At 44.6% G+C, this 235,502-nt stretch overlaps 3 protein-coding genes across 6 annotated transcripts in view; 1 reads left to right on the forward strand and 2 right to left on the reverse strand.

Moving 5' to 3' along the window:
• Nucleotides 1–1,197, reverse strand: part of PRSS23 (serine protease 23) — an 8,399-nt gene extending 7,202 nt beyond the window's left edge. The window contains exon 1 of one of the 2 annotated variants that reach the window (XM_072850764.1): nt 1,015–1,197. The gene's annotated coding sequence lies outside the window, so the exon portion shown is untranslated. Of the gene's footprint in view, nt 1–338; nt 875–1,014 lie in introns of those variants that run through there. The other variant, XM_072850765.1, reaches the window with a different exon arrangement.
• Nucleotides 1,198–51,469: 50,272 nt separating this feature from the next.
• ME3 (malic enzyme 3) lies at nt 51,470–183,980 on the forward strand. Of its 3 annotated transcripts, XM_072850768.1 has the most exons (14): nt 51,472–51,879; nt 121,564–121,697; nt 123,260–123,409; nt 142,137–142,212; nt 147,347–147,508; nt 150,501–150,604; nt 165,220–165,329; nt 177,512–177,609; nt 178,811–178,924; nt 179,631–179,736; nt 180,321–180,463; nt 182,161–182,334; nt 182,768–182,866; nt 183,694–183,978. In XM_072850768.1, exons 1-14 carry the CDS (start codon nt 51,691–51,693, stop codon nt 183,853–183,855), a joined length of 1,821 nt encoding a protein of 606 aa, XP_072706869.1. In that variant the 5' UTR covers nt 51,472–51,690; the 3' UTR covers nt 183,856–183,978. The 3 variants fall into 3 exon arrangements, with proteins under 3 accessions (XP_072706870.1, XP_072706869.1, XP_072706871.1); XM_072850769.1 differs by lacking the exon at nt 147,347–147,508 and having other exon boundaries at nt 51,470–51,879; nt 183,694–183,980; XM_072850770.1 differs by lacking the exon at nt 51,472–51,879 and having other exon boundaries at nt 121,565–121,701; nt 183,694–183,977.
• A 22,506-nt stretch (nt 183,981–206,486) lies between these two features.
• FAM181B (family with sequence similarity 181 member B) lies at nt 206,487–208,578 on the reverse strand. The gene has a single exon (XM_072855157.1). The coding sequence runs from the start codon at nt 208,501–208,503 to the stop codon at nt 207,370–207,372; it is 1,134 nt and encodes a 377-aa protein (XP_072711258.1). The 5' UTR covers nt 208,504–208,578; the 3' UTR covers nt 206,487–207,369.
• Nucleotides 208,579–235,502: the final 26,924 nt, after the last annotated feature.

The following is a 235,502-nucleotide window of genomic DNA, read 5'->3' on the forward strand; positions in this document are numbered from 1 at the left end:
TAACACATACAACGGGCACAGCGGGTATTTTGACACGTGTGTCAATGACACACACACAGAGAGGAAAGGGATCATATTATGTGTTTACCACTTAGTCCAATTCCTATAGAATAATTTTACTGCCTCCTTTCACCTTCTTTCCTTTCGCCTCTTTCTCCCTCCCTGCATGTAAAGCAGCTTCAGTTTCACTGTACAAGAGCAAACTGTTACAGGCAGACAGTAACTTGAATAAAGCGGCAAGCTGTAAGCGCGGGCATGCATCCCCAGGGCTATCAAACCACCTGGGCGATGCACAGCACCGGGGCAGCCGCGAAAGCGGGGTCTCCGGCGGGACTTACCGACCCCTCGGACCTCGTTCGGGGCAGGAGCCGAACAACCGCCGCAAGGCTCCAGCAACCACTTCGCTGAAGGGATTGCGTAATATACGCCTAATAAACCCAACAGACTGATGTTCTCAGTCACGGTGATGAATCAAAGTACAGGACCGCAGCGGCTCAACCGGGGAGCTACTTCTGACGCCTCGCAAGTGTGAAACGCAGCGAAGACGATTTTTTTATCAGCCGCTTCCTCACCAGACGCGCCTTCAAAGTTAGTCACCGACATCAGCGAGCAGCGGTGCTTGCCGCTCCGGCCGTCCCAGCGGCAGGGACCCGACGCGGGGACCGGCGGGGAGAAGCCGCGTTATCCCTTTTGTTTGCCCGCCGCCGGAGAGGCAGGGCCGGGTGCGCTCCCGTTGATGCCAGCGGGGTTAAAAACTGAGCTCTGCGAGGAGGGCTCGCCCCGAGCCGGGACAGCGGCTCCCGCAGCCCGGCTGGCGGCAGCGCCCGGCGGGGACGGCCGGTGCCCCGCAGCGCCGGGCTCCCCGCGGCTCCGCGCCCGCCGGCAGGTGAAGCGCTGGCCCCGGGGGCACCGAGGGGCGAGAACGGCCCACGCCATCCTCCCCGCCGCCCCTTTGTCCCCCGGGGTGACCCGCGCCCCGCCGCACCCTCCCGAGCGGCGGGACCCGCTACCTACCAGCTCCCCGTGGCGGCGGCTTCTCCGGCAGCCGTCAGGCAGGTGGCGGGGCCGGTCCCATCACTCCCGCCGCCTCCGCGGGGCTGGGGGGCGCCTCCCCGCTCCCTCCCGCCGGGCGCCGTCCCTCAGAGGCGCGCTCCGAGCGGGGCGGAGCGGCGTGGGGCGGAGCGGATCCCTCCCGCAGGTGCCTCCCGCCGCCGCCGAGCCCCGCTCCGCCCCGCAGCGCTCCCGGCGGCGAGCCGCCCTCTGCCCGCCCCACCGTCCGCGGGGGGCCGCGCCGGGCGAGGCCGGGGCCGAGGCCGAGGCCGTCCCTCCGCGCAGGCCTCCCCCCGCGGGCCGCCGCCCCTGGGCACCCGGTGGGGCGTCACCCCCTTTTTTCCCTCTTATCCTGCTATTTTCATTTATTTCCTGAGGAAAACCGTATTTTTTTTCCTCATCCTTGTTTTTATTCGCGGTGTCCCAGCACTGCGGGCAGCTCAGGGGCCACCAACCCCTCACCCCAGGCTGCCCCAGGGCTGGGGCGGGAGGTTTTGGGGTGCATTGGTGACACTTCCGTGGCCTCGAGGGCACCAGGCTCTTTGTCCCCAATGTCTGGGTCCCCAGCGTGGCAGGTCCCTTCTCGGAGGGTCCCCAGGTGTGGGGTGAGCCCCCAGGGTCCCTCCTGCCGTCACAGGGCGTACGCGGATGCTCCAGGAGCTCCGCGGTCTGTCACCTATGGTGCCTCATCAGGCAGATATTTGAATTTAATTGTCAGACACATTCTTTGCATGGGTTTTAATTACCTGTCCTTCTTGAATCCTTATAATGATATCTGGCAAGAAAAGAGGAAACCAGAGCCAAGAAGACAAAAATCCTGCAATACGTTTTAACTCCGCGAGAAAAATCCACAAAAGGTTCTGCCAAAATTCCCAGCTGATCGCCATTACCCCAGAAAGGAAATATAAATTTCACAGGAATCAATTTATTTGCTGCCTTCTGCTGGCCTCTTCACCCCGCTGCTACCCTTACAAAGGACCAGGAGAGCTTGAAGCACGGCGAAAGCTCTGCCCCACACACAGACCCTATGTAAGGAGCTGAGATGTTACAGGATTTTACATTCTTTGACATGATTTTTCTAATTTGCATTTACTTGGGGCTAGCACCAACCCCATTTGGGTCTGTGGAAAGGTTTTAACAGATGTTTGGAAAAAGCAAGTGCTACAAAAATCGTAACTATTCAGACAAGTCTTTCTCAGCTATGAATGATTAGAGGAGAATTACAACGTGAGGGAGAGGTCCCCAGGGGTAGAAGGCAAACATCTCCAGCGGAAACACAGCTAGAGAATACAACTGGTGTTCGGGGGAAGCTAAGGCTGGTGACACCAGCTCAGCTGCTCTTGGGCCACCAGGAAATGATCATGCAACAGCAAGGAAGATTCCTGGAGTATCAGTAGGCAGCTAACAAGTAAGACTCCATCAGCAATGCCATACTAATCACGGATCCTTTCCTTATCTGGACTCTGCGTCTACTCATCTTCTGATCAGAAACGCAGTCCCACTGCTCAGGAGGCTTTGCCTTGTACACCTCTCTCTGCTGTTTTGCATGGATGGAGGAGTTGGCCCATGTCTTGTAGTGGGTGAAAGCGTTGTGAGGTTTGGTTATGTAGTGGGAGTCAGGGCTGCAGCAGTGGTCCAGGTGGGCTCTTGCTTTCCATGGGCATACAGCCTCTTCTGTCACAACTGCCATGTGTGCTCCAGGGCCTTCCCAGCTTTCCTCTCACAGGTCTTCCTGACTGCAGTCGGTCACCACACCAAACGAGGCCTCTTGATCACTTTTACTCTTCTGACAGATTGCCCAGCAGTCCCTTCTAGATGACCGCAAAGCCTCCACTGAACAACTCTCTCTATGTCCCTTTCCTGCTTTATCTCAAATGTATCAAGTCTTCCTGTATCACACAGCTGTTTTCAAGAGTCTCAGTGGGAAGAAGGAATAAATATTAGCATAATTGTTTTCTTCTTTGTATGTTTTCCCCAATTTTTTATTTACAGTGACTGTGAATACATTCTGACTGACTAAGGAAGGACTGTTTGATCTCCAGACACAAATTCAAACAGACGCAATCCTAGAAGATATGACACTGAGAAACGTTTACAGCAGGCAGGGGGGCAGAGCTACAAGACACTGCTGAGACACACATGGTGGGATTCCCTCACTTAACTGTAGGGGTTTTGGATGCGCTGGGCTATCCATGATACAGTACAGGACTACAGACCTGCCCCGTCTGGAGCGGCAGCTGAAAGTCAGTGCTGGAAAAGATAAAGGCACCCCATCCAAAAAAAGTGTCTATGTAAATGTCCATAGTTAGAGACATCACACCACACTTCCCATGGTTTCCTGGTGTGTCTCCGTCTTCCTGTGACTGACTGCTGTCTCTCTACTTCTGATTAGGGGAAAGGATCATCTTCTTTTTGTGTTATGTTTGTACAGCACCTGCCACACTGGGGAGCTGGTCCGTAGCTACCAGTCCACGGTATTTCAGTTTATAAGACATTATGTGCCTCTCCATACAACACAGATAGATGAATAGGAGCCACAAGGCTTGGTGTCTACAGAACTCCTCCTGAAAATGCAACGTTAAAGAAAGTGTTGGGCAAAACTTTCATGTCAAAAGGAGCGGAGAAGAATGTTTAGTTCGAAATTTGGTTACAAGACATTTGGTTACCATAAAAATTTCTAGATTTTTATTATTTTTAGGGCATACATTGAACCATAAGCTCAGAAAAGACAGTTCGCCTGGCCTGTCTTAATGCCTGCCTTAAGAAAAAATGAACCACTGCCCAGTTCTCTCCAGCAGCTATAAACAAAATCTAACGTTTTAACTTTCAAAAGAGGAAAAAAATGCCAATTATAGATTTTTTTTCCCCCCCTATGTGTATCGTTCTTAAGAAACAAGAGCTCTGGTGAAATTGGGCTGCACAAGCTTTTTTTAAAAAAGAGTGAAGTCCAAGACCTCAGTGTTACTGTGAGCCATTGTTGAGGCAAAGAGCAGTAAGTGACAACATACGTCAGGGTGAAGAGGTATTAGCTGTACTACATTGTCAAGTGATAACACACACACTGACTTTTCAGCACCTTGCCAGTAAGCTGAAAATGAAACAGTCTACAGGTGGGAGCCCTAATGAATGGCACTGTCAGGAGATAATTTCTCATGGTTGAAAAAATCTTTTATTCTGCAGGGAAGTGAAGTAACCTGGCATTATGGGCCTGCGCCAGATTCCGCCACAGACAATGGAGTGATTTCAGAGGCCACTGAGTCTGGAAGGAAGAATGACAACCCACAGTTGGCTCAAATGAGTCCTCCCATTGCTCACTGCTGATGTAATGCAGCAGAAAAGGCCTTGGAGTTCACCACTGCAATGGCAGCTATCCAGCGGGCTCCCTCTACCTTCCCGGGGACAGAGACCCCTGCTCACAGATGCCGTTTCCCAAAGCTGTTTCTAACTGCGGGAGGAAGGACGCTCTCTATCCTTTTGAAAACAGTCTGTTTTGAAGGCAAGGGTGATGCAGACTGGGACTTTGGAGAAGCAAGTCCTGTCTTCATCTCTGTCCCTACCTCATTGCAGGACTTCAGGAAGGCTCTGTTGCCTCGGTTCCCAATCTGTGCAATGAGTGTGAGAGAGCATGTCCTATCTGAATGCCGCGTTATGATGAAAAATACAGTGGTGACTGCCCCATGACTGGGTGCTGTGATGACGGGAAGGGGAAGGCCAGACATTTGCCTCAGCTATGTTGCACCATAAGATGATACTACCAGAGAGAACGAACTCTTTTTCTCACATTTTCCAAGACTGTGGATGCAAGGGTGGTGGGGGAGGCACTTATTCCTAGTTCCCAGAAGGAAGATGCTTTTACTGCCAGCTCTTAAAGGAAGCACGTGAGGACTGAGAATCTGAGTTGTTTCGCTTATGCAAAAGATTGCCAAGTGGGAAAACTGACAGCTGAATGTATACAATGTCCTTCCTGTGTTGGTAAAAATCTTGTAATCAGCGAGTGTGACGCAGTGGAGCAGGGTGAAGGACTCTAGCCTTGGAGAGGATTCCTCTGCCCAAATAAAGACAACTAAAAGCTAGGCATGACCACCCTAGGTTCCTTTTGCAGGCCTTTAGGGGAAACCTCAGAGGGCGATTTATTACATCATAAAATAGGATATAAGATAGGCCAGACAATCATTCCTTAAAAGCACTCATTTCCTTCCATTGTCTGTTAGGAGAGGTTAAATCTAGCTTTTTGATGCCTGCACTTAAATGAAGTGAATCCCACTCAGTGTGTCCATCTTCTTCCTGGGTGAGTAAGGGTATTTGAGCATCTAGTTGCAATTCATCCTAACAGGGGAAGGTTTCTACTGCACAGTTCCACCTGCAGACGTAATTCTGCAAATAAAGAGCTTTGCCTGAGACAACTCAAGCTTTACAGAAAGTTCTAAAATTATTGGAAAAGTAATCTACTACTATATGGGAAACACAAGAGGTAACATTGGACTGAAAATAGAGTATGTTTAGGAATAATTTTGTAGTTTGGTGGGTTTTTTTCCCCCTCAGAATTCTCAGTTGAAAGGCTTATTGGGATTATCTATATCTGTCACACAGGGCATGGCATTCTCTAAATATCTGCTTGAAACAGAGTATATTATGTAGAAAGTTTTGATTGAACTATGAGATCCATAGAAAGAAGAAAATGAGGGAGAACATTCTGAATTCAGTTTGGTTCAAAACTCACAGCTATATATAATATATATGCTCTTAACTATTCAGATCTTGGGAATTACTGCTATTCATATTACTGAAAACATTTCTGACAAGTGATATTTAAACTAACAGTGCCCCTTTAATTTCACGATAGTGAAAACTTGTTGAAATAAAACAGGCATCTGGATTTGCTCCAGCAAGACTGAGATTCTTGTAAGACACTGCATCTTCACCTTTTGGATAAACAGCATATCAATACAGTGAAGTAATCCCAAAATAACAGCTTAAAAATAAAACATTCACTGCAACTGCAGTCCCTGAGAACTTCAGGAATTTCCTGAAAAAGGGAATCTTCAGTGTTATGCAAAACTGGATCACATTCGTCACTGCTGTTCTTGTTTTCATGCTAGCCTGTGTCTATCCGCTGGGTTTAGATTCTGCTGTAGGTTTCACTGCTCCGTCTGGCAGTTTTGAATCCACCATACAGTCATCTAAGAATAGTGAGCTATAACATTTTATAAGTGCTGTATGTGACTGTGAAGTTACTGTATAGTTAGAAGGTCACTGAGGTTATTAATAGATGGCTTTTCAGCTCCAGTTGGAGACCATACTCTCCTTGTGCCAACTTGTTTAAAGAGAAGCCTGTGTTCAATGCACGCAGAAAAGGAGAAGGTTCTCCCTGCAGTGAGAGCCCACGCCAGCAGATGAGCTGGGCATAGTGTTTGGTCAAACCTTTCACCATCTGCCCGTCAGCCTTTGCAGTGATGTTGCTTGGCTAATGCTGGGAAGGGCCTTTCCTAGTCCTGTTGTACAGCAAGAATTGGTAGGATTTCCCATAAGCTACTTGAGCTCAGACTTAGTCTGATGCCTGGTCATGTTGCACCCAGCATGAAGGCACCCTGAAGTTAGCAGTGTGACTCACTCTTAAGTGAGGGACCACATCATATTTCAGACTATGTTCTAGCTACGGTCCGTCTGGCAGTGCAGACAGAGCCTATGCCGTTAAAACTTCCCTCAGGGAGAGGAAGGGTTGGAGGTGGTGTTCTTGGCAAGATCATCCTGCAATGGATGTAGGCCCTGTGGGGACACCTAAAGCAGGTGTATCTCCCTGGCTTAGGGAGACAAAGAAAAAGGAAAACCAGGCAGGAATTGGGACTATTTCAATGAGCAGTTCTACCTTAATTTCTCAGTCAAATAAGCCTTTGCTGGTAGAATTTCTGTGAGTTCACATAACACCTGTGAATCAGTGCTCCTAAGGGGAATGAACATAGGGGTCCAGGGCATACAGGAGGGCTGTTTAGCCATCACAGCCAGCACATGGGACTGTCTGATAGGGGCCTATGGTCTGAAACGTGAAGAGGAGTCGTATTAGAACCAGGAGAGGTCAGTTATGATTAGCTTGGAAACAAGTAAACAAGATTAACCTCAGCTAATTTTAGCCACCTAAAAATTATGCCAGTAGCCTAAGGAAGGCCATCTTTCAGTCAGAGGAGAGGAGGCATCTCCAGAGGGCAATCCATCCCACCCATGTTAGATGCTGCAGTTATTATGGAATGAACTGCAGTCTGGAATTATTTTCTCTTGGGCGTCAGTAGAGGCAGCCTAGACAGCTCATGTGGAGAGGACATGTGGCTTTTAAAGTTAGACGGCAATACATCGTTCAGAGTTAAGTGCTCCTCATCAGAGAATTGCTCTTGGGCAGCTCTTGTTCACATCTTGTCAAGATGAGCTTGGCTTGTTTTCCAAATCTAGTGTATCCAGCTATGAAAACAGTGATGATTTTTCTCCCAAATAGGCAACCTGTTTCACTAACCTATGATCCTTTTCCTTCCCTCGTGGCAGATGACATCTTTCATTTGCAAGGTAATAATTGCGATTTTATGCTTCTCAGCTGTGACTGCAGCTGCAGTACTGTATTTAGTTCTGGCTACCTAGTTCCATGTGAGACATAGACAAATTGGAGGTGATTAAGAAAAAAAAATAAACAAAAAATGATTAAAGGTAAATAAAGAACACTTGTATAGTTTATCATAGGATGAATCTAACAGTCTACACTTGCAGTGTAGAGTATATAGGACCCTAAGGAGGAATTATTTCACATGGCACTAAAGAGTATAATGACAAGAGTATAATGCAATGAGATAAGAAAAGACATATTTGGGCTAAATGTCGCCAGAAAAATTTCTGACTGTGTGAACTGGTTGTGAAATAGTATCCCAGGGGATTTCCCCCCCCCCTCAAGGATATATAAACTGTGTAAGGCAAAACATTAGGAAAGGGAACAATCCTGAATATCATGTAGCAGTTTAGGTAATCCAATAGGTCTTTCCCAGCACTAATTACTACAATCTACAGTTCAAAGCCTGGAAGATAAGAAAACCATTTGATCATATGTCTTGCAGAGACACATCCCATAATGAATATTTATAGCAAGTCTGGATTTCTTGTAACTTATTTCCGACACAGTGGGCCTTTGAGTGCATTTCAAAACTCAAAGATGAATGTCTAAAAATAGCCCTGTGCTGCTCTATACTATGTACCAGGGACTTACTGGTGGTCTGTAAATATTTCCTCTCTCAAATGTACTCAGAGAAAAAGCCTGTTTCCAAAATGTCAAATCTGTGCACCCGGTCTGCACTCTTTCAGTTAAGTTGGGTTCCCTTCTGTACCAAGGAGAGAGGTTTAAGTGGAAGAATTTAATTTTTAATGACATGTGTACAGCCTCACACAAGCCGAATCAGATAAAGATATAGATACTACGGTCCTGAGTCTAGGACCAGGTCCACACCAGGAACTGAGTGATGCATCAAACCTTTAAATATCATTTAGAATTTAACATAACTTTCTCATCCTCATCCTCATTGAAAATATGAACTAAGATAAGCAGGCTATAGGTATCTGCCTACATTTAGCAATAGCCTGAGTTGCTAAATTTAGTAAGTCTGAGAGGCATCCCGTATAACTCCATGGCATCATTCCATGGCCACCTTGGCAGGTGGGCACCTGGGACAGGAAAGGAGTGGGCAGTCCACCTGACCCAGACATCCACACAGATACTCCCTGAGTGGTAGTTCAGCCACACTCAGGGGAAGTAAAGGTCCTGTCACTGCCCTCATCGTAGTGTATTAGTAGGAGGATCCCATATAACTACTGACTGGAGTAGCGGGCCTGCGCCATGAGGAAAGACCCCAGCCAGAAGCACCAGCTTTTGCTGTACCTTAGGTGCTACAAAACACTTTGGCCTGTCTTCACTTGATAGTCAAGTTACCCACACGAAGAGGGTTTTATAGCTGGAAGGAAGCATTGTGATCTAGCCTGACATCCTGCACTACCCAGGGGACTTCTCTGCCCCTGGTCACTAGTCTTGTTTGGGCTAGAAAGACATTTTAAAGAACAGTCAGTCTTGAGCTAAAAATTATCACAGTGTAGGTATACATTACAGCCTTTGGTTCATCATTGTCTAGTTATTTCTATTTATATTTCAGCTGTTTATCAAGATATGTTATGGTCAAAGGCCTTAAAAGTCTAAGTATTCTGTATCAGTACAATTACTGTTATTCTAAAACTTGCAATACTTGCAAAAAGCAGTATTATTCTTTGACAAAATCTGTTTCCGTAAGTCTTAATTATATTACTTTATTCCTTTGTGAACTATATCATCAATCTGACTACGTGGTCTGAGATTGGAATGAGGTAGAAAAGCGCACAGTTATCTGGGTAATTCCATATATCCTATTCAAATACTCATATCACCTTCACTTTCTTCCAGACCTTTACATTTTTCCTTCTGCTTTAGGACTAATTGAAAATTGACAGTAATGGTCAAGAGAGCTTCTTGACAAGTTTTCGAAAACTCCTGATTTTAACATGTCTAATTTTAGTAACAGCTGTAAGCAATAATATTTAACTCTTGGAATGATACCTCTGTTAGCTGGCAAGGCTAATGTATATTTTCCATGTGGATTTTCAGTCTAGGAAACTGTTGTATGTAATTTTTAGAAAGTCCCACTGTCACTGTGGGAAATCCAGAATACACCATTCAGACTAAGTCACTTTCTCTATACATTGCAGAGAGATATTTTAAGTAGATATTTATCCTGTGGTTCAAAAAAGTTTGATCAATTGTTTCCCTTATCAGTGACAGAAAGAGGCAATGCCATTTTTGACATACAATTTCTGCTATTTTGAGATCACTACTTGCTGGCTTAGTTACAACAAGTGATTTAAACTGTCTGATCACAGAAATCCTGCCACTAAATTCAGTAATATCAGTTAGGTCAAACTGATGTTTATTAATAAGCAGGCAAGTTCCCCTTGCTTATTTTCTAAACTGAGTACTAGCTTAAGGAAAATTAGATAGTTGCTTCTTTGCAAGTGTCTTGGTTGCTTTGCTGATTTCTTTCATGATGTTTTAAATTTGTGCTAATGAGCGTGCTTTTGTTCTACCTTTTCACTCTGCTCTTTTTTTACCAGCTTAATGCTCCAGCCTGATTCCAGAGAAGTCTGTATGCCTTTCCGTTGATTGGGAGGCCATCTAAACTATCCCATTTCCCTAGGAAAAGTAGGCCAACATTTCCCAAAGCTTTAACTTGAACTATTTACCTCACTTCTACCTAGCTTCTGCCTAGCATTTACCAGTTCTTCCAGATCATTTGAACATTCTTCTTAGTGGCTCCCTGCTGAGATCTCTACTCTCAGTACGTGGGATGACCTGTCATTCATATTCATTTAGACCATCAGTAGTGTCGTGGTTTAACCCCAGCCGGCAACTAAGCCCCACACAGCCGCTCGCTTACTCCCCCACAGTGGGATGGGGGAGAGAATCAGAAGGGTAAAAGTGACAAAACTCGTGGGTTGAGATAAAGACAGTTTAATAGGGAAAGCAAAAGCCGTGCACGCAAGCAAAGCAAAACAAGGAATTAATTCACTCCTTCCCACGGGCAGGCAGGTGTTCAGCCATCTCCAGGAAAGCAGGGCTCCATCACGCGTAACGGTGACTTGGGAAGACAAACGCCATCACTCCAAACATCCCCCCCTTCCTTCTTCTTCCCCAGCCTTCTATGCTGAGCATGACGCCATATGGTATGGAATAGCCCTTTGGTCAGTTGGGGTCAGCTGTCCCGGCTGTGTCCCCTCCCAGCTTCTTGTGCACCTGGCAGAGCATGGGAGGCTGAAAAGCCCTTGATTTAGTATAAACACTACTTAGCAACAACTAAAACATCTCTGTATTATCAACACTGTTTTCTGTACAAATCCAAAACATAGCCCCATACTAGCTACTATAAAGAAAATTAACTCTATCTCAGCTGAAACCAGGACAAGTAGTCATTAAATCTATTTAGAGAACCATAGAATAATCTAGGTTGCCTCTGGCAATCTTCCAGTCCAACCTCCTGCTCAAAGAAGGACCAAGTCCAAAGCTGAGCCTTAGATTCACCTCTTAAGTCCAATAAAGGCCCTCTCTTGCAGAATATCCATCAAGGACCATCTGCTGCCTTTAAACAGGTTGCAAGTTCTTTATAGGAACGTGTACAGCCTCACAGGTTGAGATTTCCAGTGATCTACCCCATACCCTCTGTTCTTTTCTGAACATCTTGTGTGTATGTGGCTGAAGAAAACAATTAATAGCAAGTTTAGTGGTTATGTGCAAGAGTGCCTTGATTCTGTTCTCAAAGACAAGTGAAAAACAATGAAAACAAGCAACCTCTTTTTTCTCATTTTCTTCAAATGTCTTATAAAAATATTTCCCTGCAATTTTTCATATGTTGTTTACCAGATTTTTTTTATTTATTTACTGTGTTGAAGCTGGGTTGGCAGGCCTGTGGCATACAGCAGATTAATTTCCTGAGAACTTACTCAGTTTCCTTACTCTAACTGAAGAGTCGGGTTTGATAAAGTGAAATAGGGTGAAACGTAAGAGTTTGTGATGTATAGGAGATCGACTTAGATAATATTGTGCATCTTTTACTGTATCAATCTGAAACTATTAAAGGCATGGATTAAAATAAACATGATGTCCTGATACAAAAGCTACAACATGTATGCATGACTCAAAGTATGCTAACTTTACTGATTTGGAGACACACCATTAACCTATTTTAAAATAAATACTTAACAAGCACTTGTTAAATATTTCCTGCATTGCCAGCATGAAGGAATAAGGATACAATTCTCCATTGTACTGCAACAGGCATGATTATATATGGAAAGGCAGTTTTAAAATAACAAATTCTCTATTATGTTTCATTAAAAGCCAGCTGTTTGCTACCAGCAATGAACACAGAAGGGTCTGTGACAGCAATGCTCCAAGTTACATTTTGTCTAAGTGTACATTGCTTATAGTATCATGCTGGTAGCTGCTGACCTGTTCCATTACATGACTTTCAAACAAACTCTCTTTTACCCTTGCTGTAAAGCTAAGCACATTTTTTCAAATTTCTTAGTAAATAATCACCGTATCTGCATTTACAAAAATAGAATGCAGCAGAAATTCCTAACTGAGCCTGTGGGGCTGGACAAACGATCACAAATGTTTAAATATTTGATTGGAGAAAAGCCGGATTTTTAATGTCATGGAGAGTGGCCAGTGCCAAGCATCCAATTCTTCTGCAGGACCTGAACGTTTGAGCTGGGGCTAATTGTTTACTCAGTCTGTCTGCCCGGGCAAACAAGCTCCTCGAAGCTCATTGCTGTGAGCCTGCCCGGATCCCCATTCCTCGGCCTTTATGTACTTATTAGGCTTACAATAAAGGACAGCACCGAAGCAAGTGCAGACGTTAACAAAGCCAGGGGAATGCCAGGCCTGGTCAGAATTAAATCAGTGTGTCGTGAATGCTCTTGTTCTGAATGTGAATATGGGGTTTCTGTTGTGAGGGTAGGCGAGTAGCGGAAGGAGGGTGAGGTGAAGTTGAGTCCCCTGTACTGAACTCGGCAGGGAAAGCTGACAGCTGACTGAGCCTTAATTAGGACCTGACAACCTGATCCTGCAGGCAATATTCTCATTGACATAAATGGGAGCTCTGTCTGATTAAGAATAGGATTGTATTATATTGCTACGTATATTATTTGTATTTCTGCAGAATCCACAAGTCCTAACTCAGTTTGGAACTGCACTGTGCTGTACATTATAAAAAAGAAAAGAAAAGAAAAGATACTTTCTCGCCCTATTTTGCAATCAAGATAGAAAAAACAGTCTGTCTGCCTGTGTTTGCACACCATGTTACGGACACAACGCTGGAATAAAGCCAAGGTCCCCTGAACCCCCATCCAATAGGCAATATTACTCTAAATTAATTAGGTTTCTCAGCTACATCCCTAACCTTAGTGCTTAGCTCACCTTTGAATTTCGTATTCTTTCATATTCCTATAGTAGTTTCAGGAGACTGACAAGAGATCCTATAATACAACCCCATGTAACATTCGGTGAGGGACATAACTTTTAATTTGTCTCTAATGTGCTTGAGGAGATAGAAATAAATTTGTGGAGCTGATTTTCTTTCTTCTGGGAAATGTTTGAGAGACAGAAAGCAAAAGAAATGCGGAGCTGGAAAACAGCAGCTTTTGAGATTAAACTGATTCTCTTGCCAAAAGTTATCTGAGAAGCTGCTTGTTTCCTCATGGTGGTTAATTAATTTCATAGTTTGACAGAGATCATCCAGTGTGGAAATTAAAAAGAGGCTCTCAGTTTAGGTAACAACCTCTGTGATTTCCCTCTGGGATCGGTGGTGTGTTGTAGCGTCAGAGGTATCTCTTGTGCACCAGCACGTGCATTCTTACCATTTAAGCAATCACAGTTTCTTAGGTTGCCCTCTTTTCCTCTATAAATGCGCTCTATAAATTCCTCCATAAATTCCTCTATACACGCGCCTTAGCACGTGGCAGCAGTCTCTGTGCTGGGGTTAGGGGACCCTCTGGTCTTCCTCACTCACTCCGTCTCTGGCCTTTCTGCTGAGACAACTGATAAATATGTCAAAAAGCGGTGCTGTTGGAAGACTTGATTTAGATTACAAGCCCATGTCTCCAAACTGCCAGCTGACAGTAACTCTGGTTGCTGCTGCCTTGCACCTGATTGGAATGCTTGACAAAAAGGAAAAGCTCCATGTGTCATTGTCTGGCCCTGGCAAAATGCTCCTCTGGTTGTCTTTTCTAACCCACTGAGGAAGACTTTAAAGTAGGTTCTTCTGTGGATGGAGATGAAATCACACAGGAGACAGGGCACTGGGGGAGGCCCTTACTCTCCCTGGAGGCAGAGGACATCCTGGGAAGCTCCTGCACCCTAATACACCGTCTGGGAAGCAAACAGGAGGAACTGGAGGTCTGTGCAGCTGCAGAGCTACACCATCACTGCAATTACAGAGGCGTGGTGGGATGTTTGCATGGCTGGAGTGCATAGGTGCACTCAGATGGAGCTGTAATACATGCATACTCACTTTTTAGGAGATACAGAGAAGATGGGAAGAAGGCTGTGCTCAGTGCAGAGGAGAGCTCCAGCATGCAGGATGTGAGCTAGGTATCTCCAGAGGTCTCTTACAAACTAAATTTCTCTACAATTCTCCATGAGACATTTGCCATGGAGGATTATTCTTCTGCCTCACAGATCTCTCATCAGGAGGTCAGCCTATATTGTCCATTTTCCCTTTTCACAGTTTATTTCCTCTGCATTCTGCTAGATAACTCTCTTTTTCCCTCCTGGTCATTTGCCAAAATTAGTGATAAAACTGGAATTACAAAGACATTGCCAAGAAGACAAGTTCCTGACATCCTCTGCTGAAAAATCACTTGTGCCTGGGAACGTCAGTCAGTATTTAGTTCGTGTTTTGGTAGACTCACATTCAATTGCTTCTTGCAAGCATTGAATTTATAGAGGAAAAGAGAGCAACCTAAGAAACTATGATTGGTTAAATGGTAAGAGTAGAAGCAGGGCAGGTTTTCTGCACTAGGAGTAGGCACTTTAGTACTGTGAAATATTAGAAGCCCAAAAGCCTGTTAAGGAGCAGTCACAGCAAAAAATTAAAGCTGTGGGTCTCATGAAGGGATGGGCTGGGATAGAGGATCCTAAGACAGAGGGATAGGCTAAACAGAGGGAGTTAAACCTGCACTGATGTCTCCAAGTCACTTTACCCTTAACTGGACTTCCCCTGAAATGCCTGGTGACATTTTGTCTTCCCCAGCCCTCCACGTCTCGCTCTGGCCTTTCCCCTGGAGCCATCAGAAGAGGGAATTTTTGCCTGTGCTGCCCAGCAGCCCTTAATCATTTCCATGCCCAGCTGCAGGCAGTATATAATTCTCCATCCTTACAGCAAATAGTAACCTGGAATAAAAATTAACTTTGAAAGCTGCTTTGCAAACCATTATTTGAAGGGATACTACTATCAGAGCCATAACATAAAGAAATGCCAAGTGAAATTTTGAAGGCTTATATTTAAGCTTTTTCTTAAAATCTGTCAGAAATTATTCTGACCAATCACTTTGCCTATTCAATTATATTAATTTACAGCAGGTGAAAACAAATATCCAGTGATAGAAGCAGCTAATTGTTTTATTAGACTGTGATTTAAATGCAATGGGTAGTAAACTGCCTTGGGTAGTTCCTACAGCATCCTCGTTATTTGGATGCCAGTCCTGCTAGAGCCTGTCAGAAATAGCCTTCTGGAGTTTGAAGCAAAAGACTGGGGTGGGAAGTAGTTGCCACCTTAATTCTGCAGTCATGTTTTCCAGTGATTTCCAAGGAAGAGTTCCTTTGGCGTTTAACTGGGAATGACTGCAGATTGGTAAAGTCTTTTTTGCTTAGAGTTCCCTCAGTGGCCAAGAGGATGGTAGTTTTGTCCAAAAAAAAAAAAAAAAAAAATCTTTCCAAAAAACTGAATGCAGCCACCTTGAAATACTCAGTGAAATCAGGCACTGCTCCTGTCTCCAGCAGAAGAAAGGGAATGGCAATAAGCAAATGATTAAATGAGATATGTGTGGGTAACTGTGTTGATCCTTTATTTCTGCCATCTCTGGGCTTCCCACTGTAGATCCAGACTTTTGTATGGAGAAAAGAGGCCACACAAACTAGGAAGGATGCACAACACTGCCATAAGGGAATTAGGACCAAGTTACCTGCAGCTGAGAGATGCAGTTTGACAGAGTCTGTAGGGGTGCAGTACAGGGAGCAGCCGGCACTCTGGGAGGCAAAAAAAAGCTGCTGGGATACAGCAATCAAATCAAAATCACAGGTGAACTTGAATGTCTCAAGGACAAGGAGCCAGTGGCCAGGCAGGGGCTCGTTCCAACTGTTCTAAAATGTCAGCGTTTCTCTTGCTCCATGGCTCAGGGATACATTATCTTTTCTGGGTCAGGCAGCCTGAAAATATCCCTCTGGTGAAAACAGGGGATTCAAAACCTGGCAGCTCAGCTGGTTCCATGCCCTGTGTATATACCCCTGCGAACCCGCTACAACACAAGGCAAGGGTGGAGGTATCTGCAGGGCTAACAGCAAGTGGGGAAACAGATACACAGCTTGTCTCATCCAGAGATGAGGAGGAGCCGTGGGCAGTGCTAATGAGGAGAGCAGCTGCCTCTCCAGTCACCCCTAGGTAAATCCTCACTGCCAAAAGACAGCTTATTCCTCCATCGTCTTCTCCTCAAAGCTGGAGACTTTGTTTCTGGAAGTCTTCTTGCGCTGTTCCTGGAAACGTATCACTGGAAAGTTTTTATCCACCTATTTGCTGGATTGTACCAAGCACACACATATATATGTATAAGGTAGCTGCATCTCTCACTAAACTGTGTTGACATTGTATAAGAGCAAACCAAAGGACATTTGGAGTTAGTATCTGGATTTCACCAGAAAAAAAGCCATACATTTATTTCATCTTTGTCTACCTATATGATAATGCAGCTGTAATTAAAGCATGTATGACTGCCTGAAAGTATTCTGACAGCATATTTTTCCTGTTTCATCTACATTGAAAACTTCCTCTATAACAGTGCTGACTTTGATGATATTCTGGTCTGACTCCTTTGACTAATTTTTCATTTCACAACAACTTGTTGTCTCCAAACATATTTTGTTCTATATTGCATTATATTAATACTCCAAAAAGCTAAAGTCAGAATAGCATTCTTTGTTCTTACCATAATAGAACTGGAATTAAAATGTTGGCATTTCTTGTGGAATGGAAACTTGAGGTTTCAAGCTAGATCTAATAGCATCTGTTTCACAGAAAGGGAGAAAAGTTTCCCTTGTATCTATTCCCTTTATTATTTTAATATAGACTAAAACTTTAAGAGCAGGGACTCACACCTGTTTTGTAGAATCCAGCTGTATTCTCATAAAAGCAGGGAGACATAGTTGTGTCATAAAACGATCTTAACCTCCATGAAAAAATTTGGTTGGAAATCAGAAAATGTACTTCCAGCCAAAATCAGTCAATAGAGGTTCTGTCTCTGTTTGCTGCTCTGATTAATTTAAACTTCACATGTCACGGGGAGGAAAATGGAATACATTATCATTGATGAGCGAGGTTGGCAAGCTATCTCAGTGCGCTGGATGGAGCCAGGAACGATGTGCTCAGCTCCACTTACCACCCCTTTGCTTCACTGAGTGAACTTCCTCCTCATTTTCTGGGGGGCTGTGTTGGAGGAATGATTCTGCCCAGTCTCTCACTTCATTTATAGCATGACAAGGCCAAAGTTTTCGAGTTTTTACATCTATTAAAATACAAATCACAACGAGGAACCGAGAACTACAGCACCTTTTAGTAGATAACCATTTGCACCATCAGTGCCAGTTGTGAGCTGGAAAGAGGCAGCAGTTTTTCCATGCCAAAGGAAGGTGAGAGGGGCCAGTAGCTTAGCTTGCATCACATATCTTTTCCACAGTCCCAAGCCAAACCACTGCTATAGATTCCCCCCCTCCCAGTCACTGGACTTTCTAATGTGAGAAATATCTTCCCAAGGAAAGCAGTGGTTACACAGTCACATGGGATCCTGCCTTAGTCATACTGCTGGCTTCTGGCTCCGTTTTATGAAACCGGGCAGAGATGCCAGAGTTACTCTCAGGCTGAGATCTCTCCTGTAAGCAGCAGGAGCAGAAGTCAGGAGGGAGTAGACAGGCCCAAAAGACCCTCCCAGTCATCACAGAAAGGGATTTTTATTTGACTAAACAGCAGGCAAACATCCCATTGTATGTTACGGCACATGTACTGCCAGAAGAGCAGGAGATACAAATCTGAAGACCAAACCGCCCATGCTCCCTGAAGACACTGAAATCTTTTTGTAAGACAAAGCTGTTCAGTTCTGAGTCTTAGACAAATTCCAATCTAAGTACAATGCATTTATCTGCACTGCTTTGACAGTAGCAGTTGGATACTTATCTGTCAGTCTCAGACCTTAACAGCTCTACCAGTGCTGTTTGAATAGTTGCTCTGCTGTGCACCAACCTAGATGAGAGTATTTCAGTGCTCAGCAGAGTGTGCTTTAAGCATTAGTTTTATAAAATGCCTTGAGAATGTCACACTATAAATTGCAAGCTTATTGAAAACCATGAGCATACCCACCCAAACCCTGAATGGTGAGGAAGAGGGCTTGGTGCACCCAGATAGCCCCAGCATCACCAGGCCACGAGCAGCGTGCTCACTGCTCTGGAGAGTCCTAAGAGGGGAAGTGCAGCTCTGAGCCCTTTGATCGTCCCCCAGTGCATCTGAACAAGGCAGACATTAGGCACCTGCACTGCGTTTCTGCCCCAGAAGGTGGTCAGCACCTCGGTTACCTATGACTTACAGGGCTTGATGTGCTTTATGTATGGTATCTAAGACTCTGCCATGGATGTGAATGGGCAGGTAGGGAAAGCTGTACAGGGCCGAGTAGAAAGGTCTAGAGAGCTCACTCAGATGCTGGGAAGGATGGCTTTCTGCAAGGGCAGAGCTTTCTGCTGGGGCTATGGAGGGAGACAGAAAAGCAAAATAATAGCCTGAGACTAATGTGTGGAGCTCCTCTCCTCATTCCCAGGCTGAGCTTTGCCTTTCCCTCGCTGAGCACGATGACAGCATTTCCTTCAAAATGTGTCCCAGTGGAGACACAGTGGGAGAGTGAGTTGAAGCAATGCAAGCTGATGGCACCCTCACCTGCAGGAGCAAAGGCAGGGGACAGTCAGGCTCAACAACCACTCCATGTTCTTAGTCCTCTTCTTCTGCAAGGACTTTACACATGGTGTGAGTAGAGGAGTTCTAACATGGGACCTAAAACTACCAGGCAGAAGATGACCATCATCCTTAGATGTCATTTGCCTTAAACCAGAGCTGTTTGTTGATGGGTGTGCTGGAAAGGATTAAATAAGTCATTCTTTCTCTAAAAGCCTTTTCCACAGGCAAACATGGATGGAATGAGGTCTGTAGCCATTTGGAGAGGCCTTAGCTCCTATTTCCCCTGTCCTGCCACTGTCCTGTGAAGCCAGATAACCGTCCTGATACACCTCATATCTGTTTTTCTCTCCCATTCCTATTGGTATTGGCATCTAATGCCCAGACCACGACTGATGAGTTGTAAAGAGGTGTATGACAACAGTAGGAGACATTTTTCTTCCTCATAGAGCCTCCAGATCTACCACCAAGTCGCCAGCCCCAAAACACTCTCTGTGGAGACTGGCTGGAGATAATGTGAAATAAATGAGTTTCAGGCTTCTGTCACCCCACCTTGGGTCACTCGGACTCACAGGAGCCCACAGTATTGCCTACAATACTATAGTGGGGCTTTTTTGCTTTCCATTGCATTAAAGCAGCAGTAATAAGAGTGTCATGAGACCAGCACCAAACAGAAGAAATCCTGCCAAGTGAAGCTGTACTCATGTACAGCTCAAAGCAGCGAGGAAAGGAACTGTCCAGAGACTAAAACATTTCCATGTTAGACTTACAATTTAATACTTGTTTAACTTAAGTTAAACATTAAGATGGGTAAAGCAACTTTCAAAACAGAGCCAGTGCAGAGTTGATCCAAAAGTCAACAGGACAAAAGAATCTGGAACAAAAATCTGAGCCAAACCACTGAAGCTGATAATGTCTGGCAAGAAAATTCACCTCAGAGAAGAGCTTGAGGACAACAAAAGTCCATTAAAAAACACAAATCAGACCTCACCCTTTGCTGACTGTCTCTCTGTCTTTATTCTGACCAGATGGAAAAGACTCATGGTCTTGGAGGCCTGGGACATGTTCTCTAAGAAGGCTCTGCAGGATCAGGATTGCTTCTGCACTTGGGGATTCAACTTCCAGACCGAGCTGCAGGTGACCCTGCCAACTGGATTCACAAGGACAGAAACCTTTAAGTGACTCTAGCCCAAACTGTATTTACTGACAGAGAGCTGGTCTTGGCCTTGCCAGCTATTAATTGTACTTTGACAAATTATAAAGGCTTCCTGTCATCCATCAGGGTACCCACTTCCCATTATTCTGGGCTAACAGTCTGTAAAATGAAATGGCAAACAGAACTTCATTAAAACAAAGTGAGACACTTCCTCGGCTGGCAGGTTTGGAAGAGTAGGAACCGAGCCCCAGGGGTTGCACTTCCAGCTTCGTCTCTGACTAGCTATATAGGGGAAAAAAGGACAAAAAGCCCTTTCAGCTCTCTGTACCTCAGTTTACACATTCATCAAGCAGGGACGCTACTACTTAGAGTTCTCCTGAGAACATTATGGAAGTGAATTACAATTTATAAAGCATTCTGTGACCCTGGGTGGATGCAAAGTATTAAATTCTTATTCCAAAAATATCCAGATTAGCTGTCAAAGCACTAAATATTATTATTACGGTGATTGGAGAACCAGGATAGGAGTATTAAAAGCAATATCAATCATTTAATTAATTTATCATCCAGCAGAGTACAAGGGAAAACACATTCCTCCGGTCTAATCTCATACACCTTGCCCAGATTCCTCTGCCCTCACTGTACGCCTGCAGCCAAGGCAGCTGCCTAGGAAGGTAACACCTAAGTCTCCCAGTGCAGAGAAGACAGACAGACACCTCCAGGAGTAATTCAGATCCTGGGTGGGCTGACTCAGGCTCCAGAAGTGTCTTTATCTTTCCACATCTTAGGCTTGGTCTGTATTAGTAAGTTAAATGTGTCCAAGCTCTAGCCCTGACACCAGCTGGCACCATGCAGCCACCATCCAGGCGAGTAAATTTTCCTGCTCTCCTAATGAAGGTGTCTCTCTAGGGACCACCAGCTGGGAGCGGTCCCAGCCTGCTGGGCTCCCAGGTCATGACCAGAGACTGTTGGGACAGGGCTAGTACCCTCGGCTACACCAATGCCAGGGGCCTTTCTGACAGTATAGCAGCAGTTCACGTCCCTGTGCTCTGTAACAGTCCTTGGCCTGTTTAATTTATTAGTGGAGGCGTAGCCTTAGATGTACGAGATAAGTGTCTGAAGTTAGCTGAGATGTGCTAGGACAACACGGCTACATGAGGGACAGGGTTAACTCTTTCCATCCTGTAGCCATGTGACAATCCCACTCATCAGAAAGGAGGGACAGCCCAACATCTGAGTTGACAAGGTAAGTCTATATAAGCTAAATTCTTTGAAGGAACTCAAGATAACCTCCTTTTGGTGCTCAGTGCTCTTGGAAAGCAGCTGTTTATGGATTTAAGCTCAGTGATTAAGCCCATGCTACGCTCGGAGCCCTGTACTTGGGACCTTCCAGAGCCAAGCAAGGGATCACGTTCTCATCTGGTACCAGTCACCTGGGTCACTGGTCATCATGCTCTTCTGTCCAGTGTTGCCAGTTACTGACTGTTGTTTCCACCATCCCCTTCCCGATCATGCCCAGTAAAATACTTCTCCCTCATCACCCATATGCCAGCATCTTAGTATTTATAGTGCTGCTCACTGAAGCATCTCCCAGCCTCTACACACAGCCGGAGAGTGCTGTGTATACCGAATATACAGGTGAGAGGAATCTGGGCACCCGGGACTTGCCCTCAGCCTGGCCATGAGCCAGCGTGACAAACCCGGGAAGGCAGGTCAGGACGTCTGAGTCGCAGCCCCCTGCCTGAACCAGGAGACCACAGTGCCTCACAGCTATAATCTGAGCTCTTCTGATCCCACTGCTGTAACCACCCCCTAATCAGTACCAGATACATCCACCTCCACAGGGAGACAGGGAAAAGGACGGGGGATTGCCCCCCTAATGCCACAGAGAGAAGAGTGGTTCCTGGAATATTTACCAAGCCACTGAACCAAAACTTTGTTTTTATATTCTAGCTGACAGTTTTTCAGAGCTTTTCAGCTCCTCTTTTTATGTGACAGCCATCTTACAGCCCAAATCCTTGAGTCTGTCACTAGAAACCTACTATGCAAAGGCAACATGGCCAGCATCTGATGTCCTAGCATCCAAAAAGCAGCTGCTAGGGGCAGCAGAATAGAAATGAAGGGAAACCTGTGTATACACTCGAAAGTGAAGATACATTTAGCATGGTAAGTGGACACCTATTTAAATATTTTCATATTTCTGTGATGATCCATACCTAATACAGCTATTGCAGCTTGTAAGGATTAGGTGCTGTCTTCAAAGGCTTGCGGTTACAATTAGTCAGAGCTCAGGTAGATCATATGAAGGAAGAGGTGTGGGAGTATTTGCATGTCTGAGCCTACTGTGCTTAATCCTCAGTGTTTAAAATACTGCTTTTACCTTGCCTTAAAATATTAACAAAAGGAACTAAAACTTTACATGCCAATTAAGAAAAACTGCTCTAGATGTGGCTCTTGAAGTGCTTTGATTTGATTTGAATGTAACTATTTGGATCGCATGGATAGTAAAAGGCACATGCCTCAGAGTGGCAGCTTTTATTCCCTTAGGGCAGCCAGCATCCCCTCAATGCAAAGGATTAAATCAAAACTAAATTAAGAGAGATACTACAGAGAAGGCTGGCTGTGTACTTTTCAATATGGACAAAGCAACCCTTCTCCCCACTGGTAAAAATTCACACTAGTGCAGAGACCCAGCACAAAGCCTAGACGCCACTTAAACATCCTGCTGAGGGGCTTAAGCATTGGCTAGGCTTTGTGCTAAGCCTCAGTAATGGATTGAATATCACCCACAAGAAAGAACAGGGACAAACTGCAGTTAGATTTTGCCTGGGTCTGATTCTGTATTTCCACAGCCCTTTTATGGTGGGAATTTGGAGCCAGCATGAGATATAGGATGTGGCTTCACATTCCACTTCATACCTGAAACCTGCCTTTGTAATGAAAGGGGCATACAGATCTATTATCCATGATAATATTTCTTCAATGTAAATGGACACTGCACATAAAATATCTGCAGACCAATTACCACCGATCAAAGGTAGTGCCACTCACCTGAGCGAGCCAAAATGACGTGAGTCATTTTGGCTCAGGGTCTCCCATAGGGATTTCAGAATCCATGGCTTCATTCCCACACTAAGAGGCATTGTGTTTGCATGCAAGCTGGGGGCCTAACCATGCAAACAGACCTATGCATGTGGTCCCCTGGGATCCTGCTACAGATTCCACGTGGGACTCCACGTGGGTTGCTAAGACCGGTTCTTCACTCAGGCATCACTGTATTTTGTCATATAGTGGCTACGTTTGTATCCCAGATTCTGCCCTCAGGAAAGAGGGTGCAGATGTTGTTTGTGGCTACTCTGAACTTCCCGTAATCTATTGATATTTCCAGCCAGGGCAATCATGTGGGTTGGCTGCTATGAAGAATCAGTGCCTCTGCTGGCTGGGTCTGCCCATGGTGCCATTTCTACACAGCTGCTTCGGCCCTTTCTTCTTTGGCTGCTGCTTCTCGGGGGCTTTCACAAAAGGAAGCTCGAGTGGAAGTTGTTAAAACTCTCCAACTCATCACACCACAGGCATGTTTGGAACAAGACCCTGAGTTGCACCCTGGAGGTAAGAGAAGGGACCCAGGAGGCAAGCCATGGTATGTGTGCATGGGAGAGTCTAAATGTCTTTGTTTATTTAGATTTAAATAAGGAAACATAAGAAAAAGCTTAAGATGTGGATCAGTTGAAGAACTCAGTTCAAAAATCATGACAGACACAACTTAGCAGTATACTTCCCACAAGTATAAAGATACCAGGCAGTAAAACTGCCTTACAAACCAAATCCACGTCTGTGTCAGTACACCAGCCCAGGTGTGAAGCAGTACAGCTTCATTCAGCACTCAGGCCTGCTACTCTGGATGCAGCAGCGGGCAAAAGCCAACTGTCAGCTTCCAACTCCAAGCTTTGCCCTATTGCGATCAAGGAATAAGTCAAGGAAATCAGAGGCCCTGAGAGGTGTTTTCACAATCTTGCCTTACCTTTTACCAAAAATGTAATATTGCATGGCAGTTAGCACCAGCACTGCCGTAGCAGAGAGGGCAGAGGGCCATTACATCCAGCATCCTCTTCCCAAGAACCTGCAGCACCAGATGTTGCTGGGGAGGATACCAGAAACCCCATAAGAAGCATTTCTGTGCAATCTGTTCCCAGAGGAAGTTAGTACTTTATCACTTCCAAAACACCTGATCTAGTTTTGGTTTTTGCTTTTGAAATATTTTTCCTGTTCCTCTGGATATTATTAGCCATATAAATGCATTGGCCCTTTCAAGAATCCTGCTAAACTCTTGATATTAATGGCTGTGTCTAGACTAGTAAATTAAACAGGGCCACGACACTAGCTCTAACACTGCGCATGCTTGTCTATATTGTTTCATGGTCCCTTGACATGGATTAGCATCAGCTAACAGACAATACCTGAGCACAGTGTAGAGAACAGCACATTCTTGGGACCATTCCCAATGGTCAGCCTGGGTGTGGCGACCCTGTTTTTAGGGGAAAAAAGAGTTTAGTCATGTGGATATGAATCATAACATGACCTTTGGCTTCATGCCAGGCAACAGTCACTGGTCTGTTGCATTTAGTAGTACAGATGTAGCCAGTGGAACTTTTTAATAGCAAGCTCCATGGACCAATTAAGCAAACTGTGAAAAGCATCACTGAGTACCTTTTGAAGAAAGCCCACAATATGTAGATAGTAGCCTGATCCCCTTCGGGGGAAGAACATAACATTGCCACAAAGGGCTTGGTGCTGTGTCAAAGCACAGACTGTGTCATGAGGTTTTTGCCATGCTTCCCAAACTTTATCAGCAACCTAAGATTAAACGTGCGCAAAGAAGGCTTAGCACTGTCCCTCCCAAATACCTTTCCATGCCTGTGGGCATGTTCAAGACTTGTTGAAGAGAGCTTGGCTGGAATCTGATCAGTTATCTTCAAGGTAAACACAAATACCTTCTAACCTGAGGTGCTTTTGTATGAGGAACCAAATGGGAGGGTTTGGATTGCCTAGGCCAGCCACCACCCTAAATAGGTCTTCAGATTGACAGTAGACAGATATTTTCATAGAGGCAAAGAATACCTCTTTGCTCCTGTGTGCCACTTGTGTAGAGAATTAGGATGCTGGAAAGGATCGACTTGAGGACTCTGCTTCTTGCCAGCACTCTTTACTCCCTCTTGTTTCAGCTGGTGAAGGCCACTGAACCCAGAAATCTGTGGGTATGGACTGGGCGGAAGGATACCTAAGGGTCAGTGGATTGATTGGTCAGTCAGTAAAAGGCAAAAAGGCAAACCAGCATCACTGTGGTTTGCAAAATCACATATTGAGATAAAAACATGCATGGCTGAGTTTGGTAGAAACATCATACTTAATACACAGGAGGAAGTTCATAAGTGTCAGAGACAATTCTGTAATGTTTCTGTTTTCTTTCAGTATTGTATGTTTGCCATATAAATGTCAGTTTTAGACAAGGGACAAGCAGAAATTATACACATTGCATTTCAGAAAGCATGGGCGTTACCTTTCTCAATGAGCAATTCTGGTAATGCTAAATCATTTGAGGAGGTGAAGACTCTGCCAGAAAGTTGACTGAGCCGTCAGTTCCTGCTGAATTCCAGCCCATGCAGAGATCCTGAGTGTCTAGCTACAACTGAATGGAGAGGGAGGGATCCTTGTTGGGAAAGAGTGGGAAACACAGAAAATCTTCTCCGTTCAGCTACATGTACAGGCTAGGAGTATGCAACAAATGGTTCTCTGGACTGCAGACATTAAAGTCTAGGTTCATAATGGACTTCAAACACAAAAATAATAATTTAGGTACAGAAGTCCAATACTGGGGTACCTTGGAGCCATGTCAGCTGCTGCCTAACACCGGAGGAAAAGTCCTCATTGATGCTTAAGAAGAAATATTTTGGTGTACGAATAAAGCCTCCTACATCCTGCCACCACCTCATCACTAGGGGTCTTTATTAAAGACAAAGTTCTGGTGGGACCCTCAGGATGGGCATTCCTCTCTTCTTCCCAGGGCTCAGAGCATATCTGCCTGCTTGGTCTGGTACAAAAACCAGCCAGGACAGGACATCTGGGAAGTGCCTCTGTTTCACATGTGCTGCCCTTTACATGTAGCACCTTAGCATCACTCAGCTGGGGCAGGAGGGAAGCTCCGGTTTAAACTCTTTCTCTGTCTGAACTCATCCACATTCCAGGTGAGTGGTGTCCTCACAGGGGCTGCTTTCAGTCACTCCAGCCTTTTGTAACTACTCCCACTTTGTACAACCTATTGTACTCAAAGCTGGCTCAAACAATTCTGTCTGACCTTAAAATATTTATTTATTTAATATAATGTGGGAAGTAAGAGAGCTGAAGAAAGACCAGTTTCATAATAACAAATAAAATGGTACTTGGAGCAGTCACCAAAGGTAACAGCAGCTGGAGAGCAAGTCCCTGCTGAGAGAAGGCCTTTGAGTAGAGACATCGTGGGTGTCAAGGGAGTCCCCTAACCACAAGGCTGTGGAAATTCCCCATTCAGCATACTACCTTCTTCCTTTTCACAGCCTCAAAATGCTCTGTGTTCAGAAAACGGGCAGTCTACATAACTACAGTGCTGCTACAGAGGGTATGAGGGGTAGCTACTTCAATGATGAGCCACATCTATACATTATCTTGAATGTAATCTCACTTTTCTCCTCTTTTGGGCCCATGGTGTTCCCCTAGTTTCCCTTCCTTCTCTGTTGCTTCCTCTTATGAAAAGCCAAGAGGTTTCAAGGTACCTCAGCACTCGTGTGCATTTTACTGATATTCAGTAAATGTGCTTTGATGAGGGAAGAGTGACCTAGGTCCTTCGTTCAGTGATTTCTTAATCACCCTGAATTATATAGGTTAATACTCTAGCCTGGTCCTGCAGTCCAGTCTGAACCCAGTTTGAAATGTCTGCAGCCTAACCACTCTTGCACATACTTTTCTAAGCACAGGAGGAAATTGTCCACAAGGTCTCTCTTGGCCTTTGTAACACAAATATGAAAATATTTGCAGTCAAGTTAAGTAGTCGAAAATGCATCCAGAACAGTATTGAGCAACCCTGCTTGAGGAGAGAAGTGTCTATAGAGTCAGTGGGAACTGATATTGATGTCTCAAAGGACTTGGGAATACCAAGGACAAGGCAAACCAAAAAAGGCATAAGTAAAGTATTTAACTGAAGACTGCAAGAACTTTCCCTTTTAGGTAAATCACTCTTTGTATCTGAGTTCATCCCAAGGTGAAAAGGATAAAAGGCAATTTAAAAGGCATCACCCGAGTAATTCCAGAAGCAAACAGTGTTGCTTATGGGACAATCATTAACAAAGATGAAAGATAAGCAGTTTGAAAAAGAATTGGATAATTTATGACATTGTCTTATACAGAGATAAGTGGATGTTCTGTTAACCACATCTGACTTGAAACAGTCTGCTCTCTCTGGCAGATCACTCTGCAAGCACTCTCCACAAAGAGGTAGATATAGGTATGTTTGGAAGAAAGGGCCATAAGAGATGCATCCGAATCCTACTCCTAGGGAGATTAGAGTGACTTTTACCTCCTGAAATCAGTGCAATTCCAGTTTGTTCTAAGTACACACATATATTTCCATATATACATGCAATTCCATTGGGTTCCTCTGTTGCATCCACATCCAGGCCCTGACAAAGTAGCTGGATGCTCCCAGGAGAAGAAATATGAAGCCAGACAGGTAAGTCCATGTCTTGATCTGGCAACAGTCATGGGCAGGTGAGCAATGTGTTGTGTGGCCCTCTGGAAAAATCAGTACTTAGTTTCATTAATCTATTATGATGACTTAGGAAAAACATGTCTGACTTTTATTAACTTATCCTTGCAGGAGAGTTTGGTTAATGTATGGTATGTACACAGTTCTTCCCAAAAGAGTTACCAGTAGGATGGTAATAATTCAAGACTCCAGAAAGTCAAAAGGTGAAAAAACTAAAAGCTGTATCTCTGTGTAAAACCTAAGCACCACTGAAATCAATTGAAAGATTATTGCTGCCTTTGATAGGAACTGGAGTTCACCTTCTAGAGACCTAGTTCCTTTTAAAGTATTTCAGATGGCAAAAATCTTAATTTACCACTGCTGGTTTTAAAGCTTCACAAATGACACTTTTATAAGGACTGATTTCACTGCAACGAAAAACTCTTCTACTTCACTTTAACATTAAGCATTGTGCAAACTCCTGTCTGAAAGGATGGTAATTTTTTATGTTGGATAGTTCTTATGACAAACAACTAAAATATGCATCTGGAACTCTTGGGCTTATGGGACTTAAATCATTAAAATATTTTTATGGGAAAAAAATTATGAGTACAAATAAAAAACCCTGCACTTTTGCTCTGAGGGAAAGTTCATTCAAGGGTACAGTGTTCAGGGCACACAAACCCACTGCTTAAGCATACGTATGCCTCAGATGCACTATTTACATGTACATAGGCCAAACATCTGTGTGTGTTTGCGTGTGTAAAGTTTACATGTCTTCTCTTGGATTTGGCGACGTTTACTTTTGTATCCAACAGCCCAGTTTGAGCTGGGACCCGCTGGTTTTTGAATAGGTAAGGATCAAACTTCTTAAAAACAGAAGAGAGAATGATAGAGCCTTTTTCACACCAGATGATGCGGTGTAAACACAGGGCTCGATTCAGCCATGAGAAGGATGAGCAACTGCGTATCCTGCACCTTTGGTGCTTCCCTAAATTCAGAGACAATGCAATGATTATTTTGAAAATTACCTCTGCATCATAATCTGAATGAACATGTTAAAAAAAGGCCTAGTGACACTTAGCTGCTTTTTATGGGAAAAGACTTGGGTGTTGAAATGGTTTTATAAAAAATGTGTGACCTCTGGACAATTTCAGCTGGTGTTGAAAACAGGCTCTATGATTCTCAAGTGCTAGAGCAATGGGGGAATATGGCAGAAAATTATCACAGGGAATAGAAGGTAGTTTGCTTAAACCAGGGTGGGCCTCTGAGTCTAATAGTTTTTCTGAGAGAGTGTTGCAAAGGCTTGAAACCTTCTGGGCTCATGGTCAAAATCTCCCTCACTAGCTAAAAAAAGCAATGGGCGCGTTTTGGACAACCTCATGCAGTCACAGGTAATGTAAAGATAAACTCATAAAGGATGTTCCTTGCTCAGTAGGGTCCCATACACTTTTACTAGTCCCTTCCTAACAGAGCGGGTGAGCGATCTTGCAGTGCACCAGCAATGCCAATGACCGCTTGCTTGGTTATGGTGGCATGGAGAGTATCACACAGGGTACATGAATGCTAGGAAAGGACTGCTGGAATGGCTTAGCTGAACTCAAATATCTGCCTGGAGCACAAAAAAAGGGGAGTTTTCTGAACTACTTAGACCACAGACCATAAAGGGAAAGGTTTACAATCCCTAACTCCTCCTCCACTTAAGGGCTTTATGATTTATTTACATGGCATGTTTTATAATACACAGGGGATACATTGTGATCTGGGCTTGGGTTAAACTAAAACAAGTGTAGCTATAGGTATGAAACTCAGTCCTCTCTCTTGTTCCCAAAGCAGTTTTATAATATTCATATTTCTTATTAATACAGGGTCTAAAGGAGAAGGAAGGAAAAATGACTTTGGGAAGTTGCTCAGTGTGTGTTATAAGGAAAGCCCATGGAATATATGGGGAAATAACTGACCGTAGACGATCAGTACCAAAACCAAAACCGTGGTGGTTTACCTGACTATCTGAATAAAAGCAATATGGTTACTGTGACTTTGCCATCGCTCAGCTAAGATGCACCTCAGGTTTGTTTTAAGCCTGTCTGAACAGCTAATCAACATGCATTTGCTGAAACTCCTCTCATAGTGCCTTGGAAAGGATCCACCTTCACGTTAGGGTCAGTTAACACATTTTGTTTTGCAGATATGACAGATGAAGTTGTTTTATGTTGGTGTGTACAGCAGCTCAGCTGATGGACAGTGATTCATTAAGCTGTAGTAACACAGCCCATTTGTTGCATTGCTGCGCTCTCAGTTGGACGCCTCAAATGGCAGCCCTCGTGTTCCCCCAAAACCCCAAAGCTCAAAGCCTCAGTTCTGTTCTACAACATGAAACCACATACTTTGGCCTCCGTGCAAGGATGCTCATACGACAGAGGCCTTAGTAATACCAGTATCTTCATCTGTCCCTCCCTTTCCCTGCTCTTTCCCTAGCATTAGGATGAAGCTACCTGACATATCTCAATTGATTGGTCTTTGTACACTCGCTTACACTGGCTCTCTATATCAGCACTTTCCATGCCCTACTCCTTTTATAGGTGCTTCTATTGGATTCACCAGGGCAATGTATAGAAACTTACTTTCTGTAGCTTTACCTTTTTCCCTTCCCTCTCCATGCCTTCTTCCTGCCATCTGTCACCTTCCTCTTGTTGCTGTATCCTTTCTCAATATGTATCACAAGCATTTATCTAGGAAATAGGCTCAGACTCGGTGTGCTTGTTGTTTCATGGTGTATTCATATAGTCATGTTGGAGCCAGGAAACAGTAGAAAGGAGCAAGGCATGGAGAAAAGTAGAGGCAAGGAAAAAAACCGATGACTTTCAATGGTTCTGCCAAAAGATAGTCTATGCTGCACCAAGCTGTTTGCCTGCCTGTAAATCACATCTTAGGGTTTAAACCATGCAATGGACCTTGCTCCTTATAAGTAAGTGGCATACCAACCCAGGAAACCATCTGTTAAAATGCCATCTCAGTACCTGCTGGTTCCTTTATCCTGAAATCTCTTAGAAGTTCACCTCTTAGAACAGATGTTCCCTTCAAGCTATAGTTACTTAAAATTTCACTGCATGAACGAACATGTGGATCAGGGCTCTACCCTAGAGAAAGCAGACACTGAACTAAAGGAGAATCGCTGATAGCTGTTGGTATCATGGGACTGCGTGACTCAGAGTTCAGTTTCCGTCTGGTAGGAGTCGGTGGCCCAGGCAAATGTGTGTAGATCTAAATCTGATAAATCTAATTTATAACGAGTTCTGGTGTTCGGAAGCAGTGGAGCAATCACTATTCGAGTAAAGCTTTTTTTCTTCAGTGAGATAAAAAATATCTGTTCTTAATTCTTATCTAACATTAGGAAAATCTTCAAGGGAATAAATAAGGAAGTCTGCTTCTGACAAGTTATCTCACCAAGTTAAAACACAGACCATTTGTATGTGAATTGAATGTATTATAACAGACTTTTCTATAGTTTGATGTTTATCTAGAGATGGGAAAGTGATCCAGATAATATGATTTATCAGTCTCCTAGGAGTATTCCTGATGGGTGTATATTAGTCTAGCTGAAACTCTGACAAGGGATGGATTTTCCTCTGGTTCCTATAGGTAACGGTTTTTCAGCCTAGTAGTGCTTCTTGCATGAGAGTTGTTTGTTCTGTTTTGTATTTGTGCATTTTAAGATTATTTATTTTGTATTATCCACCATTAATCTCTTCATTCATCCCTATACTCATCCAGTGATGAGTGGTGTCCCTCAGGGGCCCATATTGGGACTAGTATTATTTGACATATTTGTCGGGGATGTGGACAGTGGGATCGAGTGCACCTTCAGCAAGTTTACCTATGACACCAAGCTGTGAGTGTGTGGTTGATACTCTAGAGGGATGGGATGCCATCCAGAGAGACCTTGACAGGCTAGAGAGGTGGGCCCATGCGAACCTCATGAGGTTCAACAAGACCAAGTGCAAGGTCCAGCACCTGGGTCAGGGCAATCCCAAACATGGATACAGGCTGGGCCATGAGTGGATTGAGAACAGCCCTGCGGAGAAGAACTTGGGCGTACTGGTGGATGAAAAGCTGGGCATGAGCTGGCAATGTGCGCTCGCAGCCCAGAAAGCCAACCGCATCCTGGGCTGCATCAAAAGCAGGGTGGCCAGCAGGTCGAGGGAGGTGATTCTGTCCCTCTGCTCTGCCCTGGTGAGACCTCACCTGGAGTACTGCGTCCAGCTCTGGAGCCCTCAGCACAGGAAAGACATGGAGCTGTTGGAGTGGGTCCAGAGGAGGCCACAAAGATGATCAGAGGGCTGGAACACCTCTCCTACAAGGACAGGCTGAGGGAGGTTGGGTTGTTCAGCCTGGAGAAGAGAAGGCTTCGGGGAGACCTTATAGCAGCCTTCCAGTACTTAAAGGGGGCTTATAAGAAAGACGGGGACAGACTTTTTAGCAGGGCCTGTACCGATAGGACAAAGGGTGATGCTTTTAAACTGAAAGAGGGTAGATTTAGATTAGCTATAAGGAAGAAATTCTTTACCATGAAGGGGGCAAGACACTAGAACAGGTTGCCCAGAGAAGCTGTGGATGCCCCATCTCTGGAAGTGTTCCAGGCCAGGTTGGATGGGGCTTTGAGCAACCTGATCTAGTGGAAGATGTCCCTGACCATGGGAGAGGGGTTGGAACTAGCTGATCTTTAAGGTCCCTTCCAACCCAAACCTTTTGATGATTCTATGATTCATTCTATGATTCTATACTCTTTTCCAGTAATATGTTATGCAATGTATACCACATCTGGCATTTGGTGTTTGTTCTCCCATCCCTTCCCTGTGGGTAGAGGCGAACACACTGCAGCACGCTCCAGGGGCAGTTGGGAATGAATCTGTTCAGGTTTTGAGGTTAGTTTTATTTTCTTATAAATGTTCATAATCCTGTGGATTTGTATGAGAAACATTTGTGCTTCTTTTTGTTTCATTACGTGAGACAACACCAGTTTAGTGTACCTGCCTGTCAGGCATTTATGGCATTCAGGCTTTGTCCAGTTAATGAGAAAAGCATGTCATCAGCAAACAAGGTTGGTTGGGGGTTAGAGAGGTGCTGGGGCTCCAGAGACCCATGTGCAAAGTCCAGCTCTGCCACAGCTTCCTACGTGGTCATGGGTGAATCATGGTGTAATGGGAAGGAACAGCATCCTTCTCCCACACGCTGCCTGTCTCACTTTATACCCCATAAGCTTTCAGAGAACCTTGTAGCGTATTTTTACAGCGCAAAGCTTAAGTGCCCGTCTAAGCTCAGGCATTTGGGCTAGGTTATCCTCAAAACAGGACAGCAGAAAGACCTTTTGGTAGCTGAGGTTGACTCTTTCAAGCTACTTGGGACCTTCCTCCCTTCTCCTGTCAGCAGCCACATCCTTCAGTTACTGCTCCTGATCCACAGCACTTCTTCTAAACCTTCCCAGCACTCCTCCCGCTCTGTGTAGAGCTCCATTAAGAGGATGTGGCTCTGCTTTAAGGAATTATTCCCATGTGAATTTTGTGTCAGAGTTGCAAAAAAATCCTCCGGCTCTCACAGATGACTTGCACTCATCTAACGCACTCGGGAGCAAAGCAAGCTGAGTGCAAGCTGAGCTCACAGATGCAAGGCCAGGTTACCTTCACCAACCCTACATTTTTACCTCCAGGTAGGTGAGATGAGAACCTGACCCAGTGACAAAATAACCCAGACAAAAGGGTGGAGAGGAGAGGACAGGACAGTAGGTACCTACTTCTCAAGCAGCTTTGTGGAGTAAACAAAAATGCCTTCTTCCATCTTGATTGTTTCTCACTGTTGGCCTTTTTAACATCTATAAAAAGAGGTGTGATCTATCTTGCTGTGCCTCTGCCAGGATTGTAGGCAACACACAGCCACCATCCAGCATTGTTTTTCCGGATATAGCCTGTCAAAATGGAAGGAATGAGTCAGTGTTGTGCAGAGCAAGAACACCATGATTAACACCTATTTCATGTGTGTTCCTGCCTCTTAATCTGGCAGATGAGGGTTTTGAATTGTTGGGGTTTTCAGCATGCAGGTTCCTGGGTATCCTATACACTGTCTTATCTGTGCATTAGTACTGATAGGATCCGTACACATACATTCAGAGGTGCAGACTTGCCCTTTAGGATAGTTAGGACAATTCTCCTTGTTGGAACCTCTTCAAAGGCTGCTTCCCAGCTCCAGCTTTGGAAGAATGGTCGTGGGAGAGAGCCATGACACCCTCCTGCTGCGGTCGCAGGTTTGTTTTCAGAAGCTGAATGGTGGTGTCCTGCCAAGTTGGATACCTGGCACTGGGAATGCTGATGTGATCGTGCACAAGGGGATGCTTATGCACTACAAACTGTTTCCTACAGGTGGAGTGATTTGTTTAATGCTTTGTGGTGGCTCTTCACATTTGCAGGTTAATTTGGTAGGTGCAGAATCACTCAGGGCAATCTGACAAACTCATTTCAAAACAAGTTTTTGACATATAATAATAAGAAAAAAATTGTCTTCAGTGTTCAGGCAGCAGAAGGAAAATTTCCTGTTAAAGGAAATTATGAAGACAGTGTAATTGCTACAGGATTAATTAAGCAATATTTCAGCTGTTTCTAATCACTCATTGTCTCCCTCCAGTATCCCAGGGACTCAGGATGGGCAGACCCTGCGGTCACAGCCTGCTTTGTTATTTAGAGGGGGAAAAAAATATCCAGCACTTCAGCCTTTCTGCACTCCAAGAATCCTCCCTTCTCTTCCTTCAAAGCTCATCTCAAACCTCACTAACTGGCAAAGCTGTTGCTACCACCCTCTGTTAACACCCAAAATCTTTCGCATGATAAAAGCATTCTCTACCTGATGCTAAAGAGTCCCTGTTATTGTATGTTGCAGCTGTAGATGTCTTGGGCTTAGGCCTGTGAACGTGTTGTTGAGGGGTTAGTTGGGACGTGGATTCACGGAGCATCAGTCACATCCTGGTAACTGCTGGAGCATACTCCATGGGAAATGTGGCCTGATCGCAGGGAGCTTGTTCCCCGGCGACTGGGGATGAAGCATGCAAAGGGCTGTTACCACAAAATAGCTGAAGTGTTAGAAGTTCACCGCTAGCGAAACTCCCAGCCAGTTGTTGATGTGACCGTACCCTGTTATTGTGCTTCCCAGCATAAATCTCAAATATTCAAGCAGGACTTTCGTCAGACAAAGAAAATAACTTCCAATGATAGGTAAAACAACCCAAAGGCATCTGATCTTCTGGCATCAGCTTTAAAAAGGAATAGTTCATTATAAACAAGACTGCATTTTGAAACTAACTTTTGACACAGAGAAGTGACTCCAATGTAATTGTGCTGGGTGTGGATGTAAAATACCAGATCTGGCTTTGGTCCTTCCAACCCACTGAGTGTCTACACAAACACATGTCCCATATAGTGTCTTTTCTGAGGTGTGATTCATGGCGAGCTAAAAAAAGGTTCATGTGCAGGTAATGGCCAATATTTATTGGCATGAGGAAAGAGTAGCTGAAAGGACTATTAAACCAAATAATAGTAAACTATTCCTGCTAGTCAAGGCTCATTAAATTTTTTATTACTCTCGTCTGCAATTTTCTGTATGTACATTTTGCAGATGATGTTCAAGCTGAGCCAAAATATGTATTGTGAATTATTCCGACCTTGCTCAGAACAGCTTTATATGTTTGCATGCGTGCCTGTAAAAAATGCTTTCTAATAACCCATATCTGAACATTGCCAGATGCATTTGGCACATTGTAAAATACAGAACGTCATTCACCTCCGGGGATTAAAGGCAGCGCTATTTAATGACAGGGACTGAATGTACTGCCCTTGATCACAGTGAGCCATGCCCTAAGCGATCTGTTAAAAGGATTTTATACCACCAACAATAGCCCTAGATTAATCCAAACAAAAAAAAAGAAGATGTAACATCACAAGCTTCCACACAAACCAAAGTCTAAACTCTGTACGCAGCAGGGGCGTACCTTCTTGCTACAATCCCTACATCCATCCCATTGCTGCCGTCACTTTCTGTGCTATGCATCAGTTTAGAGTCACCTCCCGTTACTGTGTGCAGCTTCCTCAACTTCTTGTGCAGTGCCACGAGGTTTATTTCTGTTTGTATCTACTGTACTTGCAATCAGAAGACCTATGGCACTCGGCGTTGTAACAGTTCAACGGAAAAGATGATTACACCCAAGAACCTATTGAAAATCTGTATGGAAAAGATGTCCTTGGTCTTAGGGCACTAGGCTGGACAGGTGAAACTCCTCTGTTTTACACAGACTTCCCATGCAATCCTAAAAAAGTCACTGTTTAGTTATGGTGCAGGTCCCCTACTGAAAAATGGGAATCACAGGAGACTGGAGCAAGAATTAGCAGGTTGAAGATGGGAAGCGTTTTGACACCATAGTTACAGAGGGCTCCTCAGGAAGAATACATAGCTAATGCAAACAGGACCATTTCATGCCTCAAGTTGTTCAATTACAAATCCTGGAAGGAGATACTGTGAAAAAGGGCCAAGTTCAATGTATATTTAATATTTCACTGCTGGGGTTTTTGGCAGCTGCTTTGGTGATCAATATATTGTAGAGCAGGACTGTCACTCCCCCTCAAAGTCGTTAGAGTAATGCATGACTCTGCAATCTTTCCAGCATGTCATGTGCTGCATAGCTTATTAGCAATCACATATATTCCTTATTCTTGCCTCTCCAGAGTTAAAGCTGAAATACATTTTCTCCTGGTAAAGGCCAGGGAACCGGCTTATATGCAAACTTTGACATTGTGGTCTTTGGGGAATTGGAACAGCATGTAATATGAAGTTTAAATTTATTTGTTTGGAGGCAAACTTACTGAAATACTAATACTTTTAGGTCTTAGTTATGTTATTAAGTGTAAAACACTGTTAATTAATCTCTGCATGGGAGATCAGACCATGAGAAGAGCAGATATGGTGGTCCTTGACTACTGGAGTTTGATCAGTCATTGTAATTGCTGGAAAAAAAACACATTCAGAAAGAGAAAAAGAGATGAACAGGACTAATGAGGACTTACCCCCTCCCTCCATGTTTCTCTCCGCAGTACCACAAATGGAGCCTACCATGGTCTTCTTTCCAGGGCTCTTGTTTCTCAGCTAAGGTATTGGATTGACTTGTTCCAAAATGGGATATTGGTGGGAAACTGAATATCACAAATCAAGTAGGATATCATAGCACTGCTGTCCACATTGGCTTAATTTTGTGAATTCTGGGACTCAGGAGATGATTAGGACCTTAATAGCCCAGCTTCAGCTCCTCCAGTGTGTCTGTTAGCCTTTCCCACACCTGCCACTCCTTTTTGTGTCATGCTGTTCCATGATGCATACAGGGAAATGCTAACTGCTTGCAGCTGGGCAGATGGTCAGAAGAGGCATCTCATGTTGCTTTCATTGATTTTATGCCTACTTCATTTAATTTACTCTTTTGTAACTACTTGACTTGAAACTGCTTGATTGTGCATTCATTAGAGCTATGTAATCCTGTGGTTTCCTATAAAATCTCTTTTCCTTCTTCAGTTCTTTCTGATTGCTTGTCACAACCACCTTCTGCAATCTTCCATAAATCAGGTGGCAAGGTTGGAAGCGGACAGGGATCATTTCTGACTTGGTCCTTTATAGGTCGTTCCTATAATACGCAGAGCAGCCACAGGCTTGGGCTGAATGTCCCACTATGCAGAGCAATCTTCCCTGCCACTGTGCAAAGCATCTTAGCAGCTGTCCTACCTGAGCACAATAAGCAAGAACAAAGCATATCGAGGTTTTTGTACTCATTTCTTTGTTCCATAAAAGTAAGATTTTCACCTGTAGTTTGGCTGTATCATGTCATGGACTTGCACATTCTCATGGAAGAGGCCAGCTCCAAATAGCGGGCTGAGAGTCCCTTGAGCAAGCCCTAAATGCTGCAGCAAGGGGAGGACACTTGGGCCTTGTAGACTCCACTGCAATTTTTGCAGAACATTAGAAGGAGACAGGTATCCAACCTGTCTAATGGAAGCACCTAAGCTGTACGCTGAATTTTACCCATCTACAAAACGTTATTTTAAAAGTCAGAACCCATATGGTCTGTGCGGTCAATGGAAAGAGGTAAGTGCCTTTGGAAACCTCCAGGGGCACCTAAATTGGGTACCCAAACTTAGACAGGCTTTCATGCTGGAGGCCTTCAACAGCACCTAGCTCTTCAGTGACTCCATGGGAAACCCAGCCTATAATGGGCAAGAACTGTTGTACTAGGTTTTGGAAATTTAGGGTGTAAGTCAGTTGCCTAAATTACCCAGACTAAACCCCATCTAGACTCTCAATAATCATGAGACCAAGGGCCAACTCTACCCCAGGTAAGTACAATTTACAATTCCTCCTCCCATCTGCATTATCTGTTTTAAACTCTGCTGCAGTGCAGATGTAGTGTGCTGTTAATATTTGATGCTCGACACCCATAAGATGGCTGCAGATCAGCAGTGGGTGACTCCCACTGTTTCATTAATGAGGTCTATTACAATAATTCAGGATGATTATACACACCATGAGATCTTTCTTATTATCTATGATTTATTATTATCTCATATCATAAAGCTGCATCTAGCTACATAGAAAATTTTTAGTTAAATAATTGTTTCAAATTTCTTCACAGTATGAAAAATAAAAAAGCCATCATTAAGTAGGACATGGAAACAGTGATGGGTTCAAATGATTATCAGAACTAATGAACAGAAATCTGGGTTTCTGATACTCTGTTCTATCAGATGTCACCAGAGTGTTTGACCCTGAATGCCTCAGTTTCTCTTGGAAAAAAAGCCTATATCTCTCATGATGTTGTGAATCTTAATTGACTAATATTTTCAAAGCACTTTGTGCTGCTCAGATGAAAGACTTTTCTAAATGCAAAGTATTATTACATGTGAAGTTCATGTCTGGAGCAAATTTTTAAAATAAACAATATGAAAAGCAGAATTAAGAATGGAAATGCTGATCCAGCCATCAATTACTTCACATCAGAGAGTGGGCAGAGGGTCTCCTTTTATGTTGTTTATTTCAAACAAACAACTCTGGGAATCTCCTGTGGAAATGAAATGCAAAAACCAAAGCCCTTTCATGGGTATTTTTGGTTTATCTCCACATGAATCTTAAATTCATCATGTGGAGAGAATGTGGAACACATTTTTTCCCCCGTATACACTCACTTTCCCACAATGAATAAAATCCATTTTCTTGCACAGTTTGTCTGCTTGTTCACCCAAGGGTAACAAAATAACCCAGAAAGCAGGAACACTCTGTCCCTGAACCCTGTTGAAAACTAAATAAATAAATAAGAGAAAAAGAGGGATGACTCGGAGGGTTCCCAGGCAAACCTGCCCAACTTAACATTGTGTATATAGTGACCACCGACACATGAGCCCCAGAGCTCCTAATTCCTTAGCTATTGCTCAGCAGTGAGTAATAAACCCTCGCTCAGTGACTCACACAGGCTCCAAAATGCAGCTGAGCGTCTGCCAGTGAGTATCCAGGTTTTAGAAAATGTGAGTGGGAAGGGGAAGATTTCTTGTATCTGCCTGTATTTGAAGGGGGGAGAAGCCTGGCACGCTGTGCGGGCCCTTGTGCGCTTTAGTTACAGCTGTTGGTACGCAGACTATCATACCAGGGGTTCCCAGCACATTCAGTACTCCAAAGGAATTTTGCTTCTGTATTTCGCCTTCTCTTCCGCCCTCCTTCCAGCACGCGCATAGACCTCACTCTTCTTCAGATTTAATCCTTCAGTTACCAAGATTTCACTTCTAGAGATACAACATCTAACCAGGAGATAGCTGTCTGCTGAAACCCTTCTCTCGCTGCAGGATGAGCTTAGCTTTTCCCAATGAATACTGATGTCAATACGCAGCGAAGGAAGCAGCCAGCTTCAGCAAGAGGAAAATAGTCTTTGCTGTAACTCAGTTTCTAAACTGCAGTGAAACTGCAGTTTCTAAACAGGCACGCAAACCAGGCTTGTCACAAGTGGTCTCTAAGGATTAATTCTAATCAATTTTGCCTGTTTAAATATTAGACAGCAGCTTGAAGATATGCCTCTATGCTTTAGGATGAGAGGAGTCGGGCATTTCCCAGCTGGTGATTCACCGTCCCTTAAACTCTTAGCTTAGGATGGGAGAAAGTGCCCTCTGGAGACATCTTGCTCTGTTGGCTCAAGATTAGACTCAAAATTAGACTGTTCACCTAGCTTAGACTAGCCATCCTGTTTTCAGTAGTTTAGCAACATCTGATGTCTGAGGAGCATTTTATATGGTTTTGGGCTTCAAAAGATCCTTCGTTCATTTTCTTCCATTACACAAAATTTTATTACACCACATTGGCAATTTCACACTTGAGCAGGTGATAGTTTGTCTTGTGATAAAGAGATGGTATCACTTTCCTCTTTTTTGTTCTGGCAGTTTGCTTTTGGAAATTTGTTCCAATAACACTCAGTTGCTCACTGTGCTGAACTCTTATATACTCTGCTAATCAAATGCCAAAGGAGAGGAGGGTGCTTAGTTGTTCATGGCCATGCTGACATTCACAGCTGTGTTTCAGTGAAATATCTACAACTGCATAATTCAAACAAATACTCCACCCACATACTGCTGCTAGATGCATGATTTATCCTGTGGAAATATTTTGTTCTTAGCAGGTCTTCAGATTTTAGAGAAGATCTGTAATTTGTGCGTGTGCTTTGACTTTAGCATGTCTCTCTACCTTTCTCCCCTGCTATTCCTTCCATTGCTGGCCGTAGTGATGTTGGGATACAGACATACAGTTTTACATCGATTTTGATAGGAGTTTTGGACATGAAGATATTTCAATATCAAATTGCTTTTTAAGATGCTACAGAGTGTTTCCTCATTTAAGAACGGCTCACTGCAATCTTTGCTGATTGCAGACCTCTCTGTATCGGTGATAAATTGCCTCCACTCAGCCCTGGAGAATGAGTTTATGCATCAGCACTGCACATGCCAATAGGTGTTAGTGGTGTTAGTCGGAGCTCCCTAGGGATGGACCTTCGGCTTGCTGTATCCTTCCCTCCTAGTCTAGAAGTAACACAAATGACTTCATCGTTTAAGATTCATTATGGCATAAATTAGCCATTTTGCACAGCTCACCATTACAATGATCTATGTTTTCCCCAGGTAGTAGATGGCAATTCATAAAGCATTAACTTTCACATATGGCATTTTCCATGGGTTAAAAAGGCTTTTGGAAGCCTCCTAGACTTCTGCATGGACCCAATAGCCTGTACGGATGTGCTGGCAGCCTCTGCACATTACAGCTACAAGTAGAGGCTGTTCTGATTTTGCCTACTAATTCATTCATCCCCTTTGCAATGTCAAAATTCCCCACTGTGACCTAAAGAATGTCTATTTGAAAAAAAAAAAAAAACCAAACCAAAAACCAAAACCCAAACTCATTTCTGCCTGGTACAGTGTTATGATTGCTGTTTCCTCTCTCTCCTTTAGAAAAAAAAAAATATCTGTCTGACACACTAGGTCTGGCAACTTGTGCTGCAGAAGTTTACATCAGCAGAGCCGGTTGTCCACTCCCTTTGCCAGAAGTTAATGTCTCAGAGTGGAGTCAGCAGAAGCGAAGATCTGCCCAGTCCCCAGCAGCTTCAGTGCAAAGTCTAGCTTCAGCTGGAGCTTGGCAGGCCACGATTTTTAATGAGGGGCAGCAGTTCTGATTAGAAAATGAACTCATTGATTAAATTCCTTCCTACAGTTGGCTCACGCATGCAGACTCCCTGACATAAAGTGTATTACCTAAACCATGGTATATCCTCTCAGCAGAATATCTGAGAAACATTTCTCAGCAGACTATCTAGATTAATTGACTTTTAGCAGTGCAAGCCTTCCTGCACTTCTATTCAATGGCCTTTTAAAGTGTTAATTTATTTCCTATTTTCTGGTTTTCTTGTCTCTGTAGTAAGTATGTATTTATAAATACAAGTACTCAGGAAAAATGCTGTGTGTTTGGAATGAAGTGATCAAGTCAGTGACACAAATCTGCTAAACTTCTGCTAGTGTAAATAAGAGGAATACTGATGTCAAGAAGCGCTACAATGGTTTATATCAGTCAAAAATATAGGCCCATTGACTTAAAAAATGTTTGTCCTGATTTATTTTAAAGAGGCATAAGAGACTCAAAGTCTCCTAAAATCAGACCCAAAGGCTTTTTGGAAGATTATCTTGGAGCTTCTAGAATTGATTGAAGGCTTGATGAACCGATAAAATTTTTACAAACCTTTGTATTGCCAAAAAAAAGAGCATTCAATGAGAAAACCAGCAAACATTTTTGCTTTACTTATGTAAATAGCATGCTTTTATGCTACATGATTTAAGAAGCCTGTCACTTTTTTTTTCTTTTATCATAGCATAGGACTCTGCGAAACATTTATGCTGACATTACACACAGGTTTTTTTAAATGGCAGCGAGATTGAGAGCTCCGCTCCAGGTACGAGAGCGTGCCAGCGGCTGAGTACAGCTGCACCTATTCAAGGGCACAGCTGACCTTTCAAGCTACTTCTCACTTTCAGTTGTTTACTTTCCTTATCAGTCCTGTATCTCTTCAATATACCTCTGAAGAGCTCTGTCATGCGTAACTGGATGCACAGCAAAGCTCAGTAGGAGGCTGCTGCCCTCTGTGAACTGGTTATCGCTTGGAAATTTTGTGTCAGCGTTTTCCCCTTGCCAAGGAGTTTAAAGAAAGCACGCTTTCGGATACAGCGCTAACAAGATGATTTTACTAGGTGGCGGTGATTGCAATTTCACTTGATAGCTATTGGTTGTTAATTGCAGAGCTAATATAATTATACAGAGGCCAGTTGAGTTAAAGTGGATTTCTAAAAGAGCCTTGTACCATACTGGCACCAGTTTCTCTGAGAGCCTGAGAAATCTTCAACAGATGAATTCTTCCAGTGCTTACTCTTACTACAGTTCATATTGGAGACTTGCCCACTGAGGAAGATATCCTTTGGGATAGGGGTGAGTATAAAGAGTAATACATAAATATAGCACTTGGAAAATGCTCCACCTAATGTTAAAAAGGCTTGTCTTCTAGGAACGAGGTTCAAAAAAGGAAGGGATGACAACTGCCTGGTTGTAGAGAGAAGGGTGAAGAAATGCTTTGCATGCAGTCACGTGGGTTTCTTCATGATATTTTCTCTTTCACGATACCCAGGTTTACTTGGCTCTGCAGGCATTTTTATAATGTTCACTTATGTGCAACCTCGTATTATTTTCTCATTTTGCAGTATTCAAAAATAACTATTTTTAAAACTCACCTTTTCACACACCTAAGTAAAACATTTAAAAATCACATTGGCAAATAAGCCAATGAATACAACGTTTATGAAGTACAAATTATCATCTCTCATTAAAAGCTTCTCACACTGTTTTGTCCTTTCACCGTATAGACTCATACAGCCCTAGAAGACTCAGGAATGTCAGAACATGACCTAAAATAATTACTATCATAGAATCATAGAATGGTTTGGGTTGGAAGGGACCTTTAAAGGTCATCTAGTCCAACCCCCCTGCAATGAGCAGGGACATCTTCAACTCGATCAGGTTGCTCAGAGCCCCGTCCAACCTGACCTTGAATGTTTCCAGGGATGGGGCATCTACCACCTCTCTGGGCAACCCGGTCCAGTGCCTCACCACCCTCATCGTAAAAAACCTCTTCTTTAGATCTAGTCTGAAACTATTGAATTGATCAAGTCAAGTGCTAATTGCAATTTTGCACAATCGAAAAAGATTGTTCAAAAACATGTTATGCTTCCTTTTGTGGCAGCAAGTCATTATTAAAACCTCCTTTGACCAAACTCTGGTATGATGATAAGTATTTCATTGCTTTAAAGCCAGAGAGGACTGTTAAAACTTTGGTTACCATGATTTGTTAAACTTCCTGCATATCAGCAGTACACGTACACGTTCCCATGCCATGACAAATGTGAGCTATTCAGAAGCAGGTTAACCCAACCGTCTGTACGCTTGCTCCCGTCAGGCTGAAGGTAATACAGATCACTGTGGTGTACTTTCACTTGTAATTAAGGTACCTCAAACTGCCTTAACAGCAGCAGTGAGTGAGGATGCGCATGGGTTGATCAGCTGACATAGTAATTTTACCCCTCAGTAACTTGTATAACAGCTCTTGTTCATGTGTCTGAGTCTTTGATCACCTCCTTGACTTCTTTTATATCACAAAGCATTATCAGGACATCTTATCTTTTTTTTGTGAGCTGCAAAGTCTCACTCAGCATCATTTTAATGAATCCATATTGTTAATGCAATCTTTCAATTGCGCAAAGTTTTCTAGAAAAAATAAGGGTTCAGGTCAGACTTGTGGCACATTACTAGTTGGAAGGTCAGTTGTGCTCCTTCAAATAACAAACTGACTTCTAAGCAAAAAGATTACCCACCTCCTTTTTGTCTTCAAAACCTTCTGTTTAGACACGTGATGTTACTTGAAAATAGTATCATCATGCTAGATGTAAAAATGTACTCTTGCATCACACAGAAAATAATTTTTTATTTAAAAAATGGCTAAAATTTATAGATGGACTATAGCAGTATTCTAGTCCTATTGAAGCCTACTGTAAAGCCTATGATACCTTCTATGGGAGGAAGCTCAAAGTCTATGCCTATGAAAAAAATTCAGTTTTAAAATAAATCAAAATTATAATATTGTGTGTCACTATAAATTGATCTTGTTTAGTAGAAATTCAGACGTTAAATAGTGCATTGTCGTTGCTGTTCTGCCCATTTCTCTTCAAGAATTTGGATACTGAGGATCATGCATGTGCACTACAGGATTAATGTACTGCTTAGGACATCTGTAGTAAGATGGCAGGAAACAGGGAAAAAAAGCCAGCATTTATATTAGAGAGGACAGGAGAATTTATTGACTGACGTGTGTTTATCTCCATGCTCATTTTTCATTTTAAGAGGTGTAAGTATAAACCAGCATCACTATAACTTAAAACTAGCCAAAGGCAGGAAAGAGGTCCAAAGGTCTGATTAACGCCTTAATTGCAGAGCTGCAGATGGTTTTTGTCTGGACAACAGTGAAGTCTCTCGCTGCTGAAGAATAACATTGTGAGGGCATATGTCAAGGAAGTAAACTGTGACAAAGGGAGCCTAGTGACAGATGACAAAGTAAGCAAGGGACTGACAGCCAGGACGTATGGATCCTGTTCCCAGCTCCATCACTGTCTGAGTATGTGACCATGAACAAGAATCCTCTGCATGTCCCTCCATCTGTAATGTGTATGAGAAAATACGGAGTGAGCACAGGGGCATTAACCATGCCTATAATTAAAAAAAAAAGACTTTGAACTTTGCTGCATGGGACAGGCTGCAGGAATAAAGGTTTTTAAAACTAGTGAGGATCCCATTGCAGGGATCTGCTATTTTATGGTGGCACGCGATCATCTGTGGCATTTGGTCTGTAACCTTAGGTCTTGTATTTGTTAGATGTGAACAGAAGAGTTCTGGGGCTGCTGCATCTGGAGCAGACTTTTTTGTGAATCCTTGTGGATTAAACATCAAGTATATAATTGCTTGCAGTTGCGAAAGGCTGGCATGATGTTCCCTGTGGTGCCTTCAAATCCCATGGTTTGACCCAGTTTGATACACTGTATACGCCATACAAATTGAGTCTGTAACTTCTAACCAAGCTAAAGCATACCTTTATAATGTATATATTTCACTATAGATACATTACTCTACAGATATTCTCTCTCCATATACATATGCATATCTACATACTTTCTACATAGCAATATGACCAAGAAGAGCAGTCTAAATGCTACAGCAGATGAAAATGTTATATCCCCTTCTACGTGGGGAACTCACCATAGCTCTCTGTGATCCAGTTGGCTCCAGACTCTTCTATAGCATTTACAGTTTTTCTTGCCACTATTTGTTGTACAGAGGGGTCCAGATCAAAACTCACAGCCCCTGTTGCGTTAGGCTTCTTGTGTCATGATGAACTTATATTAACAATCTGCATGAATGGATAGTATATAGTCTCTGCAAAATCTAATAAACCAGGAGACACACGGCTGCAGAATGCCAAGAATTCTCAAGGTACATGGTTTGAAAACCACTACAGTGTACGTTTATAACAGCAGCTCAATTCATTTCCTGAGAGGAAAGATAATGCCATAGAAGAATAGACAATATAAGGTCCCTCTTTATATGTCAAAGATTCATTCTCTAGTAAGTTTAAAGAGTATTTCATTGGCATTCTCTTAGATGCCAAACTGTTAAATGCAAGGCCACAGCACAAAGAGTTTTCTTAAATTACTACAGGAATAAATTAGCTCTTATAACACGCTCTGAAACTTCAATTGCATTCTGTAGCAACCTGCAAATCCCCAAGAGTATATAGAATCCTATTCCACAAAACATTGTTTCCTTCCTGCTGCTGAAAAATAGCTTAAATAAAATCCTAAGACCTCAATGCTGAATATAAGTGTGCATTTCATTGCTTTTATAGCTTTTTTTTGTAACACTCTTTCTAGTTTTTTAATCAAGAATTTAACTGTTGCTTCAATCAAATTTGCATTCAAGAGAGGCTTGCATGTTAGACAAAGAGCATTCATGTGCGTCTGACAGCAAGCACTCTGCACCCCGGAGATAAAGAATCTAAATCAGATTCAAGCTTTATTTTGCAGTGCCAGGTAAATTTCAGAAACCCAGCATTTGTAATTTGTTCCTCACTAAGTTGCAGAAAATCAGTTTGATGGCTATTGTCAGCCCATAGGAGGTAAAAGACAAGAAGTCCTGTGGCAAGGCACTATTCAGAGTCTGCACAACAGTAGGGAGACAATTCATGGCTGCAGAGAAAACCTTATTTTTACTTTTATAAATGTACAATACATCCCTGCTCCGAGAAGCATATAAGCTAGAATTTTAAAGTGAAGGAAATAAAGTATGTGAAAGAGTAACAATAAAGTCAAAAGCATATATATGTGTATATATCTCTTTCTATATCTATATCTATCTTTCTGCGGCAGCGTGTGCATGAGCCAAAAATGCTCCAAATGCTGTGAGCTTGTTAAAAATAACCCTTCTTAAAACCTCGTCCTATATCCTTAGCGGTCAATAGCGGGAGATCCTCTATGCAGCCATTTCTGCAGCGCATTTAGAAATTAAATACTACAGATACAGCACTTCCCTCACACCCCACCTCATGCGTTTTGCCAGTCCATTGTGGAAGGGGTGTGCAGGAATTCCCACCTTTGCCATTTGACCTGTTGTGTAGCCCCAGGCAAGTGATGTCTCCGCTTCCCTGCCTGGATTTGTCCCTGTTGGACATATAAACCATAAACAACTTCTGAGGAGTTACTGTGCAAGGCAACTGACATATCTCCAGGCACTCCTGAAATTGAGATAATAATTCTATCAATTCAGGGCCAGGAAAAGAAAACAGACTTCTCTTCTGACAGTTCACACACAGCTTTATGGTTTTGTCATAACCCTCGATCCAGCACGGATGAGCAGAAGATAGATGTACAAAGTCAAGATTTATATGGCAACTCTCTCCCAGGGATGCAGTGGAAGTTGTGCCCCCAGCCAGAGGCTGAACCAACAACTCGGGGAGCTTTCTCGATTGCTCTTTTGGGAGAACATTGTCTGACAAGCTCCAAAGCAAGCTAGGAAGCCCCATTATTTTGTTGTGCTTTGGAACAGTATTAGGCAGGAGAAGCTGATTTACTTTTGAGAAAATGGTGTGAAAACCTTTTGATGGTAATGAGTTAATTTGGTTAGCTCACTGTGTGCTAGTTTATGGGCTTTCCCAGTAAAAAAAAAAAGGTGTTCTGCTCATGTTCATTCAAAAAGAGGCCATGATTCACGAGTTCTGAGAAGGCACCTCAAAGAACATTAAGAAGCAGAATAAAATTCCCATAGTGTTTAGAAAATTGGAGCCCAGCCCAAAGAGGTGTCACAGTTACCTTCACTCACTCGGGTCCAATGTCAAGAAATAACAGTTCCCCGCACCATTCAGGAACAGACCAAAGCTCTCAGCCTGGCCAGCAGTCCCGTGGCGTGGGAAAGGCCTTTTAATGTCTTATTTCCTCCTCCTACAGCTTCCCTGTCTTTCATCAAGCAAGCATGGACGATAAATTTGTTTTTCATTATTGGTGTCTGCCTTCCATGGTAGCTGTGCTGATGTCTGTGCTTTTGCATCTTGTCTTTAATAGTACTTATTGTCTACTCCTCCTCTGAAGCACAATTAAGTAAGGTCTACCAGAAGGCTTAGAGGACTAGGAGACTGCAGGCTACACGTTTTGTAGAAACAGAAGCCAGCAATGTCCTGCCCTTTTCTCAGATGGAGGAGTATTATATCTTCAGTATTTGCTACAGATGAGTAAATTTAAGCAATCAGTTCTGCAAAAGACCCAATAAAAGTTATTCTTGCTTGGGCTGATCTAAAGATTCAAATCTAGATGAAATTTTGGAACTTTTGTTGTTAAATATTTAGTAAATATTTAGCAAATCAAACTCAAAAGTAAATTCACACAGTAAAAAATTATTTAAAAATCTGTTCTCAGTAAATTATTTTCTTATAATTGATTTTCTAATTCAAAATTGAGACTCATTAGGGTTTCAGCTTCACTGAAATACTGTAGAAATGAAAATATCCTGTGATAACACCCATTTTCATCAGTAAAACATCACTACTGTAAAAAAAAAAGTTAAGCTTTCACTAGATCATATTCATACTTAAAATTTTACACTTTTCTAGGCCTTCCTGTATTTCCATGAAGTTGGAAGTTTAGTCCATTGCAGGTCTGAAATCCTCCTGAATTCTTTGTTCCACCTACTTACAGTGACATAACAAGGAATTTTATCCAGCCCTGAAATTCTCTTTCCCTCTGTCTCCATTCTCGTGGGGCTTGTATATGTGTCCAGCTGTCACTAGGCACAAGAAGAAATAATATTCAACATGCAAGGAAACCTCTTCTGTCTACAGATATTGGGTTAAAAACGTGAAAAATTTGCATTGAATACGTTTCAGGTTGCAGTGTAGATTTTTTAAATACTGTCTCCGTATCATTCAGAATGGAGTTTTTCCTTTATGAAAGAGGCAGAGATGAAGCCCATGCATCACCTCCCAGGTATTTTCATAACGCCATAATGCATGATGGTTTTGACTCCTGACAATTCAAGATGCTAAAGCTACTAGTTGGTGAACCAATTCAAACAAACTAACTGGCACTCTTTCTGCTGGTCATAGCAGAGATGACAAGCACATGGACCCCAAAGAGACCTTCTGCATGTAGTCTAAAAGAGTTTAAGTTAATTCTTAGACATACACAGTCAAATTATACTGAAGTTCTGTCCTTCTCTTAGAGCACTTTCAACATGAAATTGCAGGCCTTTTCCAAGAAGAGCACGGAGTATTTTACAAAACGGGCAAAGTGAACTGATTTATTTTGAGTTTTGTAAGTGGTGAATCTTTCCCCTGGAAAGCACTAGATGGTGGAATTAAGTCCCACAGGTAGGAAGAGCTTGTCTAGATTCTCCAAGGCACAGTAAATGCATTTGCTCTGAGCCTGAGGGTGGACACCTATTGCTAGGAGAGCTAATGCTACTGCCTGAGACACTTCTCAGCTGTGCAAAGCAGCCTCATTGTGCAGGCTCTCAGCTTGGCACTTTTTCCTCTATCACATAAATCTCCTCAAACAACTTAATGGTACACTTTTGCAAAGCAGCCAGGGAAGTTTCTCCTCTTTTTTTATCTTTGCTCACTAAGAGTGGCTCAAGAATCTGGAGATTTAGTGTTATGGACTCTCCTACAAACAGTAGTGTCAAATGTCCTGTTTGCTACGCGCACGGCCACAACCACCACAAAGACACTGCAAAATTTACAGCGAGTCTGTAGAGGGATGGAGAATAACTCATTCAAATTTAGGCTGGCTAAGACCAATGTGGCTGGTGGGAGTAGGAAAGCTTTGAAGAGCTGGTGAGATATTGACTTTGTTTTTATTCAAACTGATCCTCACAATTCCAAATTCTCAAGGTGATGTAAAGTCTCAAGATTTTTTCAATTTATAGCTACGCAAAAAAGCAATAACAGTGGCAAGTTCCTTCTTGTGTCTTCCATGCACTAAGAATCTCCCTGATCATAATCTGGCCTCAGTGATGCACATATTCCTTACCTCCACTGTCTGGGTCTCCCCAATAGTGTGTCCCTATTTACGGCCAATTTCTGGTATTTGAAAGGAAAGGGGGAAAAAACCCAAAGACCAGACAAACAACCTCACTCTCAGAATGTATCTGTCTGACCTGTGTGTGTGTGCGTGTGTGCGCGGGGAAGTTTTTTTCCTCATGGTCCTAGCAGTTATTAAGTGGCCCCAGTCCTCAAGTATGAGGTTTGAATGTAATCATTGTTTTACAGCAGAGGCGTAAATATCCAGGGCACACTGAGGGCAATGCATGAAGCCATATACTCTTTAGGGAGAAATCATAAGGTCACAGAATCGAACTGAAATAGTCTATTCTGTTCTATTCTATGGAGTGCCTATAAAATGCCAAGGCAAGAAAGGACAACCACATCCGCCTAATCAACATCTTTCACTCTGTAGTCCATTCTTTTTGGCACAGACTGTATTATTATTCCCCCAAAATATTAAAGCATATTAAAAAATACGCCCACAGCCAGCAACACAAATGGGAGAAGCTGGAGAGCATCCCTCACCCAAAGCAGGCCTGAGCTTCGTGACGGCAGTGCAGGTATGGGAGCAGCATTGATCTGAAGATGGAATTGAACCTGAATCTTCCACTCTTTTGGGGAGTAATCTGGCCACTGCGTTTTTACATGAGAAGTGGTAGTAGTGGTGATGATGTCACCATTTTAAAGGACAAAAGAGCTCATTTCTTTGAAGAAATGGATGCAGGGACCTGCCTTCTTCAGTGAATACAATATATAGATTCCAAGATATTAAAAATATGTGTAATATACATAATATATACCACATACATAGTAGAGTATATACAGAATATAAACAATATAGTGTGTATATAGATTTTCTATATAGAACGTATAGATTACAGGTAGATTGAAATGCCGACCTGCCCACAGCTGCTCGCACTCCAGAAAGAGGCATGTCTGACAAGTCCTTTCAAAGCGCTTCCCAAGGACTAGCAGCTCCTCCGAGCAGCCTTACCCCCCTCCACGTCCTGCTGGGGGGCCCGGGCTTCGCCCAGGGCGCAGGGCACCAGAACCAGGCGTCAGGACAGGGGCTGCCGCCCGCTCTCCACAGCAGGGGCCCAGGCTTGTCTCTCACGATGCCCTTTATTAAGGCTAACGGAGAAAACACAAATTCGAAAGGAGAGATGACCGCAACGCGCCGGCGGGGCGAGGGGCTCCCTCAGGCCCCGCGATGGCGCGAAGGCAAAGCCCCGGCCGGGCGAACCCCCTCCCCTCAGGCCGCCGGGGCCGGCCGTGCTGCGGAGGTGCCGCGCAGGGTCCCCGGGCGGGCGGGCGCACTGTCCCCAGCGGAGGCGGGGCCCCGGCGGGCCCCCCCTCTCCCCTCAGCCGCCGGCTGAGCCTTAACAGGTAACGGAGGAGGCGCGACCGCCGCGGGGTCGGGCGGGATCTGCTTCCTGGGTTTCCTTTCGCTTCGGCGGGCACCGCCGCGCCGTGAGGGGCCGGGCCGGGCGCACCTGGGCCGGGCCGGGCTGGGCCGGGCCGGGCCCGCCCTCCTGCCGCGCCCTTCCCGCCCCGCCGGGCGCCCGTGTCCGCTGAGGCCGTCTCCGCCCCCGCCCGCAGGAGCCGCGGCAGGGCGATGGTGCTGGTGTGCGGCGGGGCGGGCGGCCGCCTGCTGCGGATGGCGGGGGCCGGCCGGTGGCCGCTTCTCCTCAGCGTCGCCCGGGGCCGCAGCTGCCAGGCGGGGGGTACCTCGGCCACCCACGGCAGGGCCCTGGCCGTCAAGAAGCGAGGCTACGACATCACCAGGAACCCCCACCTCAACAAGGTCGGTGCCGCTGGGGATTTGTTTGTTTTCCAGGGGCGTGAGCGGCCTGGGTGAGAGGGAGGGGAGAGGGGCTCGGTGGCGGCTGGTGGGGTGGATGGGAGGTGGGGGAAGGTGCTGGGCGTGGATCGCAGGGGTCCCAGCTTGTAAGTATTTTGGCAGCGTTGCCTGTGTCTGACCCCAGCGTGCAGCCCCGCTCTGAAAAGGGGGTGAAGTGCTGGGGGGAGATGGGGGAGCGGCCGCACGTTGACCCAAACAGAGCATGGGGCGAGTTTTGTAAGGGGCCTGCTGGCTCGGCATCGGCAGCCTCCTTCAGAGCCAGTCACTTGGCTTTCCTTCATCCGCTGCGGCTGCCATGGTGGTGGCACTGGAAGAACCTGTGTAGGGCAGAAGTGCCTTTGGCAAGAAGCTGAAGCCATTTGCCTGAAATCACAAACAAACACGGCAGGAGAAAGCATGGCCTCTCCTAAAAATCCAATACCAAAACCTGAGGTATTTTGTTATATGGTTGTTATTATGCATGTAGGAGTGGAACTGATCGTTTACACCTTCATGTTAAAACAAGCGTGTGTGGTTGTTCTTGTTGCAAAGCTTCCTTTTATAGTATATCCATAGCAATGTGCTTTCTGGTACCTAAACAGCATGTTTTGCCAAGATTAAGTTGTATTCATTCCCAATGTTGAGCAAACCTCAACATTTAAAAAATATAAAAGAAAAGCTTTAGGAGAAAGGTATTCAGCAAAGTCTGCAAGGTGTGTAAAATGGGACCCCATAATTTAGCCCCACACTACTTTTCTATCCCTTTCCATAATTTGAAAGGAAAAAAGAATAAAATCGGGATGCAAATTTTGGGATCAAATATGTCAGATTCAAGAATGCTGGGTTTCCGCTTCTTGTATTCATATTACTAACTAAAAATATGTTAATTACCTTAAAAATAAGCAGATATTAAACATGATACTGATAGTTGATGGGGCTGTGACTATCATCTGCTTGTTATGTAGTTATCCAATATATGAGCCTCCTGTGTTGTCTTCTGGACTTGGAGACTCTTTGGATCACAACTTTTACTTTGTGTAGTACGCGTTGCGCTGGGCTTGCATCTCCTGCTACCGTTTCAGCATCCGTAGAGGTGCACCCCTAAGGACCAAGGCACACTATGACACAGGATGTTACTAATATGCAACAACTTTGTAGGCAATCTGGTTTGAATTGTTATATGGTGAATGTCTGAAAGACTGAAGAGAAGAGCAATTGCCAACTATCTCATAAGCAACAGTAATTCACCAGCGTTAAGTGGTTTTGATGGGTTTTTCTTCAGTATCTGGCTTGTTCTCTTGAGTGTTCAATGATAGTTATAGAGAGTGACATAGCTAATGTTTCTAGTAGTCTTACATAAAATCAAGCTGAAAAATTAATACTTTGACCTTTGCTCAGTGTAATGCGATAATAACACACAAATAGTTGAATCTATCCCATGTTTTAAATTGATCTGACTACCACAGAAGTAGATTTTTGAATGTCCCATTTGGTGATTTTCAGAACTGAGGCTTTTCTAAACTGTTTTCTCCCCTTTCAGCGAAAGAAAGTATTTATCTTTAAGTCTAAATGAAATGTTAGTCCATGTGGAGAGAAGGGAAGAAAACTGCTTCTGTGAGAGGTAAAATATATTCTAGTGTGCCATGTTTAATTGGCCATGAGAAATCTCCCAGCTGGTCTCCAGCCTGGTTGTTTGCTGTTTATGTTGTTATGTTCCTCTGTCAGTACGGACCTTACAATCATTGATACAGTCATCTGCGGAACATCCAAGTGAGGACAGAAATGGCTGACATAGGTGGTAAGAGATAAGGACTGCCTGTTTATGCACCTAGGTAACTAGTAACTAGTCATTAGTAAATGCTCAGGCCCTCTTTCCAAGCTTTTCTAAACAGGCTTCTATTTTTCTGTAGCTCTTAAGTTTTTTGTAGTATCTAAGGAATTAACTGTGTTCAGCTGAAATGGGATATTTTAGACAATTCATATGTTGTCAACGTATGATTGATGTCCCTTTGGTCTGCTATGCTGCAGGGGTGTAGGTCAAAATTAGGGATCTCAATAGGTTTTCAGCTGTTATACTGTCATCACAAAGCAATTACTGTCTACCCATTTGGTAGGTAAATGCAGGCATGGGGTCATTGCCATTTTTCTACAGTAGATCTTACTTTAATCTAAGCTGTCATCTGATCGAAGGCTGCTCTGCAGGGTATAGTCCTTACATCTCTCCAAGAACCTTCGAAAAAGTTTTTTAAGTGAGGGTTTGGACACCAAGTGTTTCGCTGCTTTATTCAAAGCCCTGGCTGTTTTATAGCTTTCGGGTGAAGTTTGAAGTGTCAGTCTAAAGCTATGAAGCGTGTGGTATTTATTCGACGAAGACTATGTCCCTCCAGCAGAATCACAGACAGATTTACAGTCTGAGGCTATTGATCCAAGTCTTTGCTTGCTTACTAGGTCAAAGCTGCTTTGTGGAAGCATTTCAGACTTAGAAGTCGCTGCTGCCAGGTCCTCTGTAATACCCTAAATATCAGCAAAAGCAGGTGCTAGATGTAAGAAATTTGCAGTTCTTTCTTTCCTTTCGTCATTACTATGTGAAGTTGGCTGGCTTTTCTGATGTAAAGGAATTAAATTTCTGAATGTTGACCAAGGGTGCCAATACTGTATTAAGCATAGATTGTAAATGAGTTACCTCCAGTTTTTAAATTATTTGACCAGTCAATGCATTTTGTATAAGAGCTTACTTGACTAGGCATTTTGGGCAAAATTTAGAGGAAAAAACTGTCTTGCAGTAAAGGCAAGACTGGGTTCCATCTCTGTGACTGGGTTTGGTTCTGTGACTGTGTGTGACATTGGGGAAGTCATGTGCCAGGTAATCTTGTAGGTTAAATCTTTGGACAGTAGGAGGAACTTGGAAGACAGAACCGGTTATGCTTCATCTATGCTGATGAGACTTTAAGTGCATTGTATTTTTTCTGTACTGTTCAGAAATGGTTCTTCCTTCTGTTTGCAAGTATTACAGCCCTTGTCTTATCTAAGGGCAGGACTCGGGAAATTTCCATTCGTCTGAGGGGTACTTGCGGTCTTAAACGGCAATAGCAGTTGTTCTCAGTTGACAGAACAGTCTCAGAAATAACAGGAAGATGAGGAAGAGCTTGTCACATGTTTTCATGAAGTGCCTCATGAAGTAGTTCTTCTTTTCCTGCTTTTGAATGCTGCAGAATTGGAAAACCTAAAAATGTTAACAATGTCAGATAACCACAGAGAACCGGTAAGAGCGTTCTGTGGCGATCCAAGTGCAAGCTGGATTCCAGGAGGATTTGTTAGAAGCTTTGGCCATGTGTAAGTAAGTGACTTGCTGACAGGGCAGCAGCAGTGCTGGACTTGCTGAGAAACAAGTCTGTTCTACTGTGGGGCCTCAGCCTTGTGAAAAGCTAATTCAGCACTTGGATCCTGGGAGGAAAGAAGGGGTACCTCTTACCCACTACCTTATTTATCAAAGTTACCTTGTGTTTGGTGTGGTCAAGGCCATGTTGTGTCCTCTCTCTGATGCTGCTGTCAGTTCTTACGATTTGTGCAATTCTATTCATCTCAGATGTGCTGTTCGTGATTCCCCAGTTCTTTCAGGGACTCCGTCAAATTCACGTGCCCTCTCTGTGTTTTAACAAACACAGACTGAGCTGGACAATTCCCAGTTTGACCATACACCTGTAGAGACTGAAAAATCTTGTCTTGTCCAAAATCGAGTGTAATTTTGTTTGTGACATCAGACTGCCTCTAGTTCTGCACTGTTCAATTGGAAAGTTGATGGCACTTCATGCGTTTTGCTGGAAGTCCTAATTTTGAGGTAAATCGTGCCTCTTTGGAGATCTGCCATCACAAACAGATGCAGAACTCGAGGTCACAATTTGTTTCCAGTGTGGCAGGATATCGCTGTATTTGAAGGGCTGAGATGCATAACAGATAATATGCTGAACTTTTCTGCAAGGTGCAATGTAGAGATGAGAATTTGGGGTCTTCTGTGTACATCTGGATAACACCCTGTACTCTCTTGATGTGCATGCATGCTCTCAATTTCTTTTCATGGAATGTGTCATAATGAATTATAAAAAAAAAAAAAACCAAACCAGCAAAACAAAATTACCAGTCTGGATCTGTAAGAGTGAAACTTTAGAGAATTGTTGTAGGTTTCTGCAGCGTTTTTGCAATGTACTGCTGTACACATCATTAAAATGCAGAAAGTTTGTTTGTCCTTCAGCTTTGAGGGGATCGGAATTGAGCTGAGGGTTCTTTGAACATAGTGTCAGTAATTTGCCACTGCAGCTGAGAAGAGATGATACAGTCTTGCACATGTCTGTACTCTGCAACTGTGGTGAAACAGGCCTAAAATTAGCTGGATTTGTAAAATGATTGCATTTAAACAAAATTAGTAATGAGCACAAGAACAGTGCATCTGAAATGTCAGTTGGCAAGATCAAATTGAGGCAGGATTCTGTTTTCAAATTAGTAAATCTCCTCTCTAAATCCACAAGGTTTTATTCTTACAACTGGAGTTTCCTGTTGGCTAGCTTTAGGTCTGGATAGACACATAACTACTGAGGTGGGCACAGGGCTTTATGCGGCTGCATGACTCCCAGCATTTGTTAACTTACCATCTGTTCATGTTTTGCAAAGTAAGAATATGAGGTGGGCAGAGTTTGAAGGTTCCTCTCATATGTTTCAGGAGCCCATAGCTATTTGAGCAAGTCTTAGGGGACAAGTTTTAGACTGGACAAGTTCATTAAAAAAAAAAAAAAAAAGAAATTAAATCCACAGAGGGTTACTAAATACGCTAAAACCACACCTGGAAAGTCTCCAAACTGGAAATGATGAAAGGATGGGAGTATGCAGGGGAAGAGTATCCTATCTACCTGTGCTATTGACTCTTCTTAAGGTTTATGGCTGCTGCTGGAGACAGGATGCTTGTGTAGATGAACTGACCTGATAGGACTCTCGTGTTTCTAGGGATATCAAACCAGACACTTTTGTGGCCAAACCCTGCAGCACATGGGCCACTTCAGACCCAAGCCAAACCATAGCCGAGAGTGCTCTTTGTCAAATCATGCTCTAACTCTTCTAGAGTTGAAACGTGAGTGAGATGGAGCACCATGCAGCGTGATGAGCCTTCAATGCTATCCAGGGCAGAGAGGCTGTTTTCATGTTTTTACTTGTTCTTATTTCATCAGTCAAGCCTAGGTGTATCGCCATTTACTTCAGTGGAAGCAAACTCAGAGGAGATGAGCTTTGGCCGAGTATTTTGGCAAATGTGGTGGTGTTCTGAAAATATGGTTGCTCAGTTAGATTTGTTTTGGCCTTCATCCTAGCATGTGGTTTCATTTTTGTTTGTTTGGTGTTAATGTCAAGCATATCTTTTTTTTTTGAGTCCAAAATATCTTTTGGCAATGGCATTTCCTAATGTTTTGGTACCAAAGAACTTGTCGTTATGGCATGGTCAGCAAACTAAGCCCAAACTAAATCTGTCAGTGCTTCGGGTATTGGCAGCAGCCTGCAAAAGTCCCTTTGCTTCCCCAGCTTGGATTCCAGTCCCTCTCCCTTATCATAGCCAAACCAGGAGGCCATCTGCCTTCCAGTCCCTCTGCATAATCTTTTGCCAATGCTGTTGCTTTCCCCTTTGGGACACCATTCATGCTTTGGGAGTAGAGCTCTTGTGGAAAAGCTTGGAAGTGCAGAGGAAGTCTGTTGCTGCCAAGGTGAGAGGGGTGCTGATGCACACCCTGCCTCTGTCTGGGTTGTACTAAGCCTGTAATATGTTGGTCCTTGTTTTGCCTTTAGCTCTTGTAAATGCATTGAGAGGTCTTGGAAGTATTGGTTCAGCAGCTTTTATAAGCACTGAGTTTGTGCTTGCCGTCACTATAAGATATTAATAAAAATAAATTGCGTTTTGACCAAAATACTTGTTTCTGTTTTCCGAACAGTTTATGTTATAAAAATACCTTTAAAATTGCCTTTAAGTTGTGGAAATTCATCAGGTTGGCAGCTGCCTATGTTGCTTTCTTTTTATCATGCCTTTTCTTTTAGGGAAGCCTGAGTCCCTACACCAGACAGGTTTTGGTAGGGCAGAGCCAAGACTGAATGTAGCTCTCGTTTCATAGAGTGGACGGAGTTTTTGGCAGTTGAATAAGAATTGCACTTAAGTAACACAAACTGTTTGATAAATAGTATGGAAAGTGATATTGTTGCAGTTATATGCATCTAGGGCTGAATGTTACAGCTTGTTCAGCATTCCTATTCATTGCATCTAGTGAAATGTGTGGCAAACAACCAGCTGATTACTTTGGAAGCAGTATGGATGTTGGCAAGAAGACGAAGCATATCATATGTGGGGCCGGTCCTGTAAACAGTCTTCACTGACCTCAGTAGGCTTCAAGCCTTGCCCCACGTAAGTAGCATGTCATATAATGTCACTGATGTTAGAAACTGTGCTGCTGTATGTTGAGATGAGTCATTGGTGCTCATCAGAATTAGTGATCATTTAACTGAAGCTGCTGAAAGGCAGTGCTAATTCACAAGATGAAATGAAGAGTAATATTTTGTGGCTTGGTTTTGATTTCAGCTGGATTTGTCATGCAGTAAGGTACCAACTAGAGATGGGCACCAGCAGCTTTGTAGTGCTGTGTGGCAGAGTTTGACCCCTGAATTTTTGCTTTTTGTGTGTCCTAGATCTGGCACTCGCTGAACAAAACTGGACCTCGAGCAAATTCCATTTGACTTGATTTTTGTATAAAGAGAATGTAAACTGAGTTCCTCTTTAGATTCTACAGCAGCCATGCCCAGAGGATCACTAGCTGCTGTTACTGGTATTCATTCAGAGCTAAGAAAGGAAAGGCAGGTCTTTAAGAAAGAGACAAACCAACCTAGCAATTTCTTAGGAACAAGAGATGGAAACTCTTCTGATTTGAAGCCTGATGGTAAGAGAAACTGAGCGCTCATGATCCTGAGGTTTGGGTCTCAATGCACAATGTCCCTCCTTCTAGGGGGAAAAGCCCCCCAGCTGATCGGACCGTGTGATCTGTTTACCTGAAAGACCCATGGACTAACACCAACTCTCTAATAGAGTCTTACTTTAGTAGAAGCAGCATGTGGATTTTAATTCCTCTATTACAAGGTGAGAGTTTTATATAAACACTGAGTGTCTTATATAAAAAAAATGCTGCTTTGCCCCAGTTTTCTCAGTGCAATATATTGAAATCGGTGAGTGGCAAAATTGTTAGGCTTACAGCGGACGTAGGTATGCAAGATCATCTTATAAACTTACAGGATGACCTCAGCTGTGTAGTTTGACCCTTAATCTTGTATCTCTAATCACCATATATCTAGTTTCTGTTCTGTTTTTTGTCTGCTGACGCAATCAAGTGCAGTATGCAGTTTCTTAAAATCAGCATAAATTCCATAGCTTGCATATGCTGTGGAAACAGAACACAATAATTACAAATGGTACTGTATTTTTTTCTTATTTAGAGCACAATAAATGGGATCCAACACAGTAAGAGGGAGTTTTTCAGTTTAATACACAGTAATAATCTTCTGACTGTACCCTATTTGTCCCTTCATACTCCCTTCCCCGCCCCCACAAATAATTCTTAGTTTTCATGGCATCTGCAGAACCCTACACATAATCATTTTTTTTTCTCTTTAATAAGGAAGTATACTGGAACAAAGCACACAGAGTCATCTTTCTATTCACTAGACATGTTTTGCTGAGGGACTTGTGCTCCAGCTGTATTCCACAGTTATGAATAAGGTGGACAGAGATGCGCCTTCTGCTCAGAAAGAATCAGGCTCCATAAATTTGTTTATCTGAGAGCCCGCTTTGATCCTACTGTAAGTGATGGCTAGTTCCTGTGAGGTGGGGAGAACCAGGATTTAACCTACAAACTGCACTCTATTGATACCCCTTGCTCAAGGGGGAAGTTATGAGTGCTTATAATATTTAGGCTCCTCGGGGCTTTGGGATAGTTTTCTATTTCTGACTTGCTGTAAGTTATGCTGATTACCTTCCTGCCCCTGCAACTTGCCTGGCTGATGGGAGGTACTGTGCAAACATCTGCTTTTGGGCAGCTCTCCTGTGGTTTCAGTGTTTTACTCATTCTTCACTTCAAAGAGTACCACTGCCAGCGCATGCCCCTGTGCAGGCAGCACACGGGCATTTCTAGCACCGAGCCCCTTGCAGAGTTAGGACCTGGAGTTTGATAGTGGAGCTGCCAATGCATGTGCCTGCTGTAGTTGAAAACTGGATGCTGCCCTGAATGGGAGAAGCCTTGCTTGTACCTGTCTCTGATTAAATGCCATGCAGGAGTATAGATTGTCCTGTTTTGTTGTTTTGTTTTTTACCAAGGGAGCAGGGAGCTAAGAGGTAAATGGTTATTTTAATTATCCTTAGGGTTCTGGATCCAGAAATATTCTTACACTGGCAAAACCTAGGAGACAAGTCAGGCTGAAAAAACAAAGTTTTTTTGCTTTATCTCTTGCTTTTCCTCTGACTTTTACTTGTTTTTCTGTCTTTTTCTCACTGACTTACCAGACCTGCTACCAAACCTTGAACAGCCTATTGTAGCTTTCACCCAAATAAATTCTTTTGGGACAGACTTAGCTTTAGAGCTGTTGCGAGCAGGTCAGACAGGCCTTGATGGTTGGGGGAGAATAAACACTGTGCTGTAATTCTCTTTCTTTCAATAGAAGGCTTAGCACAACAGCAAACTTGACTACTTTCAGCTTATAATGTGCTCTAGTAGAGATGATGAGCATGTTTTTAATTTTTAACCTCCTCTTTTGAGGCCCAAAGGTGACACTTGCTATCTGTCTCCCCAGACAACATGACATTTTGATAAATGACTTATGTATTGTTAGCTTAATACGATATCTTTCTTTTAAAAATGTTTTAAATGGCAAAGCTTTTTATAGTTCTGCAGCTGCCAAACACAAAGCTGAGACATAAACTGAGCAGACTATGGTTCTGACAAAGAAAATAACACCAACGCAAAAGTTTTCTGCATATCAACATTTTCTGCTTCCCTTCGCTTTGCAGCTCTCTGTTGCACATGTATCCTTTTTCAATGCATGGAACCGAAAGAGATTTTCAGTAAATTTTTGTATTGTATGTAAAAAAAGATGAGGTCCATGTCTCAGAGCAATTTTTTTCTGTGTGCCTAGCTTATAAAGTGATAGGTCTGTCTTGTAGTATGTCCATATGGAATAGCTCTGTTCTGCCTCGTAAAACATGTAGTTAGGGCTTTACTGTGTTTCTCAACATAAGAAGGAATTAGTTATTTCAAATACAGCAGTGCTATGTTCTCCTGGACAGGACATCTTGAACTTTAACTCTTTGGCTTGGCTAATAGATTTGTCACTTCCCCTAGTGGTTAAATTCCTTATGGAAACTATTAAACTCTGTTTAATCTTCATTTGAAGGGTTTGATGTTAAACCTGTAGGTAATTTTAGCTGTGATTATTTGCAAATGAGAGAATGGATTATATGTGCCAAATCCTGACATTTTTGGAAGTGTCCAGATTATTAAGAGTTTCTGTTGTCAGGATGGTCTAAGCATGTAAGCAGGGCAGGGGCTGGAGGGAGAGATAATGTGTCTTATTAGGCCAGCTGATTTAGGTGGGGGGAAAAGAATTAAAACCAGGGATTTGCATGTTCATAGCCCTTCTTCTAGCAACTCGGGTTTTTTTATTCCCAACTAGATCAGTTGGTCCAATAAACAAAAAAACAAACAAAAAACCCACCCCAAACCTCTCCCTGTTAGCAGTTTCCTACCTCACAGGGGATTAGATGTCTTCATGTTGCCATTTGTGTCTGTAGGTAATTGCTGGGATAAAACAACTACGTCTGTAAATCAGATCCCTTGATCACAATTATTGGAGGGACAAGGCCCTTCTCTCCCCTAATACTGTATAAAGGTTTCTAAATCTATCCATAAAATGAGCCAAATAACAAAGTTACTTGCTGAAGTGCTAAGTCTGAATCCTGTAGAAAAAAATAAATATAATCTAAAAATGTATCTTATCTCCAATAGATTTGGATTATTTTTTTTTAAAGACCCTCTTTAAAAACAAAAAACCTCTGGGAGAGCAAATCATTTGCGCTCGTGCGATGTGCACAAAGTCTGAATTCCAGCAGACACTCTTGTAGGCAAGAGAAAAAGGTTGTGCAATGGTTGCAGGAGCAATGAAAGACACTCATAGCTGTACTAGAATGGTTTAGCAGTTTAGGTGCTCTCTGGGGGAGAGATGCAGTTTGCGCAGAAGGATGTGAAAGCGTTTGAAGTGATGAGGACGTTGGGAAGAAGAGTTGGAAGCTCTTCTCTCTTCCCCCAGTGCCTAGCAGATGGCTTGGCTTGATGGGTGAAGGTGAAGGAAAGCAATGATAAATGTGACCATGCGCTCCAGGTAGGTGCATCTACAGAAAACTTTCCAAGCGTACGTTAATGCTGATCCTAACGCAGAATGCCTTGCGTTCTGCGGTGTCTGCTACTTTATACTCACTAGTGAATTTGCTTACATTGGCATCTTACAAGCTTGTCAAGTAAATCACATTCAAATGCAAACTCAGTTGCTCAAAGGTAATAAAAGAATTTTTTTCCCTCCCAGGTTTGGAGGATTTTCAGTGCATGTACCACCGGGACTTGTTTCTCATTGCACACATGCAATAGATTCCTCTTAGGTTTGGTAAATTGCCCAGGTTGTCATGTGCAGCAGTATTTATTAGAAGGATACATGTTTGACATGCCTTTCTCTCTATTTGCTGATGCCAGCAGCTTTTACTGGCTTATGTCTAGGGGCAAAAAAAATGTTTGCAACAGCACAGAGGTCTCCCTTCGCATTGCTCTTTGGATTCTAAGAGGCAGTGTAGGCTTAAACCATTGGGAGGGTTTCCACTGGTTTCAATGAACTTTGCATCAAGCCTTTTTTGAATACAGGAACAAGCAACTGCACCATTCAAGATGTGAGATTATTTGATCCCGAAAGCATAAGATTAAAGATAGTATAGTGTGAAATTTTACCATCTTGCTCTGTTAATAGATAGTAATTAAAATGGAAGCATATGTGCAAATTTGTGCTTACAAAATCTCAAAGCAAAAATGGAATTTGCCAATATCATCAATTTCTACTGATACGGAATCACATGAAGGCTCCAGCTGCTTCCATAGTTGTGTGTCCCAAAAATCAAAAGTGCTTTTTAGTACCTCTTTATTTTAGCATTATCTGCCCAAGTTCATTGGTCTTCCTTATGAGCTTTGGAGCAACCAACGCAGTGAGGCCTTTCCAATGCCAAAAGCTGTCCTCTGGCCTGTAGGCAAGAAGAGCAGGACTTCTTCACAAGAGCTGCTGGAGGAAAAACTAGGTTACTAAGCAAGATGCCACAGAGAACTTGAAGCTGCCCTGGAGAGTTCTTGTAGTAGCTTAATAAAACTTACAGAAGTGCCTTTGAATTGTGACCTTCCAAATGTCCACTGGTCAAGGGTAACTGGGATTATGAAACCAGAATGAATGCATGACTGATGCTTGCTGAAACAGGGCCACTATCCCTAAGGGCAAGTAATTGTTTTGGATTTAACATGTTAACTGTATTTGAAGTTATACGATAACAAAGTCATTTCTCATAGAAAGAGAAGTGATGCAAAGGTGCTGGAAAGCAGCAGCGAGACTCTGGCTGCTGCTGGCAAATAGGTTTGGTATTGGCCACTTTTTAAAAGTTAATTGCATTTTAAAGATAAGCTTTAATGGATTTGGCAGTGAGAGTGCAACTGTAACCAGATCTTGCTGTTTTGTACAAGTGCCTTTCAGGTTTCTCTGCAAGGTCAAATGTCCTATTGACTGGCAGCTGGACTGCTTTGCTTGTAGGAATGTAACTGGTATTTGCAACTGATGGAGTTGCAAAATGAGTTTCCCACTGAAACCAAATATAAAAGTGTATGAGAGTCCAGCAGTTTCACTTCCTGCAAAACTGAAAACCCTTGTAGCATTTATTAGGATTTCCTGCAGGGAAAGAGGGATATTAATCTTGTTTGACTTATAGAATCATAATATTTGCACTGCAATTTATAACACAGAGCAGGAAGTTTTCAATTAGTATTTCCTGAGGAATAGTAAATTCAGTAAAGTGGATGCTTTTAACTTTTTACTTTTTGTCAGAGAATAAATAAAGCAGCTCACAGGACCTTAAATGTTCCACAGTGTTGGAGTAAGGAAGAAGAACAATGAATGAAGTTACAGACCTATGAGGAAGCAATGAACAGCTGAAACTGTTCCTGTGTCTTTCTCAATGTCTTTGCTTGGCATCGTCATAATTTAATCTCTGAACTGTAGTACTCTATCAAGTGTGCTTGTGGGAGTCGTAAACCTCAGTCTTGTTGATAAAATAGCCACTTGGTCAGATCACCCCTGGTTTTAATTTTCATACTGTTACAAAATTGCTCTCAAAGTCAGAGCTGATTGCACTGAACCCTGATTTGGGGCCCAACCCAAATTTCCTTGAAGTCTTGGGAGCCTCTTCCCTTTCAGATTCATAGTAATTCCATACTATGGGTCATGCTTTATGTCTCTTAGAGAGGCTTAAAACTTAATTTTGAGACAGCATCGCTTTTTCCTGTCCACGTAGAAGAATGTTGCTGGGAGAGGTGAGGCACTTGGGCTGAGGAGCCTCTAGTACGTGAGAGTTTCCAGGTCTGCAGTGTGCACGTATGCATGTGTCCATGGCAGTGAGACCACCTGGGTACCTGTTATTCTGTGCATTGCAGATACTCCCCATCTCCATTCTGGATGAGATGAGGCACTCCTGTCCCTTGAGTATAAGGAGAGGCCAGGGTGACCCATTCACCCACAGACACCTGCACTGTAAATGTCTAAAGCAGCTGAGATACATGCATGCTGTGAATGGGCACATACTGGATGGCTCGTGCTGGAGTTGCTACTCTCTTTGTCACTGATGTTTCAGGAACTCTAGCAAATAATTTCCCCTCTGTGCTTCAGCATGCCTGTCTCCTGCCCAAAGCATTGCTACACAGACCTCCTTTACACAGTGTTCTTTGAAGACTGACTTTGTCCACCTGTTTGTAGAACCTTGTAGGCAAAAAGATACCAAAGGACAAATAGTGCAACAGAATGAGCAACCAGTTCTTTTAAACCAGTTTCTTTGTACTCCCTATTTTTGCTCACTGCTATTTTCCTGGAGAGCGTCTCTTTTCTAAAAAGAGATGGAGAGAGGGGCAGAGATGAAAGATGAAAACAGGGAATAGAGAGGCAGGTACAGGAGCTCTGTCCCGTGGGATGAGGAGGAGGCTTTACTGAGCCTGAATTCTGTTGCCTCAGTACATGCTTTAATATTAAAGATAATCAAGTTATCTCTGAGGTTGAGGAATCTTTCCTGCCCTGTATGTTGTATAAAGCAGGGAGAGGCATTAAGGGTTGCTGCTCCTGTGCAGAGCATGTGTGTGCAGAACGCCCTGGCAGTTTGTAACTCAGTGTGGGAGATCCTGCATCTAGTTCAGGTACTGAGTCTTCACACTTGCCATTACCCATGCTCAGTATCTCCTGAGGTGGTCCAGCAGATGGTGGATATTTCATCTAAGCTGTTGGTAAGACCAAACAATCTATTGTTCAAGGCTGCCACAAGAGTCCCTCTCACTGGCATTCTTTGAAATATCATGGATTGAAAATGTCTCCTTTTTGCATGGCATTAATTTCTCAGAGTGCCACGTGTTTGTTCTGGTGATAGATACCCTGTGAGCGCAAAAGGGAAACACCGGACACCTTCCTGGGATACTTCTAACGTTACTGTTAAATGCATAATTTAAGTTTTAAAAATATCACCTGGAAAGCAATATGTAAAATATTATGTATACCAAGAGCTTACATTCTCCTATCAAGAGTTTGTGTTTATTTCCAGGGTTCTTGTGTTTGTAGCCAGGATTTTCCCGAGAAGAAATATGAAGTACCTCCACGGTGCGACTGATGTGCCAAGGGTGTGCTGGATTTACTGTGCCTTTGCATATTTCTGCAGCACACTTAGGCTGCTTCTCAGTATTGCATTTGCAGAGGTCTGACATGTCTGGATGATGAGACTGACTTGCATTTGGGAACTGTGGGGTAGATTCACACATGCACTATGGCCATATGTCTGGGATTCCCGGGCATCCTGCATCTGCTTTGCATATAGTCTGTACATATGCAGAGAGACTGATCATCTTTTTGCATTGGATTTACTGTCCATTTACAGAATAACTTTCCATGTCAGACTAGCTCTGAGCTGGCTTCTGGACTTTCAGAAATCCTGGGGCAATGGCCAAAGTCCCGACGCTTTTCACCAACAAAAGATCTAGGTGGAAATAGAGAACATGCCTTGAGACACTGGTAGTGGAGAGAGCAGATCTCAAAGCTCATTCTTTAGAGAGGAGATCTATATACGTGTTTGGTAATTCACCCGACAAATATGAGGTAAAGAAAAAAGATACTAGAAGTTGTAAAGATACTTACTTATTGCTCCACAAATTAAGAAACATCTTCATTATCTAGAATGCACCACGTAGGTTTAGAATTTTCTCCAACTTGAGCCTGAAGTGGAGACGCAGATTACTTTTTCACTCCAGTGAGATTGTGGTTAGACACATCATCCCTGGCTGTGGTTGCCAGATTGTGGCAAAATATAGGAACTATTGAGTTTGAACATCGAGAGGTGGGGGAAAAAAAAAAAAGGAAAGAAACCAATGTGACTGGGAAAAATACTTGTGGTTTATTATTTCTTATTCCTAATTCTTGGAGGCATTCAGCACATAATATGACTTTCAAGGCATGTATAATTCGGCTTGTGCTTTTCTTTAATGAGATTCATTCAGGTATTGAAGTTTGAGCTGTTGGAATCCTAACATGCTCACTGCATTACATCTAACACTTTTGAGCTCCGTTGTGTTTCTCATCAAATGGTTATGGAGAGCAGTTTCTGAATCAGAGAAAGCATTCGAGAAAGGATCAAGCAGTCATGGGCATCATATTAGTGTAGTATATTTCACATTTAGTTTTGGAGCACTCTTCTGAGACAAGGAAATGGAGTTATTCTCACTTCAGTGGGGAAGTGAATTTAGCTTGCCCAAGGTAATATGAGATGTTTGTGGCAGACCAAGTCAGTGAACGAGTTTCTCCAAATTAACTTCTTAGCAATTCAGCCAGCATACCTGGCTGGCAATTCAGCCAGCATAAGACAGCTCAGTTGTCTTATCATATTGTCTTTTATCTCTACCAACAATGATCTCAACCACAGCCTGTTAGAAACACGTGATATATCAACAGCTATATCCCATACATGCCCTCAAATATGCATAGTTTTATAAAATGAAAAGCATTTTGTGAAATATTTCCCAAAAGTTGTGTGCAAAGGAAGCAAGCACTAATAAGCAGCTGTTCTAGGAAGGTTTTTTTAAATTCTGTTTACCAGAACTCACTTCATTTTTTCCATTAATATGCTTAGTTAATAACTTAAAATTTCTGCCTTTATTATGTAACGGTTCAAAACTTCCAGTCTCACTGTGTATAAGTTTACAGGTGTTGGCATCTGTAACTTGAGGTAATTACCTTGTCTACATTATTAAAGTAATAACTCAGAGAGAACCAAAATAGGGTAAATACTTATGCTTAAAGCTAGTGGGCCAGAGATCTGGGTGTGATGTGTGGTCCTCCTGTGGCTCTTGCTTAAGCATCTGATTGGGCAGATGCTACAGTGATTTCTTAGAAATTGAGAGATTATTGGCTTGACTTCCCTCTCATTTTATTTAATGACACCTTCCAGCAAATGTCTAGGACTAGATCCAAAGCAGATTGAATTTGATGGGAAACAAATGAGTAATTACAGCCCTGTGCAGTAAAGTATTCAGAGCTATAGCCTTATTGGCTTCATATTGTTTAAGAAAGTGCTTTGCTGAACTGGGGCATAGGTTTTTGATTTAGTATCTCCCTGCTGTAAGATTATGAGTGTCTTCTGGCCAAAGGCTATTTGAGGAGTGGCTTTATAGGAGCACAGCTGGGTTGTAAACAAATGGTGATGCACTTCTGCTGTGCATTCAGAGGGAAGAGAAGCAAAAATAAAAACCAATATATCTGTATTATTGAGTACCAGACAGAAGAAAATCAACTGCAAAACCAAAATGAACTTGCAGAATGAGGTTCAGACAGCTTATAATGTCTCCAGTTGGAGTTTGCTTTATTAAATAAATAAGAAGAAAAACAGGTAATAAATAACCTACAAAATGACACCGTCACTTCAGGTGTTAAAACTTTTGAGTGCCATAAATTTGCTCTCAGCTTCACGCTGTTGAGGTAACACAAAATTTTTTCATTGGTTCACTTTCTCCTTTTAATCTAAGAAAGGAGGAGCAGAAGAGTAGTGGATGAAAGGAAAGAACGAAGTACTGAAGCAGTATGACAGACCCTTATATTAGTAGTGGTCTTAGATCGTACATTCTTTAATGCTAGTATAGGAGTTTGACCTGTCCTTCCCATGTACTGTGCAGTAACTGAGCAGTTTGATTAAAGTATGATTGATTAAATAGACACACTAAGGGTGTTTGGAGCCAGGGTCTGCCCCCAAGTCATGGAGTGCAAACCTCTTCTCCTCCCCAGATAGTTAGATCTAAAATTTTGCTTCACTTTGTCTTGGTGCAAAAGTACATATTCTGATACATTTGCTATCCTGGTTGACAATTCCCTTGTCTCAACTCCCTAGTTCCTAGGTTTGGGAAGTTAAGGAAAACAAGCAAAGTGTAGCAGTAACAAAGAACATAGCGAGGACTGCCTGTAAGGTATGACAAAGGCAATAAAACCCCACAGCCATGGCAGACTTGGTCTCTCTTCTACATACCAGGCCCTTTACAAGCCAAAAGTCTATCTGTTTCTTGAAAATAAACCTGAGATCAGCAACATTGTGTAAATGTTTGGTTTTTGATCCTACAGGTCCTTAGATCCAGTGCTTACAGTCAGGAAGTGGAATACTTTCTCCTTGATCTATATAGAAAGACTTATACCCGATAGCAGGTTCAGGATGATGCAAAAATTATGAAATCTGGTGGGAAAATTCAGTGGTAGAAAGATTTGTGAACAATATGAATATGGATGACCAGATCTGTGTAAAAAGTACTCCAAGGCATGGATTTTCAATGAGGACAAAAATAAACCCAGACTGTTTGCTTCATGCTGAGTCTTAGCAATGCTATTCCAAGATAAACATAGTTTAGAAGTTGGTGGCTTTTGGAAAAAAAATTTTTTTTTTTTTTTTTTAAATGTCTTTGAGTTATTCAGGTAACCTCAAGCTTTGCAGAACTGCTTTCTTTTGTCCGGGGAGAAAAGGCTTGGAGAAGCATCAGGGCAATTTTATGCAGAAATTTTGACTGGGGCCAGCATAATGGAGTAGGGAGGTACCTGATTCTATAAACTTATGTATAATAGGAAGCTAATTTAAAATGTGCAGGTGCACCCATCTGCACTTATCACAGCGTTTTAATCTGAAGCAAGATTTTGATAGGTATAAAATATACATCCCCAACAGCACAAGATTTGAGCAACTTTAGTATAATTTGGATACTCATTAAAGTAGAACTTCACGTGAAATTTGGCTGAAACTGCTTCCCCCCCCAATAAGCAAGCACATGCATGTGCCTAGACCATGATTTTTGGCAGAATCTGGCCTCTTTATTGTGAGTCCTAATTCACCCCGGCTGTTCTCTGAAATGAAAACCTTCTGATTCTCCTGCAGGAAGAGGCATTGCTACTGCCATCTGCAAAACATCAACATCTCCTACATCATGCTAAAATTTCTCTGACCTCTCAGCATATGATGACTTTTAAAGAAAGCTCAAAGGCATATCCTTATGATCTGTTAAACACTGAAGTTAAGAGACTGAATATGTCTTGTCATGTAACCAATTTGTTAAGGAGGGCATCAGTTAACTTACGGTGTCTTGTCAGCCATTAATCCATGCTTGAGTTCTTGTATTCTGATGGTGGGAAAATTATATGTTTATCTACTTTGTATTAACGCATTATTTTGTGCACTTCTGTATTTTACAATTAACATTTCTGTGAAGCAATAACAGCTTTCAAGTGCTGAGCTTTGAATAGAACATTCTGGATATATTTGCACAAGCCATCTCTTTCAGAGCTCTCCTTTGATGTATATCGGATGTAGGATGAATGGAAATGCTTGGGAAATGCATTCATAGCTCCAAGCCTAAAGCTGCTTTCTGTGTATCATCTCTAACACTTTTGAGAAAAGTGTGAAACATTCCATGGTATTAATTTAACCTTATTTTGGGTATGACATACATGTCTAAAAGGGATTTTAATATAACAGTGGGAGAGTGTTTTTACCATCAGGAGTACAAGGTAAGGAGATGAGAAGCAAAATCTCTGTCCTATAATAAAATGAAGAGTGATATAAAAAGCAGTTTGGTGTGTTGCCTGTGTCTATACTATACTTGGGCTGGTTTGGAGGAACCCGGGTCCTGGTTCTGTCTGTCCATTTACCCTGGTAAGCAGCCCAACTTCAGCTTGTTTGTGAAATTGAAAGACCCTTGTGCAGAGCCTTTCAGAACGAAACATGTGTGGTCTTGTCTGTTGGCATCAGGTCACTGATAAAAAGATGAGAGATAGAGGCATCTGAACCTCACAGAGATCTGCTGCCCCACAGCAGATAGACATATGCTTGAGTGTACTGTAAAGCACAGGCTGTACTTCAGAGCTTTCCTTAGTCGTGGCAGCCTGATCATCCTGGTAATGCTCACTAGAGGGCTTCTGAGGGTAAACAGGATGGGCAAGCGGTGAAACAGGCCTTGAACCTGGCTTTTTAGAAGACGTTGTAGAAGCAGGTGGTATTTCTGTTTCTGAAATCTTGTATAAAATATTTTTGTTTCCAGTTAGTTTACTGTTCTACATCTTTAAGCAAAAATAAACCTCTCAAAATGAATAAAAGAAAAACTGATCCTGTACAGGGGTAAGGGAGTGAAGTCTGTGTAATGCAGTTTATGGGTATAAAATACTGTATAGTTGCAGCGCCGTGTTCTTTACTTCTCCATTCTGTGTCAGTAGCTCTTTGAGTTTGCAGCACATTAGTACAGATACAGATGTCTTGTGCCATCCTGAAGTCAAGGAGAGGATAATTCTTTTAAACTTTACTGATATATCTCAGGAAAGCAAAAGGTAGAATGAATACATATACCTCGTCCTTTGAGGACTTAAAAAGCAGTGAGAATTTACAGTCAAGTTTAAGATCTGCAAGATTTTCTATTCATCTAGTGACCTGTTCAGCTACCAAGGGAAGAAGAGAGAAACCATTTTTTAATCCAGCTGCTTTTTGCCACAAATTCATTCATTGGATGTGAGCATATAACTACTTTAATTGCCCACAGTGTACTGAAGCTTTCTGATAGATCTAGAAAGACTTTAGGAAAACATCTGATTTGAATTTGAATTGAGGATTTTTCCATTAGAAATACCTGTTTGTCTTCACTGTGCTTCATCACACATCAGGTTTTGGTAGTATGATGGTGTTAAGAGGTGTTCATAACCCTTTAACAATTTTAAAGGGGAGGTGTTGTAGATAGTAACATATAAGCTGTTGGGGAAATGGTGGTCATAAGCTTTCTGAAAGTGGTTAGAGGTTTCTCTGTGTGTGATATCCAGGAAGGTTGTAGCTTGACCTCTACAATCAAAATCAAATAGGATGTATTACCCATTGCAACGTCCAGGTAATCTGCCAGATCTCAACTGCTATGTGATCACTAGCAACCTTCCTTGGACTCTGAATTGACAAGAACATCCTGACACTTGTTTAAAACCACAACTGATGAGCTGCATTGCCGTGTGAGCTAGTCTCAATGACATAATTAAATGTTTGCATTTGTAACCTGGTTACGGTCTCTTAATACAGGCTTTATAGCTCAAGTTCATCCCTGTCTCACGGGAACACTTCAGTCAACGCTTTCTGTGAATGGGGCTACTTTGAATGTTGTGTTGTACTGGGTTCCTGCCAATGTAAAAACTCAAGAAACCCCAAATGACATACATCGGACATAGGCAGTATTTGTACTAACAAATGAAACATATCCAAGACCGTTCTTTGCCACTGAGGCCAGCTGCAAGGTCTGCATGCACACTACTAAACTCTTACCCTTCAAAACAGCAGGTCTGCTTACTGGGTATGGTCTGGGACCCATCGTAAGTCCCAAATGGCCAATGCAGGAATCACCAATCCTATAAATAGGATGGACGGATTGTTGCAGAAGTTTTGATTCTAATCGGGAGACATCATGGGTTTTCAGTTAAAATATAGTATTGTTAATTACAGCTTTTGATAATCAGTAGCTTTTGTTTATTTATTTAATTATTCCCTTACAGTTGTTTTTAATATAATTTGGTATGAAACTGCAATTCTGCTTTCAATATTAACAAAAGTACAATTTAATTTTTGTTAGCAAAGTTTTCTTTAAATCTCAAAATACAGACTAGGGTTTTAGTTCTGCAACTGATTTACAGCTTGCCTGTGGTCTTTCATTTCACCTTACCATTTTGACTTTTTCAGCCAGGGAAACTTTTCATTCATGCTGCTTTTTTGGTTTTGTTTGGTTTTTAATATCAGTGATGACCCTAGGGTCTCATTTCTTTTGTTACATGCTTTCTACTTAGAGACTGGTGTATGAATTCCCCTACGAACCACTTATGGATAGAAGTAGAATTTGGTTTTAGAGCAGAATCTATACCTAATTCTATCCTTAAAATACAAAATATGCAAATGCACTTCACATTGCCTTACTGTTCTTGATGATGTACCTCAGTTGTGCTGTTATGTCTGTTTCTGTTGCTTTGGAATAGAATGTGCAAATTATGAATTGCTCTTTTTTTTTTTCTTCTTTGTGTGACAGCACCTTGCTTTTAGTAAGACTTACAAAGTGGTGGTTCAAAGCTTAGAATATGGAAAAGTACACTGACCCCTTTGAGGGTCAGTACAACTCCGCTTCCCCAGACCTCTGTGCCTGCACCTTTTCAGTGTAAATCCAGTGTGGTCTGTATGACAGCTGCTTGCTGATTTTTACACTAGTCCACAGCAGACTCAAAGAGTTGAAGGCCCCTTGTGCAACAAACAGGGATTTCCCACCCACATTTTTAAGGAATTCTTTTAAAATTATATTTCTTGTGGGCTACTTCAATGTTGGTGAATCATGCGGCACTAAACCCACAAATTACAGCTTGGTTAAGTGGTCTAGAGTAAACAACAATTCCAGTATTTGAAGAAGAATTTGTGACCCTGAATGCTTGTCCATTTTTTTTCGCCTGACTGTATTGATTGGCATAGCCAAGCTCAATGGAAATGATTGACATATGCCAGGAGCTCATAATTCTGATGCTGAGAATGGCAATGCATATGATTAATCCAGAAATTGCTAATGCATTTGCTGAGCATTTCCACATGGAAAAGTTATTCATTGCCCCAGGACGGTACTTTTCTCATGGACGAGTCTTTCACAAGGATTATTAGTATGAAAGCTGAGAAAGTCATTGCAGATAACTTTATACAATTACATTTATCTTTTTAGTTTTCAAACTTTATTATTTAAAATACTTAATTCCGTAATAATGTCTTTTAAATCTTGGGTTCTTAATTGGTTTGCACTAAGTAGTTATAGTTTACGGTATGTTGCTTGCTATTCTCATCTGAATTGGGCAGCTCTTTCAGAGAATGAAGAACTAGAGCCCATCTATGAGGTCTGTTTTCTGGAACAGGGTTGCTTAGAACTCCACGGCTTCTGGTGATCACCAGTACTCTTGGGTTTTTTTGGCCAGTTGGTGGAAATGCCTTCCTGCCTGCCACACCTATAAGGTTTGTGTGATTGGAAGGTACCCACAAAAGGTTTCTGTAGAAATATCTGGCTGGAAGAGGTCCCAAATATGAGGCAAGTAGTCTGATGTACCTCCAAAAAGTAGTGCTTCATCAACCCCAGAATAAGTGATGACTTGTGTTTCAAATACTTGTTCATCATCCTTCCAAAAAAGATGCTTGTCAAGGGAAGTATCTTGGATGGTGTTCAGTAATCACGTAATTGGTGTTCTGGAGTTAACGAGCCAAGTTCAGAGGGAGTTTGGAAAGTTAAGTCTGTCTTGCTTCACAATTGTCCCTTCATCAGTGGTTGAAGCTCGTTGCTTCATGCTTTATGTGGATATGGTAGACTCTTGCTCACCTTACTACAGAGGCAATCAACTTCAGCAAGGCCGGACAGTCAAATTGGACCATCAGAGACTGTAAGATCTTAAACTCCTGCAGCAATTATCTTCAGGGCCTTGTGACATGCATTCTACCCCAGAGCAAATGTTCATGCTTGAACGTAAAGCTTTACCACCATAGCGGTTCACAGACCCTCAAAGGACCCTCATCTGTGTTGTGGTGCAACCCTTTCTGTGTGGGTGTTTGGATTTTGAAAGGGTTTGCTGCATCTGGGAGCCTTGAAGAGGCTCTGCTCATTTGTAGAGTGTTGTCAAGTCTCCTTTATACAAATAAAGGATGTATTTCTGTATAAAAAGGGAAAAGATGTTTTGGGGTATTTTTTGCAGACAGATCTCACATTCATTAAACACCAAGAAAAGCCTGCTGTCTTCATGCTTAGCAAGACTCAGTTCAGAAGCACTGTCAGGTGTTAGTGTAGGGTTTCAGACGGATCTGACACAGGGATGGGGATCGAACTGAATGACACACGTTTTCTCTGTGCTGTGCTTCAGCACTTCAGAAAGGCATTTGGTTCTTAAATGTATTAAGCATCTTTCAAGAAGCACTGCATCTTAGTTTCTAGCTTCACAAGCTTGCGAAACATCAGTTTTGTCTTGACTGTTTATCTGAGGGAAACACATATAAATCCTGTAAGTGCTGTTAGCTGGCTACGTGTAAACATGTTAGTAGTAGAGAGTATGTGATGGGTTTTATGCCTTTGTTCCAAAGGATGTTTGTGCCTTGCTGGTCTTTTCAGTGACAGTTCATGTAGTCAGCCTCTTTTCTGTAAAGACCTTTCATGGCCAGAGAGTTCCCCCACAAGCAGAAGTTTGAGAGACATCCTGGTATATTTAGGAGTTCTTTGTGGGTGAATATATAGGGGAAAAAAAACTCTGGAAGATGTAGCTGCTTTTTAATCGTGCTTTAAATTTCCTTCTGGGTAGCCTTGCATTAACAGTAGTGTTGCATCCAAACAGTTTCAAATTACAAAAGCATTCTTTCATCTATTACTTTACAGCCTGTTCATCTAAAGCCGTTCATACGTGTTTCACTGTGTCGGGGTGCTATTTCCATAGCACTACCTGTACCATGTTTGCACTTATTTCAACATTTTCGCCTAGCTGCTGTGGCTGGAACTACATGCATCTCAATTACAGAACACACTTGAGTCAGTGTAGGGCTTTTTGGCCAATAACTGATGCTAGATGTTATTTGGCTCTGTCAGCAGGGTTTGGCTGGTCAAGCTGACTCTATTCTGTCCTCCCTCCACCCACCCTCTGATTTGTTTTCCCCTGTTCCACAGCTTGGAAAGGAAAATCTGAAAGTGAAGAAATCTGAGATTCCACTACTTCATTCCCAGTTCTCTGCCGCTAAGAAATCCAGTTCCCCCATAAATAATAACCACCTCAGTGCAAAGCTTACTGTAGAGAAAGTGCAATCTTGTGTTGGTGTTAAGAGTCCATTCCATGATGTGCAGCTACTTGAGTCGTTCCTGATGCTGTTTCAGTGCTTTATAAACTATTAGAACATACTTTTGCCTTTTTAGGGGATTTTGTTACAAGCCACTACTTGGTAGTTGCAGAATTTTGGTTTGTGCACAAACTGTGTGGTAAGATCCCCTGGCACACGCCTCAGCTCTGCGATGAATTGGCCTTGGAGCATTGATGCTAAAGATGCCTGTGGAGAACCCCACAGCAAGAAACAGTATGAAAAAAACATGAGAAACTTGAGCTAATTTGGGGTTTCTTTGTATTCTGCCAACCAAATGACTCTTCGTATCCTACCTTCTCTTGTATCTCAGGTAGCTTGATAATTTTACTGCTTGGATATGTCTATGTGGCTTTAATTAGACCAGACCATTTATTCTAGTATCCTGTTCTCACTGTGGCCAGCAGCAGATGCTTAGGGAAAAAGGGGGATAGGCAAGCAAACAGCAACAGGGCTTCCTGCCGACAGCAGTTTGCAGCTCAGGGACCTACTAGCTTAAATCATTGCATTTAATAGCCTTCAGAATATTCCCCCATTTTTGCTAAATGCTTTTAAACTCCATATTCAAAGAAGTAACATGTAAGGCAAGGAGTTCTTTAAGATGACTGAGTGTTGTATGAAGAAATATCTCCTTTTATTTTGAACCTACAGTTTGGTGGCATTGTTTGATGCCTTCTTTCTCTTCAATTAGAAAAGACTGTGAATAACCACAGATTTCTCTGTCCCTCCAGGAGAAATATGATTTCCAGCAACTTCTTAAGAGACACTTCTAGAGAATCTCAGTGCCTGAGGTGGTGACGGGATGAAGGTGTTATTGATGAAGGCCTTGTGGTGATGGGATGAAGGCTCTGCAGTAGGACAACATGTATTAGACTAATTCAATTTGTCAGATTTAGGAACTAATTACTAGGGCTAACTAGATAGGGTGGATATCTCTTCTTTATTATCAAGTTTTCTGCTTTATGTAATACATTAGTAATGCTCAGATGCTCATGACCTCCTGAATCTCAGCACCATTTTTTCCAGTGTGTGTGAGGACTCTCCCCCACATAGTTAGATAACTCTAAGAGTCAGGAAATGTGGATTCTCTTTGAAGCAGATTAGTTTTGAGTCACACCAGGGTTAAAAACCAACCAACAAACAAAGAAAAAATACCCCCCCAACCCCACACAAGATGATCACCAAAAATTAGCACCTCTAAAATCAATGAATTTTTTTAAAGTGATAGGTTCTCATCCAGTTGCTTAAATTCTCATGGGAAACGAGTAGAAAATTTGAAAATAGAATGGACACTTGATAGTGAAAAGCCCTAGTGTGATGGAGTAGAGCTAGAAAATGAATTTGAAATGTGCATTTATATGAAGTCAGTTTTCTCATTTCATAAGAAAATAAGAATTCTAAAGCAATGTCTAGAATACAGCTCTGCAATGGAAATTACTTCCATAAACTGACACTGTAACTTCAAGTGCATCACATAAGCACATTTTCCACAGCCTCAAAACATATTTAATAAATTGATATGATAGAATTTCAATATAAATAGTTCTGTGAAAGAGTAAACAACACTGTGGTGGCAAAGCTGTAGAGATAAGCCTTAAGGGTCTTTACAGCAGTTTTTATATGTTGTATTTTTTTAAAAAAAACAAAAGCTGTGTAAAATATATATTTTCTTAAGGAGAGAGTCCTTGTCTATTTTATGTAATAATCTACTCTGAGCCCGGCTTTAATTTTAAATACATAAATAGCTGTGATGCCACAGGCTGGGCTTGAAGTTTCCACATATTTTGAAGTCATCCACTGCACAGCGGGCTCTGAGGATTCGTTATTAGCTGGTAAGGGAATGAATGCAAAACCAGCAGGTTCATCCTCGCAGCCTCAGCGGAAACTCCCTAGGATGTCCTGTGGAGCTGCAGGAGCAGACCCTAAAGCTCATTTATGCTCCCAATCCATCTGCTTTATCTTACTGTGCACTCATCTGCTTCACTGACGAGTATCTCTGAGCTGGGCTGAGTATCTCACACTGGGCTTCAGTTCTGCGGAGAATGTGAAAGAAAATAAAAAACTGAAACCTAGAACCAAGGAAAAAATTTTGCTGATTGGGGAAATATGGAGACGGAAAGCCCTGTCCCTTCATTCAAAATTGTGGGAGGTTTCTACCACTACAATACTGGAGATGACACATGAGGATGACCTGAGGGCAGGAGGGGAGTCAGGGCAACTGTGGACTTAGCCTTCAACATTGTCCTCAGAGTGACAGTGTGCCCATAAAGATGCCTGTGAGGACCAGTATGACCAGCAGTGCTCATCTGCTGTCTGGAGAGGTACAACTCTGGTAAAGCGTTCTTCAGCTTTGGCCTAAAATATATTTCTGTCCTGACTGCATAATTTGTAACTTTAATCTGTCAACTTTTGCACCCCAAGTGCCTAAGCAGCCCTCCTGGCATGTGCTTCCAAGCTTCTTCTGCAGGAAGCCCTATGGGTCTGTGCAGTTTCATCTGTCTTGGCTGTTTTGTCATCACCGTGGTTGGGTTTTCTGGTTTGGGTGGTTTGGTGTTTTTTTCTTTCAGACTCAAATTGGGGCCTATGCTATGGTTGTTGTAATTCACCTCACTTGCATCCAGGGAATTTGACCTGGAATTCTTTTTGTGGGCCTCTGTTGATTTGTGGTAGAGTGCAAGGAGCTGAGCTGTTTTGTCCTGAAGCCTATTTAGAAGTTGGGAATCAGCTGGAAATTATTAGTCAACTTTTCCAGTAGGGCTGGTAGTGGTGGGTAAGTGGTCAACCCAATGTCTTTGTGAATAGGAACAGCTAGAAACAGCCCTTCAGATCATAGAATCATAGAATAGTTTGGGTTGGAAGGGACCCTTAAAGCTCATCTAGTCCAACCCCCTGCAATGAGCAGGGACATCTTCAACTCGATCAGGTTTCTGAGAGCCCCATCCAACCTGACCTTGAATGTTCCCAGGGATGGGGCATCTACCACCTCTCTAGGCAACCTGTGCCAGTGGCTCAGCACCCTCATCATAAAAAATTTCTTCCTTCTATCTAGTCTGAATCTACCCTCTTTTAGTTTAAAACCATTACCCCTTGTCCTATCGCAACAGGCCCTGCTAAATGTCTGTCCCCAAGGTTCTAAGGTGAGAACTTACTACAGTGTTTCATTTATTTGCTGTGTAAAACTTTTTCCTTTACAAAAGTATCTTTCAAAATTTTTCAGTGGAAAACATTTGTTCAAAGTTTTCCAGCTTTTGATTAAAATGAAATATTAAAACTCTCTGTTTTTTCATTTACTCTTTTTAAGAAAGTTTTACTTTTTGTCACTAAGTAGAATAAAAGGCTACCTGCTGGTTTTTGCTCTTTTTCCAGTTACCACATTGCAGGGCTTTTTATTTTAATAGCTCAAACTTAAGAAGCTAGAATAATAAAAAGGGAGTTTAAAATATGGAAGGAGGAGGGAACTGATATAGATATATTTTATTTTAGAAAGACAGAACAGGAGAGGAGGAAATAAGGTTTAAATAACAACATCCAACCTCCTCTGCAGGTCCTACAGGCAGAGATAAACTCACTGAACACAACCAGCTGAGTTTTTTAGTAATCCATCTGAGGAAAAATGAGGCAAAAGGGAAATATGCAAATGGAAAAATTCTTAAAATAAATGTATTCCTGTAATTATATTGTTTAGAGCTGTACAGCATATATGACCTGGGGGTCTCATTGTGCTAATTATGGTTAATTCAAATAGTGAGAGACACCGTTCTGCTGCCCTCTGCCACATGAGAGAAGCAGGGAATGGGAAAGGGAGCGATTAAAAATCAAGAGGCGCTTCGCTTTGGTTCCTTCAGGCAGATGAACAAAGATGCAGAGCCTGGGTCAGTGAGTGCCAGTCCAGAACTTCAGCAGGATGAGAAAGTCTGGGATGCCTGGTTCAGGTCACCTTGCACAGTGTGCTGGGTCTCGGCAACAATAAATATATTCCTTGCCTCTGCTCCTGGTCATTTTGTTGTTAAAAAACACAACAAACCTTGGTTTACTATGGGTATCAAAAAACACATTCATTTTTCTACTGTTTTCACCCCTTTTATTCCGAAAAGTGAGTCTAAATGATGAGATCAGTGTTGTGCCCCAGTCAAATTATTCTCTTTGCTCTGTCAAACCCACCTGGTTTTTGCAAACTGCTAAGGAGGTGTGATCCTGAGCAAGCTGACCTGCTCTGAGCAGGGGTAGGGCTAGATGAGCTCTGGAGGTCCTTTTCTACCTAAATTAATCTGTGACTGTGTGACGTACTCATGTAACTGAGGGAAATTCTACTTCAGTAGAATTGTATTACAGTGTTTGGGGTTTTGCCTCCACCGCTGCCTGGAGAGCTAGAAGAGCAGCTCTGTCCTTGTGGTTGAAGCCAGGAGCTTAAGGCATTGAAGACTCATGTCTAGGTATTAAAAAAAATTTGGCTTGTTTCTTTTTATTTAGCTTGACATTAATTGATACTTTGTTGCTGCTTAAAGGATCTAAAATGTAGGATTTTAATGTTCTGTAATGTTTATTTTTTAAGTGAGACCAAAATTAAACTACAACTTTTGGCAGAAGGCTTTTTTTTAATCTGTGCCAAGGAGAACTGTTGTTTCATTTCTCCTTCCCTATTCCTTAGCACGGAGCTCTCAAAATTAAAAAACCTGCACATCCATACAGCATCTCTGAAGCAGTAAGGAGCAAGGACATTGCTTGTGCTGGCTAGGTCTTCACAGATAACTTAAACCCGCCCTTGGATAGCGAGAAGTATTTTGACAACTTGTTTTCATGCACAAAAGTCTCTGGTTCATTTAAAACTTGAAGCCAGGGCTTGACCTGTTTTCCACTAGAAATATTTGGGCCATCGTTCAAGATGAGAGTCTGTGTGCTCGGTATAGTGCTATAGGATGTGAAAAATTAATTCTGAGAATAGTATCTCCTGACAGTGCTTTGTTCATGTGAAAGTCAGGCAGACAGCTGCTGCTATTTCATCTCTCACAGGCACGGAGTTAAAATCCTTACAAATAGCAGTTCCACACAAAAATGAATCCATATTTTGCAACAATTTTTCAGACTCTTTTTTAAATTATTATTTTAAAAAGATTTGTACATAGATGACTTCTTTGTTTCTTTAAAGGCCATCAGGAAGACCTGTCAGTGGCTTATTTTAGAGATAAAAGAGAGCAGAACGACTGTACTTCCAACATTTAAATATTGCCTGCCATCTGGAAAGGCTTAATTCACGGTAAGGTGCAAGTCTGGACATGAATTTGTAGTGCTTGAGCTCACTCAAAAAACCCCCACACAGTAGTTTAAAGGTCAGGTTAGGTAGCAGGAGTTGTCAGGGATTCTATACAATGTGGATTGAAATTTCATGTCTAACTAGGAAGACTATAACATTGGATCCGTATTATTGGCTCTTCTACCAGGACTGTGACTGTAACTGCATATATGGAGATCACAGGGGCAGAAAATACCCTTGTATGTGGAAAATCCAGTTACCACCTTATCTGTTGCTTCAGTCTTGTCTAATATTTGCCCAGAGGTGAAATGGGGAGACACTGTCAGCGATTGTTTCCTGCAGCACCTGATCAAGGTGCGCCACAAAAGAAAATACAACCCTTGCCTTGGCATTAAGTAAGGTGCCAGATCTGGCTGAAAATTTTGAAGTTTTAAGTGCTGCTCATACCAGCAGGTATGAGCAAAATCTAAAATACCACGAGGTATTTTAGATATGGTGTCGCTACAGAGATAAAAAGGCCGAACATCCACCACGGTTGTGCTCAGCTTCTATAAGAGTAAGTATGTGTGTATGAGGAAGATTGATAAAAGGATGCTAAAAAGGGCTTTTAAGAGAATTAAACACTTACAAGGAGGTATGGAGATGCTGAACGCTGCCACACTAGAATCACTAGTATGTGTCACCTTTTAATAAGGGCTTAGAAAATGGTCAAAGGGAACAGGTACGGGCTAAACAGCAAAGTAAATTAGGTTATGAAAACGTGGGAAGGCAGTCTTTGAAAAGCTGAAAGCATATTCAAAGGAGGAAAATGGAAAGGATCCTAATCTCTGAAAGATGAGATATAACAATATAAAGCAAAAAGAACAACTAGCTAAAGGACTGAAAACTAGTACTAAATTCTTCAGACATATCAAGAGCAAAAAGCTGACTAGAGAGTCTGTAGGGTCACTTTATGATCACAGTTTTAAAAGGAGCAGTTGGAGATGATGGACACCCTATTGCAGAGAAGCCAAATTAATTATTTGCATTGGTATTCACTATGGAAGAAACAGGTGAGACAGCCATAGAGCATTTTGGGGTAAACTTGGGAGAGAATATGTCCAATATTGAGGGTACTGTGGAAGAAGTTACAACACAGTAGATAGTACAAACATGATGGTGTTCACCTAGGAGCCCTAGGGAAACTCAAACATTAAGTAGCTGTGTTGCTTACAGTAAAATGTATCATTGCTTAAAACTTTCTCAGTATCTGAAAACTGCAAGGTGGACGATGGCTGTCCACCTTAAAAAGATTCTAAGGGAATGTGGGGAGCTACAGGCTTGCAACATCAGCAACTTAGCAGAGACTCTCTAATAAAGGATAGAATGAGTAGATTCTTGGACAAATAGAATCTGCTGAGGAAGAATCTATGTGGCTTATCTAAAGGCTTCTGTAAACCTCTTGGTTTGTAAATCTCCGAAGGGATCAACAAATACGTGGGTAACGTGGTTTGGTTGATATTGTCTGTATGGATTTTGATAAGGTTTTTGATGCAGCCCTTGCCAAAGGCTTTTTAGGAGACAAAGCAGCTGTGATAGAGGAGAGAAGATCCTGGCATGGTTATATCAGTAATTAAAAGATAAGAAACAAAGGCTTGGGATGAGTAGAGGGAGGTTACCAGTGAAGTCCCGGAGGAATCTGTGCTGAGATCTGTCCTACTCAGCTTATTCAGAAATGCCCTGCAAAAAGGGATGCCCTGGCAGAGGTCCACAGAAGGGCAGCAAGGATGATCAAAGATGTAGAAGGGCTTCCATATAAGGAACAGGTGACCAGATTGGGACTGTTTCATTTCCAAAATTGTGAGTGGCACAGAAAGAAAGGACAAAGATGACTTTAGTTTTCCCAGCATGTATGAAACGTAGAATACCATTTTCATGGGTTATCTCTTGGAAGAAAATCCCCAGGAATTAAAACAGGGAGATGAAAACGTCCCAAGTTCCCTCTGATTTTCTTAGTACTTTCCTTAACTTTTCAGACCCTAAACTGAGATGTGAGTTTGTTTGTTTGGTATCAGTCTTTTTGCTTTCATTTTGTTTTTGAAGTCCTGGCCATCTCCAGCGTTTGCTGAAGTCATGTCTTCTCAGGTATCTAAAAATCGGACACAAAGTGCTTCAAAACAAGCACTCAAAATTAGTGACAATTTTCAAATTGTTCTAAGTGACTCTGAGTATTGCTCGGGGGTTTTTTGTTAAGACACACATTGTGTCTAAACGAATGGGTCTAGAGAGACTTAACTTTACCTGCTTGTGCTAGAAAACTGGCCAGAAATAATGTAGCTCCACTTCAGAAGCCTGTGGCCACGTTAGTCACTGATGAAGTGGCCCGGTGCTTAGTTTCCAGAGTGGAGCAGGATTGGGTTTGTTTAGGTTGGAATGTGAGAACAGTAAATTTGTGCTCTGTCATGTAGGTATACAGGACAGCCCCCAGACCGTTCGTAGTCTTCTGAAGGATGTTACAGACCTGCCAGAATAGAAGGAAGGTGAGGAAAGGCACTTGCAAGTTTATCTGGATTGGGGGAAAAATAGTATTTAAAGCAATTTGCATTCACTGAGTAAATAGGGGATGATGAGATTAGAATCAGCCAAAAATATTTCAGTGCGCGCTCTTTCAAGTTTACCTTGTACGCCTCCTGCATTGTACCTACTTGTTTTTCATAAATACACATGAGAGTTAGATCAGCCAGGCCAAGCTTGGATCTGATATAAATAGACACTAAGGTTTTATTGCCTGTGGTCCTGAGTCCTTTTTTTCCACTTAGCCTGATTTTACCCCCTTGTTATGTTATTAATGTCAGTGGAGTTGCTCCACGTATTGCTGATAAGTGATATCAAAATCAGACTTTTAATGAGAACTAGGCTCACTATTTCAATGGAAAACGGTTCCCTTAACTGTTGCCAGAAGGAGAGCAGCACTCATTTCCAAACCAGCCCAACTGTTGCTGACATTTATTTGCTATGAGATGTTGCAGAAGTCTTGGGGTTTATGCTGATCGGTAAAGGGACTCCTGTACACCGTATGGGCCAAAGTATTAAAGCTGTTAACTTTTTGTCTGTGGATCACTTTAAAGATTCCCTTCATTAAAGGGGAGCAGACATTAAATCACTGTCATGAATGTAAAATCTTGTTGTGTTCACGTGCGATGCAATTAAAGGTTTCAGGCATTCCAATAAGGATCAGCCCACGCTGATCCAAATCACTGAACAGGAAATGCTGCTAGGCAAGATCCTGAGCTTAACTAATTAATTTTAATGTGTGTATTAAAGTGTTGATCTAGATAATGCAATAATTACAAATGCTTGTGTTTGAAGACCATGAAAATTGCTAAAAAATGAAATTTTGCAATCATCAGAATGTGAAGGTTGCTCACACTTGGCAAAGAAGTGTTTGTCTTTTCCCAGGGCAATGAATTTGTAACTAAGATGCAAGTAAAGACTCTTGAGTAGACTTAGGTCTCTGAAGCACATACCAACTTTTAGACTCAATAATGCACTACTTCAGTTGCATGTGCAGTCACAGAAATGGATATTTTTGCAGATGCCCAGCAAATAATTTCAAAAACCAACCCAAAGTCCTGAATGCCCAAACTATCCTTTTTATGCTGTGTACTTCAAATGGCTTATTTCTTCCCAGGACATTTAGTTTAACCATATTAATTTCTGAATGATGCAATAAGACAGTGTTTTCAGAGTCAGTAGCTGATTTCACACTCCTTCTCTTTGCCTTCATGCAATGGTTTCTCGCCTACTAAAGAGACCTGAAGAAGTTTGTCTGTTGTCCCACCAGTCCCTAAACCAGCTGCTTTCAGGAAGGTGTAAAGTGTATCTCCAAATTTCGAGAACTAGTTAGCTTGTATCTGAGAGTATTTGTCACTTCACTCTGTTTAATTAATGCTACTCTCAAAGGTTCCCTGCAGCTGTCAGATCACTGGGAAATTTATTACCAGACAAAATATAAAGGTAAGAGTTAGGTTTGTCCATTATATTCATAGAATAAAGATAATTGTAAGTTATGGTTGTACTACTTTGAACATCTAAAAAAGAAAATCGTAAGAAAATTTACTTCTAGGAAGTATTTAGCAAATATCCTTTTCAGTGGCAGTGTCTTAGCCAGCAGTGTGCCCAGGTGGCCAAGAAGGCCAATGGCATCCTGGCTTGTATCAGAAGTAGCGTGGCCAGCAGGACTAGGGAAGTGATCGTGCCCCTGTACTCAACACTGGTGAGGCCACACCTCGAATCCTGTGTTCAGTTTTGGGCCCCTCACTACATGAGAGACCTTGAGGTGCTGGAGTGTGTCCAGAGAAGGGCAGCGAAGCTGGTGAAGGGTCTGGAGCACAAGTCTGATGAGGAGCGGCTGAGGGAACTGGGGTTGTTTAGCCTGGAGAAAAGGAGGCTGAGGGGAGACCTTATCGCTCTCTACAACTACCTGAAAGGAGGGTGTAGAGAGGTGGGGGTCGGTCTCTTCTCCCAGGTAACAAGGGATAGGACGAGAGGAAATGGCCTCAAGTTGCGCCAGGGGAGGTTTAGACTGGCTATTAGGAAATTTTACTTCACTGAAAGGGTTGTCAAGCATTGGAAGAGGCTGCCCAGGGAAGTGGTTGAGTCACCATCCCTGGAGGTATTTAAAAGGCATTTGGATGAGGTGCTTAGGGACATGGTTTAGTGGTGGTCTTGATAGTGTTAGGTTTACGGTTGGACTCGATGATCTTAAAGGTCTTTTCCAACCTATACGATTCTGTGATTCTGTCTTGGCTCGCTGCAGCTGAGTTCCCTTCCAGCCACCCAAGGCTGGTTTGCCAAAGAGCAGTCTCTCTTCTTTGTGGTACCCAGCAGTTGCTCAGGGTGAGACTTGGCCTTCTGTAGATGAGATGATGTTTCCTTCTATCTCTGTCCTTTTAGGCTTCTTGGTTTGGGCTTTTCAATAGGAATTCTGCTTTAGGAGTTGCATTAAATATATGTTGAAAATGTCTGTCTACCTCCCTTCGCCTCTGGGCTCTGGGAGGATGCCGTTCCTCCATGCTGCTTCTAGACTGGCCTTCTCTCTGCTTTCCTGACCTTGTGTAACTTACACTACAGTGTGCTCCTTAGTCACCATATCTCTTCTGGCTTTAAGCTGATTTTTCCCATTTACAACCTTCAGAGGACACAGGATGTTTAAGTGTTTAAGTGCACATATATCTCATTGGATTTGCCATGTGAAGCTTGCTGCAAGCATTTCATACTTCACACACAGTACAGTAATGTATATGGCAGATTTGGCATTGAGTCCTGTCCTAAATTACTTCCCCCACCTGCCCACCCTCCCTTTGTCTCAGTTGGAGGATTTTGCTATTACAGCATCCATGGATAGCAATCTGAGTGTGCTCTCCTTAAGGCATACGAAGATTATGTTCTGCCAGTTCCACAGTTTGTTTCCTTTTGAAGATGAAAATACAGACACTCAACATGTACTGCAAATGTTACATTTATATTAGAGTTGCATTCAAAATCTCCAGAAAGGCAGTTCCTGCAGGGACCTTAAAATCTAGAAGATTCACAGTGTCGCTCTACTGCCCGTACTGTATCTTGCCTCTAATCTGTTGTCACTATACTTTTCATCCACTCTGGCCGTGTACATTTGATATGAAAATATAAGGGTTTTCTAATGTGTAGGACTCAGAAAGTTTAGCTCCTTTAACAACAAAAGATCTAAAGGTAATATATCTCTAATGTCTTCTAATTCTGGTTTTCATTTAAAGCCTAGGTATGTATCCTGCTAAGATGTCTATTGCTATTGAGAGAAAAATGACTGTTAGCCAACCATTTTTTCTAACTCTTTAAGAGTTTCACGGTTTTAATGTATTTCCTGCCTACATCCACTTCAGCAGCTGTGCGTGTACTTGTATACAATTATGGAAGAAAACCTACTTGCACTAGTTAGAACCAGAACAAGACGTAAACTGTAGCCTCATGTCAGCATGATTTCAGTTCTGCTGAAGTTAATGGGAAGTTAGTGCAGGCTCCTACACAAGCATTTTCTGACTTTGCGGCCACCCTGTGGATAAATGCCTATTGCATCTTCTGTGATCCTAATATAGCCAGGGAAACTCAACACAGAGCTGTGGAAGAAGTGATAGGAAGAGAGCAAAAAAGGAATTGCTGCAGCATGTCATAAACACGGACAGCACTGCCCAGAGATTAAAATGTGCGCTTGTTGTCTCCTTTCATCAACTTTTCCCTAAGACTGTTTACTTAAGAGCTCCTCAGCTATTGCCAGGAATGCATTTATCCTATTTTAGGCTATATGTACTCAATAAGCTCTAAGCCGTTCCCACAGTGGGTGAGAGAGGCATTGAGCTGGTGGTGTGATGCTGCAGTGCTATGGCCCACCAAACTCTGCAGGTATTTAAAATAAACCTCTTTGCTCTAAGGTGCTCACCCTCTCTGACGTAATGAGCAAACATTTAAATGTAGCTTTGTTGTTTGGTAATTTTTCTCTCACTTGTATAAACTGAGCCTGCTAAAAGTACAAAAAGTCGACACCTCCAGATAATCTGCCAAAATCAGATGCAGAGGGAGAGGAGAGGATTTGAAGCAGAGGGAGCAGGCGACAGACACGAGAGGCCGTAGGGCAGATGGAAAGGAGAAACCGATATAAATTTAGCCTCATTTTGTGTGTTGCGTATCACCAATGCTTCTGCTGAATCATCAGGTCTTGTCTTTTAAACAAATTACCCACTGGTTATGTGTGTGAAAATACAGAAGATACAGAGAAAATACAGGCAGGAAGGATTTTATACTTACATAACCTGCTGCAGAAAAATACTTGCCTATTCAACCTGGTAAGCTATGGGGATCATAATGCCTTTGCTGCTGTATCTGTGAATGCTTTTTGTATACTGTGTGGCCTCTGCTCTGAATCTAAACAAACCAACTTAAACTTAAACAGCCCTGTGAGTGAACTCGATTCAACCTTCCTGCCAGAAAGCGAGGCCTCTCTCATTAGCAATTTCAGATGGAACAGCTTCCATTTTTCTGGCCTATGTTCTTTTTACCAGGACTTTATTTTTTTTATTAATAGACTAAAAGGTGGAAAAATAGTAGCAGTTTGGGTGTGTAGGGGGAAAGAACTGAAACAACCATCTTTGGACAGCTTGGATCAGATTCGACCCAGCAGCAGAAGTCCGACTCCAAGCAGGGCTGAATTGGGCACCGTCAGATGCTGCTCTACCACTGATGGGGCTGGATTTGTCCCTCCTGGAATTTGAGTAACAGGCTGTTTCTTGTGCTTTCTTCACTCTGCTGCTTATTAAGAATTTGACCTTTTGAGAGGTCAGTGTCTTGGTGCACCCGAGAGTCGTGTAGGTGAGTGGGTATTCCAGCTAAATCTTCAAATACAAGTCAGCCCTGGAGCTATCTTAAGGAGCAACATCTTCTCATCTGCTCATGGCTGACTTGCTGCCACTCCTCCATAGCTTTCTGTGTTGCACCGTCACTCATTTCTGTGAAGGCTTTTTGTTGGGACCCAGAAGTGTATATGTGATTTCAGCTCGTGTTGAGTTCATGTTGAAATCCTTGTGCAACTTTGCTTCACTTCATTCAAGTGTTTGTCTGACAGTTATCTAATTTTTCCCATTGTTCTCTACTAGATGAAACAGGGTCATCTGTTTACAGCTATGAGCATTTCCATTAAGGCAGTAGTTTAAAACAAGCAGATTTTTTTTTCTTAGACATCAGCTTGTGACCTGATGTCAATGTGAAGGATTTAAAAAGGCCTGTTTTGGCTGGCGTAGCAGGCGTCTGTCTGTGCACATGCCTAAACCGATCACCTGCTGGGGGTCAGGAAGAGAATTCCTCTATCAGGAGCAGCACACAAAGAGCCAGGAGCATTGCTGAAGGAGGGAAAAGCTCACATTCCTCCAGGGCATCAGCTACCTGAGGCTTCGATGGGGACATGCAACATGGGACCTGCCAGCCCTTTGCTCAGGGGACCGGCTTCGTTCTGCCATATGTGGGTACCCATCTTTGACTCTCTGTACACCGCAGCATTTGTTACACGTCCTCCAGGAGGAAACCCTGACATCCAGTTCCTACCTGCTGTATCAAAGCCCCTTAGTTTTATTTCTCTCTGGGTGAGTCGAGGGCACTGTGGTCTGTAGCTCCCCACAGTGGGAGATCTCTGGTAATGCTTTAGGCTTGAGTGAGTTTGCAGGGATGGGGGGGGGGGTGGCTGGGTTTGGTTTTTTTAACTATCTCTGCACTTAGCCTGTTTCACCCTTTGCAGGAGGTAAAATATGTCCCAAGTAATGAGATTTTTTTTTTTGTCAGTTTGTCTGCAAGGTTCAAAGGAGCAGAAATGCTTGGTAGCTTTTGTTTCCCCTTTGGGAGAGAAAAATGCAGCCCTCAAATTCCTGCTGCGCTGCTGGTGAGTGAAATCTGTCCTGAACTGCAGCCGTACAGCACTAAGGGCAGGCAGGGGAATGGCTCTCATCTAGACAGAATATAAGCATGCAGGCATCTGCAAGCCAAATAAAATCCTTCATCATAAATGAGGAGGGGAGGGATTTAAAAGCAGATTCTGGTTTTGTTTGGGCCAGTACCTTTGGATAAGGTTTGACTCAAATGAGGTGGTTAACATTTCTCCCAGGTTTTGGTCTGCTTCTCTGAAGAGCAGTGTGTGCTCTTTAGACGAGGCTGCCTGGAGAGATGCCCCAGCTCTACTAGTCCCTCCTAGGAAGAAGCTAGGCCAATCTGCTTGGGATTTCCCTTGTAGTGTCCCAGCTGGCTCCTCAAATGGGCATGGGATTTGTTGATGACCACAAGAGAGAATAAGGGAAGGAGATAATACTACCATGTACTACCAGATACAGTATATCTGGTAGTATATACTAATATACTACCAGATAATACTACCAGGAGGAAATACTACCATCCCTGGAAGTATTTAAAAGACATTTGGATGAGGTGCTCAGGGACATGGTATAGTGGTGGTCTTGGTAGTGTTAGGTTTACAGTTGGACTCGATGATCTTAAAGGTCTTTTCCAACCTATACGATTCTGTGATTCTGATAGTTGTGCCTTCATCAAGTCCCACCTCCAGCTGCTAGAGGCGGGTGTTATATTGAGACTGGTCTTGAGTGTGCTTAGTCCGTGTGTGGAGGGAATGTCCCTCATGGGAAAGCCTTTAGCTGCAGCAGACCTTGTCTAGAATAAGTTGTCCTCTGAGACTGAAACTCAGAAAGGTCCCTGTGGCTGGTTCCATGATGTACCAATCATGGGAAGGACACTGGTGAGCAATGGACTGTGGATGGACGCCTTGGGACTGTCCCATGGATCTGGGTCACGCTGATGGGAATGAGACACCCACCACTGTTGACCATCTGCATTGAACTGGAGATTCAGTTATTTCAATAAGCAACCACTGAAGTTTAGGATTTTCCAGGCTGAAGCAACACAAAATAAGACTTTCATGGTCCATGCACTGGCCATCTGACAAGTGGCTGTTACCCAGAACAGGACAATCCTATGTCCATGTCCCAGTCTTGCATTTGCTCTTGAGGCTGAGATAGTCACAAAGAACAGAAGAGGATTTTCCTCCTGATTTTCACCCCATTATGTTACTGTGATTTATTTATTTTTTTATGTCTGTCTGTGCATAATGCTTTAAAATGGGTTTGGATGTTTCTTCAGAAGTATGATTTACATCTTGCATTTGGTGCTAACAAGCTTAGTTTCTGTGTGTTTGCTGCCACTTGCTATAGTTGCATTTCACTCAGCTGAAATAATAAGCGTCTACACGGATCAATCTTCTGTTCATAATCTGTTTTGATTCCAGTTCAATTCCTTGTGTGCCCCAGCACTGGGACTCCAGCCCTCCATCCCTTCCTTGCACTGTGCAAACAGAAGAGATATCTTCTAGCCAGGAGAGGTCTCCGTGAAGGAAAGGAGATCTCTGTGTGGAAAATTGGAGAACCAGTGCACTAGTTTAGCATTGAAACTTTTGAACTGTACATGCAACAGGAAAATAGGAGTAGTCTGAAAACACGTTTCAGACCATTCCTGTTGGGCTATTTTTTCAGGTCAGTTGCACACACAGGGAGATATTGTGTGTCTCCAGTCAATATTTCATTTTTTTTCCCTTGTATCCATATATGTACTTTATGTAATGTCTTTGTAGTCAAGGAAGGAGGACAGTCTTTCATACAGATATCCCCTAGTATCTTCCCTTCAGGTCAGACCTGGCCTGAAATAGCCTAAACTGTTTCTTGAATACATTTTGTAGTGTTTAATTCAGCTGTGATTTCTACCCCATGGTTTTGTTGGTGTTTTTTGTTTTGTTTTGTTTTTCACAAAAGCCATAAATTGAAGAAAGTGTAAGCACAACACATCCTTATTTTTGATTACATAAAATTTATTAAACCCGGCTATAAAAATTGCTGGTTTATATTATAACGTTTGAAAAACAGATCGTGAAAAGCTCTAGAGAGCTCTTTGAAAAATTTATTTATAAGAATGCTATCCAACTTGTTTCACTATAATCATATTCAAGTAGCATCAACAGGAGTAGCTGATGAGCTTTAGTGGGGACTGCTTCACACACTTGGGGTTTTCTACCTTCAGTATTCCACTGAGTGATTTCAAGAAGCAATATTATTTATAACCATAAAAAAGCATGTAAAGTTTTACTTTTAAAATCCACCATCTTTGCATCTGTGCACTTCAGCAGCATCCCTGTGCACTACAGCTGGGAATTGGCCCCCAGGCACTGAAAACCCGATCATTTCCAGGCAGGTTGTGACACAGGTCTATGTCACTGCTCTAATTCTTGCCACAGTTTTCTGAAGTTGTAAAAGTCAAAAGCCAGTGCACTGGAAACTACATTTTGCCACGGATGCAGGTTAGTAAGGGCTTTTCCAGGGGAGAGGGTTCACGCAGTGCTGAGTGACCAACCATTCCTGTCTCAGGAACTCAGTGCTGTAGTGGAGGGCTGCAATAACATCTTTGCTGCAAGCAGATTTATACAGATACACCCAGAACAAACATTTCCTGTCATTTTTTATCTCCTTTGTTAGATACAAACACAAATGTCTCCAAGGACAATCAAATGGGAATACTTTGCAATTGAACCCAAGCAGTGAGCAAGTGCATTAACATGCAGGATCCCATTTTAGTTTTCTAATTAAACTCAATTGTGTTCTCTGACCTGCATTTTAAATACTGAATATTTAGTGAGATTTGTACTTTTTTTCCCCCTAGCCTGCCTCCTTTCAGGCTTTGTTCAGCATGTGAATAGCTCCGTTAGGGAAATGTGAAAGCACTGGACTATGCATTGAGTTGCTATTTTGACATTCCAGATGGAGATGCTTCTAAGCTGTAAATTACAGAATTGGACATCATTGGTTTGAATTCAGATCAGTTTGGCCTGAAAAGCTGGGTTTAGCTATTTGACCTGCCCTGACCCATTTCTGTGCTTTGTTCAGTAAGGTACCCGAGTTGTTTGCAAATTTCTTCCTACTCTACTGTGTACAGAAATCTGAAGTATTCGAATGTTTTAGCCCATATCTCTTGCTTTGGTGAAATAAAAATTATTTTGTGCCTCATCATAGTATGAGATTTTTAAACATTTTTGTTGCTGCCCTTTCTTTTTTATTTTTTCCAGCATGCCCCAGTTTCAGAAGTGTAGCTACAAAAAAAAAAAAAGCTTATTAAACCCTTGAAACTCTGGACATTGTTGAAGCTAACATTTCACACAAGGATTAAAGCCAGTATTTACAGTTACCTGAGATGAGATTAGAAAGGTACTGGGTTGCAAACCTTGGCTCCAGGAAGAAGTACAATACTCTGCTTGAGTCACAGCCTAGTGCAGAGCTTTCTCACATGTTGGAGGGACAGAGCTGGGAGAGTAAGACCAGCGCTGATGGGTCTGTGCTGTGTTTGAGTCAGATGCTGAAGAGGCAGCAGTAGCAGCCCTGAGATAAGTGGGAGAGGTGGAAAAAAGCAGTGAAGTGAGGAACATCACCTGTTTTCTCAAGTGAGGTTTGGTTACAGACAGGTTGGGATTTAAGAGACCTGGGGTAGTTCCCTGGATTTTCCTGTTATTTACTGAATGAACCTGAAGGTTCGGAGCATTGCTGAATCACAATAAAAACACAGGTCCTTATTTTCTACTTCCAAAGGCTCTTAAGTTGAGTGCATGAATGCCTCAGCTGGTACATATGTAGGTGCAGATAGACTGTTCAGGCATAAACCCCAGACCTTCAAAAGGAAACCCGCTGGATGCCAAGTGAATGCCCATTTGCCATCCCTGCAAATGGTTTCCCAGTTTTTCAAACAGCTGGTGCTGGCTGTTGTCCAACCCAGGAGAGCAGGTTGCTTGGGTCATTGGCCTGACACCATTGCTGTTCTGGCTGTGCCTCTCCACCTATCTGGCTGCCGGCTGCTCTGCATCCTGCCCGCACCTCTTGCCTTTTCTCCAGCTCTCGTAGGAGACATCCCATCCACTCCCGCACTGCAATTCCCAGCTCTTCAGGAACATTGACACCCAGCTTTGCTACTGCAGCACGCTCGCTGCCCTTGAAGGTGCTGGGGGGTAGAGGGGAGCTCGCCGAGGCACGCTGCTGCTGCTGCTTTCTGGACCCTTCCCTGTGGCTAAAGTCCTTTCAAGCCAGCATGCTCCAACCTCCATAGCTTGCTGACTGAAGCTTGTGAAAAGTAGCCTGTGGCATGGACAGATGTAATGCACCAGGATCACTTCTCCAAGTTGTCTGCTTCTTATTCCCTTTTCAATTTGGCCTTTGGAGAGGCTGGGAGAAATGGGAAAACATAGCTTAACGTTGTTACTTATTCAGGTCTCATAGGGAGGCAGGAGATGCCTTCTTGGTTTTTGCTATTTTTCCTTGTCTATCACTAGGTTATTGTCCCAGTCCAGAAGAGGAGACCCTCTGGAGCATGAGTTACGGTGTTTATCCTCCCTGGCTGTAGGTTAGGGAATAGGCAAATTTTTGTTTTCACTCCCCCAGAGCAAGTCATGAATGCAGTGATACTGTGCTCAGTATTTGGTTTGTAGGTTGGCTAATGCAGGGTCATAAAATGCCTGTGAACCAGGCAGGTAAAGCTGATGTAAAAGGTTTTTCTTAGTGGGGAGAGGAACTGGTACCCAGGCCCTGTGCATCTCTTTCCCTTTCCATGTCAGTGCAGGGTATTCGCGGGGGAACTATAAAAGTCGTATACTACGGGTAGTGTTGCTGGGACTTTGCAATGAAAAACAAGTCCTTTAGCTGACTGAAGCAGCCGTGAGCTGGCAGCCACTTCTCCCTGCAGCCCTGAGCTGTCGTGGCTGATTGCAGCTACAGCCGGGAGGTATGTCTAGAGATGGAAGGTAATGCCTGACAGCGGTGAACTGCCTGCATGCTGTACACAAGGCTGTGATGTAGACCATGGTAGTGTGAAGCAATGATAATTCAAGAGTGCTTACAGTGTAGTAAGAGCTATGCCTAAGCTTAAAGGACTGGGAGGGAGAGAAGAAGCATCAAAAAGTCAAAGATGTACAAGACAGAGAAAGATGTACATTGACTGTGTTCCCTTAGCTAATTTTTGCTTTGCTTCATGATTTCAGAGGTGTTTTTCCACCTAGTTTTTATACTTTTATAATGACCGTGGCCCACAAAGTAAAACAAATCACTTGTTCCATTTTGCCTTTTCCAGTCCTGCGTTGTTCCTCTGATAAGCGCAGTGCAGAGGTCCTCTGGCAATAGCTGCTGAGTAGCTCATTCTGATGGGAACCTGCTGCTCTTTGAAACATCCAGTCTAGGATATTTTCTCCTGAAATGTGAGGTGTAGCCAACATTTGTGGTAGCGGCAGCTGCAGTACTTACGTTTTGTTCACCTGAACAGCTTGGGCTTCATGTGTTTTGGATGCAGTATGTAGAAATGATACCGTAAAATGACTCCATTGGTGTGTTGCCTCCCTATTCACTCTACTCACTGCTCCCTCTAAGTCCTCATGGACTGGTGAGGTTTAAGCAATCTGCATTTATCAGATCCTGATGGTTGCTGCTGCTTGAGATAGTGTGAACGCTGTTGGTACTGAGAGCAATGGTTCTCCCCCTACTGAGTTTACTGAAGCCAGAAGAGCCTCCCATCGTGCTCCCATGCTCTTTGCCATGGCAGAAGACAGAAACTGAGAAATCACTACTCTAATCTGGCTGTTAGAAATTCAAATGCCAGCAGTGATATAAAAGAGGTCTCTTTTTTCTGTGCTTTTTACTGCTTTCTGAATATTGTAGGCTCTGAGTTAGCAGTGATTTTGAAGGAAATTTAAGTAATGCAATGCAATTATTGTATTTGCTCATTACATTTGCTGATGAGAATGAGCTATGGAGGGCCTGCGAGAACATCAGAGGGCAGAACTAGAATTCAAAATGATTTGCACAAACTGCAGAAATGATGTGGAAAAGCATACACATGAGGTTGATTTGCAATAATCAACAGTGCAGACACAGGATGAGGGGAGAAGCCCAGCCAGAGAGCAGTTCTGCAGGAAAGGATCTGGGGGGGTTGTGATGGATGTCAAACCAAAGACAAGACAACAGTGTCATACTGCTGTGAAAAAAAGCAGTCTTTGTTCTAGGGTGTATAGACTGGAGTGTCCTTTGCAAGATGTGCTTAGTGAATCTTCTCCTCTCTTTGGCCTGCGTAGGTGAGCTGGGTGCTGTGCCCCATCTGGGGCACTGTGCTTCCAAAAAGATGTGGCCCACTTGGCCAGAGGGTGGCCATTCAATAAAGAAGTGAGGGTGACATGACAGTGGTCTTTAAATATATCAAGTTGAGCAGTAAGACAGAGGGATAAATTGTCTTTTGTAGCTGTGGGAGATATGATGGGAAGTAGCAAACTTCAGTGCAGTGAGGGTTGAAAAAGAAGGTCTTTCTGTAGTGAGCTGAATGGGCAACAGGGAATTTGTAACATGGGAGATTGTTAGGGCTAAAGCAAAGGTCTGTCCAGGGAGATGTAGGTGTAGCTCATCTTGCCTTATGGTGGAAGAATGAGCTAGATGACCCTCTTACACCCCTTCCAACCCCCTTTTTTCTCTGATTCTGCGACCAAAGGACAGTAACTTCGCAGCTGAGCAGGCCTTAGACCCAAAGGGTATATTGGCTGTGGGATATTTCCATGGAGACTTGACTGAGTGGGAAGGAAATGAATCTTCTCCCAAGGCCACTTGACAGGGAATGTAATCTCTCCAGGTAGATCAATAATCGTGCGTTTCCCTCTCCACCCCAGGAGAACCAATAGGGGCAAGCAGCATTAGGCAAAAAATTTTGGCTCATGGCTGCAAAATTGTGCATAGATCTCCCTCTGATGTATTTCCTACCCTGTGCCAACATGCAATGACATTGTGTGGGCTATGCTAGCAGGGCAGTGGCAAGGAGAGAGGAGCTGGATTATCCCCTTGAAGGATTCAGCTGGGGTAACAGTGTGCAAAGGGAATTAACTTTCATTAAAGTAGTGAGTTCAGCTGGAAGCATAAGATTTGCAGAGGCTGCTGCTATCTGCGGATTTATTTTGGCACTACAAGCACAGTCTGAGATCAGAATGATGGAAAAGCAGCACCCAGAACGGCAAATTCCTGTTCATTGATTTTCATAACCCTCCTTATTAAGTCTGTACCACATAAGCAGCTCTGAGCACTTGTTCTCTCCCTCCTTCCATGCAACAACCGACCACCTTTTTAACCAAGGAGAAAATTGGAATCAGGTCAGAGTTTACTTTAGCGAACAAAATTACTATTTATGCACAATATGAAGCAATTTGGGCTTTGCACAGTAGGGAATAAGATGGTAATTACAGTTTGTCATTTTTCCCTTCCTCATTTCCAAAAAATAAAAGGCCGAGATGATTTGGGATTTATTTGGCAGATTTGACACCTGTGCTTACTTCCTGGGATTGAAGGGGAGAAAGCGAGTTGGAAAGTTCAGTCTCAGACAAAAAAGAAATGTCTAGAAAAAAAACAACTGCATTGCTAATAATTCCAACGTGATGCCATTATGGTGTGTATAGGCTTAAGCACAGTCCAAGGAGCTTTAAACTCCTGAATACTAATTCAAACATGTTTGTAAAAAGTGGATACTGTGCCTTAACCATAAATACAAGGGATGAGAGAAGAGTCCTGGGGGTGGTTTTGAGCCAAACTTGCTTTTAATGAAGCCCCTCAAAGTTTTGCCACTAGCTTTAGTAAGGTCAGATTTCACCCTTTGGAAATGATCCTCCCTAGAAATAGAAATAGGCTGAGCTTTTATATAGGTGGATGGGGTTTGTCTCAAATTTCTGTGAATTTTCCAGGTTAGCTTTGGGAGTTAAGTTATGCAAATAAATCAAAAGAAATGGGAAAGAGCATGCATGTGTGTGCATGCATGTGCTTTTAGAAAAACATGTTGAATATATTAACACTGAATGAGAGCAGAGGGAATTCATAAAATGTTTTACATTCTACTAATTCCTGAGCTACGCAGCAGATGTGAGACTAAACCAAGTGGCAGTGGTAGAAAAAGCTTTTTGCAGAGTTCAGTGGACATCTGGCTACAGTTAAGGCAAGCTTTTTTAATACAGGATGAATACCCTGTTAAAATATGCAGTCCTATATGTTCTGAATTGGGAAGGGCCTACATTAGTCAAGGGGACTATAAACAAAGATGCAGCTATTGGGAGAAGTGTTCAATAACTTGCACGTTATGAGTGTTCAAATTGTTTTGGCTCTGGATCTAAGAATCTCACTGATGAGCTGTTCAGGATTCAGAAGGAATCAAAAGAGAAAAAAAGAAAGACCGAGGGACCCCAAACTGCAGGGAATCTCCTCTCTTGATGGCTGCCTTCTGCCGTGACGCGAGCTGCTGGAGGTTGCTGGCTCAGCTTAAGATCTTGCTCCAGATCCTACTGGGGTAGCCCAGTACTGCTGCTGATAGTGGTGTTGCCTCGTTTGTAGGCTCTATGATTGATGCAGAGACCTGGAGCTTTCAGACAGGGCAGATTCCTCAGCAGGGTTTTTGAAGGCTAGGAATTTATTTTTAAAGAGTGCAAGACTTCATACCTTATGGCTGTTTTAAGGCTGATACAAGCTTTTCACATCAAATTGTTCAACCTGTTTCCATGGGACAGGAGTTGTGCATTCCCAGGTTATTGTCATTCCACTGGCTCTACTTCACCTTTTCTGAGATTTTGCTGCGTTTTTCATCCACATTTCTCCCTTTCTCCTATTTGCAGCTGAGCTGTGCCTTAAGAAAGTCATAAACCCTTTGCATCACAATTTTTTTTTTTTTTCCAGAGGGAACAGCTGTGACACCAGGAATTGGAAGTTAGTGGACCAGATCCTGGTGGTGTGGGAGTTTCTCCTTTAATAAAAGCTCAAATGCAGCATTTCTCTGTGCTCTAAGTAACCGTGTGATACACGCTGCATACTCCTGCTGGGAGCAACGTTTCTAGTGACCTGATCTTAGGAAAAGCTCAAAGTCAGTATTTTATACCCTTCCTTCTATCCCACTGTCAGCCACCTTCAACGAAGCCCATGACATCTCTCTTCTTGAAGTCCTGACATCCTTGTCCATCTGTGGCTATTTGCCTCTACTCATACTTCTCTCACCACATTTTTCTTTTCTTTTCACTGGTGGACTTCTTGGTGGAGGATCTTCTGTCATTTGGCCCCTTCTCCTTCTCTTTCCTTGATCTTTGAGAGATCTTAACTATAACTATAAAAGCAACTACTTTCACTATGTGTATATCTTACGGTTATATTTCTCCACATGCAAACCTCTTTCCAAACTACAGTCCTTTCTCTCTGAACAACAATTTTAGCCTAATTCAGATACAGTCTTATCTGACCTCTCCTAAGGGGTATCTAGCTGTTAGCTCACCTCTGTGTACCTAGGATGGAGAACTTGATATTTCATTCCCTACCTTCTTTCTGGATCACTGTAAGCAGCAGCAACCTCCATCCTCATGCTAAACCCATACCCTGGGTCTCTCTAAAGGTTGTACTCAGTATGTCTGCATGTTATCAATTGCGTTTTGCATAACATCTCTGATGTATGGTCTTTCTTATGCTAAAATGTCACACAGCTATAATTTCATCCAGGCTTTTAGAATTCTGTATCTGAGTTAACCTGAAGCGTTTTTGCTTTGTTCCTAGCCTTTCTGTGTGCTGCTATTCTTTCTCCACTTTTCTGTAGTGAATCATCCAGTCTTTGCAGTAAGAGCGGTTCACAGGTGATCCTCATTGCATGGCTTCTATTAGTTATTGTCAAGATGTTGACTCCCAGTTCAAACCAGCCTGCAACATGAGCCTGTGTCGTTCCGTTGTTATATTCTCTGGTTTCTCTCATTTCCCCCCGTTAGAAAGAACTTCCTCTGAGTACCACCCAAGCTGCTATACTATCAGCTTCTCAAAAACCAACTACTTCACCAAGTCAGGCTTCTCATCTATCAAAATCATCGCTTATCTTGCAGGTACATATTTTGTGCTCTGCTGCATGCCTGTACCAGATGGACCTTCTTATGCTTTATAATCTATTCGGGGCAGGTTTTTGCTCTGTTAATACCACCTCCAGGACAACCGCTCTGGGGCTCACTAGCTGAGACCCCCCCCTAAGGTGCTATGGTAATTCAAGAAGAGAAGGAAGTTTGCAGAATATTTGGTAGGCTCCATCTGCTTACCTCTGAGCCCTGGCCTTTGAGAGTCTTTCTTTAACCTTTTGTCCAGTATGGAAACAATGAATTAATTCTTTTCTCGTTTTAGGGAAAGTGCTGTAAACCTTTAGCCTGTGACCTCCCTGAAGAGCTGTGCTGGCAGGAGTGTGCTTTGTGTGTGCTTCTCGGCCCTTCCTGCAAGGCTGAAACTAAACATCCATGTTTGGCTGCAGTTCTTCTGCAGTCTGGAAAAACTTCCCTTTAGTGCAGTAAAACTGAAAATTCATTTTGCATGCTTCAGCCGCAGACCATGAAATTCAACTTGTGAACTTTGCATGGCAGTGATGTTGGAAAGCTGAAGTGTTTTTGTGTTCGCAGTAAAATGTGTATGGAAAGTGAGCTGTTGGGGGAATTGAGATCATATTTAACTTATTATTTACTACATGTCAGATTCGTAGGATCAATTAGGTTTTCACAGAATTTGTGAATGAATGTAACAGGACTGAAGTACAACCTCCCCGGTGATGGAACTAGGACTAGGAGCCATCTATACCCTTTGGTGTAGTGCCATCCCCAAACATCTCCTTACAGCCTCCTGACCCACAGTCTCCTCGGTCTGCCTGTGACACACACAGGGTGTAGGCATCTACACCAGAGATCGGTCCCTGGTCTTCCCTTATAACCAGTGGGAAGAAATAAGCACCTATAGGGTACTATCACCCGAGCTGAGAAATCCGCCTGCAGATCAGATGCAGCAGTATTGCCTCTGTTAGGCTTTTTTTTTTCAGCTGTGAGAAATGGTGTTGTATTACCCAAATGTTAGCTTTGCTTAGATACCTGTGCCCTGCTAGGAGCTCTCTGGTGAGACAGGAGACCACCAGCATTAACACTGATGGGGCATTCCTGGTGTGAGGGGTGGGTGACATTAACCCAGGCTGAGCCGGAACCAGGCAAGAGAACATGGGGAAGGACTCTCTCTCTCTTATGGAAAGTGCCTTTTTTAATATATAAACTTTACACAAATTATACAGGACAGGAGGAGTTTGGGTTTCTTTGAGATCTCCTATGAAGAGTCACCGCATACAATCCACATGTTGCTTATTTTTTTTTAACTTTAGAAATGAATGAGTGATAAAAATAATGTCTTTAGGAACTCAAATATCAGATTTCTGAGCGTTCAAATATACACTACTTGGAACATTAACTGTCTTTTAACATTTGTTTAGATTGTTGGGTTTTAGTATTTTATTTTTGTTGCTTGCTAGTATAAATAGATGATCTATAACATATGTAGAGCTATAACTAGGTAAGTCTGGTCAGCAAAAACATAAATAGCAATGTTCTGTGGAAATATGCCTGTTCCAGGTAAATGCCATGAAATTACTTTCCAGGCACATGATTGTGTCTCCACCAAAGAAACACAAACTCTTTAACCTCACAGCTTCCCCCTTAGGATCTTCCCCAGTTTACACCAATTGTGTAATTCTACTTTTGGGGTTCTTAGCATGGAGAATCATTGGCATCACATCATTGTGGGTATCACACCATTGTGGGCATCACACCATTATGCTTTCCTAGCCTTTTTCATTTTGAAAGTTCCTAGGAAAATTTTGGTTAAAATTTTGGTAGAAGCAGTTAAGGCTGGTCTACTGCTGCTACTGAGTGGCATTAGCAGGGAAAATCTCATATGGTGTCATTGTCTACTGGTATTCTGCCCTTCCTGGTGCACCCAATTAATTCTGAGGGCAACTGTTGCATACTAGGTAGCTAATGATCAAGTAATTTATGCTGATTATGTACTTCCTGTAGCTGCTAATGCATCCCAACTACGTGAAGCCTTGCTTCACGTAGTTGGGATGCATTAGCAGCCACAGGAGGTATGTACCAAATGCGTTGCCATGAAGCAAGGCATTTGGAGTGTCTCTTGCTCAGTGTTTCTTGCTCTTACAAAGAACAACGTGCTCTCTTTTCCGCTCTACTGTATAGATCCATAATGTCTGTTCAATAGATGCATAGTCTCTCTGAGGAAGCATTCCTTGGCTGTCTGTTATGCTATAGCATGATTTTCCTGCTTAGCCACATCTTTCCCCAACAGGCCCGGTCATTGCCAAAGCTGGCACTGTGAGCTCCTAATTTGCATGGCGTGCTCAGCTGGGTGTCACGCAGCTCATTGGGAGTAGCTTGATTTTCTATGCAGACATTTCAATGGAGCCATAGGCAATAAATCGATGTCCTAGGGTGAGGGGGTTTTTCTCCATGTCACTCACAATAAGAATTCAGCCAAAGATCCTCTGTGTTTTACCTCTGAGACAAACGTCATCCAAGAGCAAGATGACATGCACAGAAAGGTTACTTTAACATAACAAATATTTTTGAGCTGACTTACCGACTTGGCTGCGGGTGTGCTGAGAGTACTGCAAGGCTTGTGCTGAGGACGAAGCTCATCATGCTAATCAGTATTGCTCTTCTGTTGTCTCCTGCCTCTCTTTACTGGTTGTCTTGTTTGGATAGAGCCTATCTTTTTTTCATTGCTTTGTTTTGATCTCCTTTTTCTTTTTTTACAGTGTGCTTTGGACCCTAAGACTGTGATGCATGACAGGAGCTATTCTAATATGAATATTTTTGAGGGTTTGTTCATAGTCCATAACAAAACTTTGGCATTTGTTGAAATGAAATATGCTCCCATTCTTTCAGTCTGTCTGCAACTCACAGTCCTCTCCTAGTACCTGGAGTCCATCGAGCTTATTTGTCTGTGCTGCTGTTAAGCAATGCTCTTAAGTGTAGTTGTCTATACTAAATGCTGCCAGGCTGTTTCTATAAAGGGCTATGTCTCACGACTGATTTTTTTCATAAGGAGAATTTATGTTGATTAATTACTTAAAACAAGTAAAATGTTCAAAATGCTATAAATGATAGTGTTTTCTCCTTATTTTCAAAAGAGAGTTTTACTGAGAAATAAATAACACAGTACAACCTAGATTTAGATAATAATGCCAAAGGAGATGAGTTAAAAGGTAAGAAAGCAAGCCTAGGACTCCCATTCTCTAAAGAATTGTGTACACTTGACATTACATATCAAATGAAGAAAAAAAGTATGTCCAAAAGTCTTTGTAAAATCAGGAGCCTTCATTTCTGGTGCTTGGAAAAGAATGAAGTCAGAGGAGGAAGGATGTGCAGGGGAGTTTTCCACATGAGAGAGAAAAAACTAACACAAAGGAGAAGACTCAAACCTGCAGCAATGAACACAATGAAAAAAACCCTTTCTCCTCACTCAAGTAAAAGACCCCAAAGAATCTGGATTAGAAATGTAGTGTGAAATGCCAGTAGAGAGGCATCAAGGTCACCTAGATACCCAGTTCCCATGGACTACCAGAGTCCTACAGTAACATTTCCATTCTTAGTGCTACACTGCTCAACAAGCTCAACAGAATATATGTACCCCGTGTATGTATAGTGTCTGGCACGCGTGGGCATCAGTCTTTGTTGGAGGCTGCAGGTGCCACCAGACTCCGAGGTGAGGAACACTCTGCTCTGAGCCTGTGAGAGGGGAGGGAACAGAATCCAGAACTGGCAAGTCCCCATGTGATGAATTAACTGGCTTTTCTTTCCGCTGTGGTGCGAGCATGCAGCTCTGATCTCAGTTAGAATTTGGGGGCTTTCCTGTAAACTTAATAGCACAGGACATGCTACAAGAGGCAACGCATCAGGAGCAGAGCTGTGCTTTGTGCAAGGACAGGCTGCGAGCGACAGCCTGTAGTGAAAGTCTGCTAAAGCCTTCTGAGCCCCCTGCCACGTGTGACAAAAGGAATCGGATACTGTGCTTCCTGGAGCTCGCTTGGAGGTGGCACCTCAGTATTTTGACCATCTGTGAAGGTCCCTTTGCCTCTTCTCCGGGAGGGTTTCTCCTCCTGGAATTGGTTCCAGTCTAAAGAAGGAGCAAAGGACAAGCAGTGAAGTGGTGAAAAGGGGTATTCGTGTTGCCTCTGGTGTGGGCATGTCTGGATGAACTCCTGGTTTGACCTGAAGACTTCCTTTTTTTTTTTCTTTTTTTAACCAGCATTAGGGAATTCCTCACCAGCTTGTTTTTGCAGTAGCCAGGCCAACAATGACAAGAATGTGGAAATCAACTAAGCAATTATATTCACAGTGGTGGTTAACACCATCCCTTCATCTGAAACAAATCAGTTACAGTCCAGTGAAACCTGCTGTACCTAGTGTGTGTACATAATAGAGCCCTTGTTGTGCATTTTCAGAGCATGCCAGATCACTTAAACAGGGTCGATGAGAGGCAACAGGAGAGAAATTTTATGTTTTATTAACCAGAGACACAGAAACCTGGATATTATCTTATTTAACCCCCCTCCACACAGAGAAATCTGCCATTGTATTTATAAAGGTATTTCTCCAGGTGCTGCAAAATGTTGTAGGAATGAAATCCAGGAGTATAACTTAGAATTAGCTGTGAATGAGAGCGATGAGCAATTGCCAAGGTAGGAAAAGTCAGCTAACAGACTTAAAATTAGTGGGAGTTACTCTGACCTTGGTCATCTCTGACAATCTGCTGTATTTTCTATACCACTAGCGTTTAACCTGTGAACCCCAGGAGTCTGTGAATTTCTTCTAAGCATGTCTGTGAAGGGTGGTTAGCAACACCAGTGCACGTCTGCTAAACAGCAAACGATGTATGGACATTTCTAAAAGAACATTTGCATCTCGCTGGAAGATTTTCAGTGACCTACAACTCAAACGAGACTAAAAAAAATGCGATGTGTTATGACAGATAGAAGCTTGTAGACATCAGTCAGGACGTGCAAGTGGCAATTTGGAAGGCCTGCCCTAATGTAAGCTCCCATTAATGTCAGCCTCGACGTACATCTTGTGCAGAATTTGTTCCTTGGTGTTCCCTGACCTAACGAATCAGCTCCTGCTCTTGGAAGTGAAAGGCATTAATGGTCGCAGGCTGTGCACCATAGAAACTCCTTGTTTATGGGGCTTTTGTTGTCTTTTTGTTGAAATCAGGGGGAAGACACTTCAATGTTTTCATTGACTTAGTGACTGTTAGCAGGTTGGGGAAGATTCTGCAGCTGGGTTTGGCAGTGTCCACCCAGCAGTCATATAGTTAATGCAGCTAATGCCTGCTCTTGCTGAATTTGTTGTTTGAATTACTCTGTAGTCTGTGCAATTCTCTTGAAAGTGAAAACAAGCTGTTCAGAGTGAATTGAACAACAGGGTCCTAAATGGGAATGCAGTGTGAACTACAGTAGCAAATTTTCATGGATTAATGGCCAAATTGTTATCTCATTAAAGTCCGATGGCAAAATTCCCATAGGCTACAACAGGGACAGGATTTGACCCTAAGAAAAGATTCCATTTGAAGCATTTGAGTGTCTCCCAAAAGCCAATTATTAAATCAGAGGCGCCATAAAAACTGAGCTGAAATTTATTTCAGGACAAGGAAACACAGTTGGGAAGTCAGCAAATGCTCGCCATGTCATTTCTATGGTGACTTCATTGCAGAACTCAGCACTGGCCTGTGCACAGTGCTGACAATAAGGCTGACATGAGAAAGAGCCTGAAAGAATCGCATTGTAACTGATGAAAAGAAGCTGTTTCCATCAGCCACCTCGTCAAGCAACTTGGCAAAGAGGAAGCAGAAAGGTCTCTTCTGGTGACTGACCTCCACCGCATTTCTCTTCTTTCAGTGCCATCAATAGGCACCACCTGGCTCTGCTCCAGCCTCTAAAGACAGCTCCAAGTAATCAAACAGTTGCTGACAAAACCACGTTAACGGAATGTGTCTGTCTCCATGGTACAGTTCAATACCTGCTCATCATGATTTCCTCTTCCTCTAAACAACAAAAAAAAATCAACAGAAAAAATACACTTACATGGCTGCATGTGAAAGGTGTGTTACAATTTTTTTATTTATTTATTTATTTATTTTTTTCTTCATGGTTAAATAGAAGAAATCAACTGGTAGAGGCTTTCCTGAAATGCCATTTTATCTTAAGGACTTCTGCTAGGGACACTAACCTCCTAATTAGTGATTCTGGACTCTCTCATTAACAAAACAATAAATGCCAAGCACATGCACATTCTCTTAATATGCTGGGATGCTTTGAGCCTTGGAAATTGCAGAGGAGGTCTCAAAATTAAAAGGTGAGGAACGTGCTTGTCCAACAGGCTGACATCTAGAAAACTCACGTAGCCCTCTGAATGAAGTGAAACCCTGTAGTGGACACAACTCACTGGTTACAACACCGTGGTGCAGAAACAGCACCTGGCTGGAGTAAATTACCTGAAGGGAAGTGCTGGCTCACTGAGGGGAGAAGGGCTGACCTATAACAAGCAGGAAACCTGATTTTGCATTTTTTCTTTGTTTTCCTAAAGGTTCTTTCTCCTTGGCTGGCAATCCTTATGCCTGTGTTTGTCTGTAAGCAAGTTCTTGTTATCAGAAGGCAGCCCCACAACTTTGTTTTTATTTAAGCAGTCAGGTAGCTTGTCTAAATCCATTTGTATGTGTTCTTCTTTTTCCCTTTCCAGATGCTTTTAGTCTGATTTTATATTAGGGCTATTTGGCTAGAAATTAGATCTCCCTTTGAAAGCAATTTGAAATGTTTGGGGTTTTTTTTTTGTGTAGCCAGGCCCCTGGCTCACAAAAAAACACCTGTTGGGTTTTTTGTGTGTAGCTAGCCAGGATAGTTTTATTTTATTCAGAAAATCAAATGTATAAAATAAAATACTAACAGCCACTAGAGAATCCGTAGTTTCTTGTTACTTTTCTGGTCAGAGTTGTGGAGGTGTTTAGGCAGTGCTATATTAAATCTCTGGGATCTGAACACAATGCAAATTAGAGACCTATCCTATTAATTTATCTTGGATAATCCCAGTAGATCTCTTTCTGCACCTACAAGTACCTAAATACCCCTGGAAAATATGGCTCTGTTCTCATTAAGTAAATGAGAGTTTCATTTTGACTAAGTAGATTTGCTTCTTGATTCTGCTTTGGTAAAAGAATGGAGAAGGAAACCAAGTTCTCCTTTATCAAATATGAGTTGGTTTTCCAACTTTGTGGCTAGCCCAAATGAAGAAGAAATACCGTACCTGCTAGCTAAACTCAAATCCAAAGACATTAAGATGAGACATTTCAGAGTAGCAGAAATGAGAGGATTTATGTTTGGAAGAGTGTACTTCATTGGCATTGTTACATATGGTACCTGATACTGGACTTTGACTCTGTTGATTCTGTGTAAATTAAAAAGCATCAGTTTTCTTTCCAAGAAATGTAGGTTAATAATGTAATATTTATTTTGTTACAGAAGTTATATTTATTTTAAAAACCTTAAGTCTGTAATATCATAGAATCATAGAATAACTCAAGTTGGAAGGGACCCATATGGATCATCGAGTCCAACTCCCTGCTCCTCATAGGACCTCTCAGTTTTAATATGATTAAATGTCAGTATGTTTTGCCATCACTTCAGCTTTCACTTAGAGGAAGTTTTATTTTTGAATAATAGTGGAATAATTGTCATTATTTACTTTTATGTTTTTGTCTAGCAAACAAATCCCAAAGACTTATCTGATCTGCTCTGGAATCAACATGAGTTTTGCTGTGTAATTCACTGGAGCCAGGGTTTTACCACTGGAATCCAATTTGTCTTAAGCTGGAAAGAAGGGGTAGGCTGAGTGCTAAGCCAAACCCTCCGGCTAAGGAACAAAGAAAGCTTCGTCCCCTTTGCTTTCCCTTTCAGTACATAGAGGGTATGGTTTTGCAAGGCCTAAATGCCAGCTTCATAATTTCCACCCTAGCCTGCTTCTGAACAAAGGCCTGCGTTAAGCTCAGAACAAAACTGCAAGCCTTGGGCAGAAGAGATGGCTTTCAGTCAAACTTCTGTAAAAAACTTCTTTAAAGTTGGCTTTCAAGTTTTCATGTTTGAAATTTTTTCTAGCAGAAGGATTAACTCAGCACTTTTGGCGTTAGATCCTCCTAGTTGCTCATCTTTAGACTTCATATCACTGACTGTCATCCTGAGACTCAGCCACGGAGACTCTGCCCTCATTCCTTCAGGGAGTCCAGACTCTGTTTGTGGTTAGGCTCTCCTTCGTTGTGCTTTGTGTTTTTGAAGGGTTGAGTTGACAGAGCTTTAGGAATACAAAGTTGTTTTGAATTGTGAGGGGTATAGTTGCTGAAGGGAAAGGCTTTTGGTCATTTCCAGAAGGTCACACCCTGGATCTAGTTCAGTTTGTCTGAAAGCTTCTTCCAGAGCTAGATATTTGACAGCGTGTATGCAGTTTGCACACAACTTGCCCTGGAATGCGGTATCTGCCCTGTCTCAGAAGACCAGACACTGCAGTCATTCAAAGATCAAGCTCTATATCAGAATTCAATCTGTGTAACCAAGGGCTCAGTCCATTGATTTCTTTAAAAAAGCAAGACCCAAGGTTTAACAGTGCTGTTTGGAAACCAGTGTATACACTTGAACATAAGGCTGATGGACTCACAACAGCCCCTGTCCCAACGGGAGCAGATAGTCACTCTGTGCCAACTGGAGTTATTTTGTGATCTTCAAATCGGTGTGCACTGAGTTGCCTAACACAGCCTAGAGCAACAAATGCATGGGAACTGTCATTAGGTATGTTTGAAGATCCTCTGTGTTTATCGCTGATATTATTCATACACAGAACATTTTCATGAAAGTAACCCGAGTTACTAATAACTGTGAAAATAACCAAATTTTAGTGGCAAGTTTTCTTTATTGTGTGGTGAGGTAGCAGTAAGGTTCATCCTGCAGATTTGGCAATAATAATATTTGTTTCCTTAGTTTCTGACACGCACACATCTAATATCAGCTAGAAAAAACAAAAACCTTGCTTCAGGAAATCATTGGAGGAAATATGATGACAGTGTGTGACTACTGCAGTCCATACGCAATGTTCACTGATGTTCTTGGAAGCTCTGAATGATACATTCTGGAAACAGCAACATCCACAAGGTAATCTGGCATTAATTATCGGCTCTGCCACTTGACTTCTTTGCATTTTCCATGAAAGAAAATCAGAAGAGAGAGAGAGATGGAACTGAATGAGCAAGCTACATCTGTGTTGTAATAAAGCAGTAGAAATTCCATGAGGAATGAAAATGCAATTGCACTTGGAAATGTCGGTGCCCAAGTGACTTTCCCTGGGAGCTCGCCTTGGGTGCCAGAGGAACAAAGTCAGCTCTTGGGGTAGTGCCTGGCCCTGCCGTGGGGGCTGGAGTATCCCATGGGCTTCTTCCCGATCATTGCATGGTATTAGAGAGCTGCACAGTTTGTAACCCATTAACTGCTCATTTTCCCCTTGCCCATCCCGTTCTACTTTTTTTTGGTCACATTGTTTTTGACAGAAAGCTCTAGGAAGTGTGTCAAGCTAGTTACTTAACCAGCTGGCTGGACTCATTTGTCACTCTGGTTAGTATGATACGTCTGTTGTCATTCCAGCCTTTCAGAGCTGCAGGATATGATCCTCTTGTATTACTGAGTGTAAGACATGGTGGCATTAACAACTGCAAGAGACCTTATGCTCAGGTACTCTTGCTGCCCTGATTAGGACTTCCCAGCAGAAAACATTTTCCTCAAACAGACCCCAATGTTATCAGCTTGCAAACCAATCTGTGCAGCTCAGTGAAGGAAAAGCCTGCTGCCTCTCACTGACATCTTGTACTGAATTCTGGGTCCAGAGGGACTGGACTAGCACCCTCATACACAGATTGCCACTCCCTCGGGTAGAGATACCTGGGCTTTGCCAGCTACTCTATTGGTCTTAGGCAAGTTTTCAGACACAAGGATATAGTATCACGCGCATACTACTGAAACAATTACAGAGGTATGAAGGCACAAGCAAAACACTATGCTGTTCTTCTTAAATTGCTGTTAGGTTCTTTCAACCCACAAAAAAAGCTGTCGGTTTGCTTACGCAGGTATCATGACTGGGATCCCGTCTTTAGGGATTCCAAGCCTTTGTCCAGAGCATGGTTTTTATTGAAGAGGCTGTTGATGCAGTTGTATGCGCATCCTTAAATAACTCCCTGGGGTGCTGTTCAGCTTCATGCCTTCCCTCTGAGAGCATCCTTTAGTTCATCAACATCAATAATGGATCAGTCAGTCAAAACTGCTGACCTCTTCTGCTGGGTTGGGAAAGGATGCTGTCGTGTGGCAGCAAGGCAGAGACACAGCCAGAGGGTAAATGATGTTGGTTGACGACTGACCTGGCAAAGTCAGTGCTTCTACTTACTGATGGAACAGAAGACAAAGCTTTTTTAAACACACACAAGACATGCCATACGGACACATATTTTGACAACCATGCTTTTATTGTAAAGGATAATGAAGCAGAGTGTGACTTTTTAGGTTTTGTTCAATACCAAACATAATGGTGACCCTACAACTTCAGGAGTGAGTGGTCCCTCACTCAGATTTTATGCATATTGTGATAACTTCTTATATCTGAGTTTCAGCCCCAGGAGGAAGGTGGTTGTGTCTCTTAAAACATTGAGAACTGACAAAATCACACTGACACCAAAGCGTAGCCTTATTTTCCCCAGAATATAGACTCATGGAATGGTTTAGGTTGGAAGGGATCTTTAAAGATCATCTAGTCCAAACCCCCAGCCATGGGCAGGGACATCTTCCGCTAGATCAGTTTGCTCAGAGCCCCATCCAACCTAACCTTGAACACTTCCAACAATGGGGCATCCACAGCTTCTCTGGGCAACCTCTTCCAGTGTCTCACCACCCTCATCTTAAAAAATGTCTTCCTTACATCCAATCTGAACCTACCCTTTTTCAATTTAAAACTGTTACCCCTTGTCCTATCGCAACAGGCATTACTAAAAAGTCTGTCCCCATCCTTCTTATAAGCACCCTTTATGTTTTGAAAGGTCACAATAAGGTCTCCATCTAGCTTTTCAGCTCTGAACACCCAGGGCTTCAGTTATTTCAAACACTGAGCAAGTTCAAAATCATTTTACATTTGCTTTACTCTGATGTCACTGCATGACCGTGGTGCCAGGCAGAGGAGAATCAAAACTCTGGACTGAAACCTGAGTTTGAGGGGTCTGTTCCCAAAGATATGCCCAGTGTCATCAGCTGGTTTTGGAGAAAACAAAATCAGTGGCCATCCTGTTGTCCTGCATGCAAGTCTTTCACAGCAGGTCATAAGCGAAAATCACTTCAACCTTCCCAGTCTTTGCAGACTCTGGCTGGCTCTGCCTCCAGGGCTCCCCAGACTGCACCATGCTCTTTCAACAAGGCAGGTATTATTAAGTTGAAACCCAACTTTGAATGGCAGGTTTGAAGGTTTGATGCATCAACTGGTGTGCCCTAACAGAGGTGCATGAGTGAAATCAATGCTTTAGCCATTGTCTTCTCCTGATCATCCATATAGCAAATTATTTTGGGATAACGCTTGTGTATTCAAGGAGCCTGGACTGTGTTTGTTACTCTTGCTGCAGTCACGCTTCATCTTTGCGTCATTTAGCCAAATTGTTTCGGTTACAGAAAAATAGATGTTCTGTTGGAGGAAGGAAGCTTCTGCGTTGGCCTCGAACAACACTCATCTAAGCTAAGGAGAGGCTGGAGTAATTGTGCCAAGGTGGACAGGCAGCAGCCACGCCAAGAACAATATTATTTGCATTTTAAGTTATAGCATCTAATGGAATCAAGAACAGAACCAGTTTTTTTCTAAACTCATTTGAAGGTTTGCCAAAGGGGTGATTTACAGCTTCCTCGTAGTAATGAACAGTTCAGCTGTCTTGACCAACATGTGGTCACGCATGTTGCAAACTGACATAAATATTTTATAACCTCTTGCTGCAGTTCCTGTTCCGCAGAAATGTTTGTCAAACAGCTCAGGGAATCAAAAGGGTTTTAATCTTTAAATTTCATCCCAGAGTAATTGTACTTTTTTTTCCCCATTCTGAACTTGGATAACTTGTTTCATACTGCCCTTGATTAAAAACAGTTGGAAGAGGAGGATGGGAGTTTTCATTTTTGAACTTTTTTTGGAAAAATCTCAGGAACTTTATTAGTTATTTGATTTATAGTCTAGTGTAAATATCTTTCTAGTGCAGCGGGTGCTTTTGAAACTGGAAGTGGTTAAGCTCAATCTTGAGAAAGTGATAAAAATTAAAGCACTTGTATGAAATTAGTGGTATTTTGTCACCTGGAATATTTGGACATAGTTCTACTCACAGCATATGGAAAAAAACAGAGCTGAAATTTTGAGGAGCAAAGAAAGTGGAAAATAAAAGGACTATATCATTGGAATAATATTTAGAGGTCCTGGGGGGGAAGTTTGATAGAAAGGATGTATCATTTTGTATTTGTGTTATTGTACAAATTGCAGTCCAGATGCTCCAGTATTGGGGCCAAGCATGCTGAGTGCTGTGCATTCAACTGCATATGATTTAGAGACAGCTCAAATCGAGTTGGCAGTAGACCAAGATAGCAGGGAGAGTGCACGCAAAGGTGATGAGAGCTGTAGACACGAAAGGTCAGATCGCACGTATGTGAGCACTTCATGCATCTTCCTTTTTCCTCTCTGCGTTAAAAAGGAAGAAAAAGTTTGAAGTAAAATATTCAGACGAGGAAGAGGACAAGGGGCCGGGTCAGAGGGTAGTCATGGTAGGCTAGCTACTCTCCTGGTGATGCCAAAAGTAGTTTGGACAGTTAGATGACTGATCTCAGCATTTAAGGAAAACATGTGCTTGGCGAAACAACAGCCCCTGAGGTCAGCATGGAGATCATCTTAGGGCTGGCTGGAGGCTGGATTGGAAAAGGACATGCGTTTGTGCTACATATATATATGTGTGTGTGCATACATACAGCTTTAGCTACATGTCGGTGTTAAAAAGGGGTTTTGTGAACTACAGTTGTAGAAATGCTGGAGTAAAGAGAGGGAAGATGCTTAATGCCTTGAGAGACAAAATAAAAGACTGTCGGAGGGCTGAGTCTGTGGAAGGCTGAGAAGTGGGAAGCAAAGTATCATCATGGTGCAAAGCACAGCTAAACTCTAAGGAGAGCTGCCAAATGAGGACAGCACAAAGACATCCTCTTGCCTTCCAGAGGGAAGCTGGACGCTCTCGAGAGCGCTGTACGTCTCTCAGCTGGCGTGTTGCAATGCCGATGGGCACCGCAATGGGTGACTGTACCTTGGCCCCATGCACTCACGATAGCTACAGTTTCTCTGTTGAGCCCCAGCATAAGCTGCCTGGGTTGAAGTCCATCAATGACCTCGCAGTGCGAATGGACTGCAGAAGCAGGGAGGGAAGAACAAAAGCAGTGCGAATTACTCAAATGGGAAATGGAGGCTCACACAGATTTCCTGCGGGATGCTCTGTGTTTATCTGCGTGTCCTGTTTCAAGTGGTGGTTGTAAAATTGGGGGAGAGCTTAGTGGTGTTTGTTCTAGTGCATTTGTTTTACTGAGATGACAGATTTCTTATTTAGAGCCTTCTTTATTTCTCATATTCCTAATTTTTAAAGGAAAACATTGCCTTTGTCTAGAATGTTTTATCTGAGAGGGTGTCTGAATGTTTTGTAAGCATCTCAAATGGCCCGTAGTGCTCCGAAGCAGGCATATGTTACGTCTCATTAAACTGCTATCAAAATTGTAGTTCAGAAGCCAAGCCTGCTTGTCCTGGATTAGATGGGAATGAGCAGAGAGCATCTGGTACTGAACAAGAAGCTGCTGATGATGGTTCCTTTCTACAGAGCTTTGGTAGAAGAAGCATACAAGGACCTATGAATGGTACAGTGGAGAAATCATCTCTGGTAAAGTCAGTAACAAAACTACTGTTGGTTTCATTCAGATTAAGCTTCCATCCAAGCGATCTTCTTGTGAAACAGCTAGTTCTATGGCTTAGGCAGTGCTTTTCAGTGGTGTTCAACCAAATACAGCCATCAGCAATCATCCATGAACTATAATCCAGCTCCCTCCAACCTACATTTGGAGCAACCTCATTTGCTGGAGTGGCAACAGCAAATGAGATGCAAGTTGCGGAGAGACTCCCATCCTCCAAACCCACAGCATGATGCAGTTTGCGTGCAAGCAGTAAGTTCATGAGCCTCATTTTATGTAATTTGCTGGAACCTCAAAAGGAGTTAGTGCTCTCTATAGCACCGAACCCAAATTATATGCAACCACAATTCCCATGACCAGCTGCCTGTACAATGGGAGAAGTTTCCAGACATTGTAAAACTGGCTTTTAAAACTGTATTCTCTTAATGTTTTGGATCACATTTAAACCTTAAAATTGCCTTGATCTTTCTTCTCAGACATATTTGCTTGTCCGAACTGAGGATGAGGGCTGGTTTTCATAGGCTTAGGAATGCTAGCATTGTAATTTATGTGAATTCTTCGTGTCTAAGAAAAACATCATATTTGGGAGAAACGTGTGTCTGCAGCATCACAGAAACTGCCATACTCTGACAGAAATACTGGTTTTTGTGCTTGGCAAACGTCCTGCAGAAACTTATTTTACCCTGCTCCCTCTCCCCATGAGGTGAAAGAATAGCATCCCCCACAGCTGAGATAGATAGCCAGGTGGGCTACGTGCTTCTCCTTTCTATCTTGGACTAGCTCATTTCACTTGCTAATTGGCATAAAAAGGTGTGACAGTGGTAGGTGTAAAACAGATGTGGAATTACACAGGGAGGCTGGGAATCATGTAGAGGAGACACCAGAATGTCTTCATTTTCTTGGGAGTCCGGAGGGCCAGTCCACTGCGATCTGTGTGCCAAGATCATGTGGGATATTTTTGATAGGGGGCTGAGAATTTGGGGTTCACCTCAGGAATCTGCCTGTGCGCTTGGCTGTAGCACAAAACCTGATGTCCTCATTACTGCTTGCTTCATCAGGCCTTCCTTCTCTACCAAGTATTTTGCTATGCGTGAAGAGGCAACCAGTGAGTGTTTTGCATTTTAAGCTCATCCAGGCAGGAACAGTCTTTTACTCTGCTGTGTGCGTGTATGCACGCACCATGTGTCCCACTGCGTTTGGGACTCTGTGCTGCTCTGTTGCTCCTAATAATTTCTCAGGATTTCTCCTTTTTTTTCCCTGTTACACCAAATTTTTCTGTAGCATGGCAGTTCTATTCTCTATGCGGTGATTTTACTCTTCTTTACTGAAAGACACTGAAGCTTGTATTTAGACACTTCATGCATGTAAAGACATTTGTGAATCTAGTCAAAATCAAAAGACAGCCTAATCTATTTCTCACTAAAGCCAAAGAAGTATTCCCATTAGCTTGGCTAGAACTCCATGAAGATCTTAATAGTGCTTTTGTGGGAAGAAGGAAGGCATTGAATTTGGCCCAAAATTTGAGTTTCTTAAAAAAAGAGCTGTATCTTGTCACCTCTTACTTGACATTAATTGTCTATCTTCACCTTTCCTATCAATAGAGCAATGATGTTATTTTTAACCATCTGCAAAGTTCATAGATCCTTCACAAAACCAGCCCATATTGTTTCTAGCATATGGATTTATTTTTTTTTTCCTATGGAGGAAAAATTGCTGCCCTGGAGGCTGGCAAACTGTGGGAAATAGTAATGAGTTCTCTGCTAAATTCGGTAGGGAGCTGTACCCCTGCAGTCTGAAATCACAGCACAGGGCTTGAGGAGCTTAGCACTGACGTTCTTCCTATGGATTAATGAATAAAACCCTGAAGACATTTGGCTTATGAGTTTTATTTATTGAGGTAAACGTCCTGTAACATGCGGGAACAGCATGGCTTTGCTTCTTCTTGCCTGTGACCCTGTCACCTCTTGCCCGTCACATGCCCATCAGGGACGTCCTCATCAGGAAAGCGTTTACTTCTGTGAGATAAACTGTGCAGGATCAGGTCCCTGGTCAGTAAGTATTCTGGTGCAGGACTTTGTTATGTTCCAGTTCTGCGCACTCTTACATTGGTGTAAATCAAAAGTCACTGTTGTACGACAAGGTAAAAATGAGAAGAATAATGGAAATTTGTCCCTCTAATCCAGTGAAAGGAAGTTACTTGCACAAAACAAAACAGTTACTGGTAAAACCTCATTAATAGTAGGGACAACTTACATTGTAATTGAATTAGTGGACCTCATTCAAGATGGTTCCCCAGGAACTGAAACAAACATGAAGTTGAGTTGCTTAATTATCTTTGTCTTGGAGGTTTTTTTAGCATTCCCAGGCTCTGTGGGAGAGGAAGGAATAATGATATGAAAGGATTAGAAATCCACGATTATGTCACTTTGTAACAAAGGGGATGGCCAAGAGTGTGGGATTTTTCAAGTAGTGACTTTGAACCCAGAAAGAGGCATAGACACTGTGAGAAGAGTTTGTAAATCATGGTCAACAAAAGGTTTGCCCAGCAATAACTGCTGAGAAGGCACAGTGAGGAATCTTCCCTCCAGGTTTCAGAGAAGACATGCTGAACGATGTCTTCCCCATACCCCAAAGCATCACAGGTTTGGGTTTTTTCCAAGCTTAAGAGCACAAACACATACAAATTGAAGGTAATAAGAAGCTACAAGACATTTAAAATGAGAAATTAAAGGATTACCCCTCCAATGTGCCTCCTTCCCTCTTTTTATGCAGATAATATTTTCAACACAGCTTTTCCAGGGTGGGATGCAGTGCAGGACAGGGCCTGTGGCAGTCTATCCATGCTGGCAAGAGAAGCTTGAGTAGCTGAGGAGGAGCACTGTGAAGAGGGTTATCAAGTCAGCCGGAGCCAAGGAGGCCACAGTAGGATCTGACCTTTGTAGAAAACTCTTTCACAGTGTAGAAAGTTGATGTTTTCTGCTGTGGCTCTCTGCTCCCCAGCCCCTGCGTGCAGTCTCAGTGGGGATTAGTTTAGCTTCTGGCGCTGACCCCTTACGGGAGGAACTTTTGCTTGCAGATAGTCAAAGTACATCCTGGCTGTAAAATTGGACAGGTGCAAATATCTATGGAAAACACATTACAGGACAAATCTGTACGGAATAAGCTTATTAATTTCCCTGACTATTAGGACTTCCCTAGCATGGCTGTTAACATACTAATTATAAAGGAGAAGTGGATTAGCTGTGCCTGCTCTTGCAGCCTGCAGTGGTGATCCCTGTGTGTCTGTATTTTCCCCGTGTCCCCTTCCAGCAGTCTGCTCTTTTCAGACTAGGAAGTTCCCTGTTCCAGGGACTGTTTCCAAAGGGTTGGGAGATGTTCACTGATCCTTGTTTACTCAGCTCAGAGACTGCCAGGCCAGCTTTCAGTCGCATGCATTAGGGACTGTGGTCCCAAAGGCAGCCTGAGAACCGCAGCTTGCGTTCCAGCATCACAGAGGGCAACGGCCTGGGACTGTACAAACTGCATAAACCCCTTGGTCTGGTCATCCAAGCCGCCCCACAGCCCTCCCTGTGCTGTGGCTGCTAGTCACTGTCTAGAGCACAGAGATACTGAAAGATGCAGTAAGCCAAGACTTTGCTCCAAAAAGATGCTGATCAGCTGGAGGTGGTCTGAGCTGCAGTGGACTCTGCATGTTCTGCACTAGGTAAGGCCTCATTCAGCCCTTGATTAAACCCCCACTGCCTCAACAACAGTTTCCTGATACCCTAGGAACTACCATTTTGTGTCTTTGTTCCCATCTACGGAAGTATGATCTATAATGAGTAAATTATAAGGCTAAGCCATGCTAGCATCCCTCCTGCTTGTATTCTTCCCTGAGTGAAACACCGCCTTCTCACTGCTGGAGAGTGCAGGCAGTGATAAAACTAATCGTTATCTGTGAATTGGCTTCGCCCTTCAGTTTTTGAAATAAGTGGCTTTTATGGGCTTGAGCTGCAAAGAGGGAGCTGCCACAGAGCAGACTTGGTGCTGTCAGCCATAAGAAAACAGAAGCATTTGGGGTTGTTTGCAGCAAGCCTTTTTCAGCACAAAACCCTCGCTTAGCCCCTATGTAGCGTGAAGCCTTGTGGGCAGCTGATATTTTTGTCTTTGTTTTTGGGTAGTGACATAGCATTTGCCCTCTCCATGACAACTAATTTCCCACACATTTAAAAATGAATCGGAGCACCTGGCTTTAGCTCTGCAGGGCTGTGGCTCACCATCTAATCATTAGACCTTTCAAGACCAGAAAAAGAGTGGTACAATATGGCTTTCAGGCAGTCTTAAAAAAAAATCCAACCCTAAAAGCTTTAATCTTAAACATAGCAATACCTCAGTGAATTCCAGCTTTTGATCTGGGGCAGAATGTGTTTCCAAATTCATTTCACGCTGTGCTGTTTCAGTGAATATAACCACTTCACCCAGGGGTCCTACTCCTAGACCTTCCAAGAAACTTCAGAGAGCAGCCTTCAAAGTTAGGGCAGGCAATTTCTGCTCTGCTCCTGACCCTGCCACAGAGCCACTGTATGATGGACCAGCTCTGTACTTAAAAGTGTTTTGGAGATTTAACTGGTTGTGAAGGCAGTGACTTCCTCATCATATGTTGCAATTGCTCCAGTATGAAGATGCTTATACTGGTATAGCTCATTCGGATGCAGTAGGTGCAAAAGTGCAGTGAGCTAGAGATGCCGTATATTAGTATGACCGTGCTTACCCTTGGACCATTAACAGCACAACTGTGGTTGTGTTTAAACAAGCAGTTTAACCTGTTCTCACAATCCAAAAACATGCATCCATGTGCATAGATCTCCAAAACGCTTCAGATTCAAGTTCAGAGTCTTGAGTTTGCCGTGTCTTCAAATAGTGAGTCAGCACTGGAGGAGACCGGACTGCTGGCACTATGCAGACATAAAAACTAGCCAGGAATTAAGCACCGAGCAGAGCTGTGCCCGAGGTGTGCACGAATGTCCCTCCCAGCCCAAGTTACGCAGACAAACTGCCCTACAACCCCACGCTCCCTTTTGACCCTATTCCATCTTATTAATTATTACGTTAATTCCCAATACCACTTCGAGAGATTTCCCAGCACACTGCTGAACACTTTTCAGCCTGGTGAGTTCCTCCCACAAAGGGAGAAAAAAAGCCCAGCAGGATTGAAGGGCAAGTGCCCTAAAACAAGTGCTTCACCTGCATAGCAGCTGTAAGTCCATCACAGCTCTCACACTGCCCCGGGGTAAATGGAAGGTGGATGCTCCTGGCCATGCTGGGTTGCAGGAGATGTTATTCAGGCAGAGCCCAACCCACTGGAAAAAAAAAAGGGGGGGTTTACTAGTGGGCATGCAGACTGCTGTTCCTGTAAGGCGTCGTGGTATTATTTTGCATAGAAATGAGCTGAAATACAGAAATTTTTTATTGTATTGGATGTATGATCATTTGATGAAATATTGAAACTTTTCACTATTTTAGTGGGTGGAAAATAAATGAAAGGCCTTTTTTTCCTATTGAAAAAATACCTCAAGAAGATTTTTAGTGGTTGGGGGCAGCAATGGCTAGGATACCGCATTTCTGCCTTTTCTATCCCTTTCTCTTTTAGATGAGTAGCCACCACTGGTTTACTTTTTTTGCTGAGCTTCATTTCTGTTCCAGGGGATGAGTGGGGCTCAGGTCTGTGACCCTGATCAGCCGACTTGTGATGTGACTCTCTCTAGACAAGCAAGCGGAGTACTTAGTGCCAAATACTTCTGTCTCTCGTGATCTATCCTTCATGTTCAAAGGTCGCAGGAAGTAAATACTTTGAAAGTGTATCTTTTTTTTTTCTCCATTCATTGCAGATAAACTTTGACATTTGCAGTAGCTCTGTTTTCCCTGCCATGATACAATATTGTCAGTGTAAAGCCAAATACTGACGTAGACCTGATGTCCTGTGTTGATCTTAGTCTAGTATTTTGGAAGTCTCCAGTGTGGAGAATACAAAGGGTTGCAAGTTTTCTGATGAGAATGTGTTGGGTTTTTTTTAAATTCAGAAATGATGCCTCACAAAACCTCGAACTTTTATCTTGTGGGAACGTACCAGTTCTGCTATGAAACTCATTTGGGGGAAGGCTTCTCAGGTCCAGGAAGGAAATTTGGGTCAGAAATGTCAGGCACTTCAGCAGAACCAGCCATGTCCTGGGTACAACCTTCACCAAGGACTGCAGAGACCTTGATGCTGTTTCTGGGTTTGACAGCAAAATCTCAACCTCCTGCCTCCTGGGCAACTGCTGACTCCTCATCTGCTGGCTGGGAGAGGAATGATTTCTCTTTGTCATGTTCTTGCATCAAAAATTTGGAAAATACTTGGCTCTATCCTGATACAGAGCAGAAAAAAACTATTAAAATGCTTGTGGGATAAAGATTGTTTTCTTCTCAGATGTCCTGAATATCTTTTCTGAAATATATGAAGACTTTTTTTTTTAAATTGCACTAGTGCACAATTTGGTAATAAAAGAGGTGTCACACTATGTACAAAGCATGGATCTGGCAAACAGGAGAATCAGTTTCAGTCCTTTCCTCTCTCCTGTCACACGTTACTTGGTATCGCTGATAGTTTGACAAACATTTTCACAAGCAGCCGCACCACTTACAAGTGAGCAGCTCTTCCAGCGGTCCATTCCCACAGCTGTGTGTCCCTGGTGGCTGTGCCCAGGTTTGCCACTGTCTGTAGAGCCATTTATGGTGTATCATCAGCCAGGAGAGCTGCTCCGAGCACAACTGACCTGGTTATTTTTAATCCAGGTACTTCCTCTCGCTGATTAACCATGTGACTGCACACATGCTTGTGCTGGCACAACCATTGGGATGGCACGGGGATAGGAACAAGCAACAGGAGGTGAGGGAAGGCTGCCAAAACCAAGTTCATCGGGATATGTCATCAGTTTTTTCTTGTGCACATTAAGAACAGTTATTTGTCATAGAAAAACACTAAATCCATGGAAGAAAGTAGCAGTTTAACAGCTATGCAGTCATAAAGCTGCTCATTAAGATTTTTTCCAAGCATTTGTCTGTGTGCTTGAGTAGACGTAGTACAATAATTACTGATTTTGAATATTTTACTGCCAGCTGTTCATCAAGATATGAATCAGTTGGTTAGTTATGGGTGAAGTTTTCATTAGGATTTAAGCTCCTTAGATGCTTCTGAAAATGTTTCCTTCTATCCTGCTGTCTAATCTGCTATCAGCATAGCAGAAATCCCATTAATTAAGGACTAAGACCTTTTATAATCTTCTTCCCAGACTGCAGAGTGCATTTACTATTGCTGTTCATCGGGCTGAGTCCAGTGCAGGATGCTGCTGGCCATCTGGAGCATCAGCCCCTGCATGCATGGGAGCAGAACACGCTCAGGCTTCTGCCTAGGAAGGATGAAATTGTCCCGTAAGAGCAGGGATATCCCATGCAAGCTAGCATTCAAGCTTCAGCTGTGGGCCAGTGTCAGCTACTTAATAATATTTGTGCCACTCTATGTGCTCCTTGAATAAAAAAAAAGGTTTGGCACTGAGAAAGCATCCTACATGTCAAGTCTGTCTTCTGTGCTGCTAGTATGGCATTAACACACATTGTGACTGGTGGAAAACTAGCAGGTAACTGAAGTTGATGAGTTGGGTATACCATTCAGTGTCCAAATCTAAACCTGATACGTGATTTGTAAAGGATTGTGAGAGCTGGGCTTTCAGGAAGGCCATTGAAACTTGTAGGCATGAGCTAATTGAGTAACGTAAGAGCATAAAGTGGAAGAAACACTAAGGATGTATACACTATGAAGTTTTATACACTATAGAGACCAACCAAATTCAAATGGCAGAAGAGTGTGAATCATCAAAGCCCTGCTGGCGCAAGGGACTGCTAATCCAGAAGCTGTAGGGTCTGGGTGGTCCAAACCCCGCATTTCCTACAGCCAAGGGCTGCCTCCAGGGCCTCGGGAGCTGCATGCTGTTGCTTGCTTTCCTCTTGGGTATCCTGTCTGGTAGTGCATATTGTGGCGTTTGAACATGCCTTCCTCTTTTCTTCCCAGGGAATGGCTTTTACACTTGAAGAGAGGCTGCAGCTGGGAATTCATGGCCTCCTTCCTCCTTGCTTCTTGAGCCAAGATGTTCAAGTTCTCCGTGTTATGAAAAACTATGAGAACAAATCTAATGATCTAGACAAGTAGGTAAAAAACATCTTATTTCCTCCTCCCTCCCCCTTTAATTTTCAGTTCCTTAAAGCCCCTGGGAAGACTTGAGGATCCTGCTTCAAGGCACACAGGTTTCCTTCAGAGTCACTTTTTTCCACCTGTCCATACTCTCCAGCACCAGGAGTGTTTATTCTGGCCTGTGTGCTGTCACCTCAGTTACATGCCATCCCAGTCCCAAAATAGCACTAGTACTGCTTTTTTCTACCACCACATTGCTGGAAAGCTCTGGTATTAGCCTGGCAATTCACTGTACTTTGGGTACAAGTACACAATGAAAAGGCAGTCCCTGCCCCAGAGCACTTGGAGGTAGAATGAACGCATGTAGTGCAAGTACCTATCTGTATGCTCATCAATACATCCACTAAAATACTGTCTGGAAGAACAGAAAGAACCTGCCAACTGGTAGGAAAAAAATTTAAAAACCAGAAGCAATGATGTGTAATGACTAATCTTTCTGTTCCTGAGCTTGCATTGTGTCCAGTATTGTTCATCAGGGTTATTGACAGAAGATGGTGTTTGACTCCTGTCGTGACGGATGGTGGGGTTTGCATCTCCATCTGTCTCAGTTGTTATTGATCTAGGGACTGAGGCAGCAGGACTCTTCCCCTGTAGAGCAATTCCACTGCAGTGGCTTTTCTGTGTCACAAATGCATGTGTCGATCTTGCAAATTGTATATTGTGGGCAGCATGTGATGCCTTTTTGAAGCCACACTGCAAGATTGGGTGCTGAACACAAAAGGGAGTTCATCGCTCTCTTCATACAAGTTTCTCAGACAGAAAAGCATTTGCAATCTTTCTTTACTTTTTGAGTTTTTCATTTTTCTGGCTTCAATTTGACAAATTCAATCTTAGCCAATGAAGCATTTTCAAGAAAGGAAAATCTTTGGACAAATGTAACATATTCTAAGTCACTAAGCGGTCATATAAACCCAGTCATGCATGTGTAAGTCTGGATAACACTAACAATACAAAGTTGATTTAATATTTTCATTTTCTAAATTAATATTTTTGTCTTTTTTTTTTTCAAATGTGGGATTTAACTGTCCTTCTGTGTTTATTGAGTAAGTAATTGAGGATGTGGGGTAACGGAGAGAGAGGTTTTGCGGAAATATTTTAGGAGAGACAGTGCTTTGAAATTTGCATATTAATATTTGCATACATGCATATTTCATCTTATAGATTGCATAATAGATTTTGATAATAAAGATGATGTCCCGCTCTGTCCCAGGTAGCCCTGAAGTCTACTTTTGACCTTTTCCATTGCATTTGTTTCTAATGCAAATTCCAAAATTCTGAGGGTACGCATGGGTCTGACCTCCAGCTTTACCGAGTCTTTGTGAGCTGTCAGTGAGGGTGGTGGAGCCAGTCAGGTCCTCTGGGAAATTTTGCTCCAAGTATCTGCTCACAAGGTAGCATTGAGCGGTGTCAGGGCTTGGGAGAACTGGGTACATACTGAGTGAGCCAGCTACTGCTTTTTATGAACCTGCTAACATCCGTAAACACTGATTTATATCTGTTTTATTTTACTTTTAAGGTATATTGTTCTTATGACATTACAAGACAGGAACGAGAAGCTTTTTTATCGAGTGCTAACCTCCGACATAGAGAGATTCATGCCTATCGTTTACACCCCAACGGTTGGCCTTGCTTGTCAGCAGTATGGTTTGGCTTTCAGGAGACCACGGTGAGTGAAGAGACTGTTCTTGCCCCTTTTTTTAATTTCACGTGAATGTTTCTTTTGTATCGACAGTCCATCTTTATGTGGGTGGCCCAAAACATCTAAAACTTGATCCGTCATCAAAAGATGGACCAGCAAGCAGCTTCGTGTGTGTACATTTGATGATGAGCTGGGGAGTCAAGAATAGCTCTGCCTTCTTCCTATGAACAGCGAACAGAGTGGTTTTGTTCTCAAACAGTACTGTACAGTCTGTGTGCAACTTAGCTCCAAATGGCTCTCTGAACTTATGGCTGCACCCCTCCCCATCTGCTGTCTCAGGAGCACTGAGTGCCTTCTGCACTGCTGGCGTTTGAGTAATTGCTGGATTTTGGATACATTGTGCTGATTTTGAACTTCTGTATGCAATTCCACACCCCCCCCACAAGAATCATTTTCTGAGATGATGCTCTGCATCGGTGCCTTCCTCGCTGCTCCGAACAGTTACTGTATAAATTCATGCAACATTAAACACTGTGTACCCTGTTGGAAGGCCCTGTTCTGCATAATTCTTTTTAATGATTAACATTTAGATAAAGCCCTCATTAGCATTCTGAAATACGTTTTAGTCCTAGCCTGAAAATTCAATGGTAAGGTTCAGTTTTCTTGGCAAGCTTTGTATTTTTTTGTCCTCAAAATGTACCAGTAGGCAGATAAACATTTTAGCTTTTGCTCTAGAAATATGCAAAGTAAAGGAATGGAATAATACCATTTTAAAAGCATTTCACAAGCATGAGGTTTAACTGCATTTTCAGCTGAGAGTAATGTGATAGATGGGGAAACTGGGGCAAGTTTTGCTGACTGACTCAGGGTCACAGGGCGACCCTGAGGCAGACCTCAAAGATGTAAGGGCTGTGTAGACAGATAGTGAATAACATACTGTGGATAAGATTAACTTGGCAAACATGCTTGCATCCTGCTTGTCATCAAAATTTCTAGTAAAGCTGCTGTCTTCTTTCACATGAGCTACTCCTCGGGATTGATTTTTGGGTTGTGTCTATCACGGGTAATTGTGTTCTGTTCCTTGATACCCAACTTCTGGATCTGCTGGGCTATGGTGAAGTCATTCATCTAGTCAAGCCTTGATCATATCCCCTCCTCCTCCTCCTCAGTGTGTATGAGGAAACCAGAGAAGGAATTGCTCTTTGTACAGGGGGAGGACACTTACTTCTGGGCAGGGGAAAAGGTAGCAGAGCTAAGAGAGCCCAGACTCTGTCCCCAGGTGTTGAGCTGCAAGCACTGTCAGGCAGGGAAGAGCACACTGCTGGTTCTCAGCTAATCAAGATTCACAGCAGGCAATTCCTGCTGCATAGCCACTGTATCTCTGCCTTCAGTCTGCCTTTACCTTGCAAGAAGTTCAAACAATGTTTGGGAGCTTCACTTCTTTTATTTTCCATCCCTGTTGTTATCCTCAGGAATGCAGGGGTGTCTGTCCATATACTGGACTCTTTCTGCAGTTATTGCTGTTGGAGAATTCCCCTTCCTGTAACTCACTTTTCTCATGTTTTAAACACACAATATTTTACCAATGTGGTAAGAACATCTGTTCTCGTAGTCTGACAGTTTTGCTGTTGAACTTGGGCTTGGAGCTGTTCTGGATTCCAGCCCGTGGCTTCCGCAGGAAAGGGCAAACTATCATGCCCTTAGTACACTGAATTTCCTATGATGGGGAGTTTGTTTTTCTGAAGATGTAGAGTGAATTTCAGCCTACCTCAGATTTGGTTTTAATCAAGGTTGTTTTAGCAAAGAGTGGTTTTGTTCCATAAAGAAAAGAGCTATTATATGATGTAAAGTGATGAGATTAAAATGAGAAGCATTCATATGTGCTTTTTTTTGTAGATCTGACTCATATTGTCTTGCAGTATATATTTTCTCTCCTGGAGCATATTATGTATATAAGGGTTGTCAAGCACTGGAACAGGCTGCCCAGGGAAGTGGTTGAGTCACCATCCCTGAAGACGTGTAGATGTAGCGCCTGGGGACATGGTTTAGTGGTGGACTTGGCAGTGTTCGGTTAATGGTTGGACTTGATGATCTTAAGGGTCTTTTCCAACCTAAATGATTCTATGATTCTATGTACATCAGGAGCCGGCCTGTAAGACACTTAGTTCAGGGTAGGATGCCAACACTTTCTGCTAAAATCATTGGGACCTGCAGATTTGGGGAGCTCAGGAATTAAGATTTAAGTTTGTATTTCTAGTTCTTCCCATGTTTGTTATCCTAAGCTGCACTGACAGTCTGAAAATGTGATTCTTCTAACCTAATTGTATTTGTATCAGAAGGTTTTTCAAACAAAATGACACCCATGTGAATATATTTCACTGTTGTTTTAGGGAGAACATAGCACCTAGAACTGGAGAGGATGTTCAAGCCATTCAGTTTTGCTCTGCTGTCACAGGAAGCCTTATCATATAAACCTGTTCATTAACTGATTATGTTTTATTTTAAATCTGCAATACAGCTGCCCTATGTAGCCCATTCCAGTACTTAACTCTCATATAAGTAGAAGGTGGTTTTCCCCTAGTATATAACCTAAATGTTCTTTGCCAATATCATCCTCTCTACAGTAGCCTTTTCAGGGTAGAAAACTGGGATCACATTCAGCCTGGTGGTTTTCTTGCCTGTAGTTCTTGCTGTTCTGTCCAGTTTGTCCCACTCTGGAGTACCCTGTTTGGCTACATTTCTCCTGACGCGAACCACAGAAGAGTGAGCACCGCTTTGCCGTGGAGGACTGGCAGTGCCGAGGGGACTGGAGCAGTTAGCTTTTAGCTCTTGCTAACACGTCCCAGCGTGCCCTCGCCTTTTGTGGCATTATCTGAGTGGTCCGATTGCTGTAATTCGCTTTGTCATCTTCTCCCTCTGAATCTTTTCTTTAACATGATTACCCCACCAGATACATGCCACTCCATAATTGTGCTTAGCATTTCTCCTCACTACATGTCCTGCTGTGAACTCTGTCCTGTTGGTTTTGGGTCATATCTCCAGCGAATCAAAGTCTTTTTAAACCTATCCTCCGGAGTGCCACGCCTGCCAGACCAACTCGTTGGGCAGTGGGGAGCTGGTTTGAATGTTTGCTGCAGCAATTACCTTTTCATCCAAACTGTCACATTTAATGCTGTTGATCAGGCAGGGGAGATGAGACATCTCAGTTTTAAAACACCACATGGCGCTCCAACATGGATGGACATGCACATATAGCACAGCTGATGGTGAGGAGGGAAGTCTACAGAATACTATGCAGTCTTTCTGCGGCCACAGCAGCAGCAATTAGTGACCTGTGGACAGAATAAACTTCTTCCCTGTGTTGTGATCCTTCTCAGCCCCATTTGCTTGGCTTTATATTTGAAGGTTGAGCCTGGAAAGATTAAAGCACAAGTAACTTGCTTACAAAACAACTCTTGTACAAGCATCTGAAAATAGTCCTATGAGGTCCAGCAGGGCTTCTCTCATCAGAACGCATTTATCAGTATTCGCATGGCTGCAGATTTTGTTTGCCAGATACTGCTGTCATAATTGCAGGGCTCAATGCCTCTTTTACCTTTCCTGGTCTCAATGTACAAATTCTTAAGGGTGGACTTTTTACCTGCACTTCTACGGGGCTGGTGTCCAAAGTTCTCCTCCCAGGTCAGGGCTCCGACGTCCTCTTTGCCAGCAGATTTATCTGCTCCAAATGTGATCAGACATCTACTGTTCTTTCCTTTCGAAAAGCTACACAACCAGCAGTCTTAAAACACAGGTTTTCTCTGTTTACCAGTAGAAAGCTACTGGGAAAAAAAGACTTGCAAACATGCAACTCTTGGCATGCTCATCTATGATGCCCATAGTCTCCCCCTTCTGCTGGTGGGCCAGGCAGAGCTCCTGTGCCCCAAAAGGTTCCTGTCTCTTCCCCAAACTCCTACTGCCTTTCTCTTCAGGAGTCGCTTTAAATTCTCCAAGCAGGCTTTTCTTTTTCTGTGGCCTCAGACTTTTTTCTATGTGCTAAAAGCTCAGGTTTTTAGAACAGCTGGAAGAGAGGTGGAACCATCAAATTATTAAAAACGGCATTCTGGCACTGTCCCGCAGCCCTGAAGTTTTTGCTGGAAGGTGTCTATGTTGAATAACATTTTTCCTATCCTGTTTTCCAGACAGCTCCCTGCTGAGTTACCAATATTCATTTATTCAAAGTCATGCAATAAGCATTTAAATCTTGAGGCCAAGGTACAGTGTCATTTTATATTTTGTATTTTTAAAATAAAACAATAGAAATTACTGTATAATCCATAAGTACAGGTTGAAGTACCAAGCAATTTCACCTCTGTCACACTTATGATAAAGACCCTATCAAAATCTCCATCTTCTGTGGTCAGGCCACATTAAATAAGCACAAGAGAAGAGCAACTGTGTCCAAAGAGAAGTCTTCCTAGCCACGGATCCTGTCTGCAGCAGTGGCCAGTAACAGGTACCTCAGGAAGAGAATAAGACTAGGGTAGGCAAATATGCTCCCTTCTTGGGAGCTTCTCAGGTTATGCTCCTCCACAGTTGGTGTCCCAGGGTCTTGCGGTTGTAGTTTTGTTACAAAAACTCTGCTGCCACGTTTGTCTTCACAAGTTCTGGAACGATTGTGAGGGGACCCAGATGTATTCATATTGTCAAGGCCAAAGTATATTGCTGGAAATAGTGTCCCAAGGTGACAAGGTTTGAGTCATGTATAGGTGTAATTTCTGATGCTCAAGGGTGGCCCAGAGTTCAGGGAGATTTCTTGCAGAGTTGTACAGCTTCAGATCCTATGGCTGAAATACACAGCTTTGCAGTCTGTCTCCTGTGATCCATCCCTGGTTATTCACTCCTCCTTTCCACCACCCTTGTGCCTGCACAGATGTCCATGCCTCTGTGCAATGATCTGGTTCAGGAATAAATGTGGGTAGATCCAAGTCTTTTTTGGGCCAGACTAGCAGTAATCTGGATAGCCAGTTCACCACCAGCTGCAACAGGAGTTGTGCTGACATGGTGAAAGGGATGTGCAGAAGCAGGAGCAAGCTGCTGAAGGCATGCAGAGGACAGGTTTGCTTCTGTTCAGCAGCAGCGATGGCATAATTGTAGCTTCAAGCAAAGGACAGGCTACCCTAGGTACTAAGGAACATGGGCCTTGGAAGTGTTTGCTTTTCAAAGCCTGGGGATCCTTCATCCTCACCAGAAATTTGGTAGAGGGAAGGAATGAAGTGTAACAGAGCAGGGCTTGCAACTTTCTGAGACACCAGAAGAGGGAAGAAGGAATTTTTATCCTTTGATATCATTAATAGAGTCACCGTTATCTTAGGAAATGCTTCTACCAGCCCTAAAAGCTTTAAAACTGTGATTGAGGGTCCTTTTTGCTTTAGAGTGAAGATACAAAGTCCTCTACGAAGAAAAGTGCATAGTAGTATTGTGATCTTTTTTCCTTTTTTGCTTTTTCTTTTTTTTTTCAATGTAAAATGTACTTAATGAATATCATGGGGGTCCTTACGCAGCACAGGACAGAACATGTGCAGTGCTATTTAAAAGGTATTTGTTAAGCTGGAGGATCTCTTTTAATTGTGACAGTATCTTTGGAAAGAGACTTTATACTTTTTCACAAAGCACAGAGGGAACTTATCTCAGGGCATGGAATCAGGGTTTTATTTCTTCTGTGATAGTGAGAGATAGTTTATTACAGTGGCATAAGACCACAGTCTCTCGAAACACTGGGTAATTCATGAGCATGCTGATATTTGAAAGTATAAAGTTGTCAGCTGCTCTGCAAAAGCTTTTGGCATCCCCTGAGAGCAGGACTGGAACAGCTTGGTGTGTCACCGTTGGAGGAAAGCTATGGGGACAGAAAAAACTTGCTTAAGTTCACTCTCCTTTTCTGGAGACATAAGTATCCTTGAGGACTGATGCAGAACAATGCAAAACATGTTGGGGTGAAGCTGAACCTGGAGAATGAAAGCTAACAGGATGCAGATGGTGCAAAAATCAAGTCTGACAGAATAATGATCTGTGTCTCTGATGAAAAATGAGCAAGTGAAACATCAGTCAGTCTACAGAATTGTCTTGTCAACAGATCTGGCTCTGCTAAGGCTTTTTTTTTAATGATGTTGTGCAGTCTGAGCAGCAGGAGAGAATTGCCTGCCATTTCTAGACACTTTAAACCCAAACCAAATGGAAATTAGAGCAAAGGTCTAAATCCCATAGACTTGTCCCTAACCACAGAATTGTCTGCACTCCCTCTTCTATGAAACAGTGGAGACCAAAAGTTACTGGGAAGATTGGGTTTTGGATTATTGTCCTGAAAATTGTACTTTGAAAGCCCTTTAGGCAATCTCTACTTCTTGCAAAAACACTGATTGTCATAACTTCTGTTGTTGGCACCAGCCTGGTTCATCCTTCTTCCAGAAGCAGCTGAAGTCTGTGTAAGAGAAGATGAATGTGTTTAATGATCTGTGTTTAGATAACATCACCTGGTCTTGTAACAGACTGAAGCGGGGGGATCTGTGGAAAGTGTCATGGGGACAGCTTGTAGTCAGGAAGCCCTGAAGACGTTGGTAGGGGATGTAGGTGGGAGATAGTCATAGAATGGTTTGGATTGGAAGGGACCTTTAAAGCTCATCTAGTCCAGCCCCCCTGTAATGAGCAGGGACATCGTCAACTAGATCAGGTTGCTCAGAGCGCCAGCCAACCTGACCTTGAACGTTTCCAGGGATGGGGCATCTACCACCTCTCTGGGCAACCTGGTCCAGTATTTCACTACCCTCATCGTAAAAAATTTCTTCCTTATATCTAAGTCCTAGTTATGGGGCCAGGTTATGGAATGAGGAGGAGAAGACCATGGCTAGAGTAGGTGAGAAGGAAGCAGTTAGCGCAGAGGGAGCCCAAGGCTGCTGAGAACGGCTCAGCTTGTCTGGAAACCTCTGCTGAGAGGTGGCAGAGTGGTTCAAGGGTTCCCACTACTCCCTCTGTGCTGACCCCACTTTTTCCAGGCAAGTCTTTTCAGCATGCTGTACCCCCATCCGTGTCCCTTCTCTGTTTCCCGTTCAGTTATCAGCCGTGTATCAGCCGTGATCTGAGGTACCATGAAGACTGGGGGAATAGGATGGACACTGTTGGGGCTGTGAGGCTGTACCAGGGTTATTAAATTGGGGTGGGAGTGAAAAAGGACTTAGATCCCTTTTCTCATTAGAAAAACAGTCAGTGCTCCTTCTTCCATATCTCCAGTCCACTCTCACACTCTCGCTCTCTTACTTTTCCTGGGCAAAATGTACGTTCAATGGCTCTAACACTCAAGAGAAACTTCCACGGGCATGAGGTAAAATCTCAGGCCCATGGAAGTTAACAGCAAAGTCTCACATTAATTTATGAAGATCAGGCTTTCCCCTGCTGTCAGGGGTGATTTAGATTTAAGTCTGTTGAAATTCCCTGATTTACCAGGAGAAGCTCAAAGGAAGAGGTGGAGTTGGCCAAAAGAAAGAGGTTGACCTGGTGAAGGAAATTCAAGAGGATGTGTTCGCATTTAATCTGGCATAAATCTATGCTGCTGCCACAAGGAACAACCCCACCTTAAAAAAAAAATACCAAAGACAGGGAGGAGGGAGGAGAATTATTTAGAATAATGAATACCAGGATGTAAATTAGAGGGGAAATAACACTAGCTATCATGAAAACCTTGGACAGCAATATCCATTGGGCTGTGGGACAGCCTCTCATGGACTTGGGGACATTTTTTATGAGGAGCAATCCTCTTTTTTAACTGTTTAGTTTATGGGATATTTATATTAATAAATTATACATTTTAATTATATAATTTATATTGACTTTTGTATGCTACTGCAAGGTAACCGTGAGATGCTGTCTCATGTTGCTGTGTAACAGCTGTGTCAGAGCTAGCAAGCTAGCATCCTTATCCTTAGAAATCAGTAGGCAGCATAAAGAGCTGTTTTGCATTTGCCAAAGAGTTCCCCAACAGGTCTGCACAGATTGAGGGCTTCTGTGCTTTGATACTGTAATTTTTACCTTCCTTGGGTTTTCCTGTGTTTGGGGTTTTTTTTCTGGAGAACTCTGTGTGCAGATACACCATTCAAACATTTTGACAAAGCAAGCAACACACATCTTCTGTACATGATTGTGGAAGACCTGCTACAAAAGTTGCTGATAGTTTCTGTATTTGCTGCAATTTATGGCAAAAGTTAAAAATTTTTATTAGGTGGATTCACTAAGACAGAATATGCAAGGTTAGATTTAATTTATCTGAAAGCTGATTGCTCTGCTACTGTCAAAATAATATTTCTTTGTCAAGCTTTGTCCTAATTCTGTGTTCATTCTTGGGGCTCCCTGCAGTGCACTTTAAAAGTGAAGTTGTGGGTCTTGGAAGAATTTGCACAGCTCAGGAAGGAAATATAATCAGGGCAGGACTTAATTTAACTTCCCAGGGATTTTTGATCCCACCTTAACCTCTGTACTATCAAGTAAAACAGAATACATTGTGTGTTTAGTAGTGAAAACAGGTAAGAGCTCCTTGGTTGACATCACTGAGCAACAGCACTGATTGCCCATCTCAAAATGTTTCTCTTTGCAACCCTGTAATCTTTCAATTACTGAGATACTGCCAGGATCCAACACACAGGCTGGTTTAGGACTAAGCCCCCAAAAAGGCAGAGAAAAATCCAAGCTGAGTTGGATTTTCCTACGCTTAAAGTTGGTTTTGAGCAGAGGGCTTCAAGCCCCTTGAGCGTGATGAGCTTAAATGCAGCAAAGGATATTGAATTTGGGAAATGTCCACACTTGCTGGTTGGTGGGATCCCTGATTGGTGGGATCTTAACGTCTCACCTCAAAGCCTGGTCTTTACCCATGTGCATCTGTAAATTTACGCACGGGTGGCAGAGTAGTTATGAACAGCCTGGTTCCTCCCTCTCCCTCCTGCACATCAGCAAGAATGGGTGCTGAGGGTAAGCAAGAGTCAGATCCCATGCTGCAGACCTGCTTGGCTCTTACCCAGGTCTTGGCTCCAGGGGCTCGATCCTTATGTAGATCTTCTCTGAGCTCTTCTTAAACACCATTGTTGAAACACCACTACTGAAAAAGACACTGGAAAAAAATTGTTTCTGAAGTTCTGAAATACAGACAGGATTTAACCACTGAATTATGCTATGACATGACAATTCTCTGGTTAAACCCTTCTGTCCTGAGAATCCAGTAGGGACAAGGGGCTCATGACAACCAAAAGCAATGTAGGTCTGTTGGCCTGCCTTAATTCTTCACTATGGATGGTAGAGATTCACTGGGGACCTGATACCAACCCTCTGCATTTTCACATTGCTTCATAATGACCAATATCAGTAGTTACTGCGCTGGTCTTTCTCCATTGACCCTCCCTCGGGAGCAAGAGATGGCTATTTATTCTTTAGGCTGCTTCCTGACTAGCAGAGCCAATGAATCCAGGATTCCTCCTGATTTCTGTCCACTGTTCCCTAACACGTGCCCTTTGCAAGACCTGTTCCCTTCCACATCCCTTTCATCCCTTCTCAATATCCACCTGTGCTCCACCATAGCCACCCACACCAGCTTGTGCTTCTCCCCTTCCCTCAGCCTTCTTCAGAGAGCAGTGGGCACAGCTTTGGGTGCTCTGCTTGCTGTCCTCTGGTTTCCTACCTATGCGTTTTTGATCCTGCCCCATAACCATTGCTTTTTCATTTGGTTTCCTCTACAGTCAGCTTTTTCCTCCTTTTCTCTGCCTTCTGCTTAATCCTGCAGCCCACGAAGGCTCTGAGGCTTTGCTAGGGCTGGGCTAGTGAGGGCTCAGTAGGAACTAGGTGTGAAGCAGCACGTTGTGTCTAGCTGCAAGCTATCTTTTTGGCCAACTGTCAGAATAATTGTCAGAGGAAGGTCTATGTTCCCCTCCCCAGAGTGGTGGAGACATGAACCCCATTATCTTTTCCCTTTATCTCAGCAGTGATTTCCATAAGAGGGTGTAGGAACAAACATCTTTTGAGACCTTTGCCTTTCTGATAAATTTGCTTGAAATGAACTAGCAGGTAAGAGAGGACACAGAGTGATTGTATAAACTCCCTTTTTCCTGGAAAAAGAAACTGCTACAAATAGCACTGGGTGTTAATAACTTGGCAGACTAGGAGAGGGATCTGAAAGGTTTGCTTTGGGCTCTGACCTGAACCTTCCTGCTGTGGCAGGATTTGGACTATGCCAAAGAACTAGGAGGGCTGCAGCTCACGCTGAAGCCTGTGTGCATTGCTGTCTGCATTTAGGAGCGATCCCTTGTATGTGCTCATTGAACTCTCTGTGTTCCTGATCTTTGGCAGTTTCCTACAGCTTAGCTGCTTGCCATCCCTTAGGATCATGGAGATTTCCCTGCGTGGGTTTGGGGAGTTGGTGTGGATAGTGAATCTTTCATTACTGTACCCTGGAGCCTGCATCTTCTGGCTCCCACACTGAATTTTGGTTTTCCTGCCTAAAATATATGATGACAACTTTAAGGACATTTGTAATATTAATGCAATCATTCACCTTGCAGATTATTTGAAATTAAATCTCTTAGCATGCTTAAATTATAGGATATTGCCTTATAAATCTCTGTATAGATTTCATTAATAGTTGATTGTGCTTGGTTTCTATTATTTTTTCATCAGTACCTCAGGGTACTGTTCAGCATCCTACAATTTACAAAGAAAATTATCTAAAACAACAAAAAGTTCTTGGCTTTTATTATAAACAAATCTGCAAAAATAGCTGATGAATCACCACAGAGATTTTGTCCAATTTGATGATTAATTGTACTGTATTTAGACAAATCAGTGCATGCTAGCTCATACTTTCTCTCCAAAGCCTGTAGCCCACAGGCATTTACAATCTCAAGCTCCCTGAAAGAGCCAAGCAATTTCAAAGTTTATTTTGTTATTCTGAAGCCTCTTATCCTGTTCTGGCAGAGACCTGAACCAAAAGAATCAACAATAGGGGTGCAGCTGGTGGAAATGTCTCTAGAGGCTCAGACGTGTAGATGTGGTGCTTAGGGACATGGTTTAGTGGTGGACTTGGCAGTGTTGGGTTAACGATTGGACTCGATGATCTTAAAGGTCTTTTCCAACCTAAACAATTCTATGATTCTATGATATTGCTCAACCTGTCAATTTTGTGTATGAGCCTTGAAAGTGTAAATAAATAAAACCAAATGTAGGGCTTTACTGTAGCCACATTGCTAGCACAGACTGCATCTCTAGCACAGACTGGCCTTTAATCCAGAGCAGGTCATCCAGCCTGTTCTGGCTCAGCAGTGACGGTTTTCTGTGGTTAGCATGCAGCAAAAGCCAAGACCATCAGCTGATCCCTCCCTTGCGTGTGTCCCCTTTGCAGCCTTGGACAGACAAAATACCTACCAGTCATCTGGGCTTGGGGCATAATTCAACCAAACTCCAAAGAGCACAGAGCGGTGTGCAGCAGCAGTCAGCATCCTTTCACAGTGACAAGCCAACTTGTCTTTTTCTTTTCTGAATGTGAAGATAATTTTTCCAGGTGAACCTCAATGTTACTCTGATACAGTCTTGCTCAAAGCTTTCCAAGAGCATCATGCCTTTATGTAAGGCAATGGCCGTGATCCCTGCAGAAGGTCACCTTGTGCTGTGCCTGTCAGAGTCTTTTCCTATGCAACCTCGCATCTCAGTGCAGGTTTCTGACCGCTGTCTCACAGCTTTTTCATCGCTGTTCAATGGCAGCCTCGTGCAGGCTCAGATGTTGGCAAAGATCTGACTCACCTCTTTTGTTTGTTGCTTTTTTAAGCAATGGCTTCCCATGGACTTCCTACCCGTTCTGAGGGAAGTCCAGGCCCAGCTAAGTCAAAACATGCAAGGACTTTTATGTGAGCAGGATTTCATCACCTTCAGGTTGTGAGTGGAGATGTTTAACCTTTGTCCTGAGCATTTATGTTCTGAGAATGAGCCTTTCCTATCCGGATGAAAACATTGAATCATGATGCCTGCCTGTCTGATGCAAGTATTGTGAGTATGTTCATTTCCTTAATGCTAATCCACCTGGTCGTCTTTATCCTCTCCTCGCTTGTAGAGCAAGTTCCCCTCATAGCACCCAGACTAGAACTTAATAAGTGGAAAGAAAATGAAACAAAAGCCTGAGTTTTGTTGCCATATTCATGGTTTAGTCTTGCAAATCATTGCACGGTGGTACAGCAGCACACACACAAGGAGCCAGACTCCTTGCAAGCACCCCTCTCATGTTGGACAGCAAGCAATGTGTAAGTATCTGTAGAATCAGGGACCTTAGCTACCATTTTCATCAGCTTCCCCTCATCAGTCCCTCTTCTCAGGAACAAGTAATTATATAAGGCAAAGACTGGTAGCCCATTAAAGAAGACATCTCTGATTTTTCTTTTCTGAGATCCCATAAAGATTGATGGACTGATTGCTGTGCAGAAAGCACGTGGAACTTGCAGTTGAGTTTTTTGTGTTCTTTGTGCTACATACCAAACCCTGGGCAAGCCTGACCATTGCAGTATCTGTAAATATTGGATAATTCTATTAAAATACATACCTCCCCTACTAAGCAAGTATCTTTTTCTTCAGAGACTAGTCCTTTTAGAGGAGTGAGGGAGGAAAAGAAGGATGAAGCTGCGTTGGTTGAATGGGGGTTTTGTGTTTTTCAGCTCCTGTCAACTTAGAAGTTTCTGGGATCCTTCTAGTTGTGTCTCTTTTCCTCCACAGGGACTTAAATATACAAATATGGTTCTATCTCAGCTAGTAAGGAAAATTCACGTGAAGCAAAGAGTAGGGTCCTTTTGCTTCACACTAATATACAAGTCAGTGATCCAGCGCCATCATCTGTTCTGCTCTTCGGTGGCTTTTGACCAGGATGGTAAAGTCGGTGGATATAATTGCTGACTGTTATTCATATATGATGACTGTAAAGAGGCCATTAATTGTATAGATGTAAACACGCAACCGAAATGCTACCCAAAACCACAGCACAGGACAAGACTGTAAGAGGAGCACAACGCTGGCCAAAGAGGTCTTACATGGAGCCTGATAAAGCAAAGGCATTGATTGCATTGGATTTCTGCTTGATTGCATGCCAGAGGCAGTGGTAGGCTAGAAAAGTGGGGCAGGACAACACCAGGAGGGTTGCAAACACAGCCACAGAAGCATTGGTGTGAAAAGCTATTAGGGAAAGGGAAGGAGACTTTTGGGTAGAAGGGAAGCGAAGAGAGAGGAAAGAAGATGCATAATCTTTTTCACTCCCCTCTGAGTTTTGGGAAATGAAGCTTTGCACATTCTCTGTAAATAAACAATAGTGCTTTAGAGATAGCACTCCTGGCTCCATTGTACACTGTTTCTTCTAAGGGGAAATAGCTCACAAGGCAGCATTGCTAACCACGAAGATCAGAAAGGGGAATGCTACTTTGCCTTTTTGAAGAAGTAACCGCTCATTGAATGAAAGCATTAAAGAATATTTTGGTTTCCTAATACCTAAGACATGTTAAAACTTGTTCATTCCCAAATGTCTAAAAGACATGAATGTTATTCTAAAAAGACACCACCAGTATCTGGCATTGCTTCCGCTGGGCAACAAATGTGTCCTGTCTCCCTTGTCCCTCTTTCTAAAATGAGCCTTGCAATTCTGGGATTGTCTTCATTGTGGGTCTTTCAAAATGCCATCAGGATGGCCAAGATCTAACCAGTACTGAGCATCACAGCAGGATCCTTCCCATGGCTCACATGCTAAGCTCTGTAGCTTTATAATCACAGAATCGTATAGGTTGGAAAAGACCTTTAAGATCATCGAGTCCAACCGTAAACCTAACACTACCAAGTCCACCACTACACCATGTCCCTAAGCACCTCATCCAAACGTCTTTTAAATACCTCCAGGGATGGTGACTCAACCACTTCCCTGGGCAGCCTGTTCCAATGCTTGATAACCCTTTCACTGAAGTAAAATTTCCTAATATCCAATCTAAACCTCCCCTGGCACAACTTGAGGCCATTTCCTCTCGTCCTATCACTTGTTACCTGGGAGAAGAGACCGACCCCCACCTCTCTACACCCTCCTTTCAGGTAGTTGTAGAGAGCGATAAGGTCTCCCCTCAGCCTCCTTTTCTCCAGGCTAAACAACCCCAGTTCCCTCAGCCGCTCCTCATCAGACTTGTGCTCTAGACTCTTCACCAGCTTCGTTGCCCTTCTCTGGACACGCTCCAGCACCTCAATGTCTCTCATGTAGTGGGGGGCCCAAAACTGAACACAGCATTCGAGGTGCGGCCTCACCAGTGCTGAGTACAGGGGCATGATCACTTCCCTAGTCCTGCTGGCCACGCTATTTTTGATACAATACCAGGAGCACTGGTATAATTGATAATACCAGGAGCACTTCCATGAACTCAGCCAGAACAAAATCAGAAAGGAAAATAAAATGTCCCTGGCTTAGGGATGAGAAAAGGTCTTGTGTGGTGTAGGTGAACATATCCAACCCGTTTGACAGATTCTGCAATGATGATCTGCAGTCTGCTGGATCGTGCAGTCCAGTTCAGGCAGCTTGACTTGACTTGCTGAAATCCGGATAGAAATACTGTCTCAGTGACAAATTAAGAAGTTGTAACACTCCTCCAAGTTTCCTGGAACCTTACAGACGTGCTCAGTAGTGCAATAAAATCTGGTCTGACTTCCACCTTAACTAAAGGCAGCTGTAGTGAAACCTGGGATGTTAATGGACTGAATAGGAGACTGGAGCTCTGAAACCCTAATGAATGCAGGCTGGAGCACCCTCTGCTCTGAATTACCCCCACAAAAGTAACAGCTCTCTAAAGGTTACTGTTTAGCCAGAAATAGTGGTACAGTGCCTACATTCTGGCTTGATGTTTCTGGGGCAGTTAATTTTTTACTAAGCTCTGTTTCTTGTATTTTTACCCCCATGCATGTGTGTTTGGCTTCCAGCTAACTGTGTGCATAGCTTCTTCTCTGTGGGGGATAAAGATATACAATGACTAAGCCCATGTAGAGTGGCAGGATCCTGGGCACAGATGAGTCTTCTGGTCCGGTAAACCAGGATGCATGTTTGCCCCACACAGTGCCCATGTTACATGACTTGATCAAAATGACTTATTTTTTTAGCATTTTATTTTAATTGAATCATTTTTATTGAGTTCCAAGGGGGATTAAAGTAGAACTGCCTCATTGTCTTTTTGTTTCTCTGAAGCAATTTATCAAAAGTAATCCCAAGAGAGATGGAGAAGGCATAATGATAAAGGCAGCATCTGTTGCATTCACTCTTCAGAATGCTTAGGCTGCATCTTTTCCTCAGAAAAATCAAGTTAATTAGTTTTATTGCTGCTTGGATGTTTCTTATTTACTACTGGTCCACATAGACGAGCCTGTCACTGTGAGTATTCAGAGCTCTACCCTGCTGTCCTCAAAGGCACAAATAAGCTTTTGCTCCTCTTACCTCTCCCATAAGCTGTGTACCCTTGAGAGAAACCTGGCTGCTGCTCTTCCCTGTTCAGTCACCAGCAAACCTTTTCCAGAGTTCAGTGTGCGGAGCTTGTCTGTTCCTTCTGTCTGTCTTGCGGAAGGGATTTTAGGAAAGATTAACCATCTACCAATTTTGGTCATCTTATTTCAACAAGTTGGCCAGCTCATCTCTGTCAGTAACTGTTGTCATCAGGGGGGAGAGCACGACTCTCCTGGCGACCATATAAAATGAGGACTTGCCTATGACCTCTGAATCTAAAGCCTGACGTGTGTCTGTTTCCCTTTGCGTCTTCTTAAAAACACAGTGAATTCGCGGAACTGCCTGTCAGAGTTGGTCATTTCATACTTGACCTACAAAGGGACTTCCAGCTCACCACTACCAGGATCCCCTTCTGAATGCCTGAACACCTGATGGGGTCCACAGTTCCTGGACCAAGTTCGGGAACATGCTCCAGCTGGGTGCCTAAAGACATTGGAAACTTTTGTGTTTTGTTGAAACTGGGCCCTTGGCTCTTGGATTTAGCATTAGGGAAATATGAGGCTTGCTTAGATATGTGCCCACTTCCGGATGTGGTTGTGACAGTGAGAGAGGTCACTTTCCCCAGGTGGATCACCGTTCTGCTCCTGAAGGTTTCCCTTCCAAAGCTGGTAGTGCCATTAGTGTGTTAATTGTTAGTCTAAATTAAGCCATCTGATTTTGCCTGGAGTAAAGTAAATAGCAATTTTTCACCTGAATTGCTCCATGCATGTGACAGCGGAGATAAGCAGCTAGGACAAGCGATCTGGTCAATGGCATGGCCTGAAGGGAGAATGAATGTGTGTCGTAGCCTTTTTGTTTTCAGAAAAGGATCCACGGAAGTCAGCATACTCAATGGGAGGGCCTGCTTAACATCAAATAAACATAATATTAAGTAAGGGAATGCAAATTCTGAGAGGGGTGCCTCTCCGTGCTTGGTTCTCAGTTACTGATCTGGTTATCTAAGCCAAGCCAGCCCTTCCTCAGGCAAAACATGCCGTGGTGGTAGCCATGAGAGCCCTTCTCCCAAGTAATATAGTGAGAGCAGTCATCAGATTTTGGAAGACCCAGACTGAACTCTCTCTACTGCCAGATCCAGAGCAGGGATTGGAAACCAGCCCACTGCCCTCCCGAGACAACAGTCAGAGTCAGGAGCTCTTCAGAGGCAGTGGGTATCTGCCCTCTCCACTTTGTATGAAACAACTAGCAATTCATCAAGCTGCAGGGCCGGTGGTGGGTTGACAGTTGGGTTTCAGCTTCTCCTGCAAGCACTAGATGTCTTTCCAAGGTTAAATAGCTGGTGGACTCCCTTCAGCACTGAAGGGATGTGAATGTATGAGACACGCAGCTAGACACTTAAGTAATAGTTGTCTTTATTATGTATGGAAAATGTTACGTTAAAACAATAGCATTCTTTTTAAAAGCATGTCATAACTTGAAGTATCTGCAATGATGTTACTAATTTGTGCTTTTAATTCCTGGTTAATAACTGTTTTCTAAACGTAGATGGCAGCAGTACAGTACCCCTTTTTAATGAAGATTAACATCTGTGAATACTGCCTTTGAGATAGGCCATGTGTATGTGATTAGTTCGTTGGTTATTGGGCACAGTTTTAAAGAATTATGCTGACTAAATGAACCATTACTTTCCTTTTTTTTTTGCATTTCTGATCTTTCTGTGTGATTGCGACTTGATCAGTGTTGAAGTCAGCACTTTTATTTTTCTTCTTTTCAAAGTAAATGGCTTTTTCGTTAGGATTCCCACAGTTAACTGTGGGAAGATATCTGCCCCCCCCAGAAGAATCTTGTGAGAGAAGTCCTTGCTGTAGAGAGTAGCCCAATTATGTTTTATTATTCATCATTCATATGCACTTACAATGGAAGTTGCTTTCAGCCTCCTCTAAGAAGGAGACTTTTTCTAGCTAATATTTCACATTAGAACCCCAAACCGTGAGCTGATCTGAACTTACAGGGGGTGAGCAATAGTAGAGACATGTAAGCAGCAAAAATGCATTTCTCCATTGTTCCAGCTGATACTAATCACTGGTACAACTCCTGCTTTCGTGAGCAGATAAGAAGGCAAGGAAAATGGGTGCCTGCACCTGCCAAGAGGAGTCATCGAGCTAGAGCCCTTGATTTGTGCTGATTAGAGAGCACTGTGAGCAACATAAGCAATTTCCCCTGAGACAGATATGGAGGAGGTTGTTTCTTTTGGGTTTGTGCTGCCTAAAAGGAGCTTCAAAAAATCCCAAAATATCTGAGCAGAGATCAGTCAATGGGAATAATACTATCCTGGGTATTGGAAGAATCCCTGCTGAGGATATTATTTTTGTTAATAACAGCAAAGAGGAGAAAAATAAGCCACAGGTCTAAAACATATTTCAAGAATGCTGTCTTCCAGTTCCTAATTTTATTAAAAAGAAAGCATTTTCCTTTAAACCTTGAAGACCTTTGTGTTGAGAAGTGATTAGCCTTAGTACAATAAGGTATGCTATTGTGCATGCAAATACTTCATACTGAGGTTTCATCCAAACATTTAATTTTCTGTTTCACTTCTCATAACTTTTGGTGTTTTTCATTTGGTGAATGCAAGTGTCAAAAACTGGACTCAGATATTCAGGGGAAAAAACAGTGTTGCAAGGGCAAGTTTGGCTTGGTCAAAGCAAATGCCATGGCAAATATTGATCTAATTGCATCCAGTTGGAGCACTTGTTGACTAGAGAGGGGACCCGAAATGTCTAGCTCTGCAATAGCCATCCACATCATTGACATTGGTAGCTGGGTGAGAAGGATCATGCTTTTACTGTTTGAACTGCCAGCAATAAGCTCCCCAGGAAAGACTGTGTAACAAGGTTTAAGGTAAAACCATCAGCCTCCCCTGCATTTATCAGAATTATTTTAACTAGAAAGGTCTTCTGCACTAAAGCAGTTTGCTTCCTGTAGCAAAGATGTTTCACAGGGGTGAAATGTGCAACACCAGTGGCTGTTGACTGAAGTTGCCATTAAAGATATTGAGCCTTTGGGTTTTGAAATGAGAACTAAATGTGTTATTAGCTGTCCCTTGAGGTCTCATTTCCATGGCAGTGAATAGCCTGTTTTTGTGCTCAGTAGCTCATTTCCCTGCATTTTCAAGTTTCACCTGTTTTATTTTATCTTGGAGTTATTAATTTTACAACAAGTCTTCTTTTTCTTCTTTTTTTTTTCTATTCTTAGGGGGCTGTTTATCACCATCCATGACAAAGGCCATATTGCAACAATGCTAAACTCTTGGCCTGAAGAAAATATTAAGGTATGTGGCATGTCGTCTGTGGACTGAGAAATTACAGGGAGTTGGGTGGAAAATGGGATATTGAATAGAACTGCTTGGCATTATTAACAGAATTGCCTATTTAAAAGGACAAGTTAAATATTCCCTTCCTCAGAGAGTTTTCAGGCTAGTGGTTCGACTTCAGAGACTCTGTCATGGGTGTATGTGGTCAAGAACATCTTTATCAAAGGTAGCAGGACCATGGGCAATAAAAAGAGCGTGCATGATAATAAGTTTGTACAGAATAGAGGCCCTAGCGAAGAAGTAAGACATGTGTGTTGAAGAATCCTTGGCTAACTCACAACTTGTTAGATGTACCAAAGCTCTTTAAGATATCTCTGTAACTAACTTGCTTATAGGACTCCTTCCCAAATCCAGTGAGTCATGCAGCATCCAGAACACTGGCAACTCTGCAAATAATGTTTGATATCCAGCAGCTGAAAATATTACTGACACTCCACCCAAAAAGTGATCTTGTGAAGTGTTTTTCACTAGAGCTTGGGGCTGGGCAAGTCCCTGGCATGAAATAAGTCAACACTTAAGACAGGTCTCGCCAGTCACCTCCTTCCATCCGTCTGAAAGTACATGTGCCTGGGAATTTCCCTGGCTATTGACAGAGCTTCAGTCCCCTATCAGTTAGCTGTTTCTTCGAGGAACAAAGGTTTGGCAGCTGAGTAAATCTTGCAAGCATTTTCCATTTCTAAGGGAAAAAAAAAGAATTTAACATGTTTCCAGAAAAAGTAATCATATTGCTATAACCTTGTCTTTGGAACCATAAAGAACAGATGCAAACTAGATATTTTGTCCTTGCTTTGTCCAAAGATCTCAGTATTTCCATTTGTTTCTGACGCAGGACTGTGAGCAGAACTCATGGCTAATAGAGAAGTTTTTGCAGATGGGGAAACTGGCACAGAAAGATTAGAGACTCTTGTTGAAACAGCCCCCTCTGGCACCCAAAACAGACCATAGGAAGGGTCCATGGAAGAGATTCAGACTATCTGCTTTCCAGGTTTGCCAGACTACAAAGGCAGCTAATTTAATCACTATTGCTGTTTTGGACCACAGGGTTCCCTGTGTGATTGTACACAGAATTCTCCATGCCTGAACTGGCAGGCACTGGAACACTTGAGATTTTGAGATAAGTAGGGAGGCACCTGGACTGCACCTAAGTCCCTGGAGGGACCCAGTTTTTTGAAAAGGCTTGGACCACACTGAACACCAACAAGAGTAAGTCCCATTAAAGACAGTGAAGAAATACCTGGAGATGCTGCCCCACCTTTTGCTTTGTGGCTCCTTAGAGTTTCGTGGCAACAGCATTTACGGTGGAAATGGGAAATCTGCATCCTCTGCCTGGAAGGGCTGGAAGGGTGCTCTGCTTAGTTTAGCAAAGCCTCAGCCAAGCTCTGATGTGCTCCACCTCCACCTCTCCTGTTGAAGTTGGGCTGCTCTGAAAGAATCAGAGTGCTGGAAGCAGAATGAGTGAGAAGAAGCCATTTCTGAGCAAACTCATGTGGGGGTGTGGGGTTTTTGTGGCTCTTCCAGGGTTGCTAATGAATCCTGCCATAAAGAAACATTGGATAAAATGTCGATAGCCCTCCCAGTGCCTCCCCTTGCTAATTTTCTCTCTGGTTCCTTAATCTTGTACTCTTTTCTGTATGATGGCCCCACTAGAGCAGGAGGAATGCAATCATACAGGATAGTGTTGTGGTAGGGTGTCATCCTGGGGAATGACAGCTATGGGTTGAAACCAGCTCAAAGTGAGAGTAATGTAGAAACCGTATCTCCTATTTCTAGACAAGTGTGCTGTCCTGCAAGCTACTGGACTGGCCTTGCTACGTTACTTCCCTCCCTCCTTCCATAGGATGCTCACCCTGAGAAGTGCACTCAGCATCTTGAATCCCCGTCAGGATTACCACTATACAGGGCTGTTCAGACTCATCCTTCCATGTAGCATTTTCTGTTGGTGTACTCAAGGCAGAGTATCAGTTCATCCCAGAAAGGCTGACCTTGAGCAATCAATACAGAGAAGTGGGAATGCCAACAGCGGCACTTGCCTCTCTGCATTGCCTCAGCAGTTTGGAGATCAGCATAGTGCTCTGGATCACTCTGCTGGGCCAGATGTCTCCTACTTAGGCATTGCAAAACTGGGCTAGCTACCTACAGCAGCTGACTAGGTACAGCCTATGGTCAAGAGTCATCTCAGTTAACATCAGCTGCTTGAAGACTCAGTGCCTAATCTCAGCTTGTGCGTACTTCTGCAGTGATCAATAAAGAGAGAGATGAGCATCTTCAAAGAGAAATACCCCTTTCATCCCTTCCCAAAGCAGCTGCTGGAGGGAGGAGATGCACTCTGGAGGTTTCTGTCTTTCCCCATCAGCTATCAAAGAAGTTTAGAAACCAGTTAGATGATTGGCTTGCACACTTAACCTTTAGCCAAAGACTTGACTAGAGTCATCAAGAAAATTTGTAGCACAGCTGGAAGTAGAAAGCAGGTTCCTAATTGTTAAACCAGTGGTTCAGTTAGAAGGGTCTGTCCTGCTCAGCCAGAGATTAATGTCCTGTTTGTTGAGTTCTGATCACATGAACATGAGCAATTAAAAACATTACTTTAATGTGCTTGTATATCAGGTACCCACTGAAACTTTGTGCTTTTTTTTTTGGTGTTTTTCAAATCTGAAGAGCCACAAACAAATGTAAATCCTGTTTCCTCTCTCTGATACAGACAGCAATGAATGTTTCCCGTGCTATATTTTCTGTTCTCCTGTATTTTTCAGCGTTACCTTGAGAAGCTTTGGTACCTATAGAGTGCAGCACATCTAAGGCTGAAGAAATTTTCTCTCACTGATAGATATCTAAGTGCTATCAAGAAGTTTTTAGGCTTGCCTGAGAACACTTATTTGTTTGGATGAAAGAGGATCTGTGCTCCAGATAAATATTTTGATTAATTAGAACTTAATTCTTTTCTAAAAAAAAATATTCTCTGCATAGTTAGGATTTTAACTCCTTTTCATATAATTTGCATCAGTTTCAGGATAAACCTGTAGCAGTGCATGTGCTTGCTGCTTTCCCTATTCCCATTGCTGCCTTCCAGTCCCAGTTGCATCCTCTGGGTGTGGTAAAGAAGTGAGCGCACACCCAGAAACAGATGGAGCCCACCCAAAAAGAGACTTCCCCATTGCTAACACTTCACATTGACTCAGAAGGAAAAACAAATAGGAAAATGTTCAAAAATGGACGTGGGTAAGTGTATCACTGCCATGACTGAATTTCCCGTGTCGGGGATTGTCCAACCTCTAGCCTAAGGATAGGTGTATAGTCCTTTTAGTTTTAATAGATTTTTCATTGAAGGATCACTTTTAGGAATTCTAACTCCTAGTGAAAAGAAAGTGGCAACAGCGCAACAACAAATATTCTACATATAGGAGGACCTTTTCAAAATTATCCCTATTACATATTGGTGTCACTATTATTAGGTGCATTACAACCCTGGAATGTAGCATGCCTCAAACCACCAGAGGTTTTTTTTTGCTACAGGGCAAAATAGACATAAAAGGCAGAGTAGATGCATGTGTCTTCTGTATCTGTAGTTTCTCCTCAGGCTTATTCCTGAACTATGCAATGTAATGTAATTCTGCTCTGTCATTACAAACAGTGGTTTAGGTTTAGGGAAAATAGCCTTGGGATTTGTATATAGTTTATGTTGAATAAGAAAGCACACTGAAACAGATGAGTATGAGTCTTCCTGAAATAGGAAAGTGCAGCAAGAGGTTTATTCCATTCCTAAACAACGAAATGCTTCTCCATCGCAGCAATAAACCAATACATCTTTATTATCCCCCCGCTTCCCCAAGGAAGTACATCTATTGAGATAGCTTCTAATCTCCCATTCTGTTACTAAAGCACACGCATGTGTATGTCCTGTGTCCTAAGTTTAGCCTTAACTTTGCAGATCAGCAAATAAAGAACTTCTCTGCAGTCTTCTCCTTTGAAATCCAAGCTAGACTGTGCACTTGAGTCCCCTGCAGTCTGATAAACCATTAGATGTGAGTGCTCTGTTCTCTGAAGTGCTGGGACAGTGCTGAAAGTTGAAGTTTATTATTGTATTTACAGCTTTTCTCCTGCAGTGGGACTGGACTCCAGTATATTCCTGTTCTTACTGGATTTCTGAACTGCCCCAAAGAGTGCCTGAGCCTGGGGACAAAACCGACAGACAGAGTAGTTAACCTAAAAATTGGGAAGTTTAGTCAGATCTGCTCGGTCATTTGCCTCCTAAGGTCTCAATGATGTACAGTGTAGGTTGAAGAGCTCAACTTTAGGCTTCTAATTTGGACAACATTAAGCAGGCTTTTATTTCCCTTCTTGTCACAAAGAAATGATACAATAACAATAAAAACCTAAAATTATGGATCAGAGATTTTGGTGAGGTAGCACATTACAGTATTGCTGAAATGCAAAAGGCCAATTGCACAAAGCATTAAATGGCAATTGTTTAACTTCCCACTGGGTGGGAAAAAAGGTCTAATATTAAATACATAGTGTGGGATCCCCTCCACAGTCCATGCTGCTGCCCGTGCTGATGGCTTCTGTCTGCCTGCCTTGCAGTCAGGGGGACCAGAGGCAAAGGGACCCAGTTACAATGAGTTTTGAGTTGATTATCTGATGTTGGCTACTCCACAGCTCTACAACAGTGTGAAGACATGAGCTTGTTACTTCCACAGATGCAGTTCATAAGCACAAACACTTTTGTACAGAGCTCTTTTCCCAGAAAAAGAGAGGAAAAATCAAGGCCAGATCTCTTTGATGCTTCTTGTCATACAGCTGAGGATGCATAAAAAGTCATGCTGATTGGGCTGTGCTACAAGTGAACTGAAGTTCTGGCAATCAGAGCTGCTGCTCTCCCACACTGCGAGCAGCTACCCATCAACCACATTATCTCTACCCCCAAAAATTAACAGCCCTCTATCACTAACAGCTAATTAACATGGCGTCATGTAGAAGGAGCAAATATCCATTGCACAATGCAACTGCAAAATGGCATTGGTGTGAAGACAGTGGAGCTGGGTTTGCTTGTAGAGCCTTGGCAGCACCATACAACAGTCTCTTTTGATCCTCCTAGGCTATCGTGGTGACAGATGGAGAGAGGATTCTCGGTTTAGGAGATCTAGGAAGTTATGGCATGGGTATCCCAGTGGGGAAGCTTGCTTTGTACACAGCTTGTGGTGGAGTTCACCCACAACAGTGTCTCCCTGTCCTGCTGGATGTTGGCACAGACAACGAGGTAAGACAGTTTTTCATAAATCTGACGGGGGGAGAAAGAATTGAGATTAATGCTTAACTGAGGCCAGTTCCCTAAATGTGGAGGCAAAGCCAGAGACATCCAAGATGAGACGATGGCTAGACCAGCACTGCAGGGAAGTGGGCAGGTTTCATTCCTGTTTGACACTCAAGAAACTTTTGCTCTTATGGGGAACTGAAATAAACACTAAATAGCCTCATGGTCCCCTGGTGAGAAGACTCAGAGTGTTGCCAGTTGGAGCTGAAGGGTCAGCTCCACCTTTCAGCATGGCAAGGTGAGTTGAAAGGTTTTGTACAGGAAGTCCCAGATTAATTCTTCCTCTGGTAATTGTGAGAAAACAGGCAGATACTTGTGTCTGCATAGAGGTTACTGTATTCCAGAAAATGGAGAATCCCTGGTGGGTGGTTTGGGAATGATTAATTTCAGTGTTTTGTCAGATTGCACACTTCACTGCACATGATAACTAGACAAGAGGACTCCATCTGTTTGCAGATTTTTGCCTTATGACTCTGGCTCAGAAAGGCCGAAGTGCAACATTTTAGCAATGCCAGAATGGACATCTGTGAGGATGTCTTTTTTAAAATGAATATCCTATAGTTATTTGTGATGGCCCAGGTTTGTCCATTTTTGTAAAATGTATTTGTGCCTCACTTGACCCCGAGTAAACCAAACACATGTTTCTTGAGAGAAATAACAAATCTGGGGTATAAGGGCTTTGAGTTCGTGTATGAAGACAAATGAGTGCTGACATTTTCAGACATGCCTGTGCTCAGTGGAAAGCTAGATTTTCTGCACCTCTTTCACGCCAGACCACAGTGTCTCACTTGAAAAGAGAGAAGAAAGACACTTGAAAGACACTTGAAAAGAATGAAGGAAAGCAAAATCAGTGGCCACAGATGACATCTGGGATGAGATTCCCAATTACCTCATTGGTCTCTGGTCCCAGGATTATTTTATCCCTTTAGCATAGTGGCCTGTCATGGACTTGTGGAATATAGGGTGTGCTCATCTCAGCCTGATCCATGGTCTTTTCTGAAAAGTGGGATCTCTGAGTTCAGACCCTCTGAGGCTAAAGCAGGAATTAAGTCTCAGTCTCTCACTTCGTGGAGTTTCCAGTCAATAGACCATTGTACTTGACTTTGGCTCCTTCATTTCTTGCTTCTCCTCCACGCTGGTCTGCACACCACCATGTGTTAGCATGCTCTGAGCTCCCCAGCTGGAGCTTCCCTCCAAAGGGACCTGGCTGTTAGTGCTTCTCTTCCCATGGGAAGCTTCTGACCCATGCATGACCATCTGTTTCTATCTCAGCATCCAGGGGGACACTAAAATCCAGTGATTTTTTAGGCATCTCCAAAGGTCAGATGATGTCAGAGAAAGGGACTCCCAGAGTCAGTCTTGGGGACTTTTGTTCTGCCCAAGATCAAGTGTAGCTTATGTGTCCAGGAACAACTCTGTGAAGCCAATTTCCACAGCTGGGATTAAGATATAGAACTTGCTGTTTTCCAGCAATATAAACAATATATTTCCTCACAATGTAAATGATTTGTTTATTTATTTAATGGCTTTCTCATGGGCATAAACCCAGCTTAACCCAACCCTAAGCACATCCTACAAGCATCCTGCCCCATGACTAAACTCTTATTAATGCAGAAATAAGACACTTCCTGTGGGCATTCATCCTGTTCATCTCTGCCTATTAATATATGTTGAGCCTAGGGTGACTGTTGCTAACACAGGCGCCTCAGGTAGAATGGAGTAAATATAGCAGTCGTATTATATTTTTAGCATCAGTTCTCAGCTTCTCTTTCTGACAGTCCATAATATTTTGTATACTCCTTCAGCAAATTGGTCTTTTTTCAGAGCTTGGCATTTCTCAGCTTGCCTATGGGAGAATTTTATACTCCATGAACCAGCCCCAGAGCACATGGCACTATAGGAGCAATCAGTGAAGTAATGCAAATAGGTCTGCTTTCTGTTTCATGGCCCTGAAGAGTTAATGTATCAAACTCAGAGGAAAACCTCTTTCATCTTTCCTTCTAAGGGAGAACAGCTGTGGCTGTAAAAACAGATCTAATTTTAGCATACCTGCCAATATTTAGGGCCCATATGGCTGCAGGACAATAGGTTTGTGATGACTCGTCCCCTTCTCATGTGGATGATGCAGTTGCTGAAATTGGAAGGGAAGTAGAGTTGCTTTGCAGTGACTCACGGAGGTCTTGGCCCACCTGTCTCCTGCCACTGTTTGTCCTGTGATTTTTCCCAAAATATGTGCTGTTTCCATGCTGACCCAGTCCTTTTTAGGTGGCTTAGGGATCCTGACTTAACACCTGCTGGTTGGAGGAATGGCCTGTTTTTTTATTCCCAACAGGAGCCAAAAAATAAACTAATCTGTTGTATGAAAATACCTTGCCTTGACACCTGCAGATAACTGGAGGTGAGTGCTAGGTAGGTGCAGGGCTTGGGAAGATTTTGGCATCTCATCACTGGTTCTGGTTAGCTCAGGGCTGGCACCTAAAGCTCAGGGCTAGCACCTGTATGACACGTCATTTCAGGTTACTTCAGGCGATCTTCATTGCTCAAAGTGCTGTTTATGGTCAACAGCTTTCCTGGTAACCTCAGTGCAAAATTAAGAACTGATTGAACAGTAAGCACTCCCCACACAAGGTCAGTTGTTTTTACTAGGAGTGAGGCACCTTGGCAGGGAGGTGGTAGAGCTGTTCTGGGGATGCAGAGCTACATTTCCTGTGGCAGTCAAGAAGCATTACATCCCTCTGACTTTATTTACACAAAAAGATAGTCCATAGCTTCTTATGGAAACACTTTCTGCTCAGGAAGAGCTGTGTGAGCTGGCCTTCACTGCACAGTAAGTAAAATTAATATGATCACAACAGACAAACTTTTTGGGTAGGCTGGGGCATAAATCTCCATTCATCCGTGGAAGAGAAGATGTCAACAGAATTGCTTTGTGTCCTAGGCTCTCCTGAGTGATCCACTCTATATTGGACTGAAACACAAGAGGGTTCGTGGGAAACAGTACGACGAACTGATTGATGAGTTTATGCAGGCAGTTACCAACAAGTAAGTGGGATTATATACATGGCTCCTCTGGGCTGCTTCCATTTAAGAACAAATGTTGCAACTCGTGAAATAAACATTAGTATAATTGATCGTCCAAGCAAAGAAAGGTCATTTAAATGCAAGTCTCCTGGGTGGTCTACAAATGACTCTTTGTGCTTGAGCACTCTGTGTCAAAAATATTTGTCTTCAGAGAACTGAAATGGGACTGACTATTTATAACCATTTCCTGTCCATATAGGCCAGAGGTGTCAAACATATGCCCTGTGGGCTGTACCTGGCCTCCATCATGCATTTATGAGCCTCATTCAGCATAGGCAGAATCTAAACTTCAGTTTGTTTACATTTTGCAAAGGAAGTTCCTAGCTCTCACCATTGTGAAGGAAATCATCTAACTGGAAATGGCATGTTACTCCACACGGTGATGTCTGTGTGAGTCTGCAGACTGCCTGTCTACCGCTTTGTTAAAAATAGGAGCTTCCCTGCTGGCATTTAAGTCTGCAGAGTGAGAAGGCCAGGATTATAAGCATTGTCTTCTTAATGGTGGGACAGACTGAGTGCATATTTCCATTCTTACTGACTAGCTGGGATAGAGGTCCTCTGATGTACCAGGGCGGTTGATATGGGAAGAGCAGAACCACAACCTCAGTGCTGTACGTGCACCTCTTGCACTCCATTGAGTTCCTCTTTCTGAAAAAAGAAAATATATTAAAATCTCCATGACTATCTGGAGAGGTTACCATAAGTGAGAACAACTGTTAAAAAAAAAAAAATTGGAAAGCCCCAAGCTCCTAAGCAGCTTTTTTTGCCTTTCCTAAAGCAGCAGATGATATTGGTAAGGCAGAGGGCTGCAGTCTGTGCCTGATTAATAGGCTGCTGCCTGTCTGTATGTTGTAGGGTCTTTTCTTCACAGCTGAAGGAGCTAGGTTTGATCTTCCCTCTTTCTGTGTCTCCAGCCAGTTCTGTGTGTGTGCGTTCCTGCCTAAATGGAAGGCAGTGGGTGGTACGTGTGTCATCAGCTTTCGGTTCATCTTGTCTCGCTTGAGGTAGGAGGCATCATGTCCAGTGTCTAATGACAACACTTACCCGTCCACTGAGAAGCATATCTTTGCGTAAGGTCTGACTGCCCAGCTGGCTGCGGGTGGAGGGGTATAGGAAATAGGGGCTGAAATGCTGAGGACCATTCAGTCACAGCTGACGAACCAAGTTTTGAGAGGGATGAGTGCATCATGGAGAATTTCAGCATCTGTTGATGCAGTGGCTCTGCACAGCATTGTGCTGCACCCTGTGCATGTGCAAAGCTGCTGTTAGGACAGGAGCCTCTCCTTTGCTGTTCAGCAGCATGATGCAGAGAGAATTTTGTGTTTGTGCTCTGGTTTGTCCTTCTTTATATTTGATAAGAAACTTGACTGAAATGTCAGTTGATTGCAGTGCAGTATTATGTTAGAAACTTGTGGGTTATCTAGGGGGAAGAAATTCTTGGAGGCTAGAAAACTGGTAAAACACAACTAGGGAATCACAAGAGGCTCTACAAGTAGAAAAGATTTAAGAGCTGTCAGGGTTGATTTGTGGGTTTTTGTTTGTTTTGATTGTAGTCACTAATTAATCCTTCAAGGAAACTATCCCACTTCCTTCTGGGCAGGAGACGACAGGGGTATTGCAGTGGTGGTGTTGATGACAGAATGAGAACCCAGATGATGGTCTCAGCCATCATAAATTTGGCTCTGAGGTTTATGCTTGTGGTGTTAAATGCAAAGGTCGTTGTACCCACTACTCCTGCGATGTCAGTGACAGGGCCAGAAAGACAATTTGCCTTTTCTGTGCTTACTGCTGGAGAGGCTGTTATTTTCCTGTGTTAAGTTTACATGCGCTAATCTCCCCATTGAAAGGGGAAGACACTCGGCCACAAAACAATGAACTCTCATTGTTTTGAGGAGGTGATGCCATGTCTAATGCTTTCATCCAACTAGTGGGAATCGAGTTCCTGGGTCCTCTGTCCCAGCTTTTCTATTTCTCTTAGCCAGGATGAATTGCTTGAACACAGTAAGCCCCCAAAAAGTTCTCTGCAAAATGGGGCTGGGAAATTCCACTTTGCACTTCTCCATTCACATCTGTAAAGTATTTGGAAATCCTTGAATGAAAAGAGCTATTACCCTATATTATCATCCTGACCACCAGCATACTTTAAAGCACTGTTGGAGTATGATCCTTTGTGAGCTCTGGGTTGGTGAATAATCCTGCTATCAGCCTGGGTTTGGCAAACTTACATGAAACAGATTCATTTGGTCTCAAATTTCCACTGGAATGACTGGATGCAACCCAGTAGGAGCTCTCACTTCTGTTAAGAAAGGAAGCAGAAATTGTTCAGAAGGTCAAGAACATGCTGCTTTATTGTAGCCTGCTTCCACGTGAGAGGAAACCTGTGAGTGCAAACTGCTGTGATCTTCAGTCTGCTGTGATATCTTATGCAAGTCTGTAATGTCACATGCAAATTCAGTTATTTGGGGAGGAACCTTTTGGGTTGCCCCAAATTTTTTGCAATTTTAGGGTTTCCTTTTCAGCTTGATGTTCATGCAGAAATTGTCTACTTCCTGAGGGTACTTCACCTTCTCATGGCAACTATTTGTCAGTTCCTCTGCAGGAGTACCTCCCATCCTGTCGAATCACTGCTGGCTCAAGGGACATTTGTCACTGAAGTGGAATGTGTCAGAGCCCACAAGAAAGCCAGGGGAGTGAAGATTTACTCTTCTAATGGAATAATAACATCAAACAGATGTTAAATTTCTATAGCTGGAGACCACTACAGTCGGCAGAAAGGGCTCCTGGTCTCATAATAGTCACCTAGTAATGAAACAAGGAGTGCATCAGAGGCTTCAGAGTTAGCACTTACAGTATTTTGAAATAAAGTGTGACTTCTGGGCAATTTTAGAAAGAAAAGCCCCTTCTGAAACAGCTGGATAAATTTATGTGTTTTTCTGCTGCCTAAACCTCCATTCATTACTCTTTCACCTAAAACACATTAAATGATTGAGCTCTTTAACAAGAGCTCCAAACGGTGCATTTTGCTCCTCTCGGGAGGCGACTGCATGCAAAATTTGGCCCGTTGAGCCTTGCCTATGACTGAATGAAGCAGCCTGACAAATTGCTGTTTTCTCTCAATGAATAATATGCTTTGTATGGGAAAATACACTGCTTCAGTTTTCCCTCTCCTCAGTTACCATGGCAAAGGGCAAGTCAGTCTTATTCTTGAACTGGTACATTTTTGTAGGCTGGAATAAATATTCACCTAAAGTGTCCAAGGATCATAATCAGAGGAACCCACAGAATTTCTGGGCCTTGCCTATATGAGCAAATTAAGGTTGAAATCAAAACGCCATGGGAGATGTGTTGTGCTGGGGCATGTTCTCTGGGCTCTGAAGGGTTTCAGTCCGGCACCTACAGTAACAATATGCGTTAATCCTCAGACTCTCTTTCAAAGCAAACTACCACTGGAAATTTTTTTCCTCCTTCTCCTTTTCTCCTAAACTGGTATAGAAACTGGAGAGCGGTTCCTTATGTGTCCTATTCCATTTGCTCCTTCTGTAGTTTCATCACACAGTAACAGGGCAGCTTGGTGGCTCCAAGGGGCCAGAGGTGTTGACGGATGGCCTGTCCCCAAGCTCCAGCCTCCGTTTCAAATGCTGGCCTCAGTCGCTTGCCGGCAGATGCTGAGCATGCAGGCTGAGACTCTACGAGCTGCAGTTCCACAAGCCAGCAAACCATGTTGCAGAAGCCTCATTAAGCTGTCATAACTTCACTCCCCTTTCTTTTCCCATCAGTGCCTATTAACAGGGTGACCAGGGAAACAGAAGCTTTCTATTAGCCTGTGCCATGTGGCAGAGCGCAGAAGACGTTAGGAGATCAAGCACTCAGTTCCTCAAAATGGGAGAAGAAGGAAAGTAGCTCTGCTGAGTTTGTTTTTCCCTGTGCCTGTTTTATACCTGATTTCTCTTTGCCTAATCTCTTCTCAGTACTTTTACTCACAGACATACCAAGTCAGGTCCCATGTGCTTGCCAACAAGCAGAGCCTGCTCAAAAACAAGCCACCTCTGTTTCAGCAGTTCTCCAGGGCTGTGGATCACAAATTCACCAGCACCTTTTGGAAACAAAATCACCAGTACAGGTGCTCCCATGTTATTTCTTCAGATGCTCTGGTTAACTTGGCTAATTGATCCTGAAAGACTAGACTTAAGTCTCTAGGCACCACTGGCCTCCACAAAGCCCTCGCGTAATACTGCTAACACCTAAAGTCCCTCCTCAGCATCTGTGTGTCTGTTAGCAGACCTGCACACCATCACCAGTGCCTTGGCAAGGCTGATGGTATAGACCGACTCCAGCCTTTATGGGAATACAAGGTGGATACTCTCCTTGCCCATCTGCCCGTTACCACGGCCAGAGGGACTCTGACACCATCCAGAAGGGAGAAGTGATGGCAATTGGAAGAGCCACCCCACCTGTCCATCATCCTGGCTTGATGTGGGATGAGCTCATCAGCCAGCTCCTACGATCTGCTTTTAGCCACTCGATGATATTTAAAGTCAAATAACAATATTTAGCTTGATTTTCTGCCACTGAGGAATGATTGAGCTCCAGATGTGCTGCTACAGGATCTCTGTGGTAATGGACTTTATTACCTTGCCGTCAAATCCTTTGGGATAATGCATTTACAGATGTCAAAAAGCCCTCTGCCCTAGGCTTTCTGTCTGTGCTTTCCACCTAGGCCGGATTCACCACAGCTGGTTTAGAAAGATGTAGCTGGAGAAGATCTCTTTGGGTGGGAGGCAGGTGGTGAGGCTCCATTCCTTGTTGTCTGTCAGAGGGTAGCTCAAGGCTACATCTGAGGGTCAGCACTTGCACGGTTGCATCTTCTGCTTACGCCCTGCTCTCAAGAAGCCTTGTACCTCTAGCCACAGTTGTTCCTCAGACCGACTGCAAGGAGGATGATGTCATTTTGCATAAAAACACAAGAATGGACATAGCAGCCATTAGTGTTGATCTTAGTGCTTGGAAGTCATGAGACATGCTGCACAAAAGAGTTGGTTGTTTGTGGGGGGGGAGTTTTGCTGCTGTAAGGACTAAACTGAAGGTTGACTATGATTTTTCAAGATTTTTTGCCCAAGAGCTTTGTGATTGATCGCAGCTTGATCTTGCCCTGTATCCTGTCTCTAACAGTAGCTCATAGCAGATGCCCTGGCATATGACTAGGAACAAGCAGCTAACAATCCTTGGCATACCCCCAGCTTCCAGTAATCCAAGATTCAGGGATTTCCTGCTATTTTTGTGCTTCAAGGGTCACTTTCATTTAGCACTCACTGAATCCGCAGCAAGCTCTATGCCTCAGAGCGTGGTGGCTGTGTTTATGTTGGCAGAAACCTAGTGAGACTCCTACCCAACGTTAGAAATAGTCTGCAGTCTAAGAAGATGGTGAGGCAGGCAGCAGTTCCCGTTGGGTTCATGATGCAGCTCCCTGGCATGGGATTTCTAAACCCAGGACCTAAAGCTCTAAATTTTGTATTGGCTATAATATAAAAGGCTACAAGTTTTTGCAACACTCCCATCTGTTGGCTCAAAACCAAACGTTCTAGCATAAAAGCAACTGCATTTTTGTCTCATGCATGACAACCATCATAACTGCTACATCTGCTGTAACAGTCATGACTTCTGTTGTGGATACTTGGGCCCAGCTTTCACCGTGCTATGATTATCTGACAATCAATGAACCTTACCCATGACATTTCTATTTCAAAACAAAGTAACAGAAATGATCGTGTTGTCTAACTTATCTCTTCATCTCTCCTTTTAACACTAGTAGAACTATTTAATGAGTGATATCCATAGTGCTATTAAATCACATCACAGTACTGAGTGAGGCTTTGAAGGGCTTTTTCAGTGGTTTCAGAACCGGAAGGTCAACTTTTATTTTAATTTACCAAAATTTTAGTTTTCATTGTCAGTTTTTTAAGGGAAAACTCACCTTCCTCTTAGCTATGTGGAAGCATTAAAAATTAAAGGCTTGTTCTGATGTTAAGTGTAACATCTGTCTGCAGCCTGTAAGCAAACTAATGTTGCAAGCTCTCCCTGCAAACAATAGTGCACTTGCCTGGCCCCATGCCTCCTAGTAGTAAACCCATCTCACTGTTGCCTCTTTACCTATCTGGGTTTCCTCTTCTTGGCCAGAAACGCATACAAATATGCAAACAGTGCAATCCTGACATGAAGATTTCCCAGATATGAATGACAGTAGAAAAGCCTTAGCCTTCTGGGACATACCTATGCTTTTGTGTCACCTGCCTATTGCAAAGAGCCCAACAGCCACACCAGAGCTGCCATGAAGGGGCTGTCAGCAGACTCAGAGGTGTGAAGGAGCTGGGTCCCCAATAACAAGAATGAGCCTGGGCCTCATGCCCTTTTTACGTGGAATGAACAAAGGTATTTTTCCCTCTAAGCCTCTTCTTAGCTTGGTGCCAGTGTTTGCTTATTTAAGATTGCTGGTTCTGTCTCTATTTCTAATGTAGGTGAAAGCGTATCTTGTTCTGTGCCTTGAGTCAACCTTGGTGTCAAATGGGACAACAGTCTAGTTTTCTTCTGCTCTTGTTTGTGGAAACTCAGTTTGCAAAGACCTTATGGGAACAACTTGCCTTTTCTCTCTCTGAACGCCCCAGCTGGCCCTGGACCCCATTTCTGCCCACCTGAGGCACACTCAAGCAGGATCCCCTAACACTGCAGAGGCATGGGTGTGCTTCCCCTTCATACACAAGGAAAATGCAGACTCTTATGTCACTGCCCTCATCCTCTCCAGGATCAAAGTGAGATCCTGGATGTAGCAGAATGAGGGAAGTGCTTTGCCCACTTCTAAGCTACTTCTTTTGTAGATACATCTATACTAGTAAACAAGAGAGGCCAGAGCCCATTTTCTGGTCATAAGGCCAAATGGCACTGTGGTTGCTGCTCATATCCATACTGCTTAGCTTTACCCACACTGCTTAGCTCTCTTACCGCTGTAAAGCCACAGGCAAACGATCTCTTGAGGTGGTGTCTGACCAAACTGACCCCTAAACTGTGTCCCAGAATTGTGTGGCAGAGTACTGCTGGTCTGACCAAAAGCCTGCCAAGGGTCCTGTTAACAGTTTAACAGTACAAATGGCCTCAGGACACTGGCCAGACTCAGGTGCTAGTGTTGCTTAACTTCCTAGAGTGGACTTTGGTTTTCCAATCCTGAATGCTGATCACTTGCCAAGCATCATTTTTTCCTAATGATGGACTCCTTTACTGAAAATTTCATTTTTTCTTGGAAATCAGAACTTTGGTTGCTGGTGTATCAAGCAGCAGTAAGAAAGTCTCAAGGACAATTTGGCTCTTCTCTGCCTGGTTTTATCTAAGACTATGAGTAGGAGTTGCAGTGCATCAAAGCAGACTCCTTACATCATGAATGACTGAAAGCAGTGCTATAAAATGCTAAATTCAGACAGGGATTGGAACCTCCTGCCTGTGATTCTTTCCATAAGGGAACTGGACCTTCTTACAAATATTTTTTTTCTTTTTTCATACATGTAGGAATGTTTTATACTCCGTGCTCATGGTGAACAAAAATGCCCTTTTGATACTGGTCAGCAAAGGCACTGCACAGGTCCTCAGGCCACCCTTGAAGTTCTGACTTGTGCAGTTTTGTTCAGACGCTTCTCAGATGGTAACTGCTGCCTCATGAATTTTTTCCTCTCTGACCTCGTGGCTTATAATGAGGCTGGATGAGCTCGAAGAGGTACATACAAATGAGGATGAAACAACCAAGTTGCATAATGAGATTGTTCAGGCAATTGAGAGGTCTCTTGAATAAAGAAGCTAAAAGCAATGTCATCAGGAAAACATCTGCCTCCCTCTTCTGGGATTCACGCTCTTTTGTTCCATGCTTGTGCTCATCCAAGAGAGATGTGTATCATCCTCTACAGGGGATACAGACTTTACTAACAGCATCTTTCCTGTTAACATAGCCCAGAGATTCAGCGTAGCTCTAGGTTGATAGTAACAGCACCAGAACAACAGTACAGTGATAAACAAAGCCTGAATCCTACGCTTGTTTGTTTTCCAGGAAACTGAAAAATTTCTTAATAAAGATTTTTGGGTGGTAATTTTTACAACAGACTTGTGCTATTATATGTGTTTAGCTCCTAGAGTCATCCTTCATTAAGGCGACAGTCTTATTATTTTGATCAATAGTATATTATTTCATTAAAAATCCTGTTTGTGCAAAATTCGCTAGGCAAGGTGTGGAGGTTGGACTAAAATGAGTGTATGGGACCATTTTGTAAAGCTTTTCTCAGTGAGGCTATTTTTACAGGAAGTTTTTTGCAAGGTATGGGAGAGAAAGCCAGACTTTGGGTCATAATTATGGTACAAAACCCCCAAATATGCAAACTAATGAGACAGTAATATAATCTTTGCCATGAAAGACAACTGATTTTTTTATGAGGAAGAACTGACAAAGTACATCTTTTTGTTTCTGACTCTATGAAATGGCTAAATTGATTCCAGAGATGGTAGAGAACAGGGTCCCCAGGTGGTGGTCTGGCAGCCAACAGTGAACCAGGAGACATGGTGACAGTATTAAATAATGACTCTTGCAGTGTCACCAGTCACCAGACAGAAGTGAAGAACTGTTTTTAGAGAGAAATTAGATTCAGTGTTTTATCTGAAAAAAACACACAGAGCCTTCAACAAGGGATATCAGAGTTTGCACCTGACATTAACCCACCATACAACAAACCAGCAGAGCTTGGCTTGTAACTCCAAAAGGTCTCATTTTTTCTGAAAAGTGTGTATGTGTTGTGGTGGTTGAGGGGGCATTGGTGTTAAGACATCAATCTGGATAATATTTAGTGACCATAAAAGACACTGTTGTTATAGTCTCTCTCCATTTCTATCCAGCATGTCTGAATTCTTTCAAAACCAACTCTGTCAGAGAGGTACAGAAATGAACTGTCCAAGCATCCTTTTCCACAACCTGCAAATTTAAGAATTACTCATGCTAAGGGGAAAGCTACAGTTCCACAAGGAGACATAGGACTGCAGAGATCCCAAGAAAGGCACACTTCAGTGTGCCCAAGAGGAATGGGAACAGCTTTGAATCCAAACTCAGAAGGTCAAAAAACAAAACCTTCTTTTTTTGAAAGGGGGGGAAAGAACTGGGAAATGGAAGAAACCAAACTGGAGATTGGCACTTGCTCTGTTTCAATGTACCTTATCAGTCTGAAACCCTGATAGTCTACATTTGAGCTTTCCTTTTAGATAAAGGCAATTAGATCCTGGGTGTTTAACTACTACTGTCCCAGATGCCAAGAAGATGATAGAATGCTCTAGAGAAGATGAGTCACTGACAGTCAGGGTGAGATTACTGCAAGGAGCCAACCTTAGCTGGCCATGCCTTTCCTGGACTGGAAAACATTCAGTCCTGATGTGACCTGCTGCTCTTGGCTTCAAACTCTTCTTCAGGCTCTGAGCTGAAAGTTAGGAAATGAGTCACATGGATCGGTAGAAGGATGGAAGAATCTATGAGAACTGGCAACAAGCCAAGCAGACTGACCTCAGGAGCCTCTTCCTACCACAGCAGTTTGCAAGTTCTCTCTGCAGCGCCACCCTCAAATCTAGCAACAAATTTAAGGATATTTAAATGTCTTGGAGGGGATCTTCAGAAATCCTTGTTCAAATACTCACTTTACAATCACTTATTCTATAAAGAGGGATCCTGCACTTATAGACAGCAAGCATGTTCGAAGTGCTTCAGTGTGTACTAACTCAGAACAGCATTCATATCAGATGTCACAAGTTAAACGGAGCAAAATTTCTTAGCTGGTTAGACAAAAGCATACCTCACTAAAAATGATTCCTCCAACAAGAAATAGTTAATTTTGGTTTCTTGATGGAAACTACAATTTGTCCAATGAAGCACAACAATTTTTCAAAATCAGTTTTGTCAAAATCCAGTTTTCATTTAAAAAATGTTATGATGGGGGGAGACTGGCTAGTATATTTCATTCCATCCTGAAGTATTTCCATATAACCTGACAGGGGACCATTTGGATACCGTACACAAGGGATGGAGCGGGGCAATTTCTATAGAGAAGATCAACAAAGAAGTTACAGGCTTTGAAGGACAGCAGAGCATTGCAGTTGAAAGGGCGATAAGCCAGTGGCCTAGGGTGCATGTCATATATTCAAGAACTTCCTAACCAGCTGTGATAATTAGATAACAATAGATTATGTCTCCTAATTTAGGTGTCTAAAGTTAGACATCTAAATTTAAGTTGGTCATCTTAGGCTGTCTTCACAGAGACTGTAGAGAAGATGTCTCCAGAGATGTTATCTAATTCCATTTTCCTTTTAGACTAGTTTAATGAAGTTGCTATTGGATGTGCCTCTTTCTCTCTGTTGTCTGAGAAAGCAGCCAGAGTTGTCTAGCTCAGCATTACACAGCCAAATTTTAGATATATAAAGGTAGTGGAATAAATTCTAGTCTGCGCTGCATTTTGTTGGCCGAATTCCAGTACAAGTAGCAGCTCTTTGACCACCCTTTCCCTTTGCAATAACAGATATTCTTCACCTTCTCTCCTAAACTGTTTTTTTTTTTAGCATTGTTACATATTAAAGCGCTTCTGTGCTCCAGTCCCATGTTGGCTATGTTTTACTTTTGGATGCTACCCAAGTACTTTGCAGAGCGCTCTGAATTCCTTTGGGATGAAACAGGTTACACAAATCTTGAGTTACTGTGCTGTGGAGGAAGGACAGTAGAACTGACTCATCATGTTGATACTCAGAAGTATGTTACTGCAAATGGCCCCAGCAGCTGTTTTGTTCATACTCCTTGCCAAGTTTAACCTTAGGCTGATCAGGTCATCCTAAGGTGGAGCATCGCACACAGCCACCAACGTACCGTTAGGAAAGAGCAGTAAGCATTAACTGGTGGATTTCTAAGATGGCTCAGTAAGTCAGCTGCCTAATTTGTGTTTCATTTCAGTGACTTTAAGCAGCACAAGTTCTTTAAAGTCCTCTCAAAACCCCGGTAAGGTGGGTAGTCCTTGAGGACTAGGATCATCATCCCGAGATTCCCATCTTTAACTGTGAGTCTGAAATATTTGGTTCTTTCATTTAAAGCTTCCGATCTTAGGGTCTTGCCATGACCAATTTGTGGTCTTTATTAATGAAAACTTTAGTTCTGACATTATGCAAAGGCTCACACAGGCTCAAAAATGTGGTTTATACTTTAAAAATCTCAGTGGACATATTGCAGAGAAAAACAAAACAATCTTCCAAAAAATAGCTCAGTGAAAAGAGTTTGCATTCCAGCACTGTCCTGTCATACTAAGGGGCAGGAAGAGAAATGTTTAGGGGCCACCATACCTTCCTTGTGCTCTGCTCAATAAAAAATGATCAAAGACAAAACCAGAAGTAACTGTGCACTGTCTCATGCTGCAGACCAGAAATGTGAAGTGAGGAAAGAATTCTGTGCTCAAAAGAAAAAAAAATGTTCAGGTTAATACTCTTGCAAATTTGACTCTGTAGTCAGGGAAACCACCCTTATGCTCTTTGGAGAGCTGGTCACACATACATTAATGCTGGCTGAGATCACCGATTTTATTAAGCAAGTCAGTAATGTTACTTCCTCAGTGATACAAATAAATAATAAGACTGGTGTTAGAGAAGTAGTTTCTATAGCAACTGAAGTTGCTTAAAGATTTGCTAATTCTTTGCTGTGAGATGTTAGCAGATGTTCCAGATGGTGTGTCATCTCCTTGTTAGCCTTTTTTTCCTTACGCATTCAAATGATGGATAAGAGTATCATCCATTAGAAAACTGATTTTCACAGGCACTTTTTGTATTGTTTATTTGCACAAATTCCTTGGATATCCACAATGTTCATTTTGATTTCCAAGACTTTACAGAGAGAAAGAGACTTGGGAATCTTCACCTATTGCTTTTCAGAGTGTTGCTCAGCATTTCAGAAGAAATTTTGATACTGGATGTCTCCTTGATAGCTGCCAGAATCTGCAGTGGGGAGGCTTAAAGTGCATAAGCAGTCTGTCCCTCAAATCCTCAGTGTAACTTGTAGTTAGCAGCACACTGGGGACAATTTAAGAGCATCTTATAAAAAGAAATGCAAAATTTCAATAGACTCCAGTTTCTGTTGAGCCATGTAACGTGGCCGGTCATATAGGGTGCAGGAAAGAATTTGTGCTGTTCAAAGTCACAAAACCAATGGCAGCAGTTGTCCAGTCCCTTTTCTAGGGCTTTTTTCCCCTTCAAGTATGGCAAGCTGGAATTTCACCACGTGAGCATCTCGATCCTGCTGAATTTCGAAGCCTGTTGGTCCCCTGGAAAATCCATGCCTAAACCTCCATATCCAAGGTGAGGGTTGTGGTGCAACTACCACAGGAATATTGCACAGGGCTCTTTTGTTGCTCCTTTCAGCACAGTAAACAAGACAAGAAGTTGCTGCCTTTCTGGCCAGTATGACCAGTCACGCTTGCATCTGCCTACCTAGAGAGGGCTCACCAGACTGACATTGCAGAGTGGGGAGTAAGTATACTTTATAAAGTAGGAGCTATCAGATGGCACACAATAAATACAGACTAATTTTGAAAGCAATTTTTAACCCCTCTGCACTGCATTCTCTTTCAGAAGAGATATGGGGAACACATACGGTGGGGACTGGCTATGGTAGTCCATCTCTGATGGTACCCTGGTAGTAGAAAGGTACCCAGACTGCACGTGAGATAAATTGAAGACGCCTTCAGTCATTGGATTCCACACTAGCCAGGAAGAAAACCACCTACCATGGCATGTCCTCCCTTGCAGGTGTGCCACATCCATTCCCACCATCACCAAAGAAGAAGCTGAAAAGAGCCGAAAGGTGCCCAGGAGAAAGGAAGCAGCAGCACATTCTGGCATGGAGCTGTGCTGTACTCTGTCAGGGATCTCTGCGCACAGGGCTCTGTCACATGGACATGTCCCATTCTGCTCCCCTTTGGTGGCAGGAGGAATGACACTTCCCTCTGAGGATGACACTGCATTGCAGACCCATAGAAAAGTTTCCACAGCTTCTGTGTCCCTGATTCAACAAAGACTCCAAGCACCTAATTTTTCATTGAAATTTTTTCAAATATTAATATTATTTTGCAAATACTAAGCTTAGCAGGATATTGGGAGACTTAACTGGAGCGAGGCATTGAGTTGAATCTGAGCTTTTTGTATCTAAGAGAGTCATACACAGCTGTAAAATCATTGTGGTCCTTTTCTAAAAGCAAGCACAGAGAATGTGAAGCAAGTGTAAGAGCCAACCCTTTTCCCTTTTTGAGACCAGAGGGTTTATAAAGCAAGAGTTTCTCATGACAGACAAATAAAGGAGCACAATGCATGTGCTTATCATTGTCTCCTTGCTGACAGACATACTTGAAATGGAAAATAATAATAATGAAAAATTCGAGGCCCTTCCAGGAAAGCCTGACTGCCTGCACTGCAAGTGCCATGAAAAGAGCTTTTCATGACAGGAGCCACAGTTCTCAAATGGAGCATGTTTTATCCAGTATCAATTTCTAGTTTAAAGCAGGGGTGTCTCCTACCTCAGATTTCAGTGGCAAAGGAGGAAAGTCTGAATGGGAGGTACGTAAGGTGATGCTGTCTCTGCAGTGCTTACCGTCCCAGAGAGGCTCAAGTCTCTAACACAGTGCAGCTATTTAGAGCCCTTTCACCTGCCTGCAGCCCAGAGGTTGCCAATAGTTGCATTACTCCTTCCCTGAGTGTCTCCCACTGCCCCATCACATTTATGTGAGAGACAAGGCTACCTATGGCCCTTTTAGGTTTTAATAGCAAAGCTTTAATGCAGCCTAGAGTCATACAGAGTGCTGAAAGTGTATAGATATCGTCTGAATATTACCCAATTTTTAGAAACTGCACACTTGCCCTGATATTACTGGGCAATTATGGAAAGTTTGCAATTATTTCCTGCCTTTTGACTCTACGGGTCACTAGCTGTCATTGCGTGCTGGTTTCCTGCAAAGCAACTCAGTGGAGAGGAACATGCTTCCAAAACACAAAACTCTGGCTATGAAATCACACCATGACGCACTCAGTCCATGGGATCCTACTTTTTTTCCTATCTCGTGGTCATCTACAGTTGAAGTGGGCACTTGGTGGTGTCCCTTTAACTGATGTTCCCTTTGCAGTCAGATTTGCTGTACTGCAACATGGCAGTTGCATCTCCTTCACTTTGAGAAGCTCATCGGGAAATATGCCAATGAAAATTTGTCGTACCAATAGTCCAAAGATGCATATATATATATATATATGTATACATATTAAGAAGCCCCTTGAAATATGAATACAATTTATTCTTGGTGACTCCAGATTTCTGAGTGTATGGACCTTGGGAAGGGTGTGATCCTGTTTGCTGTTACTGTGATGCATTTCTCTCACAATATTTTTATCTCTGCACTAGAATCTCTAGCTGCATTGTCCTGGTAAAAAGTGTATATATCGTCCTACATTGTGGGAATATTTTTATCCATTTTTAATTACCCTTTAACTTGCAGGTATGGCATGAATTGTCTGATCCAGTTTGAAGATTTTGCCAATGCTAACGCTTTTCGTCTCCTCAATAAATACCGCAACAGATACTGTACATTCAATGATGATATTCAGGGTAAGTACTGTTAGGAAAATGCAAATTTAACCTTCACCTTGTCATGAGGAAAGGTGATTAAGATCACAGGACTGTTTATTATACAATACTCAGATGTGTGATAAATTTTAGAGTTTACACGTAAGCATTTAAAAATATAAACAAAAGCACAGCAGTCTAAGTTGAAAAGTGAGTCTCCGTCGTTTTTAGGAATTTAGATGTTCACTGCAGAAATGTTGTTGAAGGGAGAAAATGGATCATGTGCTTTAGATTATTAAGGTAATTTAGAGAGTTCCATTAATTTTCTATAATTTAGCTAAACCAGTGATGACGTTTTAACAGTTATGCAAGGCTTTCAGTTTCCATGAGCCAGGTGGTCATTAGCTGATCCTAGCATTGTCCCTCTATTGTTATCCTCCTTATTACATGCACAAACGAAAAGGTAAACCAGCTTCTTTCCTCTATGGATGCTAACTCCAGGGTAATCTGAGAACAGATATGTTCTCCCCTAGAGTCGTTAACATAACTCTTCCACCGCCAAAGAGAAATGACAGCAGCAAAGCTGGGGTTATAACCAGCATGTCTCCCAGGCCCTGTGAGGCTCAGCCGTCAGAAGAATTGCTCAAATGCACAGAGGCAGGCAAGCTGCATATTGGTGTCATCCTGGTCTGGTGCTGACTTTGCTTTAAACCATTGGAAGGGCTGTTTGCTCCCATCCGACAGGGACAAGATCTTCCCAAGTGATTACAAATAACCAGTTCTTCTCCTGTGAGTCCCTTCATCTTTTCTTCTTTTGTCTAGTCCTGCTTGCAACATGCAGAAATTTCCAAGGTTTGTTGATTTAATTACTTGCAGTCAGCTGGGCTTATCCTCACTTGTACTTGAAAGAGACTGAAAGAAATGACAGTGTCGTTTTTCACACAATGCTGGTTCTTTTGTGAGCAGACTTTCCAGCACTATTTCTGCATCTGCTACCCATCTAGCAATATTTGGCAGCGTGTGTAACAGCTTGTTCATATCTGTCATGGCACAAGAGGGAGAAAGACCCTAGCTTGTGGGAATATGGTTGGTGTGATGGGATGCACAGTCCTGCTCAAAGACACTTTCATGAAGAGGTTTTAGAAGCAGAGGAGCTTAAGGCATTTCAGAGAAGGTGAGATAGATACTCCTGTACAAGAAGACTCATTAGGTGTTCTTGCCACCCACAAAAGCTTTCAGTGGAGAGAGGAGCACGGAAAAAGAGAACACATGAGATGATAGATAGATTTTTGAATGGAAGTCTTGAATGGAGGAACCGAGAACTCAAACTTTTCTGGAGATGGACAGATGAAGCCCATAATAAGAAGCCAATGATGAAAAGATTTATTTTGGATTAGTTGCTCTCTCTGCAAGTGGAAGGGGACTCAGCAGCCAAAAGGAAAAGAAGCCAGGTGATGTGGCAGATCTGTAGGCCTGGATGTAGGTTTTCTTGGGGGAACTAGAGTGAATTGGAAGGGTTTCTTGGTGAATTGGAATGATTTCTTCAATTGACAGAGAGAAGAAAAAGAGGATATTCAAGCAAAATGGAAGATTCTGAGTGGGAAGCAGGAGACTGTATTTTTTATAGTTTCTTTTTGGCCACAGGTCATAGCTGAATGCCTCAGACAGTTCCTGGGAATTACTCCTGCAGAAGGGGCAAACCACATCCAGGAGGATGCTGTAAAACAGCATTGCCATAAAATGGACCTTGTCTGCTTCTCCTCAGTTAGGCGTATGTCACGGCGCATGGGAGATGTCAAGTCCCCTGAAAATTCTCCAGAGTCCCACCTGTCAAAACAGTAGGATTTTACCACTTACTCGTAAAACTCCCTTATATTCTCAAATAAAGCATCTAGCTGGCACTGGTTTCACAGTAGTAGATAAGGAAAGAAATCCTGCTGATCTTTTGCACAGACAAGCGATGAGTCAAGGGAAGCAAGCCACTGTTTCAGGCTTTTTTATGTAGCTGTCAGAAAGAAAAGGGGATTACAAGCCAGGGTTGTAGTCAGGAATGAGTTTTGAGGACCTTTGGGAAGCTGAAGTAACTTGGATCTGCTCAGTTAACTCTGTCTTGGAGTCATGTCAGAGATGAATGGAGTTGAAGCTGGGATAAGTAGTCTGATTTACCCACCCTAATATACCCCTCTGTATCACCAGATGATATGAGAAAGGTAGGAAGTGCCATTTTCTCACTTACACCTTCCTGTTCTTTGGTTTTGCCTCAGGCTCTCTCTTTTCTAACATGCTGGTGTTTCATGACTCACCTACTTAAAACAGTGGGAGAGTTCAATGCAAATTGTGTTTTAAATTATTAATGAGAATTATACAAAGCCTTGTTTAAGCAGGCCTGATTCATTTTACTCAAGTCAGGCAGGAACAGACCTCCTGAAGCCAGAATTATCCCACCTTCGAAGCCACTGTTGTTTTAAGTACATTGATTTAAAAACACATCTTAGGCACAAACAGTGCAAGTTAGATCAGGCCTGAGCTATACTAATTTAAACTCATTGCCCATTGGTTAGTGGGACTCTGAATGCAGTATGCCTACACACACACACGTACACACAGATGAGGTGTGGGAAGAACGTATAAATTGTTCCACTTAATCTCCCTTAGGCCTTCCTCTTGCTACCCCAGAAAGCAGTTTAAAATATTAACACCTACTTTTTTTTGTTACACAAATTACCGTATTGCCAAATCCATCCTAACCCCACAGAATTAAAATGACTCAGACCCCTTCCAGTTCGAGCCAGCCTGCTGATGCTGAGTGGGACGCCTGCCAGGTACCACACACCAGGACAAGGTGATTGCTCTTATTCTGAAAGCCATTAGCCTGGGAGCTAGCAGGAGCTGGCTCACAGTGCCCGCGCGTGGGAGCTCCCCATTAAAGGAGTGCTTCTCCTTCCTCTATGGGGGTGATGACATCAGTCCTTTCCCAGCTCTGTCTGGGTTCATGCAAGGGGCAACAGCTTCAATTTCAGCTCTGTGGGAGAGAATTGATTGTCACTTCTTACTTCTTCCTTCTTCCCAGTAAAGTACCAGGGCAGACAATGAAGCACATACGAAATTGGAGGGACATGAGAATGCTTTAGATCCTGCTCTTTCTCTTCCTACTGTAACTTTGCTCCACTTAATTGTGCATAAACAGAAAGCGGACAACTGAAAAGTCTTACAAAGGCATCAAGTCTTGTGAATCCCTGAGACAGGCTTCGTGAATCTCTGGCTTCGTTCTTCATACAAGAAAATATATAAAATCATTGAAGAGGTTAGTTTGGAAGGGACCTCTGGACATCACCCAGTCCAACCCCTCACTCAGTTAAAAGGTGATTTCAAAGTTAGATCCAATTTTGACATTAGATCAGGTTCCTCAGAGCCTTGTCCAGCCAAATATTTTTCAATATCTACAAGGATGTATACTCACAACCTCTTTGTGCTACCTGTTCCAAATTTTTTTCATCTTCCTTGTGCTTTTTTTTCCCCCTAATATCTAATTTCCCTAGATGCAACTTGCGTTCATTTCCCCTCATCCTTTTGCTGTGTACCTCTGAGAAGAATCTGGCTCCTTTACAAACACTCAGTAAGTAGTTGTAGACAGAAATTAGATGCCCTCTTAGCCTTCAACCTAATCAAACCCGGGTTCTTCAGTCCTCCTTGTACACCCTGGTCATGTTGATGGCCCTCCTCTGGACTTGCTCCAGTTTTTCAATATATTCCTTGTGCTGAGAGCCCCAAACTGGAGAAGCTAGTCTAGGTATGACCTCAAAAGTGCTGAAATAGAAAGAAATTATCACTTTCTTTGACCTGCTGCCTAGCTTTCTCTTGACACAGTCTAGCAGGCTGTTGGCCTTCTGTGCCACAAGGGTGCATTGCTGGCTCGTCTTCAACTTGTCCACCATTACCTCCAAGTCCTCTTCTGCAAAACTGCTTTTCAGCCATCAGCTCCTACCATGTGCTGTTGCATGAGGTTATTCCTTCTTCCCAGGTGCGGGACTTTGCATTTGCCTTTGCTGACCTTCATGAGGTTTCCCTGAGCCCATTTCTCCAGCCTGCTGAGACCCCTGTGAGTGACAGCATCCCCAATTTGTAATCATCCATGAACTTGCTGGGTGTGTACTCTGTTTTATCATCCAGATTGCTAATAGAAAGTAAATAGTACTGGCCTCTTTGTACCACTGACCACAAGCCTTTGAGCCCAGCAGCCCAGACACTTTTTCACCCACCTGATAGTCCACTTGTTCAGTCTGTATCTCTCCAGTTTGGCTACAAGGATGCTTTGGGAGACTGTTTCAAAGGCCTCATGCAGGTCCAAGAAAGCAACACCCACTCCCCTTTCCTTGTCCACATAGCCAGTTGTGTCATCACAGAAGGCAGCTAGGTTAGTCTGGTATGATTTGCCTTGGGAAATCCATGCTGTTCTCAATCACCTTCATGTTCATAGACATGCCTTCCAGGAAGATTTGCTTTGTAATCCCCAGGTACTGAGGTTAGGTTGACTGAGCTAAAATTCCCTGGATCCTTCTTCTGGCACTTCTTCATAGAATCATAGAATGGTTTGGGTTGGAAGGGACCTTAAAGATCAACCCCTGCCATGGGCAGGGACACCTTCCACTAGACCAGGTTGCTCAGAGCCCCATTCAACCTGTCCTTGAACACTTCCAGGGATGTGGCATCCACAACTTCTCTGGGCAACCTGTTCCAGTGCCTCACCACCCTCATGGTGAAGAATTTCTTCCTTATAGCTAAGCTAAATCTACCCTCTTTCAGTTTAAAGCCATGACCCCTTGTCCTATCACTACAGGCCCTTGTAAAAAGTCCCTCTCCAGCTTTCTTGTAGGCCCCCTTCAGGTACTGGAAGGCTGCTATAAGGTCTCCCCGGAGCCTTCTCTTCTCCAGGCGTAACAACCTGAACTCTCTCAGCCTGTCTTCATAGGAGAGGTGCTCCAGCCCTCTGACCATCTTCGTGGCCCTCCTCTGGACCCGCTCCAACAGGTCCATGTCCTTCTTATGTTGGGGGCCCCAGAGCTGGATGCAGTACTCCAGGTGGGGTCATCTTCTTGAAGATGGGTGTGACATTTGTCTTTTTTCAGGCATTGGGAATCTCCCTGATTACCAAAACCTTTTAAAGAATGACTTTTTAATGCCATTGGCCATGTACCTCAGCATCCTCAGATGCATCTCATCAGGTCTCATGGACTTCATCTGTTGAATAATCCCTGCTAAATAGGCAAGAGTCCATAGAAACCCTGTAAATTTGCACACCTAAGGTTCTCAACGTGGAACTAGGGCTCTGTGTGCACATGCCTCACTGTCTTTGTGGTAAAGAGCCTGTCTAACTCCAACACAGCCTTCAAAGATGTGCACTGAATACCCACAAGAATCAGCAGGAGTTTGAGCCTGGGCTAAGCAGAAATAGGATCAGACCCATCAACCTGTGAATTGAGATGGACTGCTTGGCTTGCTGAACTGAATTCAGTGTCATTATTCAGTTCTCTGATCAGACATAACAAAAACATTATTCACCATGAGAGTGGTTGAACACTGGGACAAGTTGTGCAGAGAGGCTTTGGGACTTTTCTCCTTCGAGAAGGCCCTAAGCAACCTAATCCAATTTGGAAGATAGCCCTGCTTGAAGCAGATACTGGGCTAGGTGACCTCCAGGCATCTCTTCCAATCTTATCTGTTCTATGAAAAGTTCATTCTCCTCATTGATCAGTGTGTTACCCTCCATATTCACATATCAAACATGATTTCTTCAGGCTTAGATTGCTTACTCAGTACTGAACAGGAGAAGTTGTTCTGCAGGTTTAGTCAGAGTTGCAGAAAAATGAAGACATTTCTAACGTGTTATTTAATTAATCATATCTGATCATGTCATTCAAAAGCCTTTCACGCATATGGGCAGGACAGAAAGAATAGTGCACAGAAGCATAAAGCCTACTATCTGCTGACTCTGGGCATCTTCAGTAGTCTTTTAAAACTAGACCTGATGTAAGTGTAACATTGATAGCTCCTCAAAGAACCACCAATCTGAGTGTTTCAGATATATCTGTATCCAGTTTGAGACACTGTGAACAGATAGGATTTCTAAAATAGGCTGAACACCTACACCATGCAAATGAGACTTCTTCAAGGCACTTCAAGATGGGAAACCCCAGATCACTAGCCACTTTAAAAACACCCAGCCTTTTGTATTTTCATAGTCCCTCTACAACTAAAGTAGTCGACAAGCAACGCACAGGGGTCATTACTTTCACAGAACCTCTCTGGGTCTTTTCCCACTGGTTAGAGCAATGATTCCCCTTTGTTGTTGGATGTGTGGCTGCTGATGAGCCTCAAAATATCTCTTGACCCACCAACCACCTTTTCTCATTATCCTAGCAGATAACCTTTCCATAACCTTTCCAGGACACTTCAGGAAGCAGTGTCTCAGCCTGGAGGAACACTGCTCCCAGACCTCAGCTGAGGTTGGGAACAGGCTGACTCCAGTGCCGCAAATCTGAACGGCTTCAAAGATTTGGGCAAGTTAGAAATCAATCATGTGCAAACATGGCCTAATTTGCAGGCACGTTTCCATGTGCTGTGTGAAGCAGGCAAAGCTAGTTTTTGGCTCGGCATTAACTAATTTCAGCAGATTAAAATGGTACAGTATCTTACTTTGTTGTTTCAGCTGGTGTGGAAAATGCATCAGTAATTATCACAGGAAACTAAGGAGGGGGGGAAGCACAATAGGAAGGGACCGCTGGACGATACCCTGCTGCAGAACAAAGCAGGCTATGTCCTGCCAGGCAGCTCCTGAGCAGCACGCTTTCCCTGTGGGGATTTACCCAGCCTGAAGATAGATGTGGAGATGTTCTCAGTCCTGCAGTGGTTTACCATTGCCAGGCACTCTCGTACATGCTGTGCTCTGCAGCAGTAGAGGCTCCTGCATTTTTCCTTGATGCTACTACATTAACTATTTAAGGGCCAGCTCCTACACTTGTGTCTGAAACACGGACTGACTGCTAAACAAGCCAGGTCATAACAGTATGGACTCCTGGGTGTAAATGGGCCTCGGTGTCTTGGGCTTAGTGGTGCAGGGCCCTAAAGATCTGGCCTGTATCTTCTGTCATTTTGGGGATTGTAACATTAGGTCCCCTTTCCTCTCCTGCTTTTCTTGTTCGCTGTTTCTCTGGATGCCACTGCAAACTCCTCCTTTGCAGTAAAGAACAGCATACATCACCTCAGTATTAAGCTGTCTGTGATCTTTAAGTGAAGACCAGGCTAAGGAGGCAAAATGAACAGGAGAACAGGGCTGTGCTCTGAAGTGGTTTAGCTCGCTGGTATAAAACAGCATCCACAGGGTCTCCACTGCTGCAGTGGGGATGGGGATGCTTTCTCGTGAAGTGCTGGCAGCTGCCCGGTAGCCTCTGCCTTTGTGGGCGAGGGGGTCCGGTCTGCCTGTTGGCACAGCCTCTGTGCTGGCTGGCACGCTGCACAGGCAGGAGTGAGGGCAGTGCTGCAGGCCCGTGCTGCGATGTATTTTTAAGGCGCTGCACTGCGTAGTTCAAGCACTTTACAGTGGAAGGATTAAGAACGGGCACCTAGAGATGACCTACGTTAGGCATCTGCTTTAAGATGAGCTCTGCATCTCCATTGTCAGACAACTCTTCACCATACCACCGCCTCTTCTGGGTCACCAGTGTCCCTAAATCTGTTAATGGAGAAAGTGAGTTCCTTCCCTGAGCATCGATGCTTTGTGTTTTACTGCTGTTCTTGTTGACTTGCTCCACACCATTTCTAGGTTTATTTTCTTAATGTCTTACAGAGGCCCTTTGGGGGAAGGCTAACACTAGCCCGCAGCCATGGAGGTGAAGACCTTGAGCTGCAAACAATTCAGCAGCTTTTTGCTTCAGCTTTGTTGTGTTTGACTTTTGATTATGTATTTGGAGTGGATCTGGACAAGCTCCACTCTGCTTTCCAGTAACAGGCAGAACTGCTGCAGGGAGTTAATGTGAACCAGGATTTGGAAAATCCCTATGCTTCCTCTGCATCCATAAATTTAGATATATTTTCTTGGCTGCCCTTTGCTGGAGCTGTTAAACTGGTGTTTGCTGTTCCCTGGGCCCTCATCTTGGCATGGTTTTAATGGGGCAAAGCGTAAGCAGGCGGGGCAAGGGTAAAAAATAAAAGATCAGGCTGAATTTGGCCATCTCTTCCACCAGTGTGCTGTGGAGAAGGGGGAATCACCCACAGGAGCGTTGTATGAAGAAGCGGGCAGTGGCGTGGCTGCGTGCTCCCATCGCTGCTGCTATCAGAAGGATTCGGCATGGTGGTGATGCTCTGCTCCACCCAGCCAGCTCCGGGCCAGGTGTCAGAGCAGTGCCAGCCCTCAGCATGGGGGACTCCTGCCCCCAAGCATCCGCAAGGTCCCTGCTTCCCACCGTGTCCCCTGCTTAACCACTGGGTGCTGTCACACGGGTACAGCCTTGACATCGGTGCTAGGCAGCACTTTCCCTGTGGCACTCGTGCCAGCGCTGCCCGTAACTCCATGTGTGAAGCCGCTCGCCCCTCTGTCTGCTCTCCCCTCTCTGAAGGAAGGATAAGGTCCCTGGGCATAGGTGCCTCTGGGCTGCAGCCTTTTCCATCTGTGCAGTGTCTTGATGCTGTGGAGCAGATCCTTTCCCCCCAGTTTTGGTCCAGTGTAGCTCCAGCTCCCTCTTCTGGGGCTTGTTCTTACTTACATTAGTGCAAATGGAACATCAACCTCAGAGGCGTTTTCCTTAATGTTTTACAATATTCTGAATGTGCCTGAGTGTCAGAAATTAATTCCTATGGGACAGCCATTTTCCTGAGTGTACCTTAGTTTTAAATGCCTCTCTTCTTTGCTGGTCCTGTTGGTGTGGACTCCCCAGAGAGGCTCCTGAGGTCTGCTTGCTATTTGGTGATATTATGTTGAGCATTCACTTTGAGTCTTGGACAGACGGGATGATTTGTGAGCATTTTCCTGTCTTCTCTCTGTGCCCCTCCATGTCTCACCTCAGATACAGACCAGCCAAGCTGGCTCTTGCTAATTACTTAAGGAAGTAGTTATCTGCAATAGCAGCATTCAGCCTCGTTGGAAAACAGATAGATAGACCAACGTGTTGAAGCATGGTTGTTTTTTTCTTGCCACAACTCATGGTGAGGGGTACCCCCCCCCCCCATCTCATTTTGTGGTCTTTTCGGAATTGAAGCACAATGGTTAGCCAGTTTCTTACATGAACCAGCGGTGAACTCTCCTCCATAGAGATGCTCTATTGTTCCATGCTCAGAAATTGTAACTATCAAAGAAAAATATTGAGCTGAGGCCAAGGTACAGTAACTTTGTTACTTGAGTAACGGGGGTGAGATGCAGTTTGGGAGACAAGGAGGGATTAGAAACACATTGGAGAGAGAGGAGGAGGATTAGGAATGGCAGAGCTGAACAGAGTCCTGCTGTTAGTCAGAGCTGCAGTGCGAGTGCAGGGGGATGAGTAACGGCACACCCAGTCCCACAGGTCTCCGCTCTGCAAAATGCACGCTGCTCTGCAGACTGAATCCATGCACCCTTTCTTTCCATTTGCCCCACTTCTCAAATTCCTGATGGTAACATCTTTAAAAAGACCTCGAGTCCCTCTGCTGAATGCCCCACAAGCATTTTCCATTTAAATGGTTTTGCAGATGCCAGCATTTGTCCCATCAGACCTCTTGACAATCATAGGGTATAAAGCAATTTTGCCTGGGTCAGGACCAAGAGAAACAAGATACTTCTCCAGTTACATTTATTTCTTTTAAATACTTCCCAGGCATCTATTGCTGATAATGCTGTGACCTGACAAACTGTCACACTGTAACTGTTCCACTTTGGGATTTTTTCCTCTGATCCAGTCCCCACTCCCACCTACACAGGGATTTGGGGATTTCTGTGCAAAGTAAGCCTGGGAAATAGCGTGTGAGCATGCGTGAGCGTAGGCGTAGGCGTTCATATTCTACTGTATGTCATAAGCGTGGCATCGCTGACAACTGTGGGACCCTGGACTCTCCCCACTTCTTTGCAGTTCAGACTGCCAGGGTGGGATCCCTTCCTCCAACCTTTAGATGTCTGCACTAGAACTGTCTACAGGTATTCCAGTTATCTTGTCTCTCTTAAAAAACTGTGATGGTAGTGACACTTTTAGGGTGCATTTCATTTGACCCAGTCCAGGTGTCTGCTTTAGCATGTGCAGGTTCTACATGTTTGTTTAGAGGAGTCCCATCCTTAGCATCTGGCATGGCAGCAAGCCAAGCAGTCCTGCTGATTATAGACTTACCGAAATACAGAGAATGAGCATGGGCTAGCTATATGACACCCATAAAAAGCAAAATCTAAAACCTAGGCAATTATCTGGTGTTCCCTTAAATTCCTTGGATGTTCATTATCTTCCTCTGTAATTTTTCTAGTCCGAAGGCATGGTATTTTGCCAGGTAAATACATTACTCTAAATACAGCTAAAAAGGCAGAGATTTAGTGCAGGAGAAGCAAGAGGAAATCCTTCATATACATCCTTCAGTTTTCTGAGTTGACATGTTAATACTGAAGCAGCAGAGCACTCAGTGGCTGGTTCCCTCCCCATCAACTCCCTTTTAAACTGACTGAATTCAGCTGGTCTGGATCTGGAAATAAACTGGTCCAAACTGTTTTCTCAGCTAATGAAGGGAATTCATCCTTGGTGCTGAAGCTAGTGTCTCAAGTGATTCTTTGCAAGAAAGAAGCTTAAGAAGCCACCAGCCATTAGTCTAGTCCACTTTGTGTTTAAGACACGGATGCTTGCAATGCCCTCATGAGTAAGAAATGGTGTTGCTGCTATTCTGTACCGGTGTGCCTGTGCATGGACACCACAGCACTAACGTTTGCTGCAGGAATGTGGCCACTGCCACCTCTGCTAAACCAGAATCACTCTTAGTGGCACTAATTATTAATTTTTGGAGAACTATAACTCATCTGAGTTATAAAAGCAACATGTTGGTGAGCTAATGGTACTGATAAACACTTCTGGTCTGGCCAATAAAGATTTTCTTTGTCAGAGTAGCTTATACAGGTTCCCTAAGCAAAATAAGCCATGTCAATATAAGTTACTTCTCTGCCAGAGTAACTGTGCTCCCGCTAGGTTTTCTGCTTGCGTGGAAATAATGAGAGAGTAAATCATTCCCTGATGCTATGATATACCAGTAGATTTCTAGTTTAGCTGTGGCTTTTGCGCTAAAGCAAAGGAGCAGGTAAAGCTGAATTTATTTTCTCTGTCCTTGACAGATGAGGCAGCACCCTCTGCTGGTCTCACTGCTCATGGTCATGCTCATTTCACTGCTCGTGAGCTGTTCTCGTTTCCCAACTGGGCTGTTTGCTGGTGCATGGCAGCACCCCAGGCTCTAAGGACCCTGCAAGGGGTTCTCACTGAAGCACTGGCTGATTGAAACCCTGATGCACTGGCTGATTAAATAGGCAGGAAAATAGGAGATGCTGGAAATTTGGTGAAATCAGGTTTATTAGCCTAAAAGCGTTCGTTGTCCACCCCACCCATGACCACCCACACAAGACAGTCTAGGCATCTGCCTCCCTTGATGGATGGAAAGCTGTACATATCACGGTAGCTGTAACAGCAGGACTCTACTCTCCATATACTGGATTCTTTCTCACTAATCTGGGACCAACTCATGTTCTCAATGACTCCTCAATGCTTGGCAGTGAGGCATGATGGTCCTGAGTCAGGGTATCAGAGTATCAGGGAAGTAAAAAAAAAGAAGGTGGTGCTGGGCTGTGAAGGTAAATGAGGAGGAAGAGGATGCTAATTCCATGACCACAGAGGATTTTGTGACAAAGGTGCCCAAGTTCAGACCACCGCTCTGCTACAGATGTCTTATGTGACCTTAGACAAGTCACATGCATCTTAAACACTTGGGAGTTATGTTTTAACTTCTTCTGGCATTCTGGGACTCAGTGGCCCTTTGAGTCTATATAGAGGGAAACAGGTGTTCTCCTTCCTTGCAGGGATCTTCTGAGGATTAATATTTCAGAGTAGGGAAGGCATTCTGATCCTTTAGTGACAGGATCTAAGAGAATGTTCCCTACCACAAGGTTTCTAACGCCATATCAGTAGGGTAGACAATCCATTTGCCAGGATGACCATCTCATGGTGTTTCTCTCTTTTCAGGCACTGCGTCTGTTGCAGTCGCTGGCATCTTTGCGGCCTTAAGGATCACAAAGAACAAGCTCTCTGACCATAAGTTTGTTTTCCAGGGAGCTGGAGAGGTAGGAATGTTCTTGAGTTTGTTCCCAAATATGATCTAAATTCAAATTTAGAGAGAGAAAAGTCAACCATGAAACTTCCTGCAAGGCTTGGCTTCATGAAAACAAAGCACAGAAGCAGGTTCCTTGCCAGTGGGCAGGAGTGGGCCCCACAGGTGGATCTTGCTGCTGCATAGAAGTTGTCAACAGTCTTTCAGTGACCTCTTGGCCCATGAGTCCTGGGTAGACTTCCTGGACGCTACGAGGCTGCCCATGTGTCAGTGGGGCTTTAAGTACCTTGAGGGAAGTCCCTTACGAGGCAGGGTGCTGCAGGAACATTAAGGAGGCTGGTTTGAGTCCTCAGGGTTGGTATTTAGGGTAAACCAGAGCTGCTTTAGCAAGAGTCAAAAGGACTCAAAGAACCGTAAGAACATAACCTCACTTTTTGGAGTCAGTCATATTGCCCCCATGGCAGAAGTCAGGTAGTCTGTAAGGTGCCTTGCTCAAAGAGAGAGGGGGAAGAAAAAGTTTCTAAAGCCTGGACTGTGGACTAAAGGCGTTGGTCCAGGTCCTGGCTCAGCTCTCGCCCACTTGTGGGACTTTGGGCAAGGTCTGTTACTCGCTGTTTGTCTATCCCTCTGTGAAGCAAAGATTGCTTCTTCTCTTTCTCCACCCCTCCTGACAGACATGTCTGTGCTGTGGCACAGAGACCATCCTGCCTTGTTAGTCCCCATCTGGGCAGGAGGGCTGGGCACAGCTGTAGGACCACTAACACACACAGCATGTCCAGGGCTGTTTCCTGCGGCAGGGATGGGAGAAGAGGACTTTCCGCTTGGTAGTACTTCAGATGCAGCAATCCGACTCTGCTTTGAGTTCCTCTGTACTGGCATCATCACCAACGTTTGTTCAGTGTCTGCCCATTTTCCTCTCCTGCAGCAGCTGGTTTAAATGGTGTAGACAGCCTCTGCCTGTCAAGGTACCACCTCCACTGCTCCAGCCTCATGGGCAGCCTGCTCTGCTGGACGATTGGGGTTTTTTTATTTGTTTATGGCAGCACCTACAATGCTAAGATCAGCCCCATGCCATGGCACTGTACAACCATGGAGCAGAAAGCCTCCCTGCTTTGTGCAGTGCTGGGGGATGACCCAACACATCTCTCATTTAAAATCTTCTCCCCCTCAAAGATGATGATACCCCAATGAAGCGTTTATGTACTGTGTTCCAGGCTGCAATGGGCATAGCTCATCTCATCCTCATGGCCATGGAAAAGGAAGGAATTTCACGAGAGGATGCCATCAAAAAAATTTGGATGGTGGACTCCAAGGGACTGATTGTGAAGGTAAATTTGTCTCCAGAGCTTAGCTCTACTCCCTGCCACGTCCTGCAAGCTAGAGAGAGGCCAGAACAGGCAGATACCTTGGACCCTGCTCAGCCCTGGAGTAAGGGCTTCAGTTTTGCTGGTGTCAGCAGAGCTGTTCCTGCTTTCAGAGGACTAGATCTCATGGTGACAACAGTGTACCAGCAGCACTGTCTATGCTAAAAGCAACGCTTTGGGCTGGGTCTCTAAAGTGGTAGGATACACTGATGTCTCAGTGGTATTGTAACTCCATATGGCCATGGTGTCAAGCTGTGCTGGAAGTCCTGCATGTCAGCCATATGGGGTATTATAACAGCAACGTTGTGCCCCTGCTTGGTGATCCAGCCTGGCCCAGCTCTACTCTGCACTCCCTGGGTCCTCAGGGCCTCTGCCCTTGTCCCTTCTCAGACTTGAGGAGACTTGTGCTACGTGTACAACTTCTCTGCCTTGGCAGCCAGACCCTTCCTCCACACGATCAATGTATTTTGGGAGGGTGAGAGGAGCAGAGGCCAGCCCCGTGTGACATTACACCAACATCTCAATGCCTGACTGGCTGATGCTGAGGAGCTGCTCTGAGGAATCTGGTTTAAATAGGGGGCCAAGAGATGAAATTAACTGATGAGTTACTATGTTATGTCTCCACCTTTTGCCAACAGACCAAAGTTTGACTCCTCCTTTTTCCTCACAGGGTAGGAGCCACCTGAACCATGAGAAAGAAATGTTTGCCCAGGACCATCCCAGTGTGAACACGCTGGAAGAGGTTGTGCAGAAAGTGAAGCCTACAGCAATTATAGGTGGAGTTCCCTTAGCACGACCTTTTCACATCAATTCAGTTCTTAGGAGAGTTTCTGTCTTTCTTCCAGGGCCTCCTTTTGTTCTCCCAGTCAAAACAAAATGAGCTTTTTTTACTCCCATTTTGTCAGTTGAGTTTTCCACATCCTTTTCCCTTCAACTGTGGGGCACAGGCTTCCTCTCTTTTGGAGCTGCAGGAGCCCTCCCAGACAGGGCTGCAGAGGGAGGTACCGCAGGAGGCAGGATTTGGGGCTCTCGGCAGCGAGCGCAGCCCGGGCAGGCTGAGCAGGATGACGATGACAACAGGCAGCTCGGGCAGGTCTTGGGGAGGCAACATTCTGAGCACCGCTGCCAGACCAGCCCAAACACTGATTCCCACCCTGCCCAGAGTAGCAGAGGGCTTTATTTTGAGATAGGCTTTTAATCTCACCATAATATGAGAAACATTCCCACTTGCATCTCCAGAGATGGAGCCCATTCCCTCCCACAGTTAATTTATCAGTAGAGGCATTCAAGAGGGATCAGCCCAATGCACTGAAGTCAGACAGTTGGAAAGCACCGTCTCACTCTGCTGTTGTTGTTTTAGGTGTCGCAGCTGTTGCAGGAGCTTTCACTGAGAAGATTTTGAAGGACATGGCAGCATTCAATGAGAGGCCCATCGTGTTTGCCCTGAGCAACCCCACAAGTAAAGCGGAGTGCACAGCGGAGCAGTGCTACCGCCTCACCGAGGTACTGGAGCTCAGCATAGGGAAGCTGGGTGCTCCGGGTCCACTGTGGCCATGACTGTACCAAGGAAACCACAGTGGTGCATGGTGGGCGGACAAGTGACAGTGGGCATAAGTTGAAACGAAAGACATTCAGGCTGGTCATAAAGAAAAACTTGCACGCTGTGAGGAGAGTCAGGAGGTGGAACAGGGGCCCCGACTGCCCATGCAGTCTCTGTCCTTGCATGTTTTCAAGACCAGGCTGGATAAAGCCCTGAGAAACTTGGTCTGATCTCATAACTGACCTTGCTGTGAGCAGGAGTTTGCACTAGAGACCTCCCTAGGGTCCCTGCCAGCCTGAATTACTTTGTGATCCTATACAGAAAGCACTTGCCTCCTTCACTCACAGCTGTCTGAGATGTCCCAAGTTACTGTCCCCTGTGTTTTGCCACCCTAGTCGTTTGTGTAACAGTTTCATCACCCAACTTGGATCCAATATCACTGAAGAATTATTTTCATGTGGATTGACTTGGGGTAAGAGAGGAGGCCTTGTCTCACTCTCCCCTTTGCCTCCCCCCACCATCTCCTGTTTCTGTGTCTTAGTGCTGCTGGCTGGATCAGTCATACAGCCCCCAGACCCTTATCCCACATGAGTCTCTCTTCACACTCCATAGATGGTTGATAGAGAGGAAGAGAGACTCCTTCTCAGCAAGTTCAGAGCACTTGCACTTGGGCAGTGCAAACACCCACATGGTGCTCAGTGGCCCTGTCTGTGGCCCTGTTCATGACTCTGGAGACCAGGCCCTTCAGAAGGGCCTGAAGATGGCTCTGGTGGAGATGTTTCTCACGGACTGTCTGGAGATTTGTCCACTTGTGTCACGGATGGAGTGATGCACTTCATTCGTAAGAGAGAAGCAAAAATATACTTCTTTGATATCAATGGTAAATGCGACAGTGGTTTAACAAGATTCGATGGCAAGGTACACTTGATTATTTACTGCATAGAGGACAGAACAAAACTGTCAGGGAGACCCTCCTGTTGAGTCATGAGGTTCAGAAAGGACCCTCTTGCTTTCAAAACTCCTTCTCAGAGAGGAGTCTAGGTGCAGCTTGATCCAATCCTAGTCCCAGACTTGGTCAACAGTTTATGTCTAAAGGATTATATATACGCAATCAATCCTTTATATCACTTAGCTAAGATTTCAAAGTTTAGCATGCTATTAGTCACTTACCAAGGATCTGTTGCGGCAAGGAGTCTCTCAACCTCGAGGAGTAACCTTGAGAGGCATCCCTACTCAAGGGGAGATCCTGGCGTGCAGCCCGCTGCCGTGCAGGAGAGCTCCAAGGGCTCTTGGGCTGCTCACTATTTATGGGGGTAAGATGATTGACCCATAGCCATATTTGCACGCCAACCACAGATTTTAGTTTCTTCACTGTGGTTAGGTGGGTGCATCGCACAATAGCCCTTTACTATTGTGTTGTTATCTGTCTCCCGAATGCACTTTGAGCCAGATGCAGCCATCACGACCAGACACATCCGTTACAACCATCACTGGTGGTTATCGCTTGAGCAGGGTTACAGGAGATAAAGGTCAGGTTTTGAGGGGGGGAGCACAGTGTCACAACTTGTCACCAGAGTCCCCTGAGCGCAGATCATGGCAAGCAGCAGAAATGTTAAGATGTCTCTTCTGAATTTGGATGCCTCTTTCTCTCTCTTCTCAGGGACGGGGAATATTTGCAAGTGGGAGTCCATTCTCAAAGGTGACCCTACCCAACGGACAGACCTTCTTCCCTGGCCAAGGAAACAATGCGTATGTTTTCCCAGGAGTGGCACTGGGAGTCATTGCCTGCGGAGTCCGGCACATCTCTGACGATATCTTCCTCATCACAGCGGAGGTTTCCAAATGGCATTTAACGTTTTTAAAAAGATGATAAGAGGCACATGCACCTACTTAAGGTGTTTTCAAGAACCTGGCCTGTGGCAATGCCTTGAGTGGAAATTGCACCACCTCAGCAAAAAGCTGCGGCCTTTCCCAGTCTCAGGGAAAGCTCAAGCTTCCATTGCACCTACAAAGGTGCAGGAGCCATGACAGAGTTCCACTCATTCTCCACAACTGATGCCCTGCCACAGCACTTCCATCATTCTGGCTCCAGTTTTAAGTCTGTAATTAAATGTATACACACATGTACTTTGAATAGCTCAGCAGTTCCCATTGAGAACTAGTCCCAGCTCCGCCACTGTGAGGTTTCAGCCACCTCTCCTGTAATGCTAGTGAACGTGGTAAGTGCTTGAGCCCACCTCTATAAACTACTTTTCTCTTCTTTCTAGTCTATCGCTGCCGAGGTGACAGAGCAGAATCTTGCAGAAGGAAGACTCTATCCTCCCTTGGACAGCATCAGAGAGGTGTCTCTCAAAATTGCTGTGAAAGTGAGTACTCATTTATTTCCCCTTTCCGTGTTAGGGAGGGCAGGAATTGCCTTGGCATCATTCTTGCTTTGTGTTTTTTTAATTCAACTTTTTCTACAGCATAAAGCAATGATTCTCAGGAATCCTTCCAGCCAGAATTGCTGCATTCATTTCTCCCACCATTAAAGCCTAAATGCGAAAAATACTCCTGATTCTGGGTGCCTCACAGCTCACAAAGCTCTTCTTTATTGCTTGGAGCTGTGAGTGCTCAGTGCTTCAAAAAATCAGGTTTAGGGGCAAATTCAAACATGACGCAAGTTGCCAAAAGATTTTAGGTTCCAAATTGCTATTTTGGAACCTCTCCTCCTGTATTTGATAGGGGCCTAAGCACCTAAATGCTATTGCAGATCTGAGCTTGTTGTCCAATTGTGAGATTGGTGCCCTGTATACATCAAATTTGTCATTCGCATTCAGGGTACACCCACTGAGAATCCCACTGGCCTGCTAGGAGTTACCGACAGATATACAGGGTAGCTGAGGAGCTTCGGGACATGAGCGGAGGTGGTTAAATGGCTGATCTCCTTTAATTGCACAGTCCAACCATTTTGCCAGGGCAGGGGTGTGCATTTCTAAGCTGCCAGTAATTGCAGGCAGCTCGCATTCCCTCACCCAAGCGATGAAGCTGACTCAGGGAATCGCACAAAGAGAAAACAGCAAAAAAGGACACAATTTTGAGGGGGGAGAGGGGGGAAAGAGGGAAAATACAGCCAGGGCCAAACTGCAGTTGGTTTCAACTTCATAATGCGCCAGCTTTATTTCATCACCTCACTTTGCTTATCTTTTTGCAGATTGTTGACTGGGCCTACAAGCATGGTCTCGCTTCTTGGTACCCTGAGCCAGCAGACAAGGAAGCCTTTGTGAAACGGCTCGTTTACAGTCCTGATTACGATTCATTTGTTATTGATGATTACAGGTGGCCCCCCGCAGCCATGCAAACACAAGATGTATAAGTTTTTGTGAGAACTGTTTCCTCATTTTTTCCATCAGTTCCCATGGTTCATATTATTGCTGATATAAATGCACCTCCAGGCTTGCAGAATGATAAAAGTAAATGAATCCAAGTAGTTTTTTACTTGCCACTGCTTTTTCTCTGTGGGAGCATATCAGTAGGGAATAAAACAGAGTCCAAGCTGGGCAGTCAGTACTCCAAGGAGAGAGGCAGACTATGGCTGCAGCCCGTCCCAGTCAAGCAGCACTGCATATTGCTGCTTGCTTAACATATTGCCCAGCTCTCAGCTCAGCTACCTCGGGAGAAGCTCCCTGGGCCACCTCAGAAGCAAAGAGTCCTATTCCTAGTGGGACTGCCTGCAGGAAGCTCAGAGCCCCACTTCCATGGTGGCAGCTGTATGCGTGATCATCCCTCACACACACTTTGCCCGTGGCTCTCTTGATGTGACGGGAAGCGTGTGCATTGCCCTGGGAGAGGTGCATGCTTGGCAGTGCTACCCTTTCCTGCTTCGAAAGTCCCCAGTGTTTGGGGGGTCTCATCCAACCCAAGCTGGTGTGTTGGCCACACAGCCTGGCACCGTCCTGTGCCCCACCCCCTTGGAGACAAACCCCAAAACCTCCCTCAGCCCCATGGGGACAAGAGACTCCCTCCCCTCTGCAGTCCAGGCTGCTCTCCAAGGGCACAGGAGCCAAGGGGCACACAGCGGGGAGCCGAGCTGGAGACCAGGGCACCCCTGAACCCACACACAGCCGCCCACTACATCACTGCATCTTCTGCTGGGTGCTGCTAAGGAAGCACTGCCACCAGCCAATGGCCCTCCTGGGGGTCTCTCTGTGTCACAGAGTCCCAGGGAGGCTCCCCTAGCCCTGAAAAATTGTCACACCCTGCTAAATACTATCCCAGTGGGTTGACAGTGTACCTGACCGTCATTGGGAAAGAACAGAGGGGCTTGCTGGCAGCTCTTCCTTTCCCGGTTCTCACCACTCACACACAGCAAGGCTGAGGCTGGTTACCACAGTCTCTCTTTAGTATCTTTAAGTGGCTTTTAGTACCAGGAAAAGCATCTCGTCCCGTTGCTGATGAGCCACAGTCTCTCCAGTGTCCGTGTGCTTGTAATACCAGCACCTTTCACGCTTCTCGCATAGGTAGGTCTTCTCACCTAGGCTAAGGAAGGAAAGACAAAGCCATCAAGTTTCAGGTTCAGAGAAAGAACTGAGAAATACTCACATTTCTTGAGCAAGAGGCCCTGGAACTGAAGTTTCCTTGCCTTTTCCGTGCCTTCTGGAAAAAAAAACATCTGCTTTTGAGAAGGGGGTAGCAGGGTGGCAATTACTTTTTTTGTTTCAGAAAGGTGCCTGCACAGCTGCTTTTCTCTTCTTCCCTCTTCTTCCTGTGCACCTCCCCAGTGCTCAGTTAAAGGCTTGACCTTTCTGTGTATTCAGCTTCTGGGCCTGACTTCTCAAATATTAGGCAAGAATGAAAAACAAAAAGGAAAAAAAAGAGAGAGAATGCCTTATAGGTGGAGCCACGAAGAGCAACTTTCCTGAACAGCTTGGGAGCATCGTGGAGTGCTCAGCCGGTCTCATGAGAGTCACCTGACAGTCTTCCCCTTCAAGCACTGCCAGCAAGAAAGGCTTCATGCTTCCACCAGTGAAGCCAAAGACAAGATGCTTTTTGACGGGTGGCTTGAAAGTCTGAATTCTTCACTATTCCAGAAATGAGACTTCAGAAGCATGGTTTCTTCTTCAGAATACTGCTTCTGGTCCAGCTTGTCTTGGCCAGGCAAACAGCGAGTCCAAGAGAGGGAAGATCAAGCCAAGTCCTTGCCACAGAGAGGCCTCTTTTTATCCTCTGGGTTTATCCAACATCTGTCATGCCTTGTAGGGATGAGGCCAGCCAGAGACACAGCAGCCCCTGCCTGGCTCTGTGGAGGCAACGATACCCCTGGGACCTGGGTACCTTCAGCCCCAGCTCCCGTGGCGGAGGCAATGGGCTCTTTTGGGGGAAATCTGAAAATGCCTTCCATACCTCGGCCCTTCTCCCTGTAAGTGTCTGAGCCATTTCTCATTGGAACCAGGAACAGCCCAGGGTGTCGAACAAGCTCAGACAAACATGGAGTGATCCCAAGAGCGTGTGACCCTCTCCCCGTATCATGAACTCAGCCCTGATCACTGTTACCGTCTGTTGTTGGTTAATGATTGTAGGCAGCCAAGTACCATAAAACAGCTTGCTTACTCTCGGGCAGTGGCATGGAGAAGAGAATCAGAAAGGTAAACGTAAGAATACCTCTGGGCTGAGATAAAAGACAGATTAATAGGTAAAGCAAAATCTGCACACACAAGCACTCTGAGGAGCCAGCTCCCACATCACTTGTTCCCCTAGGCTCTTCTTCACTCCTCGCTTCTCCCTTCTCCTTCTCCACCTGCCCCTTGGCAGTCTGAAGAGGTCCTTCCCCAGCAGCTCTTCCAGGTGCTACGTAGAGCCCGATCCTGGAAGCAAGGAGACCAGAGCAGTGTGATTCCAGGGCACCACCTCCCAGGGCTGCAGGGCTCTGGCCTTGGTGCCACCTTCTGAGAGATGCTTGCTGTCGGTTGGGAAGGGAAGGGGCAATCCCTAGCCCGTGGGCCACGCTGCGCTGTGAATCCACCCAACTTCCAAAAGAAGCAGGAGCAAGCGTGGAGTGATGGGGGATCCCCTCCTTGGATAAAATCTCCTTCCAGCTCCTTCCCGAGCAGTGGGCAAGCCCTGGCACTACCGGCTGACCCAAGAGAAGCTGAGAAGCTGCTGACATGGTCAGCAGCCGAGGGCTGCAGAAGCAAACGTACTCGCCTGGGAAACACGATGACATTGCCAGAAGCCGTCTGGGAAGGAGCGTTCTTTCTGCCTGATACGGCCGAACCCGTCGTCCCTGGCCTCTGCAGGAGAGACAGCCCCGGGTGAGACCATTGCCAGGAAGGGATCCCATTGCCAACCAAGGCAGCCAGCCTTTGGGCTGCTAAGGCAGAAAGCTGCCCTCTGGCAGAGCTCCTGTCCTCAGCGTTAACCCCTCTGCATTCGAAGCAGGAGCTGCTCAGCGAGCGCCTGCAGCCGGGTAATAACGCTGCCTGGCTTCGTGCGAGGGCAAGAGGCAGCCGTCTCAAGCAGGAGATGAGTCAGTCCCACAAGGAGAAGTCACTGCCAATGGCCTTTCAGGGCATTTCCCAAGAACCCATGGCAGTGCTGGTGGAGTCAGACGCTCACGCTGAGGAGAGATTTCAGCAGGTGGCCGGTGCTATCCAGGGTGCAAACAAAGTCTGCAGAAAACCGCACTGTGACTTTCTTCTTCTGGAAGCGCAGGCAGCCAAGGTCCTTGAAGATGAAGTCTACATCCTGCTTCTCTGCCAGGGTGTAAGACGGAAAAGGCAGGGTCTCTTGAACGCAGCGCTGCACCGTGTCCCGAGGAATGCGGGTGTCCAAGGACACCGAGGTATAATTCAACAGGACAATTGGAAGAGCACCTGGGAAAAAACAAGCGAGGAGCAAAGTAACTTGGACGTTGCTGAAGCACAGGACAGTCAAGTATGGGCAGCTGCCAAGCTGTGCTAGAGAGCTGTCCTGCAGACTCCTCTGGTGCCGTTCTAAACTGAGGTCTGCGTAGCCCCTTCCTGTCCCCAGCTCAAAGCACTGTCTGGGCTGAGAGGCAACACTGGAGAGAAGAGAATTCCTGAAAACACAGAGCTCAAAGGGCCTGGTGCCCCACACCGCTGGTGCATCGCTCATGCCACACCACACCCTCCCTGCTGCCAGCCCGCACCTGCAGCTGTGCTAGCTGCCATGAGCAGAAACGACGGCCAGTGCGGCCATCAGGGTGCAAACAGTGCAGAGAGGGCCCTTTTCAGGAGCTGCTGCTTGGCGGGCAGTCGAAAGTTTGGGGCTGTCTTTGCTTGTGAGCAGCTCAGGCTGTCCTCAGGACCTCCTGAAGGAGCTCTAAACTCCTCTCAGTCCCCTGGCAGCAGCAGTTCAGCATGCACCCCAAGGCCTGGCAAGAGGAAGCCATCCTGTTCATCTGCCTTCTTACCAGGAAGAGTTGCTTTCTCATACTGGAGCCCGTGAACCCATGCAAAGTTCTCCAACAGCTGGAAGATGGGCTTCTGCGTGTGGAGGAGATCAGAGCCCCCAGTGCACAAATCGTATTGAACAAGGCAGAAGGTGCCCAGCCCAGGTATTGTGACACCCTGAAAAGAGACAGAAAAGGAGGAACAGGGCTCAGTATTTCTGAGATGGGACATAGCTTCTGCAAGCAAGGCGATGGGCTATTGTGCCCCAGCTTATGGGGATGGGGCTGGATGGTGGCAGTCTGGAGAGCTTTGGAGATGGCCTCGCCCTCTGGGCCTTTGTCACCTCCCTCTGGTTTGCTCTCCCAAGAACTGCTGTGCTATAAGAGCAGAGAAACACCCTCAGCTGGGGAGGATCCCCCAAGGGCTTTCCAACAAGTGGGGAAAGCCTGGAGAAATGGCTCAGGCTGAATGCTGGGCTGCCCACTCTGTCCATGTGCAATGCACAAGCTCCAGGCAGCATGGATCGGTCCCTTCTGCTGGAGCTGGGCTCTTCTTTTTGTCCCGAGTGTCAGAGCAGTGGGGCCGGTGGCACGCCTGTAGCCCGCAGGGTCCCTCCGGGATGTGTCTTCCACTTTAGGAGGTGGTTTGCAAGTTGGGGACTCTTGGGACAAGCAGGGTAGGAGCAGATCAGGAGACGGCAAAGCCCACCTTGTTCAGCACAAGCTGCTGGAGGATGTACTGGGATACACCATCCCAAATTCTCACGATCTCTGGAAAGCAAGAGAAAGGGAGGTCATGCTCCACGTCAGCCCTAGGCATGGAGGTGGCAGCTGCCAGTGTCCTGGGACACTCCCTCCTCCTCCCCAGGTTGAAGTCCGGCACAACAGGTGAGCCTGCGCTACAGCAGCGCTCATCAGACAGCTCCTGATGGCCTCACCATCATCCGAGAGGTTCATGAGGGTTGGAATCATGAGGCGGCCGCAACACAGGATGGGAGTGCTCCTGGCCTCCATCTGGCTCCGGCCCGCCTCCATCCTTCACCAAGCAGCCGTCCCACACCGGTTTGCTGCCTCCAGTTGCCTTCTACTCCTCACTGCAAGGTGTCTCCTCAAGAGCAAAGCAGCAGCCAGAGCAGCAGCCACCACCTCACTCCTGAAGGCCTCGCAGCCAAGTGGGGCTGGCACCGGCAGCAGGCCTGGTCAATGGGACGTGTCGCTAGGTCACAACTGGCCCCACTGTCACCCCACCACGTGTGTCACAAGTCACATGCACCGGCAGCTCAGCCCCTCCAGGGCATTTGGGTTCAAGTGGCTGATCATCTCTCCTCTGGGGTCAACCCACCCCAGGCCAGCTCCTAATTCCTGGGCTGCCAGAGTCCAAGAGAGGGAGGATCAAGCCATACCCCTTCCACAGAGGGGCCTCTTTTTATCCTCTGGATTTGGCCGACATCTGCCAGGCCTTGTAGGGATGAGGCCAGCCAGGAACACAGCAGCCCCTGCCTGGCTCTCTGAGGACAACCATACCCCTGGGACCTGGCTACCTTCAGCCCCAGCTCACGTGGCGGAGGCAATGGCTCTTTTGGGAGATGTCTAAAAGTGCCTCCCATGCCTGGGCCCTCTCTCTCTCAAACTGTTCCCTGTGAGCCTGGAAATCAGCCCAGAGACACTTCTCCTCTTCTGATCCTCAGTCTTCATGAAATATGAACACTAACGACACAAACACGTAGAAGGTGCCTTTCCAGCTCCCTTATGTCCGTCTCAGACAAAGGTCTCCCATCCAGCCTCTGACTCTTACTGTCCTTCTTCTGGCAGCCCATGGGAGCTACCCTCCCATGCTGGCAGCAGTCTGCAGACACGCATCAGGAGGAGTCTCCTCCTCAGCTTGTGCTCACCACAAGGGTAACTACATGTGCAGCAGAAGGCATGGCTGCTGGAGAACGGTGTGTGGCACAGAGCGGTAGCCCCAAGCTGTGCTGATCAGCTGTGGCCTCATGCCCAGGGAGCTCAGATGCAGGCCTTCCCCTTGGGACAGAGAGGCCAATACTGACACTCCACAGGACAGGCGCCCGGGGGGGTGGCCATCCCTCCTCTCCTGCCACTTCCACGAGACACTGCTGGGTGGTCCAAAATGCTGGCATAGGTTCCTAAGGGGGATTCTTGTTGGGAGAGAGGGCAAGAAAGAAAGCAATCTAGTGTGGGAAGTGGTCTCGCCATTGGTGCTTCTGTTGTGCCTGCCACAAAGACGGCTTTTCCTCAAAAAAAAGAGCCTCTTTCCCTAAGGCCGCAAGATCTCTCTGGCCTTGGCCAAGAGAACAAACGGGGAGTGATGCCAGGCCACAGGGAGGGCTCAATGAGTAGTTTGCGAAGAAGAGCACCTGACGAGCCCAGACAAAGAGGTGCTTCATGCAGGACAGAATGGGGAAGAGGTAGAAACCTCCAAGCTCACTGTATTGGGTTTATGTGGCAAGGTTTTGGTAGTGGGGGGCTACAGGGGTGGCTTCTATGAGAAGATGCCAGAAGCTGCCCCCATGTCAGATGGAGACAGTTCCAGCTGGCTCCAAGATGGACCCACCACTGGGCAAAGCTGAGCCCATCACCAAGGTTGGTAGCTCCGCTGTGATAACGTATGTAAGAAGGGGTAAAAGCTGCTGTGCAACAGCAGCTGGGACAGGGGAGTGAGAATATGTGTGAGGAACAACCCTGCAGACACCAAGGTCAGTGAAGAAGGAGGGGGAGGAGGTGCTCCAGGTGCCAGAGCAGAGATTCCCCTGCAGCCCCTGGTGAAGACCATGGTAAGGCAGGCTGTCCCCCTGCAGCCCATGGAGGTTAACGGTGGAGCTGATGCCTACCTGCAGCCCGTGGAGGACCCCACGCTGGAGCAGGTGGATGTGCCCCGAAGGAAGCTGTGACCCCATGGAGCGCCCGCACTGCAGCAGGCTCCTGGCAGGACCTGTGGCCTGCAGAGAGGAGCCCATGCGAGAGCACATTTTCTGTCAGGACCTGTAGCCCCCCAGGGGACCCACACTGGAGCAGTCTGTTTCTGAAGGACTGCACCTGTGGAAAGGACCCGTGCTGGAGCAGTTCTTGAAGAACTGTGGCCCGTGGGAAGGACCTATTGGAGAAGTTTGTGAAGGATTGTCTCCCGTGGGAGGGACCCAACGCTGGAGCAAGGGAAGAGAGGGAGGAGGGAGGAGTGGCAGAGATGAAGTGTTACGAACTGATCGCAACCCCCATTCCCCATCTCCCTGCACCGCTTGGGATGGAGAAGGTAGAGAAGTCAGGAGTGAAGTTGAGCCCAGGATGAAGGGAGGGGTGGGGGGAAGGTGCTTTTAGATTTGTTCTTCTTTCTCATTATCCTACTCTTATTAATTGGCAACAAATTAAGTCAATTTCCCCCAGTCGAGATTGTTTTGCCCATGATGGTAATTGCTGAGTGATCTCCCTGTCCTTAACTCACATGCCTTCTGTCATATTTTTCTCCCCGCTGTCCTGTTGAGCAGGGGGAGTGATAGAGCAGCTTGGTGGGCACCTGGCAGCTAGCCAAGGTTAACCCATCACACTCACCTTTTCCATGGAGGCTGTCAGTGTAGCTTGACTGGAAGGAGTGCTGGGTGGGTGCAGGCTGGGAATAACACCCCCAGTGCCGTCCTTGCATGCAAAAAGAAGCCCCAGCCCTTGTTATGCCTGGGCTTCCTTTAGAGGAGGAGAGGCCATTCAGGCAAATATTTATGCCATGGTGCTTCCCACGATTGGCTTCATTCCATACAAGTACTTGTGGGATGTCGTGGGGGACTGCAGAGAGCAAGCTCACAACCCTGGACTCAAGGACAGCATACTATCACCTCTTCAAATGTCTGCTTGGAAGGGAAGCGTGAGATAAGGCCCTGGAGGGAAGAGGGGCCTGGGAAAGCTGGTTAATATTCCAGGATCACTGGCGCTAAGCCCAAGGGGAGAGCAGCGGGTATTGTCCACTGAGACTTCAGTAAGGCCTTCGACACTGTCTCCCCCAAGATCCTGCTAGAGAAGTTGAGGAAGTATTGGCTGGATGAGCAGACAGATTGAAAACTGGGTGAACAGCTGGGCTCAGAGTGTGGTGATCAGCCACATAAAGTCATGTTGGAAGCCAACCAGGCTCCAGCCCTGTTCAGCATCTTCATTAATGATCTGGATGATGGGGCAGAGGGTACCCTCCGCAAGTTTGCTGGTGACACAAATTTGGGAGGAGTGGCTCATAAACCAGAGAGCTGTGCTGCTATCCAGAGGGACTCGACAGGCTGGAGAAATGGGTTGAGAGGGACTTCATGAAGTCCAACCAGAGGAAGTGATACTGAGCATCAGGAAATACCTTTTTTCCTATGAGGGTCACTGAGCACTGGAACAGGTTGCCCAGGGAGGTTGTGTAGTCTCCAACCTTGGAGATATTCAAAAGCCGCCTGGACACGGTCCTGGGCAGCCAGCTCCAGGAGACCCAGCTTGAGCGGGAGGAGCTGGAGCAGATGGCCTTCATGTCAGACTGGTGGCCCCAAACAGGAGGCAAAGTGACTCCTTGGATACCACTCCAGCTAAGGCCCGCTCCCTGGAACGCTGCAGGAGCTCCACCGACGCCTTTGGTACGATGGCTCTCATTCCATGGCTGTGACAGCCAGAGCGAGCCCACTCTACAACAGCGCTCATCCAAGCCCCAGGGTCCCTGGGGAGGTTTGGTCAGTCGAACCACACCAACCCCGGCACAAGGGCACACACCTTCACCGGGTGGCTAGTGCTACCCACGGTGTGAAGTGCTTGCTGCCTCGCTTTTCACGTACGAGCGGAAGGCCAGTGTCCTTGAAGAGGAAATCAACATTCCGCCTGTTCACGAGGGTCTGAGACAGAAAATAGCTGGGTCAGATAAGTGCAGCCTCCCAGAGTCCTGAGGAGAGAGGGTGTCCCCGGACAATGAGGCCCAGCTCAGCACAACACCTTGCAGAGCACCAAGAGACAGGCAGAGATGAGCACAGTGAATCACCAGTGCCTAGGCTGGGATGGCCGAGGTCTGCGCCTGCCAGGCCACAGCGCTGTCCTGCTCCACCTCTGCGCAGGCTCAGGTTCTCTCCTGCTGAGCCATGGAAAGGTTTCCTTCAGGATGAAGGATAAGAATGGCCATTCAGGAATTTAGATGCCACCTGCCATCACTGACAGCTCTGTCATGGACAGGTCAAGGCCTTCCCAAGCTTGAGGCAATGCTGGGAACCAGACTTGGAAAATGACCGCCAGGGCTGCCAAAGGAGTCTTGAGCTGACCTTGCTTGCAGCAGCTGTCCTCTATTTCTCTGCATACAGAGGGAGCATATTTCCTGTGGGGCCTGAGAATGGCAAGAACATACCACGTGAGTCTTACAGACAGAATGAGCCTCACCTGTCTTTGGAGGGGATTTCTTCATTTTCATTACTTTGTATTCCTAGTTTCCCACCACCACACCTTTTCTGCTGGGCCTGGATTTCAGCCCTTCTGCTGGGAGTCTCTGAACCACTTTGAAATAAAAAAGCTTCTCTGTTGCCACGAATAATCTGAACAGCGTGGGATTGAGAATGAAACTGTCTCATTTCTGTCCCCTAGAACCATCATGCACATGCCAGTGGATGAGCAAGATGATCCATGAAGGTGAGGGAAGAAAGTACTAGAACTTCTATCTATATTTATTTTTATCCAAAAAAATAAGAAAGAAAGAATGATTCACTCAGATTTAATATACAGCTTGACACTGGCTCCCTCACTCATTTGGTCCCTATGTCAGACGGCCACGTCACACACGGTCCATGAGAGGTCCTGAGGGAAGAGTGGGTGCTCCACAACCCAGAAGGGTTCACAAAGGCACCCTCCCTTGTTCACTCACTCCATTTGACTCTTTCAATTAAGCATTTACGTCCACTATCTTTAACCATGAACCTCGCCCTGAGCGTACATTGTGACTTGAGATATTAGCTAGTGGTAGGATGAAGCTATCACCATTAGCATGACAGTTAATAACTAAGACAAACCTCTGCAACTTTTTCAGTGAGGTTTAAACTTGGGCGATACTCAATCCAGTTACAAAATTTCACTAAACTTAATAATAAATGTAGAGAAGCCTTCTCTGAGGTTTCTTACTTAACAGTAAAGGACAAAAAGCCACATACCGTTGGGTGAAACATTTGTTCTTCTTGCCCTGGTAAAAATGGCTGAAATAATACATGGAAACAGTATGGCAACAAACATGCATTCCCTTGTCAGCAAACACTGTTGGAAGATTCAGCAAATACATTGCTGAAGATTTGAAGACACAAGTATTAGAAGAATTTACGCAGTGTGGGAGGGTTGCTGTGCAGTTGAATGAAAGTCCAGATGTTTCTGACATGTCTCAGCTTATGGTATTTGTTAGATGCTGTTTCAACAATGAAATACACAAAGAACTACTTTTTTTGTGAGCTACTAAAGGAAAGATGTACTAAAGGAAAGATATATTCTCAACAGTAAATGACTTCTTTAATAAAAAGAATTTTTCATGGGAAAACTGCACGTGTAACCACTGATGGAGAGACTGCTTGGACTGGAATAGAAAAAAAACAACCACAGATTGAGGGGTAAGGTTACAGAGATAGCACGGCCCATGAAATTTATTCACTGCATCATTCATAGGCAAGCTTTTGTAACAAAGACATTGGAGCCAGCTCTAGGTGCCCTGCTTGAGCGGAGAGTTGGACCAGATGACCTGCAGATGTCCCTTCCAACCTCAACAATTCCGGTATTTTGTGACTCTGTGACAGGCATTTTTTTCCAGGAGCCATGGAAAGGGGGTCTCATGCTCAGTGAAGGGGAAATTCAAATTGTAACTGCTCAGCAGTGGTAGTCTGTGACAGAGGAATGATCTGGCATGGAGTATGACAAGGCCCAACTCAGAAGGGGTTTATGAAAGGCAGGTCCTGCTTGACTAACCTGATCTCCTTCTATGACAAGGTGACCCGCTTAGTGCATGAGGGAAAGGCTGTGGATGTTGTCTACCTAGATTTTAGTAGAGCCTTTGACAACGTTGCCCACAGCATTCTCCTGGAGAAACTGGCTGCTCGTGGCTTGGATGGGCGTTCTCTTTGCTGGGTAAAAAACTGGCTGGATGGCTGGGCCCAAAGAGTTGTGGTGAGTTGTTGTGCAATTTGCTATACTACTTATATAGAACTTGTTTAGTATAACTTGCTTAGCATTAGTAGCTACATTTCCTGAAGCCTTAGGCCGCAAGCTGTGAACTTTCACCTAGATACGTTGAAATTTTACCTAGTCAAGTAAAAGAAGGCCCCAGAGACAGTTCAAGCCAGAAGATAAGGAAGCTACATTCATTAAGAGAAGCTGCAACCTTAGCAATAAGAAAAGAAACGGCCCACCTAGAGACAATGAAAGGACCCAATGAAGAATGGGAAGACCCCAGACATTCCTCGCAGGGGCAGCCCATGCCTGGTGTTTCGAAAAAATCCTTGCTGTCCTCTGGGCACCTCAGCCCAAAAAGTGCTTTGAGCTGGGGACAGGAAGGGGCTACGCAGACCTCAGTTTAGAACGGCACCAGAGGAGTCTACAGGACAGCTCTCTAGCACAGCTTGGCAGCTGCCCATACTTGACTGTCCTGTGCTTCAGCAACATCCAAGTTACTTTGCTCCTCGCTTGTTTTTTCCCACGTGCTCTTCCAATTGTCCTGTTGAATTATACCTCGGTGTCCTTGGACACCCGCATTCCTCGGGACACGGTGCAGCGCTGCGTTCAAGAGACCCTGCTTTTTCCATCTTACACCCTGGCAGAGAAGCAGGATGTAGACTTCATCTTCAAGGACCTTGGCTGCCTGCGCTTCCAGAAGAAGAAAGTCACAGTGCGGTTTTCCGCAGACTTTGTTTGCACCCTGGATAGCACCGGCCACCTGCTGAAATCTCTCCTCAGCGTGAGCGTCTGACTCCACCAGCACTGCCATGGGTTCTTGGGAAATGCCCTGAAAGGCCATTGGCAGTGACTTCTCCTTGTGGGACTGACTCATCTCCTGCTTGAGACGGCTGCCTCTTGCCCTCGCACGAAGCCAGGCAGTGTTATTACCCGGCTGCAGGCGCTCGCTGAGCAGCTCCTGCTTCGAATGCAGAGGGGTTAACGCTGAGGACAGGAGCTCTGCCAGAGGGCAGCTTTCTGCCTTAGCAGCCCAAAGGCTGGCTGCCTTGGTTGGCAATGGGATCCCTTCCTGGCAATGGTCTCACCCGGGGCTGTCTCTCCTGCAGAGGCCAGGGACGACGGGTTCGGCCGTATCAGGCAGAAAGAACGCCCCTTCCCAGACGGCTTCTGGCAATGTCATCGTGTTTCCCAGGCGAGTACGTTTGCTTCTGCAGCCCTCGGCTGCTGACCATGTCAGCAGCTTCTCAGCTTCTCTTGGGTCAGCCGGTAGTGCCAGGGCTTGCCCACTGCTCGGGAAGGAGCTGGAAGGAGATTTTATCCAAGGAGGGGATCCCCCATCACTCCACGCTTGCTCCTGCTTCTTTTGGAAGTTGGGTGGATTCACAGCGCAGCGTGGCCCACGGGCTAGGGATTGCCCCTTCCCTTCCCAACCGACAGCAAGCATCTCTCAGAAGGTGGCACCAAGGCCAGAGCCCTGCAGCCCTGGGAGGTGGTGCCCTGGAATCACACTGCTCTGGTCTCCTTGCTTCCAGGATTGGGCTCTACGTAGCACCTGGAAGAGCTGCTGGGGAAGGACCTCTTCAGACTGCCAAGGGGCAGGTGGAGGAGAAGGAAAAGGGAGAAGCGAGGCAGGAGGAAGAGCCTGTCCTGGTTTCAGCTGAGATGATAGAGTTAATTTTCTTTATAGTGACTGGTATGGGGCTATGTTTTGGATTTGTGCTGAAAACAGTGTTGATAATACAGAGATGTTTTAGTTGTTGCTGCACTAGTCAAGGACTTTTCAGCTTCCCATGCTCTGCCAGGTGCAGAAGAAGCTGGGAGGGGACACAGCTGGGACAGCTGACCCCAACTGACCAAAGGGCTGTTCCATACCATATGGCGTCATGATCAGTATAGAAAGCTGGGGAAGAAGAAGGAAGGGGGGGACATTTGGAGTCTTCCCAAGTCACCGTTACGCGTGATGGAGCCCTGCTTTCCTGGAGATGGCTGAACACCTGCCTGCCCATGGGAAGGAGTGAATGAATTCCTTGCTTTGCTTTGCTTGCGTGCGCGGCTTTTGCTTTACCTATTAAACTGTCTTTATCTCAACCCTCGAGTTTTCTTACTTTTACTCTTCTGATTCTCTCCCCCATCCCACCGGGGGGGAGTGAGCGAGCGGCTGCATGGGGCTTAGTTGCCGGCTGGGGCTAAACCATGACAGAGCCTAAGAGAACAGGTACTGTGAGAGCTGGCTCCTGGGAGCGATGGCTCCTGCAAGACCTCTCCACCCTTCCCTTTTGCACCTTCTCCTAAGGACAAGGGCTTCAGAGCCACGGTGAAAGGCTGTGCTTCCTACAGGATGAGGCCCTACTGTGACTCTGATTCCCAGTGACAGTAGCTCTGCAGGGCCTTGGTAGGGACCAAGATGGCAGGGCAGCCCAGCGCTTCCAATTGCATTCGATACTGCTTAAGCCCCTTCTGCACGGGGCTCCTGTAGCTCCTGTCTCCTGACAACCTCTCTGTGGTCCTGACGTGCCCAAAGGGACACTCTGGGGCCACGACGGCAGCAGAGAGGCCCAAGGCTCACTTGCCTGCCTGTGAAATGCAGGGAGAAAGGAAGACCAGCGGGAGCACTGTCAGGCCACAGAAATGAAAAGCTGGGCAAGGCTCAGAGGGAGAACGGCTCAAGCACAGATTGGTGTGCAAGTGTCCCTGTCCCTCTCTGCTAGCCCCTTTCCCCACCGGCATGCAGGGAGGCTTGGTCCCTGCCTGGTCGCATGGTCACCAAGGGGCTGCTCTGAGGAGCCTTTTTGTCGCCTTCTTACAGGGCCTCTCACTGACAAGCGCCGGCTGCTCTCATGCGAACGTCTCTCTCTGGCCAGACTGCCTCAGGTGACGGTGGAAGGAGAGCTGGGTGACGCTGCCAGGGCAAAGGAGCCTTCTCTCAGGTGAGGCTGGTGGGGAGCTGGAGGAGGCAACCCCAGGGCTCTGGTCCTTGAGGCAGCAAGAGCCTGTCTTTGGACGTAGGGTCTTGGTGAACACCAAAACCATCGTGACACGTGTCCTGGCAAACCGCCCTGTCCTTGCTGGGCAGCGAGCAGCAAGGTTTTTGCAGGGTTTTCCTTGCTGGGCAGCAAAAAGCAGGTTGTTGCAGGGGTTGCTGTCCTGCCCCTGCTGCCAGTGTACAGCCCTGTTGGGAAGTGCCTGCAGAAGCTCACAGCAGAAGGCTACGGTTGCCTTCTCATTCTCCGTAGCTGCCAGGGAGTCTCCTCTTTTGGTCAGAGGAGGGCAGGGCTCAGCGATCAGCAAGGGAGAGGGTTCCTCTGGACGAGGTCTGGATGTGGGCACCTGAACTCTGCTTCGGGAGGCTGGTGCCACAGCTCGCGTTACAGCTTCTCCTTGGGTCAGAGCAGAGAGAAGAGACGAGGGATGGTCCACGCAGAGAGCTGCCATGTGCTGCCAAAGCAGCAGCCAGTGGTGAGCACAAGCCATGGCATAAAGTCCCCCTCTTGTGTGCTTGCAGACTGCCGGCGGTGCACAAGGAGAGCTCTACAAGGAAAGGAGAAGAAGGGAAGCGCAAGCAGTCTGCTACGGCCCGGCCCCAAACCCTACCCCCTGTCTGTGAGGGTCACCGGAGAGCAGGACAGGTTCCCCCTGCGGACAGTGTGTCTGCATCGTTAGATGGATACCGATTCCGGATGTTTCCTGAATTGATGTCTCTCTCACCATTGCCTGCCTTTACTCCCAGCAGGAAGTATGCTACCTGTGTATGCAGCGGGATGAAAGAACTCGCCGGGCATCGCTGGCTGAGGAGTGGCTCCAGAAAGAAAGGGAGGAAGAGCGCATGTGGGCAGAGTACCAGGCTCGCAGGCAGAGGAATGAGGCAGAGAGGGCCTGGGTACGTCAAGCGGTTGAAAGCACTCCCAAACCTAAGCTTTCTCTGCCCACGGGGGGCCATGGCAGACACTTCTTCCCTCTCTGAGCTTGACCTGCAAGCTTCCCTCCAGGAGAAAGACCGGCACTTTCTGAGTCTCTTTTTCCTCCCTGGAGGACGAGGACTCCTTGCAAGCCCACTGCAGGGAAAGCTTTCTTCCCCTTGGCTTCAGAGGCTGAGGGCTGAAGCCTTTCCTGCTGACTTTCTTGGAGACAGAAAGCTGCAGGGGAAACTGCCCTGAGCTTGGGCAAACCCCACTGGGAGGCCTGCCACGCTGCCGGGCGGCAGCTCCTGGCTTGGCACCTCCATCTGAAAGGCGTTCTGTGCTTTTGCTTGCCCCATAGCTGAAAATGCAGGCTGACAAGCTGAAGCTGCTGGACGACAGCGCATCCTCGCTGCGGCTCGTGGAGCTGGAAAGGAAGGGGAAGGCTGGCAAGAGCACAGCAAGTGCGGTAAGCGGCGTTTCTGGGAGGGAAGACTATGCCCGCTTCCTTGCCTTCCTTCCTTGGGGAGCTTCCTTGCCAAGGCTGGGGCGTTGTGTTCCCAACGTGCAGGATTCAAAGTGAACCACTTGAGGGCTGCAGAGCACTTCTGTCCGTAGCTTTTGCCTGGCTGAAAAGGTCCTGTCACTGGTTCATCACTTTTTAGCAGGGACTTAAGCAGTGGCAATGAGTATTTTTTTCTAGTCCAATCTTGTACAAGAAAAAACCCTGTAGAGGGACTCCTTACTGAAATCAGAAATTGCTGTGTGGCTGCCCTACAAGACACATTAACTAGTAAAAGTGATTAAATCAATGTAGGAAAAACACAAGCTGAGTATTGTGGGACAGAGCTGCGCTCTGTTTGTGTTTGGTTTTTTTTTCCCCCTAATTTAAAGCAAGGATACTTATAGCAGATCATTTTGGATTTCTCTGTTTGCTCCCACTTTGTCTCTCAGCAGCAGAACAAGTCCTCTATTCCTAAGTTGTTCTTCTTCTCTTCCTTTGAAAAATGAGGTGATTTGAAACCAGTAATAAAAATAGCATAAATACAAGGAAAATATATCAATACAGGTAATAATGTGACAATATTAATACCTCTTTCAAGTCCAGAGAGGATCACTGTGGCATCCTAACATCATGCTAAGCCTAGCAATTGACTGATACCTGAATTACCTCTGCCAGAAAAAGCCCTTCACTTCTCTTTGCTTAGTCACTCATGTCTCTCCTCTTGTTTAACAAAATTGCATCTTAGATATAATCCCAGCTGGTCTGGATTAGTAAGGTCGTGTTTCCCCATGGTAAAACATGTTCTTCCTTCCCCGGCAAGGCCCGTCTGTCGGCCAAGCCAGCACAGTGCTCGGAGCGCTCTGCCGCAGGCTGCAGCACTGGCTCATCCCCAGCATCCGGCAGCCAGCGTGTGGCTCTGACAACCAAAGGGTCTCTGAACAACACAATAAAAATTAATTATATCGAGGTCAGGACCATGTTCCTCTGGCCCGACTTTTACTTCAGCCCTTGTGCCTGGTGTTTCTATCAGCTGGCTTTAGGCCTGAAGGGTCATCTAATCCATAAAAAATATTAATCATGGACTTTTGGATAAAATTCAGGCTATCTGGTCATCACATTTGTGCTTAGCACACCAGGCGTGTTCTTACAAGCAGCCACCATGAATTAAACCTATACCCTTTAAGTCACTTTCCGAGGCTTCTTCCTCACAAGCCTTGACTTCATGTGCAAATTGGAGATACTTGTTTTGCTAGCACTTCAAGGGTGTGCTGACCTTTCAGTCCTGAAAGGAAAATCTTGATAAAATCACTAATTAATGACTGAGTTTGAATCATTTGTCCCAGATATGTGGATAAACAAAGAAGCTAAAGGTCTGGCTATTAAACAGGAGAGAAAGGGTTTTCTTCATAGAGCGAGCTTGGCTGTTCAAATATCTAAAATGGTAGTAATTGATTTATATTCAATTATTTGAATGCACAGAAGCAATTATAGCCAATCTTCAAAGCCTAGTTCTACTGTGAAGCGTTACTATGCAAAAATGATTCCTTATTAGTTACCCGCTGATGAAAAATGGTGGTAGGAGGATGGAATTTTCCTTTTATTGAGAATTCACACCCAATTTTACCTATCATCTGATCTCTGCATTTTGTATATTGAGAACAATAGGGCTGTTTACTCCAGACCTAACAAATCTAGCTGACAAACCACTGACAGGGAAGAGAACCGCTGGAACTGGGAGGGGATTTGATCACAGAATTGTAACACTGGCTGGTATTATTCAAACAAGAGATCTGTCAGAGTCCAGCTCAACTCACAGTCACCCCGCCTGTATTCATATAGTCAGCAGTCAGAACAATAAATGGTATTTTAATCTGTAACTCCTGCAGATTGGTTCAGGAAATCGCCGAGATTTCCAGAGATCTCACAAATTCACTATGAACCTCATTTTTAACTGCTGGAAGGAAAGAGCACCTTTCAGAGTGCTCAGCCTCAATACCCAAAGAAGCACTCCAGCAAGCTTAGGAGCTGAACACATTAAAGAGATGGGAGGAGAAGGAAATATTACATATGTCATACTAAGGGAAGGTCCAGGATAGCTCTCAAGGCCACGCTGGAGCGTTGTCCTAGCCTGAACACACAGCAGAGACCTGAGTACACTCGGCACAGGCTCGAGCTCTTCACCATGAGGTTTGGATGACTACCTGCAAAAAGGGCTGTGTCTGCTACATGTCATTGAAACGGGTCATGAAACCATCACCCGTTTCAATGACGTGTAGCAGACATGGCCCTATAAACTCGTTCTTTACCTTGCAGTGTAGCAAAGCCTGTATCACAGTCTGCAATTAAGAAAATGAGAAGAGACAAAGTCTGAGCCACTGCCTCTCCTGTGCCACCATCCCTGGTCCAGCAGCCTGTGTCAGGCAGGATTCTTTACATGTGAAGAGAGTCTCGGCAACATCAAATTAAAAATCATTCGCTGAGTTTTCACGACTGTGGAGGCACACAGAGGTTTAAGCAGTGGGCCTGTATCTTTTATAAAGCTGAACAAAAAAAAAAATCAGTAACGATTATGCCCAGCTTCTACTCAAGAAACAGAAAGCAGTCTGTATTCCCTGTCTACAGCTACTAGTAAAGTAATATTGTTGTCACCCAGTATCTCGGCTTTAACTCGCTCCCAGTCTGCAAGCAGATTTGCTTAGCTGAGCTGTGGCTGAAACGGCTGAGCTGAACTCCAGCCATTCCCGGGCTAATCGGTACAACCCCCAGTTCACGTCAAACCTTCCTTGAAGATGGACTTGGGCACTGATCACAGGCTGGAGTACCGGAGGCACAGGTACAGTTCCCTTTGGTCCACACTGCTAAGAGATGGCACCTATGGCAAAGAGGCAGGGTAGCAAATGGGGACAGTCACCTCTTCATCTGGCACAGCAGGATTTGCCAGAATTTGTTCAGCAGAGCCCGCAGACTGAATAGCAATTAGCTGCTAAGACTGAGGCAGTCTAAAATGTCCAAAAGGGGACATCCTAACACACAAAACATGCACCAACAGGAGCACCAGAGCCCATTACTACAAAGCTTGAATCCTGTCCTCTCTCCCTTATTGCAGGCCAATCCACATTTTCTTACATGCTTAACATTGTCGGGGAATACCTGGAGGGAGCACAGGGTAAAGTGTGCAGTTTTAGCTGCCTCTGGGAGGGTCACAGAGATTTCATAAATAAGACGCGATTCCCCCATCTCAGAGAAGGAGAGAGGAAGGATCGTGTGAGAAATGCTGCATATTCCTCAAATCCTACACTGGCCAATTCAAGCAATTGAAAATATTTTCCATGGACAGCAATGCAGTGATGCTGAGTCTGTGATCTCTGGACAACTGTGGGTCTGTGGACTACAACCAAAATAACCACAAAAAATAAGGCTTTGACAGTACAATTACATTTTATATGCCTCCATAAGCATAAAAGGCTAAAAACCTCCAGTCTAGTGAAGTAGTTCTTTGCCAGGGAGGGAGGGGAGTCACCAAGGATAATCAAGGTTACAGTGAGGTATCGAAAAATATTATAAAGCACAGAAAATAGAAGTTCTCCCCTCACCTGTCATAACATCACCTTTCAGCAATCATCTGTCAATCTTTACCCACACAGATTTTGGGAGAGGGTGTCACTATAATACACTCTTTTTTTACTCTTTTATGTGGATGTGTAACAAAAAACATTGGATTTTAAACAAGTGTTTACAAATGTTAAAAATGAGAGACAAGTTTATTGCAGACAAGGCAGGCTGCAGTCTCTTTGGTTGACATAAAGCTATCCTAAAAGCATTTCCACCTCTCATTTCATATAGTCAGGTTTGTAGACTTGAACTCTCACATTTCCATCTTAATTGCTTGCACATCACTATGGAATTGCTCCACCACCTTTTTCCTCCTGTTGCCAGTAACTGCAGAATGACCTTCAGTTTTTGCACTGTTCCCAAAAGCCGTTTATTCAAAACGTCAGAAAACAAAAAGAAATTACAATGAACTTCTGTATCTTTTTGACTAACAGTGTTTGAACCACTATGTAGGCTCATCGAAGATGACTCATCATCGACGGTCAGGCGGTATTAGAGCAATCCCAAGCTGAGGTTGTTAAATAGTTAGCGAGCCTGTTTCAAAAACCCACCCAAGAAAATAAAGGCATCTTTCTGCTTTCTTGAAGCAGCTTTGGGAAAGACCCAGACTGTTTAAGTCACAAAATATTGAGACGCAGTACTAACTATTCATGGTGAACCCTTTGTTGTTCCTCAGTAAATCACCATTAAGGAAAGGTAAGATGCCCTCACTTAAAAAGATATCAAAGGGTTCTTGTTATTCCCCTTTATCATCTTCGGCTGCATATGAAAAGTTATTAAGATGTGTATGGTTTTCCACCAAAATCTCCAGTAAAATCAGATAATATGTGTCAAATACACCAGCAACAAAATGGAATTTAGTATATCTGAGGAACTCAGTGCAGGCTTTGTGAAACAAAATAGTTTGATCGTCTGACCTTGATCCAACCAAAGAGAACCCACTTCCATTCAAAGGGACACACTTCTTTTAAGACAGAAAAGCTAAAAAGGATCAGCTTTAGTTCTTAGGGACAAACTCCTTGTAAAAATGCCCCAGAGAAACCAAAATACCTTGCTGGATTACCAAAGGTTTTATTCTTACAGATGCTTAAGGTGATGCTCTTCAGTGTTTCAGCGGAGAAAGCAATTTTCCAAGAGTGTTTCTAAGTGAGACTCTTACGTGACATTTTCAGTGCCTGCACAATTCAAGCTGGGGGAAACAACTGCAACAAAAAGAGCCCACACATCCACAAAGAAGCTAAAAGATGCAGCTCCGCTAGATGGCAATCCTTGGTCTGGTAGCGGTGCCCTCGCCTCCTCCGCAGCAGCAGAGGAGCTCCGGCACTCCTCAGGAGTGGCACAGAAGTCCTTTGTCTGGCCTGTGCTGTGGGAAAAGCAGCCGGGATCGACCCAGCCATTGTTAGCTCCTTTCCAGCTATATTGGACTTCCCATACCAGGTACTCCTCAAATATATCCTCTGGAAGAAATGCAGCAGCACTTCAAAGAATACCGATACTAATATTTTTTTTTTTTCAGTGTAAGCTCCTATAAATCCTCCTTTAAGAAACTATTGCAGAATAGAAGCTAAGCTGAAGCAACATCTGCAGCTGCTGCTCAGTCAGGCTGACTCCTGGAGCCTGCCCCCAACTTCTTGTAAGCCCACAAAGAACCCTCCCAACCCGGCAGCATCTGGAGCAGGCTGCCACGACAGTTTTGTACCAGCCCAGCTCTGCTGACACCCACAGAGCCACTTCTCCCACTGGTTTGAGAGAAGATGTAACCCAAGAAGGCTGATGATGCTCTGCTTCCGAGCACCACAGGTCACCATCTACATGGGAGCAGAGCACCCGAGTGAAAGCCACCGGCAGGTCAGATTTGTGGCACTTCACGGCTACTTGAAATAAAAGGGTGAGACCTGTGGGCAACCAAACAATTCAGGTTTGCAACGTCCACATAGCATGTCCCAGAGTCTATTCCTGAAGACCTCTTTTAGACTTTTTTTAAGCAAAATCTCACTGAAGTATGCGAGACAGTTGACAAATAGGATGGCTCTAAGGTCTTCAGGAACAGATCCCTGGTTAATACACATTTGCATATTGAGCTTGTGAAATAAATAAATGGCTCCGTGAAATCCAAAGTGAAAAAAAGGTGTTATCTTTCCTTAGCAGAGACCATTGCATTATCAGCTTCCCCTTCATTTGCTCGGCCTGCTGAAAGCGCAGATCTCGGGCGCGCGGCTCAGGTGGGAAAGCTGGGCAGCAAGATCTATATTAGCACAGCACCATCGAGCTGAAATACTCCAAGCAGCTGCCAATACGTGCTACAAACTCACATGCTTGAAGCAGTTGCTAAACAACAAAAACCCACCTCTCCAACCAAAATAACCCCCCGGGTTGGTCTTGTCTAGATAATCTAAAACGTAGTTTTACGCAAGCTCTGCTTGGACCTGGCGGTGCGCTGCTTGCAAATGCAAACTCGCCCTCTTCATTGGGAGCTTTGCCAAAGTGAAGACAGCAGGACTGAGTTTGCAGAGTGGGACGTTGTCCCGTCACCAAAACCAGCAGCGGGGCAGGATTAACCTAATTTGTAGCTACCTTGGCTGGACCGGCTGCCCATTGTTCCTCATACACGCTCTCGTGAAGCTTAGTTAAATAAATTACCACCAAATTATACTTGAAAAGTGCATTTCCTTAACAGGGTTCAGCTGTTGGACACTGGAGTGCTGTGGCCATTCATCCATGGTGGTTCCTTTCCTTACAGCTCGTGGAGACCTTGGGCAGCTTTTGGGGAGGAAGGAGGCAGCCTAAGTTACAGCTCTTGCTGCTCAAAAGTAAAATTAAGCCAATTTCCGAAACAAATTATCTCACGGTTTATTTCCAAAAGATCTTGCTTCACCTCTCCACACATCCCAGCATCTTGACCCCAAGTCTCTGAAAAGTTAAACCTGGGTTGATGAATGAAGAAAACTGTTTTACCTTTCACGTTATCTTTTAAAAGACAGAAGGCACAAGGATTTGTCACCACCGAGGGTAAAACCTCAGGCTGATCCGTATGTGGATCCCGTTTCAAAAACAAACAATCCACTTGGGACTGGCGGGGAGCCAGACTGCGGGATTGCCTTTTAAGACTCGCATCTCAATAGGAAACCTCCAGTATTTTGATCTGTTTTCATAACTGTAACAATTTTCATCCCTTGGCTTTGTAGCGTATTATCATTCCCTTCTTTCTAGTGAGTTAAAGAAACAGCCGGTACAAATGAAGGCAAAACAAGCACGGGTCGCCGTGGATAAAATACGGCATTTCAAAAGATTTAGGGAAGACAAAAACCACTGCCCGTCTTAACTCCTGCCAAGAAACCATTACAGAGGATGGAGGCGCAGTGAAAGCCCCTTGAACGCTGCATTGCAACGGCAGTAACAACCACAGATCTTAGATCTATTGTGTAGCTTTATTTTTATAGGACCTATCATAGACTCTTTTACATAACTTAAATGATTATCAAATAATCTCCTGTACACAATGAGACCGAGCCGCATTGCTTTCCGAGCTTTGACACATTCCTGGAAGAAATCCAACCGTCTGTAGGAATCACATCGCCGCAGTGGCTACAGTACATTTTTGTCCCAAACTTACGCCATCAATTAACTTACGTATCGCTGTAAATCGCTGTTTGCAAGATCCTGCAAGACAGTGTTAAATTTCAGGACACTAAGTTTTGGTAGCAGCATTTTTAATTTTGCTTCGCTTGACATTTTTTTCTCGCCTTTGTGTCCTCGGCTGAATATCCGCCAGCGCTTGCGACGCAGGCAAGCCTGGGAAACATTTTAACCGCACCGCAAGAGTCGACCGAGTTTTACTTTTAGACTGAAATCGTTTACAAGTGGTTACGGCTGCCTTCAAGAGGAGCAGCCCCCGTTGCAACGCCGCGTAAGACAGGTACACCGAGCCGCGTCTGCCTACAGTAAGACAAAACCTGACCCCTAAGGAAGGCTAAGGAAAGGTGGTCGCCGGCCGCTAGAAAAACACCTGAAGGAACCCAGAATGTCACATTTTATTTGCAGCGTCTCCCACACCGCAGGAGGAGGCCACTCGCAGAGGACGAGGCTGAGCCCTGCGGGAGCCGGGGCCGCGCTTTCGGGTGGGGGGGACACCCCGGCGGCGGGGCGAGCGGAGCCCCCGGCCCCACGCGTGAGCGCCGGGCGGCCCGCGCTCTCCCCCCGCGCCCTCCGGCCCCCGCGGCCGGGCCGGCCCGCTCGCCCCTTCCCCCCCAGCCCTGCCAGCGGCCCGGGCGGCGCGGTTCGGGCCGGGGGGCCGAGCCCTGCGGCGCTGCCCTACAGGCCGGAGTAGGCGGCGCGGTGGTAGCCGGCGCCGTAGTCGTAGGGCACCTGCGGCGGGGGCAGCGGGCACTCGGGGAAGAAGGGGGCGAACCCCGCCGACAGGTGCCCGCCCGGCTCCTCGCTGCCGCCGCCGCCGCCGCCGCCGCCGCCGGGGGCCGGCTCCCCGCCGCCGGGGTAGAGCGGGCGCAGCGCCTCGGCCGGCGCCTTCTTGGGCGGGCTGCAGGGCCCGGCCGGGCTCCAGGGCGGCTCGGGGTAGAGCAGCCCGCCCAGCAGCGGGTGGTGGGCGGCGGGCAGCGGCAGCGGCGCTTCGTAGAGGCCGTGCTCCAGGCCCAGCTCGGCGGGCAGGCGGGCGGCGGCGCCGCCGGGGAAGGCGTCCGGCGGGGCGGCGTGCTCGGGCAGCAGCGCGCCGTACTCGGGGCCCAGCAGCTCGAAGAACTCGGCCGCCTCCGCGCCGCCTCCACCGCCGCCCTTCTCCAGCTCCTTGGCGCCCGGCGGCGGCCCGCGGGCGGAGGCGGCGGCGGGCAGCGCCGGCTCCGTGAAGAAGGAGGGCGGCAGGTTGCGGTCCCGCAGCGGCACCTTCCGCGGGCCGCCCGCCGCCCCGCCGCCGCCGCCGCCGCCGCCGCCCCCCGCCCCACCGCCCGCCGCCTCTCCGCCGCCGCCGCCCGCCGGCCCCCGGCCCTGCTGCAGGGAGCCGAAGAGGGCCGCCAGGCTCTTGCTCTGGAGGCTGCTGGCCGCCTGCGAGGCCTCCCGGCGCGGCGGGGGCTTGGCGGGGCAGGCGGCGGGCGGGGAGGCGGCGGCGGCGGGCGGCGGCGGAGCGGGCGGCGGCGGCGGCGGCGGGGCGGCGGCGATGATGCCGGTGCAGCGCTTGATCTGCTTCTGCAGGTACTTCCTGTGGTTCACCTTCCGCTTGGACTTCACCGGCTTGTCCAGCGCCAGCTTGATGTTGCTGGAGGCCGAGTCGATGAAGCTCAGCAGGTCCCTGGTGGCTTCTTTAAAGTCCCCCGCCTCGCCCCCGCCGCCGCCCTCGTAGCCCTTCTCCAGGTCGGCATAGCCCAGGAGGCCGCTGCCGGCGGGGAAGCAGAAGGAGAGGAGGTGGTGGGGGCTGAGCAGCGCGGCTGGCACGGCCATGGCGGGCGGCGGGGCGCCGGCGCCCCGAGCTCCGCAGGGCTGCGCCGGGCGGGCGGCGGCGGCGGCGGGGAAAAGGCGGCGGGCGGGGGCGGAGGAGGGCTCAGGAGCGGGGCTGGCCCCGGCCCTCCCCGCCTCCCCGCCGGCCGCCCGGGGGCCGGGCCGCCTGCACCCAGCCCCCGGCCGGGGACGCGGGCAGCGGCAGGGGGGCGGCGGCGGGAGCATCACCGCCGGGGCAGGTAGGGGCACGCAGCCCCCCCCGGGACGGGTACCCACAGCCCCGGAGCCAGCTCCACAGACACCCCCCGACCAGACACACGCACCCGCTCGGGTCCCCCGGACCCCCTCGGTGCCATCCGTCGCTGGCGTGCAGCCACCCCCAGCGCTGGCCCCGCCTGCTCAGCTGGCACAAGCTGCCTTCCTCTGCCCGGGGCCGGGGCCGGGGCCGGCCGTGCCGGGTCACCTGCACGGCTCTGGCTGCCAGGGCAGGCAGACAGGCTCTCGCTCCGACTCCGGCCAGGATACACAAGCCTACATTAATCTGCAAAGGGGTTGTTGTTTGGGGTTTTTTTCCAAGCCCATCGCTATGCACGTTACCCAGCATATTGTATTTTCCCAGTCAGGTCAAGTCCTGAGAAACTCCAGCGCTGTGGTCCAGTAGAGATTTTAAATGACTGGGCTGCGTTCCGTTAAAACTGAAGACTTTTACTAGCATGGGTTTCATGAAGCAGCGGTATAAATCTTCTATATGGAAGGTAGAAAAAGCAGCGAGGCGGCTACTGCACGTACTGATGACAGCTCCTGAAGGAACTATCTTGTCTTTTTCTGGGGGGAAAAGGTATTTGGTTGATTTTCCTTTAGAAAACTTTTACGTTGATGCAGAACAACATCAACGCGTTGAACTCCAGATTTATTTTTAGTGATTTTATATCTTCGGATTTGAATAACGATGCATACCTGGTTTTGACTGAAATAAAGTGAGTTTTCTTGGTCTGCATCGATGCATTAGAACTGCAGCAGTTTTGTGTTGGAAGGAAAACACAGGAAGCAAAACTCTGCAGAAGAAAAGGGAAACAGGCTCCTAAGACTGTACTTAGCGGTGAAAAAGGAAAAAATCAGCCAAATTCACCTCACTGTGGTTTCAAACATGTGTTGAATGCCAAGCAAGCATTGCGAGGAGAAAAGAGAAGAAAGCACATATCTCATGAGAGGAAAAAAAGGCTCAAAACCCTCGACAAAACAAAAATGCTGATTTTCTTGGTCTCTCACCTGCACCTCAGCAGGTCTGGGCAGGGTCCCATCGGCAGGCAGAGCCTCGCGGTCCCAGGCACAGCCTTGGCTCTGGTGCCGGCACATCTGGACTGGGGCTCCTTGCAAAACCTGCTCCGCTGGAGCCTCCCAGAGTCTCTTATTTGGGGAGTTCCTCTGAGTGCAACTGTGTGATCGAAGCAAAAAGTACTGGTAGGCAGAGGGCTATGGGAAATCTATGTATCTCTCCATATCAGAATGAGTATGTATACATAGGTGGATTTAAACTACTTAGCTCAAGTACAACTGACATGGATTAGCCACCTGAGTTTCTACCCTGAGGTTCTGTCACGCCCTGTCAAGCTTTGCAGCCTGCTCCAAGCTCCCTTATTGATGGGGAAACATAAAGAACAATTTATATATATATATATATATATATATATATATGTGTGTGTGTGTGTGTGTGTGTGTGTGTATATATCTCCCCTGTGTGCTCCACTAGATAGTTTTGCATCCACTTTGAGGCCACTTCAAACTGCACATGGGTCTAGAAAATGGAGATCGCTATCTGTCGCCGGATGTGCAGCCAGTTTGGGACCATTTCTTACCTGAGCAACGTGCAATGACTCTGTAACAGAGCAGCAACTAAGTTGTCCTCAAGTTAGGGTCTGCTTCGGCGTTATAGCAGCAATATTTCATAGCCTGTCTAAAGGGGGTTGTTAATGATTCTGGGTGGTATTATATGCGGAGTGGCTAAATATCCGGTGGCTTAGAGGAAAAAAAAGCTGAAAGCCCTGGTCTCTCTTCTGTAAGGCTGAATGCATTCAATTAAACAGCTTTGAGAGCTCAGCTACGGTTTACCGGGAGACTTTATTACCTCCTAAAAATTGGAGAGTATTAAAACAATTGTCAGGCATGCAAAGGAAAGTTTGCATTCAGTTGTGCTAAGCAGCCAAATTTACATATTCTCAACCAGATCTGGAGATTTAGAAAGCCTTCATAATTGCATTAAACATGCTTATTCTCCATGTTCTCTCAAGCAGAGCTGATTACCCCAAGTTGGGCAATGCCTGGAGGGAAATTTCCTAAGCCACATGATGTCAACAACTTGCAGAGAAACTTAATTTTTCCAAGGAAATAGCGGTTTGGTTATTCTGCAAAACATCTCTCTTTCCCAGCAGCTCTACGAGCCAGTGCTTGTCTTCTGCCTGTGCTCCTTCAGGATGACGATGCTCAGCCCGCGCAGGGTGGCTCTCACGCCCCACCAGCGACTCACCTCGGCTCGCTGGCAAGGTCTAATGTCCGGGAAGTGCTGGGATTAGATCCACAAAATAACCCCAACCCCAGGCAAATGCTTGGACCAGATGTCCTGGTCCCTCCACTCTCTCCCCCCGTCAGACCGAGACGAGTGAAGTGGCTGCAGAAGCGCTTGCCCCACCCCAAACCTCCGTCCCGCAGGATAGCATTCAGTGCTCGCTAAGGGGCTCCAGGGGCTCTACTGCTATTTTCTTGCCCACTTTTGTGTAGGAGATGTATCTAGTTTTGTTTATTTTCTTGCTCATTACAGGCAGCAGCATCTTGCCCAGCTCCAGGGATTAAACCAAGGCTCTCCAGAACCTGATGCCCTTGGTGTCAAGTTTGGCTTTTTTAGAGGGAACCGCAGCACGGTCACCATGTGAACTGAAGGGAGCAGGGACACGCCATGCTCACTGATGCTTTGCACTGGCCACAAACTGAGCTTGTAGCCACACGACCAAGCCCTTCGCAAGAAGATTAATTTGTTATCCTTACAGACCAAGCGGGCCAGAAAGGAGAGAGCGCCTCACACAAACAAGAAGGCCTTGCACAGCTGAGGACCACGTTACAGTGCCAGCATTTTTGTGGAGCAGCTCCTTACCGGAGGCAGTTGCAAAAGCTGAATCAACCCTCCTGATGCTCGCGGGACCGCCCGTCTCAGTGTCCACACCAGGGTAAATCCTCTGCAATGCAAGGACAGGCAGTGGGATCCAGCCCAAAGGAAACATCTCATGCGGTGTCCCATCGCTAGAAGAGGGTAGATTCAGACTAGATAGAAGGAATAAATTTTTTATAATGAGGGTGGTGAGGCACTGGCACAGGTTGCCCAGAGAGGTGGTAGATGCCCCATCCCTGGAAACATTCAAGGTCAGGCTGGACGGGGCTCTGAGCAACCTGATCGAGTTGAAGATGTCCCTGCTCATTGCAGGGGGGTTGGACTAGATGACCTGTAAAGGTCCCTTCCAATCCAAACCATTCCATGGTTCTATGATCACTAGCAAAACCTTCCCTTGGGAAAGGCGAACCAAATCCAGCACCGAGCCCAGCCCTCACAATTCACAACACCCGTTTTCCTCTCACCGCAGCATGGGGAAGGCAGCGTGAAAGTACGAAAATCTCTACGACAGGGGAAGGAGGACTTTTTTTCCCCCTGGCTGGTTGTATGGCCCATATGGTTATCGAGTTATGGGAAAATCTGGCTGCCCAAACAGGTGTCACCGCTCGCAACCTACAGTCTCATTTCCTGATCGCGTCTTAATCGGCGAGTTGGTTGTGAAAGTTGATTTCTTGCACATTCTTATATCAGTGGGAATTTCTGCCCTTCCCTGACAAGTATTATAGGCAGCCTTTGACATACAGCCCTACAGGACCTAAATAGGCTGCTATTCTTTCCCTACGCTGAAAGGGAGCTTTGTGCCAGGGATTCATTAAACTGCACTGCACAGCCCTTCATAAATGGGCTCAATAATGAACAGTCGATTTAACTGGAAAAGCTGCTGGAGCTGTTAAATTAAAGGGAAATAAAGTGCACTTCAGGCTCAGTCTGCCAGAAGAAAATGTTGACCTAAAAAAAAAAAATCTTCATTTTACTGAATCTCTTGCAAACAGGCTAAAATCTTCAGGAAGTTTATACTCGCAACAGTGGGAGAAATTTTAAAACATATTGGTTTGCTTCCCACTAATAAAGAAAGAAAAATTGACAATAAAATATGCAGTAAAATCAGAAGGAGGGATGAAGGGCGTATTCCACTTAAGCCAAATTTAAGCCACTTAAGCCAAATTTAAGCCACTTAATCCAAATTTAGTATATGTGTGTAGATATGAGATTGTGTGGCTTATGTAGATCCAGTCCTCACCTGCCTTAAATCACTATAGCCCGCTTCAGACGATGCATCTTCATACATGTGCATACACACAGTTCCTTCCTTTACAGTCTTAGCTTCTTCGAGATGCTATTTTATTTGAATGAAATTATTAGTGGGCACAGGACTGCAGAGCTGGCACCCTGCAAACGAAGCCCAGTTTTCCTCTTGCAGCCCCTGGATGCCGGTGTCTCAGTTTCCCTTCCCCTCTTTCAATCTCGGTGTGCATTTCATGTTCTCCCGGGATATATTCTCCCGCAGAAGAAAGGGCAAAGCAGGTTTTGGTGGCTCTTGTGGCACCGGTGAGTGGGTGACGTGTGTTTGTAAGCACTGCATCGCATTGGAAAGAGCTGTGCAAGGACAAAGCACGAAGCTGTGTTGTCTGTGTTTTGGGGATCATCACTCCATCAGGAGATCCCGTAAAGGCTCTCCTGGTCCTTGCCCGTGCTGGGCTGAGCTCTGAGATGCCACTGGAGACTTCTGGGTTTCAGCAAAGTATTGCTGAGCTACACACAGGAGCCTGAGGTGGACTTTAAACATTTAACCTGAGATATTTTTATATGTTTATTTTAAGAAAGCAGAAAAAAACCCGAGATATGGTTTAGAACTGGAAAAGAAATAGTGGGTCACTTCAGGCCCTCATCCAATCAGCTTCATATATCCAAAGTTTCCACTGGAACCAAGTTCATAAATTCATCAGGGAGGGACTTTTTTTCCCATTTGCCAGTATTTTGTGAAATCTTGGGGATTTACGCAGCCCAGCCCTGCAGTGCCCTGGTCTGGGATCATGTTGCTCATAAGGCAACACCCTTGTTTCACCCACGTGAGGAGTGCAGGACTCAGCTGAAACATGGCCCACACATGGGGGGACTATATTTAATCTTCTGGATTATTAGGAAAGCCCATCATTCAGCTGAGCCTGACCCACCTCATGTTTTTATAAGAGTGGAATTCCTTAGTTCAGTGGGGTTACTTCAGCATAAAACTGGGGTTGCTTAGCGGTGAATCAGCTCTTCCGTCATAGCCATCTTGTTCTCCTTCATCTGAGCAGGCATAAATATCGTTCCACAGCTGTGTTATGCACTTTATATATGATATTTTGCGAAGGATCTATCTATGGGAAGGTAGACTGGAAGCTTAAGGGCAGCAAGATCAGAAGCAGCATGCAATGGGGAAGGGACCACGTCCAAATCTAATTCCTGGGCCAGATCATCTGAAAACAAACCTCAGCATCAGCTTAAAAAACTGTGTTGCTTTCACTGTGTTGTTTCAGGTTGTAGCTGGTTTTTCATGATATAAACTTCCTGGTTGGAGAAACACTAATCTTCTTCATAGTATCGTAACTTTTGTTCAAATCTGCTATATAATTTTAAAGGTGATGGCAGCAGGCTTTCAGTTCTTCACTGAAGGTGCCTTTAGTAGGTTAAATATTTTTTCATACTCTCTGAAAACATGAGCATTCAGGAAGAGTATTAGCTGTAATATATCAGTCTTCCACCTACATTTTGCATAATTATTTATGACTTGATTAAAACTGTCCTGGTATGATCAAAATCCCACAAAAGTTGCAAAACCATGAACTTCGCTGAAAAAAAAATGCATTTGATAACTTTCGTGGGCTGCTTTCTTGAAAGCAGAACTTGGGTGTATTGCTGGTGGCTCTCTGTCACCACTACAAGAGCTGTGCAAAACCACCACTTGCCTCTTCAGGAAAGAGGTTTCGGGGTTGAAATTGTAATTTCATTTCATTAAATCCTCCTCATGGTCCGGCACTTGGCTACTGGTAGAAATATGCATTGAGGAAGCATTTACAGATACTTGAACAGAACAAGAAAATAAATTACTTTTCATACTATTGAGAAATATTTTTTTCATTTTTTTTTCCTCAGTCCTTGTGTATTCCTTGAAATTTGCAGGGTTTTATCTTTACTCAGAGACATTTCTACAGATAAACGTGTGGGTTTTGAGATCAAACTCATTCCTTTATTTTCGCTAGTCATGCAGGGTGCTGCTTGAAAATGCTTTGCTAGGTGGACATAAAATGTGAAATGCAAACAAATAGCAATGAACGTCAAGCACCGTCTTGTTTGCTGCATGCTATCCTTCCACTAATCTCTGTTTGCTTGGCAGGAACCAGTTTATTTGATCTCATGGTTCCTGACAGGCTTTGACAGGAGGTGCTGCATCATTTTGGGAGGACAGGAGCTCCTCAAGCCTCACCTGATGCAAACAGGGAGGATTTAGCAAATGCTGCAAAATAGTCTTCATGTATCTCAAACTCGTCACCGAAACCAAAGGCGCTGAGGTGTTTCTCAGAGGTCCAGCTGTGTGCCATCCACATCATGGGGGAGAGCATAGGAGGGCAGGGTGCTGCTTGGTGTGTGGTCCATGGTCATACACAGCCTGGCACCAGTGTTTCGGAAAGAAGTCTTCTCATTCATTATTTATGCTCTGAAATAAGGACCGTGTCCAAACTCCAGCGAAGCCATTTCCACTGACTATCACTGAGTGATGAATAACCCCAGTTAATGGACCTAATTTTCAGAATTGCTGAGCATCAGTGACTCCCATGACTCTGCTGAGCCAGTCCCCTGTCTCTTTGCCCTCCATTTCAGAATAACGAATTTTCTTGAGCCAGGAAATCCCATGCCAAAATCTTCATATGATGTGTGGCATCTTCCCTCCATGTAGCTATGAGATAAACTCAGCTTTTCCTTCCAGCTCTCCCATGGCCTGGGCTCAGCCCTCTCTCTCACTCCAGGTAGCTTTCAAATGATGCTTCAACCATGCTGGAGAGCCCCTGACATGGAGGTGACTTCAGGTACCTACGACTACAGCAATGCTGTCGTAACTCTTCTTATTCCTTTGTGTCTCTTAAATAAACTGGTGCAGCTCAGCTGATGGATCTGTGACGTGATGACACTGGCAAAAAGGTGGCCTCTGCCTCTGGAGCTGCTCTGGTGCTGCCTCGTCTGCATCAGCCCCAGGGAGAGAGCTGGGGCTCGGGTGCTGAAATGGTGGGAGCTGTGTCACCCCATGGCAGACAACAACACAGCCCAGGTATTTACGTAAAGGAAATTTTTTTTGCTGGTGCGTTACAATTGTTGGGAGATACCTCCATCACAAGACCATCTTTAAATGTTGGTCAACACTGTGTCCTAGTATTTAAATGATTAAAGTCTTTTTTCTTTCCAAGAGTTGTTTTGTTTTGTTTTGTTTTTTCCATAAAAAAGGACAATTGTGGAACTTTTAATTGCTTTATTTTTAATTGAAAATGCTATCAATCAAAACTGTGACCAGTTTTGCCTGTTGAAAATGGCCCATTAGAAAGGTCATTTCCTTCAGCAAAACGCCCTCATCCAAGCACTGTTTAACAGCTTAACTAAATAGGCAAATATGATTTTCTATTCCCAGTCTCACCCCCCATTCACTGCAGGGCTGGGCTGCTCCGAGGAGGCCTCCGAGTTCTGGACCAGGAATATGTTTTTGACAGGGTGACATGAAGATCTGACAGATCCATGTCAAAAAATGTTGGGAGCAGGACATCCAATGCCCCTTGCCGGGCTGCCATGGGGAAATCCAGGCTCCACATTAATTCCCTCCTGGATCCTCTCCACGTATGTCCTGTCCGGGAGGCAAACCCAGGTCTTATCTCCAATGAATATCATGATTTCCTGATACCAGCACCAATTTTATTAACTCCCTTTATGTTTTTTCACCATTTATTTTCTCCCCTGCTGACATATGTCTGCAGGGAGTTTAATCTCATCAGGAGCAGGAATTGGTCCCAAGACCCCTTTCATACAGGAAAAATAACCTTCTCGTTGGTGCAGCACAGTCTGCAGGCTGAGATGGCCACCAGTCTGCAGGACTTGGGGACAGCAGGAGTCCCTGCTCCTGCACAAAGCGCTTCTTTTGCCCACCCTTGGCCCCGACATGTTCTCACATGGAAAGCCCCAGGCCCTAAATCAGCACAACACAAGCGTCAGCCACCCAAATCAACCTCTGGATTTCAGTGGGCTTACTCTCAGGCTTAGATTTGGGCATACCTTGCTGAACGGAAGACTGTTCACAGCAAGAGGGGTTCAAAACCATTCTGTGGCGCACAGCTACCTTTTAAATGTTCATAGGATTCATTAAGAGTTTAAATCCTAGTATCTTACTCGTCTATAAATTATCTAGATAAACACATAATAAATCATTATATACACATATATACCCAGAGTGGGAGCATACTGTGGTTAGAAGCTTTGCATACAGCAAATACATATAGACTAAAAATACTGTAAAAAAAAAAAGACTTATTTTTTGAAAGCTATAGCTAACAAAAATGTTGGATTTTTGGTTAGCAGAAATGTTTTCTTAACCAGATGTTTTCAGTCTTTTCTTAACAGAGCCACTCGCAGATTGTTCCCTGAATTATTTCATGTTTAGAAATGGTGTCTTGTTAAAAGAGAGAGGGAGACGGAGGGAGAGAGTCGCACAAACTGCCATTATCATGCAAATAGCCCCAGAGGAAAAAGGACAGTGAAAATGATAGCACTGATCTAATTATCTGCAGGCCAATATAGCTAAGTCAGTGAAAGAGGCCCACAGAAAAGGCTGCCACAGAAACACAAAAAACAGCCAGAAAACAATAAGGAACTTAGCAACAGTATAAAAACGGACTTCTTTCTGTGCACAAAGAGTAGTTTTATGAGCATTTTTCTTGCTTTCAGTTTGCAGAAAAGGTTAGAGCACATTTTAAATTCTATGCCAGGATTTTTCCCCCCCCCTCAGCCCCTAAAGATCCTTTGGCACGCCGTCATATCGCTGCGCGCCCGGCGGTGGGAACGCGGCCGCTCCCGCTTAGCGTGTCCGAACCGCCACACGTGTCAGGGGCTGCTGAGTTCGTGCAAGGTGGATTTCGGTAGCGCCCTTCTCGGGGGCTTGGATTTTGATCAAGACATTCAAGCTTTGCCCTTTTTGTGTGTTAACGTTCTTGTCTTCCTTTTGGTGCTCCCAGGGGGTTCCCAGCTGGAGGATGGAGAATTTGTACGCTGCCCACCCTCCCTTGGGTGACCCGTGTGAGGGTCTTGAGGGGAGCCGCAGGAGGAGCCTGGCTATTGCAGCCTGCACCCGGGCACAGCCATAATTCACCTCAGTAAGGACCTCAGTAAGGACCACAACATGCTGCTCACCAGATTGCCAAATACAGACACTGACAAGCAATAAAAAAGACCCAAAAGCCACTGATCATGGCTGCCAAAAGAGGACCCCACATGAGCAGCTCACCCACAGCTCCTCTTCTGTGGACATGGTGCTTAGGGACATGGTTTAGTGGTGGACTTGGCAGTGTTCGGTTAATGGTTGGGCTCGATCACCTTAAGGGTCTTTTCCAACCTAAATGATTCTATGATTCTGTGCTTCTTGTTGGTGGAGAGAAACGGGCAGCTCCAGGGTAACTTTTCTGCCCTATTTTAGTGATCCTGCCTTGCGATTGCCTGTTTTCCCACTGACCTGAGCCTCCGTGATCAACCTGATCAAACTAATCCCACCCAGATCTTAAAAGCTCAGGGCACCTGCCAACTCGGCCCAACTTCCTTTGGAGCTACAGGTGTTACAGTGCAGGACAGTTGCCCAAAATGTCCTGAAAATGCTTTTTAGCCACTCAAAGGTCACCATGCTCCTTTTTGAGGGGGAAAACTCCCAGCCAGTAAGTGTTTCTGTTCGTTACAGGTTTAGACCAGACTGGGACCAAAATTGGAAAGACAAAATGCAGAGCATTTCTTTACAAATTCTGAAAGTCATATACTCCCACCTATTAAGCTTAATAAGATCTGAAAATATCCATAATTAGCCTCATGTCTAGAATGTGCAGATGCTACAACAAATAGCTGCCGGATGTGGTAAGCCTTGTCCATATGGCTGGATGCTCTAGGAAAATTAAGGTGAGGAAGGGCAATATCTTCTCTGGGGTAGGGCTTTGAATTAATTCTTTTGGGCCTACAGAAGGGACTTTTAAGAAGGATCTGAATGGGAATATGGAGAACTCATTCAACTTGGGTGGGGAGAGTCATCAATATAGGCAAAATTCAGTCTTCTGGTGGCAGCGCAAGGAGCAAGAAGAGAAACCACTGGGAAACCCTGAGGGATGAGGGGATTCAGGCTACATCCTCAGACAGGGTGGGCACTTTTGCCGATGGCTCAAGCCAGTTCTGAGCCTGCTACCCCTCACAAACAGATAGACATGCAAGATATAGAAATACAAACACTGTGCACTCAATTCTGCCCAGAGACAGTTTATTTAGACCTGCTTGGAGGAAGTCTGGTGATTTTTTTGCAAGGAACCATCTTTAAGCCATCCCTCTGCAGTCTGGGACCTTCAGCTCTGATCTTCAGGTGAGGACCACTAGGTCTGGACCACTGCAGAGTGAACACACAGCCCAGATGCACTATTTAAGGGTGGATTTTCCTTAAAAGTGTGGTATGGGTTCATGGGATGGTATGGGCGTCATGGGGGAAGAATCAGAAGGAGAAAGGGGGCAGAAAGACTCCAAGAAAGAAACAAACAACAGACTTTTGGAAGGGATGAGCAGATCCACTTGAAGAATTCAGTTCTCGAGAAACATATGTTAACTCTTAAGTGCTTAAAAAATTCATAGTGGATAAAGGTTCCTCTATCTAGCCAGCAAGTGCTTCTTGCCCTCCTGCCCAGTCTGTGTCCTAAGAGGATAAACTGGAGATTCATAGTGCACATGACTTGAGTGGTGATCTATGGAAACCCGGGTCAGTAAAGGGTATTGGTCTGGGCAGCAGAGCCCTGTTGGATTAGAAATCTGCTAACGAGCCACAGGCAGACCTGTGTGCATCTGCCATGGTCCTTCCTTCTTCTCCTGTCTCAGCCCCAGCTCCCACCACCATCTGGAGCCAGCATCATGTGCAGCCCCGTGGTGAACAGCTTGAGGAGCTGCTCAAAGTTAAACCTCTCCCTTTTTGATCTTGCCAGGTTCACCTGAACCCTGATCAGTTCCCCAGTACCCTTCACTGCATCACCAAACACTTGTACCAGCTTTTCCTACCTAACAGACCTCTTGAAAATACAGCAAAGAAAGAAAGAGCAGAAGTCAAGTTGGCATGAAGAGCGTGGCAGGTAGCTCTTTCTCTAGCATGGCCATCCAACTGCACAAAGTCTTTCTATATTTGAAGATGCAACACACAACAGCAAAAGAAATAAAACAGATGAAGGAAACTACCACAAATACTAAGATGGAGAAATAAAAAGCACTCAGCCACTCCATCCAGCTCTCTGGAGCACTCATTGCATCTTATTTTGACTTTATAAAGTGTCCCCGAAACCCATCTATTTCCTATGAGAGCTTTGTTAGCATTTATACTATTGGGGGGGGCGGGTGTAATTTCTGTGAATAGTTGGTTAAGGTCAGAAAACAGATTTTGGTAGCAAAATTGGCTGTGTCAGATAAATGTTAGTCATGGTGATTATCTGCCAGGGAACGTGAACAGGCTACAAAGCGATAAGAGGAGCTGCTGGCACCAGAGATCCTGTTTAAATTTGTTCCATGTACATGGAATTTAATTTATGCAGGCTTTGCAAACAACATCTGATCGCTGTGTCAGATGGTCCGGCAGCAGATCAGCAGCCGCCAAACTTGTACCCAGTCGAACTCACCTCCTCATTTGCTGCACTGGGGAGAGATGGAAGGGATTTGAGCCTTCTTCCTGACAGCTCTTTGTGCATTTTTCAGGTCTTCCATGTAGCAAGTCTCTCCCCATCTGATCTCTTTTGTGACAGTATCTACCCAACACACATTCTTCCCTCCCTGGTTTTTTTTCTTTTTAACTTGCTGCTTCCCAGGCCACTCTGTTGGAAGAAATGACATCATCAGAGAAATATCTGACATTTCAGCTGATCTAAATTCAAAATACACTGAGTATTGAATAGCATGGCACAGCAGACAAAGACCACTGACAGTCACAGGCCATAGCAGATGATACCTCAGGGAGGAACAAGATCAAACGCTACTTTGGTTAACAAGGACCATGAAAACTAGACTAAATTGTCGATATCTAAACCACACCCTTATCATTTCATTATGTAATAGGTTTCATTCCTTTCTGTGTTTCCCAGATGCAAAATACACACCAGTAGTCTGCTGTGATGGAGGCGTAGAGATGAGCCTTGCAGTCTGATATGTACAGTCCGTGATTTGCCCCATGACATGAAGGGCCATGTAGAAAGGGCCAGCAATAACCCAAGGGGGTAACGCTTCCTTAGGACTCCTCCGGATTATGGGGAGAAGGGAGCTGAGACCAGAGGTGGCTTTGTGCGGTTGCCCTTGGCCAGGCACCCTCAGCATGCCTGGAAGGGCTGCCCATCAAAGCACCCCAGCTCTTCCCATCACCAAGCAAAAATACGACCTTTTTTTTAAGTGCCTGGAGACAAAGATCCCTTTCTAAGCACATGGAGGATGTGTCTGTGCTGGTAGCCAGGGAGCTGGTTTCCAGCCACTTTGACTAATAGTCGGATTTCTGGCTTGCCCTAATCCTTGCCCTAGTTGATCCTGCTGGCCCCAGTCCATAGTCACTGGCCAAGGAGGGGTTGGTTATGCCCCTACGACATTAGCCAAAATTGGGCACCTGGGGCCACAGGGGCTGCCTGGGTGGTATGTGTTTAGGCTTATACAGGACCAGAAGACACTATCCGGGTCGTGGAGCCCAGACAGCTATGCAGTAAGAGGTCCCCAAGCCACGAATTGGAGGAGGACAGGGACAGTCCAGGGGGAGTGCTGCTCTGTGCTCATTCCATTCTTACAGCTCTTCCCAAGGGTCTCCTCTGGCCTCTGTCAGGGAGAGGACATGAAGTTGCTGTAGCAGACATGCAGTTCAGAAGGGTCTGTAGAGCATCCATTTCACATGCCACTACACACCCTGGACCGTGGGAAATGAACTCCGGCAAAAGACCAAATCAACAGCTCTAACGTGCCTCAGGAAGAGAGGAGGGGAGACCTGTAGAAGCCCGGTGTCTGGGCTTCTACAATAGCAGAGAATTCAGGGGGTAAAAGCTCAGATGATGCTATGAAGTGCCCCAAGCTTCACTATGCAGCAGAAGGAAAATAAAATGCTAATTTATAAACACAGTGCAGAAGAAGTTGACTTGCACCCCTCACACTGGTGTCCAATAATTCAGGATCCACTGGGACAGGGAGCAGAACTGTTCTGTAGCTTCATGCCGAAGGCACCTGCCTGGGAAGGGAAGCCCTGGATTCAGGGGTCTGCTCCCAGTGCTGCATTGGTTTTTAACATGAAGGACTAAACTGCTACCCCCTCTCACTTCCATCCTCCCCATCTTCTCCTCCATCAGCAATGACTGATGGACATCCTTGCGTCCCCAGGATATTCCCTGATGTCCCCTTCTGTTGTGACACCAACCCTCTGCCTTGAGGATGAGCCCCAAAGACAAGGACGATTCATCTGTTGGGATTTTAGCTGGAGATCAGATATAATTCCCTGCCCAGATGGACATTTCTTGTTGGGCCAAACCTTGAGGCTCACACCCCTAAAGATGCCTAATCCCTACCAGTTTCTGGAGTGACTCAGGGAATATTGCCTAAATTCAGAGATGAGCTGCGATGGTAACTATCCAGGGCTGTAAGACTTAAAGGAGAATATGTCACACTTGGTCAGGTACAACCCTTTCCAACTAAAGTAAATTTAAAAGAAGAAATACATTTTTAAAAAAATTAAACCCCCCAAATACTTTAGAAAATTTGTACAGTTTTATCCACATTTTCCAGTTTTTCTTTTTCTATTTGCCACACACAGTATTATACTTTTGCTTTTGAAAAAGAGAGGGAAAAAGATAGAAAAATGAAGACGTAGGAAACAGTAAAACAAATAATTTTCCATCTTGCCAGGGAAACAGCCTCCCCATTTAAAAAAAAAAAAGTCATCAGATTTTTCTATTTTGAGAATAACACTTGGTAAAAGCAATCTGATTTAGAAATCTCAGCCGGCTCTTGGTAACAAGCTGCCCTAAGAGCAGCGCCGTATTCCTGCATCCATCACCACGGCAGTCGCACAGGCACGTCATTCACGCTGCCTTTCTTCCTCCCTGACATGCGGCTCCGCATAACATCGCTGCAGACGTAACGGAGAGCAGCTCGTGATCTCCCACTGCTGCCTCCCTCCGCTGGCCACTGCTTTCCCCGGCGTTGGTCAGGGTCATCTTTGGCTGCGTGCTCTGTGCATGTGTGTGCATGTGCAGGTTATCGTGCTAAGCAAGGGGCTGCTGTAGTTTGACTTTCTCTCGAGAACAGGTGTGCACACCTCATAACTTGCTGCTGTCACTGTCCTCTTTTTTTTTTTTTCAATGCAAAAACTTGCCCAAAAGAAGTTGTGTAAAGATGTAATCAGCTAATTACTTGTAACTGGAATAATCTGGAAGGAGAAAGGCTGGAGGACTGGTAACGTGGGATCCTTACCCGCCTTGAGGACACAACCTATTTAGGGGGCCCGAAGCTGCCAGCACATTTTCAGGAGCCAATTGTTTCCCGACCAGGGTTACCCCAGGGTAAGAGCACTAAAATCCTGTTCTTCGCTCTGGATTTGAGCCTAGCGTGACCACGACGGGCGGAGAGAGACCCTGTGATGGCACCGAGCCGTAGGTCCCATCCCTGGAGCAGCCCTGTGCATGCATCAGCAAACCCACCAGGACATCACTTAAGTCACCCTCCCGAGCTCTCAGGGCTGTTTCTCCAGGAGCTGCTTATTGACTTGCCTCAACCCAAAACAACAACGTCAGTCATCATTCCTCTTCCCGGCTTGGTCCCCCCCCCGGAGTAAGGAAAAGCGTCGAATAATCCTCCTCCGTTCGGTGTGTGGTCTGGTTTTCCGTGTCGTCATGCAGACAGTACAGAGACAGGGGGTCAGGCGGGTCATCAGAATGCTAATAAGAAATCTGATTGATGAGCCGGTGCCTCGGGGATGAATGGGATACTTAATTAATGACTTCTGCTCTGTTTAAGAAAAAGTTTCCCTTAACTCCCATCTCTCTTTTTCTTAAAAAAAAAAAAAAAAAAAAAAAGAAAAAGAAAAAACCCCTCTATAATCCCAAGTTTTCCAAACAACATAAAGGGAACTTCAAAGACAGACATGGTCAGTTTTTATGTGTTGGGTTGGTTCAGTGATTCTTTCCTTTCTTTGTTTACAAGGGCAGCCAGGCTTGATTCCAAGGCTGAAAAATAAAAGGCCACATTGTTCAACCAGATTCTGGATTTTTACAAGAAATTTCCTCCTTCCCAGTAGGGCAATTAACTGCTTCATTTCTGGGTCCGCGGGTACCAAACCACGCCGCCAGCCCTGTGAAACTCGGCCGCAGTCGGATCTTGCCAAAACACGGCTCTGCTTCGGAAACAAGACGTACTATGGAGATGCTATTGTCCCATTAAAAGCTAACCAGCGAGCCAGAATTGGGGGTTTTTTGCAGGGAAATAAAAGCCCGTCAGGGAAAATACCTGGTAGGCACTTAGCTTAGGACTGTGTATTCAGGGCGATTCAAATAGGATTTCAACCCAGCAAGTAGCAATGGGAAAACAGCAACAGTTTCAAATGATCTCTTCCGGATTGATTTGGAAGGTTATTTCATGCTAAATGAATAGCAGCAGGAACGAAGATGAAAAGGGAGGGAAAAAAAAAAAAGGAAAAAGGCACAAATGAATTTTTAAACTCTGAGGTCTTTTTTTAGAAACCAGCTCAGCTGCGGCATTCAGGGCAGAACAAGCTGCTCAGTATCGGTGCCGGGCAGATGGGAGACGGCAATGAAGCAATGCGGGTGGTGGATCGCGCCCCATGTGTCTCCTGCCCAAATTCGGTCACTCCCAGCAGACAGCTCAGGCCACCTCGTGGGCCCAAACACCGCGACCCGCAGCCAGGCCCACGGGCTCAGCAGATTCACGGGACCTCGAGCACCTTGGTGGACCCAAGCGGGGAAGGAAGCGGCATCCCTCAGCCCCACGCGGGCTTCGCCAGCCCTTTGCTTGGGTTTAAGGACATCCTAAACGCTAAGCCCGTTGCAAGAACATTTCAGTAAGCAGGAGCTGCTCATGCACTCGAAGTTAAGTGTATATTTAAGTGCTTGGTTGATCTGAAACCCATGGGAGGAAGAGATGGATACTGACCCAGCTGGCGGCTGTGCCTGGCAGCGATGCTCAGCCTGGGCTCACAGGATTTGCAGGCTGCCTTTTGCTGGGTTGCTGGAGCTGAATTTTGATGTTGATGTCTTGTTTTTAACTTCTCCTTGCAGTAATCCTGTGTGCATTTGACATAACCTGCAGATCTGTTCAGCTGTAGCTTTAAATACAATTAAAAATAATTTAGTTTTAAAAAGTCAAGAGACCCTGAGGGCACAGAGAGTCTGCATCAGTCTGAAATTTGAGCATGGAAGAAAATGTGCCAACTCCAGAAGAAGAAATGGCAGGCATGGCTTTAACATGGCAGCCTAGTCTACTGACTATTTGTATTTTTAAAAAAATAGTGCATGAATTTTCTAAGTGAGTAGACACCTGCTTTGGCCTAAGGGTTTAGAGCACCAGGTGGTCTCACCAGCCTCGCTGGTTAAAATCCCACTTGTTCAAATCCCACTCACAAGGGATTCGGGAGTCCCTCATTTAGGAATTTTATTACCTAAAAAGCACTGACCTGTTTAAAGTGATGGGAAAGTTCAGAGGCACCTTCCTCCCACTGATCTGGACTCCCTGCAGCTGTGATCTTCTACTTGATGTTATCCAAGGGATGAACCCTGTGGCAGCAAAGCAGGAACATAAAGTGCCCAGATGTTCTCATCTGGGACCGGTGTGGCCCACCCAATCATTATTTTAGGGAATTTGAGTGAGTCCTGGTTTATTTTTAGCCCTTCAGCTCTTTCTGCTCAAGGGGTTAATAAACAAACAGGCTTTAAACAAGTCAGGGAACAGGAGGAGGAGGAGGGCAGAGGTGTGGGAATGGAGCAATGGAGCTCTGACCCGCCTGGGGACCTCCCTTCGGACACACCGGCTAAAGGAAAGGGAGGAAAAGAAACAAGTGAGAAAAGACCCGCCAAGAGATGCTGGGCAGCCAGGAAAAAAACCCAAACCAACATTTACCACCGGGAGCTGATTTGCATTTGTATTGGGCACTTGGGGAATACGGATAAAACACTCTTTATTTTTCAGGGGAATTCAGGGAATATCAGCAGCAACATCCATGCATAAGCACAAAAGGGAAAATAGACGTATTTTGGTGATCCTGTTCTTAGGCAGCAACAGTGATAACATCAGAATAACGCATCTCTCACCGCTTTTTCATGGGTCCCACCAGGAAAAGCAGCACAGGCAAAATTACAGTCACTTCTGGCAGTGGTGTGTGTGGGAGAAGTCAAGGAGGGAGGTTAGACGGGGGTGGGTGTCACTAGCAATTTCTTGCTAAACTGTGAACAAGAGGAAAGGCCCAGAGTCTAAAACTATCAGAGCCCTCCGTGCCTCCTGCCACTGGTGCCCATGGTGCTCTGTGGCCCTCCTCTCTGCCTGCTGGGCACCGGTAGCGTAAAAGCAAACCAAAACCGATAATTGAAAAAGAGCACTAGCCAAACATTGAAAAAGCCCACGGAAAGAGGATTCATTTGTAGCCACAGAAATATTTCCTATGGCCAAGCTTCTTCTCAGACCTCCGGCTGTGGCTGCTCGCTGTGGGCGTAGGGCACACCCGTCGATCCTAGATCCCCCTGGTTCCAAGCTGGAGATCCCATCTGCATGCGTTTCACAGAACCATAGAATGGTTTGGGTCAGAAGGGACCTTTAAAGATCATCTAGTCCAACCCCCCCCTGCCATGGGCAGGGACATCTTTCACTAGATGAGGTTGCTCAAAATCCTCTCCAACCTGACCTTGAACACTTCCAGTGATGGGGTATCCATCCAGTTTCAGGACTGTCTATCCCTGTATCCCCTAAATACATTAAATGCCTTCCTGCTGGACTTCTGGGGGGTCTCTGCTCTGGTGGCTTTGCAGGTTCAGGGGCACCTGTCCCGGGCAGATGGACATCTATCAGCTGCTGGACTCTGCTCTAATTCTGATTTAGTTAAACAGCCACCTGAATTCTACCTAAGCTGTGAAAAAGCAGTGAATCGGCCAAAGTTGTGACGGATGGGAAAGGGGAGCCACCCTGCACGCTTTGTTTTCTGATAGGAAATGTGAAGACCGGTCACAGCCATTGCTCCACTCTGTCTCCACTGGGGAGGTGACAGCCTTCCAGACTGTGCTTTGGCAGCCCCTGATCCAGTAACGCTGTTGTAATTTGTTGGACACTGGAGCCAGCGATTCTCATTACAGCTGTAAGTGCTTTGCTGGACCGTGGACCCACAGAGCTCTGCAGATACACCCGACTTCACTCCTCGCATGCCAGGTGCTCCCAGTGGAGGATGAACTGGTCCACCAGTACGCTGGTCCAGGGCATTGCCTACCACTGGGGAGCTCCACGTGGCCAGCTTCTTTTTGCTGTACAATTTTGTGGAGATTTACTCGTTTTGCACTTTTAAGGACCAAAGAGAACCACTGAATTCATTTCACGTCCCAAGTCAAAGTGTTGATGCAACTACTCCTGTAACAACCTCAGCCTGTGGCCAGAGTGATGCTACAGGAGGGCTCCATGCAGAGTAGGGCACTCCGGGCACAAGTCACTTCCCGGTCACTGGTGGTGACCTGTCTGTCACGCACATGGTGGGTCAAATGAGGACATGGGTCTACCACCTCAGGTAGTGCCTGAGGCAACAGCTGGGCTCTATTACTGCATTACAGGAACAGCTCTGGGACAAAATCTCTTCTGCTATAAACCAACATCTGCTATTTATCCCTGAGATAATGGCCAGGAAGCCTTCTTTGATCCTTTAAATGCCCTTGAGAAACATTTACTCCCATGTTTAAATAAACGATGTGACCCTCTGCATGAGGAAGGGTCAAAACCAGGGAGGTTTTACTTGTCTGTTTGTTAGCGGTGTGTACCAGATCGAAGCAACATAGTAAGTAGTCCTCTGCTGTCATTTCCCAGCTGAGAAACAACTCACAGGTTACTTAGGCTTGATTCACTTCAGGCTTTGCCCTCGTAATTCCTTTTTGCACCTTTGCAGCAACCCTTAGGCCATGTAGAGCTTCAGCTGGGTGAGGAAGGGTACAAAACCCAAAGCGGTGATGTAAAATGGTTTAAAATTGCATCTGTGGCAACACTACGCTGCTGACACTTGCATCTCCTGGCACCTATGTGCCAGGGTCCATACACAATGCAGAAGACGCTGCCCGTCTACACCCGCTCTCAGGTTTTATATACATCCTCTTCATCCAGGAAGTCTCCATTCCCAAAAAGAGGTTTCCAAAGGGAATTTGCTGCCATTCTAGATGTTTTGGAGGATGGGGGGTGGGAGGAGAAGGGAGGGACTGAGATAGCAGAGGTCGAGCCCCTGGCTTACTCCGCTGATCAAATCCCGGGCTGTGGCATTACCTTCCTTTTCAGCTGACGCAGTTCGAGCGCTGTGACTGCCTATTCCCACGCCACGTCAAAGAGAAGGTTTACATTGTTCACTGGATATTAATTTAAATTATTCTGGGGCGCTTGGAAACCACCTCCCCCCCCCGTTCAGTCTCCATGGGGACTATCGCAGAGGCTGGGAGATATCAATGGGCAGGCACTGACACACCGATCTTCCTCCCCTTCTGCTGCAAACTGCCATGAGCAATTTTCACTGTTGAAGGGGACACATTCATATTTCGCTGAACGACTTGCTAGGACAAGATAGACAGAGATTTTTTTTTTACTCATTAGAAACCGGTAAAATATCTTATTAATATCATTTTCCATTTGTTCCTTAGGTTCACACGCTTGTGTTGTGTCGTTCTTTTCTTCACACCAACATCCTGCTGCTTGTTGATGGTATTAATAATACACCCAGCAGGAGGCTGTGCCCCCCGGGGTCCGGGCTGTCTGAATAATTATTGAATGACATTAGGGTTGTTCTGTAAATTACTTTGTGACCCAGGAATTCAGCAGGTTACCGCTATAACTCAGGCTCTCGCACTTGATTGCACTCACCTCCTGCTGCCCCGACATTTATTAGTCTACTTTGCGTAGCAAGTACTGACTTCATCGGTTGGGAGAAAAGGTGGGAGCCTCCACATGACCTGGGAGGGCCTGGCCTTTTTTAGTGGCCTCGTTCATGATGATTGCGAATGGAGACTTCTGAAGGAAATAACATCCTTCGTGTCCTCTCCCATTCTCTCTGGCACACAGTGAAATGTTAAGGGGCAGCTAAAGAGCCCAGTTTGCATGGTTGGACACATCAGCAGGCTGCAAGCAGGGAGGAGAAGGCCATTCCTTTTTCTGGAGGAGGAACACTATTTTCTCCCCATGCATGCTCACACGTACATACACATTTCATGGAGAGGGGACCACCATTCTGCCCTTGGACCAAAGGGATGGGGCTCTACATCCCCAGAGCCTGCCTCAGCTGGAAACTAAAGGCAGGCAGTGGATCTGTGGGATGCTTGGAGAAACACCAACAGGCGTTAAACACAGCAAGGTGTTGAGTTGCTTCCTATCAAACTGATGCATGTGCAGGTGTGGAAGCAGAGCTCTGGGTGCTCAGGGAAGCCCAGGGTTGGAAACAGTGACCCATTGGACTGTGCCTGCCATCACTCCTGAACCCCCTTCCAGCATCTGCCCAGAGGTACTGGATAACTTCCCTGGGAGTGGTGGGCAGCCCTGGGGCACCGCTAAGGTTTGGGCAGTGATATGACCTGAAAAGTTTTATAATTCATCCTGAAGAGAAACAGTCAAGACCTCTCTGGTCTTATTCAGGTCCAAATTCCTCACTTATGAAATGGTGATAAAATGCCTGTCATATTATAACCAATGCATAGTTGTCTCAGACTCATTTGATCATATGAACCACCGTCCAAAAGAAATCCTTTGCTGCTTACAAGGAGGTAGCCCAGGTAGCTCTTCTTCCCCCATCCCATTTTTTTGGACAGTGCTTAACTGTTAAAGCTGTTCCACAGTCCCTCACAGAAATGATTGGGTTCTGTTTTCATTGCAGCATGGAGGCTGTGGTGACCGGTCACTTCCAAAGCTCATTCGTGTGACTTCAGGCAATGCAGCAAGGCACATCTAAAAGCCCTGCTGTACGTCAGGGCTCTGAGGGCAGAGTGGCGTGGGGCTTTCCTCCCTTGTTCTGGCAGCTGGTCAGATCTCAGCTGCAGAATCCATGGCAGAATTGATGTAGGGACGCAGACAGCAAGAAGGTGGTCAGGAATGATGTCATCCTTTCAATGCTGCAAGTACTTTAGAGAACAAGTGCTTTCAAGACTAGTCCGCATGACTTTCAAGCATATCTTCTACACAGAGATAAAAAAGAAATCATCTTGTTCTCAGGTTTCAAGTTATTGTTTGGCATTTCTTACCCTTGCAGATGACACCAAGTTGGAGGGAAGAGTTAATACATTCAAGGAAGGGTGGCCATTCAGACAGACATGCTGAAGGAAGGAGACAACAAGAACCTCATGAAATTCAACAAGAGCAAGCATAAAGTCCTGCCTCTTTGGGAAGGAAGGACTCATTGAAGTGGTGCAGTCTGGGCACTGAGAGCCTGGGGAGCAGCTCTGCGGAAAAGGTCCTGGAGGGTCCTGGTGGACATCAAGCTAGGCATGAGCCAGCTGTGTGTCCTGGCAGCAAAGAGACCAACAGCCTCCTGGGCCGTATGAACAGAAGTACAGCCAGGAGATCCAGGGAAGGTATCATCCCCCTCTAGTTGGTGCTTGGTGACCACAAATCAAATGCTGCATCCAGTTTGGGGCCTTTCAGTGGAAGACATTGATCATCTGGAGCAAGTTCGGGGGGAGACCACTGGTATGGTTGGGGCTGGAGCACTTGGCCTGTGAGGAGAGGATGAGGGAGCTGGACGTGTTCAGCCTGGAAAAGGAACAGCTTTGAGGACACCTAACAGCAGTCCCCAGTACCTATGGGTGTCATCAAGAAGACAGAGCAGGGCCCTTCATGATGGTGCATGGTGGGAGGAGAAAAGACAATGCACATAAACTGAAACAAGAGGTTCAGCCTAGATGTGAAACTTTTCCACCATGCGGACAGTCAAGCACGATGCCCAGAGAGGCTGTGCAGGCTCCGTCCTTGGAGGTTCTCAGGACCCAACTGGATGCATCGCTGAGCATCCTGGTCTGACCCCATAGCTGACCCTCCTGTCAGTAGAAGGTTGAACCAGAGACCTCCTGAGGTCATAGAATCATAGTATCGTTTAGGTTGGAAAAGATCTTTAAGATCATCAAGTCCAACCGTGAAGGAGTGAAAGGGTTGGCAAGATTGAAGTGCTGAGGGTTTGGGTTATGTCTGAGAGAAGGAGGCTGTGTGTCAGGAGTAGGAGTGGATGAGACTGGAGAGAGATAAGGCGAGCGCGTGATTTTTTGTTGTGAAGAAAGGAGCTGCAAGGTTACAAGAAGATGGCCAATCGTATTAGCTGAAGGAACGCATGAAGGACGCGTGGACAAGACATATAAACCATAAGAGTTCTCTCAGTGGCGCATGTACAAACAATTAGAAAGTATATAAGCCATGTAATAGTTCAATAAAGGGTCTTCGATTTGCCACCAACACCGGAGTCTGTATCTCATTCCCTTCACAACCGTTAACCCAACACTGCCAAGCCCACCACTAAACCATGTCCCTAAGCACCACATCTACACATCTTCTAAATACCTCCAGGTACGGTGACTCAACCACTTCCTTTCAACCTAAATCATCCTACAATTACTGATCGTACAGCAGCCTGCTGGGGAGCTGCCAAGGCCTCATCTGTACAAATTGCTTTCCCCTCCTTCAGAAAAGTCAGAGAGTGATACAATCTGGGACTCATTTTTAGGTTGTGCACGAAGTCCTTGAATACCATCTCTCTCCACAACAGAGAACCCAACCCTAACTCCACGGCCAGGCTATAGTTCAGTGCCTGGCTCTGTGAAGAGGATACACTGATGTTGACATACTTCTTTTCCCTGTGTTACTCTGCTGGGTGGTGAGAGGAGACAGCGTGTTTCACTCAAACTGGGAAAGGCAGCAGCTCAATATCTTTTTCCTCTTTATGTGCTGTTTTCATAGAATCATAGAATCACAGAAACTTTAAGGTTGGAAAAGACCTCTAGGATCATCTAGTCCAACCATCAACCCAACACCTCCATGTCTACTAAGGATGCCATGAAACATCCTTCAGGATGTTTGGATAACAAATTACAAAATGCAACCTGTTTGCCTCTGCTATAAAGCCAAATCCACGTGCGAAAGAGTCCCAGAGCCACTACTTGCTTTGTTAAATGCTTCGGCAAGGTGGGGGGGATTCTACCTATCTTTTCTATCTAACTGGTGTGGACAATAGGATTTCCTAATGTTTCTAAGATCTGTGTATCCAGATGGACACGGGGAAATCACAGATTCACAAGCACAGACCTACAAACAGTGCAGGAGCTGAGCAACACCAGGCTGGTACCAGCCGAGGTCCAGCTATGGCTGCATCCCACAGCATCACCCTTCGGCGTTGTCCTCCCTGTCCGAGCATGGCCGTGTTCATCCCTGCTCAGGCGTCACCCTGCGATAATTCGTCAGCAGGTCCAAACCTTTCCAAAGGGTTGATATGGAAAACAGAACCTTCGGAGAATTCCCCAAAGCCGTGAATCTGCGTGGGAAGGGCTGCTCACCCAACACACAAAACCAGGCAGGGTCCTGTCATCCAAGCAACCGCGAGCAGCTTCCCCCCATGCTCAGAAAAGAGAAAGCGTTTCTGTATTTCATGTTGTGGGAGACGTGGTTTTGCAGGAGGGCAAAGGAGGACCCTCTATTCAGGTCGCAGTCAAAGGGAGCGGAGGGTGCTCGGCCGCCTGCCGGAATTGGCCCCGTATTGGTTACACCCCCAGCTATTTGAGGAAAAACTTGGCCTCTCAAAGCTCTCTGCCTCTCTCCTGCGCCTTTGTATTCTCTAGAAGGTGAAGCGTAAGGGTATAAAAAGCTGCAAACAAGTTCCTACCTCTGGAGACCAGGCATTTACTCTAAGAAAGAAAGACCAATTGCTTCCCAGAGCATTGTCCACCCACATTAGAGAAAGGATTAAGCAGATACATTCAGCTATTCTAACAGATTTTCTTTAAACCTTGAATACGCCTCTCACACTCGGTAAGATAATCACATTAGTTTTGTCATTAAAAGATCCCTTTCATAGAAAGTACCTAAACCGCTTAAACCACCCAGAGAGGTCGCATACATTAGAAAACAACAAGACAAACGGAAGGGATTTTCTATTCCCGGTCTCAGTGTTTCGCTGCCCCTACTTTCTAAACTGGGGGATTGAACTAAAAGATTTTGCAAATCACCAGTGGAGGGGAAAGCCCCCGAGAGCTGGGCAGCAGCCGCCCCCGCCCCGAGGAGCCCTCGCTCCCCAGAGAGGACACACTCGGATATAGCACTGAGGACTATGGAAAGTACATTTTCCAGTATGGAGACGCCCACACGTTACACCAAAGTACCCCAAGAGCCAGCTGGCACCCAAATATTCACATCTGGCACCCAAAATCCAACTGCAAGATAAGCAACGGCTGGCGTAGTTTATTACTGCCTCGGAGAGCACAAATACGGGGCGTTCGACCCTAAAGGAGCATGTTCTCGCTCTTTGCTGCTGTGGGCATTTGCTCTCTCTGCATCATGTGCCGGGACCGGAGGGATCTCCAGCGTGGGACAGAGCAGGTCCCCACCTCGGTGAGGCTCAGACTAGCAATACAGTTAGCTGTTCGCATGATAACTGAAGCGATTTCTTCATTGGGCTTGTATTATTGAAAGGACACAGAGAAGCAAACTGCCCTGAAGCACGTGGATCAAATAGTTTCAGATTTGTTGGTGAAAATGAGTTGGGCTGGGGGAAAAAAATGAAAGGCTGACTTGGGGCTTCAACGTTCACGTCTCAGCGCCTGGAGGCAGCGCTGTGAAATCAAGGCATCAAAATAATATAGGAGAACAAGTCTATTGATGTCAGCGGAAGCTGCAATCAGATGCCTAGCATCTTTAAAATGATAAAATAAGGGGGTTTTTTAACAATAGAAGGGGAATTTTGGAAAGCATTTAAGTACTGTGAATTTATCCCAGATATCATCCTCGGTTCAGATCTTTTGCCATTGCTTCACTGCTCAGGTAACACACGGTAACATACATTTTCTCCTAACCTGCGCTGCCAAAACAGACCGTTTTAGTTTCTTAACATGGACAGTCTTAAAGAAGCTGGATTTGTAAAGTCATTTTTGTAAGACCAAGGCTTTGGTTTAAAAACACGCAAAGAGGCCAGATTATAAACAATCTAGAGGCTACAGTAGTAACACCTAGCAATACGCTAAACTTCACCACCAATGACACTATCATGGCAAGTGACAGTGACAGAAGCGTAATGGGATTCAAACCAACCCCTCCAAGTGATCATTTATAAATTGTTCCTAGGGAGTAAAAATCACATACACAGTTTCAGCTTCAGAGGAATTTCTATTTTAAGGAGCAGCAGCGTATCTCAGAAAGATGAGATGAATGTGTCACTCGCCCAGCCCTGCGAGGACCTATTTTGTCGTTCCAACCCAAGCACAAGTCTGTCCCCATGGTGGTCTTTTAGTACAGATAATTAATTCCTTCAAGCTGGTCAAGGCTGTGAGTGCAAGTATCATTGGGTCACAAGTCTGAGCAGTTTCAGGCATATTATATTTAACTCAAACTACCATAAAAATTTTTCTTTTTTTTCCTCTAAACACATGGTTTCACAAAGGCGCACCCCCAGTTACAGCATAGCAATGACGTTCTCCTGAATCAACAGGGAGAGCAAAAAAAGTGAGCTTGGCACATACGATCTCCAGGGTTCTTTCAAAGCCAAGTTTATGGGTTTCATAGCGTCCTCCTGACTGTCAGAAAGACGCAATGATTCCACCATGAGTCCTGGAAAGAGCTAAAATACCAGAGTGTCAATGTGCAAAGTCTTTAACATACAGAAAGCTCTTTAGGTCGTTCATGATTCTTTCCCACTCCTTAGAGAATAGATTCACAACAGCTAAATACCCTTAAGAGCAGAGGTAGAAAAAAAAAAATCCCATTATTTAAAGCATACTGACATTTGTCTGCAATGTATTTGGTGGGCTGACAGTATGGGAGACAAACTTGATTCTCACTTTGCATACACTTTTCCCATTATTTAGAAACCACATTCCAGGTTCCTGGAGGGGCTTTCCTTTCTAGTCTCCTTTAATGATGCAATATTTGATGATCTTCAAAGTTAAAGTTACCTACAAACACAAGAAGTTGCAGAAGCTCTTTAGCTCCCTCCCAAGACTCTGCAGCCTTAGCCCTGCCCGATTAACTCTTTGGACTACACAGCCCAGTTAAAACCTCCACTTGCCAGGTCAGGGAGAGTTACGGATCCATCCACACAACCTTCACCATCACTGACGTGTAGGAAGGGCATAGTTGCTTGGGACTGGAATAAACTTTCAAAACCAAA

The sequence above is a fragment of the Ciconia boyciana genome, chromosome 1 (genome assembly GCF_034638445.1).
Source record: "Ciconia boyciana chromosome 1, ASM3463844v1, whole genome shotgun sequence".
Lineage (NCBI taxonomy): Eukaryota > Metazoa > Chordata > Aves > Ciconiiformes > Ciconiidae > Ciconia > Ciconia boyciana.

Excerpts from the sequence above, each read along its gene's own strand:
- ME3 (XM_072850768.1), top strand. The coding sequence starts at position 51,691 with ATGGTGCTGGTGTGCGGCGGGGCGGGCGGCCGCCTGCTGCGGATGGCG. Across the intron at positions 150,605-165,219 it reads ATGCAGGCAGTTACCAACAA|GTATGGCATGAATTGTCTGA; the intron begins GTAAGTGGGATT and ends TTTAACTTGCAG. Across the intron at positions 177,610-178,810 it reads TTTTCCAGGGAGCTGGAGAG|GCTGCAATGGGCATAGCTCA; the intron begins GTAGGAATGTTC and ends ACTGTGTTCCAG.
- FAM181B (XM_072855157.1), bottom strand. The coding sequence starts at position 208,503 with ATGGCCGTGCCAGCCGCGCTGCTCAGCCCCCACCACCTCCTCTCCTTC.